Source organism: Fistularia commersonii, chromosome 11 (assembly GCF_037954325.1).
Source record: "Fistularia commersonii isolate RoL2024-O1a breed Wild chromosome 11, RoL_Fcom_v1.0, whole genome shotgun sequence".
Classification (NCBI taxonomy): domain Eukaryota; kingdom Metazoa; phylum Chordata; class Actinopteri; order Syngnathiformes; family Fistulariidae; genus Fistularia; species Fistularia commersonii.
Window position 1 is genome coordinate 19,729,515 of NC_141294.1, and position 258,823 is coordinate 19,988,337.

The 258,823-nt window shown below is 43.1% G+C and overlaps 11 protein-coding genes and 1 long non-coding RNA gene across 21 annotated transcripts; 9 read left to right on the forward strand and 3 right to left on the reverse strand.

Moving 5' to 3' along the window:
* The first annotated feature begins 9,268 nt into the window (after positions 1 to 9,268).
* On the forward strand, positions 9,269 to 54,767 carry efna4 (ephrin A4). Of its 2 annotated transcripts, none has more exons than XM_086155756.1 (5): positions 9,269 to 9,784; positions 33,767 to 34,059; positions 42,191 to 42,259; positions 51,825 to 51,848; positions 53,198 to 54,767. In XM_086155756.1, the coding sequence occupies exons 1-5, from the start codon at positions 9,660 to 9,662 to the stop codon at positions 53,287 to 53,289; spliced, it is 603 nt and encodes a 200-aa protein (XP_086011882.1). In that variant the 5' UTR covers positions 9,269 to 9,659; the 3' UTR covers positions 53,290 to 54,767. The 2 variants fall into 2 exon arrangements, with proteins under 2 accessions (XP_086011882.1, XP_086011883.1); XM_086155757.1 differs by lacking the exon at positions 9,269 to 9,784 and adding an exon at positions 31,258 to 31,329.
* A 19,735-nt stretch (positions 54,768 to 74,502) lies between these two features.
* flad1 (flavin adenine dinucleotide synthetase 1) lies at positions 74,503 to 87,960 on the reverse strand. 4 transcript variants are annotated; one of them, XM_086155759.1, is made up of 11 exons: positions 87,723 to 87,958; positions 85,575 to 85,637; positions 84,974 to 85,130; positions 83,764 to 84,141; positions 79,077 to 79,190; positions 78,730 to 78,997; positions 78,051 to 78,198; positions 77,469 to 77,567; positions 76,522 to 76,711; positions 75,509 to 75,582; positions 74,503 to 75,430 (listed from the first exon to the last, which is right to left on the reverse strand). In XM_086155759.1, exons 2-11 carry the CDS (start codon positions 85,580 to 85,582, stop codon positions 75,295 to 75,297), a joined length of 1,572 nt encoding a protein of 523 aa, XP_086011885.1. In that variant the 5' UTR covers positions 85,583 to 85,637; positions 87,723 to 87,958; the 3' UTR covers positions 74,503 to 75,294. The 4 variants fall into 4 exon arrangements, with proteins under 4 accessions (XP_086011885.1, XP_086011884.1, XP_086011886.1 ...); XM_086155758.1 differs by having other exon boundaries at positions 87,676 to 87,958; XM_086155761.1 differs by having other exon boundaries at positions 75,286 to 75,430; positions 75,509 to 75,614; positions 87,676 to 87,960.
* A 14,513-nt stretch (positions 87,961 to 102,473) lies between these two features.
* Positions 102,474 to 125,882, forward strand: shc1 (SHC (Src homology 2 domain containing) transforming protein 1). Of its 2 annotated transcripts, XM_086155765.1 has the most exons (12): positions 102,474 to 107,229; positions 107,851 to 107,921; positions 108,111 to 108,174; positions 110,325 to 110,444; positions 115,564 to 115,617; positions 116,018 to 116,069; positions 118,873 to 118,999; positions 119,095 to 119,242; positions 119,593 to 119,650; positions 119,996 to 120,112; positions 121,526 to 121,782; positions 123,111 to 125,882. In XM_086155765.1, exons 1-12 carry the CDS (start codon positions 106,621 to 106,623, stop codon positions 123,237 to 123,239), a joined length of 1,806 nt encoding a protein of 601 aa, XP_086011891.1. In that variant the 5' UTR covers positions 102,474 to 106,620; the 3' UTR covers positions 123,240 to 125,882. The 2 variants fall into 2 exon arrangements, with proteins under 2 accessions (XP_086011891.1, XP_086011892.1); XM_086155766.1 differs by lacking the exon at positions 115,564 to 115,617.
* Positions 125,883 to 126,573: 691 nt separating this feature from the next.
* On the forward strand, positions 126,574 to 127,166 carry LOC147230024 (uncharacterized). The gene is made up of 2 exons (XR_015106838.1): positions 126,574 to 126,732; positions 126,917 to 127,166. It is a non-coding gene; the product is annotated as an uncharacterized LOC147230024 (long non-coding RNA).
* Positions 127,167 to 131,584: 4,418 nt separating this feature from the next.
* On the forward strand, positions 131,585 to 142,673 carry pbxip1b (pre-B-cell leukemia homeobox interacting protein 1b). Of its 3 annotated transcripts, XM_086155763.1 has the most exons (13): positions 131,585 to 131,732; positions 133,613 to 133,731; positions 134,232 to 134,465; positions 135,353 to 135,417; positions 136,238 to 136,301; positions 136,943 to 137,016; positions 137,632 to 137,983; positions 138,954 to 139,214; positions 139,366 to 139,389; positions 140,026 to 140,078; positions 140,183 to 140,296; positions 140,383 to 140,608; positions 140,782 to 142,673. In XM_086155763.1, the coding sequence occupies exons 4-13, from the start codon at positions 135,388 to 135,390 to the stop codon at positions 142,038 to 142,040; spliced, it is 2,457 nt and encodes an 818-aa protein (XP_086011889.1). In that variant the 5' UTR covers positions 131,585 to 131,732; positions 133,613 to 133,731; positions 134,232 to 134,465; positions 135,353 to 135,387; the 3' UTR covers positions 142,041 to 142,673. The 3 variants fall into 3 exon arrangements, with proteins under 3 accessions (XP_086011889.1, XP_086011888.1, XP_086011890.1); XM_086155762.1 differs by lacking the exon at positions 134,232 to 134,465; XM_086155764.1 differs by lacking the exons at positions 134,232 to 134,465; positions 139,366 to 139,389.
* A 1,712-nt stretch (positions 142,674 to 144,385) lies between these two features.
* Positions 144,386 to 149,785, forward strand: LOC147230026 (uncharacterized). The gene is made up of 3 exons (XM_086155813.1): positions 144,386 to 144,837; positions 147,828 to 148,128; positions 149,768 to 149,785. Exons 1-3 carry the CDS (start codon positions 144,386 to 144,388, stop codon positions 149,783 to 149,785), a joined length of 771 nt encoding a protein of 256 aa, XP_086011939.1.
* A 391-nt stretch (positions 149,786 to 150,176) lies between these two features.
* LOC147230027 (protein S100-A11-like) lies at positions 150,177 to 152,517 on the forward strand. The gene is made up of 2 exons (XM_086155814.1): positions 150,177 to 150,308; positions 152,254 to 152,517. The coding sequence occupies exons 1-2, from the start codon at positions 150,177 to 150,179 to the stop codon at positions 152,386 to 152,388; spliced, it is 267 nt and encodes an 88-aa protein (XP_086011940.1). The 3' UTR covers positions 152,389 to 152,517.
* A 444-nt stretch (positions 152,518 to 152,961) lies between these two features.
* Positions 152,962 to 158,225, forward strand: LOC147230028 (protein S100-A13). Its single transcript, XM_086155767.1, has 3 exons — positions 152,962 to 153,107; positions 156,626 to 156,747; positions 157,537 to 158,225. Exons 2-3 carry the CDS (start codon positions 156,628 to 156,630, stop codon positions 157,696 to 157,698), a joined length of 282 nt encoding a protein of 93 aa, XP_086011893.1. The 5' UTR covers positions 152,962 to 153,107; positions 156,626 to 156,627; the 3' UTR covers positions 157,699 to 158,225.
* Positions 158,226 to 160,161: 1,936 nt separating this feature from the next.
* LOC147230029 (protein S100-A1-like) lies at positions 160,162 to 162,397 on the forward strand. Its single transcript, XM_086155771.1, has 3 exons — positions 160,162 to 160,285; positions 161,091 to 161,247; positions 161,796 to 162,397. The coding sequence occupies exons 2-3, from the start codon at positions 161,092 to 161,094 to the stop codon at positions 161,958 to 161,960; spliced, it is 321 nt and encodes a 106-aa protein (XP_086011897.1). The 5' UTR covers positions 160,162 to 160,285; position 161,091; the 3' UTR covers positions 161,961 to 162,397.
* A 10,071-nt stretch (positions 162,398 to 172,468) lies between these two features.
* Positions 172,469 to 208,224, reverse strand: chrnb2 (cholinergic receptor, nicotinic, beta 2). Its single transcript, XM_086155772.1, has 6 exons — positions 207,772 to 208,224; positions 186,908 to 187,053; positions 186,248 to 186,292; positions 182,106 to 182,215; positions 177,228 to 178,353; positions 172,469 to 175,150 (listed from the first exon to the last, which is right to left on the reverse strand). Exons 1-6 carry the CDS (start codon positions 207,878 to 207,880, stop codon positions 175,001 to 175,003), a joined length of 1,686 nt encoding a protein of 561 aa, XP_086011898.1. The 5' UTR covers positions 207,881 to 208,224; the 3' UTR covers positions 172,469 to 175,000.
* Positions 208,225 to 213,386: 5,162 nt separating this feature from the next.
* Positions 213,387 to 222,488, reverse strand: she (Src homology 2 domain containing E). Its single transcript, XM_086155773.1, has 6 exons — positions 221,910 to 222,488; positions 221,125 to 221,251; positions 219,009 to 219,263; positions 218,488 to 218,872; positions 216,360 to 216,479; positions 213,387 to 215,132 (listed from the first exon to the last, which is right to left on the reverse strand). Exons 1-6 carry the CDS (start codon positions 222,336 to 222,338, stop codon positions 214,940 to 214,942), a joined length of 1,509 nt encoding a protein of 502 aa, XP_086011899.1. The 5' UTR covers positions 222,339 to 222,488; the 3' UTR covers positions 213,387 to 214,939.
* Positions 222,489 to 229,464: 6,976 nt separating this feature from the next.
* On the forward strand, positions 229,465 to 249,356 carry cgna (cingulin a). 3 transcript variants are annotated; one of them, XM_086155768.1, is made up of 20 exons: positions 229,465 to 229,619; positions 236,211 to 237,039; positions 237,181 to 237,278; positions 237,361 to 237,430; positions 237,546 to 237,638; positions 238,590 to 238,711; positions 239,514 to 239,625; positions 239,763 to 239,975; positions 241,285 to 241,433; positions 242,979 to 243,099; positions 243,201 to 243,413; positions 243,587 to 243,808; positions 244,263 to 244,511; positions 244,603 to 244,773; positions 244,914 to 245,075; positions 245,592 to 245,765; positions 246,167 to 246,285; positions 246,546 to 246,654; positions 247,180 to 247,343; positions 247,864 to 249,356. In XM_086155768.1, exons 2-20 carry the CDS (start codon positions 236,212 to 236,214, stop codon positions 248,003 to 248,005), a joined length of 3,531 nt encoding a protein of 1,176 aa, XP_086011894.1. In that variant the 5' UTR covers positions 229,465 to 229,619; position 236,211; the 3' UTR covers positions 248,006 to 249,356. The 3 variants fall into 3 exon arrangements, with proteins under 3 accessions (XP_086011894.1, XP_086011895.1, XP_086011896.1); XM_086155769.1 differs by having other exon boundaries at positions 246,546 to 246,630; XM_086155770.1 differs by having other exon boundaries at positions 237,208 to 237,278.
* Positions 249,357 to 258,823: the final 9,467 nt, after the last annotated feature.

The following is a 258,823-nucleotide window of genomic DNA, read 5'->3' on the forward strand; positions in this document are numbered from 1 at the left end:
AAGACGCCAGTGATTTGCTTTGTTTATACGCAAGTATTTATACGCAAAGTTTTAGGTCAGGGGCCAGTGATTTGTTTTCTTTATGTGTAAGTATTTATACACAAAGCTTTAGGTCAGGTGCCTTGGAAGGAATTTAAGAGTGTGTGTGTGTGTGTGTGTGTGTGTGTGTGTGTGTGTGTGTGTGTGTGTGTGTGTGTGTGTGTGTGTGTGCGTGTGTGTGTGTGTGTGTGTGTGTGTGTGTGTGTTTTTGTGTGTCCCCTTCAGAATGTCTGGTGTCACAGCCTGTATTTGGACTGATAAACGGATCAAGGGAAGAAAACTGACAAAGAGAATTCTGATATTTTAAAGTGTTTCTTTTCCTTTTCCCCTGAAAATGGACTTCACTGTTTAAAAAAACAAACAAATACGAAATAAAAATAAAACGAAATGTCCCACCTACATCTTGAACTCCTCTGTGACACCAACACCACAACCCACAAATGCCTTATGTCGCATACATGTCCTGTACCGATGGCATACTTCTCTGCCACTCCACACCCTTAAACAGTACCACAGTTCCTCTCTCCACAACTCTTCAGACCCTTCATTGACCCACTTCTTTGTTAATTTCTTTCTCTGTATATACCTGATACACAATCCTACACCAGTACATAGGTAAATCTGTACAGAAGGCAGGCATCTCAAGCTTCACTGGATGCCTGGAACACTCTAGCATGGTCTGGTACCAGATTCAAATGGCAAAAGCAAAGATAGAAGGTCTCCATGTGGTCTTTCTAGACCTGGCAAATGCATTTGGATCCATGCCCCATGAGCTCCTTTGGGCTACCTTCAAATTCTTCGGTATCCCTGACAACATTACAGCACAAGTCAACTCCTATTTCCAAGACCTGCAGTTTTGCTTCATCACCACAGAGTTTAACCCTGACTTTCACAATGGCTATGGAGGTCATAATCCGAGCCTCTAAATGGGTAGTTGGCGGACAGAGACTCAGCCCTGACGCCCGTCTCCTTATCCTCAGAGCGTACATGGATTATATCACTATCCTAACAGCTACTGTTGTGGTTGTTAGAACATCGGTTGGGTCCGTATGAAGATAAAACCATCTAAGTCGCACAGCATTTCCATTGACAAGGGAGTGTTGTGTGATCTCAAATTCTTCATCAGGTATGAGCCAATCCCTTCAATATCTGAGCAGCCAGTCAAGAGCCTTGGCAGATGGTTTGATACAAGCCAATCCCTTCAATATTTGATACAAGCCTTAGAGACAAGGACCAGGTAGCACAACTGCAGAGGGAGATCAGCAGTCCAGGCCATTGAAAACACTGAGCTACCTGGGAAGCTTGAGATCTAGTGCTTGCACATTGGCCTCTTGCCCCGGGTACTGTGGCCCCTAACACTCTAAGAGGTGGCATTCTCAACAGTGGAGAGAATGGAGACGGCAATTACAAACCACATAAAGAGGTGGCTGGGAGTCCCATGCTGCCTTACACCCACAGCCATATATGGAGATTGCCTCTTTTGGTTGCCATTCACCAATCTTAGGCAGGAGTTCAAGTGTGCCAAGACAAGACTCCAGGTGACACTGATGGAATCCAAAGATACCGTGGTGAGCAGGAATGTTGTGTGTAATGTAATGTTATGTGACCAGCTGTTGCAGCAGGCTGCAAATGGAGACCAGCACAAGCAGTTGAAGAGGCAGTGACAGCACTCAAGCATGCAGACGTCGTGGGACATGTTTAGCATGGAAGACGAGGCCTGGGACTAAATGCTCGCTGCCAAGCCTGGAGCAAAGCCTCAGCTGCTGTAAGAAGGAGGATGATAGTGGAGGTGAAACACCAGGAGGAAAACGCAAGGTGGGCCAAGGTGGTGTCACTTGGGAAGCAGGGACAGTGGACCAGGTGGGACAGCATGGAGAAGAGGAAGTTGAGCTGGAAAGACCTGTGGAGCATGGAATCCAAGCAGCTCACTTTCATTATCAGGGCAACGTATGATGGTCTTCTGTCACCTCTGATCTTCAGGAGTGGCGAGGGCAGGATCCTGGCTGTGCACTCGGCTCCAAGCCAGCGTTTCTCAGGCACATTCTCACTGGGTGTGGGGTGAGTCTTTCCCAGGGACGTTATATCTGGCAGTATTACCAGGTTTTAAAGAGTCCTTCCTGGAGCACAGCGGAACCATAGCTAACACTAAGATACCCTCAGGATCCAGTCCCCTGCCAGTAGTCCCATTTGTGCGGGAGGGAGCAAAGAGAAAAAAGAGCTTATCCACAATAACAGAACATAGCCAACTTCACATAGCTGTGTCACATAGCAATGCTGGCAGATGTTGGTCAACGCCTCACATTTCCTCCAGAGGTTGATACTGCCACCGTAAGACCTGACCTGGTACTCTGGTCCCCATCTGCCAAGAAGATCTTCATAATCGATCTTGCTATTCCCTGTGAAGATTCTGTGGAGGAGGCATATGAAAGGAAGCACCTAAGATATGCCAACCTTGCTGTGGAAGCACAACAACGTGGCCGGAAGGCTGAAGTCCAACCTGTGGAAATAGGGTGTAGAGCAGGGGTCCCCAAATTTTTCCCTGCGAATGCCAAATAACCTATCCCTTCCCTGACGGGGGCCGGGCCAGTCTGTAACAAAAAGTGTGACGATCGCAGAGGTGTCTTAGCATAAATATTTATTGTTTTCCAGAAAGCCACACATAACCAAATATTAACCCTTTCTGGGATCTTGACAGGAAAAAAAAAAATCAGAAAATAAATAATAACATTATTAATGAAATAAATAATAACCAAATAACCCTTTTCAAGTTTTTCACAGAAAAAAGAACCAAGAACATTAACTTTCTTGAAGACACAACTGTTTGCAGGTCTCATATCAAATTCACTGTGAAAACCAGAAAGCAAGTAGGCTATGAAACCAAAGTGATACCAACACCTACCAACACAACACATTTCACTACCAGTATGGTTGTAGAATGGATTTTATCCCAGTAGATTTCATTATGATTATATTTGTTTGTACTCAGAATGGCTTGTTCAAGTCAGAAAAGTAAGCTCACCAATATATGTTCATCAGACCCCGTTCTGCCATCTCCCGGTTCATGAGCCCGATCAGACCGGGAGACGCGCCCACCATACTAGGAGCTCCGTCAGTTGTGATGCTAACAAGCTTTGACCAGTCCAGGTTCAACTCTTCCATGGTTTGGCATACTTTGCCAAAAATATTCTCCCCAGTCGTAGTCCCTTTGAGACTTTGGAGGGCTGCCAGATCCTCGCACATTTCAAAGTTTGCGCTAACTCCACAAATAAAATATTAGCAGCTACACTGTGTCCTGCACATCCGTGCTCTCATCCAGTGCTTATGAATAAAAGTCCAAGTCTTTTGTCTTCTGCAGCAGCTGGGCATATACATTACCCCCAATTTCTTCAATGCGTCCTGTGATTGCAGTCGCCGACAGACTCACGATAAAGACATCTTTCTTCTTGGGACACACCTCCTCCGTGACAGCATTCAAACATTTCTTGACAAATTCTCCATCAGTGAAAGGTTTACCACTGTTCGCTATCAGTTGAGCAACCCAAAAGCTCACTCAAACAGGGGACTGGTTCAGCTGCGCTTGGTGTACAAATGTACTCTGCTGAGCTAACAATCCACTTTTTAGCTTTGAGAGTTTGTCTGCTCGCATTTGGCCTTTCAAGCTATCATACTTGTCTTTGTGACGCGATTCATAGTGTTGGCACGGATTGTATTCTTTGAATACAGCAACAGTCACTTGACAGATGAGACAAACAGCCTTTTCTTTGAATTGAACAAAAAATAATCATTAGTCCACAGCAGGTTAAATACCCTGCATTCTGAATCTATTTTTCTCTTACCTAATCTTTTCGCCATCATTCTGTGTTATTTGACAGGGGATTTTTCTTTTGAGGGAGGGGTTTCAGATAAGGCAAAGACTGCAGAAGGGTGGACTCGAATGTTACACTCTATGCATGTACAAGTCACGATTACATGGCCAGAATGAGAAAAAAAATCATAATGCATCTCTGGTATTGTTCAGGGGCCTGGCAAAATGTGGAGGTGGGCCGTATCCGGCCCCCGGACCGTAGTTTGGGGACCACTGGTGTAGAGGATTCATAGCGTCATCTACCGCCAAACTGCTCAGGGACGTAGGAGTTAGACGCCAAAGCCTGCGCTGTGCCATCAAAGCTTTGTCAGAGATAGCGGAGCAGTCAATGGCTTTGGCTGAAGCGGAAGGACACCTGCTGGGCTGCAAGTAGTAGATAGGGTTGACACGGGGGGGAGGGGGGAGGTGTTTCAGGGACACCTGAGGTCACCGTTGAGCCCTATAAAAGGCATCATGGGCTTAAATCGACGAAACGCTGATGAAGGGGGATGCAATTAAAAACTCCTTTGTATCACCCCCATAGTAATTTCTCAGTATGCGTTGGTACATAAAGGATTAATCCATCTTTTCCTGTGTTTCTCAGAACTAACCAACTCCTCTTTCAAGGTAACTCCTAGTGTATTTCTCTTTACCATGACCAAATCAATACCATGACCAAACAACTTAAACCTACCCCTAAGCTTCTAGCCTTACCACCTTTCCCACTTTCTCCTGGACAAGCAAAATATCTACATTCCTTCTCTGCATTATTCCAACCAACTCTCTAGCTTCTCCTGGCATCATCCCAACTTTCAAAGTCCCTACAGTCCTAGCCTCTTTCTTTTCCACTCTCTGCTCACGAACACGCCTTCCAAGCATTCAAATGGTTCGGTTGAGCTCAGTGGTGGATGTCTGTACCTTGGCAGTCTAATCCTCAGCTGCAGAAGCTGGCTCCAGGAACGGGAATGATGGGGTGTTCCAGGATTCCATCATATGGGCCTTTGGTTACTGTACGACAGAGCTCGGCTCACATCGCTGGTCAGATTAGTCAGTGAAGTTTGTGATGAGGGTTGGGCTCTGCCAGGCCTGCCCTTTGCCACAGAGTCTGTTCATAACCTTTATGGACAGCGACGGTTTTGTGTGCATCTGGTTTGGTGAGCTCCAGATTGAGCCTCTGCTTTTTGCAGATTTTGTGGTCCTGTTTGGCTTCATCTGACCATAATGCTCAGCTCTCTCTGAAAATTAGCATCTTCAAATCTGAGGTGGGAAACAGTGGTTCGGGGATGAGAGCCTATCCCAAATTCAGCATGTCCCTTAGAGATAGATTGAGGAAGTCGGTCTTACGGGAGGGACTCAGAGAAGTGCCGCTGCTCCTTGGCATCGAGAGGAGCCAGATGAGGTGGCTCAAACATCTGATCAGCCTCCCGGGCACATTCCATTGGAAGAAGGCCCTGGGATGGCCTAAGACTCCCTGGAGGGCATTTCCCAGAAGAAATTGACCAAGTGACCTCAGAGAGGGGTGTCTGGGGCACCCTGCCTGCCTCCGAATCCCACCCTTACGTAAATTAGCAAACAGGTTAATCCAGTCATGTTCCAGAGAATAAATGACTGGAAACAAAATGGCAATTTGTTCATTATTAAAGGGGGGAGGAATCGGCACCAAGCCCCCCTATGGAGGATTCAACTCCTCCGCGGTCGCCATGTTTGCTGAGGGAGCGTTCCATCACCAGCAGGGGGGAATTAGCCACACAGGAGCAGCGAGGCATCATGGGAAATTAATGATCTTAAGGAAGTGAGATAATGAATCCTGGGTACGGGGCACATATGCACTCACACACCCGCACACACACACGCACAAAACATTTCACCCGTAGGCCGCCAGTGTTGTTCACGTCGCTACACCAGCTGGGTAGTAAAGCCAGGAGGTTAACCCTTGGCTCAATCCTGCTCATTTTACCGTATGATGCAAAAACATTTAATCCATGCAACCTTCCCCATTTGAACCTGAGGGAGAGGTGAGCGAGAGGGACGACACTGAAGATAGAAGTTCAAATGAGCCTCAAAATAAAGACAAACAAAGACTAGTAGAGACAAGGGTCAGCAAAAGTCACTCATGTGAGTGTGGCAACTGCGTTGCTATGCCAACAGAGTGTCCGTTGTAAGTAGCTCCACTTTTTGTCATCGGCTGCTCAGTGTAGACTCACGTGTTGACTGAACGGGTGACTCATCATCAGCTTCCTCTGTGATCATGCCGGTGTCTGGTCTTTCATCCTCAGTTGCTACTTCTACAGGAACAGGTTGTTGACATCTTCACAGGAGAACATCCAGCGTTTCCCGCCTGTGGTGTTTCTTCAAATGGGCTTCAGTTGTTTCCAGTTGTTTCAGGAACTTCTGAAAGAAAACAGTTTGCACGGCGTTAGCCTTAAGTGTCCGTTTAAATCTAGCATTATCTATGGGCTCTTTAAGCAGCTTAACTTTGCTAAATGCATAAAATGCATCCGAAGAAAAACAGAGAAAGCACAGCCATGAAAAGTTGTGTGCATCCACAAACGATTCCCGACTCCTTTCTTCTCTTCTTGTCCCTTGGAAAACTTTGCAGACTAGCACCAGTCTCTTTGTTTCCCCCTTGGACTGGAAATTTGGTGGCATTAATACCGTATCTACTGCACCGTACCAAGTGAACATTAACACTAGCATAAGGCAAAAGTTACCACGAGCAACCTGTATACGCCATCAACCTAGCATGTATTACGCTAGTAAAACAGCAGTTAGGCTAAAATATGTGTTATAAATTGCGATTTTTAATAAAAAAAATTCTTTGTGCCACTTTTAACCATTACATTCTCGTACGAGAGTAAAGCATATTTAAGCCTCTTCTTCCTCACAGTCGGGGTTCCCTTCAAGGCTTGAACATCCTCTTCGAGCGCAGAACTCCTGCAAAGTCTGCACAGGCTCTGCCCACTGCAGCGCTAGGTATCACGGGAACCCTGGCGAAGTATGAGAAGTTTCTGGGATTATCTCACAGGAGAACAGCGTGCATGCGACTGCAGCTGCTGATTAGAGAGGATAACATGGTTACACACACACACAGATATAGGGGATTATTTGAATGGGGGGGTCTCCAGATAACACAGATGTATCTTTGTCTGAAAGACCAATGGTGGTGGATGCACATGTGTGCGTACACACACACATGCAGAGAATTTGATAATTAGAGGGGACCACCGGTGGCTTCCACCCCATGGAGACGTGGTGATTACTGTCATGACACCCTCCCCCGGGGCAGCTGACAACAGCCAAAGAATTAATACTTATCACACACACACACACACACACACACACACACACACACACACACACACACACACACACACTGCACGTAACAAGGAGGCGGGCACCCATGCTGGGCGGTGGCCCTGTGTGGTCGTCAGGCACCCGGAACGCAGCATTATTCATCTGGTTTTAATGTCCAATCTGGGTTTGTAGGCCAGACGGGGGGCTAAATTTAAAGGAGCGGAGAAGTCGGGGATAGGATCCAAGGCGTCGGCTCGCCCCGGAGGAGAAGGAGGAAGAGGAAGAGGAAGTGGACGATGAAGAAGCCCTCCTTGAGATTTCTGACCTTTTCCCAACCTCCTTCACTGTTTTCACCTCCTTTGGCCTCCTATCCTCAATGAAAAAAAAACTGACAGTCCTGCCATCACCAGTCACCTTCACCTCCTCTCTTCTCCTCTCCTTTCCTCCTCCTTTCCTCTCCTCATTAAAAACATGAACTGTGACAGTCGGCCATCACGGTCCCCTCACCTCCTCTTCTCCTCCTTCTCTCCTCTCCCTTTGCGTCCACTCCTCCTCCTCCTCCTCTTCCTCACCTCAGTAAAAAACATGAACTGTGACAGACTGCCACCACAAGACACCCTCGCCTCCTCTCGTCTCCCTTCCTCTCCTCCCAATTGAAAAATTGTGACAGTCTACCGTCATCAGTCAGGAAATGTATCACCCACAATTTTCTTCTTTTTTTGCTATTGAATTTCTTTTCTTTTTCACTGATTTTCTTTTAATTCTTTTGTTTTGGGGGGGGGGGGGGGGATTTCCTCACTATTTTGTTTCTCAGTCTGCTGCTGCTCCAGACAATCTAAATTCACCTGCTAACAATTCAGTGATTAATTCATCAATGATTAATTATTTGTATGGTTCTCTTTTAATTTGCATTTCAGATCTTCTGGAAACTCTATCCAACCAGTTTTTTGGCAGCATTTTTGTTTATCGATCATTTTTTAACTGATTTCTGGAATCGGGACCTCTATTCAGTTTCACTTTACCTTTTTCCCCTGAATTTTGTTTGATTTAATTTATTTATTTCTCTTTATTATTCTTTCGTAAATCATTTTTAAGAAAAAGAAAGTCTGCCATCACCTGTCACCCTATCCTCTTTTTCTCTCCTCTTCATTTATAGGAAAGTCTGCTATCAGCGGTCACTCTCACCTCCTCCCTCCTATCCTCCTCTCTTCACCCTTCTTCTCTTCTCCCTTGTTCTCCTCCTCAATAAAGACAACTGTGACAGTCTACCATCACATGTCACCCTGCACCGCTTCACCTGCTCTTGTCTAACTTCTTCTCATCTTCTCTCCTTGCCCTTCGCCTCCTCACTTCCTCTTCTCACAATACCTGTCCTCAACTCCTCATCTCCTCGCATCCTCTCCTCTCCTCTCTTCCTCTCCTCATCGCCTGACTTAATCTCTTCAATCCCTTCATTTCTCTCTCCTCTTCTCCTCTCCTCACCCTTCCTCTTCTCAACTCCTCATCTCCTGCTTCCTCTCCTCTCCTAGTTTCCTCAACTCCTCTCACAACCTCCCTTCCTCTCCTCACTTCACTTCTTCTAACCTCCTCACTTCCTCTCTTCTCCTCCCTCACTCCCTTCCTTCATCTCCTCACCTCGCCCTTTTCTCTCCTCACTCCCTTCCTTCTTCTCCTCTCCTCTCTTCTCCTCGCTCCCTCCCTTCCTCTCCTCAGCCGTTTCCTTCTTCTTTCCTCACTGCTTCTCTTCCTCTCCTTACCTCCTCACCTCCCTCCTCCTCCCCTGACTCTTCATTCTCTCCCTTTCTCTCCTTTCCTCTCCTCACTTCCTCCTATCCTCTCCCTTCCTGTCCTCATCCCCTCACTTCCTCCTCTCTCCTCTCTTCCTCTCCTCTTCTCTCCTCTCCTCGCCAATTTCCCTCCTCTTCTTTCCTCTGCTCTCGTCTCTCATCATTAAAACCTGTGACAGTTCGCCATCACCAGTCGGCGCCGCTCGCAACGATTCCCGCACCACCACACCCTCGGGAGCTGATTGGCTGAAAGTTTTAAGGCCCCGCCCCCCATTGGCGGTCTCGGCGAACCGTCCCAGGCGGACTTCAGCAGATGACGACCTGTCGTCGCGGCTTGACTCCGCTCATCCTCTGACCTCCAAGCCCGAGCCTCAACCGCCACTGCGGATCCAGACCCCCCACTCCGTCCCGTGAACGCCTCACCATGAGCCCAGCAGACTTACTTTCGGGAACTCCTCGACGCAGAGGCTCACACCTTCCGCTCTCGCTTCACGAACGTGAGACGTGCCCGCAGGTGGCGTAGGAGTTTGTGCGAAGTAGGGGGAAATCTCTTTTTACACATTTTTTTTTTTTAAACGGACTCTCACCTGCCTCGACTTGATTGCCACTCCCAGACGGACGGACCTCCTCCTCCTCCGCTTCCTGTTGCTGCCCCCTCCCTCCTACCCCCCTCCATCCCACGCCTCAGGGCTCAGATGGGCCCCTCGGCGTGGACCCCGGGGCCTCTGCCCGCCTGGAAAGTCACCTTTTTCCTCATGAACGTCAACTTGGCCGCCGTGGCCAAAAGACACGCGGTGTACTGGAACTCCACGAACACCAGGTAAGCTAAGGGAAGAGGTCCCCATCGATTACATCAACTTCGCGTGAGCCAATTGGATATTTGCGCCGCCATCTTATTGCGCAATAGCAACTTCCGGGACACCTGATGCACGAGTGAGAATTTGCTGATTTCGGGTTGTTTAACGGTCACAGCGTTAAGTTTTATAGTTTATTCAGCCTAAACTCATTCCCAAGTTAAATATCAGGCCTTATTTGTCATCTCCGCAGATTATTTGCTCATTTCTGCCCAATAGTATTATTAGCTATTAGTCACTATCTTTTAGCCACTCAGACCTGAATTAGGACAAGATGAATTTGGAGGGAAGGGGTCAGGTGTGTGTGTGTGTGTGTGTGTGTGTGTGTGTATGTGTGTGTGTGTGTGTGTGTGTGTGTGTGTGTGTGTGTGTGTGTGTGTGTGTGAGAGAGAGATACCAGTGAGCCCCACCTGCCAGCCAGTCCAGGTGCTCTTGAGTTGCGCGAAGGTTATTTCCCAAAGGCCTTGGTGGTGTCTTTGCCATGTCTGCCATCTTGAAGTTCAGGTTAGAAGAAGCGCATCCTGTAATTTGGGAGGAGAGTGGGATCAAGGATCAAGAAGCACCTCCTCGCTGCAGGGAGCTCCAGGGATGAGAGAGTGGAGATGGGATGAGTGGAAGGAGAGATTGTGCACGCACACACACACTCACACAGAGCACGTCTCACCAGAGGTGGGTGGCCTCTGATGCTGGGACGCACTTAAAATTTCACCTCATCTCCTCTCCAATTTCACTGTTGTATCATCCCTACTCTCCACCCCTCTCACCTCCTCCTCCACAAAACCACTTGTTCCCTCTCCCCTCTGTCTCTATACCATCCCATCTCTCTTTCCTTCTCCTCCCCTCTCCAGTCACCTCCTCCTCGCTTTTACTTTCTTTACTGTTTGTCTCCTCCCATCCCCTCTTCTCCCGCTGCCCTTCATTATTACCTCTCCGCTTACTGTCAACTCATCCTCTCCAAAGTAAATACTTTTTTGACACCCCCCCACCATCAATATTTGTGGTGTGAGTTTGTGGGTTCCCCATCCTGGTTAGGCACATTCTCCTTCCTGTTTCCCCTGGCTGCAGGAAGCCTCAGCTGTGCTCTACCTTCTCCCTCTGCTGCTGGTCCCCCAAAACTGGAGCGTTGGCCTTTTTTCGTCTCTCAACGGGCGGCGGCAAGGGGGCTGATAGCAATCCTCGTCTACGAAACGCTCCTGACTGCCATGTTTGGCTCCGACTGCGTTCAGCAAAAGGGGTCTGGAACTGCAGGTGGTAACAATGCACTGCCATCTTTGTTTTCTCTTTCTCTCTGTTGTGATTTTATGCAGAGGGTCTTAATGATCATTTCCCATTATTTTCATTTGTTTTTCTTTTTAACAATTGGTGTTTCCTCTCGGAGCAAATACTTTGTCGTCAGGGTGTAAATTACCTTCTCTACACTTCCTGGGGCAGTAAACAGTGTGGTTCTAAAATATTACATCCGCCATGTTGAGCTACCTGAGAGCCTGTTCCAAGCTCCCCCCTAGTTTCAAACTCATATTGGCTCATTCAGCCACCCTCCTACCACCCCAAGTCCTTATCCGAGGATATTGCATTATGATTCTCAGCTTCGCCCGCCTCAAACTCAGACTTTTCTCCACGGCCCGTGTAGCGCCCCCTGGTGGTAGACGCTGCTACCACATGGTGTAAAAAACATCGTAATAATTTGAGTACAACAATGACCAACTTTCATGAACTTTTGAGGAGATTTATTTGAGTTATTTATATATGTATATATGAATTCAATTCCCACTGTTCAGGACTGAGTGGGTGGGGTGGGGGTTGGGGGGGGTAAAAGAAAAAAAATACCTCGTCCCTGTATGAGGACATTGTTTTTCAAAATTAGTTTGATGTTTTGAGACATACATTTGTTTTTATGCATATGTAGGACTTACTGTTCCAGAAAACAAATAAAACAATCTCCTAGTCCTCAGGAAAATTAAAGGGAACCTCCCAGAGAGCAACCAAGTTAACTACACCAGAGGTTTTAGCTCAAAACTTATCAGTAAGGCTCCCCTCTTTATTTGTATTGAGAATCTGATTAAAGTACACCTCAAACCAGTGACGTGCAGTGAGGTTCATGGCTTGTGAGGCACTGACGTCATCAGTCAGATTTACAAACATATGAACCCTATGGAGTAGCTTATTCACCATTTTATTGACAGCAGTTAACGTGTTTTGTTTAAAATATTATATCAGCATTCTTTACATATACAAACTGTAGCATAGAAAAAAGCACATAAAAAAACACGTTATTATCTTTTACCTTTACTTATAAATGAAGTCCATGCATCGCTGAGCGGTTTTCCTTTCCCTTAGCATTGTGGATGCTAATGTTGAGTCTTTGCTGTTCATTCAAAGCCAAATCTATCCTGGACATCCCAAATGTTTTTAGCGCGATTTGACTTTGCATATGAGTGGCCGACCGCTCATGTTTGATTGTCAGAAGTTGAGAAAAGAATGCTGGAAAAGCAGAAAAGGCGCTCTCTTACTGGATATCCACACAGCCAGCCTTCTCGTGTGTACCACTCCGTTTGAACAGACCGAGTCTTCTGTCTCCTAGTCTGAAGCAAATCCATTAGCATCGGCGTCGGTCTTTCCTTACTTATTATCTCCTGCTTCGACTGAAAGTCCAGTTTAGAAAATTCTTTCAGTTTAGCTATGTAATCCTCCATTTTAGAAATAAAGCCAAGCAGGAGGAAAAAAGTTACTGGATGGCTGCACTTGACTTGCTATTGCTATTGCTTTGCTATTGCAAATTCTGTTATTCTTCAGCGGAGTAGTAAAAAGGATCCCTGGGATCACCAGTGCCCCCTACCATGAGGCCCAGTCACTGCGTGCCTCACTTAGTGTGTCTTCGCTGCCGCTTTACGATCGCTCGGCACGAGAAACACGTTACAGTTGTTGACAAAAAAAATGATACACATCAGCTTAAGTATGGAAATTTAGTTCATATATTAGTGCTTGAAGTGTTTGAAAATTTTATTGCAGTTATTGCGCAATCCATAGTGGGCTCCGCTGGCTGCCGCGTCACCGCACGGCCCTTCTTCATATCTAAATGCTTAATGTGATTTTTTTTTTTTTCTCAGCGATTTTAGAAAAAAAAACACTAAAAATGGTGAAGTTAGGTGGAAAATACTTTATAGTACAAATCACTGAATAAATAGAACCGTTCAAATAATTTTTTCATTTTACTTTTTTTTTCTCTCCATGATGCCAGGTGAGGCCTGGCCTCACCTGCCTCCACTAACTGCACGTCACTGCCTCAAACAGCATTCATTCTGGGACAATCTGAACCTACCAAGGGGATTGGATGTAACAAAAATAATGATTTGCTTTTTTGTGACATTAATGGAAATCTAACCGTTCCCATATGAGGATGTCTGCCTTTTAAACTAAAATCACTCCGTATTCATCGACAATAATCAGTGTTTAAAATTATTTAGATCCTACTGATCCCAGGTGGCAAAGGTGAGCAATAGCTCCGACACTGCTAATGTGGAAGTCCTTGATTGAGGACACTGGGACTAAATTGCCCCCTCGACCCTCAGCAGACCCCAGGTGGCGTTAAGGTGGTTCTAATGACACATATATGCTCCTGGAAATTATCCGACATGCAAAAAGTGAAAGGACGTTCGCCTCTTCTCCTTTACTCTCCTCTGTGAGCCGCTCTCCAGATCAGTCACGGGGAGCAGGAAACCTGTTGAGACGCCTCCTCTGAATTCCACTCTCCTTTTTTTTTCTTTCTCTGTAGTTCCCCTTTGTCTATCTCTCCCTCTCTCTGGCTCCCTCCCTCTCAACCCTCCCATCACCTCCGCAGACGATTGAATCAGCGGGGCATTAATTGGACACAACAGCTATTTGCCATTTTCGCTAAGATATTCTGCTATGACCGAAAAACGAGAAACCACCATTTTTTTCTCACCTAAACATCCTCCCTGTGAATTTACTCAGCATGTCCGGGCATCTGAAATATTCCAAAAAAACCAAACCCGTCCAGACCCCTCTGCTTGCCCCCCCCCCCGGTTTTAGACATTTGAATAGGGAGGCTGTTTTATGTACTTTATTGAAAAAAACCCGTGGTGTGGCGGTCCAGTTTTGAGTAAGCACACAAAACACTTACCTGCACGTGTGAGGGACCAAACACACACACGGAAGCACAATTGTGCTGTTCATCAATGTTCTCTTGTGAATTTTTCACTGATTCAGGCAAATTAACAATGGCACCTTTTGTGACGCACAACACTTTCATGAATATGCATTTTCATATTTAAGAAGTCGGGCTTTGGCTTGGCGCACGTTTCGTTTTCACTTTTTGTTTCTTGCCACTTCTTCCACATGCATTCACATCACATGACTTTGCGGTGCCTTTGTTTGAATGGTGTGGTTTTTACGGTAAACACAGCACACAAATTCACACACACACACCCTGGTGGATTTAGAAAAGCGGGCGGCATACAATAAAGAGAAATCAGTGTTTGTGATTGTGACTTGTCAGAGATGATTGCACTTCAAAGCTGAGTTTTGCCTTCTTTTTTTTTCCAATTCATTCTTTCCTTACCCACCGGCTGGCCCGATCTGGCCCTCCCCTGTGTGTGTGAGTGTGTGCGTGTGCCCGCGTGTGTGCATGTGCATGTGAATGAATACCAGCTACGCACTGCCTGCTATCTCCTTTAGGTAGGACTGTCTCTGCTAATCTCTCACTTCCCCTGGTAAATGATAAACACGGAGAACCTGGATGAACCGTAATCAACAAACCCACAGTGAGGTAATTACCACTTTATTCCCTGTCCTGCTAACAAAGCAATCTCGTCCTCCCTCTCTCCCGCTCCCTTTCTCTCACTCTGCTCATCTGTCATCTAGCTGGGTATCATAGTGCCTCTCAGTTGCCCTTTCTTTGTGTGTGTTTGTGTGTGTGTGTGTGTGTGTGTGTGTGTATGTGTGTGTGTGTGTGTGTGTGCGCGCGCGCGCGCCCATACTCATACGCTCGTCAATGCCTTTGTTACCGCCACTGCGGAGATGTGCCGGCGATTGCGCACCTTGTCGGCTCCCCAAATGTGCTTTGTCTGCTCGTTCATGTTACTGAGTGCATCATCTGTCACTAGCACTTGCCAAAACTGGCGGACTCCTCTGGGTGTCTTCATCAGAAGCCGAGGAAGACCCTGCCCTAGGTGTGATTACAGTGACGCATGCGCTTCTATATTGACGGTTGATATTTTGAGCCATAAAGTTAATATCACTGGAGCAATAGTGCACTCAGTGCTGTGTATTTGCACGAGTATGTGCGCACGCACGTTTAGTGTGGCTGTGAGTTCTTGGACATGACCCATTGTTCTGCATGAAAGAGGAAGTCTTTCTTTCCTGGTGGAGAGGGAGGGAGAGGTGTTTGCAGGTCTGGAATCACAAAAGACAGAAATCCCTGGCCTTGTCAGAAGTCCACATTATATTATAGTTACTGTTTTAAAATATCTAAATTTTACTCAATAAACTCAGAGCGAACAGAAGAGAGGGTTTCAGTGTTCAAATTGTGCACAGTCATCTCGATGGGACAGGAACACAAGGATATCCAACATTTTTTTTAATCTTATCTGTCAACGCTCTATGGTATTATACATCATATCCATGTTATCAGGCAGATTATCATGTTATTTTGAAACATAGCCATGTTATCTGACAATATTTCTGTGGTATTTTGCAACATTTCCATGTCATCTGGCAACGTGTCCGTGGTATTTCGCAACGTTTCCATGTTATCATGAGAAATTACAATGGCACAGCAATCTCACACCATTTCACAACATTTTCATACGGTCATTCCTGTTTAGCAACCTTTTATGGTTTTGGTTAAATATAATTCAGCCAAGAATTACAGAACATAGACATGTTGGCCACATTTTTGCACGGTTTTGGGACATTTTCACTATACTTTGCAAGAGGTTGCATCATTTTCACATGATCTTGCAGTATTCTTTTATTTATTTGTTTTCAATCTGGGATGTTCAAATGCACCGTCAAAGTACCCCCTCTTGACATGGAACATTCTAACGCTTTTGTTGTGAATTTGTATGTTTTTTTTGTTGTTTTTTCCGGCATTCATAAGCCACATTTTGCAATGTTTCTGTGGCAGAACGTGCGGTTGTGCAAAGGAAACACACATGGATGATACAGGGATATGGGGGGGGGTCCACGTGTTCCTGCACCGCATTCGAGGATATGAGGTTCCACGGCTCTTTTTTTCCTTTGAACATACACGTGGACTATTCCTGCAGAACCCAACCTGCTGACAGGCCTCCCTGAATTTCTCCCCTCGTCAGTCCTCAATCGACCCTGCTCTCCACCCCCACCTGTCCCTAAATGACCTGGACCAGTCCAACTGATACAGCAGTGGAGGCACCCAAACAGAAAGGTGCAGTTGCTGCCTTCACAGACCGGGTGTTCATTGAGTAGGTGTGGTCTGTAGACATTCGCAGTGTGCCCCCATGTCTTTTTAGATTTTGCATGACCCTTTTTTTTTTTTAAATGTAGTTTTTTTTCCCCTACGCGCACCTGAGCGGATCCTCAGTTAATCAGCTCACCGAACGCAAAATCGCCACAACAGAAGTCTGCACCTCGACAGGCAGCGGAGCGGAGATAGTCACACCCGGAGGAGGAGTGGGCGCGTTTAAAGGAATACAGTCTGGGCACAAACCAGCGGTGAGGATGTCTGTGTTGAAACAGATCAGATAGTCACGGCCATGAGCATGAAAAGACCCCCCCTGGCTCTTTTTCTTGCTCCCCTCCACCCCGGGCAGGGTATTTGGTCAATCAATACCAATTTAGCACCCAGATATTATCACCCGCCTTCTCACATTATCACCATGCTGCATATGGATAATACTTCCCCCCCCCCACACCCCACACACACACACACACACACACACACACACACACACACACAGTTTTCCCTCCCAGGTTCCTTCCTCGCACCTGCGTCAGAGCGGTACTGATATAAAATAAGTACTGAACCGTCGAGTCTGAGGCCGTCAGTCGATGATCGGCCAGCTTGTGTGTTTCTCCGACTCACCAAACGAGGCGTGCAAAGATTCTTTAAAATAAGAAAAATTGTTCTGACATGCAGAGTGCTGTCAGCTCAGGGTGTCAGGTGTTTTTTGGGGGGTTTGTTTGATGGGGGGGTTGTCAAATCCGTTGAAGCCAATTTTGAGATATCTGAAGTATACACACACACACACACACACACACAGGCGTTCTCCTGCACTTGGCTCGGAAACCCTGGCAAATGGCAACCTGGGAATTCCCCGGGAAAGAAATTGAATTAGTATTGACCCGCGCCGAGCCAGGAGCCGAAGCCCTGGTTCTGGATTATTGTTCCGTGCAAGGTCTCCGTCACCTGGGGGAATGAGCCTGCCGTCATACCGCCACCCTAATTTTCTTTTCTATATTTTTTTTAAATGTCAGAAGTGATTATCGGGGGCCTGTAGTCGCTAAAGCTCTTCCTTTCTTTCTTTATTTTTTTTTTTATCCAACTTAAACAGTGGATGAATTCTACATATGTCTCTGGTGGTGTCCAGGTGGTTGTGGTCTGAACATTGTCATCAACTTTGCGGCGAACTTGTGCAGTTGATTGGTGTAGCAATAACTCGAGACACACTAATCAACCTTTTTTTTGGTTTCATGGCAGTAATAACCACAGCCAATCAGCCTTTGAAAAATATTAGACCCAACAAATATAGAATCAATTTGTTGGCAGATGCTAATGTTTGTATCGTCCACAAACACAAGTGACGGATTACCTGTTAGGAGCTCCATTAATGCCAATATATTTTCAGACGTTTTCTTACGAGGTTAACCACATAATTACATCTGGATCTACTTAGTGGCAACTAATCTTCAGTCAGGTCGCTCAAGTCCAGTCAGAATTCCCCTGCTGGACAAACCGCATGGTGCAATGATCTCTCTGTAACCCTGGATGTCGGCCATTCCACCTCCGGGGTGTCTGCAATTGGGTCAGAGACACCGTTCAGCATCCATTACATTAAGTTGAGGACTTGTCATCTCAAACATGTGTGATATGCCCTTGTTTGTCGAGTTCCGACGAGAGGCCTGGCTTGATCAGAGGAAATGAAACAGATCATGGGAAGCAGTGGGCAGCACTCTGTTGTATTTCACCCCGCGCTTCCGCGTGTCTCGGAGCAGCTCTCGTGGTGGTGACAGGGGAGACGTGGAGCGGCCATCTTTGAAGTTTCTAGAGGACCTCAACCTGCCGGAGAGCGCAGCGCCTCAGAACGGAAAAGAAACACTCAGATTAAAAGAAAATAGCTGACCAGGGCGTGAACTCGAGGGTGTCTAGCAGCTGTGGACTTTCCTTATCAGAAAGCGTAAGCTTACTTCCGTTTATCTCTATTCTCTTTTTATGATACTAAGAAAAAATTGTATTTCTTTTATAAATGTCCTCATATGGGGTTGATTTTGGTGTGTAATCACAAGACCAAACTACAAAAGCTGTATTTTTGGGGGGTTGTCCTCAAGGGACCACCGTAGCATCAAGTGCTTTAGTCCCACTGTCCTCAGATGGGTACGTACTCATCTGAGGACAGTGATCCATTTTGTCCAGTCCAGTCGAATTTGGTTCTAGGAACTCCTCTCCCCCGGGTGAATATTTTAAGCCTTGCATTTGCAGAGGCAGCAAGAGATGTATGGGTGTTGTCATAATACAATGAAAATACAGTGTACTTATTTTGCCCAAAATGTTGATGTTCCACTCTGAGCCGTGGAAACGTCTTTGTGGCGTAGCAGGCCAGAAGACATCAGACGTCTTTGTCGATCCGTTTCTCACCAATTGTGTCCGTCTTGTCACAAGAAAATAGCTGAGCAGTGACCATAGTAGTATCTGGCAAGGGTTTATGAGCTGTATCAAGCACCATGTCACATGAGTTCCTAAGGAACTGTAAAAAGAACCTGCCTCAGAGTCGGAGCTAGAATGGTTGTAGGATCTGAGGTCCTCGGTTCCACCAAGAATTGACTTGTCACCGTAAAAGGTTCTAAGAAACTCCATGGTTCTAAGTAACTCCATTGCTGTTGTTACATCTTCCATCCACTAGAGGGTGTGTACCTCGAGGGGAGCACAAGTTTGAGTCGAGCAGAACAAAGCTCTGTTTGTCAAGACCTCGCCCACGTGATGTCCTTGATCGAGGACAGAGCAATTGCTGGGGGCGAAGGGTCGACGGGGTATTCTCGTGTTCTACAAATGGTTAGAACAACGCATCGTCAATTTTAGATTCAATGACGGCATCAGCTTGGCGACCTTTTTTTTTTTTTTAAATTGTTCTGGCAGCCAGTCAGGAATTCGCAGGCGAGCTACAACGGGAAACCTGCGCCCTATGGCAGACGGCACTGCGTGATGAGGCGACGACACCCTGGCTGCTTCCACCTCAAATAGGTTCTTCTCAAACCAATTTCTTTGGGTTCCCCGCCCTTCATGATAAATTTTGGTTCAAGAAATGCCTTAAAAATGTCTCCAGGATGTTTCATGAACGGCAGCGGCCTATAAACAGTCCTAGCTTTTATCGGATTTATCGTGTATAGAGAGATGATAATGCCCCAGAAATAAAGAAGAGAGAGGAGCTTTTTTATCGTAGTTAAGTATTTCTTTTTTTTTTTTTTTCCTCAAAGAAAGCGGGTCACATGACTAATGTCGCACATGCTCAGAGCGTAAAGTCTCCACAGCATGTATTAAAAAAAACAACAAAAAACTAATATTTTGGAGATGCCTCCCTGAAGACTGGCAGCCTACTTTTCAGTTGATGCGTAACACAGACACACACACGCACACACACACACACACACACAGGCGCACACCCACACACACACACTCTTACACTACATACAAAGTGCACAGACATGAAACACACACACCCTGTTCCCCGAGAGACGGTAGAAAACATTAGACCTGCAGTGGTGAGGGGATGAAGAGCACTGTAAAGGATGGGATAGCAGGGGGTGGGATGGGGGGGTCAGGGGGAGTCAACAGATTTCAGCTCCCAAAACAGGCGCCGGACCCCCCGGGGATGGCAAAGGGGCGGAGGGGAGGGGGGGTGGGGGATGTCATATGGTATTACTATCACTGTCATGGGTTGGCGTGAGGAGCAGGGAGGAAAGATAAAAAAACAACTCCCATCTCTGAGACGTGCCCGCGCACACTCACCCTCATATACAGGTGTGACACACACGTGCGCACACACACACTTATGCGCACGTGTGTTCAGTCTTTAGGGAACTGGGTTAGGAATCACCCATCATTTCAAACCACTCTGCTGTGTGTGTGTGTGTGTGTGTGTGTGTGTGTGTGTGTGCGCGCGCACGCTTGCCAAACACACACGCACACAAACATGCGTGCACCCCTGAAACATGTCCTGCTGCTGAAGCATGTTAAATTTCAGGAAAAAAAAGTATTGAATTCTGATGAAATAACATCTGCGGCTTAATGAAACATTCCTGAACATTTTTTTCTTTGCCAGAGACAAGATATGATGATATAACATGCTTAGACATGTGCGCGCACACACACACAAAAATCATGCTTATGCATGTTGTAAAGTGAAAGTGACTAAATGTGGCTAATGTGGCTTGCTTGTATAAACTTGTTTCTCTTTTGTTTTTTCATTGAGTGTAAGAGGATTGCATGTAAGTTTGTTGCATATGTGTGTGTGTGTGTGTGTGTGTGTGTGTGTGTGTGTGAATGAGTGAGTGAGTGAGTGAGTGAGTGAGAGAGAGAGTGTTCGTGCGTGCGTGCGTGCGTGCGTGCATGCGTGTGTGCATGCATATTACACAAACACACAGACTTGTTCTGCCACTGCATATTGTAAAGAAGAAAAGTACATGACACAAACAGGAAGCGCAAGGCTCATTCCAACATTCCTGTTCGCACCGTCAGATGCTGAGACATCTGTGTATGTATGTGTTTTTAGTGAGTGGAAGTGTCCCGCCTGCTTAGGCAGGTTGTACTACTACTTGATTAGGAGCCATGCTGAGTACAAACTGATCGCTATTAGCCGCCTGTTTAAACTTTCCTGCACGCCGCTTTTGACGAGATACAAAATGTGCGTGCACGCGCGCGCTGGACGTACCCATTTCAACGACTAGACTTGTTCTCCTGGTTGTGCACGTTGTGGGAGAATGTCAGAAGAAAGCATGTGGTGATGAAAAGAGGGTGATATCAAAAAAACATTCCTGTGCTCTGATTCGAATGTGTTTTCTCTGAGATGAGGAGATGCGTGTGTGTGTGCACATTTGTGTGTGCGCTCGAGGCTTAAACCAGCAGCGCCACAATTTCTCGCTTTTCTCCACCTCCTTCCTCTTTCCTGCCTCAACCTTTTTGTTATTTTTCTGTTGAGGATTTTTTTCTTTATTTCTTCGGATTATTACACCATTTTATGGAAAATCAAAGTCTGGAGAGAAGTTTTTTTTAGAGTGGGGGGACCCGACATACACAGTCCACATATGACGCCATGTTGTTTTCATACACCTGTGCGTTAGACAGTATCTCCATTTTGTTTGTTGTTTGCTAAACTGTATTTTTTTGGGGATGCAGATTCTTTACGCTACTTTGCGGGGATGCGTTAAAAACCTCCCACCTCTGCTCACGGCCTGTCTGCCTTCTATCTCCACCGCCATTTCTCAACACTTCCAGCTCAACAACAGATTTGAGGGTGGCAATTCCACATCGGTCTGTTTTATTTTCTTTGGGAAATAAAAATTAAAACAAAAAACTACGGCAGACTTTCCCTTTACTCCAACTCGTTTCGTCAGTCCGACTATTCCCCACCACGCAGCGCCACATAAGCAGGTGTTTCCAAAACCAACACTGGTCAGAAAGAGAGACAGATTCGGGGGGGTAATTCGCAGTCGGCAAGCGTCCGTAGCGATGGGCGGCAGCGTGTTTTTGTGCTGAATAGGGGAGACAGGAAATAGCCTTGTGCCCCCCCCCCCCCCCTTGAATCTCCATAGCCGCTGCCTGCTAGCGGGGAGAACTCATGAATCTCATTGCTCCTCTATTCAGCTGGAAATGGAGTTCCTGAACACCTCCTGCTTTTCAAAACACCGAAGTGGACACTCCATGTTTACCATGGCAGAATTAATCTGTGTATTCTTCTCAAAAAAAAAAAACATACAACATAAAAATCCCCTGACTCAGATTTTATACATACTGTATGTACTATAATATATTTGGTTTCCTTTCAGAGGGAAACGATTGTTGCAGTCGCGTTGTTGAGGAAAATGTGCTTCTCCGCTTCGTAGTGTTTTGACAAACACACACACACACACACACACACACACACACACTCACTTGCACGCTCACACACCTCCCGTCTGTTAATCTTGTCATTTTAGGTCACTGGGGTTCATTAAAGAGGCGGCCAGTCATCTTTAATCCCAAATTAATCAGATAATCCAGGTCCAGCCACAGGCTGTTGTTCCCCTAGTGTCTGCACCTTTTCTTTTCTCTCCTTTCCTGACCCTCGACACTTCCTTCCTTCCTTCCCATTCTCAAGGCCCCCCCTCTTATCTCCCCCACCCGTATATTGTGTCGCAACCCTTCATCTGTGTCATGGCATTCGCCCGGCCCTCGAAAGACCCAGCAGTGTCCAGCCCCCAGGATTTTGCGAAGGGATGGAAAAACACTGGGACAGAAATAATGAAAATAAAATGATCACGCGGCATGAGGAGATTTCTAATTGTTTCAAATGGGAAAAATGTCACTTTCTGTTCATGTTATTAACAGTGTTATTACCCAGCTGATTAAGACTTTTTCCCTTTTGAGCTAGTTTCACGTAAACGCTGCGTTCGTCGTTGCAGCAGCAGTCTTGGTTCGCTTAATAATAGCAGCCTCAGTCGAAACCAAAACATTCTCTGTCGCCATGGCAGTGATGAGCTGTTGACCTCTTTGTCCGGCTAGTCACAAGTTAACCAGTATGGCATCGTCGTTGACTGTGCCAACAGTCGTGATCGAGTTTTCTCTGTGAGGACGTCGTTTTGTTCACCTAAACCCGGTGACAACCCTGATTGTCATGACAATGCAAACATTCTAGTTATGTTTTTTTATTTCCCCCACCATGACAGTGTTTGTTGGTTTAAGCTAACATTCTCATTGAAATAGATTTTTAGACACAACGAGGCCCCTGGCGTGCGCTGCAAGGAGGGGGCGGGGCCAGAGCGGGAGGGGGGTGGGGCCAGGCAAGCTGTGCGTGACTAGAACAGGACAGAGCCGTTTGCCCTGGGGGGGGGATCACGGGGGGTGGAGTGCCAGGGCGGTGGAGCCCGTTATACCCGGGACACGGACGCTGATATGAATGCTAACGGTTGTGACGGAGAAAGATGGAGGGGGCGGAGGGGATGCCTCGGACTCCCGGGATTCCAGAGCAGTGACCGTGAAAGTGCTTAGATAAACAGAGAGACGGCTAGGGGGGCGGGCGGGTGAAGCGGCAAGAAAAAGGGAGGGCGAGGAGGTGAAGAAGACGGGTGGAGGGGAAGCAGACGGGAGCAGAAAAAAATACCAGGTTCTTTCTTTCATTTTCTTTTTCTTTCTGTCTTTCCTATCTTTTCTGGAAACAAGGCGAGAGGGTCCGGGTCACCCTGCCTCACTTCTGCTCCTTCCATCTTCTCCTTTATTCCTCTCTCCTTCTAAATATTTCAGGCCTGTTGGCTCTAATAGGGCAGGTTTCCTTGACACACGCGCCTGTGTGTGTGTGTGTGTGTGTGTGTGTGTGTGTGTGTGTGTGTGTGTGTGTGTGTGTTTGTGTGTATGTGTGTGTTTATGTGTCCTGCTTTGACCGGCCAGCCGCAGCCCGTCACCTCACCCTTCTTTTGCCATAAAAAGGTTTTGCTAAAATAAATCAAAACACCTATGAACCCCCCCCCCCAAAAAAACAGTACTCCACAGTTTTCAGATAAATTCCTGAAAAAAAGTGGAGCCCCTGAAATTCAAGCCAAGGTTGTTGAGGTTTCAACACACACTTGTGTGTTTTATTCTCATTTGTTATCTATTTTGTTTTGTTTTTTTTCTGTGTGTGTGTGGGGGGGGGGGTGCGGTTGATTTTTCCGGTTTATAATGAATAACTCTTATATGAATCCCTCCATAATAATTAAAATTTCTTCATCTTACTGTAAATTAAAGCATCCTTGGTTGAAAATGTGTAATCACAACAGAACATGTCTCTTGTGCTGCACTTTGTCCTCAGCTCCTGAGATCAAAATGAAAAATTAAATTTCATACTTTCTGTTGCAAGGAAGAGACTAATACTTCAGGCTCACTTTTATGAAAAATTAAGTATAAATATATAAATATATAAATATTGTTATTAATTTTTCAATCAACCATCCCGATATCATCAGTACCTCTGCAAAGATTTGAGGTCCTGAAGAAAAAGAATCGATCACAATTAATTTTCAGACACTTAATAATTAAATCAAAAGAAAAGCCACACCACAAATGCCACATCACAAATGATACGTTTATTTGAAAGACATTTTTAACCACATTCCAATTTTTGGTGTACATATATGTACACCAAACATGTACACTGTACACCATATATGTACACTGGATTTTGAATTAATCTTAAATTCAACTTGTTGGATCTTACAGTGAGGCGAAGAAATACGGGGGGGGGGGGTAAATAAGGTCAGCCGTGCTGTTGCCAGGACAACAACCTATCCCGAGCCTGGATTGGTGCCAGGCCAGAGCCCCACCCATCCATCTTTTTTTTTTTTTTTTTCCCCCACCCCCTCCCTCCCTACTCCGGGCCAGACCTCGGACTAATGAGCGCCCTCCGCGGTTTCCTGCCTCCACCGTGTAAGTACAGGTCCGATCTGTAAATCTGTAAAGGTGACAGGTACGCAGGGACCCAACGCTAAATAAAGCCTTGGATCTTGCACGCGCACACACACACACACACACACACATGCACACACATAAAATGCTCTCAGTCCAGTACATACTGGAGCGCCAACTTCGCACCACTGTAGAGAGCGAATGGACAAATGGAAAGCTCCTACTAAACGGGGAAGAAATGTCCAAGTGACGAAATAATAAAAAACTAAATAAACTCAGAGGAGTTATAAGACTGTAATAACTGCCCTTTTTTTTTAACCACCAGGTATTTTTATGAAGTTCAAAAGGAAATTTCGGGGTGAATTTCTGTTTCTTTTTTTGTGTCTTTCGCTGTTTTCTGACAGAGGTTTCTTGTGGTTTCTCACGAACTGTATCCTTTGGTGACTAGCGTAGAATTTGTAATGTTTCTCAATAGGCATGTCAGCTAACTTAGGAACTTGTTGCATTAACAAAGAAAAACACTGATGCTCAGGAGGCCGCGGATCGGTGTGTGTGTGTGTGTGTGCGTGTCTAGCTTGTGCATGTAGACAGACAAGGATTATGTTACTTTGTGTCTACATTACGTGTGTGTGTGTGTGTGTGTGTGTGTGTTTGTGTGTGTGTGTGTGTGGATCATGTGTTTGGTTTAATCTCAATACCATGGTTGTGTGTGTGTGTAACTTGTGTACGTAGACAGACAAGGATTGTAGCACTGTGTGTCTGCAGTGTGTGTGTATGTGTGTGTGTGCATGATTTTGTCTAGGTTGTATATTTAGACAAATTAGGATTGTGTTAATATGTGTCTGCATTCTTTATGTGTCTCCATGTTGTGTGTGTGTGTCTAGCTTGTGCATGTAGACAGACAAGGATTATGTTACTTTGTGTCTGCACTGTCGGTGTGTGTGTCTGTGTGTGCGTGTGTGTGTGTTTGTGTCTGTGATTGTTTGTGTGTGTGTGAGAGAGAGACAGAGAGAGACCGCATGTGCATGCACGTGTGCTGGTATGGACCGGGTGTATGGTTAATTTACAAATATCAACAAAAGTGTTGTGTGTATGGGCATACGTGTGTGTGTGTGTGTGTGTGTGTGTGTGTGTGTGTCGAGGTTGTGTATGTAAACAGACAAGGATTGTGTTAGTGTATTTCTGCATTTTGTAGCTATGTGTCTGCAATGTGTTTGTGTGTGTTTGTGGACTGTGTGTTTGGATTATCCATACATGTCAATGGCAGAGTTGTGTATGTCTAGGTTGTGTATGGAGCTACTATGTGTCTGCATTCTTTATGTATCTACTGTGTGTGTGTGTGCACACGTGCATATGTGTGCATATGTGTGTGTGAACCATGTGTTTGGATTACCTATAAATATGAACAGGGTGTGTATGTGAGTGTGTGTGCGCGTGTTTGTGAGTGTCCTCTCCCTCCACTGTAAAAAGCTGTAAACAGATCTGACCCTCCCCCCTCCGTTGGTCCCAGATCACTGTCGGGTCAGTTATTATTTTTATTTTGTTATTTCTTCAATCATTAGTCAGTTTTTGAATTATTGACAAAGCACCCGTCCCGCCCCTCCTACAAAAAACTTTCAGAAAATCAGCTGGAGACTGTCAACAAAAAGTTCCCCAGAAATTACTTGCCCAAAACCTGATAAAAAATTGACGTGAACCTTTTTTTTAACCTGGAAACGCGGCGTCACGTTTTACAGCGGCTGGCTGATAGGTGTAAACAGCAGACTCACTCTGCTTTCTTAGCCAGCTACAGAATGAGGACACCCCCCCCCCCTCCCCCCCCGACACAAATGCCAGTGTTGTGTCTAACCTGCTGCTTATTTCCCGTCAACATGCACAAACAAGAAATCCCTCCCCCCTCTGCCTGCCTGCCCGCCCAGCCAGGGTACCCCCACTCCTACACACAAACACACACACACACACACACACACACACACACACACACACACACGCACACACACACACACTCAAGGCCTTCGGTTCCTCAGATCCTCACTGTAGTCAAACTGGGATGAGTAGAAGGGGCAGCAAGCCCTGCTCTTCCTGTTTGGTGTGTGTGTGTGTGTGTGTGCGTGTGCATACATGTATGCGGAAAGGGTGACAGGGCGTCATGCAAAATAAATGAAAAATAAAATGTCCACCCCTTCAAAAAACTGCAGTGACTTGCAGCAAGAAATATCATGAAATAGAAAAAAAAAAATTAATTAGGAAACGTATGCAAATTGTTCTGAGACCGTGGAAAGCGAGGGATTTGTAACGGCATTCATCTGATTCAGTTTTTCTTGCCTGCGGGGGAGCTGTTCAGCTGTGGCCACTGAAGCCGCGAATCAACACGTTGAGTTTGATTCTTTCATTTTATTCCCCCCTTTTTTTCTCCCTATCCCACGCTCCTGTCTAAAGTTCTCTGCGGCGGCAAGCTAAAGGTTAGTGATATGAGGAAACTCCCAAAAGGTTGCGCCGTCATATAAGGGAACCCCTCCTCCATCTCTCAGCTCTGACAGGCGTTGTGGGTTCGTCTTCAGTCTTTCATCTTCAGAAGGCAGCAATCCTGCGCACCACCTAGAGGTCGACAGAAACTTTCATTGGGTGAGTCAAGGGGAAGCGATGATCCCTTTCAAGAAACCCTTTAAGTCTCCCACACGCCTGGAAAGACCTGGAAGGACTTCCCGGGTCTGACCTTGGTCCCCCCACCCCAAGCCGCATCACTCAACTGTCTTGGCAGCCACTTTTTAATTTCCTCCCTCTACCCCTGGTGGTACAGCTATACTTACTTAAAATTACCTAACAATTCCTTCCACTAAAATTACGCTAAAAATATGTATATGTTGAAATTTTTCCCAAAATGTGCAAGGAAAGTCAAGGTAAACCCTTGTAGATTTGTGACTCGTTGTCCCATTTTCCCAGATTGTAGATAAGTTTAGCATCCTGGGTTCCGCATGATGCCAGAAAAGCGCAGGCGGGGAGAACTCGCGGCCAGCACAGGAAATCGCTGAAGCTAAAGAGCCCCATCACTCGCTGGTAAATTGCAGATCTGCTCACCCGCCGCAGCTCGGAGCTTCACCCAAGCTAACATGTCATTTGTGGCACGTTTTTCAAAAGAAGCGCAACGGAGTTGCAGCTGTAAACCTCTGGACACTGGAAAAAAAATGTAAAAGCCATGTGTGTGTGTTAGCATCTATTTCGGTTCCGCCAGCACTTCATTCTGCGTCCCCACCACGAAGGCGTTTCCCTCTCGGGTATGAGCTTCCCAATGCTCGCATGGCTTCATACGTCACAGGCAAGGCTGGTGCTCTTCTCTGTTGATGCCAGCATCTGTGTGGTTCAATGGTTAGCCGGCAGTTAGCACCGTAGCCTCAAGGCTGCAGGCTAGGGGTTCAAGGCCAGGCCAGACTGCTTCCTACCCCCTCACCCAAAGAAATTATTACATCCCTTCATTTTTTGCTGTCCATTTCAAATCCCAGCTAGCGTTGCAAGTGAATAGTGCCAGCTTCAGATGCCACCATGTCTCTTACAGGACAGGGAGTTAGTTTCAGTGGCGCCTGCCAAACCTCTGTGTGGGAAGCACCGCCTCAGATGCTAGCATGATGTTAGCATGTTCAGATCTTGAGGTTAGCATGGAGCCTCTATCCACCCCACTCAACGTACTTGGTGAGTGACAACTCAGAGTTATGATGGGCTTTGCGATAATAATAAAATACGTGCGGAATGCGCTGGCAGCTGAGTTGTGAGTGGTTATAATTGGCCTGTATTCATGCAAATATTAACATTAAAGGAAAAAAAGGTAAACTAGCACAGTACAAATGGCTAATATGTATGCAAATACTGTATGGTAGTACGATAGAAACGGTGTTTTGCTTAACGACGAACGTGCTTAATGACATAACCCTTGGAATGTAACCCCATTGTTAAGGGATGACCATTTGTGTATGTATGTATGTATGTTGAACCGTTGAAGATGCTCTATTGGATTGAGATCTGGTGACTGCGGAGGCCATTTGAGTACAGTGAACTCATTGTCATGTTCAAGAAACCAGTCTGAGATGATTCCAGCTTTATGACATGGCGCATTATCCTGCTGAAAGTAGCCATCAGAAGTTGGGTACATTGTGGTCATAAAGGGATGGACATGGTCAGCAACAATACTCAGGTAGGCTATGGCGTTGCAACAATGCTCAATTGGTACCAAGGGGCCCAAAGAGTGCCAAGAAAATATTCCCCACACCATTACACCACCACCACCACCAGCCTGAACCGTTGATACAAGGCAGGATGGATCCATGCTTTCATGTTGTTGACGCCAAATTCTGACCCTACCATCCGAATGTCGCAGCAGAAATCGAGACTCATCAGACCAGGCAACGTTTTTCCAAACCTCTATTGTCCAATTTCGATGAGCTTGTGCAAATTGTAGCCTCAGTTTCCTGTTCTTAGCTGAAAGGAGTGGCACCTGGCGTGGTCTTCTGCTGCTGTAGCCCATCTGCCTCAAAGTTTGACGTACTGTGCGTTCAGAGATGCTCTTCCGCCTACCTTGGTTGTAACGGGTGGTTATTTGAGTCACTGTTGCCTTTCTATCAGCTCGAACCAGTCTGGCCATTCTCCTCTGACCTCTGGCATCAACAAGGTATTTCCGCCCACAGAACTGCCGCTCACTGGATATTTTTTCTTTTTCGGACCGTTCTCTGTAAACCCTAGAGATGGTTGTGCGTGAAAATCCCAGTAGATCAGCAGTTTCTGAAATACTCAGACCAGCCCTTCTGGAACCAACAACCATGCCACGTTCAAAGTCACTCAAATCACCTTTCTTCCCCATACTGATGCTCGCTTTGAACTGCAGGAGATTGTCTTGACCATGTCTACATGCCTAAATGCACTGAGTTGCCGCCATTTGATTGGCTGATTAGAAATTAAGTGTTAACCAGCAGTTGGACAGGTGTACCTAATAAAATGGCCAGTGAGTGTATATGTGTGTGTATATATCCATTCATTGTCGGGGAATATTTTCACTCCCTCATGCAATGGCGTATTCACCATGCGTAGAACGCAGCGCGCCATGGTGGAACTCTGTATTCCGGAAGCCGTGTTGTGGGATTGTTGCCCCTTTAATTATTCTCTCATATTAAAGGATCAAAGGTCTCAGCCACAGCAAACCCCCGTGAATTTCATTACTCGAGGCACTCGAGTGCACATGTACGGTCGTCGCACTTGTGCGTGTGGAGAGCAACATAGAGCAACATGGGTTGTGCAGGATTTATTTTTTTTGATTAAATTTTTTTTTAACTCTCGCTTCCTGTGATAAATGGTCATGATTTTAGGAACGTCATTGATTTATGTGTGTGTGTGTGTGTGTGTGTGTGTGCGCGCGCGCACGCGTAGGTATATGTGTTTCTTTTTACATTTTTTTAATTTTTATTGTAGTTCTGATGAGTTTTCTTTATCAAGTTGAGAGGGTGTCACCGCTTGCGCCTTCTGGTACTAGAGATATAGCACATTTTATCCTCAAGTACTTTCATGTCTGTGTTTGCGTGCCTGTGTGTGTGCGTCTGTGTGTGTGTCAGCGTATGATCTCAGGAGAGTGCGCCGCAGCCACAAGGCTCTTCCTTTCCATTGGTGTTTTTTTTTTCTCTACCGACCATCCTGGTGATGCACCACCCCCCCACCCGTTCTCTGACACATCCTCTGCGCTCCTTGCACTGTCGCCCGTCAGGAGGGGTGGACGCCTGGTGTAATTAGGGCCTTACCTGAGCTTCCGGGGGAGCTTTGGGGTTCGAGGAAAGGGGGGGGGGGGGGGGGTGTAGATGGAGGGGGGGGGGGCAAAAGGGAAAGACGTCTGACAGTTTGACATCAGTGGAGCGCGCAGTCTCCATAATTGCTGGTGTGCATATGGCGCAGCCCAAAGTTAGAGGCTTGTGGGAGGAGGTTTGGGGGTTGTAATCCAGCCTAGAAATGGTGGGGGGGCGCTCTGAAGATGGGGTGTGCAAGGCAAAGCAAGGAACCATGAGGTGTAAAGGGGTGGTGGAGGAATAGGAGCTGTCGCTGGAAGTGAATGACATGAACAGCAGGGGGTACAAGATGTTGACATGACACACATCTGTTGTGACGCATGCAAAAAGACACACACACGCACAGGGTGTGCTGAAGGGTGGTCGGCAGGGTTCCTGGGTTCCTCCGTGAGTGGTGTCCATGTTCTCTTAGTTCCTGCCTGGGTTTTTCCCAGGTTATCTGTCTTCCTCCCAAAGTCCAAAGCGGTTGGTATTTGGACAGCTCCATACGCTGTCCTGTGATTGACAGGTGACCGGTCAGGGTTAATCCCCGCCTCTCACTCAATCTGAACGCAATCAGCTCCAGGGCTTTCCAAAACATGCGCAGAGAATTCAAAAGTTGAACACTAATGTCAACATAGTGGTTACTGTGAAGCTGCACAGATAGTTTTGCTACTGGAGATGTTTGCTCCACCATCACCACCATCTCATAGCAAGAAGGTCCCATGCTCAATTCCAAGGCCCAGTGTTTGTCTGTCTATTCTCCTGTCTCTCCAGCTTCTCCATCTTCCTCCCACAGTTCCAAAATACTCTGAAGATTCATGGAAGTCTCTCAAGCATACAGGATACATTGCTCTTTGATTGAAAGGTGACTGATCTGAATTAAGCTCCGCCTCTCACTAGGCCTTTAGCTTTGATTGTCTGTCTGTGCTGATTCCCTTCGTGTATTCTTTCATCTATTGTCTCCCTGACTTTTTCAACCAAAAACTGATTTTATTACACTTTTTTTTAAAAAAACAACTTGAATGTCACAATCTTCAATATAAATATTATATTGAAGTTACATTTTATGTATGTTGCACTTCAAGGAAATGTGTGTGTGTGTGTGTGTGTGTGTGTGTGTGTGGGCGCGCGCGCGTGTATTTTGCCTCCTCAAGCACTTTTGTTCGGCCATTATGAGCACATGCAGGTAATATAGCAATCGGATGTGACCTTCTGCACATGCACAAACCTAACACTCAGAGGGAGCAGGATATTGATCGGTGTGTGTTCAGAGTCTTATCGATAGCGTTCCGTCCCCGATAGATCACCAATTCCTGCTTGGAAGCTATCGAGTCCTGGGGATATGGTTGATACCTGCCTCAGGGGGATGGGTGTGTGTGCTCGTGTGTGTCAGCAGTAGAAGTGGGGGCAGGATATCACCTGCACTCCCACGACAGATATGCACAGTTCACACTCTGGTGGGCTCACACACAGGTTTTATATTTTATTTGTAGAGGTGGCATGGGGATTCACTCACCCTCCTCTGATTTCATGTTCTTTCCCGCCATGGTTGCCCCCCGCCCACCTCCGACCCCGTCCGCAGATTTACTGGACCGTTGGAGGGCCCTGTTCTCTGTCATGTCCGTCTGTTTCATCTCGGTTCTCATCGGTTCCCCCCTTTGGAGTCTCCTCTCCATACTTTGCTTGAGATTTCTCTGTTTGCCTCCTCCATCCTCTTCCTCCTCCTTTCCCTCCCACGTTCCCCCTCGCCAACCTCGGGCACCCCGGCTCTCCTCCGCTCTGTCACCCCTTTATAAAGACTCCCACTGACAAACCTCAACTTCACTTTGCCCAGACCACTTCCTACCCACCTCCTCCACCTCCTCCTCACCTTCTTCCTCCTGCACTCCATGCGAAGAGGAGACCAATTAAAGTCTGTCTCCTTCGTTTCTTCCACTCGGTTGTTCTTCTCCATGTGTCTGCTCTCAGACTCTCCGGGGTCACTAATTAAAACACTTAACTTTCTTTTCCCCTCTCAGACCCACTTTTTCCTCTTCTCCGCCACCTTCACCATGTTTTTTTTCCTCCCCGGTTCCCTCGCCCCCTCGTCTTTCTCCGTTCCGTCTGTCTGCGCCCGACGAAACCTTCTCCCCAGGCCTCGCCGTCTCATTCGTTGCCCCTTGACATCCCCTCATCCGTCTTTGTCTAAAAAGGTTCCCACGTCGCATCTCAAAGCGAATGCTAAAAGCCCCGCCCATCCGATAGGCCGTGATGCAACTGCCGTCCTATTGGTTCCTTTCCGTCACGTGCTGGGGATTTCATCATCGGCGGCGTTCCTTTTCATTCCACTCACGGCATGAATCTGGTGTAATGAGGCAGCAGATTGTGTGATGTACTGTAGTTACACCGCCCAGACACTAGTTGGCAACAAAGCGGGATTGTTCTTTCCTTCATCTGTTCAGATATGGCTAAGGACAGGTGAGGGGTGGAGCCAATCCAGGCTGATAGACGGCGTTAAATCTAGATCGGTCACCTGTCAATCAGCATGAGGGAAATTCGCCCAATCTGATCGTCAGAGCTAATCTACAACAGAGCGTTCCATTATACTGGAGGAGCCAAAATGGCAGCCCAGCATCAAGAATGTGGCTGAGGGGTGCACTGAATTTGCTACGTGACCTGTTCACGCAACGAACGACCTCTGCTTCCCAGGGGCCATTGCCTCCTGGCTAGTTCATATGAGGTTAAGTCTTCACCCTGTAACCGTTTGGACGCTGCCATCTGCCGCCGCTGAGCAACACAACATGTATTATGCAGCTCTTCCCTCCTAATGATGCTGTCTTGTCCGCTGCTGCCGTTGTTGTTGCTGTTGTTATTACGCCTTCAAGACGGGTTACGTAGACCAGCGACAGGCGTGTGTTCGGCTAGAAGGATGGGGGCAAGGCATCGGGCACAGAGGGGGGATGTCAAGTATATTTCACACTCGACTCCACTGCGGTCTTAATTAGCATCAGAGGAATTGTCTCGGCATGGCTGGTCTGATAACTCCCGCAGCGCCGGCCGTCTAATATTTTAAAACCCGAAACGTTCATTTAAAATAAATTGCACATCTCACTGTGTAATTGTTATGTGTAATATTGATGAACCATCCATCTGCACGTTCCTCCAGGTGCCAAAGGCATCATGGGATACCTGCTATCTATTGCCTCCTGCTCATCCCCTGTCTGTCAGCCTTTAATCAACGCCCGCCCCCCTCCAGTCTCGTATTACCCTCATAAACACAGGGTGAAATATTAATGCCGCTGTCCTTTTCCCCGCCATCCCAGGTTGACTTCAGGGGACCTGTCCCTTCAAGTCGATATGAACGACTACGTGGACATCTACTGCCCCCACTACCCCAGCAGGGGTGTCCCGGGGCAGCCCGAGACGCTGGCCCTCTACCTGATGTCAGAGGTGACGTTCCGTGGCTGCGTGGAGACCAAGGGCGCCATCAAACGCTGGGAGTGCAACGAACCATTTGCTCCGTTCGGGCCGGCCCGCTTCTCCGAGAAGATCCAGAGATTCACGCCCTTCTCTCTGGGGTTCGAGTTCCTCCCAGGGCACCATTACTATTACAGCTGTGAGTAGACGCATGTGTGTTATTTTATGAAGTAATAATTTTCCGATAATCTGTCCTCTTGCAATTAAATCAACCCCCAGCTCCCAAATCAGCTGGGACTTCCCTCTCTGGTTCACATTAGTAGCCTTAGCAACTTGACAGAACAGTCAGCCCTCATTTTTCAGGCGACGGTTTAAATGTTCGGCCCGCTCTGACTGTTTCGCCAATGAGGGTCGCTTGCTTCATCATTGGAAAACAGGAAGTCAGCATCGCTGGTCTCATCACTGTCTTGTACACCTTTCCTTTCATTCCGGCTGATAGTCTATCTAGATAGTTGTACCCATTCCAACCTGCTTGAACCCCCCTCATCACCTCTTTTTCAAACTCTCCATTGCCTCATTCCACCAAGTCTTCTTATCTACTTTCCTCCCAGAAGACACACCGAGTACTCCCTGTTGACACTAGCTATTGTTGTCTGATCATCTAGAAACTCTCCCTGACCCCCCCAGAGCATTTCTCAACTCCTCCCTGAAAACCATATAACACCTCTTAGTCTCCTTTGTCACCAGTCATCCTACAAATCACTATCCTATGCTGCCTGACTAGACTCTCACCCACAACTACTTTGCACTCACTGATCTTTTTCAGGTTACCTCATCTACACATGAAGTAGTCTACCTGTGTGCTCCTCCGCTCATATAAGTTACCCTGTGTTCCTGTCTCTTTTGGAAAAAGTGTTCACTACAGCCATTTCCATCCTTTTTGCTAAGTCTACCTCCATCTGTCCCACTGGGTTCCTATCCTGTATCCCAAATCTGCCATCACTTCTTCATCCCCTCGATTGTCTTCACCAACATGTCCATTGAAGTCTGCTCCAATTACAACTCTCATCTCTGGGGATATTCTGCATCACTTTGTCTAGCTCATCCCAGAACTTCTCCTTCTCCTCAAACTCGTATCCCACCTGCGGGAGGTAGCCACTAACAACAATGAGTATCACACCTTCAATTTTCCCAAGTACCTGAAATCCTCCAACTTCTTTATCTCCACTTTCTGTAGCCTCACCGTTCCAACCGGGGTTCCTCTTATTCACACACATATACTCTGTCTTGCTGCAACTAACCTTAATTCCTCTCCTTTCCACCGCATGCCTCCACCTCTCAACCTGTTCTCTGCTCTCACTATAGATCACAATGTCACTTGCAAACATTATGGTCCACGGAGATTCTTGTCTAACCTCATCTGTCAGCCTGTCCATCACCACTGTAAACAAGAAAGGGCTCAGAGCTGATTCTTGATTGAGTCCCACCTTCACCTTTAACTTCTCTGTTACCCCTACAGCACACCGCACCACTGTCTACACAAACCGTCCCAAATCTTTGTGAGGATTGTAGAAGAACAAGAACAACAATGTTTGCAAGAACAAGCGTTACTTAGAACGGAAGTGTGTGTGTGTGTGTGTGTGTGTGTGTGTGTGTGTGTGTGTGTGTGTGTGTGTGTGTGTGTGTGTGTGTGTGTGAGACAGTCAATCCCTAGTACTAAGATAGTAATTCCACCCGTAGAATATTCTGTTTGACCAGATTTTTCCAGATAACTCAGTCTCAGTCGTATTAATGAGTCTTAAATTGAAACAGGGTTGCAGGGTTAGTTTCCTGCAAATAGTCCCACAGATGGAGTAATTTCCCTAATTTAAGGAAAAAAAAAAAACATAAATGATGAAATTAAAAAAAGAAATAAGAAAATAAAAATAATTTATTTCTGTCTAAATATGACCCAATTTAAAAGGTAAAAAAATACCAAATACTTGTGACAAAAATATCATGAGTAAAATTAAAAGCTGGAAAAAAATAGCAAGTTATCACTGAATAATTAGCTCGTTTTTAATCGCTTGATAAAAAAAAATATATTGAAAAGGTTGATAAATTAGCAAGACGTGCAAAAATGACAGTTTCATGAATGTAGCCAAAAAATGATTTGTTAATTCATAGAAATTCTATACATTTCCAAAATTATTTTACTTCGAATTAAGCATGTGTAATAAATTATGCAATATTTGCCAGAAAATCCTTTTTTTTAAAATAAAAGTAATAACAAGATTTTATTTTGTATTTTTTGCTGACTTTTCAGGAAATTATTTTTTATTATTACAGGCGCTAAACACTTTGATTCTGCCTGAAAAAAAAAGAAAAAAAAGATGATTATGAATCTGGGCTAAGTTGCTGGAGTTTGATGTTTGTGGAAAACCTGCAGGCTGCCCATTTCCTCTTACACTCCTCTTACCTCACTCATTTAAGTCCAACCATTTGGGGTGGGGAAGGAGAGACAGAAAAGAAGAAAAAAAGACAGAAGAGGATTTAGAGTCTTTCTTTTTTTTAAATACATATATATTTATATGGCCGACTTCTGGTGTCAGCTGGAGCATGGAGGGGAGGACATGAAACTGGGGTGAAAGAAGAAAAGCCAGCATGGATAGCATGACGACAAAGAGACGGAGCGAGAAAGAGATGGAGAGAGGAAGGACTGGAGATCAATACAAAGGGACCACAGCCAGGGAGAAGAGGAGGAGGAGTGACGGAGCAAGTGAAAGAGTAAAAGATGGACACAGTCTGGCAGTAAAGGGAGGGTGGAATGGGCTGGGGGGGCGAGAGAGGGAAGAAAACGAGACAAGGGAACGAAGAAAAAGAGAGAGTGACAAAGCCGACAGACGAGTGGAAGAGAAAGGGAAAGAAAGACTCTTTACATAAATTACTATTGTGTTTGGCGGGGACAATGAAGCATTGTGTTTTGGGAGGGAGTGTCCATATACACACACATGTTACACATACAATGCACGCACATGTACACACACACAACCACACTGGGCCATTGTTGTGGTTCAGCCCAGTCCAGCGAGCTGCAACAATGCCCCCCAAAACCCCTCGGTCCAGCCACAATCGTGCTTGCGGTAATTGTGTTTTGTCCACATTAGAGGTAAGGCGTCAAGTTGGTCTAAATGTCTGGGCCTGTGGGGGAATTGGGTAAAAGGGGATGGGGTGGAATGGGCCTAGGACACAGGAGACAGTATAATGGCCGTTGGCTCGGAAGAGTTGTACAATGGCATTAGGGGGGCTAATGCTGTTAGCGTTTTTTTTTTTTTTAATTGCTACAAGCCTCGTCTCTGATGCTACTCCGGAGACGATGTTCGGAGGTATTAACTGGTCCGATATCGGCCTTAAAGGAACTCGGAATGAGCTTGGAAATTGGCCCCCGATGAGGCCTGGAAACAGCCTCGACACAGGCCTGAAGCTGGCGTAGAATCCGCTGGGATTGGGCCTGGAATTTGGTTTGGAAAGGGCCATAAATGAGCCTAGAATCACTCTGGAATCACATTGAAATTGTCCTGGAATGAACCAAAACTGTGGCTTGGAATCTGTTGATTGGTCCTGGAGGCGGTCTAACATGCGCTTGAAATCAGGCTGGAATCAGTCTGGTTTGGACGTGGACTCAGCCTTGAATTGACCTGGAATCAAACTGCCGTTAATCCCCTACATCAGGGATCCCCAAACTTTTTTCTGCGAGGGCCAAATGACTTTTTCCTTCCTTTACGAGGGGGCCGGGCCAGTCTGTAACAAAAAGTGTGACGATTGCAGAGGTGTCTTAGCATAAATATTTATTGTTTTCCAGAAAGCCACACATAACCAAATATTAACCCTTTCTGGGATCTTAACCAGACATAAAAACAGAAAATAATAACATGATAAAAATAACAATATTTATGAAATGATTAATAACCCTTTTCAAGTTTTTTACAGAAGAAAAGACAGAGGAACATTAACTTTCTTATAGACACAACTGTTTGCGGTTCTCTCATATCAAATTCACCGTGAAAACCAGAAACCAAGTAGGCTATGAAACCGAACTGATACCAACACCTACCAACACAACACATTTCACTACCTGTATGGTTGTAGAATGGATTTTATCCCAGTAGATTTCATTATGATAATATTTGTTTGTACTCAGAATGGCTCATTCAAGTCAGGAAAGTAAGCTCACCAATATATGTTCATCCAGATTAGGACAGCCCGATTCAGCCCAATTAGACCGGGAGATGCGCCCACCATACTAGGAGCTCCGGCAGTCGTGACCAGTCCAGGTTCAACTCTTCCATGGTTTGGCATACTTTGCCAAAAATATTCTCCCCAGTCGTAGTCCCTTTGAGACTTTGGAGGGCTGCCAGATCCTCGCACATTTCAAAGTTTGCGCTAACTCCAAAAAATAGAAAGTAGCAGCTGTGCTGTGTCCTGCACATCCGTGCTCTCATCCAGCGCTATTGAATAAAAGTCCAATGCTTTTGTGTTCCACTGCAGCTGGGAATGTACATTACCCCCAATTTCTACAATGCCTCTTGTGATTGTAGTCGCCAACAGACTCATGACATTAAAAGACATCGTTCTTCTCAGGACAAACCTCCTTAGCAACAGTTTCAAACTTTTCTTGACAAATTCTCCATCAGTGAAAGGTTTACCGCTGCTCGCTATCAGTTGAGCAACCCGAAAGCTCACTCGAACAGAGGACTAGTTCAACTGAGCTTGGCGTACAAATGTACTTTGCTGAGTTAACGGTCCCCATTTTAGCTTTGAGAGTTTATCTGCTCGCATTTGGCCTTGCAAGCTATCATACTTGTCTTTGTGACGCGATTCATAGTGTTGGCACAGATTGTATTCTTTGAATATAGCCACCGTCTCTTGACAGATGAGACAAACAGCCTTTTCTATGAATTGAACAAAAAAATAATAATTTGTCCTCTGCAGGTTAAATACTCTCCATTACAAATATATTTGTCTCTCACCTAATCTTTTTGCCATTATTCCGTGTTATTTGACCGGGGTGTGTCCAGGATTTTTTTTCTTTTGAGGGACGGGTTTCAGATAAGACACAGACTGCAGAAGGGTGGAATAGAATGTTACATTCTATGCATGTACAAGTCACGATTATGTGGCCAGAATGAAAAAAAAAAATTATAATGCATGTCTGGTATTGTTCAGGGGCTGGGCAAAATGTGGAGGCAGGCCCTATCCGGCCTCCGGGCCGTAGTTGGGGACCACTGCCTAATATCAATATCTAGAATTCCGGGACGTCCCTGAATGGAACACCAAATATTCAACAAAGAGGGATATTTCTTGCCGCCTCTGCTTTTTGTGAACATTGGCTCTATCACATGCTTTTGTCTCTAATTGGCTGTCATGTTTTGATTGACTGTCATTCGTGCCAATCATGTACATAAACCCTCCCCATGCCAATTCTGGAAAAGCGAGTTCCTTTTATAGAACCCTTTATCAGATCAAATGCCCTCGCTGCTCAAACCCTAGCGTCTACCCCCAGAAAATTTTAGATAGCCTTTTTTTTTCCTTTTTTCATGAACTGACATTTTTACAAATGAAGAAAAGGGCATTGTCGTGAAAGTTCATCCAGCAGGGGGTGCTATACGCCATCAGCTAAGAAAGCTGAATGCAGCATTGAAGAAGTCATTTATTTTGTTTTCCTTCTTTTTCATATGTTGAGATTTACCTGATAAACAGTAATACGAAATCATTGAATAGTATTGATATCTGTTTTAGCCTAAGGCAGCGTCATTCACTGCAGGAGTTTAAGGAAAGTTCGAGTTGTTTTTGTTTATTAAAGTCCATCATTTGTTTTTCAGAGAGCTGCTGAATCAGAGTCAGGAGTAACCAGTGACCAACTGAGTCATTTGTGTCTGGAGTCTCCAGGTTGTCCTACCTGGCTTCTCACCGTGTTCTTGTCTGGCTTCTCTCTGTCTTTCACCCACAGTCCAGAAACAGTCAGCAAGTACATTGAAGACTCTGAAGTGACTGAATGGTTGGATGTCTCTATCTGTTGCCATGTCATTGACAAATGACCCAACCGTGTTAAGCCCCACCCCCAGCTCAATGTCGACCGAGAGCAACCCCCCTTCCCCTTCCCCTCCCTCTCCATGAGCAGAATAATTCTGTCCAGATAAAGAATAGAACAGAATCCACCTGGAATCACGGCCGACATTTCCAGGTCAAACTCAAAACATCCAAACTGCAAAAAGTTATTTTTGGTTATAGAGTAAAACACCAGGAGCTGCTGTGTTTTTTTTTTTTGTTTTTGATATTTGTCTCACCCTCCAGGTATGAGACAGATTTAGGGATTTCCTGATTTCCACGCATCCTGCCCTGGATAATAAAGCCTGAAGTGGTTTGTTTTTGTTAATACGTGAAAAAAAACTAATTTCTTCTCATCTATATTTAATTTAAAATCTTAGCTGTTTTCTGATAAGTGAAGGTGGAACTCAGTAAACCTAAAATCTGATTAAATATCCGGTTCAAATATAGGGCTGGGACTTAAACACTTTAATGTAAATTTTTTAAATATATTTTTAACTATGGAAAGAATAATGCCTGAAGAAAATTTGATTCTTTATTTAGTTATTTATTTATTTATTTTTATACCAATTATTTGCACTGCGGAATATTTTTACTATGCAAGTTCAAGGGGATGGATTACGGTGATGCACAGTGTGATGGCACGATGAACGAATTTAGATAAAAGGAATTTCTTGATGGGAGTGTAAAAAACAGAAATGCTATTCTTTGGACTTTGAGCAGAGAGGAGTTTGCACCACCACCCTTTGTTAGCACCTCCATGCTTAACATGTTGTTAGCTTGTATGCAGGTCTGTAATATTAGCCATGTACAAGCATGCAGGTTGATTATATTAGCTTTGCTGCAGATGATAACAGCACAACTGATACAGACTTGCAGTGTCAACAAATCAACTAATCCACTGGCAAGGTGGATCCCTGTAGACTTGAGACCATTGTCCTCTCATTGGCAGACACAGCTCATGAGAATTTACGAATTGATAGACCATGTCAAAACAAAACAAGGAAGTAAACCTGTCAAATTGAAGAGACACACTCATCTATTGGCCTATGTCAGAGACTGATGGAAAATAAACAAGCGTTTAGCCTGCATATATTTATTCATTATAGTTATTTTTCCTCAGTTCAAACATCAATGTACGATTAATTTGATAAATTAATTCTGGCATTTATAATTGATTAATTTGGAATCAAGCCCCTACCCTAGGTTAAATGCTAGTTTAAACACAATGTTGGCCTTGAAAGTCACAGCCTGAATTTATTCAGAGGGACGGAAGTCAAGTTAATCAGCATTAATTTAAACACACAAGGCTGATTACATCCCTCAGCAGTAAGCCAGAAAGGGCTTTGGCCAATCGACATTATAAACACACATACACAGACAAGAAGCTCAAAACCTGCTATACTCCAAACTGGGTAAAGTTTGTTTTGTTTTTCTCACGGCGTGAGAATATTAAACACAGCCTTGTTAACAAAGTAAATGTCGGTTGAAAACAAACTGCTGTTAATATGCAGCACAATCAATCGTCACGCCGACACTCTTATTTTGCTAAATAGACAAATTGTCAGTTGCTCCTGCGCTACAACAGTCGGTCGTGTTCTATTTTTTTTTTTTTTTTATTGACGTTCACTCATTGTGTGAGGTTTGTTTAATTCACATTGGTCTAAATAAATAAGTGCTGTGCAGTTGGGAGTTTTCAGAACTAAGTACTAATGAGCAAGCACAGGGTGTAAATATGGACAGTTAATGAGATCCAGGGGAGAGAAAGCATCCAACTTTGTTTTTCTTTTTCCGCCTGATTGGGACTCTGATACACACTGGGGTCATGTGAACACCCGCGGCCACCGTAGTGTTCCTGGCTCCCCTACCAACTGTGTGCTTTTCCAGCGTTGTGTTTTAATCCTGGCGCTAATGCGACGGGACATGTATGACACTCAGTCACCCCTGTAGGATGTCAAAAAAAATTGAAAAAATGTGTGTATTTTTCCTGCAAGGAAATTGATTCATTTAGCCATCAAAAGGTTTAAATTCGCAAGAATTAAAGCAGATAGAAAGATTCGCTGTCAGAAAAACACATATAAAGATATTACAAATGGCAAGAAATTATACAAAATAAAAAAAAAAAAATAGCAGTCGGTGTGGACTTGCTCCTTCCTGTCAACAGATGATGGAGTGGTTCCTCAGGCTCTAAAGGGTTAAGAGATTGGGTTCTTTTTATTTTCTGATGGTGTCTCTCTTCTCAGCTCTGCCCACAGACGAAGGGCCACGGCTGCCGTGCATGAAGCTCCGCGTCACCGTCTGCTGCGAGACCAGTGAGTTTCACTCCTCTTTTCATCTCCTCCCCCCTTTCATGCCCCCACCCTCTCTCCACAGCCGCCTTTTTCTAACTGCGAGATGCTGAGCCTTTCGCTTTTCATATCTCTCCTGGCGTGATGTCGCGCCGCTCTGCATCCCTCCTATTACCACTCCCTCCTCCACCCTGCTCTCATTAACTACTTTTTTATCAATGAAAGTTGGTACACTCTGCCGTTTCACAACCTTCAAGGACCTTCAAGGTGCCCAAACCCTGGCACCGGAACACTTCGCAAAGAGGGAAAATAAACCCTAAATAAATAAACCAAAAATTTAAAAATCAATTACCATAATCAATTTCCTGAAAATTCAAAGAAATTCAAATGATCTGAGACAATTTCTGAGATGGTGAAAAAAATTCAACAAATTATTTGAAAATCCACATAAAAAGTCACAAAATATCAATTGTAATAAATTGTGAAAAAAAACATAAATACAACATCCAAAATTGGATGTTTTCAGAAAAAATACGCATGCCTAAATGGAAGTGACCCTAGTTGTCATGGGAACCACAGTACAGTTCACCCCCCCCCAAAAAAAGATTTTGTTTCAAAATTACCAACAAATAAGAGGCTCCCCCTCCCTGTTTTGTTCCCAGCGTTGTTTTCTCCCTTCAACCCCCGCATCCCAGTGCGAAATTCCCAGAGTTGATCTAATCCAGACTACCCCCCGCAGTGATGTTAGTCTTCCAGTCCGCTGAGCCGTCTCTTCAGGTCCACGGGGATGCTGCCCGCCCTCCTGCGATGGTGTGTCTGCGTTTCTGTGCCCACTTAGTGTGTGTGTCCACTTAGTGTGTGTGTGCATTCACACTGATGTCACTGGTTGCGTGTCTAGATTTGTGTGCCAGGCTCTGTGTGGCTGTACTGGTGTGTCTGCATTGATGCATAATTTTTTGTGTTTCTGCATAGGGTGTCAGCAATGATGCGTCACTATTGGTATGTCTGAATTGGTGTGTCTTGATTGGTGCGCCATTGTTGGTGTGTCTGCGTTTTTGTCAGCAATGGTGCATCATTGTTGATGTGTTGGCATTGGTGCATCATAGTATGTGTCTTCAATGATTCATCTTCATTAGTACGTCTGCGCTGTTGCATTTGGGTTGGTGTGTCGGAATTGGTGCATCATTGCTGCTGTGTCTGCATTAGTGTCTGTTTGTCTGTCAGCATTAGTGTGTCATGTAAGTACGTCTGCGTATGTGTCTGCAATGGTTTTTTTAGTGTGTCTGCATCTACATAGGTGTGTCTGATTTGCCATGCCTGCGGTGATGTGTTAGCAAGCATTGGAACGTTTGCAATGGTGTGTTAGCAAGCGTTGGTGTGTCTCTCTTGGTATACTTTAATTGGTTAGTCATCGTTGGTGTGTCTGCGTTTGTGCCTTTGGATTGGTGTCTCTTCACTGTTGGTGTCTATAATGGTGTGTCTTGATTGGTGTGGCATTGTTGTGTTTGCAATGGTGCATAATTTTTAGTGTTTCTGCATGGGATGTCTACAATAATGCATCATTGTTGCTGTGTCTGCATTAGTGTGTCTGCATTGGTGTTTAATTGTTAGTACATCTTAATTGGTCTGTCTGCAATGGTCCATCAATGTTGCTGTGTCTGTGTTGGTTCATCTACATTGGTGTGTCTGCATCAGTTTGTTAGGAAGTGTTGTTATGTCTGCATTGGTATGTTAGCAAGCTTTGGTATATCTGTGTTGATGCATTAGCATGCGTTGCTATGTCTGCCACAGTGGGTTCGCAAGTGTTGGTACATCTGCGTGGGTGTATTAACAACCATTTGTGAGTTAGTAAGTGTTGGTGCATCTAAGTTGGTTTGTTAGCAAACATTGGTACATCCACATTGGTATGTTAGCTACTGTTGGTTTGTCTGCTTTGGTGTATTGGCAAGTCTCGTCTCTGAATCCACTCCTACTGACTTGGTCATGTTTCTTCCCCAGTATCTCAGAGTCTGAACTTATAATCGAGGCTTGTCAAAACCACCTCAGGTTTATCCATATACATAATAGGTTCTGAATAACTGTGTGTATGTGTGTGCAGCCAGTCTGTGGATCCATTGCGTGATCTAAGTTGATTTTGTGACTGTGTGTTTGTTTGTGTGTGTGTGTGTGTGTCTGAGACGTCTGCCCCAGTTCCCATCCTGGTTCTGTCCGCAGGGGGGCCCGTTGTGCCCTCCCAAGCTTAAAAACTTTTTTCCTTTGTGTGCGCGTGTGTGTGTGCGTGTGTGTGTGCGTGTGCGTGCACACGTGTGCATGCATTTGCGTGCAGGCATCTGCCTTTGCATATTACAAGCCCATTCACTACATTCCTTTACACCATCGAGCATGCCCGCCCCGCTCCCCTCCACACTCCGATCTCAGTCTCAATTTTGTGTCAGTTTTGTTTGAGAAATGGAAGAAAAATTTATTTTTAAACAATAAATAAAAACAGAATAACAAGAGCCATCAGCCTAGAGCGTGTCTCTAAATCCCGCCAATGTCATCGGGGGCAGTATGGCGTCTGATCCGGGCCTCATTTCCAGACCAACCAGCATCATATGTTAATTATGCTGCTAACACTAATGAGAGGTACTACAGCTAGCCCCGCTCCTGTAGTATGTCAGTACAGCCCTGGCCTTCTGAGAGAGATCCAGGGGGGAGGAGGGTTAGCAGAGTGGACAAATAGCAGAGGAGCTAGTTTGACACCAATGTACATTTTCCCATTGGATTTTATGGAAAACGTCGAGTACCATTTGTCATTCAGACTAGAACGTACCCAGTTTCATCGCTAACACTCCAGTTGCTGCTACATTACTTTTTCTCAGTTTGCTTGTGGGTGGCTCAGAGGTTGGCTGTTAACTTCTCGGGCCATTGTGTCTGCATACTGAGACACTGAATTTAAATAAGTCATTTGGAGGAATGGTTTTCTTGGTGGAAATTTACAGTGCAGATTTGCAAAAGCATTAGCAGGAGCTATTTAATTTCTTGACCCTCACCGCCGCAGAAAGATAGCAGAGGTTTTAGAGAAGAAATAGATTTTATTTAGATTTTTAATGTATTGGATTCAATACTTTAAATTAGCCAGTAAACAAGTAGACCAGATGGTAGTGGCGGGCAGGGCATGCTTGCTCACTGGCTCCACCGCATAAACAGCACCACGTTTTTAGCAATTCGTAGCGCAATGACTGGAACTGATTTCCTGTATGAAATTGTCAAGAGCCAAATATTTAATTTCTCAACTTGAATAATCATCGGTTACTGTCAAATGAACCAAACAATTTTTACTGATTAGATAGCGTGCACCTGTTCTCGTTCTGAATGGACATTTTGAAGGCTATTTTTAGATTTGTTTTGAGTAAGCATCAAAAAGTTATCTCCCACCACGGCTAAACAAGATGTTAGCGGCGTAAGAATCCACAGCGAGAAAAAAGTTGTTGCAGTTGTATTCTGGTTAAGGCTCTTAAGAACATGGCAGTCACTGCTATCCAAGGATCGACCGAGTCCTGTGAAAACTGATAATGAAATATTATTTAAAGTATTTTTTCCATATTTGTACTGAGGAGTTGACTCACAGCAAGACCTGGTTCGATTCCGACAGGAAGCCTTTCTATGTGGAGTCTCCATCTTCTACCCCAGGTCTGTGTGGGTTTCCTCTTGGCTCAATGGTTTCCTTCCGAGCGTCTAAAACCATGCAGTATTTTCATCAAAGACCTCATATAGTCCAGACATGTAAATGAACATGTGAATGGTTGTATATCATATTATATTGTGCATATAATGAGAATGAGAGAGTGAATGGTTTTACAGCATGTCGATATTATGCGTTAATGAGAAAGCAAATGAATGTACAGTGCAACCTTGGCTTACGAATTTAATTTGTCTCTAAGCAAATCAAAATGTTCATGAACTGAATCCTTTCTTCCAATTGAAATCAACATCAATCCCATTGATTGGGTGTCCAGCCCCAAAGACATACTAATTTGGAAATTAATATGGGTTTACTTGTGGCAAAAACACAAAAGGAATTAAAGATGATCTAAATTACTGCTTTGTTTTTGGTGTTCTTTCTCTTCATGCTGGCTATGAACTTGGCGTTTCCTTCGCTAACTCAGCATAAGTAAAGCCTTCTCGCATATGAGACCCTTGCTAATGCTATCTCCAGCAAGCGGTCTTTCATTCATCCAAACTAACAACAACTTTGCTTTGCTAAAGCAATCACCCCTTTCACCACATCAGCAGTCTTTAGGGCATGTTTTTTCTTCAAGATTGTACATAGAGTTGACTTTGCCATGTCATAGTGCTTGCTGAGATTTGTAACATGAACACTGCTTTCGTATTTAGCTATTATTTCCCTCCTCAGATCAATAGTAATTCTTAACCTATTCTTAACACCACTATCACTAGCACTTTTAACCTTTTTGGGAACCACAGTGAAGGCTCACTTACTGAAAAAAATCTCTATTTATGAGATGATTTGTTTGGAATTAGGGCTGTTCGAAAGTCGAGGTTCTACTCTGTCGATATCTGTGGCTCTGTGATCGACTTGCAACGGTCCAGGTTGAAACCCGTTATATGTTATGAATGAACAGGGTTGAGTCGGCGGGGCTATAGGTTCAATTTGGAGCCGCCGGTCAATCACAGGGCCACATATAGAGACATCCAACCTTTCGCCAGCATTCACACCGAAGGACAATTTTGAGTCTTCAATAACCCTGCTGGCTGTTTAGTGTTTGAGGAAGATGGTGAACCTGTGGAGAACCCAGTTGAACCCAAAGGGCAACCAATGAGATTAGTCCAGGGCTGTGGCAAGTGGAACGTATTCCCTCACCATCCTAGGGTTCTGAAACCATCTGTGAAACAAAACGCAGTTCATTTCTTTCTTTTTTTTTTTTTTTTAACTTCAAATGTTGCCACGATCTTCTCCTTCTCTTCCTCCTCCACCCTGGATTCTTTCACACACACACGCAATCGTCGCTAATCAAAACATTTCCAAGTGACAGATCCACTGTGTGTTTCAGGGTTGTGGGGTTGCAATGAGACTTTCGCCGCTTTACATCAGAATGAAAAAAAAAAAAAAAAAAAGCCCAGAGATGATCCAGAGTCCATCCATTGCTGCCGCACACACACACACACACACACACACACACCATCTTGTCTTCTGACCAAAACTAATCCGGACTAAATTTGCGGATCTCCCTTTTCTCCCACTTGCATTTTTTTATTTAACCCCACCCTCTCCACCTCTTCTGGTCCTCTGTCCTTCCTGAAGTGGCACTAATCCTCCCCTTCTCTCTGTCTCCTCACTTCTCTCCTCCCTTGCTCATTTTTATGATCTTTCGCTACTGGAGCAAAACTAATCTAGGCTCCATCCAACGGCAGCCCTCTCACACTTCCTCCCTCCTTCCCTTCCCATCCCTCCTTCCTCCTGGCCCCTCTTTGACTCCGCCCTCCTCCCCCGCCACTTTTCTCTGTCTTCTTCTTCACCTCCGATCTCGTGTCACACCTCCGTATCTACGATTCACTGACCCCCTCCATTCCCCCTCCCCCCATCCATCTCCCTGTTTTCGCATGTGTGTTTGTTTCCGTTTTGTTTTAGTTTTTTCTTTTCCCCCGGCCGCCCTCTGTCTCTGTCATACCCGCCACTGCGTCCGGATGAGAAAACGCAAAGCTTGAGAGAGAAAGAGCGGGGCGAGATGGATGAGAGAGGAGATGAAGGAGAGTTGCCGCCGCCCCCCCCCCCCCCTTCCATTAGTGGCGGTTTACCACAGCTGTTGTTGTGTTTGCTCCCCACGGAAACACCTCACATTTCTTTCTCTTCTCTGGTTCTTTTCCCTGCTCAGGTTGCCTTTTTTCATCTGACAGGTAGCATGGTAGCATGTGTGTGTGTGTGTGTGTGTGTGTGTGTGTGTGTGTGTGTGTGTGTGTGTGTGTGGCCCCCCGTCCTTCACTTCCATCCCGTCTTTTATCTGAACTTCAATCCCCCCGTGCGTCTCCCACCACCTCCGACAAACTTTCTTTAACAGTGATTAAAAGGTGAGTTCCCGTGTGGGGATGCCCTGTTGTGGGCATCTGAATTAATTACCAACACACACACCTGCATCACACACACCACACAGTGTGAAGGACAGAGTAGTGACAGAGGGGGGGCGGGGGGTACGCAGGCTTTGCTCCAAGGTCACCCTCTGCCTGGCAGTCCCACGGCCTCCTCTCTGGTGTGTGAAAGTGTGTGTTTATCGCCTTAATTTAACTCAAGAACGCACACAGATGCAGGATGGATGCAGGACACTACTAATGATGTGTGTGTGTGTGTGTGTGTGTGTGTGTGTGTGTGTGTGTGTGTGTGTGTGTGTGTGTGTGTGTGTGTGTGTGTGTGTGTGTGTGTGTATGTGTGTGTGCGAAAAGCAGGAGCTTAAAGTTACAACAATGTTGGATCCTGCAGGCAGCACAAGCAGGGTAGCTTAAAGTTACAGCGACATTAATCCCGCCAGCACAAAGCAAAAACTTGGTTTTAAGGTTTGGGCAAGAGTTTGGTCACGGTATCTATATCTCTTGTGTGTGCGTATGTGCCCTCGCGTGCGTGCAAATTGGGATCCAGCAATACACTTGACTTTGTTAAGTATTTTTTTCTTGCATGTATGTGATGTGTTTGTGCATTTGTGTGTGTGTGTGTGTGTGTGTGTGTGTGTGTGTGTGTGTGCGTGCGTGTGTGTGCGTGTGCAAATGCAATTGTGCACACACAAATTGGGATCAAGTGAGTTTTCAGGTCGCCTGACTTTTTGGCGTTACATGTCTTGATTTTTTTTGTGTGTGTTTATGTGCACACCCGATCACACATTTGAGTGAGTGAGTGAGTGAGTGAGTGAGTGAGTGAGTGAGTGAGTGAGTGAGTGAGTGAGTGAGTGAGTGAGAGTAGCAGCTTAGAGTTACAGCAATGTTGGATCAAGTAAACTTGGTTATAAGGTCTTGGCAAGAATTTGGTCAGGTTATGTACGTCTTTTGTGTGTGAGTGTGTGCAAGCACAAATAGGGATACAGTAAGTTCTAAAGACACCTGACTTTGTTGTGTTAATTATCCTGAATTTTTTCTTGCGTGTGAACGTGTGTGCTGTTCGGGCTCTTGATGAGCAACATTTTGCATCAGAATAAAAATGTCTCTCTCCCTCCTGCTGTGAGAAGCCACCCCCCCATGACCTCCCTCCACTGTGATCATTTATTTGTTTGCTTCACCATTTTCTTTTCTTTCTTGAGATGTCCTACTCAGCTGCCCCCTTCTTGGCTTCGCCCACAAAACTAGCACTTTCACCCCAAATACCTTTGCACCCTCTGAACTCTGGACACTTACACACACACACACACAAACACACACACACACACCGCTTGTACCCCTCTGGACCCTGAATGCACCATTTAAAGTATTTTCCCCTAAACTGTAAACTGGTTTTTCTTATTATCGTCTTCTTTTTATTTGTCTTGCTTTTTCTTATGTTTTCTGGTCACAGTTAGCATTAGCTCCTTCGTCTGTGTAAAATGGCGGTGCAAGCGGAGAGGCGGAATGGTGGAAAAAGAGTCTTCGTCTGCAGCGAGGCGTTCTGTCTGTCGACACACACGGATTCCTGCGCGCGTGCGCACATGTGCACACGCAATAAGCACATACACACACACTAGTGCACTTATGTGACTGCATTGCAGACACAAAAAATTGCACACGCAAAACCACCAATGCCATTTTGTGTCAAATCAATGCGAAAAAGAACTCAAAATATATAGTGGCTAAGTTCTTATTTTGATTTTTCATATTTCATTTTTTTTCTGGATTTTTTTTTTTATGGCATGAAAAATTCCATCTAAATCAAAACACTTCAGTCACCAAAGCACATGTTTATAAACACTGGTTATTCTCCGCGGCACACAGACACACTTGTTTCAATGTCAGCAAAATGATTTTACATTTCTTTAAAAAAGGAACATATATATATATATATATATATATATATATATATTTTATTTTATTTTATTTATTTTTTTTTTTTTTCTTTGTTTACCCATCAGAAAAGCATTTTGAATGTCTTTGGTTCCAGGATTATCATGGCAAGAAAATGTGGATTAATAGCACACATTTTAAGAAATAATTATTTTAAATCATTTGCCCCCCAATTTATATGGTTTATTCACAAATGTGTATCAAATACAGGGGGGGGCAGTACCCTGTTCAGCCTCCACTTGTCGTCAATAATTCATCCGCTTTATTTCCCCTGCCCTTAAAGCTGCAGCTTCAGATAAATGTACTATTTTTTAACTCATTTTTAATCAGTGTGAAATAATAAGCTGCTTTTGCAAAAAGAAGTCAAAACCCATTTTCTTTGATATGTAACTGTTTCGCTTTTTACAGCGCGTGGCTACAGAGCACACTTTAAAAACTAGCAGTTGCACACCTCATTTTTTTTTTTTCCCACATCTGGTTGGAATACAAAAGCTGTTTTTTTTTTGTCGCATCCCGTTGTAACGAGGTTATTCAAAAGTGCAAAGTGTCGCTCTTTATTTGCCTTGATTGTTCCTACAAACACAAGCAGGGGAAGGTGGGGGGCAATACTGTTAAACGCTTCATTAACCTCCTTGGACCGATTGCGCTTGAATGCAACCTTGGAGTGATCCTGATGGGAGGACGTTACAATTACCTCTGTAAAAAAAAAAAGCAATCTGACCTTACACAGATTCCCATATAATCCCAGTCAGCTAGGGAGGAACTGGGTCCGCAAACGTGTGTGTGTGTGTGTGTGTGTGTGTGTGTGTGTGTGTGTGTGTGTGTTCACTGTCACATTCAGGTTCAAGGTTGAAGATGGATTTAACAAAAGCGCCAATTGTTGTGTGGCCTCATCCTCCCTTTCCCTCTGATGTTTCACCCGCTATTTCCTTCCTTTTTTTTAAACCCTTCCCAACCCTCCCTCATTTTTTCTTTTTCTACCATCCCTCCATCCTCTCCATTATTTCCTTTCTAGTCCGCCGACCCACCCCTGCCGAGAAAGTGAGTCCCCCCCGAAACACACTGTCTCTTTCCCTGTCTGACCAACTTTTTTTCCCGCCCTTTTTTCTGCTTTCATCTTCTGTTCACTTCTCAGTTTCGCTCTGTCATTTGGAATTTTCTCCCCCCCCCCCCACCCCCACTTCCTGCACCCCCCCTCCCAACCACCCCCTCCCCTCCACTCCCCACATAATCTCAATCATTCTAATCCCCCTCCCACCCTCCCGTGACCCACCTCCTCATCTACATCACACTATCTTCCTGTCGCCGCGCCGACCTTTACAAAAATTTTCAGGAAGGGGGGGTGTATTTAAGCGTTACACTGCCCGCCACTGGTCATATTTCACGGCCTTACAGTGAAATGCCTCCCTCTGCTCCCTCTTCTCTTTTTCTTTTTTTCCCTCCCTTTCCCACCTCACAGCAAATTTTATTGAGACAGTAAAACATGTGAAAATGACTTATCAGCAACTTGTTTCCCTGAAGCGACTTCATCTAAATCTCTCTCTCTCCCTGCCCCCCCCCCTTTCCTTTTTAGCCTCCCTGGGGTCCAAACGCCAAGGTGAGCTCTTCTCCCGACCTTTGCGCCTAGCCTCCACATGGGCAGAAACACTGCCAAAAGGGTTTGAATAAAAAAAAAAGGCAGATGAGTTTTGATGAAATAACAACCCATCAATTGGGGGAAGGCATTACTATCACCATGGTAACTGCACACCCTCTGACTGTCCCCGCCCCCACTCCAGCCTGCCTGCAGACAATAAGCCAATCAGAACAAGTTACGGGGTCAGATTTATTACCGACCAATCAGAGGCCAGCCTTGTTTACTGCAAACAAGGAATAGATGAAAAAAAATAATTGTACTTCCTGTTTGTGGTGTACTGACATCTCCCTGATCTCTGATTGGCTCTATAATTTTGTGTTATTTTTTCATCCTGGCTTTGGGGGTCATTTCTTGATCGTTCTGTCATTTCAGAACATTTGTCAGAAAATTCTATTTTAATCCTGATTTCTCTTTCTTTTTTTATCGTCATGGGAAACCACAATATCGAATTTCTGACAAAAACGTATTAAACAATTTCATGCTAGATTATATAAACATTATAAATTATGTTTTTTCTTGATATTATATATATCAGGGTTTCTGTGGATTATTAAAAAGCATTAAAGTCATTAAATAGATATAGCAAAAATGAGGGCCTTAAGTAGCATTAAATAGAGGCATTAGAAATTTAAATACACTTGATGGGGTGAAAACAATTTATTGTAATTAGGCTATATGAACATTTAATTATTTTGATTGGAATAGTGTGATGATTGGTAATGATTGAGAAGCAGAACCCTTTAATCACCTATTGCTTCTGACAGTGCACAAAGTCACAACGCCAGAGTTTGAGCAAAAAGGAAACAGAATTAATTTAAAAAAATTAAAAAAATGAAAAGAAACAAATTATGAAAAATATAAATCAATTATTAAAAATCTAAATAAATATGCACTGATTATCATACACCAATGTATAATTCATGTATCCAAATGCACATATCTGCTACTGTGCAAAATCTATTTCAGGTTTAAATGATTGATGATTTTATAAATAAACCTATTAGCAATTGGGCACGGGCATCAGATTTGTTTAAAGTGGCTTTAAAAAGTGACTGGCTATTACCTACAGAAACTCTGTACATATACATATTATATGTTTCTTCAGATCATGGTCCCTGATCAATAAAGTGATGTGTCTCTGAAATTGGCCTTACAATCAATCGGCATAATAACCATGGAAGCATCAATTTAGAAGTGCACCGAATGGATTGGACATGCGGCGCTACCGGCGCGATCAATATCGATTTCTGGCATCCTCTCTGTGGAGATGGTTGACTGACCGGTCCCTCTTTTGTTCTGTTGTCTCGCAGGGACCGAACCTCAGAGCGGCTCCTGCCCACCAGGGTCGCCTCCACTCATGCTCCCGTTCCTCCTCCTCCTCTACCCGCTCCTGATGGCTTGAACCCTAGCATCGCTGTCAAGACGCCTTGGGATTCTGCACTGGGATTTAATCTCCCCGTGAAACAAAAATCACCACGGGAAAAAAAATTGCCGCCTCTTGATTTATGGGGGGGGAGGTCTATTCTGTCTATTCTGAAAAACCAAGATCTTTGGGTGATCTTTCTTTTTTGGTTTCAAACAAGGCATTGGATTGTGGGAAATTAAAAGGGAATTTTCAGGTGACACACACACATTTAAAAAGGACGGTCTAAGTTTACAAAAGGTGCATTTTTTATTTGGCAGAAACCGAACAGGGCATTGGACGCACCCTTCATTTTCTCCTGCTTCCTCCTGCGAGACCCCTATTTTTTTCCTTTCAGCAAAATGAACTTTTTGACTCAGGTCATAGGTCAAACTTCTCTAAGGCAACTCCTGCCCTTCTCTTTCTCAAATTGTTGATGAGGAGTTGAGGAATGTTGTGGGGGGGAATTGAGGCATGACTGATGCGCCCCCTACTGGGGAGAGACCTACTGCACTGGAGCTTAACTGGTCTGGCAGGGGGGGCCAAAGCCTCATGATGATGAGGACTGGACCTCCAAGGATTTTTGCTCTTGCTGGACAGAAGCCCATCAGGAGCATACACTGAAAGGATTGCCGGGTGAATAGGAAAAGTACCATCCCGCCAAGAAGCTGGAAGTAAAAAAAAAAAAAATTACGCACAAATATATCTTTCTTTTTTGTACTTTTTTACGTGTCCCTTTTATATAAATCACTTTTTTTATTTCTGTATTTTAATTTTGATGTTTTCTTTGGGAGGCAGATTGAATTTCTACATTTCTTCATTTTTTTTCCGTATTATATTTTCCCACAGCATTTTTCAAAACTGTATTTCTGTTAGATAATATAGTTAATATATTCTTTTTCAAAAAAAGTTACAACTATGTTTAAATATTTTATTAGCTGTATGATTTTCCATTTTCAAGGTTTTTCTATTTTTGTCATGTTTCCTTTCCATTCATACATTCATATCTGTCTTGGCTGTTCTGTTCATAACTTGCTTCCCTCTGTAGTCTGCTGATACCAAGACTTTCCACATTTATTCCAAGGAGGGAATTCCACGATGGGTCAGAATTTCGGCCCATTTCTGTGAAACCTGAATTCCGTTTGATTTTTATTTTACAAATGAGCAATTTCTATTGAGATTTTGAGTTTATTTTTTTTTTGTAATAACACAGTTATTACCAGGCTCTCTCCCTATCGAGGCTCCCAGATGCAAATTGTTCCACAGTCAATTTTATCATTTTTTTGTATTTTTTTGTTTTTTTGTGTGTGTGTCCCAAACAGCCTCCCAGTTTCTGTTTCCTCTCCATGTCAACTCTTCTTTCACATTTTAGTGAAGAATGTAGCTTCTTCTGTGAAGAGCCGATCGACTGCAGTCTGAGCCTTTTTTCTTTTTTTCCCGATGTAACGCGGCGATGACAACAGTGACTAAAAAAACGAGAAAAATCAATAAATGCATTTTCTTTAAAGGGACTTGGGAGTTTTATATATCACACCGTGTGTGCCGTCACGGCTTTTGAGTAAACACATGTCTGGCCTGTGTGCACAGCATGGCAGTTATCACAACGAGCATGGAAGCATGGATCCTGGGAGCGTGGATAAGATATATATATATATATATGTATATATATATATATATATATACATATAATATTATATTATGAGGCACTGATACTGTCAGGGTTCACACCCGATCCCAATTGTAATCGGCGCCAGCTGCAGCAGATGCCGCTAATTGAGATCCCTATAAAGGGCAGCGGCACACTCTGCCTGGCGCCGGGGGATTGTGGCTCTCAGATCACTGCAGAGCCCTGCCACGACCGGACCCCATCGCTGCCACGACCGGACTCCAAGTGTAACCTCTGTCCCCTCCCTCGTTACGACCGGACCCAGTCGGCCGGTGTAACCTCTGTCCCCGTCTGCAACCCGTCCAGTCTGCCACCCTGCCTGGGGCCCGTCCTGGTGAGACCCGGCCAACATGGCCTCGGGGAACCACACCCACCCAGGCCGGCTCCGTGGGGCGCCAGGAGGCGCCCATTGAGGGGGGGGTACTGTCAGGGTTCACACCTGATCCCAGTTGTAATCGGCGCCGGCTGCAGCAGATGCCGCTAATCAAGATCCCTATAAAGGACAGCGGCACGCTCTGCCTGGCGCCGGGGGATTGTGGCTCTCAGATAACTGCAGAGCCCTGCCACGACCGGACCCCATCCCTGCCACGACCGGACCGGAGGTGTAACCTCTGTCCCCTCCCTCGTTACGACCGGACCCAGTCGGCCGGTGTAACCTCTGTCCCCTCTCTCGTTACGACTGGACCCAGTCGGCAGGTGTAACCTCTGACCCCGTCCAGTCTGCCACCCTGCCTGGGGCCCGTCCTGCCTGCAACCTGTCCAGCCTGCATCCCGTCCTGCCTGCAACCCGTCCTGGCGAGACCCAGCCTCCGCAGTCCCGTCTGCAACCCGTCCTGTCTGCAACCCGTCCTGGTGAAACCCAGCCTCTGCAGTTCTGCCTGCAACCCGTCCCGCCTGCAACTCGTCCCGCCTGCAACCCGTCCACAGTCCCGTCTGCAACCCGTCCTGCCATTTCAACGCAATGAAAGCGCTTTCAACCCATCCCTGCTCTGAAGTGTGGTTCCCTGCTCGTGTCCGCTCCTGCGCCCCGTGACAGATACGAAGGCATTGGCAAGATGTAAGAAAAGCACATGTAGATCCTTCTTCTCCTTTAAAGCTGTCTATACCTGGTGCCAGATAGTTGCATGTACCAGGGATCCAGAGAAACCACAGTGCCTTCTGCACTGAGCTGTTGATAAAGTTATTCTCCTGCAAGAATACTGAGAGCCTTTGGGCCACAACAAGAAGAATATGTTTTCTTCAAGGCTGATTAGGCAGAACTGGTAAATAGTCAAGGAATTCTTCTCCTTAGGAATCTGGATCCTGCATGCCTTCTTTATTAACACTTTCTGCCATGCCACTTTCATTATCTTCCAGTGGTACCTCAAGACACCGGGGCGTTCTTATAGAACCTATACGAAATGCCATTCAGGCCAGGGGCTGATGCTGTTCTTGCCCACTTAACTGTGCTCAAGATTTTATTCCATGTAGGGGGGCCTTGCTTCCAGGTGGTGCTTAGGTGGTTCGATTGGCTCCATGTCATCTGGAATGCTGGCTGTCACATGCCTCTGAGTGGGTATTCCTCAGGTGCTCCTTGTGTTCCATTGTGGGTACTTTGGTGGTCCCAAATTTCTCCGTGAAGAAGAGGTCTTTGAAAAACCTGTAGGGATCTCTGGAGAAATCCTCATTCACTTTTTCTTCTTATTTTTCTTCCCTCAAGCATTCTGTTCTTTGCAGCATTGCAAGACGCTGCTTGTTGCCCTCCTGTAGCGCCTCAAGTCCTTTCCTATTCCCATCTGAAGCCTTCTTCTATTCCTTTCTTAGGCACCCTCTTTCTATGACAAGTCTCTCAATTTCTTGTTGCCTCCTGTACTTAAGATGGACTGATGGTTCTCTCCATGTTCACAGGTTCGTTGTCTTCACCCCAAATCTCTCTGCTCCTTAGCTGTAAATTACCTGTCCAATCATATCCACTTTTCTTTCTGCACACCCTTTCAGACCTATGAGAACACAAACGCCAAAAATCCAAGAGGTTTCAAAGAAGTGGAGAAATGACATTGAATTAATTTTTTTTTAAATGATATAAAAAATGGGACAAAACCGTACTTTCAAGTCATCGGAGAGCTGTCTGAAAAAAAGAAAAACTTCTTTTATTAAATAAGCCGTAAATTATATGAATACGAGTGAAATGACATCTGGATCATCTTCAGATCAGTTCTATATCACAGATAATGGCTTTCGCAAGGGAGATGCAGCTGGCTGTAAATCTGGCCACTCTCACGCTTCAACACGGCATTAGGAGTTTTGTTTTGTTTTCATTTTTTTTCCGGAGGCGGTGGCAGCGTTTACTCCCAGTAAACACGCGATTGGATGCGAGGCGAGGAGCACTGTTGTTATTATTGGTGTAAATATCGAAATCTACACCCAAATAAGCTGTAAATGCATTTCCATTTATATAGCCTGTGATGTGTGAAGCCAGAAAGGCAATTTCCTGGATAATAGAGCTAATGCTGCTATTTCATGCTTTATGATGACATGTTTGTCGCCGCTCGGGCGCTTCGTCGCCGACCCGCTTTGATTCTGACCTTCATGTCCATATTTATTTATTATTTATCATTTATTTGTTTATTTTTTTTCTGAAAGTCAAAGTGAGTGGCTGACTAAGTCATATTGAAATTGGAGGGAACACAGGAAGTCACAGTTGGAAGTTGAAAAGGAAAGGCGTAAACCCAACGCGAGTCGATGCTTGAAAATCGACGCCTGATCTTTAAAGTTCCTCTTCTCTTTTTCCACTTTTAGAACTTATTATTTACGTTTTCGCCATCAGTCCCTGCACGAGGTAACCAAACGGCATATGGTACTTGCGGCCTTCGGTTATTGGGGTCGGCGTCAAAGCTTGGATTTTGAAAAGCCGCCTCGGAAACAGCTTTAACCCTTTCACGCTCCACCCGGGCAGTCATTTCAAGTGCATTTGCATTTTAAAAACGTTAACAACTCGAACAGCCTCAAGTGTTTTTACCACAAGAGCTGCTTTGTAGAAACTTTTTGGCGGTTCCTAGAACATTAGCAGGAACTCTGCATTTCCTGGAACGTAACCTCAGTTCCTAGAACCATTTTTATCTCCTCAGGTCTTTTTACAGTTCCATAGCAACTCATGAGATGTAGCTGCTGGGTGATTGGTGGAACTTTTAAGCCATGTGCATCACCAGATTCTTTTTACAGTGTGCATTTTTGCAGTTAGTTCAATCTAGCTTGAAATGGTTCCAGGGACTACCCTCCTCCAGAGGGGGACCTTTTCAGTTTTGCATTCCAACAGGAAGTAAGGGTCCGCAAGACCTATGTGGTGATGGATGTGGCTTATCAATCACCAAGCACCTACACCACATGAGTTCCAATGGAACTGTAAAAAAGGAACTGAGAAACTGAGGTCCGTGGTCCCATGCTGTCTGAATGCACCAAGAAATGGCTTAGTCCCCGAAAAAGTTCTCAAAAAAGTTCCTACATTGTGAAAGCAGCTAAGGTGGACAGAACTGGCAAGAAATGGGGTTAACGAAGAGGTCTTCTGGAATGCAAAACTTGAATGTTCCCCTGGAGCAGGGTAGTTCCTGTAACCAAATTCAAGCCTGAAAGTTCTTAGACCCTGACCACACGCCACCATATTTTTCCTCTATCTACCATGAAGATATATTTAAATAATTAGCCACCTAAAATCAAGCAAATGACTGGTTTTAAAAAATAAAATTGAAGTCAGATTCAAGTCAGATTTTATTTAGATAGTGACAAATCACAGCCCAGTGGTCTGATTACACTTCACTTCAATTGTCACAGCAGCATTACGAGGTAGAAAAGTGTGCAAATAGTAAAGAAGAATATGCAAGTAGAAATATAGATACAAATGAGCAAGACTATGCACATTATATACAATAGAAAAAAAAACTTAAAGTATGTGAAAGGAAACAAAAAAAAATGCATGGTGTGGAGAATGGTTGTTGTGTGGTGTTTCGATGATTAAATAAAGGCAGAGGCTTGGAGGAGTTTGACTCTTTAATTTTGAAACACCAACAAACAACTCAAACTTGAACATCCGGGATGGCTCATATATACCCAGCTTAACCATGCCCCCCCAACCCTTAGTCTCAAGGGGTGAGAGGCCACACCCTTTCATGTCCACCACAATAGAAATAACAGGTGTACAGGAGACTTGGCAGTAAAATGTGTCCATGAGAATGTATAAATATAATATAAATATAAAGATTGCACAGACAAGAGTCATAAGGAGAGACAGAGATAGTGCAAAATAGGGATGGAGGAAGTGGGGTAGTGGAAAAACATAAAATAGCATTTTGAGATTCTTGTGAGCAGCATGGGCGCTACATCCAGAAAAATTGTTTGCATGCTTGTTGTATTGAACAACCTGGCACCCGATAGGATGACGGACCTACAGGAGTGTTCCCTCTGCAGTGGCTGAAACAACTGCTTAAAGCACCCACAGTGTCGTTCAGAGGCTGAGCGTGGTCGTCCCTCACGGATAGCTGACATCCTCATCTCGCTCACCACCTCGATGGAGTCCAGAGGGGAGTCCAGGACTGAGCCAGCCTTCCTGACAAGCTTTATTCAGTTACATGGTAACAGTAATATTTATTAAACTAGACACAGTTGGTCAAGACAGGCAGCAATATTGTTAGCCTCAGTTCAGTGGCTCCCCTAAAGTCTGGGATTGAAAGCAGCTCAATGACATGTGTGAAACATCGCCCCCACCTGGCCAGTTGTCACCTTCACAATGCAACCAATAAAACTGTAAATGAGATCTGAGCTCCACCCCGATTGGCTACCAACTGTGTCAATCAATGTCGTTGTCAAGGGGCAATCCCCCAACACCACCAACATGGTGGCCATGCTAATTGCTTCATAGTTGTCATTCAGGAAGATTCTTCCGTGCTTGAGCCCATGTGACTTGTGTGCATATAGAAGGCTTAAGACAGGTGGCTTCTTCTTCTTCTTCTTCTTCTTCTTCTTCTTCTTCTTCTTCTTCTTCTTCTTTCAGCCTTTCCCTTCACAGTGAATCAACTTTCTCCATCTAAACCTATTCTATGTATCCTCCTCTCTCACACCAACTACATTCATATCCTCTCTCACTACGTCCATAAATCTTCTCTTTGGTCTTCCTCGAGACCTCCTGCCTGGCAGCTCCAATTCCAACATCCGTCTACCAATATATTCACTATCCCGCCTTTGAACATGACTGAACCATCTCAGTCTGGCTTCTCTGACCTTCTCTCCAAAACATCTAACATGCTGTTCCTCTGATAGACTCATTCCTGATCCTATCCATCTTGTTCACTCCCAAAGAGAATCTCACATGTTCATTTCTCCGACCTCTAGCTCTGCCTCCTGTCTTCTGGTCATGGTAACTGTTTCTAGTCCATACAGCATCGCTAGTCTCATCACTGTCTTGTACACTTTTCCTTTCATTCTGGCTGAAAGTCTTCTATCACATAGTACCCCTGACACTTTTCTCCACCCATTCAAACCTGCTTGAACCAGTTTTTCCACCTCTTTTCCACATTCACCATTGCTCTGGACTGTTGACCCCAAGTACCTGAAATCCTCCAATTTCTTGATCTCCACTCCCTGGAGACTCACCGTTCCACCCGAGTTCCTCTCATTTAAGGGGCTCAGAGCTGATCCCTGATGTAGTCCCACCTCCACCTTGAACTTCTCTGTTACCTCTACAGCCCACTGCACCACTGCCTCACACTAGCTTACATGTCCTGCACCAGTCTAACATACTTCTCTGCCACTTCAGATTTCCTCATACAATACCAGAGGTCCTCTCTTAGCACCCTGTCATGCTTTTTCTAGGTCTACAAAAACACAATGAAGCTCCCTCTGGCCTTCTCTGTACTTCTCTATTAGCATTCTCAAAGCAAATACTACATCTATGGTACTCTTTCTAGGCATTAAGCCATACTGCTGTTCACAAATGCTGACTTCTGCTCACCTGCTTCTGTCACCAGTGTCATCCTACAAACCACCATCCTATGCTGTCTGGCTGCACTCTCACTTACAACTTCTTTGCAGTCACTGATCTCTTTCAGGTTCCCTCGTCTGTACAGCATGTAGTCTACCTTCATGCTCCTGCCTCCGCTCTTATAAGTTACCCTATGTTCCTGTCTTTTCTGGAAAAAAGTGTTCACTATGGCCATTTCCATCCTTTTTTGCAAAATCTACCACCATCTGTCTGTCTGTGTTCCTATCCTGTATACCAAATCTGCCATCACTTCTTCATCCCCTCGATTGCTCTCACCAACATGTCGATTGAAGTCTGCACCAAATACTACTCTCTCATCTCTGGGGATATTCTGCATCACTTTATCTAACTCATTCCTGAACGTCTCCTTCTCCTCAAACTCATATCCCACCTGCGGGGCACACTAACAACATTGAGCAAAACACCTTCAATTTCCAGCTTCAGACTCATAAGTCTATCTGACATTCTTGTGACCTCCTGAATATTCATAACAATCTCCTTCAAGATAACTCCTACTCCATTTCTCTTCTTGTCAATACCATGATAGTAAAACTTAGAGCCTGCTCCTAAGCTTCTAGCCTTACTACCTTTCCACTTGGTCTCCTCGACACACAGTATATCCACTTTCCGTCTCTGCCACATGGCGACCAACTCTACCTTTTTCTGTCATAGTCCCAATATTCAAAGTCTCTCCTCTCAGTTTCAGACTCTAGCCTTTCCCCTTCTCTCTCTACTTCCAAACATGCCTTCCTCCCCTCCTTCTTTGACCTACAGTAGCCCATTTTCCATTGGTTCCCTGTAGGTCATGGATACCAATGGCAGTCGTTGCAAACCTTGGCCTCAACTGATCAGGTATGATCTGGTTATTATGGTTGAATCGCATGTTTGGGCAAAAGTTTTACGCCGGATGCCCTTCCTAACGCAACCCTTTGCATTTATCCGGGCTTGGGACCGGTTCAGGAAGACACTGCTCTGTGCCCCCCTGAGGCCTGCTCGGGGAGACACCGGCCAGTGCCACCCTGAGGCTGCATTTAAGATAGGCTAAACTAGTTTAACCAAGCTGGTGACCAATTTACTGTTAACTGTGTTTTGTTGACACTTTCTTATTGTCATAATTATAAAAATGGCAAATTGTACTAAGTAGTGCATAGGATGAAGGTAATTTTCTTGGTAATTTTTTTCCAGGAAAGTGTAGTAGTCCTCTGAGCTTTAGGTGCCATTTGCCGCATTGCAAGAAACCATGAGACACTTCTGGTCTAATATTTGTTGAACAATCCAGTGGACAGACACTTTCAATGGCCTACATATATATATATATTAATCTCCCACTGGGGATTTAGAACAGTAATACTACAGTTGTAAATGTGTATTAGTGGAGATTGAGGGGTACAGTCTGATAATCATCAATAATACTAAATACATTTTTGTAGAGGGGCGGCACAGTGTCAGAATTGAACCAGGGACCTTTCTGCTGTGAGGCAGAAGTGCTAACCACCTAGCCATAAACCACAAAAATGGAAAATAAATAAATATATAATGCAAGATCTACAGGTCCATTCTGCTCAAAAGTCAACCCCAAAAACAGTGATAGTTCACTGTTCACGGTAAATTGCTGAAATCATGAGGGTTTCGTTTTCGTATCATATAAAATCAGGCTAATCATAAAATAACAAATCATGAATTGCATTTTTTTAACATTGAGTCTGGAAAAGTTTGCTTTTGTCATGCGCCGGCATCATTATGTCGGATTGCCATTATGTAGGATTCCTGTTCGCGTTGATTTTTTTTACCTCACCCAATAACTAGTGTCACACAAGCAGAAGTGATTTGAGTCACATATACCAGGTATGTTGAAACTGTGGAGAGCAAATTAATGGCCAAAAATGGGTTCCATTAAGAAGATGGGCCACATTTTATTTAGGAGGCTAAAATAGGCTCTGTTTTAGCTTTGAGGGCTAAGATAAAATGCTGCCAGTCAAGGTTCCTTTTGGCTACATTACAGGTCAGGTTAATGCCAATCCTAATGCTAATGCTAACAATACTCAGATTGCACATATGAGTGACCAATCAAGAGGTAGTTTGGTTACAGCGTTGATCTGACAACTCCTGCTGACTTTATCATGTTCATCGTTACTATTATCCTTTTATTCTTATTTCTATTGATTTTATTGTATTTTCAATGCCCCATGGATGAATTCACCTGTTTAAAAAAAAAATCTGCAAGATCCACACAGCACAAATCAGGGCTAATAATTTCCAAGATCTTTTCCCTATCAACTTGAAAACGGATATGAAAACCTTAAAGACCTCAAAGTTCTAAATACCCCTGAATGTGGCAGGGCCATTTAAGGCAAAATTAAAACACTTCTGGCTTTCACCCCCCCCCCAAACATCTCAAACTGTCATTGATTTTCTTGACCTAAGAGGAGTTTATTAACATGATTATGTTTGAAGTACATAATTAATGATTTATTAGCCCCGAACAACAGCACTGGAATCATAAGAACATTAGTAACAGTATTAATGGATAGTAAAGCTGGAATAAATCTTTATAGTTCAAGGAATGGCGCCTTAAAGCCTTAATAACAATGTAATTAACAAGACAATAACAGTAGAGACCATGAGAAACTTAAAAGCTGTGTCAGCGAACACACTTATTACAATGATGATGAAATAATATAAAAGTGTCTTAGTACCTGTTGACTAACATTTAATAAAGTACTTTGAATGCAAATATTTGTGTATGTGTTTCTGCACTTTGAGAAATGACTGAGCCGTTTCAGTTCATATTCAGGTCTTTTATTTTTCTCTTCAATCAATAATGCAGCCTCAGGGCAGTGTGGGCCAGTGTCTCCCTGAGTCGGTCCCAAGCCTGGATAAATGCAGAGGGTTGCGTCAGGAAGAGCATCTGGCATAAAACTTTTTCCAAAAGCAAACATGCACATCTAACCTAAAAATCTTATACCGGATTGGTCAAGGCCCGGGATAACGGTGACTGCCATTGGTACCTATTACCTACAGTGTACCAGTGGCTATTGGGCTACTGTGGGTTGAAGAAGGAGAGGAGGAAGGCCTGTTTGGAAGCAGTGAGAGAGGAGGAAAGGAGAGAGTCTTAGACTGAGAGTAGGGTCTTTAAATATTGGGACTATGACAGGAAAAGGTAAAGAGTTGGTCGACATAATGCAGAGGAGACCAGGTGGAAAGGTAGTAAGGCTAGCAGTTTGGAGCAGGTTTGAAGTTGTATTATCAAGGTACTAACAGGAAGGAGGAGTTACCTTGAAGGAGGAGTTTGTTAGGAATGTTCTGGAGGTCACAAGATTGTCAGATAGACTTATGAGTCTGAAACTGGAAATTGAAGGTGTGATGCTCAATGTTGTAAGTGACTATGCCGCAGGTGGGATGTGAGTTAGAGGAGAAGAAGAAGTTCTGGAAAGAGTTGGATGATGTAATGCAGAATATACCCAGAGATGAGGGAGTAGTATTTCGTGCAGACTTCAATGGACATGTTGGTGAAGGCAATAGAGGGGATGAAGAAGTGATGGCAGATTTGGTATACAGGATTAGAACACAGAGGGATAGATGGTGGTAGATTTTGCAAAAAGGATGGAAATGGCTGTAGTGAACACTTTTTTCTAGGAAAGACAGGAATATAGGGTAACGTATAGGAGGGGAGGTAAGAGCACACAGGTAGACTACTTCTTGTATAGACGAGGGAACCTGAAAGAGATCAGTGACTGCAAAGAAGTTGCAGGTCAAAGTGTAGCCGGACAACATAGGATGGTGGTTTGTAGGATGACCCTGGTGACAAGGAAGATCAAGAGGACAAAGGCAGAGCAGAGGGCAAAGTGTTGGAAGCTGAAAAGAGAGGAGTTGAGAAAGGCTCCGGGTGGTCAGGAAGAGATTCCAGATGACTGGACAATTACAGCTAATGTGATCAAGGAGACAGGTATGAGAGTACTTGGTGTATCATCTGGAAGGAAAGTAGATAAGGAGACTTGGTGGTGGAATGTGGAAGTGCAGGAGTATATACAGAGAAAGCAGTTAGCAAAGAAGTGGGATACTGAGGAGACTAAAGAGAACAGACAGGAGTACAGGGAGATTCGGTGAAAGGTAAAGATAGAGGTAGCACAGGCTAAACAAATGCCATATGATGACAAAGCTGATATGTGCGCACCAGGGGAGACGGAGTGGCAAAAACACAAGAAGAGGGCTTGCCACCTATGTCAGCAGGAAATGGTGCAACCCTGGTCATATCACCATATCACCCCCAAATTGGAGCTCATGGAGGCGGGACATCGCACCTACTACCTGCCCGGGACTTTTCATCTGGGACTTTCCATCCTGGTGCTCATAAACGTTCCTCTGTCTCTCACCGCAGCGCCGGTGATGCCAATCGCGGACCTGCAGACATCCCCCTCACTCCTGTTCTCTCCACCTTCACCCAATACGTAAACTGTGCAACATGAGGGAATAAAACCCTAGACCTCCTGTATGCAAGTGTGAGAGATGCATACAACTCTTCCCCTCTTTCCCCTTTGGCCAACTTGGACCAAAACCTGGTACCTGGACACCACCTCCACACCGATGGTGAAGCAGCAGGTGCCCAGCACCAGGTCAGGGGAGATCTGGTCCAAAGCCTCAGAGGAGGCATTGCATGAGTGCTTTGATGTCACCAACTGGAGTCTTTTTGAAAAGGACTTCAGTGACGAGGGTCTATCCCGTTGCATAATAGACTGCATCAAATTCTGCAAGGACAACATAGTCCCATCCAGAAAGGTCTGTTGTTTCAATAACAACAAGCCATGGATCAACAAGGACATCAAAGGCCTTCTTAACAGGAAGAAGAGAGCCTTCATGGCATAGGACCACCAGAACCTCAGGGTTGTCCAGAAGGAGGAGGAAACTGAAGGAGGCATTACTCAACCATAAGTTAAAGGATGAGTCCAAGATGGGACATAGCAAACCAAAAGAGGTTTGGAGGGAGGTGAGGAAGCTGACAGGGTGTGGCAAAACACCTTGAATTTGTCTGCGGAGCTATACCTTTTCCTCAATATGTTTTTCACCCCAGGGAGCTCTGGGTCCCCATCCCCCACCTCCTCCCCCCCTCACACCTCCACTGGGCTCTGCTCCCCTCCCCATTAACACCCTGCCTCTCCCCCACCCCTCTTCTCCTGACCACCAGCTGTAGCTTCTAAGGACAGCCCCCGCTCACTCCGCCTCACCATCTCCTCAAACCCAGGTGTAAACCACAACCTGCCCCCCCTTCCCCCGCCCATCTGAAGCTGCCATTGACATCCTCCCTCCTCCACCACACCATCCCATCCCCCAAAGCACAGACATGGCCACTACCAGAACCACCTGCCCATGCCCACCAGGAACTTCCACGCACAGTGCCCCCCCCAGCCTCATCCTCCAGCCCACCAGCAGCAGCTCCTAAGGACACCCCCCCTCACCCCATCTCCTCATTCGCAGACAAAACTATTACCTGCCTCCCCTCCGCCCGCCCACCAGAAGCTTCCACAGACAGCCCCCCTCAGCCCCGACTATATTCATGAGAATCTAAAGAAACACACAACCACTACTCCCCCCTCCCCACCACCCACCAGCAGTTCCCTTGGTCAGTATTTCCACAAATCACCCCACATACCCCCGAATATTGACACAGACGCTTTTCCCCTCCACCCTCTCCTCCACCTCGATGAAGCCCTGGATCTCACCGAGACGACAAGGATGTACAGCAGATCCGGGTTATTAAGGTTAGAGAGAGAAATGTATTGGTAGATGCTAGATGAGTAATGGGTAGATGGAAAGAATACTTTAAGAGCCAATGAATAAGGAAAATGAAAAAGAGGCAAGGCTAAAGATGTGACTATTGTAGACCACAAAGTAGCAGAGATGAGTAAAAATGAAGTGAGGAAGGTATTGAAGAGTGGAAAGGCAGTTGGTCCTGATTATACACCTGTGGAGGTGCGGAAATGTCTAGGGGATGAAGTGAGAGAGTTTCTAGCAAGATTATTCAACAGGATCTGAGAGTGAAGGATGCCTGAGGAATGGTGTGATGGTGCCCATTTTGAGGAATAAGGGGGTGTGAAGAATTGCAGCAATTACAGAGGAATAAAGTTGATGTGCCATACAGTGAAGGTATGGGAAAGACTTGTGAAAACTAGATTGAGAGCAGAAGTCCGCATTTGTGAGCAGCAGTACGGCTTCATGCCTAGAAAGAGTACTTCAGATGTAGTATTTGTTTTCAGAATGCTAATAATAGTGAAGTACAGAAAAGGTCAGTGGGAGCTGCACTGCACTTTTGTGAGCGTAGAAAAAGCATATGACAGGGTGCCAAGAGAGGAGCTCTGGAATTGCATGAGGAAATCTGGAGTGACAGAGAAGTATGTTAGACTGGTGCAAGACATGTATGCTAGCTGTGGGACAGCGGTGCAGTGTGCTGTAGGGGCAACAGAGAAGGTCAAGGTGGAGGTGAGACTCCATAAGGGATCCACTATAAGCCCCTTCTTGTTTGCAGTGGTAATGGACTTGCTGACAGATGAGGTTAGACAGGCGACTCCATGGACCATGATGTTTCAGATGACATTGTTATCTGCAAGACGAAATAAAGTGTGAATGAGAGGAACCCAGGTTGAACTGTGAGGCTACAGGGAGTGGAGATCAAGAAATTGGAAGATTTCAAGTACTTGGGGTTAACAGTCCAGAGCAATAGAGAGTGTAGAAAAGAGGTGAAAAAATTGGTTCAAGCAGGTTGGAACAGGTGAAGAAATGTATCAGGGCTACTATGTGATTGAAGACTAGAAGACTGAAGACCAGAATGAAAGGAAAAGCGTACAAGATAGTGGTGAGACCAGCGAAGCTGTATGGCCTATAAACAGTTACAATGACGAAAAGACAGGAGGCCAAGCTAGAGGTCGCAGAGATGAAGATGCTGAGGTTCTCTTTGGTTGTGACAAGGATGGATAGGATCGGGAATGAGTGTATTAGAGAAACAGCACGTGTTAGGTGTTTTTGGAGAGAAGGTCAGAGAAGCCAGGCTGAGATGGTTGGGTCATGTACAGAGGAGGGATAGTGAATATATTAGTAGATGCTGGAATTGGAGCTGCCAGGCAGGAGGTCTTGAGGAAGACCAAAGAGAAGATTTATGGACATAGTGAGAGAGGATATGAAGGTAGTTGGTTTGAGAGAGGAGGACGCAGAGAATAGGGTTAGATGGAGAAAGTTGATTCGCTGTGGCGACCCCTGAAAGGAAAACCTAAAAGGAGAAGAAAAAGATTTTGCTCTTCAATCAATGTGACAGTTTGTTCAAAAGGGAAGGAAAAAAAAGTCCAGAGCTGGCAGATGTTCGCCATCCTATTTATGTATGTACTTATTTCTATTTATTTTTATTATTGATTGATCAATTTATTTTTACATATTTTATCATCCACTCACAAAGCGGGTCACACAAACAGTGATGAATGCCGATCTGGCACAAGTAAATTAAAGAGGGAAAAAACATACAGGCATACGCGTACACACACACACACACACACATACACACACACACACACGCTGGTTTGGTGTTTAGTCCTCTAACTATATTAGCATACATGATGTAAATTTATCTGATTGCTGTCTAATGTGAAAATCACTACAAAACTTCAAAATAAACATCTGTGCTTGTGTGTATGTATGTGTGTGAGCGTGCATGATTTGTGAGCAAACTTCCAAGCCGTGACAAACTCAGGATTATGAGACTCGCCTTTTGCTTTCTTATTTTTTAATTTTCAACGCACCCAAAGCAGACACAAACGAGTTGCAGCGTCAGTCGCATTTCACAAGCCTCCCCCCTCGCCATACACACACACACACACACACACACACACACATACACACACACACACACACACACACACACACACACGCACACACACACACACACACACACACACACAAACACTGCTACCTCAACCTCCACCCCATCCATCCCTCTTTTTTTATCCACTCTTTCATCCTCTTTTAATGTGCAAGACTTTGATACTGAACATCCCATTTCTCATGTTCCAGTCGCTCGCCTTTACATGCAGATGGTTTTTGTCATTTGCATAGGCTCAAATATAAAAAGAAGGAAGAAAAGAAAAGGAAAAAAGAAAGGGGCTCTCCTGATGTTTTCTGACAACGCAGCGTCTATTCATCCCTACGAGTCAAGCGCCCCTTCCACCCCCATCCTCCCCACTCCTCCCAGGACAACGCATGAATTGCTGTCTCATGCTACTTCAAGTCTCGTTTTACGCAGCGGGGGGGCTTGCAAGGATCAGATGGGGGGGGGTTACATCTCCTCATCTCTAAGATGGAGCTCAAGTATCAAAGCATTGCCGTGGAGTCTAGAAAGTAGCGAGCGCGTTAGCGCCAGTGTTAGCTCTGCGGATTCTGTCAAGACAGACTCTCCTTGCCCAGTTTTTCCCTTTTTTGAGGAGGATGGTGAGAACCAGGTTCCCAGGGATTTGTGGATTTGATAACCTCAACGCCCTACTGTAACCCTAAAATAAAAATAAAATAAAGGGAATAAAAAGGCCCGGCAGAATAAACAGCCCCCAGTGAGGCGGGGCCTCCAGTCTTCTTAAAAGACACTAAGTTGACGCATAATGCTAATAAGACCTCCATAATGACTGTCTGTGCAGCAAGAACGTAAAAGACTTCTGATAACTAAATAACTAACATCCAGTTTAGCTCTCCGGTCTTCTTTTTCACTTCCTTCTGAAATTCGCCACAACCAATCAAATTCCTCCATCTAACCCTACTTATTCTCTGTATCGTGTTCTCTCACACCAGCTATCTTCATGTCCTCTTTCTCTCCACCTGTCAACCTCCTGTTCGGTCTTCCTCCAGGCCTTTTGCCTGGCAGTTTCAACCTCAGCATCCCTGTTGCCAGATCTTCATATTCCTCTTGTCTGAACCGTCTTAGACATTATCTCCAGAACATCTAACATGCGTTGTCCCTTGACTCATTCCTGATCCTATACATCCTCACAAGGGTGCCTTTTTGATTCTGTCCAGTTGCAACTTGATCCTCTAGGCAGAGGTTGGCAACCCTTAGATTTTTGGTTCCCCCTAAAGCGGCGCCCTGTGGATTTTTAAAGTGATTAACGGGTATTTAATTGAAATGTATTTTTTTTAGTTTCTTTTAGAATTTAATTTTAAACTTGTAGGTTATCTAAATAAAATGTGTTAAAATATTTTTGTAGCTCTTTGTAGCAACTGCATGAGGCAGTAAAAGAATGATACGCAGAGAGAGGACATATTTGGTTTGCTGCCAGTGGATAATTTAAGTTCAGCTTTTTGGCTCAAATAGCCATTGAGTATTTTTCTTAAAGTTTATCTCTGCAGATGGTCATTGATTTAAAAAAATGCAACACATACTTTGTTTATACATAGCATAAAGGCAACAAAAATAACGTTATATACCACGTTAATAACATTAATTCATTTTATATTTCAAAATGGTTGTGTGGTTCCCGATGTTTTCTTTGCTGAGGGGAAAAGGGTCCAAAGGCTCCTTTGGTTGGAAAAGTTGCCAGCCTCTGCTCTAGGGTATAACGCCACCTCTCTAGATAAGATAATACTTAATGGATCCCCACAGGGGAAATTCTTCTTGATGATCCTCCTCCTGCCCCCGTCCTACCCACAGATCACAATGTCATCTGTAAACATTGTAGACATTGTAGATGTCCATGGACATGTAATGGACATGTCCATGGACATCCCCACTGCATGGACATGGATATCACCACCGCATACAAGAAGGGGCTCAGAGGGCATCCCTGCTGCACTCCCACCTCCACTTTGAACTCTTCTGTCACCCCTCACCACTGTCTCACAGCTGTCAGACATATCATGCCCCCACTCTAACACAGTTCTATGCAACTTCAGTGTCATGGACATTTTATAGGGTCATACAGGTCAGTTCAGGTGAGGTCAAATGGGCCGGTATGCTCCAAAGAAGAGTGGGGAAAAATCTGGTGCCAGAGGCGTAGTTTACGAGTTTGGCCATTAGTTATGCAAGTTTACAATTATATTTCATGATCACTTTCCACATAAAATAATCATTAAAGGATATTTTTTTCATGATTTTTTTTCTACTGTTTGGTTGATTTATTGCACATTATCTCATAAATTATGATTTTTTTTGACATCTTGCAAAATATTTACATGACTCATTCATTATTTTTAGGTTTTTAATTACTGTATTTATTTATTTTGTAATTTCTTGCTCATTCATACATCATTTTCCTTGAACCATCTTGCCATTTATGATTTGGGGATGAGAAAACTTTATGTCTGTCTACCCATGAAAGCCGTTTGTGGCCAAAGCGCGGTTATTTAAAAAAAATAAATAAATAAAATAAACAGATATACTGTTACTGAATGATGAATAAACAGAATTAATCCCAAAAATGTTTTAACAGCTTGATAACACTATAATGTTTTGCTATGACTGAAGGCAAAAACTGTTACTATTAGGTAACAACATAAATCTATAACTATTTAAACAAGGGGTGGGCAAACTACAGCCCGTGGGCCACATGCGGCCCGTCGGTCTTTTTAATCCGGCCTGCCAAAGATTGGTACAGAATTCAAGATGTGAATGATTGAATGATTGGATCAATGAATGCGGGAGCTCAAACAGGAGATTATTCCTTTTTTGGAGCTACTTGAGAACACTTGAGAATTTTTCTGAGCTGAATGACACAGATCGGCTATGTGATTCAGCCTTTACTGTGGACTACCTGGGTTCTCTCTAGAAACTCCTACCTGGATTCTCTCAATGTTCTCCTGCTTGGGTTCTCGTTACATTCATCTGCCTCGGTTCTCCATTTTCCCCTACCTAGGTTCTCTCCATGCTTTCTGACCTGGCTTCTCTCCATGTTCTACCTTGGTTCTCTCCAAGTTCTCCATCTTTCCACAGTCCAAACGCTGGCAGCAGGACTATCAAAGCCTCTTATCCATCAGTAGGCCTGAATGAGAGGGTGAATGGTCGGATGTGTCCAAGCGTCAACTTGTGATTGACAGGTGAGTTAAACCCACCTTTCACCCACAGCCAGCTGGTGATTGGCTCCAGATCTCTGCCACACACACTCACACACAAGCCCCTTTAAAGATAAAGAAAGTGAGCAGTCATTTTTCAGACATCCAGGTGAATTATTCATAAAAGGTAAAAGCTGCATTAAACCTTTAAGTCATGTTTTTCTTCCATCTCCACAGTGAAGTGTTGGATCGTGGAGGAGCCATCACTCACATGGAACAAGGTGGCATTTTCACCCTCTTTACATCCAGCATATAGTCCGAACATTTTTGCCCAGCGACACAGTGATAAGTTTTCACAGCCTGCTCCGAGTTTTTTTTTTGTTTGTTTTTTTTTTAAGACCTGGTTATGATGAACAGAGAGGAATTTTCTCGACCCGTAAAGAAACTTATCATCACGTTCAGAATCAATATTACACCGAGACGTGTGGGTTTGGCCGCACAGGAAGGGGGCTGGGGAATCGCCGTGCGTCGAATTAATGTGTTTGGATATGAGGGAAGATTTTTTTCCCCACAACCTCTTAGGAAGGAGTTTTGGGAACCAAAGATGCTTGGTGAGAAAGTAAAAGTTCCGTAGGAGAAGACATGACGACGAAGGAATTTCTTTCCAGGAACTATCGGACTACGAGGAAACTTTTTAGCATAGCATTCGCACAGGCAGAAAGGGACCACATTAGGCTAGCGTCAGCCCATTTCAGCTCTAGTTTTTAAAAAAATGCTGCTCTGAAGTCAAATGGGCAGACCTTATGAGTTTAACCAATCACCAATCACCAATCACCATTGCAGCCTGAGTTGCCTCTGCTTGTGTTGAAATTTTTATGTAAAAATATTTTATATTGCTGAAGCGTGTCATTTTATTTATCAATTTATTTATTATTATTCTAATTTTGAAATAATATATGAAAATAGAATTATTTTTTAATTATATTATTAATATAATTTTTGGAGATTATATTTTCAAAACTTAACCATGCAGACAGGATGTACCGGGAATAGAACTACCGACATTCCAATCGGTTAGATACCCACTCTACTAAGCCTCCCCAAATAAATAATAACATTTACTGGGTTTTTCAGTTGTCGCAAAACTTTGCTCGCCACTTTTTCCACAGCGCATTAGCTTTGTAGATTTCACAAAGGAAAACCTCATTACAACAATTGGCTCAAAAGCCAGGAAATCTTAGGAGGAGTAAATAAGAGTCCTCTCACTGTCAAATGGAAAAGAACAGGAGAATTTCATCTACATCACCCCGGAGTGCTTTTTGACGCTTTTTGTGCATGTCAAGAGCAGGTCAGCTTTCTTGGCAATTTCTCCACATGTAGTAGAGATACAGAGGAATCAAGATGTTTCTCATTAACAAAATAATAATAAATTGCAATTTCACAGTACAACATTAAACTATAAAGTTTAAAGTGCATGCAGATATAATCTACTGGAAGACACCACTGCCATGTGACAACAACCGTCTTGGGGGAAAAAAAAACAAACAAAAAACACACACAACCTGTGTTTAACGTCTAAAAAATAGAATTTAAACAAAATAATAAAAAAATAAATAAATAAATAAAAAATCAGCATTCCCTTCAAACAAAATCCAACTCTCAAGCGAGGGTCTGAGAGGGCCAGGGGAAAGCGGCAGCTTGACAAAATATTATGACACTAAAACAATTGGGTGTCAAGAAGATGCGCCCTAAATAATGAAGGATTTCATTCTTCTTTCTCATCATTCCAGTTGATGATGTACCACAGAGGCCAAAATATATAAATAAATTAAAAAATACACACCCTTCCCAGCAATTGTGACGCTTCAGCTCATTGTCTCTCTTATTACTGTTTTTATTAATAAATCAGGCGGGACAGACAGGGAAGGGAGGAGGAGGAGGCGGCGGTAATTGTCGGTCTAACAGTGTGCGTAGACCCGCAGTGGCCTCGTAAGCGACCCGCTTTATTAGATCGGCTGTTATCGATTGTCTGCGTGCCCAGCGTTGACTAATCTCCAGGCTTGGGGTGGGAGGAGGGGTTCAAGAGGAAGCGAGAGGAGAAGGGGAGGTGGGGTGGGGGGGATCGATCAGCCTGGGTTCAATCATGTCTGGAGAACGGAGAAGGTAATTTATAGTAAATCGCCAGCGCTAAATGGAAAACGTGAGGACAACGCGCCCGTGAGGAGCTCGGGGAGAACTGCAACGTTGAACGGAAAGAGGCCTCAGTGCTAATCTCAACCCCCCCTCTTGTAATTATGATTGGAAGAGAAGAGTTGGGGAGGGGGCGGGGATCAATGCCAGCTCCGGCTGTTTGACCTTCACTCATCTGTCCACCCTGCCGCAGAAACAACAAAAAAAAGTCTAAATTTGCTGACGTGATTTGAAACAGGACAGAGATTATTGGATTTAGAAAGAACAAAAAAAAGGACATACGGAAATAAGCACGATGAATCACCCTCGTGTGCACGTGGACAGAAAAAGTCACATAGAAGAAGACAGATGTGGTGGTTTATTTAAGGACCTTATTTACACAGATACATACGTAAACACACTAGCGATTTAAAAAATCCAATAAGCTGTCTTTTGGTGAGAAAAATCTAGACGTGACCTTGAAAAGATAATTAAAGATAAACATTAGCCTTAATGTTTGCCAGGATTGAATAGTTTTTCTCATTAAAAGAAAAATTGTGTGTTTTACTTCGAGAACGTGACCACCAAGATCATATTTTTCCTCTCTTTTCTTAGTGTTTTGGATGCTTTAACTGTTTTTTTTTTTTAATGACAGGAAAATGCCACACGTGAAATGGCAAATTCACCGTACATCATTCTTACCTAAAAAGCATGTTCATGTTTTACTCCCAATTTTCTCTGCACATCCTTTCATTAACCTCAAGTGAAAGGGTGAGTGCGTTATCCGAAGGTCTTCTCCAATACATAGGCAAAACATCAGGGGGAAAAAAAAAAAAAGTCAACCAAATGTAATGTTTATAAGAACAAACTCCCACTTGGCGTGCCGTACAGTTGGGGCAATTTGTCGGTGTTGCAATTTTCTGAGGACAGAGATATTCTCTACGCGTTTTCTTTTTCATGAAAAAAATCGGTTTGGTGTAGGACTAGCCTTTATTTATGTCATTCATTTAGAGGCTTTTTTTTTCGTTTGTCCCCCCCCCCAAAAAAATATAGTCAAATTAAAAAAAAACAAACGTTCATTTAACTGTAGCCAGAGGGGAGCTTCTTCCTCCTACTCTCGGGCTTCTTTACTGAGGCATGCGGAGGAATGTCAGGCTCGAGAGTTTCGCTCCTCTTCCTCGTTCTCCAGGAGGTAGGCTGGGCGGTACCGTGTCACCCCTCTGCGATCCGCCCACTGCAGGGCAGAATTGCGGCACGTGTTGTCCATGCTGCCCAGTGAGGTGTACCTGTGGTGCAGAGGGGGCAGCTTGCGTTAGCGGAACACACGGCGGGAAAAGGCCACATCGAAACGTAGGTGTCCTTACCCTTTGTCATACAGGATGCAGTAGGGGACGTAGAGGGTCCTCAAGAACGACCAGATGTCGTGATACGTCCAGTCCTGCGTTGAAGATGATGCCTGAGATCTGACTTCTGCTAGGAGATTTAAAGCTGGTACCGCTAACAAGTAAAATTTACCCACAGCTATCTCTTAAGTGTAATAGAAACATGATGCAATATTTTTAAAAAGCTATTTATACCTTTAAAAAACATTAGGGCAGGGAGAATACAGGCATTTTGTGCAATTCCTTTCCTGCTTACAGAATGAAGTGTGTCTATGGCAACATTTCTTTATGCTACTGTTTGCAATGGAGGTGTTCCATAAATCATAAAGCTACATTGGGATATTGAAAGGAGGCGGCGCAGGGACGTCAGTAAAGCATCATATTCACTGATTTTGATGAATGACAGAGAGTCTGACAGTGCGGTCTCACAATCTTGAGTCGCCTGGAAGACATCCAGACCCTCCCTTGAAAAATTTGGCGATTTACCTCCAGCCCTTGCGTTCACATTAGAAACTGACAATGCTAATTAGCAATTGCGAACTAGAGTTAACCTCAGTGAGGATTGGCCACAAAAAAACTATCATGGAGCACAATGAAAAATTCTCCTTGTGACTGATGGACTAAAATTAAAAACGCAACTAAATGCTCAAAAGAAAACCCTAAAAATCAACAGGATATATTAGTTAAAATATGTTTAGAAGTGAAATAAAAAAATGTCTATTTCAAAAAGCCTAAATACCAAAAATGATCCCAATGGAAACAAGATAACTGAGTATCTTTTGTAAAAATCAGTAGCAACACAAAGGGCATTTGTGATCTAAAAAGAACAAATCGAATCCCTATTACTGCTGGAAACAAGCATTGGTTCTGCAGTGGTCCTGATATAGAATTTTCCAAAACCTCAGACTCCAACGTCAACATTTCCTATTATCCTTCTCATGTCACCCCACTCCAAATTAAGAAAAGAGGAAAAGACAAATACGGGCAAGTCTCACCAGTAGAGGGTTGACCCTCATGTACTGGGGCCAGTCCGGGTCTGTAGGGCACATGGGGGTGAGGGTGCGGGAGTAGGGGTCGCTCCTGCGCGTCCCCATCAGGACGGCCTTTAGCTCCGGCTTCCTCTCCTGCACCTCGCTCAGCGCCTGCCGAATACTGCCCTCCACGGAGAACAGGTCCAGGTCGTACCTGCAGGACACCGTTGCCAGATAGTGAGATGGGTCCTCTGGTGCAAAGAGGGGGTTTTTGGCGGTTTGGAATCAGAAGACTCAAGTTGGGGAGGATTCATTCATGACCTCCTAATTACTGGAGGAAGAAGAAGACGACTTTGCAGGCAAGTCAAGCTCAAACATTAACAGTGCACATAAACAGTCTACTGTGGTAACTCAATGTGGTTTCTACCCCAATTGATTTCTTTGCGTTCTCTGTTTTATTTTTCATCACCATCAGGGTGAATTAAAACGTCATGGAAGGCGTTGAGAGCCAAAAACACATTGGTCCTCGTACGAAAACTAGGGCCCACCAGCCACGGGAGTTTTTGTTTGCATGTATTTCAGCTCTCTTGCGGGTGTGGGAACGTAAGCAGATATAAGGGCGAATTGTTGCTTTTGAAACATGCAAAAAAATTGTCCTCGTCCTCACGACAACGGGTTTTCTCAGATTTTATGAACCTTCATATTGAACTATTCAAGTACTGGCTGTTTCATGGGCGCATCGTGCTGAGGAGTGTGTCAAGAGCCCTCAAGTGTATCGTTGGGAGGACTACCGGGTTTTGACACGGTCGGTAATACACACCTCCATTTGCTAAGCGCCTTCTGAAACATTAAATGTGCTACGTACGCAGACACACTCATCGCTCACCTTCAGCTCAAGTGCTGCAAATTAGTTTCCCCAACCCCAAGACAACAAAACAATAATTAGCTTGGTGTTTGGAGGGGTGACTCACCTTTTTATAGTATCTTGAAGGAAGCGCTCCATTTCTGGAAACGGAGACACAATGCGGATATACAGAGCTTTAACCTTGTCTTTGCCGTCAGGATGTCGCCTGGAAAACACGGGACAGATTAAGAGGACAGATAACAATGGACATGTGAACAGAGATTGCAGGTTCTTTGTTTAGTTTACCTTGCGTCGCATCGAAAATGAAAAAATCTACCACTTTCACATCCAGGCCGCCTCTAATCGTCATATGATATCAATGATCCACAATTAATTATTTTTTTTCAGGTCGATTCAATTGTTCAAACATTTGATGCAGAGCCCTCAGAAAAATCTGATGCGAAAACTGACATTTTAGAAATAAATGATTTTACTTTTTGATCAGTGGAGGCTTTATTTCAGCCAGTAAAAAGTGAATTTTCTAAAACCCTATCTGTCTACATAGCTGGTGCCGCCACCGCTCCTTTGCTCCTTTCCTCACTGCTTGTTCTGACAGCTCACTCCGATCGCCGACCTCTCAGGGTCTTACGCTAACCAATGGACTTGTTTAGGTACCGTTCACCCTCTATGGCGGCGCCTCGGTTCCTACCGTTTCATGGCGGCGTAGTAGAGATGCAGTAGCGCCGTGCAGTCCTTGCCTCCGTTGAAGCCGATGCACACCTCCTCCGTTGGGTAACGATCCAGGGCAGCCTCGATTGTTTTCAGTGCTGACATGACTTTCTCACCGAGCGGTGTGCCTGCAGAAACGAAATCCACCTTCTGTCAGCTCTAACGCACGACCCCAGGAAATATTCCGTTTGCATAATTTTTTTATCTTATCTACGGCTTTCATCAGTCAGATATTATTAAAAAAATAACCATTTCATAGACTGGAGTTTCAGTTCTGTGCTTGATGTGTCGTTTTAAAGCACATAAAGGAAAACGCTGCCAAGGGCAAAGTGATGACACCTGATAAATACTCTCACTCAGTATATATATATATATATGTATATATATATATGTATATATATATATATATATATATATATATATATATATATATATATATATATATATATATATATATATATGGAGAGAGAGAGCGAGATTACATATATACATATCTATATATCTATATGACATATAGATATATAGATATAATTTTTTTTATTTTTAAGTGAAAACTATTTACTATTTTTAATGCTAGTTTTCAAATAAATTAGCTGCTTAAAAATCAAATAATTTCCTAAAAATCTGGGACTCCGTCGTCCCCTCTTTCATCCCCTCACCGCTGTTGGCCAGGGTGTAAACCTCAGCAGTGGCAATAGCCACCGGATCAGTGACTAACGGCACCACGCTGCCTTTGGGGAGCTCGCACACCAGCTGCGCCCGGGCCTTTTCCACGTCCTCCTGGCTGTCCGAGTCCAGGACCAGCCTGACTCGGTGGTAGTTGCTCAGCCAGTCGGGATAGGAGCCAAGCGCCACCTTCCGACCCCAGTCAACCTGGAGCCTGGTGAGGACTGGCGCGATCTCAGCCTCATCTGCGTCTACAAATACCTGACGGTGGGAAAAAAAAAACTGTCCCATGAATAGTTCGCGTAGCAACCCCGGGAACATTTACAAAAGAATTTCGAACCTCGCGAGTGTGAAAGGTTGTACCGGAACCGGCAAACAGATGTTCCAGCCCACTAAAGGCCCGCTCCATCAAAGATGGTATCCCAGGGAAGATGTAGACATTGTGGACGCTGACCTGCGGGATGAACACGTCCAGACTCGTGTTATACTTTAGTTTGAAGTTACAATGTAACTTGATTCAGTTAACACAGGACCAGATGCTGTGATCCTTGGTACCAGAACATACAAGAAAACTTAAAAAAAAAAAAAAAAAAAAAAAGAAAAAGCAAGCCTGAATTTGGGAGTGCAACTTCAGTAGTTTACCTAAGCTTTGACCCTCAAAGGTGAACCGGTGCATGTGTTCAGTCCTGAGCTTGCATTCCATGCCCAATTGGCCAGAGGTGTTTCCTTATAAGAAGTGTCAGGCTTCCCCCGGGACGATGCAAGGCAGGCTTGTCTTCCTCCCAGAGTCGAAGGTATACCCGTGGGCCCCTCACTTTATGACTGAGCAGGGATCTTTTCTCTTCAACCAGAGGCACTGGCTTCCCCTAACAGTTGCTTCAAACGGTTCTTTGATGGCTGCACACTGCTTTTGATCTCTGTCTCCAACATTTCTGAGCAGTCTGGTGGTAGAGGTTGCCCCAACACCTCTAAACCTCTCTTCCACAGGTCGGACTTTAGTGTCCCATTGTTGTGCTTCAGTCCTCAGCTCCATATTGCATAGAGATTTTCTTTCATAAGCCTCTTCAACTGAATCCTCCCAGGGTACTTTAAGCTTGATTATATATACTTTCTTCAGAGAGGGGGACCAGAGCTGGGTTGTGGTGGCAATTTCAGGAGGAAACACCAATTGGGGGACAAATGCAGCCACAGGGCGGGACTGGCCTATGTCTCTCCAAGCCTGCCTTGGGGGGGCATGGAGCAGTGTCTCCCTGTGCTGGTCCCAAGCCCGGATAAATGCAGAGGGTTGCATCAGGAAGGGTATCTGGCGTAAAACTTTTGCCAAAACCAAACATGCGAGTCAACCAAAACTATACCATACCGGATTGGTCGCAGACCTGGTTAACAACGACTGCCATTGGTACTGATGACCTACAGGGTACTAATGGAAATTGGGCTACTGTGGGTCGAAGAACAAGAACAAGAAGAAGAGGAGGAGTGCGTGTTTAGAAGCAGAGAGAGAGGAGGAAAGGAAAGAGTCCAGGACTGAGAGTAGGGACTTTGAATATTGGGACTATGACAGGAAAAGGTAGAGAGTTGGTCGACATGATGCAGAGAAGGAAGGTGGATATACTGTGTGTCCAGGAGACCAGGTGGAAAGGTAGTAAGGCTAGAAGCTTAGGAACAGGCTTTAAGTTGTACTATCATGGTACTGACAAGAAGAGAAATGGAGTAGGAGTTATCTTGAACGAGGAGTTTGTAAGGAACGTCCTAGAGGTGAAAAGAATGTCAGATAGACTTGAGTCTGAAATTGGAGATTGAAGGTGAGATGCTCAATGTTGTTAGTGGCTATGCCCCGCAGGTGGGATGTGAATCTGAAGAGAAGGAGAAGTTCTGGAATAAGTTAGATGAAGTGATGCAGAATATTCCCAGAAATGAGAGAGTGGTAATTGGTGCAGACTTCAATGGACATGTTGGTGAAGGCAATAGAGGGGATGAAGAAGTGATGGGCAGATTTGGTATCCAGGATAGGAATGCAGAGGGACAGATGGTGGTAGATTTTGCAAAAAGGATGGAAATGGCTGTAGTGAATACCTTTTTCCAGAAAAAAACAGGAACATAGGGTAACTTATAAGAGCGGAGGTAGGAGCACGCAGGTAGACTACATCTTGTATAGATGAGGTAACCTGAAAGAGATCAGTGACTGCAAAGTAGTTGTAGGTGAGAGTGTAGCCAGACAGCATAGGATGGTGGTTTGTAGGATGACTCTGGTGACAAGGAAGATGAAGAAGACAAAGGCAGAGCAGAGGACAAAGTGGTGGAAGCTGAAAAGGGAGGAGTGTTGCATGGTTTTCAGGGAGGAGTTAGGAAAGGGTCTGGGTGGTCAGGGTGAGCTTCCAGATGATTGGACAAAAACAGCTAGTGTTATCAGGGAGACAGGTAGAAGAGTACTTGGTTTGTCATCTGGAAGGAAAGTAGATAAGGAGACTTGGTGGTGGAATGAGGAAGTGCAGGAGTGTATACAGAGAAAGCGGTTAGTGAAGAAGAAGTGAGATACTGAGAGGACTGAAGAGAACAGACAGGAGTTCAGGGAGATGCGGCAAATAGTAAAGATAGAGGTAGCAAAGGCAAAACAAAGGGCGTATGATGACTTATATGCTCGGTTGGATAGTAAGGAGGATGAGAATGATCTATACAGGTTGGCGAAACAGAGAGATAAAGATGGAAAGGATGTACGACAGGTCCGGGTGATTAAGGACAGAGAGGGAAATGTACTGACTGATGCTAGAAGAGTGATGGGAAGATGGAAAGAGTACTTTGAAGAGCTGATGAATGTGGAAAATGAAAGAGGCACTTTTGTAGACCACAAAGTAGCACAAATTAGTAAAAGTGAAGTGAGGAAGGCATTGAAGAGGATGAAAAGGGGAAAAGCAGTTGGTCCTGATGATATACCTGTGGAGGTGTGGAAGTGTCTAGGAGAGGCAGCGGTAGATTTCCTGACTAGATTATTCAACAGGATCTTAGAGAGTGAGAAGATGCCTGAAGAATGGAGACAAAGTGTGTTGGTGCCTATTTTTAAGAATAAAGGGGATGTGCAGAATTGTGGCAACTATAGAGAGATAAAGTTGATGAGCCATACAATGAAGTTATGGGAAAGAGTAGTGGAAACTAGACTGAGAGCAGAAGTCAGCATTTGTGAACAGCAGTATGGCTTCATGCCTAGGAAGAGCACTACAGATGCAGTATTTGCGTTGACAATGCTAATAGAAAAGTAGAGAAGGTCAGAGGGAGTTGCATTGTGTTTTTGTAGACCTAGAAAAAGCATATGACAGGGTGCCAAGAGAGGAGCTCTGGTATTGTATGAGGAAGTCTGGAGTGGCAGAGAAGTATGTTAGACTGGTGCAGGACATGTATGCTAGCTGTGAGACACTGGTACGGTGTGCTGTAGGGGTAACAGAGAAGTTCAAGGTGGAGGTGGGACTCCATCAGGGATCAGCTCTGAGCCCCTTCTTGTTTGCAATGGTGATGGACAGGCTGACAGATGAGGTTAGACAGGAATCCCCGTGGACCATGATGTTTGCAGATGACATTGTGATCTGTAGTGAGAGCAGAAAACAGGTAGAGGAAAATCTAGAGAGGTGGAGGTGCTCTGGAAAGGAGAGGAATGAAAGTTAGTCGCACCAAGACAGAATATATGTGTGTGAATGAGAGGAACTCGGGTGGAACGGTGAGGCTACAGGGAGTGGAGATCAAGAAGCTGGAGGATTTCAGGTACTTAGGGTCAACAGTCCAGAGCAACGGAGAGTGTGGAAAACAGGTGAAGAGATGGGTCCAAGCAGGTTGGACTGGGTGGAGAAAAGTGTCAGGGGTACTATGTGAAAGAAGACTTTCAGCCAGAATAAAAGGAAAGGTGTACAAGACAGTGGTGAGACCAGCAATGATGTATGGACTAGAAACTGTTACAATGACCAAAAGACAGCAGGCAGAACCATATCTCCATAGAGGCCAAATCTTGTAATCTATACAGAACTAAAAATGGATGCCAAAGGCAGGACATTTTGGGTATTTGTTTTTTTTTAGTAAGCTAACAACACAGCCCGAGATTGTCAGGATCGCAATCAGGCAGTCGACATCGGACATCTTGGCATTAGGAGCCACAACCAACTTTCACCATCAAACCAATGTTAGCGCACAGCTGAGAGTAGGGCAAGAACAAACCGATAAGCTCTTTGACGGCAAAGTATTTACCTGGGAAGCTCTGTCATCTGACAGAGTATTTGGACTTGCGTGTCTGTTATCACAGTCCTGCAGCAACAATCACTGAACTATTTTTAACCCTTTAAAAGGATCACTGTCCCGATGACATGAGATGGGTGATGCGGTGCTTGTTTATCTCCCCGAACCTCCGATCCTTTGCTTTCCATCACTCTGGTGATGACCTTGAATGCAAAGTTTCATTTCTGCGTGCGGTGTTAGTGTAAAATCACATCAGTACCTCCGACTTGTTGAAATCATTGACATATAAGAGGAGCAAAGGTCCACCTGTGTGCGCTAAGTGTGTAAATAATCATCAGGTTCTGCACACAGTAACCAAGGGATCTGCTGCAGCCTGGCCCACTGATAGAAGCCAATTCTCCATTCAAATAAAGCGTAATAACTGCAGCTGTGAGCTGTTCCAAGAACCCCCCGGGTGAGACGTGCCACCATGACTTTGACGGAACATCAAACAGCAAAAAAACTTTTGCCAACTGCTGTCGATCACTTTTAATAAGTGGCATGCCAGAGACAGCCGCAGTGTCGGCTCGGCTGGTCTTTGATCCACCACCCTCCGCTGCGACGATGCACTTGACAAAAGCCCGAGAGACCATGAGGGGACAAAGCAGAACTTAAGTTGGATCTGGATCAATCGATGGATTATATACCTACCCTAATTAAAGCAAATGTGAAATGTAGATATGGAGTAAAACACGGCAGCGGAACATCAGGTACAGGACTATCGCCACGGCATGAAGATGATTATGGAAGTAGTGATTGGCACCTCATCTCACCAGCGGGTATCGGAGGGGCTGTCCAGTTTGCGGGTCGGTTCCATAGTTGAGTTTGGCCGAACGGGGCACCATGGCCAGCTTCATGGCGGCACTGCTGTTGTCCACCACCCCGAAGAACTCCTCCACCAGCCGTGTAAGCTCAGGGTGGGGGTACAGGTCCTCCTGGAATGCCATGGCAATACTCTCGAATGTCACATCGTCGTGGGTGGGGCCGATGCCCCCAGAGGTGATGAGGTGGGTGAACTGAGAGGAAAGGAGGGACACCTCTCTGGCAATGACATCTTGAATGTCCGGTACCACTGTGATCCTCTGCACTGCCACCCCCAGCTTCCTCAGAGCACGTGTCAAAAAGGCGCTGTTGGTGTCAACAGTGTGACCCTGAGAGAGCAGAGGGCGAGACAGCACAATGAGCAAGGACGCTGCCTTGTCTGCAAGGCCCCATCGCGACAGAAGGGAACAACTCAGAGAACACAGTTTAGGTGCGTGATGTGACATCGGCCAAAAATCAAAGGGCCCTCATGTTTTCATCACAGCGGTGTTGAGTCAAAGAATTAACGTCCAGCTCGTTGTCTGGACATGGAACACCGCAGCTCCCACATCTAATATACATCAAAAGACCCTCCTGGTGAATCAGAGTGTGATAACTAGTGAGGGTAATGGTCCACAGCAACAAGGTATCCGATTACTAGTATTATAAAATAATTCCATGGCTCAAAGTCCACTGGGTTATTGACAAATTTCTCTTGAATTCTAATTGTCAAGGGCAAATGAATATAGATGAGATGTGACCGTCCAATCTAATATACCAGATACTGCTATGCTCAATGGTTACAAGAAGAAAAAGGGGGGAAAAAAACTCCTTAGACTGGCTTTTTCCTTGCAGCCAATATTAACTTTACATTCCTTCCTTTGTTTCAAATTACTTTTTAAAACTGTTTAAGAAATTTACAATGGAATACAATCACTTAAAAAAGAACAAGAAATAACCCAAGAATAGTCAGAATTAACCCGAATGTCCTCAAATACGAGGAGCCCTTGTGATAAATAATCATCAATATATTTGCATCTTGCGGAGTCCTCAGACCAGGAGACGGGGTAGTAAATATACAATATGATATATTGGTGTGATGATAAATTCTGCGCAGTCTTACAATCCCAACTCGAGAGACGATCTCATAAAAGTGGTGGCAGCCATCGAGGCCCCACTCACCTTGAGAATCTCATCACCGATAATGAGGATGGCAGCGGTAGGCACGTCACCATTGGCGATGTGGGAGGTGCTGGAGGTCCCTGGGCTCGTGGACATGGCCACCGTGCTCAGTTGATTCACAACTCTCCTCACACTGCTCAGCTGCAGAAAGCTCCGTCTGCAAAACACAAGAAAACGGGGCTATCGACACTGGGTGGTGTGGAAAATACAAGAAGCACAAAAATCTGACCGAAATTGTGTTTGTGACCAGATTGGTGGTGGCTGACATTTGTGCCGATTCGGTCAAGAGGTTGATTCAGCTTCACACAGGGTGAATTTGTCGCAAACTCTGATACTATCGATTCTTCTATCATCCAATATCACAGTCTTATGTTATGATATTCAACATATTATGTAAATGGTTCCAGAGTTGCTTCATTATTCTGCAACAATAGTTCCGGTAGCAAGACGCACTGATGTCAAAATTAAGCATTCAAATAATTCCTTACCAATATTGCTAGATACAAAATAAATAAAAAAAATAGGATTCTATTTTTAGTAGATCTGCGATGCTTGTGTGTTGAATAATATTTCAATTTTTGATTTTTTTTTTTATTCTTACATCAACATGAAGGGTCCACACGGCGTCTCATAAGAGCTCAGACTATGTTGTCCGTCATGGAGACTTTTCAGGGAAAAACACAAAGGAAAGGGAGAAGATTAGTCCTGGCAAGTCCTGACAACACTGCAGCTGAATATTGAGAACCTTAAAAAAAAAAAATCTCTCTCTATCTATCTATCTATCTGCCACCGCAACATCTCATCTGGCAGAGGGTGTTGCAGAACATTAGTGACTGAAAGGCACCGTGAGCTTCCTGACATGAGATGACGGCTGCTTCCTTTTATTTCAATGTTCATATAAGATCAACCGGCTCATCAGTTATAAGTGACAGAGCTTCTCAGTGTCTTCCAGCCTTGTGCCTCATCAATTCGTGACACCCTCAGCTAACTCGCAGTCTAAAACTCATTTGTTAATTATTTGGCAATATCTGCTCTTTTTTTTATTTCCATTCCTTTTCTTCCAGGACAAATAATGACAAACAAAGCTCTCAGGAGACTCAAAATAGCATCAGTCTGCTCAAAATGCAAGATCATCTTGAAGTGACACTTTGATTCAAATAAATTACAAAAATTTGAATTCTCTTTTTGAACGTGTGTTTTCTCCACAGTTAACTGACACTTTCCCTGTCATTTTTAACATTTCTTAAATTATTTAATACATTAAGGGACGTTTCAAGCATAGTCTTCAACACTTGTCCTTTTTTTTATTTGGCTGTTGTGCATATCATATATTTTAGGCCGATTATTTTGCGGATTTTTTAATTCATATCCAATGTCTTGGCTTTTTGATGTGACAGTGTACTGATTTGTGAAACTGACAGACTGCTGACCCAATCACGTGAGTCCCCATAATCATAGAAACAGGAAAAAGAAATATGTAAATAATGTAAAATAATGCGTTTTCAAGATGAAAAAAAGATTAATTGTAATGATTTCTTCTCATTGTAAAACCCTGTATGTACAGAAGTTGGCAAGTTACTGTCGGTGCATGTTTATGTTAAAACTGGACCTAAATGGGTGAAGCCTACAAAAACTTTGGTACTTTTTGACTTTAGACTGTAAACAGTAGTAGTTTTCCTTAAAGGTTCCACCTGGAACTCTAGTGAAGTCTGCCTGCCCTGTGTTGCAATGTGAAAGGAAATGGGTGGGGGATCTCCTGGATTTCAGTGTAGCTCAGTATTGACACATGATTCACCCTCCAGTAATTTTCATGGATATTTTACAGATAATTCTTCCAGCCTCAGTAATATGGATGAAAAAACAGGCACAGGCCGATCAAACATAGTGGGCGGCGTGGCGCAGGAGGTGGAGCTTTGGAACCGAACATTCCAGGTTGGATTCCCGGCTCCTTCAAGTGTGTCCAAGTGTTGTTGAGCGTGACACTGAAACCCTGGCTGTTCCGCTGGCGGACGACAGCCTACTGCATCGTGGTTCGTCCATGATGGGTTAATTGCAGAGAAAGAATTTCCCCACGGAGATTAATAAAGGATAAATTACATATGTAAAAGAAACATGATCTCACTACAGGAGTACATGCACTGTATAAATTAATGAACATTCAACCCAGTATGTCACATAACTGCATCGACGCATGGGGGGGGGGGGGGGGGGGGTTATTTGAAAACGCTGAAACAGGATACTGACAGTGGTGCGGTAAGACTTTCCGACATACTTTAACTTGTCGTTTTAGATAAGATTTTTCCGTCGGGGGAAAACTTGCTACAAACATTAGCCGCGATATTGACACTCTCCATTAGCATCGCACTGCAGTGGCAGCGCAGCCGGTTTCGCACATCGTCGGTTTGCCCTTCAAATGAATACTTCGAGCTCCGAGTTATAATTATAATAAACAAAGATTCGCCATCACACCCAGAGAGACATGACATGTGCGTTCAATGACCTTATTCAAAAGTTAAGCGACAACTCTTAGGTAACAGTAGCGGGTCTTTGCTAGGTTACTTGTCGGCAAACACTCGCTTCCGGTCACTGTCTAGAAGTACTTCCGAGCATGTACTTCTCATAACTGTGACAAATATACAAAGTACAAGTGATTTTCGTTTAAGTCTGAGACCTCGGCACTTGCAGGAGTAGAATTAACTTACTGGCGTCTTGTCAACTCTCGTTACGTCGCCCTGTGTCGGCAACTCACCGAGGAGGTAACGCATTCGCCCAATCGCCTGGGAGAAGTCGACACCTCAGATGCGCGAAAGCCAATCGGATTTTACGAGGGCGGATCTTCCCAGGGGCGCCTTTTCATCAAGGAAGTTTAAACTAAGCCGCTTTTCCTAAATTATAACGTAAACAACTAAATAACGTTAATTAAGTGGCACATTTGCCACATCTACCACCGATTCAATTACACCTGTTAGCATGAAGCGAGCAAATGCTGAAGAGTAGCCGACACTTCTTCGCACACGGCATGGCGAACACAACTGAATGTCTGTCGCCCCTGCTGGCGGGAGGTGCTCATAACAACTTTAAAATCCGAGCCACCGTCTGCCGTTGTAATTTGCCTAGCCTGTGAGTGGCGCAATGTCTATTCTGCTGCTGAATTATAACTGAAGTTTTATTGTAATTTGTTTCTGTTCTACACCAAAAATATTGCGGCCTGCAATGAACTGATTTTCATTAAGATGATTTCAAGTGATACAACTTATTTTGCGAAGTTCTCATTGAATGAAAAATTATGAACTAGTATACCGGACCATATTTCCACTAATACTCCTTCATTTTATTGCACTGATCAACTATAAGGCAGTGAAACTACTTGTGATATTTGTGTACATATCATAATTGAAAGAAGACAAGCTGCAGTTTTCAGCTAAAATTGTGGAGGAGACAGCAATACAGTCATGATAAGTGATTAGACCATAAAACAACCTGTGCTGGGAAGAGGGCCTGGTACATTCTGATAATTTTGATGTATAAGGACAAAAAAAATGCTGAACTTTTTATTTGAAATTCTTTTTTATGGAATTAAAATCTTAAATATCCCATTAAAAATGCAACATTTGTCTCTCCAATTACAAAACAGCACAATTCATGAACTTGCTCATAGTTTTCCAGTTTAAGCTTTAAACTCCATACCAACCCTTAGGTTCAGGTTTTATTTAAAAGGCCAATGTCAGTGTTGTGTAATACAAGTATTTTGAGCATCAATGAGCATCACTGGTCATTAATGTCTCACTTATGGAAAGACTGAATCTGTTTTTATGTTAAGTCTTGCGACTTTGACACAGTATTCATACTCACAGATACTTCAGAAATACAGTGTTTGACTCATCAGAAGTGTGCTGCAGGCAGTTGGAGACATGAATCAATGTTAACGTCCTCAGCATGTTTACACTCGTTCTTGAAGAGGCGCCTGTGAGGTATTGTTAACGTATATTAACCATTACAAGAATACATAAACAATACATGCATATATACACACACACATACATACCTATTGATTATTTATTTTCTATCCATTTTATTTATTTTCTTAAAAATGAAATTTACATCAATGCTCCCCCCTATACAATATATGCATTTGTGTGGAGTCTGTATTTTCTCCTAATGTGTGGGTGGGTTTTCCTAAGGGTTCTCCCACAGTCCAAAAACATGCAGCAGGTTATACGTGAAAAATGCTCCGGGTGGTTGAATGGTTGTCCATCAGTTTATGTGGCCCGATAACAGCTCGGATAGGCTCCAGTGCAGGATAAGCGGCAGACGATAGTATAAAATAGTTATTTTGATTTTTGTTTATAATAATAGTGATGTTTGTATAACAATAACAATAATGATAATGATGATGATAACAATAATAATAATAATGATAATAATAACACTAATACTACAATTTATTATTATTATTATCATTGTTAATGGCACCGTTAAATAATAATAATAATAAAAATAATAAAAACAACAACCACAACTATTTAACCTGCACAAATATTCTAATAATTATTAATAATAACTATTGAATTTACTTCTACTACTATTTACAGTCTGGTATTTCTGCTTTTGTGCAACAGGCAGAAAATATACCATAAGAATACCAATAACAGTATTGGTATTATTACTCAGAAGATAATATAATTGTTGTTGTTGTTGATCTAAGTATTATTTATTATTAATTAATATGCGTACTACAAACAATAATGCTTATAACAACGATAATCTTATCATTATTATGATTATTATTATTAATATTTTGGGTTTTTTTTCGAATCAAGATACATCCAGTTATCTAGATTAGCATATGGAACTCTTCATGTGTACATAGAAATAGCACAGTATAAGTTAATATAAACAACTAAGACACTAATAGTGTCTAAAAGTTAAAAAAATATAAATACATATGTATATTTCAAGAATAGAACACAATCAAACTTCCATTGACAGTCGGTTATTTCTGCTTTTGTACAGCAGGCAGTGAATAGACCAGGTGCAGAGCGGACACACGCACGCACGCACGCGCGCATACAGGATCCGCGTCCAGATGACGTTGCCATTTGTTCGCGGAAGTGGCTTCTGTCGTGACCGTGGAGGGGGGGAGGGGGAAGGGAAGGAAGGGGAGAGGAGAAGAAGAAGGAGGGGGGAGAGGAAGAAGAAGAAGAAGAAGAAGAAGAAGAAGGAGAAGGAGGAGGAGGAGAAGGAAAAAGGGAAAGAAGTTCGTTTCATTCGTCTCGTATGAACTTTTGGACGAAAAGTCGTCGAGGCCGCGTCCGGTGTGGATGAGAGCGGGGTTTGGTTGAGTGGAGACGCGGCTCGACGGGAACCGGAGTACAGCGGGTGAGTCGCTCGGCCGAAAAGTTGACCACACTTTTTTATTTCTTTCTTTATTTCTTTATTTTGAGGAGGAGCCAGAAGAAAGGGGGGAGGGGTGAGCAGAGGGGAGTTTCTAGAGATCCTCCACTTTTGACTTTCGAACTTTTCTCAAACGTTTCCCTTGACGTCGTGGGCTGGTTAATTTTTTTTTCTTGCGGCGGGAACAGTTGTTCTTCGTCTGTGTCATACACTCGTGCATGCGTGTATTCGTGCTTGTGGAGTTTAGTGTTTTTTTTTTAAGAAGTGTGTCACGGTGTTGTTGTCAGACCAGTCGTTCTCGGATGAGTTAAATAGTTGACGGTCAGAAGACAGTTGATCGGATCCAAGCCAGGTTGGATATATTTAATTTTATCTATCTATCTATCTATCTAATCTGTCTGATCTATCTATCTATCTATCTATCTATCTATCTATCTATCTATCTATCTATCTATCTATCTATCTATCTATCACATTTGCCTTGCTTGACTGAAGGACACGTACAGCTATATAAATATATACAAAATAGAGATAAAAAACTATTAGTGGTAAAAAGACATCTATCTAAGATATTCATAATAATAATAATACATTTTATTTTAGCTGCCTTTATTGACACTCAATGACACCGTACAGACATAGACAAATGTGTATATTTAAAAGAAACAATAAAAATAAAACTATAGGTGAAAAAGTCAACAAGAAAAATCTATTCGATCTTTCCATCCATCCCTTCATTCTCCCAATCGTTTGAATGTAATCTGAACATCAACCTGTTGCCTGTCAATGGCCAAAAAAGTAAAAGGACTTCCTTGAAATGACAAGAATTAAAGACAAACTATTTAAAACAATCTTAATGTTTGCATTTTTAGTCTTCTTTTAAATGTAACAACACACAACAAAGTCTGAAACCCTCTTTTCTTGGATTATATCTAATAGTGAACATCATGATATAGAATTGGACTTATTCAGCCAAGACAAGATCATTGTCAAGTTATTATAATTGTCATTAATGCTAACATTATTATTATTTTTATTTTTTTACTATTATACATTTTGCACCCCCCACCAATTTCCTCATCACATTTCAATTATGTTAAACATTATAAATCAGCAGCATGTAGCTTGACCATCATCAATACATTGGCTTTGAATGTCCTAGATAGTAGAGAGGGAAGAAAAATCCCTATAAATGGCAAGAAATACAGACACAGGCATATATATATATATATATATATATATATATATATATATATATACATATATATGTATGTATGTGTGTGTGCGCGTGTGTGTGTGTGTGTGTGTTTGTGTGTATGTATTGACTGTTTTTTCTTGTCCAAAACATTTCATTGAATTGCATTGTTGAACTGGGTTAACATAAATTGAATATTATGATATAAAATTGTACCAATTCTGCTCAGCTGAAGACAATAGGCTTATCATCATCATCACTGTCATTATTATTATTGTTGTTGTTGTTATTATTATTTAGCATTTAATGCCCTCCTCCCCATTTTCTCAGTAAAGAAATATGTTGAACTTTTTTCTATAAAATTACCAGGATATAACCTCATGAACATATTGCCTCAAATATTCAGGAAAGTGCCGGATGAATAAAAGAAAAAATATCCCTAGAAAGGTGAAGAAATTTAATCAACAAAACATAAAAATAAAAACTAATAATGGAATTTAAAAAAATGGCTTTGAGGGAGCAATTAGTAGAAATCAGAATCTTCTCTAGATTGAAGGTAACGTGGATGCGTTCAATTCTGCAGCTTTTTATCATACAGACAAGCATTTTTTCACAAAAGGGTCCAAACCTGGATGTTGAGCTCAGATTATTTGATTTGGCAAAATAGAAAAAAAAATCAAAATCACGAGCTGCTATAACCGACTTTTTTTTTTTTAATGAAAGAAAAAATCTTGACCTTACAAGACCTTACAAGGCGGGGAGGGGGGTCAAATCAGTATTTGAACAGTATTTCAAGCGGTTGGCAGCGGAAGATCCTGGAGCTTGAAGAATCGGGTTTAATCTCAGCGAGTTACGAGCCAGATAAGCTTCATAGGCCACCGCTTCACGATCCATACATAATCCCACACCAAGATTGTGGTCCACCGCCCCACTATCCCCTCCATGCGCAGTCTCCATGGAGACGGATCATCGAAACAACGCTGTTTTCAGAAATCCTTTGCAGCAGCCGTGGGCGAATGGGTTGCGGGTGCGATGATTGAGGTGTGTGAAGGCAGCGGAAGGGGGTTGGCGTCTTATCAGCGTCAGCCACACTGCTCACGCCAACATGATATTATATGGTCAAGCTATCTCCGCTGATGAAATGGAAGAGGGAAAGTCCAATCATGGCCTGATGTGAGAAACATTAAGACTCCAGACAAATGTCAGGATGAGGACAAACATGACACGCACACACACGCCAGCATGTGCTCCCAGTAGTTTTTGGTCTGAGCTGAGAGTCTCGGCGACTCTATTGGGCCAAATTGACAGCATCCACTAAATCCACTTGATTGAAATTGGATCTGTCTAGTTCTGCAGGGAATGTATCAATCAACGGTCTGAAAAGTCCTGATTGACGCAACTGTGTGACAGGGGTGTTGGCCCATGCACGTGGACCCATGTGCACACATCCCTTGGATTGCGCCCTTGGTGTTGTTGGCATTGACCCCCCCACCCCCACCCCCCGATGGGCCCCACTGCGAGTCCCATCAGAGGGGTGACACCTTCTGGTCAACGACAAAAGGGGCCTTAAATCCCCCTTTTAGCTCTGTTAAAAAATACATAGGAATGTATTTTTTTAACAGAGCTAAAAGGGGGATTCAAGAGTTTTCATCATGATTTGGTATTGCCGAACAGCTAGCTGGTGGTTAGAGCTTCCCCCTCATTGCAGGAAAGCTCATGATTCGATTCCAGCATTTCTGTGGGTTTCCAGCAGGTTCTGAGGTTTTCTCCCACAATCCCATAACAGGCATTAGATTAATTGGTGACCCGAAATCACTCAGACATGTGAATGAGAAAGTTAAGATTTCACTTAAATGAGATAGTGAATGGTGGAATAAATACATGTGGCACTGTGATGGAGCGGCGACAGGTCCAGGGTGAACCCCACCTTTCCACCAATGACATCTGAGATATTCTCCAGCCTCCATGACTGCTGGATATATGGTATAGATACAAAATGAATGGCACTGACTATTTGAGGAGCAGAAGTTTTGAGCAATGCTAATGATGAGTTAGCATTTAGCACTACCGCTTTTATATTACCTTACAAGAATGGCTGATTTTTTTTTTTACTCGATAGAACCTGCTGAGGGGAGTGACAAAATTGCCCCCCAAAAATATTCCAAAATATGCAGAGAAGTTTAAAATTCATAAATGAAGGGAACTGGAAAAAGCCGGTGGTTTTCATTTGAACAGATTCACAGAAAGAACAGGTTCCAAGACATTTTTGGCTGAAAGTGAGAGAAAATGACAGCATAGTGAGATTCAGTTAAAATCGGAAAAAACACAACATAAACCAAATCGGATATGGGTATATAACATATATCAACTTAATTTTATTTATTTCAAAGTTAAACCGTTATCCCGGGCATCTCTGAACTTCTTTATAATTAAGAATACCAGACCAACTGTATCAAGAAATTGAATAACAGCAATCGCCATTGGTGACAAGAAGTTAAAAGACTTCCTCATTGTCTTTTTATCCTTTGTTTAAGAGAAACTGCAAATCTGTTTGAATTGCTTCATATTTATTACTGTGAATTCACTGTATTATCTGCTAAGCTTATCTGAAGAGCACGTATTTTTATTTTTTATATTTATTTTGCATATTAATTATATATTAAATATAATATATTGCTATATATTTATTTTATCCAAATATTGTGTTTACTGAGAAAAGTCAATTTTCCTTACTTTAGCTTTAAAAAAAACTAAAGTCAGTGAGAGACATTACAATGTCAGTGAGAGACAATGCAGTAATAAGGCAGGGCACAAATCAGTTGCGCAAATGATTATGAATAGCATTAAAATAAGAACAGGAGGATTTGTTTTTTATGTGTATACATACATAGACATACATATATATGTATACGTATGTATGTCTGTTTGTATGTATGTACGCATATAGATACACATACATACACACACACACACACATATATACATATATGTGTGTGTGTGTGTGTGTGTGTGTGTGTGTGTCAGGAAGTGTGAATGGAAACAAGTCAGCAGCTCTGTTGCTCCCACACAAACAGTTCCTGGCTCCTGGTAGAATCCCATTTCCAGCCTTTATTCGTCGGAAAATTACAAAACCTGCTTACTTTTAACACGTTATTGCGCATTATTTTGTTTTATTTTTCTCCCCTGCCTCATTGCTGCATTGTCTTAAGTCTCACCCCTCACCTGTCAATCACAGCATCACATATAGACATCCAACCTTCCATGCCTACAACAATTTTAGAATTGTCAGTGAACCAACTGGCAGTTTTTGGACCTGGAGGGAGATGGGGGAACCTAGATGGATGTGCGCTGGGGGTGTGTGTCAGGAGTAGAACTGCCAACCCTCTTGCTGTGAAGTCCACAGGATGAATGTCTACCATGGATTTAAACCGTAGTGCATCTGTTTGAATGCTCCCATCAACCCACCACTCGGATTATTTCCGAGTGGTGAAGGCAGTTATGAAAACTGACACCTAAGAGAGAGAGTGTGTGTGTGTGTGTGTGGGGGGGGGGGGGGGGGGGTTGTAGACGTCATCTTGACAGAAGAGCCGTTAGAAGCAGTGAGAGGAACTTGGTAGACAGACAGACAGAGAGAGAGACGGATGGACAGATACGTAGAGAGCGAGATACAGGAAGAGAATGATGGAAGGAGATGGAGATGTAGGAGTGTTCGGGGGGTAGGACTTGCCCAAAATAGCACCCTCACATGTTCACTGTGTGCACAGCGAGTAATGAAAGCTGCCTCCAGCTGAATGCCTTGCTAATCTAATGTTCACTCTGGGCATCCCCCCCTCCCAAACGCCCCCACTCCCTTTATTTGTCTTGAACTTGGTTGCCATCTACATAAATTTGTGGGTTTGCATTTTTTTTTCCTCTTCCTGTGTGTGTGTGTGTGTGTGTGTGTGTGTGTGTGTGTGTGTGTGTGTGTGTGTGTGACGCTCCCTGGTCATTGTCACCTTTGTCACCCGGTTGTGTAACATGAACTGATGAGTCGAGGGTGTTGCGACCTGATGGAGAGGAAGTCAGCCATTACACCTTTTTTCTGACCTCTACACCGTGTTGTTGTTGATGTTTTTTTTGGCACGTCAAATGAGACGACACAAGCACGTTAGCCCCGCCCACTCTTTCACATCTGAGCCCATCACTACCTCTCCATTCTCTGGCTGTTTTTACATCAGCAGCTACAAAATGTTGGTAAATTAATCCCTCTTTTTTCCCTCGTGCAGATTTTTTTTTTAAATTTCCTGTATATTGTCTAAGCAATTTATACAATCTATAGATAATCTATACCTATCTTGTGTGTCAAGATTAAAAACAAAAAAGAAAACCTGAGTTGTTTTTTTTTCCTGATTGACATGGCAATTTTTTCCTCTGCCTTCTCATGTATATGACAATAATAAGAATTTATTATGAGCAAGGGAGATCTTCCCACCAAATTATAATTTAATTATTAATGATTGCTTTTTTTCCTTTTTAAAAACCTACATATTTTTAAGCTGTTTTTCTGAATGCATTTTTTTCTCATATACATTTTTGATTAACTAAACACATAAGCATTATTAACAACGATAACAATAATAATAATAATAATAAAGAAGATTCCCCCCTCTTAACAATTACTGTCTTAATATAGTAAATTGTTTCAATTTGTTTTTTAATTTTTTTTTTCTTCTCTTTTTTCGTTTTATTTTCCATTTTTGCTGAGCATTGTCAGTTGTTTTGTTTCATAGACCACAAATGGTTGAATCTCGATTTTCCCCTGGTACTTCAGCTAATCTTCAGCCAGTTCCCCACTAAACTGGACGTTTTGGCTCCCAATCATCTCGATCATCCAATTTTTAAGCTTTATTTTCAGGGGAGGAGTGTAGATTTAAATATATTTTGTCGTTTCTCGAGCACCCAGCTTGATCTTTCAAATGCCTTGCAGTCAGAGTTCTTTCATTCTCGTGAGGACGCTGCTGCCACAGATGCAAGCCAAGACACAAACATTCTACACATGCGCCCGTTTCGCTTAATTCCTGTCATTCCAGAGCTTGTGTTCCAACATGCCGGCTGCTGTCTTCCTTGTCTTCTCTTTTCATCCCTCCCTCCTCATCTGATATCTAATGTTGTGTCGCTTCCCGTTGCTTTGCCAGCCGCGGCCTTTTTATATCAAGAGGTCCCATGACCCCCCCCCCCCCCCCCCCCATCCACAGCTGATCTGCAGAGTAATGCATGCTAGAAGTCATGAAGCTGCGAGGACATCGCCGGTGTGCACGCTCTGATTGATTGACTCTGTGTGTGTGTGTGTGTGTGTGTGTGTGTGTGTGTGTGTGTGTGTGTGTGTGTGTGTGTGTGTGTGTGTGTGTGTGTGTGTGTGTGTGTGTGTGTGTGTGTGTGTGTGTGTGTGTGTGTGTACACAATGTGCTGATATGCAATCTGGTGTTTTTAGGGTTGCAGGCTTGCAGGCTCGCCAACGGCCGATGGAATACGTGGTAAGACCGTCGAACGACAACGGGCGGTGAATCAAAAGCACATGGCGACACTGTGGCCAAAGGTTTCTGGCCTCCTGAGACCAGAACGATGATATAAAAAGAAAAAAAAATAACATTCAAAGATAGGTTAGAGTAAGCAGCCGAGTCCCGAACTTTATCATTTACTCCGCTCTGCATAAGAGGAGGATTACAAACTAGGCGTGAGTTTGATAGATGGTTTGTGAATACGAGGATCCAGTCATTATCTTATCACTTTCAGTCATCTTTCCCATTTTTCTATTTATTTCCTTTTTCCAGGAAAACAGTATTGCTGCTTTGTTCATAAACACCTGAAGTAAACTGTGACCCTTTGATAATATGTATGATTTTTTTTTTTTTTTTTTGCGTAATTCATACACATTCATTCATTAATTTCATACACCTTAAACAAGGGTGGTTTCTGGATGACATCTAGGAAACTTTTTCATGTGGAATTTTTGATCAATGTCATCATCATTTTCTCAGCTGTTTTTTTTTTTTTTTTTTTTTTTTTTTTTTTTTTTTTTTGGATTACCCTCGGCCTTTTCTTTCCCATTTCTTCCAGTTTTTCTATCCAATTTCTCAGCTAATGCATCCCTCGTTTTAGTAGCTTATTCTGACATGATGAGCAGATTGGCAAAATGCTTTCATTAAACGAATGAAGGACAAGAGAAATATACCTGTGGGAAAATTCTCAATACAGAATTGTAGTAGTAAAGCATTGGTTATATAGTAACCTGCAGCCCAGTCAGTGCTGCTCTTGAAATCGGCTTTGATTGGGCTTGCAAGTGGATTTTGACCCTGAGAAAGAAAGTCCAAATTTGAAATGTCCAGAGATAAGATGGGTGTAAAAATTACCAAAAAGGAAAAAAACAAAGAGCAAGTTGTAATGAAATGTCACGTCTTCAAACAATACTAAGCAATTGGGCTTTTCTTTTTTTTTACACAGACCTAATACACTTTTAGATTGACTTTTGAGCCTTGTGCAGAGGAATTTTTATTGTGTTTTTTTTTTGTTTTGTTTTTTCAATTGTTTTATTCGTTTGTATCTGGGTCACTGTTTACTTTAGCCGCAGGGAGGAAGCTGAAACCCTGTCTTCCTGTAAAAACTCCCCCGAGTGTTTTCATGAACTAAGTCACTCAACCCCAGCCCCCCACCCCAACCCTACCGATGTGTCCCTGCATGCAGGCGAGCACTTCAAAATGAAGAAATAATAATAAAATGAAGTTATTCAGTGTGACCCTGATTAAAAAAGGATGGTAGTTTTTTTTTTATTATTATTCTAGAAAAGTGACGTACTCTCAAAAGTACTACAATTAGATTTTGTACCGAAAATGCAATTTTAATGTAATTTTATTAGTCTGGGGGAAGAGAGGAGGGGAAAAAAGAAGAAAAAGCAGTGCTTCGTCCGATCCGCTGAGATTAATTTCTCGGAACAGCCAGCAGAAAACTGGAGCGTAATTTCAATATACCCTGAGTCTGAGAGCAACACTCGTCTTATACATCACCCTGATGTACCTTGTACTGGGATTTGGGAAAGAAAAAAAAACAAAGCAAAAAAAAAGCTTTGTTTACATATGTATGAAATATAGAAAGCAAGTAGGACAGAAAGTTTCCACCTAAAAACCCTATTTTTACCATATGTGCCTGACATCAATAAGTAAAGCTAAAGTTCTAAACTATCTCTAGGCTAAGTGGTGCTTATAAGATTAATGGCAGCTTGGGAACAACAAAAATACACGCAGAGCAACGTTTTGTGTCCAACCTGAGCCACAGTGTCCCCTGTGTCCTCCTGGGAACCGACATGGTGGGGGGTGTTTGTGTGGGCAAGGGGGGGGTGTCTTCCCCTGTCAATCATCCTGCCCATCGTCGCCGGACCGGAAGAGGTTTTGGTTTCCCCGCCCCCTCCTCGGGTTTGTGTCAGATGAAACATCCGAAAGAGCTCATGAAGAAACAAAGAGGAGGCAATTAAACTGCAAATTTGAGAGAAGGGAACTGGAGATGATTCGGCTAAACGATTCGGCTAATATATGGATTTTTTTGGGGGGGGGGGGGGTAACGGGCTTCACGTTGCTAAAACATTTATCCAGGTCACATCGGATCGATGAAATGACTGGGAAATTCTGAGTCTGTTCGACTTCGACACAGAATAAGACGATTGACGGTTTTAGTGCGCAGGAGGAAGCCCAAGATAGTGATTGGCTAGCCAGTGCGGCTTATGTTGAGGTGCGCTCAATAGTCAGGAAATAACAGTAATTTATATATTTTTATGAGTTTCTTTATGGCAAAAATACAGAAAGGAATTAAAGATAATCCCAATTATTTCTGTGTTTCTGGCATTCTTTCTCTTCTTCCCTGCGCTTCTACCTAACATGTCTTTCGCTAAATTAGCTAACTAAAGGCCTGCTCAGATGGGAGAAGGCCATTAACGCTAACGGTAATGCTATCTTCAGCAAGCTGTCTGTCATTAATCCAAAGTCACAATAACTCTGTTTTGTTAACGTAGTCACCCCCTTTAGCCACATCACCCTTCTTAAGAGCATCTTTGTTCTTCAGTGTTGTACAAATGGTTGACATAGCCGTGTCGTAATGCTTGCCGAAATCCGTTACACAAGCACTGTTCTTACGTTTAGCTGTTATTTCCTTCTTCAGGTCGATTTGTAATTCTTAACAACGCTAGCACTAGCTATTTTTCCTTTTTTGGGAGTCATAATGATGGCTAGCTTACTTAAAAAAAAACACAAAAACACGGTATAGCGTTCAAACACAATGATGAGCATTGTAAACAATGCAGAGGACCACGCAGGACTGCCACTACGCTACAATGCCACAACACAGAAAGCCCACAAGTTGTTTGTGTTTTTCAATTCAAAATTCAATCTAAAACTGTGTATAGGCTGATTTATTTGTGATTCCCAAGCCAAGGTTCTTATAGATATTGCAGTACATTTTATTTTCTTAACTTTATTTTAAATATTACATTCAATATTATACAAATACTGCAAGCAGCAATAAACTGCTTTTCTTCCCCTAAACAAAGGTGCTTCGGTCTACGAAGATTTGGGACAGAGTGCGATGTCTCACTCTGAGCTACTAAATTAGCTGGTAACTAATTTGTTGACTAGTCGTTGCGGCTACAGAAGGCTGTTGGGGGGGGGGCGTGGCGCAGGAGGTACAACTATCGTCTTTGGAAACAAACATTCCTGGTTCGATTTGCGGCTCCTCCAAGTGTGTTGAGGTGTTGATGAGCGAGATACTGAGTCCCTGATTGCTTTCCTGGCGCTGGATGCATAACAAAACTAGACTAGCCACTAACCCAGTGATTCTCAATTATTTTCTGTTACGCCGCACCTAGCAAGAAGAAAACAATTCGCGCCCCCCCCCCCCCACTCTCCGCTGCGACTATAAATAATATAATTTGTCAATAAAATTGTTATAAGTACAACTCTGCATAAAATTGTATCCTTATTAACATTAAAGAAAACAAAAAAGAAAGAAGTATAGTGCAACTTACAACAAAGAATAACTTTTCTAACATTGTTTTCAGTCTGTAACAGAAAAGATTTAAAGTGTTGCGTTTCCTCGTCTCCCACTATTGTCACAGTGAAGCCAAGCCAAGCGCTACGTACGCTTCGTCATATTTCCTCGTTTTAACTGTCAGGTGACTTTCTTTTGTCTCATTATTTTCGTCTCTCTCCGCCTTTCTTTTCATCCCTGTTAAAAAAAATTCATGTTGTCTCTTGAGGGTTTGTTTACTGCACTTCATATCGCCTGCTCGGTGCAAAAAACCCCAACACCATAGAGCTAATACTCCCTGCGTACACTCTGACAATCAGAGCGCCACTGCAAACTACTGTAGTGGATGTTCAATTACACTTCATTGTAGTACGGCAAAAAAAAAACATGTTCCGTAGGGTCACACGAACCCTCCCTGTCATCGCACCGGCGGGCCCCACTATTTGAGAAGGACTGCGCTAACCTCATAAAAACATACGATTCATACTTGTGTTTTATTTCTTCCTCTTTGTTGAATAACATCAGGTAGCCGCCATTTTTACAGATACACATCCTCGGTTGCCCTTCTCTGGAGCCATTTTGGTTCCTCTCAAACCATTGGCCTATCGTCACATTGAAAATGGTCACAATTGGCTCTGCAAGGGGAAACCACAGGATATCAGAGTGAGCGCTTGAGGGTGTCGAGACAGGCTTTCAGATTGAAATTATACCGGGGCGGTCAGTTATGGCTCAAGGCCGCTGATTTCCACCGATCATGTGACTGCTGGGAGGATCAGGGTAGGGTCATGTAGTTGGTCATAGATCTGATTTTGTAACGATGTGGTCTTACGTTGATTTTTAGTAAATTGGCTAATTTGTGATACAGTGCTACTTTTCCAATGACTCAGAATCAAATTCTCCTGTTTTTTCCATGATGACATCAGTGTTGAAAAACTTTACAAATGGCTGCAAAGAAGAGGTGTTCTTCTTTGGAACCAGCAGTTTCACACATGCTGTAATCCCCTTGCCTTTCAGACAACGGTTTGGGGAAACTAAACATTTCTGGCCCATTGAGGTGAAAAATAAGGGCAAGAAAATGGTAACATCATTGCGAGAAGTTTGTTGGTGGCCACAGCAACATGTCATCTGTTGGTGTTTGTTTTTCTGATCTTTCCATCTCCCAACATAAACACAAACACTCATCTGAATTCCCCTGCAGATACACAGAGTGCACTCTAGCTTGTACGCACGTTGATGCGCAATTGTAAGCTACTGTGTAAATGCAGCAAGTGGATCAGATCATCTGGGCTGCCACCTTTTTTCCTGAGGGTCTGCACTGCTGGACAGCCTGGTGGTGATATATGGTACCGCAGCACCGGTGTGTCCTCTGTGGACGGGTGTTATCTGAGGACTTGGCTTTCTAGCTCGGGCGATGTGTCGCTCTCCAAGAGCTTTCTGTAGCACATCCCTCTGGATAGAAGTACTCTGCTTTCTGTTTGCCTCATCTGAACCCTCCAGTCTCATAGTTTTTTTTTCAACTTCCATCCACTGGGTGACCTCGTGTCAAGAGAGAGGAGATCAGATTGTCATGTTACCAACCTATCCTCCTCCCCTCCCCACCCCTGCACGTTTCCTACCATATCATTTGCATTAATGTTCCGCCGCATGGCATCCTCACATGCCAAAGTGAAGGTAGCAGAGAGAGAGAGAAAAAGAGAGGGCTGGGGGTGGAGGGAAGAAACAGGAAGGGAGGCGGGGAAGGCAGGAGCTTCAGCCGTGAGAGAGACCGAGAGAGAGACAGAAAGAGAGAGAGAGAGAGAGAGAGGGCGATAGACGGTAAGAGAGAAAATGGGAGGCAGCATCACCCACCCAGACGGGGGAAAGGGGGAGGAGGCCGGGAGCGGGGGGATGGTGGTGGAGGACAGACGGCGCGCTCCTCTCCTTGAACAGAGGCAGTGGAAGCAAAGTGGGGATGAGAGGCAGACGAAAAGGGGAGAAGCGGAGCACGATGAAGTACTGCTGTTGTCTACCCTGGCAGCGCTGCCATTTCGACATCTGCTGAGAGAGGCAGAGAGCGAGAGAGAGCAAGAGGGCGGGAAGAGGGGAACAAAACGGTGGAACAAGAGGAGAGGATAGATGGAGTGGAGCAGCCGACAATGACTTTGTAAATTAATCGAGCGGAAGAAGAGCGGGGGATCGGTGGAGGAGAAGCACCACTTTTCCTTTTTTTTTTTCTCCCAGGGAGTGGACAAACAAAAGGACGAACGGAAAGCGGTGGGGTTGAAGAGAGGAAAGGAGGAGAAAAAAAAAGAGGAAGACGGACGGATGACCAAGAGAGACTGTGGCTGTTTAAACATTAATACGGTTCCCATGTGTGTTGAGAGCCCTGCTTTAGCTTAAAGAAAAGAAAAAAGAACAGGATTATCAACCGTAGGCCTTTTTTTTGTTTTTTGTTTTTTAATGCCAAATTTGACCCAGACTCACTTTATACATTTGGTTAAAAAAGAAAATCAGTGACTTTCGGTGTCCTCTCCTGCAAGAGGACCTTCTCTGCAGGATGTTATACAATCATTACCTTTGTTAGCTGCTGCACTATTCAGGTTGTTTTTATGCAAGTTTTTCTACACAGTTGTCGCCATTGCGTTACTTTCTTTCTTTCTTTTTTTTCTTTTGTATCGGAAAACAAGTGGACCGCATTGTTTTCTCTGAAACATTGTAGTTTGTTTTGTTTTGTTTTTTTGTTTTATTATTTTGATTTAGATTTTTTTGTCCCCCACCAACGTCAGTTGCCAACATGGGACGTCAACATTGATTGGGGTTTATAGATGGTGCGACACTGGGTCAAACTTTGATCATTTCCTGAAAGCTATTGATCTTTCTAGGAGTCTATAGTCCACCCCTCCGCCCGCCACCCCTTTCCTTTTGGATGAAAAAAAAGAAAAAAAACCCAGGCGCATACAAACGTGTAGCCTTCGACACACCGGTAGTCTCACCGTCATGTGATTTTCCTTTTCCTCTCTCTCTTCCGGAGAAGTCCGGAGTGCTCAGCTCACGTACTCTTTGGGCATCTCTCTTTATTGTCTGTTGCCATAGCAATCGGCGGCAGCCGCAGACTGAACAAGATGTAAAAGTTGGTGTTTTTTCGGGACTTGTTTTTTGAAACTGGTGCTGCTCCATTTAGCAAATAGGAACTGTTTATTTTTTTTGGTTGGTTGGTTGTTTTTTATTCACTTTTTTTTTTTTTTAATTATTCATTTTATTTGGGGGGGGGGGGTGTTGAGCTCCTTTGTCTCCGAAAATCAGGATTCTATCATGTCACCTGTCTGCTGTTGCTCGCCTTCCTGCTCAAACATCCTCCGATCAGGACGAAGGTCAACACTCCTCGCACAGAAAAGAATGTATCCGTTCTTTTAAAAAGTGCTAATTCTTTCTTCTGCTCTTCGGTCATCCAATCACCCTGTCTTATTTTCGCCATTCTTGCTCTGGCCTCTTCCAAAGATCCTCCCCAGCTGTCTCTGTGGCGTTTGAAACCAGATCCTCCTTGGTGCTTCTGGGCCTGGACCAGATGGAGGACCTGAGACACTAGACAATCCCATCTGCGGTGCTAGACTTGTCGTGGGCGACTGTTTTTGCTTCTTTTTTTTTCATTTTGCCAACGCCCACGCAGTCAGAAGTTTTTCTTTCTTCTTCGGGATTCCTGAAGCGTTAGTGCCAAATTTTTATGCGCAAATAGTCTAGACAAATCACGTGCATACTTATCCTTGAGTGAAAAGGGTCAGGAGATTGTAAACCTGACTAGTGCCTGAAACAAATCGAGATGTAGACAGGATCTTTTGTTTTGTTTTTTTTTTGTTTTTTTTTTATTATATCTTTTTTTTTATTGAATTATTTTTTTTCTGCAGGACTATTGGTGCAACCTGGCCTGCACCTGAGGTTAAAACTTAAAAAAATAATAATTTATTGTTTGTTTGTTTTTTTCTTCTTTTTTTCCTCTCTTGCTGTCTGCACAACGGACTGTTAATGCGATTGGACTGTTGCATTTGCCTCAGAGGCTGGTTTATGCAGAACCCAGGATGTGACAAGGCATCTGTGTCACAGTTTATCGCAGGGCGTGTGAACTGTCGTTTGGTCAGAGGGAAAGCTTTTCCCGAATTCAGAGTGGAGGTTCAATGTTGATGCTTTTCTCTCAGGTTACTGATGACTTTGTGTTTGAACTAGGCAGTGATAAAAGTAACAGGCGCGTACGGAATGGTCAGCCTGATCTTGCTGAGTAAAATTCCCGCTGGACTCTGAGAGCTCGCATGGATGGGCCTCCAGTGACATTCAGGGAAATCGGAGTCAGAAGTTGAAACCGTACCCAGGAAGTACTCAAACCAGACCAATCGGGTCTCATAACTGTCACTGTGAGCCCACCTGTAGTAGCCGCTATCGGCCAATGACCCACATTCTCCGGAGTTACATCACCGCCGTGCTGCTGCAGCGTGTCCGTGTCTGTTTATGTGTCTGTGTTTGTGTGTGTGCATGTGCGTTTATCTCAGTAGAACAGACCACGTCTGCAGATTCAACCTCCACACTTTCCAATGGTGCTCCAGTCAACATAACATCCAAGCTGAGGTGGCCAGACGCTCTTGAACTGAGGTGGCCTCACTTGTTTCAGCCATATCAGGAACTTCAGTCAGGAAACGGGTGCAGCTCTGCAGGCCCGACCTTAACTTTATCTTTTTTTCTTCTTCTTCGTACTGGTGTCTAAATAGGGGACCATGCCAAGCCTTTAGCCATCCCTCATCTCCAGGCACCTGGGCTCAACAGCAAGGCGCTCGTTCGCCTTTTAACGCAGAGGCGAGGGGGAGGGGCAGCAAAGCAGGACAGCCTGGAGAACGGGCAAGCGGACGAGGGAGGGGGCGCGGGGGAGCAAGAGATCGTCTGGAAGAGGCGAGAGGAAGTGGTGGCGCGGGAGAGGGCGGAGGCGCTGGAGAAGCAGAGGCTGGCAGAGTACATTGTGTGGCGGAAGAGAGAGGGCTTCCAGGAGAGGAGGGGGGACAGAGAGAGGAGAGAGGCGGGAGCCGGCAGAGGCAAGGAGGCCGTGCCGGAGGTCATCTGGAAGAAAAGGGCGGAAGAAGAGGCTGGGAGCCAGGGAGCCAGAGCAGTCCATGGTGGACATGAGACGGTGTGGAGGAGGAGGGAGAGGGAGTAGAGTTCAGGGCAGCGCCATCAGGAGTCGTGTGCAAGCTTTAGCGAGCCTCCCTCCTCTCATTTAGCCATTCTGAGGTTTTGGCTAGTGCATGCTGCCGCGTGATGTTGCCGTGGTCTGCCTTTCCATCGCCTTGTTGGCCTCTAATAGGGTTTTTGTCGGCGTGTGTCACCAAGGGGAGGTGCATGCACAGGAATACACTATCTCTGAAGCATTCCCTCAGAACATCAACACACACACACACACACACACACATATACATACCAGGGAGTGTTGAGAGACAATCGCTTGTGTCAATTCTCTATGGCGCTGGCAACAGTTGTTAGTGTCGGAGGCCGTGGAATCAGGGCGTAAATCCCCCCTCCTCTCCATGGATATTGTCTTACAAAAAAAAATTAGGAAAAAAATGCAGAGAGCTGACACCGTGTTGCTGCCGTCAGCTCCCAGGAAGGAAGCACCAAACTCCAGTGCAGGTTCAAAAAGCGAACTGACTACAACGTGATCTGCACTACAAAACAAAACAAAAAAAAAAAAAAACTGAAAACTTGCTTTTCTTCATCTGAGTGCTACCACCGACGGGACGGGAAACTCGGACATTTTTATTTTTTTTATTTTGTAACCTCGCTTCTGTCGTGGATGAAGCCATTTATTTCGGTTGGGTTTCGACTGTGCAGTGATGAGCAGAGAGCGGTCGGCCTCTCACACCCCAGTGGACAGACCGATGTCTGTGTGGCTTCTTTAGAAAGAAACTTTGAATACTGACACAAAGAGACTTTGATCAAATCACTGGAGTTTTTGTGGACTTGAGCAGACACATAAAAAAAACAAAAACTGATTGCCATGGAGCTCGTCCCAAAAACCAAGTACACCCATTTTCGGAGTGAGTCTCTGAGCTCCACTGACGACACAAACTCCAATCCGTCGTCCTTCCCTCCCTCCAGCCCCGCCACTCCTCTCACTCCCTCTCCCAGGTTACCGTCTTCCCTCTCCTCCTCGTCCCTTGCCCCCATCTTGCCCCCGGCCTCTCCTCACCCAGCTGAGAACAGCCCCACCACCCTCTGCTCCTTTTTCCCCAGGATGGGATCCCTCCGCCTGGGGGTTTCCGCCACCCTGCTGCCGGGGCTGAAGGCACCCCGCAGGCCGCAGCAGATCCACGTGCCCATGGAGTTGTCCGGGGATAACAGGAGCAGTGCCGGCTCCTGCCCTCGTCCTCCTCTTCCTCCTCATAACCCGGCGGCCCTGCCTCTAACTGCTCCCTCTCCCCCTTCCCGACCCCCAATGCAGGACATGAACCGGCTGGGAGGGGCGTCCAGGAGGGCACGGGTGGAAGGAGGGCAGCTTGGGGGAGATGAGTGGACGCGCCACGGCTCCTTCGTCAACAAGCCCACCCGTGGCTGGCTGCACTCCGACAATGTGGTCAGCACCACTGGGGTGTCTTACACCGTACGGGTGAGAGACCAGTTTTTCCATTTTTTTTTTTTGAATTTATAGCTGCATGGAAAAAAACTGATATATCATCTGTAGTTATGTACACCTCTAAAAATCTGCCAAAAATCAGTTTTAGTCTCAAGTTGCCATTGATTTGAAAAAAAAAAAAAAAAAACAGGAAGCTCATTTCTGGATGGGTTGCGGTGCAGTTCAGCACAGCTGCTTTGGGTCTTAAATGGAAGAAATGATACTTCTTTGGACACTAGAATGTCATGATTCATTTAAGTATGTAATGTCAAGTCACGCCTTTCTTATAGATTATTGTCATGAACTAGTGCTATGACAGGTAACCAAGGCTTCCATAGCAATGTGGTATGAGTAACTGCATTTCTATGACATCTAAGAGACCATTCGCACAATGGCAGTGCCCAAACGCCGGATCAACCGTCTGGTATCAGATGTCCGTCTCCAGTTTCTGTCTCTCTACCGTCAGTGTGTACTCCTCCTTTCCCCTTTGGTTGTCCTGCGCTTTTTACAGGGACTGAGACATTTGTCCTGAGGGAGTTTGACCATCATGAGAGGCTCACCTCACTTGGACACTTGTGTTGCTAATGTTGTGCTTTTCCCGTTTTTCATGCACAGTACATGGGTTGCGTGGAGGTGCTACAGTCCATGCGAGCGCTGGACTTCAATACCAGAACTCAGGTCACCAGGTGAGATCAACCATTATACTCCGGAGCAGGGGAGGGGGGTTTAAGTAACCAATTAGACACTTATCTACGTACATCGGCGGACTTGGTCCTCTCGGACTTGGTCCTCTCGGACTTGGTCTTGGGTGTTTGGGGCAAAGGGGGGAGGGCTTAAAACACCACTAAAACATTTGTGTGCTGTTAATGTTCCAGGGAGGCCATCTCAGTGGTGTGCGAGGCTGTGCCCGGAGCCAAGGGGGCCCAGCGACGGAGAAAGGTACACTCGCGCCGGCAGGCACCCATACAGGACATTATTTATTTACGTAGCCTAAGTGGGCGGCAGCAGTGAATGGGTTGTGGGGGTTCTGGATGAGAGCTGTATTTAGCTCGATTGTCCACTCTGTGGTCAGTCGGCCATTTAGTTTGCACTCAAACAGACGGATCTTGATTTAGGTTTATTGCATGCACGGTGGTTAGTGGGCTCCTCGCAGGTAATTACTATTCACTGTCACTGTTCGCTTTCCTTTTTTTCCCCCCTCAACGGAGACCGGATGGTTGAAATAGCAGGTTATACGCAGCCAGAGTTACAGCTTCCAGTCTGTTCTTGAAGACTGTGTGTAAAACTAAAAAAAGGGCCATCCATAAAACAGGTGGCTAAATCTGGACGCCATCTGTGGAGGTTGCCAAAGAATGTCTGGCGGCGAAGAAAACCCCAGACAAAGTGCATTTGCGGGATCTGAACCGTCCTGAGCTGCTTGGGAACATTGGATGCAGGTCAGGGTGTGGTCAAAAAAGGCCCTGTGGCATGAATCGGGACTGCCCTTTCTCACATGGAGCTCATAGGAGCTGTTGGGAGGAGGGGTGGCAGATCAAGTCCAGGATGTCACCTGCACAGCAAGCGACTGATATTATGTGTGATGTTATGTGTGATGCAAGTGTACCATTGATATATTAAAGAATCTATATACAGTATTGTTGGGGGGAGGGGAAGGGCCTCCATTCATTTTTGCTGAAAAGCTGCTCGATGGCACATAATGGGAGGTGTCAGTGGATGTCTCTGGTTAGTCTTCTTGATCCTGGTTCCACTACTGCAGGGGTGTGTAAACTACAGCTCGCGGGCCACATCCGGCCCATTGGTCTTTTTAATCCGGCCCGCCAAAGATTGATACAGAATTCATACTTGATGTGAATGATTATGATTGGATCAATGAATGTGGGAGCTCAAACAGGAGATTATTTCATCTTTGGAGCTACTGGAGATCACTTGATTTTTTTTTCTGAGCTGAATGATACTGACAGACTGGCTTTGTGATTCAGCCGTTACTGTGGGCATACTGACACACATGAATGAGCTGGACATGAAGCTACGATTGAAAAATACGGTTTGTGCATGAAATAATAGCCCTGTAGAGCCCTACAAAACCAAGCTGGTTTTATTTTCAAAGCAAATGTCAGACAATGTTCAGAGAAATGTCAGATGAGTCTGATACGTACTGTTAACAAATTCATTTTTTTTTGTATATGTATCGCATCTTGTTCAGATGCGGCCCTTCTGTCAAATTTTAAAAGTCAATGCGGCCCCTGAGCAAAAAAGTCTGAGCCACCCCTGCACTATAGCAAGAACTTCCCCTGCTGGTGATCGTCATATCTGGTGATGGAGTGACTATGTCTGAAATGCTCAATGGACAAACGGGCCATTTCTCCAAATACGTTCAAAAAATAGAGAATACAAACTGTTTTGTTGCCTTTGTCAAAGGGGGAAGTGTGTGTGTGTCACATGACTAGCGTTACACTTGAAATAGCAATAGGTCTGGCCATGATAGCATTTCCCATCAATGCCATCAACTCTTGTTAGATGTTTACAAGCTCCTCCTGCGTGATTTGTTCCAGCAACAGCACTGTGCCGAGTAAAACATTAGCGTTTGATCGGGCTCGGTCGGCGCGTTTGCCTTTGCTCCAACCATCCCTTGTAGGTGAATCTCTCAGGGGCATGACGCAGTTATCAAAACAGGCCTCAGATTCGGTCAACCCAAAGTCCACCATGGCATCCTGGCCCCCCTAGGCTTGCGCTTCCAGTACTCTGGAGCTGATATGGATGACTGCCATGGGAAAATGAGGGTTGATATAATTGCTGGCATGCTCTGCGCAACCCTGCTGGCCGCCAGCCGGTAATGAGAGAACAGAGAGGTCTACTTTACCATTGGTTAACCATTTGGGCCCCGCAAACGCTGGATTGCTTTTGCAATTGCAGCTGTTCTCCCGTTCCCAGTCACAGGCATTTCCACACATTCGCCCGCAGACGCACACACAGGAAGCCAATGCTCCGGCAGAGCAGAGAAGTTTAAAAAGACATTTGTTTTCAATTTCTGCAACTTTATTTATCTTTTTATATTTTGGTTTGTGGGTCATAACTCTCTCCTGTGGCAGCCGTCATCTCGCTGTCTGGCGTCCATTCTGGGGAAGAGCAACCTGCAGTTCGCCGGCATGACTATCAGCCTCACCATCTCGACCAGCAGCCTCAACCTCCTGGCCTCCGACTGCAAACAGGTGAGACCGTGACCATCATCACGGACCCCTCCAGAAACAGTAACTTAGTTATTAGACTGAACTCAAATATCAACTTTTGTCCTCTCGCAGTCTACTTTGCTATTTTTTTAAAATTGCCAATTTCGGAGGGATATCTATCTATTCTAAGCTTCTTGAGTTTGGTTCTAGTAACTACTAGCGGTGTAAAAAAAATCGATATATATCGATATATCAATCCGACAGCTGACGATCCGATGCATCGACACGTCCGCAAGAGTATCGATCCATGTATGCATTTTACCTGTCTATTTTTAGTCTGCTCTGAGGTGTAATTCTCACTCTGTGCTGCGGGTGGCGGTAACCTACTTTGTCTCCACCAACTTAGCTTCCCTTACCCTCTTTCAGCACAGTCTTTCAGCGGACACAGCCTCTTTGGCATAGCACTCGCATTTAAACATTCGAGAGGTGGACATTGATATGGCTGAGAAGGACGCAGACTTACACACTCCTGTAGGTTTAAAATCGTTCGTGTGGAAGTATTTCAGCTTCCGCAAAAACGGGAAAGAATTGGTAAAGGATGTGGTGATATGTAAAGAATGTCGAATTGAAGTTAATTGAATATATATGAAGTTATATGATATTACAGCTTCCGTTGATTTATTCAAAATTTGAAATAGTTAAAAAAAAATCGTATCGTAGTTAAAAAAAATCGTATCAAATCGAATTGTGGGGCATTTTTTAAGTATCGAAAAAAAAAATTGCTTTGATCGAATCGTTGCCTTGAGAAATCGAATCGGATGGAATCGTCATGATGGCTCTGATTTACACCCCTAGTAACTACCCACCTCTGGGGGAATCTTAGCTTTGCGTTCTTGCAAAGGCAAGCGACCATAGTAGGGACCACTGTGACATGTGCCTTAAGCACCATACCCAAAAACAAACAAGGGAGAGGATACAGGCTACTTGGAGAAGGAAGTTGTCATTGCATTCATGTTCTACATGGCGGGAAAAATAGCTATGGACTATCAAATGGGTTGGAGCGTTTTATTTTCTCCTGTGCTACCTCACTGTGGGAAATACCCTGCTGTTAGCCAACCAAGTACTTATTTTGGCTCAAATGTTTGATCCATTGCAAGCTCTGAACATCCCTCTGTGGTGGCCAGAATGGGCCAACCCCTTCGTCGCTCCATTTCTCGCAGGCTCTGTCCAAGTTTGCCAAATTTTCCCTGTCAGAACTTCTTTTTGGTTCCTGGAACCCTTTCAGTGAATTCAAATAGCATAGAAACCAGAACCTGAGTTCCTTAAAGCCATTTTTGCTCCTACTCTGAGGCATAGTCTACATTTCCAAAGTAACTCATAAGCCACACCATGACCAGATATTTCTTGCAGACCATGGAGAGCAACCTAACAAGTATTCGATTAGCTAGGGATTGGGTTCTTCAGAGAAAATGAAAACATTTGAAACCATTTCCTGCCATGCAGAACATGAATGCTGCGGGAGCTTTGCCCATCATATCGTTTGTGTCGTCTTCCTCTTCTTATTGGTGGTTTGTTTTGGTGCTTAAAGGTACATCTCGTAGATGCTTGTTCCACAACGGTCCCTACCATTGTTCATTAATGCCTGTGCCAATACAAAACTAACAGGTTCCACTGTAGTAGGGTAGTTCCTTGAACAATTCTCGGGCAGGACTGTTCTAAGGACTTTTCAGTCCAAAAGCAGCTATAGTGGCAAGAAAATAGCTGACGAGTGACCACAATTGTTTTTAAAAAAAAGTGGTCTGCATGAAGTACTTAGTAATGGGTTCCACCCATCCCGAAGCTCGAGTTCCTATGGAACTGTAAAAAGACTGAGTCTGAATTAAAGTGATTCTAGGAACTGTGTTTGGACTTCTCTGTCCGATTGCATGAAGAATCGGCCTAGTTTCCAAAAAGGTTCTCAGAACCACAAATGTTCCCACAAAATCGGCTTATGTGTGCCGTTTTTTGATATTGGTGGCCCACCCTGTCAATGCACGCTAATTGACTTTGGATGCAGCACCACAGGGCAGCACCCCTAATAAACTTTTAAAAGCTTTTTCTCTGTCACATGATTTAAAAAAAAAAAAAAATTGAAAACCCAGATTCGCCGGTGTGGACCATGGGTCTATAAAGATTCAACACTTGAGAATCCAGCCTCTAATATCCTCTTCTGCTCTTTTCTCCTTGATTGGCCACATAATAATAATCTCGAGGTGCTCTTACACTTTCAAAATTATTGTGTTTCAGAAGAGCCAGAGGACAGTAGTTTCACTGGAACAGGGTATGGTGTAGTGCAGTGATCGTTTTATGTCAACACCAGTCTGGCGGACTGAGCCAAGAAGCTCCTCTAATGGCAAATGATCTCCTGTGAGCAACCTTGTGACACATTGTTCACATTGTTTGCTAATGTTAGCATTTAGCTATCCCTTGGCCCCTATTCAGTTTATTGATAAGTTCTATCTGAACTTAACCTGCTATTTAATTTCAGACACTGAAACAGAAATTGCGGTTATCGTAGTAGTAGAAGTAATGCCTTCTCTTGATTTTTATTTATTTTTTATTTAACCTTTCATTTAACCAGGAAAATAAAGTCCCATTGAGATTAAAAACCTATTTTACATGGGAGTCCTGACCAAGTTATTTAATGTTATTCAATTTGTTATTTAATGGCATTTTGTACACAGATTTTCTGCTCATTGTTGCCACCCTGTGTCAGGAGTACAAGTTACTACACATGCTTCATGGTAGAACAGTCAAAATGTATTTTTATTAGACTTGTTAGATATCATTGGCTAATTGCATACTCAAAATCACGAACCTTGCCCAACGGAAAAATTGCAGTCAGCTTTGGAATATCACATTTTGTAATTAAGTCCTATGTTGCCAGGTAAGAGGCAGGGTTCAGTCTCGCCTCGTGACTACCATACCCTGGTCAGTATTGAACCAGAGACTTCCTTGCTGCTAGGCAAAGCGCTATCCACTGCAATTGATCACATCAATTGGCTAATGTTTTACGCTTCCCTTTTTAAAAACAACTCATCAGGCTGTAGTGAGGAAGGGCACCATTTTTTTGTCTGATCCTGGTATGAATTGCCGCCCTGCTGGAGGTGACCCATTTGGTTATGATCCACCATTCTTTGAAACCCTTTTGGAAATCAGATTGATTATTTGCATCTTCAAGAATGGATCATACGGAAACCGAAGGTACGTTAAAGCTGTCACAGAGGGTCAAACAAAAATAAACATTCGTATTACAAGGAGGTCGTCATACCGTATGTAGCTAGCATTTTGGAAAAACTCAGAAAGGTTTTCAGTAAACACAGAATGCAAGTACACTTCAAACCTCACAGTATGCTGAGGCAAAGGCTGATCCACCCAAAGAAAAAAACACCAAGGCACAAGATCAAAAATGCTGTGTATGCTGTCACCGGCACTGAGGATTGTGATGACGTCTACATTGGAGAGACAAAGCAGCCTCTGACCAAACAAATGGCCCAACACAGGAGAGCCACCTCTTCAGGACAGAACTCCTTCGTCCATCTACACCTGAAAGACATGGGCACTCCATTGAAAAACAGCAATGTCCGCAATCTGGACAGAAAGGACAGATGGTTCGAGGAAGTAGTCAATAAAGCCATCTTCGTCAAAACGGAAATATCATCTCTGAAAAACTGTCTCTGAACAGAGGAGGGGGCCTTAGGCCTTTCACCTACGTATAATGCTGGATTGAGATCCATTCAACAGATTAGCTTATACAGACGGTCCTATCGGCACCCTTCAAACCATCCGGTAAGATCCAACACCGGAACAAGACCCGGCAACTACTAACTTAATCCATGTGATCTGACTGGTTTATCTCCATTGAGAATTTTATCTACACCTTTTCAAATTTCAATCCCTAGAAGGTGTATCTTAGTACCCGCCTAACAACAAACCCATTAGCACAATAACCCCTTCGACATACAGGACTGTCTCAGAAAGTTAGAATATTGTGGTAAAGTTCTTTATCCTCTGTAATGCAATTAAAAAAACACAAAATACTTTTTCATGATATTCTAATATTTTGAGATAGGATTTTTGAGTTTTCTTAATATGTAAGCCATAATCAGCAATATTAAAATAATAAAAGGCTTGCAATATTTCAGTTGATTTGTAATTAATCCAGAATGGATGACATTTATGTTTTTGTAATTGCATTACAGAAGATATAGAACTTTATCACAATATTCTAATTTTCTGAGACAGTCCTGCAGTTTGTACTCAACAGCTCCACATTTGCATAACACGCCATGCTTACTTGTACTGGCCCCTTATCCCGGTTGTTATATTCAGAAACTCCCCATTAGAACTGAAGGAGCCTCTCATATGAGAGGTGAAAGGTCTTCAATGGAAGAAAATCCAGTCCAGTTGCCACGCTAAAAATTTTGACAAGAATTTACCACAACCTAGATGACTGAGAACCTTCTCAGACATTCAAATTCTGACTCAGCTGAAAGGATAATTGGAGTGTCCCACTTTCACTGTTTACTTTTTGAAGGTGCCCGCCTTGTTCAAAGTACTTACTGCAAGTGACGTGGGAATTAATCACGAGGACTTTTGCTTGGCGATCAGATCCAGACTTTTTGGGGACATGTCAAGAGAACCCTACTTCCTGGAAAGGCGAAGCCTAATCTACCTCAATCAGTAATGACCAATCCTCAGCTCTAATGAACTACATGCATTCGAATGACTGGTGCATATACAGGGGCAGTGCAGCACCTCCGCATTAACACATAGCACAAAAGAAACTGCACAAATAGAGACGTGCAGGATGTATATTTAGTTATTTGTTTTCTTTCTCTCCCTCTGCACACATCAATGCCCCTATTGATTGGATGTGCGCCACAGCTGCCGGCTGTTAAAAGGACAGGATTCCATCAACTGTCCACGGCCTTTTTGAAATTTTTTTTTTTACCAAATTTCATGCAGTCAGCAACCGAGGAACTCACCTTTGTCTCCATCCGCACTGCTCCATCTCACGTCCCACATGCCTCACATCACCCGTGTCTCTCTCTCTCTCTCTCGCTCTCTCTCTCTCTCTCTCTCCCCCCACCCCCCTTTCCCTCCATCTTTGTCTCCACAGATAATCGCCAATCATCACATGCAGTCCATCTCCTTTGCCTCTGGAGGAGACCCAGTGAGTCCCCCCCTTTCCCACCCTGCCAGCTCTAATTTCTATCTGGCCCTTTTCCATCTTTTCTTCAGTCTGCATATCCTTCCTTCCTGTCTTCATGTCATACTCGCGTTCCCGTGAATGCTGCGCCTCCACCCCCAGCCCACCCCCCATTGCTCCCTCAACCCGCCGGCAGTCTCTTTCCCCAAACCCGATGTTATTACTCCTCCTAGTCTCTCTTTCAGCTCTGTGTACGTCTCCTAGCTTCTACCATGACTCAAAGAGATGCAGCTTTTTTCCCCCTCTGAACCCCCCTTTAACCTAAACCTGCCCTTCCCTCCTTGCTCCCATCAATATATAATATTTTTTTCTCTTCTCTCCTCCCATCCCCCCTTCCCTAACTGTCTCACCCTCTCTCCCCCAGGATACGGCTGAGTATGTAGCATATGTGGCCAAGGACCCAGTGAACCAGAGAGGTGAGCAGAAACAGCAAAGTGACACTTCCTATCAGCCAGCGTCCGTCAAGTCAGTCGCACTTTGAGAAAAGTTGTGGGGAAAAGAATATCAAGACACATTTTTTTTCCTTCCCAAGCTGACTTCTCTTAGTAGAAGCTGTCTGTCGTTGCTGTCTAGATCGACGTTGGTATTGAATGCCTCCCCTCCAAAGAGCGGAGAGACTCTGGGATTATTCAGTGTCAATCGGCAACGAGTTGTGATACATATATACATACATACATATATACATAAATGGGGAGAGGGAATGAATAAGAGGAACCCGGGTGGAATGATGAGGCTACAGGGAGTGGAGATCAAGAAGTTGGATGATTTCAGATACTTCGGGTCAACAGTGCAGAGCAACGGAGAGTGTTGAAAAAGAGGTGAAGAGGCGGGTTCATGCTGGTTGGAATGGGTGGAGAAAAGTGTCAGGGGTACTATGCAATAGAAGACTGTCAGCCAGAATGAAAGGAAAGGTATACATGACAGTGGTGAGACTAGCGTTACTATATGGCCTAGAAATAGTTTAAATGATGAGAAGACAGGAGGCAGAGCTAGAGATTGCATAGATTAAGATGCCAAGGTTCTCTTTGGGAGTGACATGGATGGATAGAATCAGCAATGTATCTGCCAGAGGAACAACACTTGAGATGTTTTGGAGAGAAGGTCAGAGAAGCCAGACTGAGATATTGGGACATGGAGGAGGGATAGTGAATATATTGACAGACGGGTGCTGAAATTGGAGCTGCCAGGTAGAAGGTATCAAAGAAGACCAAAGAGAAGATTTATAGACGTAGTGAGAGAAGATACAGAGAATAGGATTAGATGGAGAAAGTTGATTTGTTGTGGCAACTCCTGAAGGGAAAAGCCCAAAGGAGAAGAAGAAGAGGAAGATATGCATGTATACACAGTCACTCGTTGTTTAACAATAATGATCTATGTTAACGACCACATCATTAAGCAAATTCAATGTTAAGCAAAGAATTCCCCTTATTTCAAATCAAATCATCACATATAAGAAGAATACTGTAAAGCATACCGTAGCCTATAAGTTAACCTACTGTCGGTGAAACTATACAAGGTAGCCTAGCCTAATGTTGACAATAGAGTTGGTGTCATTGCTATAGATCTTTCATTTTACCATTATCTTCCAATTCAACTGGTATACATTTCCTTTCCTGTACTGTACTCATGCTCCCTCAAGATTGTTAGCGACTGCTACCAACTTAAGGTACTCATTTATATTTGGATACACTTACACTCTCGACTGCACAGCCACTGTACTCGGAGCATACACATTGACTTCAAAACGCCCGATGTCACTCTTGTCCTTTACCGAGTACGTCATTAAGTGAGGAGTGACTGTATAGGTATTTTTATATGTGTATGTGTGTGTATATATATGTAATATGTAATATGTATATTTATATGTGTGTGTGTGTGTGTGTGTGTGTGTGTGTGTGTGTGTGTGTGTGTGTGTGTGTGTGTACACTTATTGGGCTGGACTTTGTGGAAATTAATGTGAGAAAAAACAACAACTTTTAGTAATTTTTTTTTTCAAGCCGAGATATTAAAATGCGCATGCGCATAATGTGCAGAACAATTTCCACTAATCAGGTACCAGGCAGTACTGATTTTTCCTTTTATTTTCTTTCTTTTTTTATTTCCACTCCAGTTATGTGTTAATTACTTGGAGTAGCTGGATTTTCCACACAACTACTATAGGAGATGGAGAAAAACTGTTTTGCAGTTCGCCATTCAGACCAGAGAAGAAGAATAGAAATGAAATTGAAAGTCTTAACACCCTGTACCTTAAGAATTAAGCAACATTAAAAGCCTGTTTTAAATTAAATAAATCATGTTCTTGATTGACAGTAACCTTTGCATGTATGATATGATGGACAGGAATCAGTGGACAATGAGATTTCAAAATAAAAGCACAGAGCAGCTTCGGAACTGTTACATGATACATATCTATTTAAACTTATTTAATGGTTTGGACTTAATTTCAATTAATTAATCTCAGAAAAAAATAACCCGTTAATTCACGCATTTCAATGCCACGCATCGTTTCTCAGGGCATGAGTTCCAGGAGAGTGAGAGTATACCAATGAGTACACAGCGGGATAGCATGATGAACAAGGCAGATGGACAAGGCTAGTTGAAGGGAAATAATAATACAATAAACTCACAGATATGCAGATTAAAAGAAATCCCTGTAGTGCTCTTTGAGCTTTCTGCAGAAGGATTTGGCGTATCACAAGGCGCTCGCCCACCTGCCGTAAGCACAACAACGCTAAACGTGTCGGGGCTAACGTATGTAACAGCATTGACATAAACTTTACTGAAGTTAAAGCTTATGTATAAACTTTTTTTTCTTGCGTAATGAAATGTGATTAATATCAATTAATTAATTACAGAGCCTCAAATTAATTAGGTTTTTTTTTAGTCGAGTCACACCCACTTATATTGTGTAAGTTTTTTTTATTAATTTCTTTTTGCTTAAGGAGTTCTGCTGTGTGTGTTGGCTGTTTTCATTTAGACACTGCTTTAGTTTCTCCAAAAGGGACAAATTGAAAACTTTTGTAGCTACTTAGAGGAAAATAGGAATTATGTAAACTTTTAAATAGGGGTGTGAGGTTAGGGGGGAGAAAAAATAAATCTGGGGATTTGACAGTTATTGTGCAGCTGTATCCTATGCTGAACATAATTTAGATTTTTCTTATTTTTTTTTATTATCATCCAGTTTTTTTTTGCACATGTTTGATGTCTTCTCCCTTGCAGCTTGTCACATTCTGGAGTGCTCAGAAGGTCTGGCCCAGGAAGTAATCAGCACCATTGGCCAGGCGTTCGAGCTGCGCTTCAAGCAGTACCTGAAGAATCCGCCGAAACTGGTCACGCCTCACGACAGGTGAGCCGGTCCGTTTGCAGGATCAAAAGGTTTTGTTCCCATCTCCCTCTTGAAACATCCATCATCACCCTGTCCTCTACTCCACTCCTCGACAGAATGGCTCCGTTCGATGGCTCTGCGTGGGAAGAGGAGGACGAAGAGGCCGCTTTACCTCTGGAAGTCCCGTATTATAATAATTTTCCAGGGAAGCAGCCCCCACCTGGTGGACTGGTTGACATGAGGACCCGGCCCGGAGCCACGCTGGTGAGATGCCGTGACGGCAACCGACGTCTGGGTCATTTAGGCTGCGGTGGGGTTGGGGGGGGTGGTAAAAGCCTTATTTTCAAAGCTGCAATCCAATCACTAATACAATAAAACCCCATGTGACGAGTGCATTTAACGCACTTCGTGACATGCAGCATACTTTCCCCTATAGACGTGTGTATTCTGATTTAATATTGTCCAATTCAACCCGTTCCTGCCTGCAGCCTCATATGAATAAACAGACTGACCTAACCGAAGAAACCTTTTTAGGGGCATTTAAATGAAGAACATAAACATTTGTTACTTGAGTAAACAACCGCGGCTGATCACTTGTGTTCTGTGTTTCTCAGCCATACGGACAGCCGGGCCAGAATGACATCCACAAGCAGCCGCTGCCTCCTCTGCCAGGTTAGCCTCCCAGCCATCCATCTTGTCGTTTCACGATTTTCCTTGGACACATTTGCCTCCATAAATGTCAATTTTGTGATAGCGACCCCCCGAAATCATAGCTGCTTTGTGTAACAAGGTGATAATAGACACCCTTTTTTAATGTGGGTAATGTTGCCTGGCCACAAACCCTGCCCCAATTTTTTTTTTCAGCTTAGTATATTAGTTTCTGCCCTATCACATCTTGACCTGCGGATTATCGTGTGTTCAGGGCATAACTCGTCCTTTTCCTCCACAGTCCTTATCTGTGTTTGTTATGGAAATGTGGCCGTCTGTCAAGGTTATCCTCTGTGTTTTTGCCTTCAGTGGGCGCCAAGGAGGGGGGACGGGAACTGTTCGACGACCCCTCGTACGTCAATGTGGACAAACCTCGGCCGCCAGCCACAGCCAATGGCAATGCCCACAGGGATGCTTTTGACATGAGTGAGTCAGCAATGCTAAATACTGTAATGTTCAGGCTATTGAGCACACCTAAATATAAGCCATACCCAATACATTTGAAATTTTGTAACATGACATATTTACACAGAGAGATGTCACACAGAAAAATTTTTTGAACTTTTAATTAAATACATACTTTTTACTGAACAGTTTCTGTAACAGGTCTGGTTAAAAAAAAATATAATTAAAAAAAAAAGAAAAATACATTACTCTAACAGGTAAAGTCATTGATCCCTATCTTCATTATCATTCTGCGTAGGAAAACCACTAATGTGTCAGAATTAAACAGCTTTGGAATTCCTCAATTACTCACTTCCAGATCGATCGCCTTTAATTTGAAAGCAGTATCATTTGCATTTCTTTGTGTGTTTTTTTCCATGATGGGTATGTGCTTCAAGCACAAAATGACTGATGAAAGGAATTTAGCCAAAGTGCATTGGATTAAAATCACATGGTTTCATTGGTCCACCTTGAACTTTACGGTAATCTCATTGGTCAGACATGTTAAAGCTTGTATCCCATAAAAATCTGCATCATTGTAGAGGCCGTGCTGTTCAATGCGTGTGGAAAAAAGTCGCGGCTAATAATCCGGAAATTACGGTACATAACAAAGATTAAATTGGACCCCTCCCCCTAAAATTATTAGTTCATTTTCTATTTTCTTTGGTTTTTTTTTTCCATGCATCTAGTAGCTCTTCATCATTTACATTAAGTTTTTTAAGGCACATATTCTTGAATTTGTGACATTCTCAGTTGGATTTACAGTATTGTCATCCAATATCATTTTCATGCAAGTTTATGTGAGTTTGGGCACTGTTGTTTTTGATTTGTTTTTTGGAGGTTGTCATGCAGACCAGAAACCATTTTTCACGTGAATTTTCCAACATTCACCAAGTGGTAATATGAGCACAGTATTTGTTTCTGACAACCGGTATGTTCAAGTCATAGTGGGTGAATGGGTTGCTGATGCGACATGGAGGAGGGCTGCCTGCCTGCACTCTGCAGCGAGGTGCAACCCCAAGGAAGGAAGCCTTCTTTTACGTTAAAGCAGCTGTGCACTGTCAGCACAGCATGCAGCAACAGGACGACCAAAGGCAGGGGAGACGTTTCCACAGTTACTACAGCATTTCCACAGTTAATACAACATCTCCACATGCACACCAACATTTTCACCTGGATTAGTATTGCCGGATTTAGAATATTCTTCCTGTCATTTCGTAGCTTTGAACGCTTTGGCTGATTGGATGTATATTCCTTTGAAAATACTTTGAAGAGTTTGTAATCGTTATTTTCTTTGGTAAAGGTAGTAAGTCATACCAATTGAAATGCAAATTATTCTTGTATGTAAACAGATGTTTAAGGGTGATGCTTTCATGTTTTTTTTTTTTTTCCTAGAGCCATTTGACGATGCCCTGGGAGTCTCCGTGCAGGGTGGCCCCAGCATGTCGACAACAGCACCCCCTCTGGTGGAGCAGCTGCAGTGTGAGGCCTGGTTCCATGGGAGTCTGAGTCGCAGGGAGGCCGAGAGGCTACTGACCCGTGACGGAGACTTCCTGGTGCGGGAGTCCGGCACTACACCGGGCCAGTACGTCTTGACGGGGCAGCAGGGGGGGCAGCCCAAACACCTGCTCCTGGTTGACCCCGAAGGAGTGGTGAGTCACCAATATCCCCAGTCCAAAAACACTCACATGAGTCCCTTGTGCGCTTGTGCTTGATTAAATGTGCAGGACTAAGGGGGTGATTCTGTTCCTGGATCTTCAGAGGACATAGGTTTGGTGTGTTGCAAATGTTTAATTACCCCTTCCAGTCAGCAGGTGGTAAATAAGTGTCAAATTATTCGAAAAAAAAAAGGATGTCCTCCTATTGGCACAATGGCCTTGTTTGATGATAAAAGTCAAACAGAAACCTCTTAAATAGCACCATTGTAAGTTTGCAATTTTTTTCTCCAAATTTCAGTTGATATTAAAATAGGATCGTTGATTAAGATGAAAAAAAAAATCTTTTCCACTGATTGACCGCCTTTGCATTCGCTGCCACAAGGGGGTGGAAATACCCAGTCAAAAGTGCATAGATGGGGATTATGGCAATAGAAAAAGAAATTGAAAACAAAATAGAAGAGCAAATACTTATGATTAAAAAGTCATAACTCCCTTTTGAGAAAGTTGTTTTTTTGGTTTTCTCCAGGCTTCTTTGACTTTTGAATCCAGACCAATAATGTATTGATCCCCATTCCCGTCTTGCACCTTCATATAATTCCAACTGCATTTAAATGATTTGTGAGCTGAATGATGAGCCGTACTTTTCCCTGTGAAAACTCGCCAGCTACTTTGGCTTCGTAACATGTTTTGCATGCTTTTACATGCTTTGTCTTCCGTTTGCACATTTTCTGACATGCTATTTTTTACATTGGCTTGGTGGGTGGATGTGCGACTGCCCATTTGTTTCGCCATAATGGTGAGCTAGCTAACCACGGCTCCGCCTTTTTTAGGGAGATACACCGCTGAGTGACGCTATCAATGACTAGCTGCATGAATACGTGTGAAAACCGCATCAGATTATCATCTGATCAGTCACAAGTCACTTCAAAATGGTATAGAATAGATTATAATGTGTTTATTTTATTTTCAGTTCAGGTTTGATTTCTATTATGTGCACAGCGCAGATTTTCTGTGCACTGAGACTGTTTTCGCAGTGCCCACTGTGCTTATTTTATTTTTGATTCAGGTTAGATTTTTATTTTGTGCACAGATTTTCAGCAAGCTGAGACCGTGTGCAATTGCACAAGTGTGCAGTTTAGAGTGATGACAATGACAGCTGGGATAGGCGTAACAGATAAGAAATGAATGAATGAGTGTATTTGCTAAGAACAGAACAGTAATCTGTAACTTTTCGGACGAATATAATTTGATTAGAAACTCTTTACTGTTTGAGAGACAAACAAAAGCAAAGTGACAAGGCTAATTTTTGTTTCTCCTCTCAGGTTCGTACCAAAGACCACCGGTTTGAGAGCGTGAGTCACCTGATCAGTTACCACATGGACAACAGACTGCCCATTGTATCGGCGGGGAGTGAAGTGTGTCTGCAGCAGCCCGTGGAACGCAGGGCCTGACGACAGACACACACACACACACACACACACACACACACACACACACACACACTCGCAGCCTGCCAAATATACACTTTGCTTTCCACAGACTTGCCACGAACACCCGCCCATCTACATGTGTGCACAAAGAAAAAAAGAAAAGAAAACCAAAACAAAACAATCATCAAAAAACAGATAGCATCACCGGTCTCTCAACACCGCCAGTTCACGCTGCTGTCAACCCCTTCAAAAAGCCAAAACTGTGAACGGTGCCGTGTCATTGGGGGCTTACTGTGAACCGGGGGAGGACGCCCCCCCCCAACCCCCACCCCTTTCGGTTAAAATCCTAGGAAACAAATGCAATTTTTTTTTCTAAGAAAACATTATTTTGGAATCATGTACAAAGGAGGCGGGGCACAATCAGATAGGATGTGAAGTGAGGTGCCCCTTTTAACTCTACTGTTGCACATGGAACATGGAACATGTTTAGGGAATTAAAGAAAATCTCCCATAGACTGTTAACAGATCCAGACCGGCCCAGTGAAGATGAAATCACTTTTCTTCTTTTCTTTTTTTCTGGGCAAATCAGGAAGACCCCCCCGCCACATCCCCAACAAATCCAACCTGAAGGCCTCTGAACTCCCAGAGCAGTGATGGGAAAAGTTTGTATGCAAAAAAAAAAAAAGAAAAAAACATGAACTGAAATGCCAACAATCATCATGTGGTTTGTTTTTTAGTTTAATGCAGATTTTTATCTTGGGATTCGTTGACCTTTTTCAGACTTGCATAGTACAGGAGGCAAAATGACTGTATCACCCTGAAACCCCCACCCTACCGGGACGCACACATACCTTCACGCCACACAGTCCGTACCACCAAAGAGCACAGGCGCGTGCACACACACACGTACACGGCTGCTGACCACAGAGGAAGATAGTTATTGGTCCTAATCTGCACTACGAGTACAATTAGAGTGAAGTGTATTTTATGATTCTGGATGTTATAGAGGGAAGTGGCTACAGTTTCATGTGCCTGAATTACATCATCAGAGGTGATTTATTTTTATTTTTTTTTTAGTTTCTATTTTTTTTTTATTTTCAAAAGAAAAGCGTGCAATGATGTCACCTAATATGAAGTGAACGTGTTTGCAACGACAATCTACGATATGTTTCGACTCTCACCCCGCCACATCCCAGAGTGGCACCCTTTAAACAGCCGTCGGTGTTGAAATAATGAACGGCCCTCTGCAAAAAAATAATGACTACAAAAAGAGTGCAAAATTAGTTTTTGTGAATCTTGATTTTTCTTTTAAATTTGATTTATTCACTGATCGATTTTTTTTCCCCATTACCTTGCATTAAATCACTTAAATTGAATTTTTAATTAAGAGAAACATTGCTCCTCTTCTGCTGTTCTTCCCAATATGTGCGATGGACAATGGAGGGCAATGGTCATGCTCTTGTTTATCTACACAAACACAAACACACACCTCCCTCCTCTTCATCTCGTTATATATATATATATATATATATATATATATATATATATATATATATATATATATATGTATATATATGTATGTGTGTGTGTATATATATGTATGTATGCATATGTATGTATGTGTGTATACTTGTGCCTTGTTTCTTGAAATGCAGTCACGTTCACTTCAGTGCAGTCACCTGGTGTGCTTAACTCAAATGTAGTCGACTACAGGAAAATCTCATTTCACACAGAAGAGGCTGCAAAAACAACAAGTAAATAACAACAACAACAACACACACACACAGATCCAGTGATGGCAGCCTCACTCAGGCAGCCTCAGTCATACTCACACACCTCCATTTATCTTTAAAAAAAAAGCCACAGATACTTGATGTCACCATTCAAGAGGGAGGAGGTGTATTTCCTGACCATCTGTAAATAACATTGACTGTCAGAGCTCAGCGTCTGAACTTGTACATTTTTAAAAAGCTTGTTGGAGATGTAGCTGGCTCCGCCCACTGCCACCTGCCAGCCTGACCCATCACCGCCAACCACCGGAGCCAGTGCTTATAAAGCCATTTGGTCCTGTCAGCGAATGAGAAGGAGGGAGGGAAACCCTTGACACACGAGAAGGGATCTTTTATTTTTCTGTGGATTAGCCGTCAGAGGCTGTGCATGTATTAAATATCTCATGCACAAGATAACAAAAAGAAAATACACAAGCCCAGAGAGGTAATGCACTGCTCGCAAATCCACAGTCTATGCGTCAGACATGGGAAACACCAGAGCTATTGCTTTGATCATTTCTGTGCGCGTCCCTTATTTTGCACGTTTGTGCGTGCCCCCCCCCCCAGCGTTGTCAGTGAAACTGTTCTTTGTCCATCACAGTTGCCTTTTGTTGCATGAAAACCGTATTACAAAAACAAATTTAAAAAAATGCTAGTGTTTTTTCCGGTGGTGGTGACATCGTGGATTTATGCTGTTGTGCTTTTTTCTAATTTGTGTTTTTGTTTTCTTTATTGAAATGCCAAAGGTTCATTTGAGATGATTGTCCAGAGATATTGATTTCCATCTTGTGTTTGAGTTTTAATGCTTTTGTTTTGTTTTTAGGGAAATGTGTTTACACATGTATCTGGAAAAAAAAGATTGCATATTGCATATATAAATACATTTATCATTCAACTCTCTGTGTTTTTTTTTTTTAAACTTAATATATTTTTTCCCCACAAATCAAAGCAATAATGATACCAGAAAGTGTGAGCATGGTCCCATGGTCCACAAAGAAGAGTTGAGAGTAGTGTGTGGGAGCTGCTGGAACTCTCCTGTTTGTGAATAACCATGGCCTTTTAACTGTCGGGGGCAGGGGGGGGCTGATTCAGGGAATTATTGGGGGCAAGCGTGGGAGTCACAGGATGCTGGGGGTGAACCTGCCGACGGCCCCATTAACCAATCAGTGGGTGTTGTGAAAGCAGGGAAAGGATGAGAAAGTGCCAGAGGCTGAGGGAGGCCTCGTGGCGCTGGACAGAAGGTAATAAGTAGAGGAGCAGGTTGTGAGAGGACTTCAGCTGTTGCGCAAGTCCAGTCCTATCGCGTTCGGCAGATTGAAGGCTGTTGTTCTACTACTCATCGGCTCACCTTGAACCCCCCGAATTCCCCTGCCCCTCCCCTTTTTGCCAGAGATATGCACCCTCAGCGTCCTCTCCCCCAGGCCATGCCTTCGTCCTCTCTCGGACAGCACCTGCGAGACTTTGCCATGGGTCTCGGGCGAGGCAAGAACTTCCTCGGGGGGAATTTTGCCTACGGCTTCATCCAGTCTGTGAAGGAGTGCCTGTACTTCCTCCTCTGCTGCTGGTGCATTAAAGAGATCCTGGACTGACTGATGAAGTGGATGAAGTGGTTAAACATTGATTTTTTTTTTTTTTTCGTTTTCTTCTTCCCATGTCTCTGTTGGCTCCCACGGTGTAATTTTAAGCAGCTTTTATTTTATCGGAGATGGAGTGTTTGATCAGCGGAGATGGCAAAGCGTTGGCAAGTAGTGGTTTGTTTGTCGTCCCCCCATCCCCACCCCCATGACAGCAAACCACCACTGGAGTTAAACAGGACAACACATTTACGGCCTGCTGCCAAGAGTTATGGTTCTTTTTTAAGATGGTGAACAACCGGGTTGTTTTGTAATGTTTTACATCATTTATTCTCATTTTCTTATCTATAGGAAGCTCATCCCAGGAAACACGTGCTACGATTGTTCACTTTGGGACTGGTTCAGGCCATCATTTTTTACAAATTCCTGGCTGATCTGAGATCTGGAGGGATGTAAAACGATCCTGGTTCTGTTCACAAAAAGTGCTGTGACAATAAAGCAGCAATAGCAGGAGGAAGAAGACACAGTGACTGATGATGTCTACACTTTTGTGCTAACTAATGCAGTATCACATGTTGGACAGAATAAACAGAAATATTTACTAAGTATGTTTTGTGATATTTTGTGTGATTAGACTTGATGTCATTACATATACATGTGATGCGTGTGTATGTGTGTGTGTATGTATATGTATATATATATATATATATATACATATATGTGTGTTTACCTGCGATTGTGTGGCCCTGCGATTGATTGGCGACCAGTCCAGGGTGCATATGGAAGAAGATGGATGGATGTATATATGTATATGTATACATACATATATATGTGTGTGTGTGTGTGTGTGTGTGTGTTCACAAATGTATTTTCATTCAAATTGAATAGACATTCCAAACCTCTTGCCCGATGACAACAGTGGATAGATAACTCGTGCAGTGTTGAAATTCGCTCGCAGGAACGCATCACGTGACGACAAAGGGATGCCCAACTCCGTACTCTACCACTGACACGCCCCGCGCGTGATCGGTCACGCACCCCGCGGCTTTTCCCGCGCGGCCCGGCATCCCAAGTGCCACAATTCCAAGAGTGTATAAAACAAGTCTTCATTAGGTATAAAATGGTACAAAATGACCGCGCCAGAACCGGGGCCAGAACCTCCTCACCTGCACATCCGCTGGACGCGTCTCGGCCGGTGTGCTGCAGAGAGGGTGAACGATCCTCTTAGGGTGACATTCATTCTAGCCCGGGATATCTCTGGCCCGGGATATCTCGTAAGTGTATTTCCTGACTTTGAGTAAACCATCCTGACCGTTGTGATGGTTTTCCCTGACTTAAATCTGAACACACCTGGACAACAAAGTCTGGTCCCGGAGCAGGAGCCACAAAAATGGACAGTAGCCACAGTAGATATCTTTATATGAAACAGCTGCGACACATAAAAACACCAATAATAACCTTATAAACTTAAGTATTATTTAGTAAACTAGCAGCATTTTACTCACAACTCACTTCAAGAGTTCAATTATTCTGTCGCACAGATTATCCGTGCGCTTCAGCTCCAAGCACTCCCAGCAAACCCTTTTCCTGGTTGTGACAGGTTCATCTAGAAACCCCATCTAAAAATGGCTTTAACAATATATTAGCAACTTACTCTGTTTCTTCTTCTTCTTCCTCTCCTCCTGCAGCCATTGTGGGTTGACAATACAGATATCAAACAAACACAACTATATTTCTGTTCGCAGCTGGCTATTACACTTCTCCTTGCCAATACACTGGTCCACTCTCTGACTATCCAACCAGAGGGTGTGAATACGCTGAAGTTGCTGTCGCCTGCTAGAAGGCTTCGATGTCGCCAACTCAAGCAACAGTGTCATCAACACTTATTTTTTTGCGTAAAGGGCTTGCAGAACCGATTGTGCAGCCCCATGAGGCAGATTTCTTTGACTTTGACCCTGCCTGGCAACAGATGATGGCTGAAATATTATATATTGTGGCAGACACAAAGGGGCGTGGTCTCTCACTCCACGGGACTAACAGTCAGCGCGTGTGGTTAAGCTGGGTATATTTAGTTGATCCCGGATGTTCAAGTTCCAGTTGTATATTGTTGGTGTTTCAAATTAATGAACAGAACTCCTCTATGCCTCCGCCATTATTTCATCATTGAAACACCACATTAGTGAACCCAAACTGAGCATGTCTGAATCAGGTGAAGTTTGCTATTCTACTTCATCTACGGTGCCCCATCCAGCTCAGCTGGACCCGAGTTTTGTCAGAGGATGCCAGGTATTTTTTGTTCGTCACGGCGCTGGACCAACAGACCACGAAACAGGCCATAGAGCTGTTACACGACCCTCCGCGGCGCGGCAGGTATGCCACGTTAAAGCAGTTCCTACTTCGGAGGTACAAGCTGTCCGCTACAGAGCGGGCGGACAGGCTACTGTCCATGTCCGGCTTGGGAGACAGGTCTGCTGTGGATCTGATGGAGGACATGTTGTCGCTGCTGGGATCCGACGATGGTGGGTTCCTTTATCTACATGTTTTTCTGCATCAACTGCCGGCCTCTGTGCGTGCGATCCTGGTGAACTCCCGATGTTTAGCCGCCGGCGACTACCGTGGCTTGGCGGAGAAGGCTGACCGCATCTTGCTAGCTTCCAGAACATTCGTTGTCCAGAGTGCAACTCCGGAGCCCTCGCAGATGGCGCGTGAAGACGAGGATGCACCCGTCATAGCTGAAGGATCCGCACAGAGGAGACGTAGGACGGGCTTGTTTTTTCCACCAGCGATTCGGCGGTTAGGCCGGCGCTTAGTAGTAGCTGTGAGCGCCGGCAATCACACACAGCTGCTGTTCGGGCTCAGGTTCCTGGTTAACTCTGGATCGCAGAAGAGCCTGATTCCACCGACAAGGGAGGACATGCGGGCCAGAGGCAGCGGACCGCTGTTAAGTGCTGCGAACAGGTCCGCCATAGACACCTTCAGTTTACAGTCGTTGTCAGTTTGCTTTGATGGCCCCCATTATCAGCACCGACTTTCTGTGTGCCAACGGCCTGTTAGTGGACCTCGCAAACCGCCGCCTTAATGACGCATTGTCTTTTGCCACCTATCCCTGTGAGACAGAGCAGTTTTGGCCACATGCACACACCAATTTTTTGGTTTCAGGGGATGTTTATCATCGGTTGTTGGCAGATTTTCCGTCGCTGACGACACCCACATTTTCCACCGGTTCATTGAGACACAAAGTGGAGCATTTTATCCCCACTGTGGGGCTGCCGGTTTTTGTGCGGGCTAGGCGCCTGGACGCTGCCGAACAAGCGACTGCTCGGGAGGAGTTCCCTACCATGGAACATTTGGGGACCGTGAGGCGGTCTAACAGTCCTTGGGCCTCCCCACTTCACATGGTGCCCAAGGCCTTAGCACCTGTTTGACGACTATCGCAGGTTGAACAACGTGACCATGGGCGACTGTTACCCTATTCCCCACATCCAGGTTTTCTCCGTGCGGTTGTCGGCCGCCACCATCATTTCCAAGGTCAACCTGGTGCGCATTTATCACCAGGTACCAGTACACGTGGAGGATGTGCCCAAGACCATGGTGATCACCCCGTTTGGTCTGTTCAAATTTCTTCGTGTGCCCTTTGGGTTGAAGGGGGCCGCCCAGACCTTTCAACGGCTCATGGACTTGGTGCTGTGTGATCTCCCCTTCGTTTTCGTTTACCTTGACAATATTCTGGTAGCCAGCCCGTCGGCTAATGTGCACCTGGAGCACCTAACTCAGGTTTTCCGCCGCCTAGCCAAGCATGGCCTAATTATCAACCCGGCTAAGTGTCAGTTTGGTCTTTCATCGATTGATTTCTTAGGGCAACGCTTTTCACCGCAGGGCGCACTTCTGTTGACATCGAAGGTGCAGGCGGTGACTGATTTCCCGCGTCCGGCATCAGTCAAAGCGCTGCAGGAGTTCTTAGGCATGGTCAATTTTTACAACCGTTTCCTCCCTTGTGCTGCTCACCTCCTTCGGCCACTGTATGAAGCTTTGTGTTCCCGATGTGCAAAAGACGAGGTTAACTGGACACTGGAACGGGTTCAGGCTTTTGACGGGGCTAAGCGCGCCCTGGGGAATGCGGCCCTCTTCGCCCATCCCGCGCCCATGGCGCCGATAGCATTGACAGCTGATGTGTCTGATGTGGCAGTAGGGGCTGTGGTCGAACAGTGGGTGTCAGATACCTGGCAGCCGCTTGCCTTCTTTAGCCGCAAACTGAGGGACAGCGAACGCAAATACAGTGTTTTCGACAGGGAGTTGTTGGCCCTGCATCTGGCTGCGCAGCACTTCCGTTTTCTTCTGGAGGGTTGCTCCTTCACAGCGTATGTGGATCACAAGCCGTTGCCACTCCTTGCAGCTATGTCCGAGTTCACTATGGACATTAGGCATGTGGCTGGGAAGTTCAACCCTGTAGCAGATTGCTTGTCGCGGGTTCTTGTCTGTCCTGTGGATGTCGGGATCGATTTTGGAGCTATGGCCCAGTGGTACGGATGTCCACGTCCTGCGGTCATTGAGTACGGGTCTCGTGCTGGATGATGTGGCTGTTCAGAAAGGTAGCCCTGCCCTTCTCTGTGATGTCTCGGTTTGGCGGCGTCGGGTTTTCGACTGTGCACTCGCTCTCACATCCGGAAGTTCGTGCATCAGTGAAACTTCTGTGAACCAAGTTTGCCTGGCCCTGCATTCGTAGGTATGTGTGGCGGACACAAAGGGGCGTGGTCTCTTAAGCTGGGTATATTTCGTATATTTCGATGTTCAAGTTCCAGTTGTATTTTGTTGGTGTTTCAAATAAAATAACAGAACTCCTCTACGCCTCCACCATTATTTAATCGTTGAAACACCACAATATATATATACATTCATAAATGTATTTGCATTCAAATTGAACAGATATTCTGGTCACCTGCGTATGTCAATCAGTCTTAAAGTTTTGCAAATGTCGCGTTGCTATTGGTCGAGCTGGCAGGAAGAAGGTGGGATCTGAGCATAGGCCTGTGCTGAGTGGGCGAGAGGGGACGCGGCTCGAGCACGTTCCAGACGAGGCTCGTCCCCGGAGTTCCCAAGTTGGATAGGAGATATTCGAGTTTTCAGCCGTCGGCGTGACACTCCGTGGGACCTGAAGTTGCGATCTGTGCAAGGTAGGAACGCCCACAAGTTTGATGTAGAGCTTTTAAAAAAGAATATTATCATATTTAGTTGGTAAAACATCACGTCGTTGCCGTTTCCTGTTTGTGCGTTTCACTGGATGAATCTTAAGATAGGTTTGATTTAAAAGTATTTTAAAGTTTCAGTCACTCATGCATTATTGAAGAAAAAAGTAACTCGTCTGTACTCACTTTCAACACGTTTTATAGTGGTTGTTTCTGATTTTATATTCACCACCCCCCTTGCCCCCTCCTCTGTAAACGCCATATGTCACCATATGTCACCATATTCTGCTCCTAGAAACATAACGTATATATGCGAGAAATTTGGTATCCAGATGCTACTGACGGAGGTTTAGCTAACTAAGCTAGCGTTTTGAGTAATGCGTCTCGTTACCGAAGTTGAGTCCTGGCCTTATTTGGTATTTTTTGTCTACTTCTCCAACGGCTTAGACCAAGACTGGTAGATAAAGTGGCCACACTCTTTAACCCCTTCGCCTGTCACGTCAAAGTCTTGTCAAGGACGAGCCTCCGAGACTCGATCCTCTCCGTGTGTGTGTGTGTGTGTGTGTGTGTGTGTGTGTGTGTGTGTGTGTGTGTGTGTGTGTGTGTGTGTGTGTTTTATTTACGATCAGTCGGGTTCATGCAGGGGGATTGTCATTAAAAAAAAACAAATCGGATTTGACAAATAGCCATTAAAGAGAAGGCTCAGCAGATCTAAGTTTAGGTTTATTAATTTTTTGCCCCCTTTTTTAATGAACCTGTCCTCAATGCTGTCTCTGTTCCCTGGTGGCTGCCATCCACACACACACACACACACACACGCACGCACGCACGCACGCACTCCTCCCATCTCTAGTCACTCTCCTGGCTGTTATATTTAGCAGATATCTATTTAAACCATTCTGTGAGCTCCTCGGACCCTGAGGCTGGATTCAGAAGACCCCCCTGTGGGACCTCCTCTATTAGGAGACCTAAATTGCAAAACGAGAGAATCCAATTTGGGGGCGAGGATGGTGGGTGAAGTGTGACAACGCTACAGTATTCAGATGAAGTAAAGCAAGGACAAACATAGTAAATACTTCATGTCATCCTGAAAGAGGGGAAGATAAACAACAAAAAAAAAACAACATATAGCTGCAGGTACGGAGTTTCCTGACATGGGAGCTTGGGTGAAATTAAAATGTTGCACTGTTTCTCCTCAAAAAATCCAATTATGAGAACTTTTCTTACTCTTTCCACGAAGGTAGAATGTGGCGAAAAACTTTACTAAGCATGTCTGTGAAATGTCCAACTCCTGTCATACAAGCAAAAGAACAGCTCTGGTAGGCATTCCATTGACAGCCCAGATGGTGGTGAGACGGCCAGCCCATTCTGCTTCCTGCACAGTGCTGGCCTTAGTTACCCGAGTCTCTGGCAAACCATTTCCGACTTGCCGATCAGAAGCCAGGGTGACCAAACGGCCTGCGATGCATGAGAATTACTAATGACGACCTGAATGCTCTCGAGGGTTTGGATGCCATGCGGAGAAAGAGAGAGGCAAACTGTTAACTGCAAATTACAGCTGGTCCTTTATTTGTTGAAAGGGTTGATGCTAGCAGGCTGAGGCCTGTATTCAAATCCTGTCCTCGTGTCAACAAAGGATGTAAATTTCTTTCAACCATGCACACTATCAATACAATCTTGACTAGAGGCAGGGCTCTGAACAATACAGCAAACTACTAACCTCTTCCCACTCTGAGCTACTCGCTGCTCTTCCAGGAAGTGAATTGTTTTGAGGCCGTTAATCTTTTTCGGAACATATCATTTGAAGTTCACAGAGAGACTGCATTCGCCATGGTTTTCCTGCTGGTGATGACTTTGCTTCTTCACAGCCCTAAGCCTCGCTTGCCACCGGATCCGTCGACAGCTTCAGCCACTCTAGTTCCCCGCCTGTGACTCCGCGGCATCCCTGGAGCATCCCAGGAGCAGGTGGCTCTGACCAAACTGCCTGGTGAGTCTGTTTTCGACTGGATCCACATCGTTTTGTGTGGACTACATTACTCTGGGTTAGAAGACAGCTGCAAAGAATTAGGTAGTTGTTTATAATAAGTCAGAAATCTAGCATCGGAGGATTTCACCCAATATGACACAGTCTTATCTGGGATTCTTTTAAAAAATATACAAAGGAAATAAAAGGAGTTTTATCTTGGACACGGCGCAGCGAAGCAGGATATAGCAAAAATAGCCCCCTGTCTCAGAGCAACCTCAACAGTGTGAACTGATCACTGGGGCTAAAGGATCCGACGGGTGGCTGTTCTACAAGGATCTATTGGTAGATACTGCCGCTGTGATCTGATGTGAAAACTATCAGCATGGTAGATTTGGTGTTCAGACTGTCATCTATCTGCATCACCCACACATTGCCAGACTGGTTCATTTCTTAGCTCTCTGGTCGCATTCAGTTCATTTAACTTAAGTCATTCAAATGCATACCTTCCCCTGTTACTACAGGTTTGGACCAGAGTTCTGTCCTGGGACCCCTCCTCTTCATCATCTACGTCCTTCCCCTCAGCAACATCTTTGACAAATCCAACGTTCATTTCCACTGCTATGCAAATGACACTCAGCTCTGCCCCACCACAAAATCCTTGTCAACTCTCCCGCCCACCTCGCTCTCTGATTGCATCTGAAATAAAAACCGAGTTCACCCTGAATTTCCTCAAATTAAGCAGCGACAAAACCAAGGTTTTCCTCATTGGCACTAAATCCACCTTATCCATTACCAACAGCTTCTCTCACCATCAATCACCTGAGTCTGGGTGTCATCCCTTTCTATCCCACAGCAGTTACCTTACCCGTTCTGCCTATTCCACCTGGCGCCAGCTGGTGTCATTTTTAGTTATTTAATGTTCGCGTGTGTGTTTATATTTTACGTGTGTATGTGCATGTGTACAGATGTGTGTACATGTTTCTTTATTTAAACAACATTTTTACTTTTCCTTAAACTGCTTTTTTGAATCCATATTTTGCCTGTCATTGATTTTTTTCAACAAGGCAACTCAAATATAATGTATTATTTATTTAGCCCTTTTTTCTTTTTGGGATGGCAAGAGAGCAGATTTTTAGAATCTTGATAATCTTTAGAAAATGTTATTTTGTCTTTCATTGGGAACTCTTGAGTAAAAGATTTGGTTGCAGATGTTTTAGTTTTGCTCCAATCTTGAGACAACGTGCCAGACAAGTTTCCTCAAGCTGACACAATGTGTCGGTTGCTGTTGTTCATCTCCTCTCTCGACAAATAACGCATTGCATATATCGTAAGAAATTCTTGTTTTTTTTGTTTTTTTTTTTTTCTTAAGAAGAAGCCAAACACAAAGGTATCACTGTGTTTCCCGGTTTTGCCTTGCCTCCTTTTTCATCAGGTGGCAGATTTACTCTCCTATCAGACTCCTCCCGATGTATCATTTTGAAATCCTGGATTCCTTCAAGTAGTTTGTGTCTTTTTTAAGACTATTCTGGTTAATCTGACTTGAGCGCTGTTTGATTGTGGGAGCAAACTGAAGAGAAAAGTCCATAGCGGCAGGAGTGGTGTGCATGTGTGTGTGAAATTCCCTCTGTTTGTGCGTCTGCAGTTGTCGGAGATCAGCAAAGCCTCTGGGCGGGCACCATGTCCAGCTGGACACTCCTCACTCCTGAGGTATATATTGCACTCTTTATCATGACAGCAGGTATATGAACAGTCACTGTGTGCATGACCTCAATGAAAATACAGTTGGAAAAAAAAATTCACGTCCCCATTGAATATTTTTTTGGGTCACCTGAATGAGAAGTAGGTTTGTCTTAAAAAACTCTTCTTTTTTTTTTTTTTATTTGTAACACGGAGGGAGCTGCCGTCGTGGTTCTTTGATAACCCTCCCCACCTCCCCAAAACTCCGGATCCAGTTTTCCTCTTGTTCGTCAGTCTATCGATTATTCACTTGTCCGGGAAAACCCCACATCTGATAGGACACCTGCAGAAGTGGCAAAAGACCGGCTCCAGAAGCGCTCTTAATGAGACAATTCACGTTGACACCAAAGGTTCTTCAAACCTGCTTGCACTTTTTAATGAAATAAACAACAGTTCAATAGGAATTTTGTTCTTGCAACACAAAATGACTTAATATGCTATATTTTTACGGCAATGGTGTTTGGGAAAGCATGCATATGGAGTTTGATGCAGCAGGTTTCTCATGAATTATCAGTGAGGCAGCGCACAGTCTTCATATTATCATTTTTAAGAAATCATGTTAAGTCTCAAATGACAGTGTTTGAGCCACTCAAATGCTGTGCACTGCATTTTATTTTATTTTTTTTTAAATCAAAAATGAATCTCTGCCGTTTTTTAAAGAATACAAATTAAAAAATGGCGAGTGCAGCGTTTCGACAAAGTTAGAAATTTTCAGCCAGTTATTTGACTTTCCAGGTGTTAGTGATGAAATGGTTATTAACCTGATCTGACTGTCTGTGTTTAATATCAGGAAGCTGAAGCTGAAACCCTCAGGCCTCTAGCAGAAGGAACAGATCATCCTCCACCTGCAGCAGGTGCTGTTTTTAAAGTTTATTGGATAAATATTACAGTCCTTATAACATTTTGCTTCTTTATGGTGCAGAAGATGATTTTACCAACCCATATTCAGTTTGATATCACAATTTTGGCTCCCTACTCAGCCCAGGCAACAAAACAACAGCAATCCATACTGAGCGTAGCACATATTATGGGATTAACGGTGTGTTAAACTCTTGATTGGGTTTGATTGATGTTACTATACATTGATAAATGGAATAAATGAAAATAAAAATCTTAACAGTTTTTGTGCTTTTTACTGTCGGGAAGCCATTTTTTTCTTATCTTTAGGTGGCTTCCCTCCTCTGGATGGGTGAAGCCGCCCTGGTCAGTCAAGCAGAGCTGACCAGGGAATCGATGCCTGTCCTTTTTGCTCTCAGGAGATATTCTGATCCTGCCTTTTTTCAGCTTCATGAGTCACGGTGACATATTGGAAGTGTGATATTACTGCGGTGACGCAGAGGTCCCCCCCCAACCCTGTGGCCATGATGAAACGGTTCCAGCAGCAGATCGATCTTTTGCTTCGAAACAAATTAGATGGGAATGTCTCTCGGCTCCAAGGTTTTCACTTGGTATCTTTTCTTGCTCTAACCAACTCTCCACCCCCTCTTTTGGGCAGGCGGTGAGGCAGAGAGCTGGCCTGCCAGCGGTGAGGTAGATGCCGAGGGGCTCCCCACGGAGGCGGCCCCTCTGGTGAGACCCATCGATATTTGTTAGACCCACTGAACTCAATATGTTTTTTTCGTATTCACCTCTCCCATTGCTGTCTAATGAAATAAAGAAAGGCTCTAAAATTCAGGAAGTTACTGACTTGGCTCAGTAACAGCCAATCGACTCACTAGCGCCATCACCTGGCTGAAGTGACACCCTAGTGAACGTTGCAGGTAAAATTAACCTAAAACGTATGAAACCCATTTTCATCAGGGTTCCTGACCTCTGGCACAACTGGGCCACAGAAGAGCACCACAACTGAAATGTTTTGCTTCTTTATAAGCAGTCGGTTTTGAAGAAAATGGTAAATACAAGTGGTTTTAAACCCCAACAGACTCATCAGAACTTGAGATGTTGATCAAAACCTCAGTAACCGTGAACTAGCACTGGTTTCACAGTTGCCGTGGTGTCATGCAGTTTTTATTTACTAACCTTGTCTCAGTGTGGATGGAATAAAAGATTCTAATGTCCCAAATTTCTATTTGAATAACACAAAGGTTCCACTCTCTGTGGTGATTCAAAAGAGTGACTGGTAGAAGTTGTGAAGTGAAGCTGTCTTTTCAGCAGGAGCTTTCGTGACCCATTTCTGACACGCAGGTATCAGAGGTGAAGACCAAGGAGCTAAATGAAGCCCCAGACGTCAACCCACAGAGTGACGTGCCCTTGTCTCACACGGATGCCCCGATTCTGTCCGACTCCGGCAGCACAGACCGTGACCAGCCCAACCAATTGGAGGGAGGGGCTGACAGGTTGTCGGAGCCCGGCCCTGACCTCGATTCATTCTCCAATGCCAGCACCCACCTAACCCCCTCCGGAGATGAGCCTCCGGCCCTGGAGCAAAGCGTGGAGACGCTACAAGGGGCTGAGTTCTCACAGCAGGAGGAACACCAGCAAGAAGGGGACAAGATAGAACTGACCCCAGGGGGCGCTGGATCACAGGAGCAGCCAGGTAAGAATGACTCGTCAGCTCAATCCTCCTTCACCCCTTTTTTCTGGAGACTTAAGTTGGACATATGGATGCGGTGGGCCAGCCAGTAAAGCTGTCTAATTTGGGAATCTGGGCCGGGAGGCAGCAATCGACATCCAGCAGGAACCACGAGCTGCGTGACACACTTGCAGAAGTAAATTGGCTTCAGAGGGGCCGAGACCTCTCAAAGTTTTTATTCTTTCGTTTTTTTGTAGCGTGGCAATTTTTTGGGGGGTTTGCAGCACTTTGTCTCAATCTGGCTTTAAAATATAAATGTGAAAAACACCAGCCTGTCCTTTTCATTCGGCTGTGCATTTGATGCAGTTTTATTTACTAACTAGGGTCAGTGAGGTTCTATTTGAGGCCCAATTATAAATGGGAAACAAACTGTTCAGAAACTTTAAAGAACTTTGCCGTCTGTTTTTGTAATTTATTTGGTGTGTCATTTAGCCAATAATTGGCTTTTGTCCCCACCCCAAATCCATCAACTGTCAGCATTACCCCTAGCTACGTATATGAGGAGAATGGCACTGCTCCGCTTCTCTTGAAATACACAGCGACCCCCATGTCTGATGGGTGCGCCACCAGTTAGCAAAGAACGGATCAGCCGGGGCAGAAGTTTAGACATGATAGCATTCAGGCACTTTTCAAAATAAAACTCAGGGTGCGGCATGACTTGGGACAGAGCGTTGTCAGGCTTGCGAGTGTCGTCAGGTGACGTTCATGTCAGAATTTGAATACAAATTCACTGATTGGGGATGCACGGCTTTGTCTGCTGACACAGCAGGAAGTAACAGGAACTAACTTGGTGCCTGACGATGGATGGGAACCTGTTGTTGCAGACTTGAGATTTCCCATTGGATTAGCTTAGCAGTTGCTAATCAAACGAATAATTGTCTGTTTTCCACATCGGACTGAATGCACTCTTCTCTTGTCCCATTGTATCCCTAAGCCCCTGTTGAGAGCAGTGAGATGGGGAAGGGGAGGGCCCAGAGCCCTGGAGCGGAGGAGGAGGAGGGTTCTGCGCTAAGGAAGAGGAGGTCGCTCCTGGCGTCTCTGGAGCGGATTGGACGGGCTGAGGAGGAGGAGGAGGAGGAGGAGGTGGTGGAAGAATTCAAGGTGCCGCAGCGGGAAGAGGACAGCGGCTTCACTGTGAACAAGTGCATCCTAGGCGCCATCATTCTGCTGGGCATCGGGACAGTATTCTTCTCAGGTGGGAAGTTTCAGTTTCAGTCAAACTTTGACACTCCCCACTGACACTCTTGTAGAAATTCCTGTGTCATTAGAAATGTAGAAACATTTGACACTTAACACATTAGAAGAGATTAAGGGGCACCTGAGACTAAGGTGTGTCATACCTGCAGGTGTCTTCATGGACCTGGATCAAGGTAAGTGTGTGTGTGTGTGTGTGTGTGTGTGTGTGTGTGTGTGTGTGTGTGTGTGTGTGTGTGTGTGTGTGTGTGTGTGTGTGTGTGTGTGTGTGTGTGTGTGTGTGTGTGTGTGTGTGTGTGTGTGTGTGTGTGTGTGTGTGTGTGTGTGTGTGTGTGTGTGTGTGTGTGTGTGTGTGTGTGTGTGTGTGTGTGTGTGTGTGAGTTGCATGCTACAATGTGCATGTTTAAAGCAGCAGTGCATGTTGGTTCCTTTTTTTTTAATAATCTTTTACTTCTCTTAATAAACATCTCCACTTAATGCTCTTAGTTTGCTGCTATTCTGGCCATTTTTTACCGTTTTTATTTTATATTTATGGCCTTCATATGCAGTTAATTTAAGGAAATTAATATAATCTTTTTATAATTCGTGATAGTGACAATCAGTCACTAAAACCATCAGTTTTGAAACATTTTTGGAAAATGCTAGACCAGTTCTAAAAGGACATTCAAAGATTAATCTTGTCTGAGATCATCTAACGCGTTGCCTCCTTGTATCTCAACCTGTATGTATTGCCGGCCGGGGATGCTTTTTCATTGTTGAGAACCACCGACCACATGCCAGGAATAAGTAAGCCCCTGCGTACTGCTTTGCAGAAAGCGGCTACGGCGGGATGGAGCCAGGAGACTCCAACACTGGCAAGAAACAGGTCAATACCATCCTTTGCTTTGGATATTCCACACCTCCTTTTTTGTTTCTTGTTTTATTTGGTCTTGGAAGAAATTGCAAATTGATGTGCATGTGTGTTAGCAGGAGTGGCCAAATCCCGCCGTTAATTCGCCCCAAATAGAAAATGGTGAGCCTGAGCATCTGGTTAAAATGGCTGAAGGAATGGAACAGATTTCAGTTCTTCAAGCCCAACTTCAGGTACGTGACTCCATTCTGTCTGTCCGCCTGTCTGCCTGTCTGTCTGTCTGTCTGTCTGTGTGATACGCTCTCTCTTTCTCATCCAGACACAGAGAGAGGAGCTAAGAGTGGCTGAGGGACACATGGCGGAGGGAGTAGCCGAGCGCCTGCGTTGGGAGGAGGAAAACAGTAGGTTGAGGGAAGAGACAGCTTCTCTCCCCATCCTTCAGAAAGAGAACGAGAGGATGAAGCAGGAGCTGGAGTCTGTGCCGGCCCTACAGAGAGAACTAGAAACACTGAGAGCTGCTGTGACTCAGTCAAAACGGCCATCAGGTACTTGGGTGGGGATTCATGGGAGGAGGTGCCACAGAGAAGAAATAGTTGTAGGATTTTTGCTAGGCTGATTCTTTTTTAACTCTCTTCTTCTTCTTCTTCTTCTCTCTCTCCATGTCCTTATGCTTCTCTCCCCCCCGTGTGTTATGACTCCTCTGTGTTTCCACCTGCAGCGGGTGAAGCAGGCAGTGCACCAGTGAGCCCCACTGTGCCTCCCCGTGGTGGTCAGCCAGAGAAGTGCGGACGTGGGCCCACAGACAGACTGCCCGATAAGGAGGAGATGAAGAAGTACGATGCAGGCAAGAGGAAGGAGCGGAGAGAGGGCAAGAAACATGAGTGGAGAGAGGGAGAGAAGAGGGAGCGTAAAGACGGGGGTAAAACAGAGTGGAAAGAGAAGACGCATGAGCAGGGGAGACCCGAGAAGGAGAGTGAGTGGAAGAAGGAAAAGGTGAGCCGTGGTGATGAAGGGAAGCCATGGAAGGAGATAGTGGGGAAAAAGGAACGCACCGAGAAAAGTGACAGGAAGGAGTGGAAAGAGAAAATGAAGCATGAGAAACTGAACGGCGGCGAGCACTGGAGGGGTGAGGAGAAGAAGAAGAAGAAGGAAGGGAAAGATCGCAGGGAGAAGGGATTTAAGGAAAGTGGCAAGGAGAAGTGGGAGAAAAAGTACTGGAAAGACAAAGGGGAGAAGAAGGAGCTGATGAAGGACGGTGACCTGAGGGGCAAAGATCAGGGCAGAGAAGAGAAAGAGTGGGGCCAGAGGAAGCAGTGGGAAGATGACAGGAAGCATAGCAAGGGGGCGGCGCGGGAGGAATGGAGGCAGCGGGCAAGAAAGGACGACCAGGAGCAGAAGGAGAAAAGCAGTGACTGGAAGAAAGACAGCTGGAGCTCCCGCAAACAGAGGGAGGAATCCAAGTCCCACGGGGAACACAAGGAGCACTTGTGGGGGGAGGCCAGGCCGGCTCACTCCTACCGGCCCGAGGAGAGGGTGCAGCAGAAGCTCCGCTTTCGGCGACGCTCAAAGTCCCCCCAGCACTGCTCTTCGGTGGAGAGCTGCGCCCTGGCCGAGGGGCTCCTCCCCGTCCGCCTCCCTGACTTCACCTCACTCCTCCAAACCTACCTGACCAAAGCGGAGGAGACCGGCGTTCAGGCCACTGGCACAGAGGAGCTGAGGAAGCTGACCGCGGAGTTCTTCGCTGATGGCGTCTTCCTCCACGACCAGAGGAGCTTCCGTGACTTTGCTGGTGACGTAGGTGATGCCCTGGAAGACCTAGTTGAAGGGGAAGAGAGCGACGGAGGGGAGGACAGCGCCATCGAGGATGAAATGGAGGGGTTCCAAAGAGAGGCCCTGAGGAAGTTTGCAGCACCAGAAGAGAGGAAGGACCGAGTCAAAGGGGAGACGAGGAAGGAGGGCGCCCGAGGAAAAGGCTGAAGAAGAGCTGACGCTCTGTCCTGGACTGCAGTGGTTCTTTTGCGGATTCAGTGTTTAAAGTAATTTCACCGTTTTTTTTTTTCATTTGCACTGTGTACACACAACCACACACACACGCATGCCTTGTGTGTCTGTGTCACAGTATCATCAGCCAATCCGAAGAGGCAATAAGATGTGTCGATGCACCTCTTTTAAATCTAACACCACTCCTTACATACGTATTTCACAATAATGATAATATAAGATAATTTTACTGGACACAGATCACGGTTTGACAACCACCTTGAGTTTTGTTTCTTTGTCTCTGTTCATTCTGCACTTTTCTCCTTTTTTTTTTTTTTTTAATTATGACGTTCAAATTTACTTTTTCTATTGGGAAATCAGTCCTGATTTCCATTGAATGTTTGTACATATTTCATTAAATTGTGATTTGTTTTGTTTTTTTGCTAAAATGCATAAATGTATGTTGAACTTGAATGATTAATATGCCCCTGTTGCCTGGCACTGTCTGTGGGGAAAGAAAGTCTTAGTTTGTACTATAGCGTTTGGGTGGGAGAATGGTCCTTTTTGTTGTTGTTATGACAGTTGAAATAAAGGAAGAAGGGCCCAACACCTCCACCAAATTGAGAAAAAGCTTAATTTTTTGCCTTTAATTTTTTTTTATTATTTTCCTTCTTGGCCTAGTTCTCACTTTCCTTGGTTTCAAGTCTACCCTCTGGAGAAACAAGGTTAGAAAGATGCTGTTTGCAAATTGCTCCAAGAATATTCTTCTCCTTTCGGCTTTTCGATTCAGGGGTTGCCACACTGAATCAATCTTCTCCATTTAACCCTATTGTCTGTATCCTCACAGCAACTACCTTCATATCCTCTCTCACTACTTCCATAAATCTTCTCTTTGGTCTTCCTCGAGACCTCCTGCCAGGCAGCTCCAATTCCAGCATCCATCTGTCAATATATTCACTATCCCTCCTCTGTACATGACCGAACCATCTCAGTCTGGCTTCTCTGACCTTCTCTCCAAAACATCTAACATGTGCTGTTCCCCTGATAGACTCATTCCTGATCTTATCCATCCTGGTCCCTCCCAAAGAGAACCTCAACATCTTTATCTCTGCAACCTCTAGTTCTGCCTGCTGTCTTTTGGTCATTGTAACAGTTTCTAGATGTAGTCTACCTGCGTGCTCCTACCTCCGCTCTTATAAGTTACTCTTTGTTCCTGTTTTTCCTTCAAATAGGTGTTCATTACAGCCATTTCCACCCTATTTGCAAAATCTACCACCATCTGTCCCTCTGCATTCCTATCCTGTATACCAAATCTGCCCATCACTTTTTCATCCCCTCTATTGCCTTCACCAACATGTCCATTGAAGTCTGCACCATTTACCACGCTCTCATTTCTGGGAATATTCTGCATCACGTCATCTAACTACACAGAACTTCTCCTTCTCTTCAGATTCACATCCCACCTGCGGGGCATAGCCACTAACAACATTGAGCATCACACCTTCAATTTCCAGTTTCGTGGACCAGGTTAACAACGACCGCCATTGGTACTGATGACCTACAGGGTACTAATGGAAATTGGGCTACTGTGGGTCGAAGAGCAGGAACAAGAAGAAGAGGAGTGCGTGTTCAGAAGCAGGGAGAGAGAGTAGGGACTTTGAATATCGGGACTATGACAGGAAAAGGTAGAGAGTTGGTCGACATGATGCAGAGGAGGACGGTGGATATACTGTGTGTCCAGGAGACAAGGTGGAAAGGTAGTAAGGCTAGAAGCTTAGGAGCAGGCTTTAACTTGTACTATTATGGTACTGACAAGAAGAGAAATGGAGTAGGAGTTATCTTGAAGGAGGAGTTTGTAAGGAACGTCCTAGAGGTGAAAAGAATGTCAGATAGACTTGAGTCTGAAATTGGAAATTGAAGGTGTGATGCTCAATGTTGTTAGTGGCTATGCCCTGCAGGTGGGATGCAAATCTGAAGAGAAGGAGAAGTTCTGGAATGAGTTAGATGAAGTGATGCAGAATATTCCCAGAAATGAAAGAGTGGCAATTGGTGCAGACTTTAATGGACATGTTGGTGAAGGCATTAGAGGGGATGAAGAAGTGATGGGCAGATTTGGTATCCAGGATAGGAACGCAGAGAGACAAATGATGATAGATTTTGCAAAAAGGATGGAAATGGCTGTAGTGAACACCTTTTTCCAGAAAAAATAGGAACATAGGGTAACTTATAAGAGCGGAGGTAGGAGCACACAGATAGACTACATCTTGTATAGACGAGGCAACCTGAAAGAGATCAGTGACTGCAAAGTAGTTGTAGGTGAGAGTGTGGCCAGACAGCATAGGATGGTGATTTGTAGGATGACTCTGGTGACAAGGAAGATCAAGAGGACAAGGACAGAGCAGAGGACAAAGTGGTGGAAGCTGAAAAGGGAGGAGTGTTGTATGGTTTTCAGGGAGGAGTTGAGAAAGGGTCTGGGTGGTCAGGGTGAGCTTCCAGATGATTTGACAACTACAGCTAGTGTTATCAGGGAGACAGGTAGAAGAGTACTTGGTGTGTCATCTGGAAGGAAAGTAGATAAGGAGACTTGGTGGTGGAATGAGGAAGTGCAGGAGTATATACAGAGAAAGCGGTTAGCAAAGAAGAAGTGGGATACTGAGAGGACTGAAGAGAACAGACAGGAGTTCAGGGAGATGCGGCAAATGGTAAAGATAGAGGTAGCAAAGGCAAAACAAAGGGCGTATGATGACTTATATGCTCGGTTGGATAGTAAGGAGGATGAGAATGATCTTTACAGGTTGGCGAAACAGAGATAAAGATGGAAAGGATGTACAACAGGTCCGGGTGATTAAGGACAGAGAGGGAAATGTATTGACAGATGCTAGAAGAGTGATGGGGAGATGGAAAGAGTACTTTGAAGAGCTGATGAATGTGGAAAATGAAAGAGAGGCAAGGGTAGAAGGGGGGATTATTGCAGACCACAAAGTAGCACAAATTAGTAAAAGTGAAGTGAGGTAGGCATTGAAGAGGATGAAGTGTAGAAAAGCGGTTGGTCCTGATGATATGCCTGTGGAGGTGTGGAAGTGTCTCAAGGAGAGGCAGCGGTAGATTGTCTGACTAGATTATTCAACAGGATCTTAGAGAGTGAGAAGATGCCTGAAGAATGGAGACAAAGTGTGATGGTGCCTATTTTTAAGAATAAAGGGGATGTGCAGAATTGTGGCAACTATAGAGGGATAAAGTTGATGAGCCATACAATCAAGTTATGGGAAAGAGTAGTGGAAACTAGACTGAGAGCAGAAGTCAGTATTTTTGAACAGCAGTATGGCTTCATGCCTCCGAAGAGTACTACAGATGCAGTATTCGCTTTGAGAATGGTAATAGAAAAGTACAGAGAGGGCCAGAGGGAGTTGCATTGCGTTTTTGTAGACCTAGAAAAAGCATATGACAGGGTGCCAAGTGAGGAGCTCTGGTATTGTATGAGGAAGTCAGGAGTGGCAGAGAAGTATGTTAAACTGGTGCAGGACATGTATACTAGCTGTGAGACACTGGTACGGTGTGCTGTAGGGGTAACAGAGAAGTTCAAGGTGGAGGTGGGACTCCATCAGGGATCAGCTCTGAGCCCCTTGTTTGCTGTGGTGATGGACAGGCTGACAGATGAGGTTAGACAAGAATCTCCATGGACCATAATGTTTGCAGATGACATTGTGATCTGTAGTGAGAGCAGACAGCAGGTGGAGGAAAATCTAGAGAGGTGGAGGTATGCTCTGGAAAGGAGAGGAATGAAAGTTAGTCACAGCAAGACAGAATATATGTGTGAATGAGAGGAACTCGGGTGGAACAGTGAGGCTACAGGGAGTGGAGATCAAGAAGCTGGAGGATTTCAGGTACTTGGGGTCAACAGTCCAGAGCAACGGAGAGTGTGGAAAACAGGTGAAGAGACGGGTCCAAGCAGGTTGGAATGGGTGGAGAAAAGTGTCAGGGGTACTATGTGGTAGAAGACAATCGGCCAGATTAAAAGGAAAGGTGTACAAGAGAATGGTGAGACCAGTGATGATGTATGGACTAGAAACTGTTACAATGACCAAAAGACAGCAGGCAGAAATAGAGGTTGCAGAGATTAAGATGTTGAGGTTCTCTTTGGGAGTGACCAGGATGGATAGGATCAGGAATGAGTCTATCAGAGGGACGGCACATGTTCGATGTTTTGGAGAGAAGGTCAGAGAAGCCAGACTGAGATGGTTCGGTCATGTACAGAGGAGGGATAGAGAATATATTGGTAGACGGATGCTGGAATTGGAGCTGCCAGGAAAAAGGTCTCGAGGAAGACCAAAGAGAAGATTTATGGACGTAGTGAGAGAGGATATGAAGGTAGTCAGTGTGAGAGAGGAGGATACGGAGACTATGGTTAGATGGAGAAAGTTGATTCGCTGTGGTGACCCCTGAAGGGAAAAGCCGAAAGAAGAAGAAGAAGAAGAAGAAGAAGAAGAAGAAGGAGAAGAAGAAGAAGAAGAAGCTATCTCTGCCCCTCTCTGTACTTTTCTATTGGCATTCTTAAAGCAAATACTGCATCTGCAGTACTCTTTCTAGGCATGAAGCCATACTGCTGTTCACAAGTGCTGACTTCTGCTCTCAGTCTAGTTTCCACTACTCTTTCCCATAACTTCAGTGTATGGCTCATCAATTTAATTCCTCTGTAGTTGCCGCAATTCTGCATTTGGAAGCAGAGAGAGACGAAGAAAGGCAAGAGTCTGGGACTGAGAGTAGGGACTTTGAATATTGGGACTATGACAGGAAAAGGTACAGAGTTGATCGACATGAAGCAGAGAAGAAAGGTGGAAAGGTAGTAGGCTAGAAGCTTCGGAGCAGGCTTCAACTTGTACTATCATGGTACTGACAAGATGAGAAATTCAGTAGGAGTTCTGCAGGTGTAAAAAATGTCAGATAGACTTGAGTCTGAAATTGGAAATTGAAAGTGCGATGCTCAGTGTTGTTAGTGGCTATGCCCTGCAGGTGGGATGCAAATCTGAAGAGAAGGAGAAGTTCTGGAATGAGTTAGATGAAGTGATGCAGAATATTCCCAGAAATGAAAGAGTGGCAATTGGTGCAGACTTTAATGGACATGTTGGTGAAGGCATTAGAGGGGATGAAGAAGTGATGGGCAGATTTGGTATCCAGGATAGGAACGCAGAGAGACAAATGATGATAGATTTTGCAAAAAGGATGGGAATGGCTGTAGTGAACACCTTTTTCCAGAAAAAATAGGAACATAGGGTAACTTATAAGAGCGGAGGTAGGAGCACACAGATAGACTTCATCTTGTATAGACGAGGTAACCTGAAAGAGATCAGTGACTGCAAAGTAGTTGTAGGTGAGAGTGAGGACAATGGCAGAGCAACGGACAAAGTGGTGGAAATTGAATAGGGAGGAGTGCTGTATGGTTTTCAGGGAGGAGTTGAGAAAGGGTCTGGGTGGTCAGGGTGAGCTCCCAGATGATTGGACAACTACAGCTAGTGTTATCAGGGAGACAGGTAGAAGAGTACTTGGTGTGTCATTTGGAAGGAAAGTAGATAAGGAGACTTGGTGGTGGAATGAGTAAGTGCAGGAGTGTATACAGAGGAAGCAGTTAGCAAAGAAGTGGGATACTGAGAGGACTGAAGAGAACAGACAGGAGTTCAGGGAGATGCGGCAAATGGTAAAGATAGAGGTAGCAAAGGCAAAACAAAGGGCGTATGATGACTTATATGCTCGGTTGGATAGTAAGGAGGATGCGAATGATCTTTACAGGTTGGCGAAACAGAGAGATAAAGATGGAAAGGATGTACAGCAGATCAAGGCGATTAAGGATAGAGACGGAAATGTATTGCCAGATGCTAGAACAGTGATGGGAAGATGGAAAGAGAACTTTGAAGAGCCAATGAATGTGGAAAATAAAAGAGAGGCAAGGGTAGAAGAGATGATTTTTGTAGACCACAGAGTAGAGGAGATTAATAAAAGTGAAGTGAGGAAGGCATTGAAGAGGATGAAGATTGGACAGGCAGTTGGTCCTTATGATATACCTGTGGAGGTGTGGAAGTGTCTCAAGGAGGTAGCAGTGGAGTTTCTGAGTAGATTATTCAGTAGGATCTTAGAGACTGAGAAGATCCCTGAAGAATGGAGAAGAAGTGTGCTGGTGCCCATTTTTAAGAATAAGGGGATGTGCAGAATTGCGCAACTGTTCTTTTTCCTCTCCTTTCGGCTTTCCCTTCAGGGTGAAGATGAAGCACTAACCACTTCACCACTATGATGCCCTATAGTTTGTTTACGTGCAGTCTGTTTATTTATACATTTTTTATTGTAGCAACATTATCATAGCCTGGGTTAGTTACTGAAGTAACCCCCCTCTCCCCCCATTGACACACACGCACTCACACACAAAACACCATGGGGCTAGGGTTAGTATCAAAATGTGAACCTTGACAGACAAAAAAAATATTTTGTGGAAAAAGTGTTTCACTATTTGGTTTCTGGTGGTCAATGAGTGATGAATCTGTTGTGTGAGGTGAGGTTTTTTTGTGGGAAGGCGGCGGCTGTGTTATCTTTGAATTTTGGTAGTGTGTGCCTGCAAAAATCCCAGAATAATGTTTGGACATGAAGAACAGTTGAAAATAACAACTCTGTTAAACGTTAATTAGAGTCCGATTGGAAACCAATTCTTTCATTCATATATATATATATATATATATATATATATATATATATACACACACACACATATATATATATATATACATACACACATTTATATATATACACACATTTATATATATATGAAGTGTATATTTTTTTATTGTATTCATTCATTAAATTGTTTTATTGTATTTAGTTCAATTCCATTTTATTCCCTCATTACTTTCTTGCATTTTGGTTGTTTTGTTAATTGATTATTTCAATTTTATTCATTCATGACTTCCTTTTATTGGATTTTGTTTGGTTTGATTTGTTCTTTTTTATTTAATTCATTCATTTATTACTGTCTTTTATCGTATTTTGTTTTGATCATTACTTTATTTTTCTTTTTTCATTATGCTATTAATTGTATTTCATTTTGTTTGGACTGTTTTTTTTTTTATTTAATCTTTAATTATATATACTTTTTTCATTTAATTAATTCATGACTTAATTTTATTGTGTTTTGTTTTATTTCACTCACATGAAAACTGTAGAAATTCCTCCTTATTGAACACTGAGGAGGCTGAAGGCTGCCAGAAGTGAATGGGACTGTGCTTTCCAGCTGTGTATGTGTGTGTGTGTGTGTGTGTCTGACTATTTGGATGGTTGTGTATCTACCCATGTGATTGTGTGTTCAACTGTGTGCATGTATCCGTGTCTATCTTTTGCACATGTGTGTGTGAGAGACCCCCCTTAACTTTTTACACATTGGCTTGTACAATTGTAACTGATTTATGAGCTTCTTTCTGCTTCATGCAACATTTTATTTTTCGTCCCAGCAGCATGAAACTCAGAGAAAAGATTAAGAAGAAAGAGGGCACTTTCCTCAAACTGACCAAAACGTCATTGTTGACCAGGGAGATGATTACCAGTTACATTTTTATTGGCTGGAGATGGAAAAATGATAAACTAAAAAAAGGAGCTGGAAGCTAATAATAAATACATAGAATCAAGCAAATGATTGATCTCACTGCTCAGAGAAAGAGATGCTGTAGAGTTGATTCTCTCCTTTGCAGGTGGAGGTCAGAGGGTGAAGGTGTGATTTGCGTCAATGGGTCGTATCTCAGATTTTTCATCCCGCCAAGGCTAGACATCGTAAATTCTAAAGAGGTGTTATGTGTGGTACGTGTTTCATTTTCATGATATACGGCTTTGCTTCATCTCTTCTATACCTGTTTCTGAATATTTCCCCCACTTCTCTGCTTTCTGGGGTAAAAAAAACACTGAACTAAACAGTAATAGATCTACATCCTAATAATTATTATAGTCTTACTACACTTTCCCGACAAATTTCATGTTGAACTGTATGTGATATCATATAGCTCATTGGATGATTTTTATTTTCAATTCCCTTCCTTCCTGGGTTGAGGTTGGTAGGCGTTCCTTGTTCGTAGTTGTTTCCTTGAAGTGTTTTCCTGCCCAGTGATGGAGTCGGCCATTGGCTCAATCGTGGCCCTGTTTCAGTCGTATGCCGCAAGCGATGGATTGTCCGACACCCTGAGCAGAGACGAGTTCCAGAACCTGGTCCAGTTAACGATCAAGGGAAGCGACAGACTTGTATGTTTAGTTTTGTGCTTTCTCCCGTCATATAGGTCAATCTTATTTCCTATTCATTTGATTTTTTTAATAGATTTTATCAGCAGATGCAAACTTTGAAGATGACAAACAACATCTTCAAAGTTTAATATCTTCCAAAAAGCTCCACAATGTGACATTGGCTTCTGATTTAATGCTAATTTCAAATTAAGGGCTGTATCTATTGTTTGAACAACTCTTTGATGTTAAATTGATGTCTGTTTATGTCAGATAGACATCTTTTGGAGCTGAAATTGACACTTGTTTGATGTTAACTTGACATCAGTTTGGTGTTAAATTCATCTCTGTTAATTGTACGTCTTTCCAGTGTTAAACTGACATCTTTTTGATATCAGATTGATGCGGAATTGATATCTTTCATGATTAAGCAATGTCCTCTGAATTTTGTTGACTTATCTTTAATGTTAATTTAATGTCTTTTTGATCCTGAATTGATTCCTCTGATGGTAAAGCAATATCTGCTGGTGTCAATCAATTTCTTTTTGATGTTAAATTGATACCTGTTTGATGCAAATTGTTGTTTGATTTTAAAGTGATGTTTTATGAGTCTAATCTACGCATTTGTAACATCAAATTGATGTCTTTTTGATGCTGAATTGATTAACTTGATGGTAAAGCAATGTCTTATGATGTCTGTTGAGGTTCTCAGTCATCCAGTTCATGGTAAATACCTGTCAAAATCTTCGTTATTTTTCACTTGAAGATGTTTCACCCCTCATCTGAGAGGCTTCTTCAGTTCTAATGACCTGGGGGGGGGAGTTTCTAAATATATTCAGAAACATCCCAAAGATCATTAGTTTCATTGTTACATTGATTCCTTTGACGTTAAAGTAATGTCTTTGAATGTTAATTGGCATCTTTTTAATGTTAAATTAACATCTTTTTGGGGCTGAATATCCTTGATGTCAGCTTGACAAGCTGCTCCAAATGAGCTTGGTGGCTCCCGGGGAAGTTTTGACCAGATGTCTTTGCCACCGCCGGGGAACCCCAGGCCTCTGGCTCACCTACTTACTCACCCTCCAATCTAACGAAAAAAGAACATCCTCCCAGGCCAATGGTGGGGGTCACGCTTGCCACTCATAACCAACTCCATGTCTGCAACTTATGATTAAAAGGGAAACAATTCTGTATCCTGACAGTTGCAGTGAACACCCTTATCTTTTTCGAAACTACAAAAATGAGAAATAATGACTTTCTGTCAGCCAGCTGGAGTACTGTTTCATTGTGTGTGTGTCTGTGGGGGGAGGGGCGTCTGCAAATTGTAGATTGGATAGAGGAGAGTGACCTTTGGCACGGCCAGGAAATGATCTGCAAAAGTACTTTAAATCTGATATTTGCCAGGCAAAGAATAAGAAAAAAACAGAATAACCCTCCAAAAAGGCAGCACTCTCCCGAAATGTTCATCTGGAGGCCACGTTGGTGCTTTTTCAGTGGCATAATTACCTATGACTCAGACTCCTTTCTACTTTTGTTCTTTTGTTCTAAACAATCAAAAAGAAACAACATTCATCCATGTAAATACATATAGAGAGAATATTAAACTCTGAAATTAGCTGATGAATAGGTAAGACATTTTTAAATTTTACTTTGCCCTCAGGTCTGGTTTGGAGGAGCATTTCAATGTAAAAAGTTTTTTTCTATTATAAATATTCAGAGTCTTTTCTCTCCAGTCATCCTCGCTCTTTTTTTTCTTTCTTTAAATATTTTTTTTTTCTTTTTGCAAAGACTATGGATCAAACCACCGGGGCAGGATGAGGTAACTCAGGGCGGCTCCCCCGAGGGTGGAAAATCAGGTTTTAGCATTGGTGTCGTACTCACATCAGCCACTACATGGCGACAAATACAGGCTCTGCGACAAAACCCGCTGTCTTCTGCAAAACCCACTGTCTTCCTGTTTTCCTATTAGAACTCAGCTGACCCCGCGGCCACGGACCGACTCATGAGTTCCTTGGACGAGGACCAGGACGGAGAGCTGAGCTTCCCCGAATTCTGGCAGCTGATTGGTCAGCTGGCGGGCGCGCGTGAAGGATTCCACAAATAGCGTGCGTTGTGCTTCTCGACAAACGTTGACTGATTGGTGGAGAAAACCGCGGACGTGAGCCTCAGCTTTTTTCAGTCTTCATAATTAAATGAATTTATTTTTATTTTTAATTAGGAAAAAAAAACACCAGATGCGTCTCTGATACCAAACCCTAACGGAATACCAGCCAACGCGTTCAGGAAGCAGCTCCGTTTGTTTCCCTGCAGCGCGCACGCACGCACGGGGGGATTGGATTTCCAAATACAATATTATATTAATAAAATGTTAAATTGATAAATAATAATTAAAAAAATAAAATAAAAAGGGTCCTTCAACGTTGGCAACGAAACTTTTCGGGGTGTGGCGCAGGCGCAACTATTGTTTTTGGATGAACCCCCTAAAAAATGAATAAATATATATACAAATAAGACACTAGTGACGAGTATTCACGTTTTGTTATTATGGCTTAAAATAACAATAGCAAAAATAAAATAAAAGCAGCTGTCGGACCCCCCCTCCCACACACATTCCTGCTCCCCAAAGCACACGCCCTGTTAAAGAGAGAGAGAGAGAGAGAGAGTTGGCAGTGTTGCGAAGTTAAATCACGGAAAAGATACGTGTCCCAGGCTGATCCGCGCACAGGCTGAGTTGAGGAAGAAGAGGGTCCCGCCGACGAGGAGGAGAAGAAAAAGACAAAGAAGTTCTGGGGAAAAGGAGTTATTACAAAAAAAACTAACAGGGTAGGTTTCTCCTCCTTTTACCTCCCACGCCATTCCTTTTTTAGGTTTGATTTCAATAACAGCATATAAAAAAAAATAAAAATAAATTTGACGCACTCTACAAATCGCGGGCGCGCGCCGGATCAGGTTTTACCCAGTAAACGGATACCTCCTTTCCTTAAATACGCCGGAAGGGAAACCGGAGTCCCGGCATTATTTATTCATCCGCTAGTGTGGTGTCTCCGACAAATTACCGGCGTTGTAGTAACAGCCCCCTCATCAACTCCATCCTCCTCCGCCACTGGAGCAACTGCGCACCACCTCTTCTTTTGCTGCCGTGACCACCGACGCGGATGGATACGTTTTTTTTATTATATTGGTTTTTTTTTTTTACTGTCCGCGGTACTGCGTTAAACTGCGGCCGGTGTTACGGTATTAATTGTTCATGTCATGACAGCCATGTTTAGTGACGTAATGGAGTCGGGGCGGTGGCGGCTGTCCGGAAGTGATCCGGTCAAGTGGACCTAGCCTGGATTACAACGTCCTTATCAATCATGCGTTTTACTAGATTAATTTTAGATTTTTTTTCTGATGTTTGCCATAATTTTATGATTACGTCGCTTACTAAGTCAAATTATATATTGTTTGAGCCTTATTTATTTGTTTATTCAACTTCTCAATTACTTTTTTTTTTTTTTAATTTTAAATTGAAGGTCATATATTGCTGCATTGAATCCAATTCCTTAATTCTTCTTTTGGGTTTTTCTTGTATGGTTGTTTTTCCATGATCTAGTAATTGGAATCTAGGTTGTATTCAATTTTCTTGTTTATATATTTTTTTCTATTTCCACCATCTTTCCGCTGAGTTGATGGTTTCAATGTTGGACTATAGTTGTTATTAAAAATAAGGCTTAGAAGCTTCCATCCATTTCCTGTGTGCTCATGCTGCAGCCCCCACCTGCGACTTCCTGGAACTGGTCTCTGCTGGTTTCTTGCAACAGTAACTGAAAAACGCCACAACGTTATAGAAAGTAATTCCCTCAAAAAAAGATCCAGTACAACGGGTTTGTGTTTGGAGGCAGGTCACGACCTGTTGAGCTGTGAACTTCATGACGTGACTTGAAACAAGCCTTAAGTGTCAGAAACACAAACAAAGACCACAGGAAAAAAATCTTATTCTGTTTAGTCAAATGTATACCAGGGTCCTGCAGCTCCCACAAAATTTGACACAAGATAATTTGCCTGAAAAATTATGTCAAAAACAAAACTTCCATTTTTGATTCAAATAAACATATCATTACAGTACAGCTCTTGCAATGAATTTTTGCAATATACACTTATATAAAACAATACAATGCAGATATATTTTCCAGCAGTGAATAAAATCCAGGACATTTTCGCAGAGGGTGAGTTTATCAAACATATGTTGTCCATGTCCTGTCCATGGAGGATTGTGTGTGTGTGTTTTTTGGCCATCAATGACAGGTCCCAATCTATTAATGATCCTAGACGGTGGGGTGAGATCAATATGAAACCTACTGTTAAAAGAAATTTTATTAACAGAGATGCAGATTGTTTTGCAGATTTTATTTTATTTTATTTCATTTACAAGGAAGAGTTAGGATTTAATTTGATGTTTATTATTAAGATAAATGAGTTTATCTTTTTTTGGGTCAAGACAGAATGTTAAGAAATAATTTAGATTTTAAATTTATTTTATTTGGGGAAAAGAATTAGGATTTTATTATGTTACATTATATTTCATGTAAAAGTATTTTCGAAGAAAGAATTAACATTTACATTTTTTTTTTTTACTGAAGGGGAAGAAGGATTTTATTTTTGTATTTTGGAAGGACATAGCTTTTATTTTACTCAATATTCAAGAAAAACTTGGGATTTTATTTTATTTTGTTGAGGTTTTGGATACATTTTTTATTTTGATTTATTTGTACTAATTTTCCTCATCAGATTCATTTGTTCATGTTGAATCAATTGGGGAAATAAAGGCCAAAGGTCAACTGAATCAAATCTAGAAATTGTTGATAATCAGAAAATAAAAAAAATTTCAACCCAAAAAATCAGCAAGAATATTTTGCAAGAAAGGGAAAAAAGGAATCCTCAAAAAAATGACTTAAACTTTGGTAGATTTCACATGATAAATATAGCAAAATCCGCAAGATTTTGCTGTAGTATTAGTGATAAATTATGCTTTGAATAAAATTGTATAAAAAACTGCAAATATTATATACATATATATATTATATAAATGGGAAAATAATACTAATAGATGGTCGTCAATTTAAACCCAATAAATAGAAAAATCTGTAAAAAATGAGACAAGCCTGAAACCCCTCACAGACAGGATGAGATGCACCCACTGGATTCAACAGTGTATTGTAATAAATTAATCAATGAACCGCATGATGGTGAAAGATGTTGGAGGAAAAAGGTTTGTGTACCACTGACCAAATGTCTGACACCGTGCGTGTGCATGGCAGCGTCCGTGCACGTGTGTGTTAACATGGACGGGACTCATGAAACTCAAGCCAGGGGTCTGTGCGTTCTGCTCTCACTGACACACTAATTAGGTTAATGCATCAGAGGTCCTAATTGCGGCTCCTTTGTTTTCTTTTGTGTGTGTGTGTATGTGCGTGTGTGTTTGTGTGAGGCCGCTGCAGGCAGGGGTGTTGCGCGACTACTGAGGTGTGACGTGTGTGTCAGATGGGAGGCTTAGCGGCTTCTAGTATTACTTAACAAAAGGCCTCGACATCAATGACATGTATATGATTACCATTTGATTCAATGTTTTATCTATCTATCTGTCTATCTGTCTATCTATCTATCTATCTATCTGTCTATCTGTCTATCTGTCTATCTGTCTATCTGTCTGTCTGTCTGTCTGTCTGTCTGTCTGTCTGTCTGTCTGTCTATCTATTCTTTCAAATCAACTGAGTATAAACATTTCCCAATCACTTAATTCCTTTTTTTTTATATATTTCCAATGTTTACAATGTCATTGACGTTTCCAAGGTTCTCAAAACTCATCCAACCATACTTTTCTATTTTACTCAACTTTCATGCTTTTCTCCTTGAGTGTGAAGTCTTGAGGTTGTTTCTGGAGGGGAAACACAGAATTAGCCTCTGGATCAAATTAGTTTGAATTAGTTACCCGTCTCTGACGTTTAATCGCAGGAATGTGGCGCAAAGAAGGAAGTGACTTTTCATTCGAACAGATGAGTGGAAGAGGAGCTTAACTTGACAAAATACACATTTCTGTCAGTCCGGAAAGACACCAATGAAGGTGCTCACTTATTGAACAGGGAGGTGTGTGTGTGTGTGTGTGTGTGTGTGTGTGTGTGTGTGTGTGTGTGTGTGTGTGTGTGTGTGTGTGTGTGTGTGTGTGTGTGTGTGTGTGTGTGTGTGTGTGTGTGTGTGTGTGTGTGTGTGTGTGTGTGTGGAGGTCTACGAGGGGGTTTGTAGGAGGAAGTGCATTGTAACATATTACATTTACCCTTTCCTTCTCCACATCCCCTCCCCAGACATGGAATCAGCCATTCAGACGGTGGTGACCTCCTTCTTGAGCGTCTCCAGGGGGAAGGAGAGCTTGGATGGGAAGGCCTTCCAAAAACTGGTGCAGAAGCAGCTGGGTGGTATCATGGCGGTAAGGAGCCGTGGTTGCGTGTATATCTATCTATCTATCTATCTGTCTATCTGTCTATCTGTCTATCTGTCTATCTGTCTATCTGTCTGTCTGTCTGTCTGTCTGTCTGTCTGTCTGTCTGTCTATCAGTATATAGATAGATAGATTATATAGATATATAGTCGAAGGTCAATAGCATGTATACATATTTAACTAAAATTGACAAATTCACTAAAAATTCTTTAAAAAAGCAAAAAGTGTGTGTGTCTGTGTGTATAAATAAAAAATTAAAACTTCTAATAAATTCTACAACATGCTATAAAATGACAATAATTAAAAAGGTACATATTTTTTCACATCGTGATTTAATCCACAAATTATGAAAACAATGAATTACAAAAAGGATATATTTAGGTTAACAAATTGCAATAAAATGCCAGAATAATCTGATTAAATCTGGTTAAAAACATTTATGAACTAAAAGTCACAATTAAATCCACAAAAAGCTGTAAAATGTCCGTAATTAAAAAAGTGCATTTTTTAAAATTGTAATTAAATCCACAAAACATCAAAACACACCGAATTACAAAAAGGATACATTTAAATCTAGACATTGGAATAAAATGCCAGAGCAACCTTACAACACAATAAATTGAAAAATACTGTACCCATATTTTGCAATAAATGTATTGCCAATTCACACTGAACATTAAAATTGTGCTCAAAAAGTTACCTAAAAAGATCCGTAACATCAGTAACATCAAAACAAAAACTAATTTTCTTTTGTTATTTCCCATGGTTTGGCTCCAGGACACCAACAGCTCCTCAGCCATCAAGGAGATGCAGCGCGGCCTGGATGAAAACAGCGATGGGAAAGTCAGCTTCCAGGAATACCTCACCCTGATTGGCTACTTGGCCAATTCCCTCAGTCAGAGCAAGACGGGTGGTGGCGCTGCTGCTGCCATGTCATAAATTCATCAGTCAATCAGATGCCTTGACACTGGCGGCTTCAGTAAAACGTTTAATTTCTAGCCTGCTTAGCTATGCTATATTCATAAACTCAGCCTTCTAATCTCTGTTATCCAGTCAATCCACTTGTTGTATTTTTAAAGTCCCAGTAGATTAGTCCTTAATTTCCTTTTTTTAATAACATCACTTACAGATTTTAATATTTCTTTTTGCTTGTCATCTGTTGTTTTTATATTGTTAAAGAGAAATGCCTTTTTTTCAGTTGATTTAAAATAAAAATCTTGAAGCCAATTTTTGGGAAAGTAAATAAATATTAAAAGAAAGGAAAAAAAAACAATCTGAATCCTGATAAATTATGATTTTTCTTTACCAAAAGAGTTTTCTTTTTCAAAAACATTAAAAAAAGATGAATTAAAAATCATTGTGGCCCTGCTGGTAGTGGTAGTGTGGCCTGTGTTGTACTGGGGGGAGCCAGAGAGCGATGGACACAAACTGAAATTTATTTTTCAAATAAATGAAATGCAAACCTGTCGAGCCTTTTATTATTTACTTTCTGACTTCTCTATGTATGACCCTGAACATCAGTAATATTTATATCAATGTATCTCTCTCTCTCTATATATATATATATATACTCACACAATCACAAAAGGCCCTGTCTTTGATATTGAAATGTAAACATTTTTTTATATATATTTAAATTTTACTTTATTTACATGTAAGAATGTTCTTATATATATACACAGATCTTAAACTAAGCAATTTAGAGATAGTTTTTTACTAATTCAACAAAACAAATGTATGGATACTTACACATTTATTGAAATAGCATAAAAATACAAAAATAAAATAGAATGAAATGTAATGCAATATAATGACAATATAAGCTGAATTAAAATAAAACACAAAAAATAGCAGCTTGAAATCTACATTTTGAGAAATCTTCACACATGTGCGCACCTACACGTGTGCATACATTATTTTTTCTTAATTTACAGTGTTTAATTTTTTACCTACATAGAGATTAACCTCCTGTCAGCTGATTGGCTGTCTCATCCACACCCTGTGGGGGCCAATTATAGCTGTGGCTCCCTCCAGGTGCAACAAGATCCCAATGCCCAATGAACGCATCCTATCGAGCACCGTAGCAACACAGTGCACAAGTACACACACTAACACACACAGACACACAAATTTACATATGATGCATAGACTTGCAGCATCAGGAGACACACAATATAATATAATATAATATAATATAATGTAATGCTATAAAACAAAAATAAAATCAATGAGCATAAAATAGTAGAAATGATACACATTTTTAATTATAATAATTGCATTCATTAGTGTATTCTAATCAGATTTATATTTCACTTCTGCATACGTAGAGAGAGACAGCAAGAGAGAAGGAATACACAAGTGATATGTACGAAAATGTACATATTAAGATTTTCAAATATATGTAGCTGTGTAAACATAACATATACATTCTTAAGCATATATAACAAATTCAACTTAGATAGATATGTATATATCCCACATTATGTAATGTATTTACACACACACACACACACACACACACACACACACACCCAAACCACCACTGGGTTTGGTCAGGAAAAGTAAATAGTGTCATTGTTTAGTGAAGGAGTAATTCAGAAAGATTAACACAGTAACAAAAAAGGCGTACATACAGTTACCATTTTTCTTTGTTTGTAAAAAACACATTTTGCATTCAAAAGCAATGATTATATAACTCTTCTAAAGCCAATCCTTTCACCCTTTCAATACCAGCCTGTTGCTACATGCCTGCCAAATTCTGCAAATACATAGACCTGATAGCAAAATACCAGATTAAACACCCAGTAGTAAAATGCGGTGTTAAAACAAGGAATACCAGCAAAGTCTATAAGTTCTGATTTCTGCTTTTTATTCAAACTATTGTAACATACAGTTTTAACCTTTTCCTTTTCTTTCCTTTTTTCTATCCTCCTTTATTCTACTTGCTATTTTTCTATTTCTTTTTTTTTGTTAACATTTGGTCAGCAACACAAACACACTGAAATAAAGTTTAGAAAAAAAAATCATATAATATCAGTTTGATTTGTGAGAAGTTTAATTTGTTTCTTCAGCTGTTGATCACAAGACACTTTCCCATAATGCTGTGAAAACAAGAGGCTGTTTCTGGTAATTGGTAAAGAAGGTATTGCATGATTTTGGCTATACCTGGCAATGTATTTCAGAATTTGACTGACTTCCTGTCAATTCACACCAGTGTGACATTGGACATACTGTTTACATGCATTTATCATACACAAATAATTATAAAAGAATTTGTACTCTGAAAAGAAGAATAACTTTACAATGGCACACTTGTTTTTGTGCCATCTGAGAGGAGGAGCGCTCAGGTGGGGCGTGGAAGTGGAAGGTGTTAGTTTCAGGAGATGGCAGGTGTTCGGTGTAAAAAGGAGGACAGATGGGTGGAGTGAGGGAGGACTTTAAAAGTTGGGATCGTCTCTGTGGTCCTGACCAGTTGCCCCCTCATTTCATTATCATCTCGCTCGCCAGCCGCCCAGCAGTCATTCAGGTAAATTTTGGAATTTGCCTATTTTTTCGATGCGGGCAAAAACTTTACTTACAAAGAACAGGTATATGTCAACTCGTACATTAGTTTCTTTCAGACACTGAGATATCCCTTCCACTACTACTGTATAGTTGTACTTTCAGTCCATAGTTTTCGGGCTGTAGTCTTGTACTATTAATTTCAGTTGTATTTCCATAAGCTTTCTGTAGATGCTGACTTTATTATCATTTAAATGTTTTCCATGTTATATTTTTTCCCATTAATTTTCTATCTATCTATCTATCTATCTATCTATCTATCTATCTATCTATCTATCTATCTATCTATCTGTCTATCTGTCTATCTGTCTATCTGTCTATCTGTCTGTCTGTCTATCTGTCTGTCTGTCTGTCTGTCTGTCTGTCTATCTATCTATCCAACTATCTATCTATCTATCTGTCTGTCTGTCTGTCTGTCTGTCTGTCTGTCTATCTATCTATCTATCTATCTATCTATCTATCTATCTATCTATCTATCTATCCATTTTTTTTTAAGAACATACTCATGAGAGTCACAGGCTTTGAGTTTCAAGCTTATCAGCCAGATCACATGACCGGGGCCACTGACCGCGCCCTCCTTCTTCACTGGGCCGCGGAGAGAGAGAGAAAGAGAGGGGAGAGGCGACAATGAGGGAGAGGTCAGGGTGAAGGAAGGAGGAGAGAGAGGAGGAGGGACATTATATAAACAGAGAGACGAGGCTGAGGTGAAGACCACCACAGGGTTTTTCCAGACACATTTCTCACATCGGCACTCTCTCGACTCTCTGCAGGATGTCTTTCGCTGACAACAGCTCCACCCTGGAGTCCTCAATGCAGCTGCTGATCCAGACCTTCCACAAGTATTCTGGCAAGGAAGGGAATAAATACACGCTGAGCAAGGGCGAACTCAAGGACATGCTGGTGTCAGAGCTGGGGAGCTACCTTGGGGTGAGCAGTGTGGGTGAGGGTTATGGCGAAATCGCTGTTAAAAACCATCATAAATACATAAAATCAACTACAATTAAACACAAGATGAGACCTTTTACAAGGCTTAATACTGTTCTGAAGACATTGTCCCATCTGATTATAAAATGAAAAAATTGTAAGTAAATAAAGATATGATTATAAAAATAATCAGGAAATGCCCTCAAAAAACATGCCCCAATATCTAATTCAGAATTTGTTTTCGTTTTAGCAACAAATCTGGTACAACTAATCAATTCAAAGAGCCAAAAAGATTCTCCAAAAAAGTAATAAAAAAGATAAAATGTTCAAAAATAATCAGTAAGTAAATGTCTCAAAAATAACCCCCATTTAGAAAGGCAAATGTAAAAAAAAATCCACCCCCAAAAAAACTCTGGGTCTGGGAAACATGGTTGCATTTTCCCCAAATAACTTTGTTAGATCCTCAGAAAAAGGCCCCAGTTTTTAACTGTATTGAAAATTATTGTGGTATCTATCCCGCAAGTTTATACATTTCCTGTCTCCGACCTCAGAATGCTCAGGACAAGGATGCAGTGGACAAAATCATGGGCGATCTGGACGCCAACAACGATGGGGAGGTGGATTTCACAGAGTTTGTCATCCTGGTCGGCGCCCTGACTGTGGCCTGCAACGACTTCTTCCTAGAGTTCAATGTGAAGCAGGAGAAGAAGAAGTGAGCACCACTCCCTTAACAGAAAAAACAAAATTGAAATAAATTAAAAAATAAATAAATAAATACATCACCACTGTCTGGAAAGAGAAAGCAGGTTGCAGAGCAGGTTCTGTTGCTCACTCACCTTGCATGCATGCACTGGTGTTTGATTTGTGCTTGTTTTCATATTCATTGTTGTGTGTTTTTGTGCAGAGGACCCAAGCCCGCTCCACGAGTACCCCCTTAACCCTACCTAAAGAAAAAATAAATAGATAAAAACACATCAAAGAGAATAAAAGTTAAGCCACGTGCATGTGGTGCACGTGCTGCAGGGGACATACATTGGGCACCAGGGGGGTGTAAAGGGCCCTGTAGGGAATCTGTCTGACTTGTACATCCCCAATTCCCCAAAAGTTTGAATGTGCGATGCAGTGGAAAAATTTCAATAAAAACAGAATACAATGATTTGCAAATCTCATATGCCCATATTTCATATTGTACCTATTTCCAATTGGTGAACCTCTGCCCATCTTTACATCTGAGAAACTCCTTGAAACACCCCTTTCAATAAGCAACATCAGCCAACTGTAGTCCAGTAGTTGCAGCTCTGGGTTTGGTGGTCTCGTTGGCTGCCCTTTGGCTGTAGCCAAACCCTAGGTGGACAGCCCCAGCAGTGGCATGAGATTGGCCTTGTTGAATACTGAGATGAAAGGGATGTGTTGCTGTTAGTGGGCTGACCATGATTCTGACACGTTAGCCATTGCGAATGTCAGTAACTTGGGATTGACGAAAACTGTAAATTGTGTGCCCTGCTGTTGTGAACAGAAGCTTAAGTGGAAGCGGCTCCTAGTGTTGCCAGTATTTATCACTTTGGCCAAAGTAGTCATAGCTGTGAGCCATTCCACCAAAACTTCAGCACGTTCCCCTTTAGGGCCTTGTACAGGGGATACATCAGTGGAGAAGTGTTGGGGGGGTTGAAGTTTACCTTTCCCAGGAAATCCTGCGGGGACGTCACCATGACCAGTTGTGGAAATTTTTGGACCATGCCTAACTTACATGGGAGTGGCACGGCCCCCTCTTTGGTGACTTCCAGAAAGTTAGTACTGGTCAACCCCAATGACCACTTGGCTGGGTTGATGATCAATCCATGCAGGCTGAGACGCTTGAAGAAAAACTGCAGGTGGGTGAGGTGCTTGGCCATGGCAGCACTGGCAACAAGGATGTTGTCCGGGTACATGTACAGGAAAGGCAGGACTTGTTCAGGAGAGTCCATGAGGTACTGGAATGATTTTGTACATTCTTACGGTTGAATGGCATTCTCAGGAGCTCAAAACATCTTAGAGGGGTGATTACTGCCATTTTGGGGACATCCAGCAGGCGGGCAGGCAGTCGGCGGTATCCCCGGGTGAGGTCTGCTTTTGAAAAAATAGCCTTGCCTGCCAAGTGCACAACGGATTGCGTTTTGGCAGTGGCGGGCTGTGCATTTTACACCCCGGCCTTCAGTAGCGCTCGGAATCAATCCACCCCCCAATAATTAGTTTATGGCCATAAAAAAACATCTTATTATGCAGAAATGCAGTATAAAGGGAGGTGCATTGCAGATAGATAACCCGTGTAGTCTTAAAATTCGCTCAGCGAAGCACATCACGTGATGGCAAAGGGATGCCCAACTGTGTACTCTTCCACTGACACCCGTGGCTTTGTCCAGGGTGCGGCCCAGCACCCCAAGTGCCACAATTTCAAGAGTGTTTAAAACAAGTCCTTACTAGGAAATAAACCTGACCGTTGAGGCGATGGTATAAAATGACCACACCTCCTCGACTCGGGGCCAGAACCTCCTCACCTGCACATCCGCTAGACGCGTCTCAGCAGGTGTCCAGAGGGAGAACGATCCTCTCAGAGTGGCATTCATTCTAACTCAGGATATTTCTGGCCCGGGATATCTCCTAAGTGTATTTCCTGACCTATAATAAACCATTCTTGCTTGATCGGTTCCTGAACACACCGAGACAACAAAAGTCCGGTCTTGTGGGCGGGAGCCACAAAAACGGACAGTAGCCACAGTAAATGCCTTTCTACCAACAGCTGTGACACATAAAAAACACCAATAATAACCTTATAAACTTGCTGTACTATTTAGGGAAATAGCAGCATTTTGTTCACAAAAATTTTGATCATTTGTAGACAAAATCCATCCTCCTTTCTTTCCTCAAATAGAGTTCAGTTATTCTGTCGTAGAGCTTATCCGTGTGCTTTGGCTCCAAGCACTCCCAGCAATACAATTTGGAGTGTACCTCGGAGCCTGTGAGCCACGGGTACTGGTCGTAGTTCGTGGCTTGAAAATGTGGGACAAATCCTTTTCCTGATTGTGACAGATTCGCGAGGTTAGGGGTTGCCCGACCTTTCTTTACTATGTCCAGCTTTTCTTCAAAAAGAAGATCGCTTTAACAATATATTAGTAACTAAATCCGTTTCTTCTCCTCCTGTAGCCAATGTGGGTTGAAAAAAACGATATTAAACAAACACAACTATTTTTCCGTTCACAGCTCACTAATATGCTTCTCCTTGCTAATACACTTGTCCACTCTGTGACTATGCAATCAGAGGGTGTGAATAGTTGACATTGCTGAAGCATGCTAGAAGGCTTTGATGTAGCACACTCAAAATCTGATTGGTTGAAGCAACAGCGCCATCGACACTTATTTTCATGCTTAAAGGGCTTGCAGAACCTATTTTGCAGCCCCCCTCCCACCCCCCACCCCCAGACAGACCCTGCCTGGCAACAGATTATGGCTGAAATGTGATTGGTTAAAAGCTTTAGTATGAAAATGCATGTCTGGAAGCGGCACAACCAGGAGAAAAGCTATGAAAGGAAGTGAACAGTATTCATGGACAAATTTTAATTTGATTCAGACATTTTTTTAGGCCAGCAGAGAAGGCCTTGCAGGCCCTGACGGCCCACCAGTGTGTTTTGGTATTGGCAAATTAAGCCTGTGGCCATCACAACTTGGCCGCCTGCTGCTGCCAGGATTTGGGGATACACATGAGGCCCAAGGGCTGCTCAAGTGGCGGCTAATGCCCAGATTATTTTCTTAATTTTGTCAAAGTTAGCCCTGGCAATAGTGAGCCTAGCCAGGTGTTGTTGCCTTGCTTTTGTATAGTTGGGGGGTGGGGGTGGGGGTGGGGGGGTCTGATTGTCTGATTGTAAGATTGTATAAGACTATACATGTAATTTCTGTCTTTATTTATCTTTATTTATTTCTTAAAATTATTACTTCATCCAGAGAAAATGTCATAGTTGTGCTAAAATTTCCTTTTATTAACCCTCCTGTTGTCCTCATTTTCTGTATACACCCTGTGTCCAACACCGTGGCAGGTCATTTTGACCCAAGGACAACAGGAGGGTTAATCAGGTTTCCCACTTGTTCACTTGTCCGCTACATCTCACCTTATTGTGGTATACTATTCAATTCCATTGCAGTGATTAAATTAAATGGCTAAATCAGTTATGGCTTCAGCAAAGCATTTGTTTGTGGCATGAGAATGTAAACAAGTAATTTTAAACAATCCTGGTCGTTGGTATTGCTAGTCCGCATAGGACTTTACATTTGTGCAACATTGTCTCATTTGTGCAATTGTCTCATTTCTTTGGCAATGTCATGTCTCATTTCTGTCTGATTTTCTGGCTTGGACATTTTCCAGCCCTACATTATTGTGGTATACAACGATGAGACAGAATTAAGGGCATAAGTGTGTAGCATTTCCATGGCGACATGTCAAAAAAATGACCAGAATGCTGTAAATCATTTTGAAAAGTGAGCAAATGCAAGAACTCCATCAACACATTGATCAACTGCCAACATCAAATATTGCAAGAAAACGTCACTAATTAGTTTATATCTATACTCCAGCCTAGACGCCAACATGGCTCAAATGTTGATATTTATTTAACCATTCAATTCAATCACTGTGAAGTAATTAAATAGTATTCCATCATAAAGTAAATGTGAAAAACTGATTCTCTTTATCAACTTGTCAGAAATCTGGAACTGTCTTTGTTTATATTAATGGGTTCTGTTGGGGGGGGGGGGTATAACATCTCAACGTTATGTGATTATGCTGATTACAAGTTACCATCCAAATTAAACAGTGTCCCAAGAGAGGTGTGTGTTCTGCAATTAACTACCATTAGGGTCGGCGTGGTGCAGGAGGTAGAGCAATTGTCTTTGGAACTGAACATGCCTGGTTGGATTCCCAGGTCCTCCTCATGTGTCGAAGTGTTATTGAGCAAGACACTGAACCCCTAACTGAACACAGAACATTGACACTGAACATTCCAAACAAATTCTCCCTTCAAGATAACTCCTACTCCATTTCTCTTCTTGTCAGTACCATGATAGTACAACAATGAAGAGTGGAAAAGCAGTTGATCCTGATGATATACCTGTGGAGATGTGGAGGTGTCTAGGAGAGGCAGCAGTAGAGTCTCTGGTTAGATTATTCAACAGGATCTTAGAGAGTGAGAAGATGCCTGATGAATGGAGACGATGTGTGATGGTGCCTATTTTTAAGAATAAGGGGGATATGCAGAATTGCGACAACTATAGATACAGTTGATGAGCCATACAATAAAGTTATGGGAAAGAGTAGTGGAAACTAGATTGAGAGCAGAAGTCAGCATTTGTGAGCAGCAGTATGGCTTCATGCCTGGCCCATGTCTCTCCAAGCCTGCCTTGGGGGGGCACGGAGCAGTGTCTCCCTGTGCTGGTCCCAAGCCTGGATAAATGCAGAGGGTTGCGTCAGGAAGGGCTTCGGGCGTAAAACTTTCACCAAAACCAAACATGTGAGTCAACCATAACTATGTCATACCGGATCGGTCGCGGACCGGGTTAACAACGATCGCCATTGGTACTGATGACCTACAGCGTACTAATGGAAATTGGGCTACTGTGGGTCGAAGAACAAGAACAAGAAGAGGAGGAGTGCGTGTTCGGAGGCGGAGAGAGGAGGAAAGGAAAGAGCCTGGGACTGAGAGTAGGGACTCTGAATATCGGGACTATGACAGGAAAAGGTAGAGAGTTGGTCGACATGATGCAGAAAAGGAAGGTGAATATACTGTGTGTCCAGGAGACAAGGTGGAAAGGTAGTAAGGCTAGAAGCTTAGGAGCAGGCTTTAAGTTGTACTATCATGGTACTGACAAGAAGAGAAATGGAGTAGGAGTTATCTTGAACGAGGAGTTTGTTAGGAAGGTCCTAGGGGGAAGAGAATGTCAGATAGACTTATAAGTCTGATACTGGAAATTGAAGGTGTGATGCTCAATGTTGTTAGTGGGTATGCCCCGCAGGTGGGATGCGAATCTGAAGATAAAGGAGAAGTTCTGGAATGAGTTAGATGAAGTGATGCAGAATATTCCCAGAAATGAAAGAGTGGTAATTGGTGCAGACTTCAATGGACATGTTGGTGAAGGTAATAGAAAGGATGAAGAAATGATGGGCAGATTTGGTATCCAGGTTAGGAACGCAGAGGGACAGATCATGGTAGATTTTGCAAAAAGGATGGAAATGGCTGTAGTGAACACCTTTTTCCAGAAAAGAAAGGAACATAGGGTAACTTATAAGAGCGGAGGTAGGAGCACGCAGGTAGACTACATCTTTAAAGACGAGGTAACCTGAAAGAGATCAGTGACTGCAAAGTAGTTGTAGGTGAGAGTGTAGCCAGACAGCATAGGATGGTGGTTTGTAGGATGACCCTGGTGACAAGGAAAATGAAGACGACAAAGGCAGAGCAGAGGACAAAGTGGTGGAAACTGAAAAGGGAGGAGTGTTGCATGGTTTTCAGGGAGGAGTTGAGAAAGGGTCTGGGTGGTCAGGGTGAGCTTCCAGATGATTGGACAACTACAGCTAGTGTTATCAGGGAGACAGGTAGAAGAGTACTTGGTGTGTCATCTGGATGGAAAGTAGATAAGGAGACTTGGTGGTGGAATGAGGAAGTGCAGGAGTATATACAGAGAAAGCAGTTAGCAAAGAAGAAGTGGGATACTGAGAGGACTGAAGAGAACAGACAGGAGTTCAGGGAGATGCGGCGAAAGGTAAAGATAGAGGTAGTAAAGGCAAAACAAAGGGTGTATGATGACTTGTATGCTCGGTTGGATAGTTAGGAGGGTGAGAATGATCTTACAGGTTGGTGAAACAGAGAGATAAAGATGGAAAGGATGTACAACAGGTCCGGGTGATTAAGGATAGAGAAGGAAATGTATTGACAGATGCGAGAACAGTGATGGAAAGATGGAAAGAGTACTTTGAAGAGCTGATGAATGTGGAAAATGAAAGAGAGGCAAGGGTAGAAGAGGGGACTATTGTATACCACAAAGTAGCACAAATTAGTAAGAGTGAAGTGAGGAAGGCATTGAAGAGGATGAAGAGTGGAAAAGCAGTTGGTCCTGATGATACACCTGTGGAGGTGTGGATGTGTCTAAGAGAGGCAGCGGTAGATATTTTGACTAGATTATTCAACAGAAAGAGTGAGAAGATGCCTGAAGAATGGAGACAAAGTGTGACGGTGCCTATTTTTCAGAATAAAGGGGATGTGCAGAATTGTGGCAACTATAGAGGGATTGAGTTGATGAGCCATACAATGAAGTTATGGGAAAGAGTAGTGGAAACTAAACTGAGAGCAGAAGTCAGCATTTGTGAACAGCAGTATGGCTTCATGCCTAGGAAGAGAACTACAGGCGAAGTATTTGCGTTGAGAATCCTCCATAGAAAAGTACAGAGAAGGCCAGAGGGAGCTGCATTGTGTTTTTGTAGACCTAGAAAAAGCATATAAGAGGATGCCAGGAGAGGAGGTCTGGTACTGTATGAGGAAGTCTGGAGTGGCAGAGAAGTATGTTAGTCTGGTGCAGGACATGTATGCTGGCTGGATGTTACAATGACCAAAAGACAGCAGGTAGAAGTAGAGGTTGCAGAGATGAAGATGTTGAGGGTTCTCTTTGGTTGTGACAAGGATGGATAGGATCAGGAATGAGTCTATCAAAGGAACAGCACATGTTAGATGTTTTGGAGAGAAGGTCAGAGAAGCCAGACTGAGATGGTTCGGTCATGTACAGAGGAGGGATAGAGAATATATTGGTAGACGGATGCTGGAATTGGAGCTTTGCAGTAAGACAGAATATATGTGTGTGAATGAGAGGCTACAGGGAGGAACAGTGAGGCTACAGGGAGTGGAGATCACGTGGGCCCAAAGGAAGCTTTCTCCTTCTGGGGTATCGACAATGCAAGGAAATAATATAATCAGCCCATAACTACATGGGAGGAGCTGGGCAATGACCTGAAGACAGCCAGGACCACCGTTCCAAGGCTACTATCAGTAATACACTGAGACGTGATAACTTGAAATCATGCATCGCACGGAAGGTTCCCCTGTTTAAGTAAGCCCATGTCAAGGCCTATCTGACGTTTGCCAGGGACCATCTGGGTTATCCTGATGAGTCATGGGAGAAAGTTTTGTGGTCAGATAAGACCACAATAGGACTTTTTGGTCTTAACTCCATTCACTGTGTTTGGAAAAAGAAGAAGGATGAATATCACCCCAATGATACCATACCTACAGTGAAGCATGGGGGTGAAAGCATCATGCTCTCGGGTGTTTTCCAGTGCAGGGGCCAGGACAACTGTGCTGTATCAAGGAGAGGATAAGTGGGGCCATGTATCATGAGACAATGGGCAAAAACTTTCTTCCCTCAATCAGAGCATTGAAGATGGGTCGTGGCTGGGTCTTCCAACATGACAATGACCCGAAGCAAACCACCAGTAAAACCAAGTGCTACTAGCTTCGTAAGATTATGTCAAGGTTCTAGAGTGGCCTAGCCTGTCTCCAGACCTAAATCCAATGGTAAATCTTTGGAGGGAACTGAAACTCTGTGTTGCTCAGCAACAGCCCCAAAACCTGGGAGATCTAGAGAAGATCTGTATGGAGGGGTGGCCAAAATGTGCTGTAGTGTATGCAAACCTGGTGAAGACCTACAGGAACCATTTGACCTCTGTAATTGTTAACAAAGGCTTCTGTACCAAATATTAAAATTGTTTGACTCAAGGGATCAAATACTTATTTGACACTGTAATTTACAAATAAATTGTTAAAAAAAATCATACAATGTGATTCCCGATTTTTTTAAAATTCTGTCTCTAACAGTGGTAATGCACCAATGATGAACATTTTAGACCCCTCCATGATTTCTAAGTGGGAGGACTTGCAACTTACAGAGGGAGACCTGACTATATCAACTGCATACCTACTAGAGGAAGACCAAAGAGAGGATTTATGGATGTAGTGAAAGAGAGGATTCAGAAAAATAGGGTTAGAATGAGGAGGTGATTTGCTGTGGCCAGCAGCCGAAAGGAAATATGTATGTATATACATGTCTGTGTGTCTGTGTGTATGTATATACATGTAGGGTGGGGTTAAGGGGTTCTCGTGGAGGGGGCTGGGGTCCTCCGCACAAAAACACAACCATGAAAATGAAAACAAGTAGAACAGCTTCAATATGGAGCTTAAAGAGGTTCAACCACCAGAGGTCGCTACAGACCAAGGTGTATTTTTTTTCCAGCGTTTTGGCAAACATTTTTTTATTATTATGTTGTTATCTATTCAGTCTGCTTATCCTCCAATCGAGGTTGCATGGATGCTGAAGGGTATCCCAGCTGTCATTGGATGAGAGGCAGGTTTCATTCTGGGCAATTTTCCACTTTTTCCAATTAATATTTGCATGGTTTTTTTGACTGTGTGAGGATACCAGAGGCAGGAGGAAAGCAAGAAAACTCCACAGAGAAATACTTGTGTCCTTCTTGCTGTGAGGTTCGAGTGCTAAACACTGCGCCACCGTGCTGCCCTTATGTTTTATAATGTTACTTTAACCCTGGTTCACAAACTATTTGAATTTCAGTGCTTTAATTTCTCTTTTTTTGCCCCTCAAAATGGGAGCATGGTATGTTTTGAATGAGGTGAACGAAGGTTGTGCAGGGACTCCAAGAGGTCAGAGGTTTACCTAGCATCCAGTGAGACTCACTATTTGGTCTATTATGGGGAAATTAAATCACCAGGGGCTCAGGAATCTGCTGATTGTGAAGAAACCGCTGTCTTAATAGGGAGACTGGCGGTATTTATAGTGAACTAACAACAAAGGTAAAATAAATAAATAAAAAATATAAACTGAAAATATAACAGAAGATATAGGTCAATGGAAAAAATAAAGAAATAAGTCACAGATTTATAATAAAAGTAACAAACAAATAAATAAATAAATACACATATGTTAAAAAGATATTTAACAAAGCCAGAGTTTTGCAAAAATAACAAAAAAAGAAAATAATCGGTGAGCAATCTGGCCTTAAATGTTTCCTTTCTCTGACATCTGAAGGCTTAGAACAAGAAGGTATTGAAAACAACATTGTGGATGGCAGACGCAGGCAAAATCCAAAAGTTAGACCTCACACAATACCTTTCGAAAATAACAATAATATAATAATAAATAATAATAATAATTAATAATAAAATCAAAATGTTATACATATCATATTCCACATATTATTTATCATTGTTTTATTCTCTCTATCGTTTACCCTTAATCCCAAATATATTGTCCTCATATATATCATCTAGCGGCCACTAGTGGCAGCAAAAGGCAATGACATCCGTCAATGAGAAAAGATCACTGAATGAGTATTTCCTCATGTGGGTAGTGTGGACTAATTTAACTGTATAAGTACATTTTCTCGAAAAAAAAAATGTGGTGGGGGTATAACACCTTTGATAGTAACATAAATCTATGATTCATGAAAATGAACCCATCGTCTCCGTAAGTGGTGGTGGGCGTCTATGCAAAAATGTTTGCAAAGACGCCAAAAATGTTTTATCACAGATTTTAACCTCTAAAATACCGTAGTGTTTAGACGTTGTCACTTTTACAAATTCAATAAAAATGATATATTGGGCGTCAGGGTTTTCTTTCTCTTTTTGTCCGGTGAGATAAATTGCGATTGCAATCAGGTGGCGCATAATACCTAAATTCCTTGTTTCACTGCAGAATAAACCGTGTGATGTGACCTTGGGGCGCTTTACACCCACGATTGTTTCAGAGCACCGTTTCCTTGAGCAAGACAGTGTGTGTATGTATGTGTTCGTGCCCATTTTTGTGAACATTTATGAAAAGGGAAGCCAAGCAGCCTCAATATTAAAAAGACAGGAAATGTTTCATTCTTTCATCCCATCCTGTAGTGGGGGATTAATGGGAAGTTTGGGAAATACCCATTTTGTGACGAATGTGTGTGGACTGGATAAGGTGTGCAGATCTGGTGGTCAGCAAAGGAGAGGTGAAAGGATGGGGGGGCTTACTGAGAAAGGGAGTGTGGAGAAAGAAACTAGGGGAGAAGAGGAGAGGATAGGAGAGGATAATGGGGTGACTAGAGGTGGTTATAGCAGACATTATTTTGTCCATCGAAACAAGTGTGCGAGACGAAGAGTAAAAACCCAGAGACTTGTCTGAATCTGAACCTACAGCCTTTATTGGACTGGTTAAGGTATGCAGATCTGATAAAAGGAGGTGTGAGAGGAGGAGCATCATGGGAAGATCAAGTGAGGGGAGGGGGAGGAATGTGCAGAGGTCAGACAGACAGAGGGAAGCCCCTGGTGTGTGAAATGAGCTGCGCTTTCCTCTGGCAGACTGACGAGTAACAGTGACCGATGACTCTATCTTCTTTTGTGTTTTTCCTGTCGAAAATCCCTTATTATTGCCGTCAGAGACATTGTGGCCACACAGTCTGAGGTACACACGCGTGTGCGTGCATCGGTGTATAGATCTGACATGAAAAGAAAAAAAGTTAAACCAACCAGATGGTCCAAAGCAATGTTTGCATCCAGGTCCAAAATGTGCAATACAAATATCTGCTAAAGTTAAAAAAAGGCTAAAGGTCGGAAATACAATTAAACAAGAGGAACTTTTTTTCCCCATTATTCCTCGGTGATATTTACCTGTTGTTATGATAGCCAGTTTTTAAGTTTTCAAGGCAATTAATTAATATTTCAACCCAATTAATTTCGTAATTTTGCTATCCTTCAAGTTTGCAATGTTTGAGCTAGAGATTTATAACTCAGTCTTGTCAACAATTTGAATATAATTTAATCGAATATGGTTTTGTTTTGGTCTTAAAAAACCTGGGATCAACCCCCTGGTTCTGTTACAGGAGACACTTGTTTATTTGTGTTGTGTTTCTATTATATGAATTTCTGAACATATAATGAAAACAAAAACAGGAGTAAAAATGAAAATCATGACCAAGTATACAAAACAAATCTGGTGAATGACCTCGGATATCAGACGGGAATAATCTACTTAATCTGCAAGCGTTTACAGGTCATCCTTCTTCGTGTCCGACATATTTTCTTTTAAAAACATGAACAAATATTCAAAATCCAATTTTCCTTTTTTCCACGCAGACACAAACTCTTCTTTACTACACGGATGCCATGTTTGCCGTCCTTTTTTAAAATTCGGAGATCTTTGCGAGCGTAATCGTCTCGTCAAGTCCGACGGCGAGGCGTCGCCTCCGCTGTCAATCACCCTGAATCTTTAACAGCTTCCTCTTGTTTGTTGAATTTTTAATCCGTCGGGCTAAAAAAGCCTCCTAAGCGTTGTCACGGAGTAGCGGGAGTGACGCATCATACCAAAAGATAGGAGAGTTCCTTCTCATAAATGTGTGTGCGCGCGTTTTTTGCATGAAAATCAGAGAGAGGTGGATGAGAAGGAGGAGGATTGGAGGGAGCTTGCCGGTAGACTGGTAGAAGGAAGGAAGGGAATGAGCGAGAAAGGGAGACATATGCCCCTTTCATTGACATGGTACTGTCAACACACACACACACACACACACACACACACACACACACACACACACACACACACACACACACACACTAGCACGAACAGAAAGCAGAGGAGAGGAAAGGGAGGAGAGAAGAGATGAGATGAGATGAGAAGAGAGGATAATAAAGTCGGAGAACAGAGCACATGGCAATGAGGCGGACAGCGATGCAGGAGACTGGAGGGAAAAAAAGAGTATAGTCGATAAAGAGAGGAGAATTACAGAGGAGATGCAGGAGGAGTAGAGGGGACACCAGCTCCCTCTGACCTGAATATCTCAGCAATGACAGAAAAAAGTAAAATCGCAAATCAATTATTAATTCATCGCATCAAACATTAATTTCCTGGAAGAATGCTTCGTCCTTCTGAGATTTTATTTACACGTTACGTCTTCCCTCCAAACGCCGATCATGGCCTCTTCCACGACGCCACCCCAACATCGACAACTTCCCTACGAAAATCCATACGCCTCCTCATCGTCCGCGACTCCTTCAGTGTGACGTCAGTGTGCTCTACCCTCTTTGTCACATTCTCCATGGATCCGTACAATCATACAACAGTGGGCGACGGCATCGCAACCTCAGGGCCACCCCCACCCCTTTATTGTTTTTTTCTCCGCACAAATGACGACACAAGAAAGAAATTGCGGGTAATACAGAGACCGATAATATCATTTTCTGGAAAATAAGGTCGTCCCCTCTCCTCCGACCAAAACCCAGCAGTGGTGCCGGCAAGGCGTTGCAATGTCCGCCATTGACAAGCGGTCCGGAGGAAAGGGGCGGATGAAAGGGAGGTAAGGGACCCATCCCCGTCCTCTGGAAGAAATAGATGAGGATGAAAGGTCCACTGGATATCTGGACAAAAAAACTGCAGATGTGGCAAAGAGGAAGATGCTTTTCCTTCGTCCATACAAGAATTTGTTGCAAAAAACGTTCCTATAAACCGTCAGTTTGTTTCCTAGTTCTGGTGCCGGTTTCGCACTGACACGAAAAAATCCGAACACCGAACGCGCCACAAATCACCGGACCCCAAACACACACACACACACACACACACACACACACACACACACACACACACACACTCTCCCCGCCCCCAGCCTGGGCCGGGGGAGGGTTGTCCATCAGTGGTTTTTTCCGAGGGCTCCGATTGGTCAGCCAGGCATGTTGATCGTCTTGGCTGTGTAGTTTTGGAAGAGCGGCTGCAGGAACATGCCCATCGTGCCGAACACGCAGACGAACACGAAGATCCACAGGAAGAGCCTGTCGATCACCATGGCAACGTACTTCCAGTCCTCACTCACCTGTTAAGGAGGAGAGAGAGAGAGGGTGAGAAACTGGAGTGAGGGGAGTCACGTTTTTTTGTTTTTTTAGTCTCCATGCTGGACGGCTAGGGGGTTAATGGAGGTGAAGGGGTAAATTTGATTCGAGGCTATGGCTGCCACACAGCTCTCATGAGGTCTGGATGCGAGAAAGGGAGGAGGAGGAGGTGGGAGATGATGGGTGACAAGAAGAGGGGAGTCAAGACAATTTTATATGTTATGGAATAGGAGAGGAGAGGAGAGGAGAGGAGAGGAGAGGAGAGGAGAGGAGAGGAGAGGAGAGGAGAGGAGAAAGTGACAAGAGGAGAGTGGAGGAAAGAAGGAAGTGACGAGGCAAAAGGAGAGAAGAGGAAGTGAGGAAAGGATGTAAAGGAGAAGACAATTTTATGTTATGGAATGGAAGAGGAGAGGAGAGAGGAGAGGAGATGAGAGGAGAGGAGAGTTGCATAGATGGAAGAGGAGGGGAGATGATGGATGAGAAGATGGAGGGAGATAAGACAAGATGATTGGATTTGAAAAGAGGGAGGAGGGAAGAGGAAAGAAGGAAATGGGGAGAGAAGAGGAGAGGAGAGGAGAGGAGAGGAGAAAGTGACAAGAGGAGAGGAGAGGAAAGAAGGAAGTGATGAGAGGAAAGGAGAGAGGAGGAAGTGAGGAAAGGAAAGGAAGACGTGAGGAAAGGATGAAAATGAGAAGACAGGAGAGAAAAAAGGGAAGAGGAGAGGAAAGGACAAAAGTCAGAAAGGAGGAGAGAGGAGAGTATGAAGGGAGGAGAGGAGAAGAAGAGAGGAGCGGAAAGAAGGAAGTGAGAAGAGATGAGAGGAGAGTTATGTCGGAGACAACACGATGAAGGAGGGCCGAGACATTTTAACCTGCATGATAATGAGAGGGTGGGGGAGAGTTGGGAAGGATGAGCCGGGAGAGGGGAAAGGAGGTTGTCATGGCAACGTCAGCCATGACGGACAGAATAACAGCCCTCTGTTAATTCCAGTGTCAGTTGCTTTCACTCAGGTCGGTGAGCCTCGTCTCCCTGGACGCCTGGAGGAGGGGCACTGAAACATGCCACCGTACTACCTCCTCCTCTGTTTTAATCACACTCCACTCTGCTGTCACGTGGCTCCCAGAATTACACGTTGCATCACTGTAACTCATCTTGTGCTCATGAGACCACCGTTCCAACTACGAATGTCTGATTGGCACTGCCATGTGCCTCCATCCAACCTGATACAGATCTGCACCGCATGGTGACATGCTACTATTAGATAGGTGATTTATCATTGTAAGCGGGATCAACGATGATTTATTCGGGGAACAGCGCAGTTAGATTGGCTGGCTGTATGTAATGGTGCGTTGTTCTGATAAAACGTCTTACTGCTACATTTTCTGATAGTGTGAAACTATCCAGGGGGTAAATGTAATTTGGGAAATTCTATATTATCTCTTTATTGTCATTTAATATTTGGTTTCTTGGGGAGAAAAATAAGCATTTTAAAAATTGTTCAAATAAAATATTGCTCTTGCTTTTTGTTTGAATGAGACCTATTCTATAGGTTTCACTGACTAACATTTAGGAAAAAGACATCTAGAAGTATGACTAGTTGATTTTTTTTTTGTCCAGCACAAGTGAATCTTTAAAATGCCCCAGTTAATAAGTGAGTTAAAAGAAGGCCTATCATCTTAACTATGGATGGAACCCAGTGAAGTCAAGCTGTGGGGAACTTTAAATTGCTGGTACGACTTTTTGGCTTCAATTGTCTCTTTTCTCTGCTGGTAACTAGTACAGCGTGACATGCCACTAGTTATACCAGACCTGGCTTTACTTTTAAACTAATAATGTTTAAGAGAAGGCCTCTGGTTAACACAACAAATGGACAACATATCAACTAGTATACCCGTGAAGGTCTGTTTGACCTTACTAGATGGCTACATTGATCTTTCTTCACTAGCAAGGGTAAAACAGTCGTAAGTTAAACAAAGTTTTGTAATGACAAAAAAGATGTAACATTAACAACAACTATTTGCAATTAAATACATATTTAAAAGGCCTTCGCATGATACTTACACTCTGATCATCATCCTCGCTCTTCATATGGTTGGCGATGAAACGCACTCCTTCAACAGCCTCCTCAAAGCCTGGGCAAGCCTGAGCTAGCAGGGCCTGGGTCAGAGCGGGACCACCTGAACCTTGCTTTGCCCGCGACAGGTTCCCTGAGCCCCCCTCTCGGCCCTCCCTCGTTCTGTTCAGGCCATCCGTGGAGCCCCCTCCCGCACCTGCCAGGTCTCCGAACTGTTTCACAGACGCCCGGTTGACATAGCAGGTACAGGGCTCGCTGTCCTCCTTGCCAAACACCCCCGTGGAGCTTGCTCCTCCATTCCCGCCAGTGCTGGCCAGCCCCAGCCCCACCATCAGAGCCCCTGCTTCACCGCCACGCCCACCATCCTTCTGCTCCTGGGCTCTCCGCCTCTGGCGCAGACGCTGTCGCTCGCAGCTGTTCCTGGGCTGCCGCATGAAGAGCAAGGCGGGGAGCTTATTGAGAAAGACAAGCTTGACCCAGGGGGGCATGGTGTGCGTGGTAGGTGAGCGGTGGTGCACGTTGAGCACGCACACACTGGTGACGATAGAGAAGGTGACCAAGACCATGGTGAACATTAGGTACTTCCCCACAAGAGGGACATCCAAGGAAGTGGGTGGGACAATTTTGGAGATCAGCAGCAAGAAGACAGTTAAGGCGAGGAGCACGGAAATACAGAGCGTCATCTTCTCGCCGCAGTCAGACGGGAGGTAGAAAACTAAGATGGCCAGCGAGGTGATAAGAACGCACGGGATGATGAGGTTGATGGTGTAGAAAAGAGGCTTCCTGCGAATGATGAAATCATACGTGATGTCAACGTAGGTGGGGTCAGCTGGGTTCTCGTTCCGTCGACCTGGGAGCGCGATGATGTCCCACTCGCCACTGGGTGTGAAGTCGTCCATGCTGGCCACGTCGGCGCGGAGCACCAGGTCGATCTCGGTCCGGTCGTAGGTCCAGGAGCGGAAACGCAAGGTGCAATTCTGCTGGTCAAAGGGGAAGTGCTTCACCTCGATCTTGCAGGCAGATTTGTAGATGGCCGGGGGCAGCCAGAAGATGCTGCCGTCATAGGAGACCACAGCATTGGAGTAGAACGATACTTCGTAGACACCATCAGCACTTGGAGGAAGAAATGCAAAAGGGAGTGGGGATTATTGATAATCCTTTAAAAGATGAAATCCTAATGAAACACTCACTTGTTATACATTTAGAAGAGTGTTGTTAAGATGCTGGCAATAAAGAATGTATTTTTGACATTTAGATTATCTTAAATTGACCACCCCTGTGATTTGACACCTGTTTGATGTTTCAATGATGTATCTTTGTTGAAAATGGCCATGCCTTTGACGTCAGATAGACGCCGCTTTGATGTTAAATTGACATTCCTTGCATGCTAAATTGCAATCTCTGTGATAATTCTTAAATTGTCATTTGTATGGCTGGTTTCAGAGCAGAATCATGGAGTTTATGTGACCCTTAAAACACATGATTGTAAACATACGGTAATTTAATTTACATTTCTTTAACTAGTGTTCATAAAAAGTAAAATAATAACTACAAAACAAGATAAAAACACCAGTTTAATATTGTGTATAGCAGCTATCTTGTTAGCCATTAGCTTCTTCCTCATCTGGCAAATCATTCTAAACCCTACAAGGGTTTAAACAAATACACAAGACTACCTCCTTTTAAACATCTGTTTTCTTTCCTGTTACCTCTGAGAGGGAGTGAACATTTTCCAAGATCAGAGGAGCAAATAGAAGCGTAAGAACCAAACACTATCAAAAGGAATGAGGAGCAGAACTTGCAGAAATGTTGTCACCCTGAAGGGACAAGAAGTTTGTGCTTATGTATCCCAATTACATCAAACGACCAGGAGTGTTGCCCTTGTGCACACACACACACACACATAAACACACACACACACACACACACACACACACACACACACACGAACTGTTCTTACACTTATGGAACATGTTAACATGAATATGCCAGACTTTCACATATGTTGAGAACCTTTTCATCTAAGGGTTTCCCTTTTTTGCTGTTTTTTTTTTTGCCTGGAATCACGGGATCTTCATTTGATCAATGACATTTTGATGTGAAAGCCGCAAAATCTTATTGTGATCCATTTCATTTTCGGACCAATATCTTTTTGTTGGAATATATGATCCCGTATGTCTATGAAGCATTTGGAAAAATGGTGGTAAATCTATGTTTCCTTGTTTTGTTTCCTTGTTTTTAAGTGTTGCAGAAGTCATTGAGTGTTTATATTTTCTACCTGCACTGAAATAAACCCAGTTGTTAGCTAACTTATTTTGGCCAAAATTTTATTCTAGTGCCCCGAACCCTGACAATCCCTGTAATTTCTTGCTGGTTTATTTTATCTTTTCGCAAGTGGCAAGAAAACAGCTGACCAGTGACTTTTTTTCAAAATGGCCTGGCACTTTGCTGCCTGCAAGAAGTATCAACTCATCCTTGCACCTGCACTTTGTGAGTTGCACACCAAGCTGCACTCAAACGTCTTATTGCACTGTAGTCACTGTTCTATTGCAATGTTCACATTCATATCTATAATCATATCTATAACAATGTTTACACTCTTCTACCAGCACATATTCCAATGCACTGCGGACAGCAAAGTAGGAATTTCACTGTACAGGGAAACTCGTTTCTACACTGCACATGTGACAATAAATGCTTTGAATCTTGAATCTTGAATCTAATGGGCGTGGCACATGAGTTCCACCAATTGCCAAACACCTACATCACATAGTTCCTACAGAGTAGGTGCTAAAATGGTTCTAGGAATTGGGGTCCCTGTTCCTATGCTTTGAGAATGCCAACCCCAAAAAATGTCCAGTTCCTGAAAAAGTTCTAAAACTGCAAAAGGTTCCAACACTGCAAAAGCAGCTTACATGGATTTCCAGTAGAACCATAGGCTTACGTTGCCCCTAATCAAGACCAAATCGACCTTCAAACAGTTTGCAATCAAATTTTGCACCGAGCTGGGAACAAGTCTCAGTGTACAAACACACAATCACAAAAACCTCACAGGCTTTCCATGCTGTGGTGTTATTGCATACCGGCAGTGTTATTGCATACCGGCACAAGTACCGCGCAGTTTGCGCGGTACTTGTGGATCACTGTTTCGTTCTCTTGTCATACTGCTTTTTTGTGCTTTTTTGAAGTAAGCTATCCCTCATTATGGCTCCCAAAAAAGTTAAAAGTACTAGTGCCAGTGGTGTTAGAAGAATTACAGTTAAACTGAAGAAGGAAATAGTAGCTGAATGTGAGAATGGTGTTCGTGTTACAGATTTCACCAAGCAATATGACATGACTGAGTCAACCTTCTGTACAAACCAGAAGAACAAAGATGTGCTAAGGACAGGCAATGTGATTAAACGGGTGACTATGATATTGTTAGTTTGGATTAGTAACAGTTTGCTGGAGATAGAGTTAGCATTATCAAGGGTCTCATACATGAGAATGCTTTACTTTTGCTGACTGAGTGATGAAAATGCCAAGTAAAAGTGCTGGCAAGAGGAAAAAGAACACCAGACACTAGGTAATAATCAAGGTTTTCTCTTCTGCCACAAATCAACCCATTAAAAACGTTTCAAACACTGCAGAATGTTATTTGGGGGTGGAGAACAGATCAATGGTATTTACATTGACTGCAATGGAAAAAAATTGATTTGGGATGCAAAACATTTTGGTTCATGAAGGGTGTCAAAGAATGAATTAAATTTGCAACCTGATGCTCCACTGTATTTGTTTTATTACATTGATCATTGTCATTTGATTTTGTGGCCTTTAGACACTGCTAGTAGCCTCTACATAAGGCAATATAGAAAAAGTAATGAGAATGAGATGAAGCCGAAAGTGTGTTGTGTGCGTATGGGCATTGTGGTTCATCTAGGGTTCAGTGTGTGTGTGAGGAGATGTGTGAGCATCACTGCACAGAAACTGAAAAAAAATCATGATTCAGAGAATCAGACCAGAGAGGCAATTTTTTTTCCTTTTTTTTGCAAGTGCGTTGTTGTGTGCTCACTGTACCAACATAGTGAGCTTGCGCCTAACTGTACATGTGCACGCGGTCGCACGACGGCAGTGCAGGCGACTCCATCTTCGAAGTGGGCCCCTCTGAGATGCGAACCTATGGCATTGCAGAATTAATTGATTCATGTTGATGCATCCGATCATGTGTGGCAGTGCTGCCCCTGTTATACAGGTAACATCCACAGCTTACTGGACAAACGGCGACGCCAGTTGCAAATGCAGATGACACCATTCAGATGCAGGATCACTGCGGCATATCCTGGCGTCAAAGGGGAAAAGATTCAAGGAGGGTACTAATTCCTGGTCCATTTTCATAAAATTAAAATGTTTTTGTTGGAGCTGTGACAAACTATGATTCTGCGAATCAGGAAGCAAACATTTGGGGATGCAGGGCCACATAGGGCCAAGGTTGGGTCAGTGCTAACCCAGGCACGGCAGCTGACCTGTGAATTGGAACTACTGTTCGCATATGGACAGTATATTTTTCTTCCATTTTTAAATATTTATTTATATTTAATATTTTATTTTTTTATATGTATATTTATTACACAAATGAGTTTTAAAGATAAACCTTCAAGGGCTATGATGCTATAAAACAGAAAAAAATATTTTAAGAAAACTGGTCATTATCCCCATACAGCTGTTTTCATTTATCTCTTATATTATCGAAAAAGCCATTAGCCCTATACAAGAACAAGTTCTCTGAAACATCATTTCTAAAAATTTTATGTCAGGCAGAAAACTGAAAAATCTTCTGTGTGTGTGTTCGTGCGTGCAAGTGTGCACCCGCACTTTGACTGACTCACTTGTTGTAAAGGACTACGTCAGGCAGCCAGATGTGTTTTGAGGGCAGCCTGACCTTCATCATTCCGTCAAATTCCTCAGGGGCCCAAGTCAGACGGTAGTCCTGCCACTCCTGGGGGCCCACAGACACACAAACACGCTGTCAGGTCACACAAAGTCAGAGGGACGAGGACGCGCCCCCGTCTGTTGGCCGCCGGCCCATGTGACACATCACATGATGTGCGGGGAACATCCTGTGCCGCCTAAGACAATGACATCACAGTGTTCGAACCCGAGGTGCGGAGGTACAATGAGCAAATATTGATTATTTTCACAGCATTTTCTGGTGCTTTTTTTGTGAAAGGTAATCTATTGCTCCTTTTAAGTCTTTTTAATTGGCATTTTTCATGATAAATATTTTTCTTCACTTTGACTCCGCTATCACTCTTTTGTTGTATTGACTCTGTATTTGTACATTTCTTAGTCATTTCAACTTTATTCCCTTGTGTTTCATGTTTATTGAGGAATAATTAGATCATTTCCATTTTTCTTTCTCTTTTCCCTTAAATTCAGGGTATTTATTGCTCATTTCTAGGAAGTGTCATGTGTTCTGGGGAAGATCCTGTGCCTCCTCAGATGATGACAAACCATAGTTTTCACCAGTAAGCAGAGAATCAGAACACATTACACTTCATGATTATGTTCATGGATTCTTTTTTCAAAAGGTAAACATTACTAATTTCTTATGCTTCTGAGGTGATTCTGTGGCATTTGAAAAGGAAAAATATTTTCAGATCATTGACCCCATTTGGATGCGGTGATTATATTGGTATAAATTCATGATATCTTTTTCATTTAACTTTTTAACCAGGTTTAATTTGTTTCTGGCTAATTTTCCTTTTTCTATTCATATATTTTTTTACCTAAAGTAATTGCTCGCAGGGTTAATTTGGATCATTTCTGTTTATTTATAATAATCTTATTTGACCTACTAATTAATTTTAGAACTAATTTCAAGTTAAATTTGCACATTTTCCTGTAACTTACAGGAGGTTACATGCTGGTTTCAAGACAAATGTCTTAATTTCTATGTCATTGGTTACTTTACGCCTGATTTTCCATGTACTATGGCCGCCATCCGATGTTCCCTCTAATTTTTCATATGACTGGGCATACAGGCAACCTCCCTGAGCACACTAAGGACCACTGTGAGCATTAGATGTGCATGCTGTGGCCACACACAAGTATCACACCTGGGATCATAGCAAGTTTCATGGCTTATTAACAGAACCAAATTACAACAGCAATTTCCATTAGTTTACTTTTAATGTAACTCTTTGGGCCAACTGACAACATGGATGCATTCATTTTGATGGCAAGTAGAATATTGGCAATGAGAACTTTAACTTGCTCAGGGTCAGATTTTTTTTTTGTGTGACAGCTCGTTCTTTTTCTCTCAAGTCGTTGTGCTCTCCCGCAATAATGTACCAATCTCTTTTCCCATCTTGAGTCTTCGTATAATTCCAACAGTATTCATATGACTTTTCTGCTGAATGGACGCTTGAGTCCATATTTTTCCATCAGAAGACCAGCTTACTACTTAAACTTTGCTGCATGTTTTGCAGAGCAAACCTTTCTCACACCAAAAAGAAAAAAATCTCAACCAGTGCACATTCTCCGACAGCCATTCCAACTTAAAAGAACTGCATTTCTTTTTTGCTTTGGTTTAATGAGTGGACGTAGTGTGGGAGTGGGACTGCCCACTCGTTGATAAGGGGTTAGCATGTCACTTAACTCTGCCACAGTTATTATTGTTAAATAGCATGTATGGGCAGAGCACGTGCGCAAGTACTGACAATGACGTGATTGGCTGCATAGCGTAATTGCTTCATATCGTATGATTGGCTGGACACCTGTCACTCACTGAGTTACACAGCAAAATTTCACAGACAAAAATGTTATATATCGAATTCATTTGTAGTGTGCTCACTGCGCTGAATAGGTTTTCTTGTGTGCTGAGAGTATGCGAGCAGTGCACAACTGCGTTTAGAGCAGGGGTGTCAAACATACAGCCCATAGGCTGGAACTGGCCCACAAGAAGATTTGATCAGGCCCTCAGGATAATTTGAATAATAATTTGAAAAAAATGCATAAAAGACAAGGATTTAATTTTTTTAATGAAATGCAATTCAAGAATATTCCGCTAGGGGGTGCACTATTTTAATCAGAGTAGAAGACAATCCACATCACTGAGACAGACCAATCAGCAGATGTTGTCAATGCGGCATCTGCTGCTTGTTATGGCGTTGTTTCTACCCTGTTCTCTACCTCCTCGTTACTCCCTCATTAGCCAATACGTCGTTATCAAAACAGAGAAAAGTAGATAAAGGGTGCAGAATTTTCAAAGGAAAATGGACTACGTCCTATTTATTTACGGAGACGCACGGGAGACCTTTCTCTGCTTGGTGTGTTTGCAACAAGTTTCGGTATTTAAGGAATATAATATTCGGCGCCACTACGAGACTCATCACAACGAAAAATATGACAGCTTGCAAAGACAACTGAGAAGAGATAAGCTCAACAAATTGCTGGCGGGTCTGAGGAAACAGCAGTCCACTTTCACCGATAGCCAAGAAATCAGTGAAGCCAGCTTCCTAATTGCTAGCGAAAATATGCAATTTAGTGTTAGTCACCAGCTTCACTACAAAAGAGTATAGTGGAATTCTACTGTTCATGCAACTCTGTACATTTTCAGTATGTATTGTATGTGTATGCATGTTTCATGTATGAAGTTTACACATTTACAGGACAGGTGAATACCTTCTTCCTTACACATTTAATAGCACTCTCTTTAGTTTGTAAGGTGTAGACAGGGATTTAATTTAGATTTTATATGCCCATGTGTAAATTGTTTAAAAATCCCTTTCTTTATAAGTCTCATTTAATCTTAAAGTGCATTACTATATTTTTCAATACCAACTACTTGTTAAAGTTTTGGGCCTTTGTACGATCAGTGGGATGAGTAGAAATGCATACATGTGAATGATAAAAGTAAATTACACGTTTGTTTACGGAAATATGAGGTGTTTCATTAAATGTTTTGTAAAAGGATTTTTCGTTAAATTCCAAAATTTTCCTAATGTCCTTGTACTTCTTTACACCGAAACAGAGGAAAGACATTATATTTTGGTTATTTATTGCTGAGTATGCTATCATTTTAATGGTCCGGCCCACCTGACATCTACCTAGCCTGTATGTGGCCCAAGATGAGAAATGAGTTTGACATCCCTGGCTTAGAGGAAATATTGCCACCATGTCATGAAAGTCACAACTCATTTCAGGAAGGAGGGGCAAGTCCACATAATCTTACAGGTGCAATAAAACTGCCATTTTCCTGTGTGAGAACATTAGCACACTATCCTCAGTGTCTCCTTGAGTTTAAAAAACAAATCGATCACCATGATCTTGTCCTCCATGCCGCTGCCTGTCAATCACCCAAATGGCTGCACCAGAAGCCCAGGGACCCACGCGGGACTCGTCTATGCTTAGAGGCCACTTTTAGGTCCACATTTCCCACCCTCAGACAAAAAACAAAAACTCTCTGGCCACGCCTCGGCTGACCAACATGTGATTACATGTCTAAATCTTCAGGGGTGAAAGCATTTAGATGTGAACAGGATGTGCAAGAATGCAGTAAAGTATAAACATTCTGATAAAACAAAAAAGCAAATGATAAAACAGAACCATCCAGTTTCATCTATAGAACGGTATTTATGTCAATTTATGTTTCAACGAGCTACCTCACCTGCATCAGGTTCCTCGTGTACGTGGTTGTGTGTGTTGGCTTTATTTTTAACCTTCTTATGTAAACATGAACACGTACATGTTCAACCATGGTGCGGGACCCATCCGTAACCCAGTATTTAGACAGGGTCACAATATCCACGTCTTTTTAGAGACGATCGCAGATATTTTCTTTTACATTTCTCACCAATTTGGTAATTTCCTTCCAGATCATTTCATCACGGTAATTAGATCTGTTTTTCTTGCTTATCGAGCTAATTTCCTGATAAATTCTTTATATTCTTTATTATTCAGGTAATGCCTCCTGCAATTCAATGGTGAATTTCAGCTCTAGGTCAGGTTGAAGAGTGAGAAGTCTAACCTGCGTCAGCCAGACGTTGGTTGTCATTACTTGCTCTCTCTCGTGCTGCAGAAGTAGAACAACAGCAGGGTTAGCGCACCATTTCCGACGAGATGCAGAAATGATAATTTTTACCAACAGAAACAACAAGAAATCAGTAAAGTACATTAAATTTACTATTAAATACATATTTTTAAAGCAGTAAGTCAAATGAAAACTGGCAGGAAACAATGAATTACTTAAAAATAAAAAAAAGATAATATAAAATAACAGGAAGAAAAACTAATTTCTGTTTCAGACAGAGCAACTGCCAACTTAACAATCGAGCAGGGGAGCAGAACTCCATGGAAACCACAGATTATCTGAAGTTATGGAATCTCATTCAGAACACCTGGCAAATCATTAAAATAAATAGTAATATAAAGAAAATGCTCAGTGAAAGAATAATTACTAGATAACCTGTTGGTGAAATCTGCAAGAATTTGGCAGGAAATGAAAAATAAATAAACTAAAATTACTCAGAAGAAACTGTCTGAGTTTATCCATAAACAATAAAATCCAAAACAAACAATACATTAATTAACTAATCAAAACTAATTAAAGGCAGGCGTCTGTTAATTTTGTTCCAGAGTCATAACATGCAACTCCAGTCTGCGTCATTTTGGATTTATTCCCACTCACCACACTGATGAGCTGTGCCAGCGACACCATCAGCTGCACCGTCACCAGCTCCGAGCCATTGGTGGCTGGGCGGATCAGTTTGTTGTAGTGCGCCGGGTTGAGAAGGTGCTCCACCAGCCGCTCCTCTGTGTCCGCGCCCAGACTCCCTACCGACACAGATTACCGGGAATCTCACTCAAATCAAAAGTTGAATATATTCTGGATATTTTAGGTTCAGATCTTCAGTTGTGCTTTTCAAATAGCTTATGGCCATTCTGGAAAATTCTCACTCAGTTTGAGGTCATTTCCTTATTATTTACACTGAACCTGCTACTCCCACTGAGAGTCTCCATTCACTGCATGTGTGTGTGTGTGTGTGTGTGTGCATGCGCCTGTGTGTGCTTGTTGACTCATCTCTGCAACATGTCAGCACAATCGAGACACACTTTCTTACACAATCTAGCATCATGGGAGTGAGTCAACTCATCTGAATGTTTCCAGCCATCTCTCTCCGTGCTGCCGTCATCCCTCCCTCCTCTGCCTCTATATCTCTGTTCGTTCTGCTTCCCCTCTCCCTTTTCTTCCTCTCCACATCTCCCTGTTCTGTTCCAACCTCCCTTCCTCTCTCTCTCCATCCTTTCTACCTCCATTCCTCCTTCCTCCTCCTCTCTCTCTCTGACAGTACCTTTGGGTTATTTTCACTCCATCCCTCCATCTCTAATGGTTTCTGTCCGTGCGGTGGAGCTCAGGTCAAGCTGTCACAACAACAGACATATGCACAGACTCACACACCAACACAAGCTCGGGCCACTCAATTGCCTTGTACCTTTTGCCTGTCTGACATTTGATCTCTCCATCGCCTCAGACCAACGCAATCTTTGTCCTCCGTTTTTTTTTCTCTCATTGTATTTGACCAACGCTAATGCAAAGTCTCTCTCCTTTTTGCTCCATATTTTTAATAACATCTTGATATTTATTCTTTTTTATTTCATTGCAACCTAAGTAGCCAGTTACTACTATATTGTCACCTTCTTAAAACAATTGCCTCAGTCATTTTGGACGCTGTGTGTGTGAGCATGTTTGACTGAAGAAAATTCGGGAATAAATTTGCTTTTCCACCACATCATTGCGTGCATCCTTGCCCCCCCCCCAACTAACTCCTCAATCTCCTTGTTGCCTGCCGATGCTGTGTTCACTGAACCAGTGTGATGGCCTCTGTCTCCAGATCAATGAGGTCTCTATTTGGCCCATAAACCTGACGGCTCTCTCTCCTCTTCTCCTCAGTCTTACGCTCTCTCACTCCTCCCCCATCTCATCCCACTGTCATGGGCTGCTGGGGCAGACTCAAGCAGGGAACCACACTTCAGAGCAGGGATGGGTTGAAAGCGCTTTATTGCATTGAAATGGCAGGACGGGTTGCGGATGGGATGGGACGGCAGAGGCTGGGTCTCACCAGGACGGGAAGCAGGCAGGACAGGCCCCAGGGAGAGTGGCAGACAGGACGGGTTGCAGGCAGGACGGGGTCAGAGGTCACACCGCCCGACTGGGTCCGGTTGTAACGGGGTAGGGGACCGAGGTTACACCGACCGACTGGGTCCGGTCGTAACGAGGTAGGGGACAGAGGCTACACCTGGGGGCCGGTCGTGGCAGGGATGGGGTCCGGTCGTGGCAGGGCTCCACAGTGGTATGAGAGCCACAATGGCAGGGCTCCACAGTGGTATGAGCGCCACAATCCCTCAACGCCAGGCAGAGCATGCCGCTGCCCTTTATAGGGATCTTGATTAGCGGCATCTGCTGTAGCTTGCGCCGATTACGATTGGGATCAGGTGTGAAACCCTGACACCCACCCCCTTCCTTCCTGTTATCTCCATCCCCTCCATTGCTGACAGACTCTGCCTGTTTATTGCTCCTTCGCCGACACCACGCATCCTGTCAGCGCGTGCGCTTGAGTGTGTGTGTGTGTGTGTGTGTGTGTGTGTGTGTGTGTGTGTGTGTGTGTGTGTGTGTGTGCGTGTGTGTGTGTGTGCTTATGCAATTGTATTCATGAGGGAAATAAGCATTACTGCCTGAGTCGGAACAATATGATTGATATATATTATTCCCAGAAGCACCAGGCAATAACGAAGTCGGGCAGCAGACAGTGATGAGGCAGAAAAAAGATGCCTCTCTGCTGTTTCTCCACGTGGACGACACCTGACTTAAATAAATGGCAAACGAAGCTGCAGTGAGGTTCCCAACAACAATAACACCCTTTTGGAAGTCATCACCCCGAAATAGTGCTACTTGAGATTATTTTTGTGCTCCAGGAAATGTGTTTATTTATCATTTAGCTGCGCCATGATTTTCAAAAATCTTTTGTGTTTTTACCATTTGGGGCCTGTTCTTAAGAGGAAGAAAGAAAATTAAGAAACATATGTCTTCGGATGTATTATGTTATTGCAACATTTTTGTTTCACCCAAATTGCTGCTTTTCAGATGATGTATTTACATAATTTGCAAAATATAAAGCAACACAAATCTTGAATCCAAAATCTGAAATATGCGAAACTAACCCAATAATCATAATCATAATATAACCATCCATGCAAGGTATTTTTTCAGGTTTTATACATATATATATATATATATATATATTTTTTTTTTTCTTTTTTCCTCTTAGTTTTTGCTTTTTGCTTTTTTGGTCTTTCTTTACGATTTTTAATATTTGGTTTTGTTTTCATTTTGTTTCATTTCATGCACCAGAATTCTGTCCAGAAATGATTTCAGCCCAGCTAATGCAGATTTATCATGGCCAGCGGTCACTGCAGATTCAGACATAATTATCTCTGTCAGGCTCTTCCGGCTTCTTTCTCTGACACTGCAAGATTTAAACTTGGAAAAACACGATGAAGGATTTTGTGCATTTCTGTGGGTTTGTGTGTGTGTCTGTCCACAGAGAAATGCCAGACAAAAGCAAATGGAAAAAAAACAAATATAAGAATAAAAGAGCTGGCAGCAAACAGGCCTATGAAGTAAACCTGACAGGATATGAATGCTCCTCCGTCCCATGTTTACATGATGTTAGGGTTACTTCGGACTGCTGGGAGAAAAACACACAAACAATCAAACAAAAATGTCAGTGACTGAGTGCGTGAGTTAGAAGGTGAGTGAATTATTTGGTTGCTAAGTAGATGATGAGTTAGCTAATTATTGTGTGAGAGAGTGGACAGTGGCTGTCAGAGGTTAATCAGAGAATTCTTCCCTCAGTAAATATGGGTGATTTGTTGATCAAGTATCTGACTTTGTTAAATGGTTATAAACTGAATGAGTGAGAGAATTCAATGTGTAGTGTTCAAGTGTGTAACTACCTTATATTACGAGTGAGTGGCTGATCACAAGTAGAACTAGGAAGAGACAGTGCGTTCCTCATCAACAGCAAGTCTTATTTGCCAAGTCATGTTGATTTAAAGGACTTACTTACTCTAAGACTTATCCCTGCCCACTCCAGCAACCAATCAGAACCGACAACATGCATCAACCTGCGTTGGAGCAACGATGAAGATTGGTAACAGATATAAGATTGGTAACCGTTGGTCACCATAACATTTAAGAGACTCCAATGTTGAATTTATGTTTTTGACTTGAAATTTTCCGAGATCCGAATTGTTGCTCAGTTGATTTTTTTACTTTGTGATACAAGCCAAGATCTGAGCTACGAGAAAGCGGAGTTAGCTTTCGACTGCCGCCGCAAGTCCTTGAAGTGGTGTTTAAAAACAGTCAGATACGTTGGCCGCCACTAGGTAACTTCGCAAAAATATGAATGAGAGTGAGCATGTTGTCGATTTGCCCATGAGGAGATGGAATATTTGTTGTTGAGATACAATAACCAAAAGCATCATCTGTGAGATAGCACAAGACATTTAGGGGGTTTTGTGCAGCAGTCTGCCAAGGTTTTATGGTTTAAAAACGGGACGGTATTCAGTCTGCCGCTAAAATAACTTTAGCAATGAAGTGTTGTATAGTGTGCACGTAAAATTAAGCAGTGCTTAATAGTGCTTTGTAGTAGGTATGGAGCGAAACACTAATGTCAGCCTCCTCTGCTGCTGCTGACTTCTTCATCCAATCTTCAAGGTAAATACACTTAATAAAACCGGTTTATTTCATTACATTCTCTTTCATTTTGCATCATTGTTTTTTTCCACATTTTTTCTTATTTGACAACCCCTAACTACAGGGGTCTTACATTCATTTTAATGGGGAAATCTGATTAGATATACGGCATACTTGGGTTACAAGCTCGGTCACAGAACGAATTAAACCTGCGAGTCAAGGTATGTAACACAGTTTCAGTTGCAGATCTGCCAGCTCCTTTGCACTTGCTTCAAAGAAAACATATAAAATAAAAAACAAAAAAAAAGCGTGCCCCCGTTTTTACATTGTCATGGAAATCTAGAACAGGAGACCAATTTAGAAAACCCTCCCTGTTATTGAAAAAGTACAATAAAAATCAAATTTGCGCCATTGTGCAGCTTTAGCTTAAAGGTCTGCTTTCCGAGTCCTTTCATCTCCAAAATATTTTTAGTTCAGCTAATGTAATTGCTGGAGATGATAATATTTCACGGCACTGAGAGAAATTAGTGACCCGTACAGAATTTCTTATCTGAGAATGAGGCTGCTAGAAAAAGAAAAAAAGGAAATAATGGAAGAAATTGCTAATAAAAGAAGAGGAAGAGTCTGTCATTTTTGCTGCTGCTCGTCAGACATCCCCGCTGATCTGCCGTGGAATAAAAACCTGGTTTACAGCCAAGTCCTCTCAGCTGATCAGAGTGAGTGAGTGAGTGAGTGAATGAATGTGTGTGTCATGTATTAGTGACTGAATATGTGAATTAGTGAGTATAAATATAGTGAGCGAGTATATTAATAAAATTCTGTGTGTGTGTGTGTGTGTGTTATAGTGAGCCGGTAAATGGCTGATTGAGAAAAATGAGAGGGTGAGTGACTATGTGAAAAAGTATAAGTGAGTCTACATGTAAGTGGGTGATCAGGTCAATATGTGGCTAAGTTAGTTTGTTTGTGAGTGAGTGAGTCAGTCAGTCATTCAGTTGAATGATTGAGTCAGCCAGTGAGCAACTGAGTGTTTGAATAGATGAGAGAAAATAAGTCAGGAAGTGAGCAATTGAGAAAGTGAGTGAGTGAAAATGTGAAACATAGGGGAACTTATTAACGGAGGTAGGATCAGTGGGTAGACTACATCCTGTACGTACGATGTAATATGAAGGAAATCAGTGACTGCAAGGTAGCCAGGCAGCATGGGATGGTGATTTGCTGGATGAATCTGGTGACAATGAACATCAAGAGGACAAAGGCAGAGCAGAGGACAAAGTGGTGGAAGCTGAAAAGGGAAGAGTGTATGGTTTTCAAGGAGGAGTTAAGAAAGGCTCTGGGTGGTCAAGGGAGAGCATCCAGGTGATTGGACAACTACAGCTAGTGCTATTAGGGAGACAGGTAGGAGAGTACTTGGTGTGTCATCTGGAAGGAAAGTAGATAAGGAGACTTGGTGCTGGAATGAGGAAGTGCAGGAGTATATACTGAGAAAGCGGTTAGCAAAGACAAAGTGGGATACTGAGAGGACTGAAGAGAACAGACAGGAGTACGGGTAGATACGTGAGGTAAAGATAGAGATAGCAAAGGCAAAACAAAGGGCATACAATGACTTGTATGCTCGGTTGGACAGGAAGGAGGGAGAGAATAATCTATACAGGTTGGTGAAACAGACATAGAGATGGAAATGATGTACAGCAGGTTAGGGGGACTAAGGATAAAGAGGGAAATGTACTGACAGATGCTAGAAGGATAAGATGAAGAAAATAGTCCTTTGAAGAGCTGATAAGTGAGGAAAATGAAAGAGAAGGTGAAGTGAGGAGGGCATTGAAGAGGATGAAGAGTGGAAAGGCAATTGGTCCTGATGATATGCCTGTGTAGGTATCGAGGTGTCTGGGAAAGACAGTGGTAGAGTTTCTGGTTAGATTATACAACAGGATCTCAGAGAGTGAGAAGATACCTGAGAAATGGAGAAGTGTGATGGTGTCCATTTTAAAGGGAGATGTGCAAATTTGCGGTAACTCTAGAGATGATGAACCATGCAATGAAGTTATGGGAAAGAGTAGTGTAAACTAGACTAAGAGCAGAAGTCAGTTTTTGTGAGCAGCAGTATGGCTTCATGCCCAGAAAGAGTACTACAAATGCCACATTTGCTTTAAGAATGTTGGCGTGGTAGAGAAGTAGTAGTGAGGGGTGCTGTAGATGGACAAAATTGTAGTGGTAATTGACAGGCTGACAGATGATATTAGACAGGAAATCACCATGGACCATGATGTCTGCAGATGACATTGTCATCTGTAGTGAGAGCAGAGGTGGATTATGCTCTAGATAGGAGAGGAGTGAAGGTTACTCACGGCAAGACAGAATTTATGTATGTGAATGAGAGGTACCAAAGTGGAACGGTTAGGTTACAGCAGTAGTGGGCTGTCAGGGCCTGCAAGGCCTTCTATGCTGGCCTAAAAAAACATCTGAATCACAAACGTTAATTATATTTTGTCCATAAATACTTATTAAATAATTCCAAGTGGTCTGTTCATTTCCTTTCATAGCTTTTCTCCTGGTTGTGCCGCTTCCAGACATGCATCTTCATATTAACCAATCACATTTGAGCCATAATCTGTTGCCAGGCAGGGTCAAAGTCAAAGGAATCTGCCTGTGTGTGTGTGTGGGGTGGCGCTGCACAATCAGTTCTGCAAGCCCTTATAATGAGTGTTGATGACACTGTTGAGTTGGAAACATCGAAGCCTTCTAGCAGGCTACAGTCACGCCAGCGTATTCACACCCTCTGATTGCATAGTCAGAGAGTGGACAAGTGTACTGTATTAGCGAGGAGAAGCGTACTAGCAAGCTGTGAACAGAAATGTAGTTGTGTTTGTTTAATATCGGTATTTTCAACCCACAGTGGCTGCAGGAGAAGAAGAAGAAGAAGAAGAAACAGAGTTCGTTGCTAATATATTGTTAAAGCCATTTTCTAGATGGAGTTTTGAAGAAAAGCTGGACATAGTAAAGAAAGGTCAGGTAACTCCAAAGCTAGCAAACCTGTCACAACCAGGAAAAGGATTTGTCCGACATTTTCAAGCCACGAACTATGTCCAGTATCCCTGGCTCACAGGCTCCGAGGTACACTGCATATTGTATTACTAGGAGTGCTTGGAGACAAAGCGCACAGATGATCTGCATGACAGAATAGTAGAACTCTATTTGAGGAAAGGGAGGAGGATGGATCTTGTCTACAAATTATCAGAATTTTGGTCAGTAAAATGCTGCTATCTTCCTTAATAATGCTGAAATTTTATAAGGTTATTATTGGTGTTTTTTATGTGTTGCATGTTTGCTATGAAGGTATTTATTGTGGCTACTGTCCGTTTTTGTGGCTCCCGCCATGGGACCAGGCTTTGTCTCGGTGTGTTCAGATTTCATTCAGAGAAAAAATGTCATAATGGTCAGGAACTGATCAAGCAAGAATGGTTTATTCTAATTATTGGTGGGTGGATTGATTCGGAGCACCACTGAAGGCCTAGATGTAAAATGCACGGCCCGCCACTGGGTTACAGGGCGTAGAAATAAAGAATGTTGAGGATTTCAAGTACTCAGGTCAATAGTTCAGAGCAATAGAGAGTGCAGGTTGGAACAGGTGGAGAAAAGTGTCAAGGGTACTATGTGGTAGAAGAATATCAGCCAGAATCAATGGAAAGGTGGAGAACAAAGTGTTGAGGCCAGTGATGCTGTATGGTCTAGAAACAATGACAATGACAATTGCCTGTGACAATGATGAAAAGACAGGAGGCACAGCTGGAGGTCGCAGAGATGAAGATGTTGAGGTTCCCTTTGGGAGTGACCAGGATCAGTTCATCAGAGTCCATCAGAGGGACAGCACATGTTAGATGTTTTGGAGAAGAAGCCAGACTGAGATGGTACTGTCAAATACAGAGGAGAAAGTGAATATATTGGTTGGATGCTGAGGTTGGAGCTACCGGGCAGGAGGTCTATAGGAAGACTAAATAGAAGATTTATGAACATAGTGAAAGAGGACATGAAGTTAGTTGGTGTGAGAGAAAAGGATACAGAGAATAGGGTGAGATGAATAGGGCGGCTGATTTGCTCTGGCGACCCCTGAAGGGAAAAGCCGAAAGGAACAGGAGTGTACAAATGTGATCTTGCAAGTTACTGCAGGGGTGAATTAGATTGTGTGTAAATGAGTGTGGAGGTCATTGTATAAGTGACTGAATGAGTGACGAGGCAACTAAGGAAGTGAGAATTGGAATGGATGGACGCACAGGTGAGAGAGAAAGTGACAGTGTGAATGAATGACGGAGCCTGTGAATGCCAAAATGATTAAAACCTTCCAAAGCCTAAACACTGCTGTTCTTTTCTCTCTCTCTCTCCTTCTCTCTCTCTCTCTCTCTCTCTCTCTCTCTTTCTCTCTCTGTGTCCCTCTCATTCTTTCCTTTCCCCCTCTCACCCGTGTTGTAGTAACATAATACACATGTGACATTATGTCATGATAAAGGCTGATCTGAATGCTGGTAATGTTGCCGGTAGTTCAGGTTGTATTTTGGTTGTTTTCCAGTGCAAATATCGCAAACCTAATGTGACACAATGAATATTTCAGCAGGGCTCCCCATTAGACCCCAGAGCAACGGATATAACACACCGACATGCATGCACGCCCACACCCACAAACACGCACACACATTCGTGACACGTACAGGAACAGACTTAATGGTGGCTTGTGCGTTCAATGACTTCTATCTGTTTTTCTTTCCCTTTTTTATACAGCAATTCATATTGCTCTACGGATCGCATGTGTGCGTTTTTCTAAATTCATTCAGCTCAAAACTGTTTTTTTCACCCATAGACATGACATTAAACTGTGTTCGGAACAGCTTGGTTCTGTTTTTGTCATGACAATTTCTACTTTATGGGTTTTATACAGCTAAAATTAACCATTTCTGAAGTTTGGAAATTCTGTCCCTTGGAACGATGAGGAACCCCTAGAGCTTTTACATTTGTCTGTTAAAAAGATAAAAATAAACATTTTTTCAATCGGGTTAATTAGGGATTATCTCTAAATCATGAACTCTTCATCTTTAAATAATGGGAAATATCTCGTAAACCTTAACTATTGAACTTGATGGAATAGCCTCAAACTAAGATTGAAATTATCTCACCACCCTAGATCCACTGTCAGGCCACAAAATGCCAGAACACTAAGTTTATCCGCTGAAAGTGGGGAACTTACAGCAACTGGCGATGGTTTAAATGGACACAGGTTAAGTAGCAAGTCGAAAAGGCCAACTAGGGTAAAAACGCCTCATGAAACACAGCAATCAGAATATACAGAACACAATTTTCTTCTTTCTTCTTGTCCTTTTGGCTATTCCCCTCAGGGGTCGCCACAGCGAATCAACTTTCTCCATCTAGCCCTATTCTCTGTATCCTCCTGTCAGTCCGACTAACTTCATATCTTTTCTCACTACATCCATACATCTTCTCTTTGGTCTTCCTTGAGACCTCCTGCCTGGCAGCACCAATTCCAGCATCTGTGTGCCGATATATTCACTATCCCTCCTCTGTACACGACCAAACAATCTCGGTCTAGCTTCTCTGACTCTCTCTCCAAAACATCTAACATGTGCTGTTCCACTGATAGACTCATTCCTGATCCTATCCATCAAGGTCACTCTCAAAGAGAACCTCAATATCTTCATCTCTGTGACCTCTAGCTCTGTCTCCTGTCTTTTGGTCATTGTAACTGTTTCTAGTCCATACAGCATCGCTGGTCTCACTATTGTCTTGTACTCCTTTCCTTTCTTTCTGAACGATAGTCTTCTATCACATAGTACCCCTGACACTTTTCACCAGCCATCCCAATCTGCTTGAACCCGTCTCTTCACCTCTTTTCCACAGTCTCCATTGCTCTGGACTGTTGACCCCAAGTACCTGAAATCCTCCAACTTCCTGATCTCCACTCCCTGGAGCCTCACTGCGCCACCTGAGTTCCTCTGATTCGCACACATATAGCCTGTCTTGCTGCGACTAACTTTCATTCCTCTCCTTTCCAGCGCATATCTCCACCTCTCTAGATTTTCTTCAACCTGTTTTCTGCTCTCACTACGGATCAAAATGTCATCTGCAAACATCATAGTCCATGGAGATTCCTGTCTAACCTCATCTGTCAGCCTGTCCATTACCACTGCAAACAAGAAGGGATTCAGAGCTGATCCCTGATGGAGTCCCACCCTCACCTTGAACTTCTTGAATATACAGAACACAATACATGTCAACTTCCAAAAGACAATAGTAAAAAAGTCAAAAAGGTCAGAGGAGAAATTTGAATTGATGCTACACAGCTAGAGGGCAGAAATAGTGTTTGTTTACATTGCAATTCATTTTTTCATTCTTTCATTCATTCTTAGAGAGTGAGAAGATACCTGAAGAATGGAGACGAATAATAAGGATAAGCAGGATGTGCAGAATTGCGGTAACTATAGAGGGATAAAGTTGATAAGCCATACAATGAAGTTATGGGAAAGAGTAGTGGAAACTAAACTGAGAGCAGAAGTCAGCATTTGTGAACAGCAGTATGGCTTCATGCCTTGAAAGAGTACTACAGATGCAGTGTTTGCTTTGAGAATGCTAACAGAGAAGTATGGAGAAGGTCAGAGGGAGCTACATTGCACTCTTGTAGACCTAGAAAAAAAACATGCAACTGGGTGCTGAGAGAGGAACTCTGGTATTGTATGAGGAAGTCTGGAGTGGCAGAGAAGTATGTTAGACTGGTGCAGGGCATGTATGCTAGCTGTGAGACAGTGGTGCGGTGTGCTGTAGGGGTAGCAGAGAGATTCAAGGTGGAGGTGGGACTCCATCAGGGATCAGCTCTGAGCCCTTTCCTGTTAGCAGTGGTGTTGCACAGGCTGACAGATGAGGATAGAAAGGAATCTCCATCGATCATGATGTTTACAGATGACATTCTGATCTGTAGTGAGAGCAGAGAACAGGTTGAGGAAAGTCTTGAGAGGTGGAGGTATGCTCTGTAAAGGAGACGAATGAAAGTTATTCGCAGCAAGACAGATTATATGTGTATGAATGAGAGGAACCTGGGTAGAATGGTGAGGCTGCAGGGAGGGGAGATCAAGAAGTTGGAAGATTTCAAGTACTTAGGGTCAACAGTCTAGAGCGTAAGATAGAGTGGAAAAGAGGTGAAGAGACGGGTCCAAGCAGGTTGGAATGGGTGTAAAAAAGTGTCAGGGATACTATGTGATGGAAGACTATTGTCCAGAAAGAAAGGAAAGGTGTCCAAGACAGTGGTGAGACCAGCCATGCTTTATGGTTTGGAGAAAGCACCATTGAAGAAAAGACAGGAGGCAGAGCTGGAGGTCACTGAGATGAAGATGTTGAGGTTCTCTTTGGGAATGACGAGGATGGATAGGATCAAGAATGAGTCCATCAGAGGGACAGCGTATGTTAGATGTTTTGGAGAGAAGGTCAGAGAGGGCCAGGCTGAGATGGTTGGGTCATGTAGCGAGGAGGGATAGTGAATATATTGGCAGACAGATGCTGGAGGAGCTGCCAGGCAGGAGGTCTTGAGGAAGACCAAAGAGAAGATTCATGGACGTAGTGAGAGAGGATATGAAGGTAGTTGGTGTGAGAAAGGAGGATACAGAGAATGGGGTTAGATGGTGAAGGTTGATTCGCTGTGGTGACCCCTGAAGGGAAAAGCCGAAAGGAGAAATGAAGACAGTAGAACTTCAGCTTATGAACGCCCTAGTCATGAACAAATCAGCCAAAAACAGTTTTCGATCAAATTTGAACAAACCTCTTCTGGACCACAGCGGTCAGCTCTCAGATCTGACGGCCCTTCTCTTCCAGCAAACAAGCCTCAGTGCACGAACATGCAAGATGTAGAAAAGTGATTATCAGTTTGGATAAATGAAAGCTTTAATTTTGCTGATTTAGTGAAAGAAACACAGAGTACAAATGCTGGCAAGAGGAGAGAGAATACCCGAAGCACAGTAATAATTAAGGTTATCTCTCATTCCTTCCTGTATTTTTTCCACAAATAAAAACAGAAAAGTTTCAAAAGAGTGCAGTACATTTTGGGGGCTGGATTGATGGATCAATGGGATTCACATTGATTTCAATGGGAAAAATCGTGTCGGGTTGGGCTCATGGTAGGCTTGATGGCATCTGCTGCGGATTGCCATGCATTGGTAGCGTAATCAGTGAGGGCTTAAAACCCAGAGCTTTGAGCCTAACTGGTTGCTGGGTCATTCGCTAAGTTAATTCTAAGTTGTCTAAATTGTTCTAGGTTGTCATTCTACGCGTGCATTGCGTCAGGCCACCTCTTCCCTGCCGGTGTAAACCCATGCCCCTCAGCGGACCGCCATTTTCCTAAGACAGCGGAAACCCTTGCATCCTGCTGGGCCAGCACCTCACTCGTCTGTGTATACTAGTGCCTTCTGCCTATCCGCCCGCCCTCAACTGGGCTTACTGTTCCTGATCACAATGCTCTGCCTGTTCCTGCCCAGTATTCCTCCCTCTGGTCCTGACCAGGTTTATTCCCTTGTTGGTGTATGCAAGCACAATCTTGCCTAGCTGCCCACAACCCGACCATGCTTCCCTTGTCGGTGTATGCCAGCGCCTTCCGTTTAGCCACCCATCCTCAACCGAGCCTCTCTCCAGTCAGTGTATGCTAGCACCTTCCGCCTGGCTGCCCGTACCCAACCAGATGTGTCCCTCATTGACATATGCTCGCGCCTTCCTCCTAGCTGCTTGTTCTTGCCTTGCATTCCTCCTTCCCAGTCTACCTGTACCTGCCCTGCTCCCCCCTTACCTGGTGTTCACCTGGTAAAAGTAAACTTGCTGGTTCAAACCCCAAACTGATTCGGTTTGCGAATATTTCAGTTAGCTAACAGTCAAAGAACTAATTAAATTTGGAAGCAGAGGCTTGACTGTACATCTATTAAGCCCCGTTTGTTCAGAACAGTGGTGGCCTGTCAAACAAGGGCACGAGTTAAGGAATCACTCAAAAATGTTAAATAACATGGACATTTAGATAAATAAGCTATATGTTATGTCCATGAGCACCATCTATAATCTGCATCTAAAACATGTGGAAAATTTTCTCCAACATCTTTATCATTAACTCCCGTTCTAAATTGAGCATGCTCAGTAGGCTACTCAGTAGGCTACCCTTCAATTTAGAATACAGCAGCAACCTGGAGGATGTGACAAGGAACCCGCCAATGGATTCTGTTTACAAGGAGCTGTGGAAATAATACAGGAGCTCTGAGGCTGTGCTGAATTTTTATTTTAATTTAATCAAATATTTTTTAAATACGATGCAGTGGAGCAGTGCTTTGACATCCTAGTGGTGATATGCGCTTCTGAAAACTGATGCATACTGCACACACTTAAATAGATTTTACATCATCTATTTATTCTTTAATTTATTGACATAATTAATTTCATATGATATATTCATCTAATAACAGCTATGTGTTGGACTTGTTTTACTGTTTAAAGACAAATATGGAGGATATGGAGCAATTTTTGACTGTGATCAGGCCTCACTTTAGAGCAATAACAAATAATACAAGGGGGTACAACTTCACTCCTGAAAAAACACAAATCACTCCACTGGACATAATGTCAGTGATTATTTTCTATTAATTTCTGCATCAGTCATGCAAACGGCCTGGCAGGCCTTGATACATGAACAGATCCGGTCGACTTGGGTGTTTGCGGCGTTGGGAGCAGTAACTCTGCAGATGCTCTTATACCAGCCACGACGTGCTGAATGTTATTTACAGCCCAAGAGCTCAGCTGCTGGACGAAAAACAATATGGTTTTTATAGTTGTGTATATTTCAGGGGCCGCAATGGTATACATAATGCCTCTCATAATGCTGATTCTCCCCAAGATGATTTGGCTCCTCCGCATTAATCCCCAAGCCTCATAGTCACCAGGAAATGCATCACATGTCGGGTGATATGAAGGAAATGTTGGACAAAAAAAAAAAACAGTGATGGATTACCAATGAGACACAGAGTCTCGCTTCAAAATCTATTTGGATCTGAAATAAGTATCCGTGATTCCCACTTTGCACCAGCTTCAGGGAAATCACGAGCTTAAGCAATAGGCGCAGCAGATTTTGCTGCCTGTCCAGACCCCGAGGTCAATGGTCGCCTTCCGCTGCTTCATTAACTCTCTTTATTTCATCCATCCATATATTACTTCTCATCCTACATTTAGGGTTGCTGGAGCAGGGCCACATCTAGTGACAAAAAAACAATCCCTAAAAACTCCAAACTCCAATTTGACCTTCTGCATCTTTTTGGATTGTGGAATGCATGCAAACATGCATGTTTCAGGGAACACGCAAACTCCACACAGAAAGGCCCCTTTGAGAGCCGAACCAGGGTCTTTGTTGCTGGTAGGCAGGAGCACTAGTCACTGCACCACCGTATCATCCAACTCGTTTTTTTTCACACTAGTAAAACCTATTCACAGGTCAGTTCCCTAGACCCTTGGATGGACAGGGGAAGCAGTGGCGCAGGTCTTGTTGCCACGGCAGCATAACAGCGCTTTAGGCAGGAGGAAGTGAGGATCATTTCCTACTAGCCAATCATCTGGATTTGTTGGCAGAGTATCATTCACCACATTTAGACAGTAAAAATATCAAATGAACCAGCCAGGCTGGAAAAATAATGACAACAATTACACACACACACACACACACACACACACACACACACACATACACACACACACACACACACACACACACACACACACACACAAACACACCCCTGTGTTAACATGGATATCTCATTGAATTAGCTAATTTTACCTTTGAAGCTCAGACTGAATGTTAATCACATGCCAACGGAAAACACTGACAGCAACAGCGAAGAGCTTTGCCTCCAAGTGTAGTAATCACTTCTGATCACATGATCAGAAGTGATCAACTGTATCCAGAGCCTCTGATTACACTCCAAGATTTTTATTGATTATTGGTTTAATATTCCCTGATGGCTTTGTACAGATTCTCATATCGATTCAGGCGAAATGAAAAGGAATACTGGACAAACTGGACAAAGTCAAACAGACAGTGTATGTGTAAGTGTGTTTGTGTCTGCACGCGTGTGCCTTATCAGAAATGTCAGCGGATTGATCTAAATTAGCCTTTATGAGATAGATGTACCTTGTTCTGAGACCAACATATCCAACAGCCACAAGGGAGCGCTGTCTCCAAACCAATTTAGAAACAACAATCACTGAAGGTTCAAACCATGGGACATTTGTTGGTAAGGGCAATCTGGGCAACGCACCAAAGTGCAGAAAAGGAGGGATTTTTTTTAATAAAACCCTAACGCTGCTATATCAGTTCTAACCATTGTAGCTGCCTCTGAGTGTAATGTCCAATCTGAGTACAGTGTCGCTCGTTGGGGAACCGTGCCTTTCTGAGGCAATTTCAACTTGACTGAAATCCCCTAAATTTGTCTCATAGACCTTCATGTGAATTTTTTTTCTTGTCAAAAAACACCCATTTCAATGCATCCCCTATGGGTTCCAGGAAGGTTTGCATGTACGTGATTTCAACATTCGTCATTTTATCATCACTTCAATCAACAGTGCTACCTCATGCAGTTCAGCTTTCATGTTGATTTTATCCGGTATATATCAAATACCGGATAATACTGTAAAAAAAAGTATTATATGCTCATAAAGGTATATTTATTATTTTGATTACCAACCAACCGGAGAATGGTGTTCTGGATCCTGGGCTCTGATTGGCTCAGCAATGGTAGCATCATCGTCTGCATCTCCTGCACGTAACATCTATTCAGCATCTTTGCCTTGTTCATTTTGCATCGACGTACGATGACTGCTCCTACTGTGACTCTGCAGTATTGGGTTTGTATGAATTATATAGGAAGTGTTTATAAGAGTATGGGAAAGGTTAATAAGAATGTGGAGAGGGTAACAAAGCTTTAAAATATGTGTAAAGAATAAAATGAAAATATGGTAGCTTCTTTGTGGATTTTTGTTTATCATGGCTGGTTCTGGAACGTAACCCCACCATAAATGAGGGACTATTGGTGATATATCCAGATGTAATTTCTCTTGTAGCTTATGTGGCGGTCAAGGTGGCCCAGTCAGAACTGGAAGAACTGTTTTTTCTGGTATAATAGTTTTATAATGTCACCATTATTTTAACCAATAAAGAAGAAATTATTCATTTGTATTGATTACGTTTTTAAGTTGAATATATGTCTACATTTAAACTCTTACCTGGCCCCCTTTTTTTGTTATTGTGTTCATACCGGTTGTATGGCGGTTTTGTAAGGTTGTTGTCATGGCAATGGACGTTACTGCATTGTCAGGTTCTTTTTTACGTAGTGTGTAACGTGAGCATTATCTTAAATTGTCACAATGGTGTTTGTTGTGTTTCTGTTACCAATGTTACCACGATCTTTTTTTATATTTTTGTTACCTTGATGTTCATTTTTGCAAAAACGGGGACCTATACTGTAGACCCGTAAGTATATTTAACATTCCTTGATTTTTTTTTTGTAACATTGACATCCTTGTGGCTGATGATGCATTCACATTTTGGTCATGTTGAAAAAAGATTTTTTTTTTTTCAGTTTATCCCTTATAAGAAAAATTGGACACACCAGAAGCTGCAGATGCAACTTTTGTCTCTCTGCAGTCATTTTAACTTTTTTTTTTGTTTAGTTGCTGTTTTGTTGTTATTAAGTTGTTCTAAAGCTCATATGTAAGACCCTTAACTTCGTTAAGTTGTTAAGCTCTATGTGTGAAGCATGCATGTGTCCTCCTCAGACAGAAATGAGATGACGGTGTCAAAGCAACTTCAAGTGCAGACAAAAAAAATTTTAGTCTTTCTGAATTTCTCTTATCTCTGGCCTCAACGCCACTACTTAAGTTTCTATTAAACCTCTGCTCTCGCTCGGCTTCACTCTACTCCCAGGAGCCATAACACTGCAGTGCTGCACGCTCTCACACACACAGGCAGGCACAGTTGCACGCTGACACACATACATACACTCAACCGATCACACACACAGCAGCACAACACAAAAGCTTTTGCTAAGCAAACACACAGGCACACATAAACGCGCAAGCTTTTACAAATCATGCACATTGCTTACAAGCACATACAGATACAGACACAGACACAAAAATGGACACACACATTTGATAACAATCACGCACACAACGTTGGCACGTGCACACGTATGTATGTGTGTGTGTATCTCTCAATTCTGCTGATCTGATTCTGTTGCTGACGTGCAATCAAATGAAGTCCAAAGAGATGGAGACAAGAGATGGAGGTGTTGTTGTAAGAGTAGGGCGAAGGGAGGAAATGGAATGTAACAAAAACCGGAGGAGGTTGCTGTTGAGATGCTGCAGGGACAGCCAACAACATGCTAACATGCATGGCAAAAGTAATAAATCTTCTTCTCTTCTATTCATTCCAGTTTTTCCCCACTGCTGAGATGAAAACCAAGAGAACTCTTCCTTCTCTTGGAGCTCACCAGAACCCTTAGCTGTTTCCATTCATCCCTCGGTCCAGCTCATCGTTGTGATTGGTCATTCACACCTTTTTTCTGACTTATTACATCATCATAGCTTATTTCTTTTCATTTATTTTTCAGACTTTCTGAGCCATTTCTCATAAAGTTCAGGTGATTTCTTGCACATTCGGTCTCACATATTATACCCACTGCTGATTTCCTTGATAATTTCATCCTGTCCTACCCCCTCCGATTACTTCACGTTTCAAAAGCACAATGAACGCATCTGCTTTCAGAAATCATGCGATTAAAAAGAAAAAAGAAAAAAAATGCTCCAGGGCCACTTTTCATCAGTGGCGCAAAACTGCAGCTTCGTATCCGGTAACCTTGTGTCAGGTCAGCTCGGCACCACAGAGTGTTTATTATGCATGGCCTGCTGCAGAGGGCGGGGGTGGGGGACGTTTGAGGGAGACATACCGCCCAGCCATGACACAGTCTAAAGACAGGTGCTGGAGTTTCGTTGAGAGTCCTTGCCCCATTCTATATCTATACATTGAAAATACATTCGTACCAAATGTTTGTGTGATGTTTACTTCATGCACTAGGTAATTAAAGTGCTGCTATGAGGCGAAAGATGTGAAATGATGACATGGCCCTACAAATCGTCTTAACGGGACCAAAAACGTAACAGAGAAGAAGTATTTGCCTAAAAATGATAGTAAAAAACTGTTAGGGAGCAATTTGCTGAAAAATTAGCAACCGGGTGTACAAATTCATAGGGAAATTGTCTTTTACCAATTCAAATATCTGCTCAGGTGAATGAACCGCTTCCCAGATTAGTGTCCTGCTTGAATTCCACTGCAGGTAATTTTTTAAGTGGTAAATGTCTAGATTTTTTTTTCTTCATATATGTCTTCAACTATTGTTTATACAAATTTTTGACATTTATATCTATATTTTTACAAATATTTACACATAAGATAAGATAAGATAAGATAAGATAAGATAAGATAAGATAAGATAAGATAAGATAAGATAACTTAAGATAAGATAAGATAAGATAAGATAAGAGAAGATAAGATAACTTAAGATAAGATAAGATAAGATAAGATAAGATAAGATAAGATAAGATAAGATAAGATAAGATAAGATAAACTTTATTGATTCCCATAGGGGAAATACCTTTGTCACAGCAGCCTAACAGTTATAATGTCAAAAATAAATATGAATCTAAATATAAATCGAGGGAGGGGAGAACAACATCAGCAAAATCATCAGGGATAAGAATGGACAACATAGTGAAACACTAAGGGTGAAAAATAGATAACCAGAACTACAATATAAAAAGATTGACAATAGCAATGACAAGAATTAAATAAATAAACAAAAATAGGCAGGATATTTTTGGGCTGGGACCAACAAGGATAAGACAGACAGCAGAGTTAGGGCATGATGTGAATGGGTAGTTAATGGGGTGAGGTTCAGAGTTGTGTGCCGTCCAGACTGCTGTTAGGCTGATCAACAGATCTGCACCGGGCTGGGATGAACCGTTGGCTGAAGGAGCTGCCCATCAGCCACAGCTCAATGTGGAGGGGGTGGGAAGAATTGTCCAGGATAGCTCCCAGTTTATCCTTCACTCTCACCACTTCCACCGATCGAAGATGGTCCAGGCTCAGTCCCACCATCAGTGGGCTGTCCTCACTATCTTGTTGAGCCATATTCATGTATTTGTGGATTTGCATATTTATGTGTTTGTTAATTGCTATTTATTGAGGTAAAGATACAGCATGTAGTAAGGAATCATTTGTCCTGTATTTGCACATGAGTGTCTGTTTTTATGCGTTTTTATACAGCAGCACTTTTGTCGCCATGGGTGATGAAGAACAGTAAGTCAGGGTGAAGCAGATGGTCAGGTATCTGTGTGTGTCGAGGTGCTTTTTGTGTGATAGCAGCTCTTAATTGCCAGGAGACCCATAGCTGACCCTTGACCTCTAGATATGGCCGGAAATATCAAATCAAATGATGCAGAAAAAAATTGACCCTCCAACACATTCCTGGAAAATCTGCAAAAAAATGATTCCAAAGTTACAAAAATGTTTTAATTAATTAATAAGAAATATCTAAATAATCTGCGAATTGAATTTAATTTTCTGGACATTTTCGATTTGTTCTTGAAAATTTTTTCAAAAAAAAAAAACTGAGGACTTTCTACATGGCCGATCACTCATTCAATGGAAATCAATGAGAAATGAGCTGCGGAGGCGGGATCTCTCCAGAAGTTCCTGAGATGCAACCACGATGTACATACAACACCAGAAAGGGGCCATTAATCTGGCTGAGCTTGTCCGATTTCCTATCACTCATGCTGTTTTGTCCTTGATGACAGGATGTACATGCTGTTTTAGCTCATCCTGTCTCTCATTAACCTGCCCACTCCATCCAGGGGCGCATGGGTAATGAAGGGGATAGGAAGGTTAGGAGGTGAAGAGAAAGGGGGGGGGGCAGATGAATGGGCAAAGAGTGAACGAGGGCGAGACAGAGAGAGAAGGATGGAGAGAGAGGAAGGGGTAGCAGAGAGACAGATGAATACATGGAAAAAGGAGAGGTTTGAGTTTGCATGTTCCTGAGTACTTTGGTATCAGGAGGGTGAGTTACCAAAACACCAGTGAGAATTACAAAACATAAATAAAAAAGCTGGAGAATAGGTGTTCGGATGGGGGGCTGAGGGGGGGTATAACATTAGAAAACAAATAAAGAACATGTTTAAAAAAAGACCCAAATTGAAATGAATTAAAAAAAAACTCAAAGAAGTGGATCGAATTGTTCCGAAAAACAAGACGGGCAAACAAGACGACAAAATCTTGGTTTATGGGGAAAATTGCTCTGGCTTGACTTCGATCTGATTTTTTCTCACAACTATTTCAATCTATCGGATGAATGAAAATGAAGAAATGACGAGGAACATTGGCCGAACATATAGATTCTATATATTCTCTCCCTTTATATTATCTAAAAGCATCGGATGATTGAGTGAACAGCCGCTGTTCCAGCGAGCCCACTGTCTATCGGACCTGGAAATGACGGATTATAGCGCAGATTATGACGCAGATTAAATTTTTAATTCCATCCTTTTTTGTGGGGGACGTGGACGCGCGGGAAGAACCGTGACAGAGCAGCGACCCCCCTCCTCAGTCTCCTCTCTCGTTACCGGCGATTCACACTGGAGGCAACGCAGACGCGGACGTCGAAGTTACTCACCTCCCGCAATGGCGAGGAGAGCCAGTAGCAGCAGCGGCAGCGGAAGGAGAGGTGGCGCAGGCGGCGGCGTCCAGCAGCAGGAGCAGCAGGCACAGCAGCCTTCCATCATCCGTTTGTGCTTGTTCTTGTGTGTGTTTAAAAAAAATCGCCGTGCGTCCCGTGCTCGCCTGCCGAAAATAGGTGTTATCACCGGGATGGTGCTCTGCGCACGCCCGCAGAGCACGCCTCCTCCTCCTCCTTTCTCTTCCTCCTTTATCGACCCCAAAGCTCGTTTCGCTCGCCACCTGGCTTGATGACGTCACGGGCCAAGTGCGGGGTGAGAGGAGGATGGAGGATGGAGGAGGAGGGGAATGTATGAAAAAAATAATAATTGTAAAATACTCCAGGTACGCCAGATGTGTGCCCGCTCGGCCGTGCGCGTGGGATGTGGCATATCTGTGAAGCTCCGAGGCTACCAACAAATCCCCTCCTCTTCCTCCTCCCCTCTTCCCTTCCTCCGTCACACATCTAATATTGAGAGCTCCTCAGTAGTGACTTTATAACGACCTTGTCGTTAGTGACGTTTTTTCATCCATCTTCTGTTGCTTATTCTGCACTTAGTGTCACGGGGGATGCTGGAGCCTATCCCAACTGTCATCTGGCGAGAGGCGGGATACACCCTGGACTGGTCACAAGGCCACATATATAGACAAAAAACAATTAACTCACTCATTCATTCGGGACAATTTTCCCATTTTTCCCCCAATTAACCTGCATGTTTTTGGACTGTGGGAGAACCTGGAGGAAACCTACGCAGTCAATGGGAGACCATACAAACTCCATAAGGAAAGATGCCCTTGTCAGAAGCCAACCAGGCTCCTTGTGATGTGAGGCCGAAGCATTAATCACTGCGCCGCCACATTTTTTCATTTTCTTCCGTTTTTATTTTTAACACTAACAGATACTAAAATAGCTTTGGCAGCAGCAGAATTCTTCATTTCTTTATCTTTTTTTAATTATTGTTTTTTGTTTCTTCTTTGACTCTAATCCAAGCATGGGCAAACCATGGCCCGTGGGTCACATACAGCTTGTTGGGTGTTATAGCCTGAAATTAAATGATAATTAAATCTCATTTATTTTAACTTTTCCCTAAAATTCTTGCGGTTCATCCCCAGCCCGGTGAAGAACCGAACGCTGCAGATGTTCCTTTGTGCCCAGGGCCATCAGACTGTATAACAGCAGCCTGGATAGCACACTACTCTGACTGGCCTGAGGTGCACCTGTGCTGCTTCCACAACCTCACTACCTCACCTCCTTCACTACCTCACCCATTTACATGTCATGCGCTAACTATACTGTCTTTCTTATCCTTGTCGGTCCCAGCCCGCATGCATCCTGCCTATTATTGTTTATTTATTTGATTCTTGTCATTGCTATTGGCACTCTATTAATATTTTAATTTAGTTCTGGTTGTCTATTTTTCACCCTTACTGTTCCATTATGTTATCCATTCTTATCCCTGATGTTGCTGTTGTTGTTCTCCCTACTGTCTATTTACTCATGGCTGTCTAGCTATCTTATTTCGTCTATCTGTCTCTCTATTAAATTTATATGCATATTTATTTATTTATTTATTTATTTTTGACATTATAACTGATAGGCTGCTGTGACAAAGGAATTTCCCTTATGGGGATCAATAAAGTTTATCTTATCTTATCTTTTCAAAGTATGCAATACCAGCTGTAATTTTGCCACGAAGCATGATAACTATGCTTGTCAGCAGTCAACTCAATAAGGTTGACGGCTAATTTACAGACTCTCCGGGGCTCCTGCGGCCATAACAAAGCTGACTGCAGACTTTGATACACTGGCAAAAAAGGGAGATCAACAACACTGTTCCCACTGAAACTGAATGTGAGTTTCTCTACTTTTTTATGAAATCAATGCATCTGTTCCTGGCCCAGCCCCTTTATCAAATCTTAGAACCCATCATTGCCCACCTGTCAAAAAGATTGCCCAGTTCATCTAATTCTATGCAAAAAAAAAAAAAAGAAATCGTTTGCATCTTATTTTGTTACCAAGGCAATAATTTATAACATTTTATAATGTGGCAAAGGCTGATAAGGGACAATATTTGAAATATGTTTATTAATTGAATACATAGATCAAAAATCCAAAATGTGAGAAATGTAAAGAAACTCTAAGCATCCATCCCTTCACATGTTATTTTTCCTGTTTTCTTGAGATAACATATTGATTTTCCCATGATCTTGAGAAAAGAACAGTCAGTTTCTCAAGCTCACAATACTTTAAGGTTAGATTAATTTACACAGAGGCAATTTCAGGGGCACTTGGGGCTTCCTTCACCAAGTCTACAAAAGCTTAATTAAATGATATATACAGCACAAAATATATTGTAATCAGAAGAGATTGAGTATTGTCTCAAGATGATGAGAAGAAAAAATTATCACGAGAAGATGTAAAAGAAGATGTAAAGGAATGGCCACTTAAGGCTTCTCTCGAAGCCCCCACTGAATTGTTAAAAGCCAAAAAAAAAGCAAAATAACAACTGACAAAGAACATTTAACAAACTTTAAACAAAAAAATACAAATTGTCTCTAAGTTTAATAGGCCTTTATGAATTTATAAAGTGGAGTGAAATAACTTCATAAGTTTACAGCTAATTTAAATTATGTATTATGAGAGAGAATTTCGCAGGAAGTTACCAAAAAACTAGCCAAGACAAATCAGGAAAAAAGAGAGATTAGGATACAAAATTATGAGAAAAATTAGCTTGCATATATTTGTAGTTTTGGGGGGAAAACTCAAGGAATTATTGAAAACTTGTCTAAAAAATTACAAGAATGTTAATGATTTGTTTTAAACATTTAAGATTTGTTTGTCATATATGATACGCTGTGATCCACTTTTGATGTTGTGGCTCCAGGAAACCACATAAACAGGATTGCAGGGGCGTGGAGGCGGTTGCCGTGGCAACTAAAAGAAAGCACCTCCAGGAGGAGGTGACCTGTTTCTCCTTGATTTTTGTCTATTTTCATCCTGGACACATGAACCCCCCCCACCCCCCCACCCAAACACAAATGCATGCACACATAGTATAAGGTAAGACTCTCTCACTCACGCACACACACACACACACACACACACACACACACACACACACACACACACACACACACACACACACACACACACACACAGTGGTTAAGTGCACACAATGCAAACTCCTTCCTCTGTTGTGCTATCTTTGCATGCACCTCCTCCTCCCTCTCCTTGGTGAATGAGCTGACCTGACAGTGCTCCTCCTCTGCACTGAGTGCTGCGAGTCTCTCCCTAAATTATTTAAAAGCTGGGACCCCCACAAGTGCTCATCCTCCTCCTCCCACCCCCAACCCTCAATCCCTTCCCCAACAACTCTCTGTTTCTCTCCTCTGTCCCTCTGTCACTCTGTTTGCTGGCAGGATGAACGAACTTCAGGTCAAACCCCTGTGAGATATTCGATCAAACCAGATACGAGTGAGATGGCAATCACTGAACGTGAAACGCATCCCACCCCTCAGCCCCTCCACCCCAACACCCCCCACCCATTACCAAGCCTTGGCCAATGCAAGCATTTATTTTTTTAGGAGTCAAGAAAGACAGCTTCTTATTTTCTGCAGATCCTAGGGTGTTTTTAAAGTTATATCTGATTTTCTCCAATTGTTTCAAGAAATCAGGGAAATTTATTCTGCTTTTTTTTTTTTATCATTGTTGGTTGTACTATTGAGATCATTAAGCTTGATGACCTCGCAGACACAATTTTTTTCCAAAAACTTAAAATCAGTTGACTTGAACCATACTTTACTTGGCTTTACTGGGTTTTGCTATAAGAACCAACAAATCTCAAAAAAGAAAATAAAATCGTTGTGGTTCTGGTTTATTTCGAACACCTTTTAAAATTGGATAGATGATTTAAAAGAAGAAAAGGAATATTCAGCTATGACAGATCACACAGATGGAGGCAGCCGCCCCTTCTGTTGTTGCATAACATTTCGTGACCGCCGGGTGCAAGGAGACCCAGGAGGAGAGCTTGCCCAAAACCATAACCCTACCACCCCCCACCCCCCACACCGCCTGGTCAAAGCATCACAGAGCAAACAAACAGGGTATTGCGTCCAGTGTGCACTTAATGGGCGTAATCGTTAATGGGAGTGGGGAGGGGTGGCTAATCAGAACCCAGGAAGAACTGCTCTTCAACTTGATAATTTGAATTTCTTCATGATTTTTTAGGTGGAGGGGGGATCTTATCAATGTTTGGGTCGTGTAATCCTGATATTTTTGAAAGTTGTATCAAGATGGATGATTGCACACACACACACGCACGCACGCACGCACGCACGCACACAAACACACACACACACACACATATGTTACGTGACAAATAGTTGTAATCACTTTTCCCATTTGATAGGTTCACCAGACATATTAAAATGTAGAACATAATTATGCAGTGTTTATACACAAAACAGATTTTACAATATTTAACCTGGTCTTCTTGATTTTTAAGTTTTCTTTTGAGGTAAACTCTACAGTTAGTCAAATGAGAGTTATTTGCCTCATCATGCTACTTTTAGAAGATAAGACGGTTTGACTGGAAATGTTGCTGGACCTGAGAGTTGAACTGAAAATGAAAGGATTAAAAAAGTCTTGTTCTAATTCCTGCTGTTGCTGTTGTTGATGATGTGGTAATTTAAAAAAAAACAAAAAACAACCCAGTCAAAATCTGGTGGGGGAATGCTACTACGGCCGCTATTACTCACAGCTCCTTTTTGCAGTCTCTCTCCCCTCCTGCTCCCCATAGAAATGGCCCTACCTCGATCCAACTAATCACCATGGCAACCTGGTAATCCCTGAACAGAGAAGTACTGACTCCCTCTCCCTTGGTATCTCAATCTCTCTCTCTCTCTCTCTCTCTCTCTCTCTTTCACACACACACACACACACACACACACACACACACACACACACTACACTAATACACACATTCATAACAGGACTGCATGCACACATGGGTGCACAAATGTCATAAAGGTGCATACGCAAACACTTGCACACACCTGCAAGTGCGCACACACACATTTGCACCTGTGTGTATTGGTTAGGACGTACCTTACCGTGAACATGTGCTTTCACGCACCACTGTGAGACTAAACCTGTTTTGTGAAATGTGTGTATTGAGGTTCAAAATACACAGCCGTGTGCATGAGTTTGTACATGCTTGCATGTGTGCATGCAACTGTGTGTTTGTGTGTTTGTGTGTGTGTGTGTGTGTGTGTGTGTGTGTGTGTGTGTGTGCCTAACATCTATTTGGGAATATGCTATTTATGTTTGCATCTGTGCTTACGTGTGCATGTCTGACTGTTGATCACTAATGTGTAATGTGTGTTCTTGTGTGTGTCTGAATACGTGTGTGCGGTAATTGATTTCACACTCAGGTCAACGGTTTTACAGCTACAACAGAAATGCACACAGATTCAGTCTGATTAGCTTCTCATTCCTACTTCACTGCTTTCTTCTACAAACCCTTTTTTTTTAATGTTGCTTGGATTTGAATATTAATAACAGTTTTGACTCAGTTAAAAATTGATTTCCTTTATTAATCAAATAGATGTCTTACAATATGTAACGTATATATTTTAGGGTACAGCAGGCTCAAAAGTGGTAAGATAGATTTTTTAATTAATAAACGCTATAATTGGATTAAAGCTAGAGTACTTTCCACTCACTTGTACACGGGAACAATTCTGTTGACCGAGTTAAACCGCTCCAAAGAGTCTTCACTGCCAGCACTTCCTGTCAACAGACAGGTGGGGAGGCTGCGATCAATACACTGATTGACATGCCAGATAGATGAGTGAATATGCTCCAACCAGTTGTATCGATCTTACAATACACCTAAATGCTCTGGGGAAGTGCTCAAACATGCCAGTGGCTGTCCGTCAGGGTGTCTCCCCAGGAGTTAATGGAACCTCTGCACTTCACTGCAACTTACCAGACTGAACCAGAGTGAGTGGTGTGTCATTTTATTTTAAAATATTGATCTGGTTGCCAAGATGTCTGCGTCGTTTGAAGAGGAAATGGATGAATATCAACAAAACACCAGATTTCTCCATATCTTTCAAATCAGATGTGTTTATCCTTACTGGTAAACTAGTGGATGCCAAAATACATTCAACCTTATTGTTTAACTAATCTGACACTACACTAGTCAGTAGTTAACTAGATCAAAATATCCTCTTATCAGAAAAAAAGGCTCAAAGGGAGCCACTTAACCGGTAACTTCAGCTAGTAAATGCCTAAATACTGTGGAATTTTTGATGTCATTTGTGAACCAGTGAAGCTACCACTGTCTAAAATGTCCACACTTAGCCAAATAGCTATTTTCACCAGTTAAATGGTAGTTAAAAAGTAGTAAAATATTTTGTTGCCAAAGTAGTAATAAGTCTGTAGCCTTTCTAGTTGTCCAGTAAAGTTACTATGAAAAGCCCAAGCAGACTAGACAATATGCAAGCCACAACATGCAGTGACCCGTATCAGTGCTTAGGGCCAACATGTTACTAATGAATCACAAGCAAAAAATCTGATTGTTTGGGGTTTTCTATATTGAAATGAATGGCCAATAGGAAGCCTTCTCCCTTCATCCTCATTAGCATCTAGAGAAAAAAATATTTTAATTATGAGCATGTTGACCAGTTCAGCTAGCTGTAGTCCGACTTAACAAGTAAGGTCAAAAGAGTTTCTCAGTTAACCAATGACTATTTTGGCTTTGACTAGTTTAACAGTGAAGGAAACTGATATGAAGGATGAAGAGTGAAGAATGTATAGACTTTGACACAGGCTGGCTTCTGATGTCTGCTGCCTCTAAGAAAGTAAAAGACTAGTAAGTATGGTATTGGGGAATCAGAATCCGGAGGAAATTAAGTTTGATCCCAGAGGAAATTAAGTTGATTTTGGAGTTGACCAGTAGTCAGTGCTAGGATACAATCATTCCCCAACGTAACTCTCGTATTTTTAAAATTCCTTAGAAAAGCCTAAATCAGACATGTTCACGTGAATGTTTACATATTTCTCTCCATAAACTTGTCCAATGTGGCTGTGCCTGCGGCTGTAAGTGTGTGTCTATGTGCACTTAGTGTGACTTGTGCACGGCGTGCTCCAAGGTCATGTGCTCCACCCCCGTGAAGGGCAGCCTGTGGTTGCAGTAATGGTGGACCAGCTCAGGGATGCTGGAGAAGACGCAACTGCTTTGATCCAGTGTGTAGCCAAGGCCTTTGTTGCTCTTAGTCTGGGCCACGATGATGTGCACACAACTCTGACTGGTCCTAAAATTAACACACACACACACACACACACACACACACACACACACACACACACACAAATAATATGTGAGAGCTATGATAACCAAGGACCTCAAAGTTCCCATAGAAGTTCTGAATGTCACTGTCTATTTGATGTAGATAACAGCTTCTCTCAGACATGTGGGTTTGATCCATTTTAAATTCAGTTTCACAGGATTTGAAGTACTGTGTTTATTGCCATGGTTACCCCAATTCTCACTCCGACCCATACTTAAGCCTGTGGATAGGGTTGAAAAAATTGTCTGAAATTGTGAGTCCATTCATCTGGATGTAATTTTTTTGTATGTCTTTATAATTGCCATGGTTACCCGAATCACAATCAAAGGTCATCCGAAGGTTATTAACCTGTGGTTTCTCACAAAATCGACAGGAGGAGCAGCAACCACAGCTGGAAGGAACTGGAAGTTTTTTCTTTTTGCCTCCCACAAATGAGGGCGTGAGTTATCCGCATTCACTGAATGTGTAAATGAGGTTAATGATGTGGACTCTCAAATGCGTGAGCTGTGAACAAGGACACGTGCTCATTCAGGCGTGTGCACACATGTACGCATGCATCGCGGCACAGTGCTGGAGAGGGCTCATGTCCTTGGCATGCTTATAGGTGGCGTTGACTCCACAGATGACACATAAACACATGCGTTCGCACACACACACACACACACGCGTGTGTATCCTCCTGAGAATCATCTTTAAAGCAGTTGAGTGGTGCATCAACTGCTGTCAGTGACAGGAGGAACCTTCTCGGTTAGTGTACAAATGAATAGAAACAGCAGGTATTCCAAGTCAACAGAAATGGAATTTAATATTAATACAACAAAAATTAATATTCATTATAATTTATCCTTTATTAATCCCTGTGAGGAAATTTGTTCTCTGCAATCAACCCATCATGGATGAACCATGAGCAATAGGCTGGCATTCAGCAGGCCAGGGGAGCAGTTAGGGGCTCAGTGTCTTGCTCAATAACTCGTCAACACACTAGCAACATATTCTGTTTAATATCATGGTTATATGTAGCCAGGTTAACATAATTTTCATATATTTGCTAAGGATTTCCTAGCTAATTTTACCGTCATAAGTATTGCAAGTTTTCAGATAAGGCCTGCAAATGTATCTAAATATTTCTGCATCCCTTCAATCAGGGTTATATACACACACACACACACATACAAGTACACGCACACTCACTTCAGTGCGATGGAGTACTTGCTGGTTCCTGATTCGCTGTCTCTCACCAAGAAGCTGGCTTCCCTGCAGCGCTGCAGCTGAGCCTCAGCCTGCTGCCGACTCACACTGCCATGGTACCAGCTTGGAGAGGTGGGAGAGGAGGGAGGTGGAAGAAGAGAGGAGAGGGGCATGAGTAAGAAGGGCCAAGATCACTGACATATAGAACGATGACATATGGTGATAAGTCAGATGTCAAGTTAATGGTAGGCCATGATGACGAGGGAGGGGGAGGAGGGAGAGATAATGTGAGGAAGAAAGATGAAAAAAATGTATGGGTTACAGACGCTGAAAATCAGACCGGCAGATCAATGTGGTGGACTGGATGGGTTCACCATGTCAAAGGTGAGCCTGAGATGGGTAAATAAGTGTGCAAACAAAACAGGGGGAGGACAGGCATTGGTGACAGCATTTACTGGCCAGAGCCATATATAAATGGGCCGTGTGCAGCCATGGTGCTATGAGGCAAGACACACTGACATTCAGCGGTGGCACACGGGAACGGGTGGAGGAGGATGGGAGGTGCAGGAGGATGGGGTGGAGGCGGGGGCAGACAAATGCTAGGACGCTCTGAGCGCCTTCCGCCTGAGCAGAAAGGCCACCATTCCAAAGGTGTTTCAATGAAACAAGTCGACTCTCCGTCGTTACAGACATTTCTGGCCCTGATGGCATGATGTCTGAACATTTGACTGCCTTTCAGACAGATAGACTTTCAGACTTCATAAATATGTATAATAAAACATTTAGGAAAAACTTGTGTGTTAATATGTATGTGTATTTGCAACAAACTTGCAAAGCAGTCAATGTGTAAAATAACTGTCAACTGCGTATGACCATAAAAATTAAATTTAATTTAAAAATCTTTGAGAAGGTGTATCTTTTTATTATTTGCAGAACTATTATCAAGAAAAAAATCCTGAAATTAAGTACATTATAGAAAAAACAGTTGAGGGAAAAGAAACTCAGCGATGATACAGTGTGAGTCAATCATAATATGAGGAAATATACATGTTGGGTATTATAGGTTTATCGGACTTTTGAAGTGAATCGTGACGAGTTTGTCAAACCATCATTTTGCCAACATTAAATTAATGTTTTCACAGATGCAGATCATTACATGGGAGTGTATGTATCTGCTATTACTACCATTCCATGGGGCTCATGCATCAGCCGATTTATCGGTGAGGGTAGGTGACCTAGACGTTTGATCGATGTGGATTGGGGCTCCAAGCAACTCCAACTTGGACAGCAGAGTTCAGAGCAAACAAAGCAGTTACATAAGATTACATGTTTAAGATTGACAAATGAAACCAGAAACAGATTTGATCGGAAACTGGGGTCTTTAACGCAGCACAAACTGGTCAATAATTCAACGTCCAGTTGAGGTATTTCCACCTTTTATAATTGTTTTCTGCTCAGTGGCTTGATCAATCTTATTATTACAGGCTTTGCAGCTATTTTCAGTTTGTTTATATGTGTTTTTTTTTCTTCATCTGTTCAGCTTGACATCAGCGTTATATAAACAGTCCTACTCATAAATTACTTTTTTGATGGTGGCCATCTGACCTTTCAGGGGGGCCTGAGAAAGTCGAATTCCCAAATCCAAGACACTGTTCGCAGTCATTTGTGAAACAACTTTACGGTCGTTAAGCCAGACTTCGAAATTTAACCTTGGGATTATTAACGTGACAAGAACTACAAGATGGTCAATTGAATGAAACTATGGTAAAAACATTAACTTTGGAGAGGTTGATAAAAACGGCAAGAGATTATCAAGCTTGTTCGCCAAAAATCAAGCGAACAGGCAGTCATGTAACTGTTCACAACAAAAAGACTGTCAGCTTCACAAAGATTAAAATTTATCACCTGAAATAGAACGATAGGTAGAGACTAACAGTTTAACCACTTGGTATTTTTCCTGATAAAAACACTGAAACAGACTGTTTGTCACAAAGTAACTACTGGCAAACAAAAATTAAACTCTTACGCTGGACAAACCCACTGCTTGAGTTTTAGCCAAAGAGATGAATTGGAAATAGTGTTAACTAAACACAAAAAAAAAACCCCTCAAATGGCAGTTCTTCTTCCTCACCTCTGCTTCTCCAGCAGCAGGCCGGGGTCCACCTTGACGGCCTCCCCTTCCAGAGGGGCAATGGGGGAAACAGGAGACGAGGATGAGAGTCTGCCAGGGCTGGAAGACGTGGAGACTTTGAGAGTGGGGAAGGCTGAAGGTGACGGGGGAGTGATGGGGGAGAGCTTGAGGATAGGAGACGAAGGAAAGGAAGGAGAGGAGGAGGAGGTTGAAGAGGAGGAGACAATGGATTTGTGGTTCCAGTTTTTCTGTCTCAGGGTGAGTGGCTGCTGTCCCTGCTGCGCCTGCTGACCCTGCTGCCACTGCTGTCCTGGCTGGCCCTGCTGGCGAGCGGAGTTGGAGGCATTTTCTTTACCGAGGGAACAATTTACTGCCTCAAACTGAGCTGAAGAAGAGCAGAGAGACAAAGGCAAGATGTACACAGGTCTCTGGAAACTGATTCAACCCAACCTGTTCTGTTCCCCCTTTAAAACAAACACAAAATTACTGTGGCAAAAAAATCCCACCACGCCTCTTTTTACCTGACAGCGCTCTGACAATATCCTCCTTCCTCCACTCCCACGGCAGCTCATACTCCCCGGCAGGCCGGACGTCAGACTCTGGACGGGTCACGGGGATCCACACACCCTCGTTGTCGCCCTCCAGTCCACCTTCGTATGGCGTGTCGTAAATGTTGGGTGGAGGGGGGGCGCCCTCCTCCTGCTTCCTCTCTGCTTGGCCTCGGTCCAGCAGGACGCATACTTTGAGGAGGTCCTTGGAACCTCGTCTGCGGACCTCTGGAGGAGGAAAGCCATGTGGTTACTTTGACAAATCCGAAGCTCGATTGCGCATATGCAAGTATTTGCAGCATCCGCCATCACTGATGGCCACGTTGAGCAAGGCACCAAACCCAAGCTGCCCTACTGACACCATTAAGGTTAACTTTTGAAAAAACAGATTAGATCGTCTGAAAAATTTTTGTACCCATGATGCAGATGAGGGGCTCAGTTCCCCTAAGGCTCTCCCTGCGGCTCCCACTATTTTCTTTACCCTGCCAAAGTTTTCAATGATGGTTTTCAATAATTGATTAGAGGGTCAAACAGTAAATATTGCCATGAAAATTAACAGGCAGTTTGAGTCTGAATCCCCTGATTTTACATTTCTGCTACAAAATTGATGAACCTATCAAAATAAAACAATACTAGTTCTTTGGGGACTAATTTTGACATATAACTAGTATTCGCTTCAACATGAAAATTGATTGTATTATCAGTATCTAATATAATGAATATCTCTATTATCTCAAGCTTATTATCAGAGTTGTATAATTAAATATTTGTCTTAATGTGCTACTTTAAAATATTTTTTTTTCTATTTGTCTTTACTGTCAGTCCAATTAGTTTTCCTTGTTTAGTGTCTGTGCTGACATCATTAATTATAGACAATTGATTTTTATTAAATGACAAGTAATTTTATTGCAGATATAATCACAACAGAGTGTCTGTCTGCATAATATCTGAAGGTAGCCTATGGGCAATGAGTACAATCTGACTTTTGTTTCTTTGCCGTGCGACAGGTAGCCTGAATGTCTGTGCTATTGTGTGGCGAAACAATGGAGTTACAGGAAGAAAAGGTCAACACGGCCGCTGATTGGCTGGCTGGACAGCCCACTTCCTGACTGCTGGGAAGTGATTGGGCGAGACATCTCGTGTTTCTGGACGAGGTTTTCAGTTTTGTTCACACGTAAGGGAGTACAGTGTGTTAGTGTGTGTGTGTGTGTGTGTGTGTGTGTGTGTGTATGTGTGTGTGTGTGTGTGTGTGTGTGTTAGGAGGGGGCAATGGGGCCAACTTCCTATCAAGAGAATGGGGCAAAGGAAGCAGAGGCAGGAGACAGGAAGTTGGAAGAGGAAACTGCACCCATTGTCCCTGCACAACACTATTACCATAGCAACCGCCAGCGGGAGGGAAGTCACCATGCAGACATGAGGCTTAATTTGGTACTTTAAAAATGACCCCTAGGAAGAATGTGCAATAGACTTGGTGCAAACAAAATGTATGAAAAGAAACTCCTTGACTTTGTCTGCTTGCAGATGCTGAGAAGAAAAAAGATTTATGAGAAAAATGAAATTTTCTTTGAAAACGATAAGAGCTTACATCAAAAACAGAATACAAATTTGAGATAGAGTATGCTGTTTCCTGCAATAGGAAAGTTGTTTGTTTTACATACATCTCATACAGCTTTTTCCTATCAAAGTGGAGCACTTTGCAAGAAATTTATCAAAAAAGTCTGGAGAGCATTGAAAAAATTAACAGGATATTTAGTATTAAAAAAAGAACTACACCAGTTAAAAAACTACCAATAAATGACAGGAAACTAAAACAATATGCATTTTTTCCACGTGAAGGAAGAGAATGTGTCTACACATGAAAATGTGTGTCCTAAAATTAAAAAAAAATCTAAAAATGATTCTTTTGAATCAAAAATGTACATTTCTATTTCTTACGTGTATTATGATCTTTCCTTATGTGGTAGATGTATGAGTACTTCTATTTCAACATTTATCATGGAGGTTGTATACCAGTAATGCACAATGAGGGTCAGGCTTAAGCATTAATGCCATGGCTGTCAGACCATGACCTTTGCCCTCTCAATCTCACCTGTGATGATTACTTGGGCATCATAGGGCTCCATGTAGCCATCGTTCATCCCCGCCCTCTCGGCCTGCCTCTGCTCCCTGGTTTTCTCAGCATCGAAAGGGTCTGCGTAGTCTTCCAGGATGATCAGCTGGGACCGGAAGCAACATTAGACACAAAGGGCAATCAGATGCTACTGATACCAGCGCACAATGCGTGTGAGGACCTGAGTGACAAGCGATGAGACGAGGGGGTGGGGGGTATTTTGACAAAGAGGTCATCACATTGTGTTTTTGCCGTTTGATGTGACACAGTGCCGTGACACTTTCATTGTGTTCTCTGTGGAGCGCAGGAAACTAAATACAGGGCTGACAGTACGGGGTGGGGGGGCACCACAAAAGACAGAAAGCTCACGGTGTATTTGCTTTCTACATGGTGGGATCTTTTGGTCACATACAAATAACTTCATCATCAGGTGAAATCTGAGGAGTACACCTGATCCCAGGTTACTCTTAAAACTTAAAAATAGGGTCAAATGTGGCATTTGCCTGATAAGCATGATAAATTCCGTGAAAGTCATAAAAAAAGGAAATAAATCCGAAAAACCACACTGAGTGAACATAAGTAAGCTGTAAATTGGGTCATTTCACAATATAAAAGCATCAGTTTTAATGTCATATATTTTTTTATATTGATCCGAGATTCACTTCCTTCATTGGAATTGTCTAACAGGAACCACAGTTTTACACTTAAAAAGTGTTTGGGTGTAAAACCTCTAAATAAAGCATCTTTTAGATGGTGGTACTCACCGTGGTGTTAATCCCAGATTTTGCATTCTCGCTCTCCGGCACCTTTTGCTCACTGATCCCGTTCAGTTTGTGACTTTTGTCCTGTTTGTCCACCTTGATCATCCTGCTGATGTACGCCTGCGCCAGGCTTGACGTCCGGACCTGACGGTTCTCGTCTGAGGCTTCGACTTTAGTGCACTTGCGCCCCTTTCCAGGCGCCAGGGTCTCCCAGACTGTCCCACCGTTTCGGCCAAGCTCTGTGGCCGAATTTTTCCTGTTCCTCCCTGCTAGCAAGCCCCCGACCCCGCCGTCTTTGCGTTGGTTTACCTTCAGACTTTCGCGGGAAAGGGACGGCTTGGGACGCGTCTGCGGGCCGGATTCGGAGGCCGATCGGACGCGCTCACTGCCGTTTTTTAGGTTGATGGGGAAATCCCTGAACCATTTTGCCATGACTGCACGGCTTCTTTAACAATTTTCTTTTTCCAAAAAATCGATATGTTACGATCAAACCGTTTTATCCAAACCTCATCAATATTTACGCACACGTATTTTACGCACACCTCAGAGGAAGATCCCGTGGCTTGGAAAAATACACTGTCTGGGCCGTCCAACGGTAAGGTTTCCACTTTGTTGCAGAGGGAAGGGGGTTAGTTGAAACCAATTCCTGGTGAAGTCGGCCCCGACTACTGGGACCGTTACCGGTGCGTTTCTGAGCGCATTGGCCAGTGGACGCTCGCCGCGCACCTGCACCCGCCACTATCCCCGCAGCTTGAAGAGGAGCTTTTGCAGAGCGAAAACCCGAAAAAAGCGAAAGTTTTTCTTGGAGCTCAGTGAAGATCCCATTCCCAGTGCCGTGAGACGATGTGTCCAGCTTGTGGTGCCAAGTGGTGAGACGTGAGGGGAGGTGGAGGTGGAAGTCGTCCTCGGTGACTCTGGGACGTGGACGTTTTTTTTTTTTTTTTGTTTTTTTTGTTTTGGGCGGGGGGGGGGGGGGGGGGGGATTCTGGGCGGGACAAGAAGTTTTCACTGTAAAAGGTCCAAAGTGAAAACTGAACTTTGTGGGTGGCACAGTTTTGTCATTCTGAGCTCCATCCGGGTATTTGTGGTATAACACCAATTACCTGCCGTTCTTGCACAGTGCCCATTTGTGGATGTTCTGTGACAAAGTGTGTCTGGTTAATAATGATCGCATTTCATATCAGATCAGATTACATCACATACACATTTTTTTATTGGTCCATGAGGGGAATTCTTCCTGGGACATTAATACAGTGCAGCTACATTTTACGTACACCATATAATAAATAAAATGAATATATATATATGTGTGTGTATGTATGTATAATTAATATAATGAATAATAATAATAATAATAAAAAAAAGGTCAAATAGATTTTAAAAAACACAGCGGTACTAAAAGTGTGGTACAGAAATGAATAAATTACAGTTCATCATATAGCAAGTCAAACTCCATACATCTATAGTGACATGGGTTTTGTTTCAAGTCTCAAAAAAGCTCTTCCCATAGTTTTTAAACCAAGGACATTAAAGAGTCGATTTTTACAACTTTTTTAACAAAGGGCTTTTTCAAAATGCTTAATATAGAGTGAAAACACTGGATCAGTCACAACTGGCCCGGTCTTGATATGGAGAACAAGATAAACTATCAAAAGAAAAGTAGGTGAAGAGTGAAAAAAGAAAAGTAGGTGAAGAGTGAATAACTTGAAATATCTGTCTGTCTCAGTAGGTCTATCTGTTCATCCAAGATAGAGGATAAAACGCCAGATGAACTTTCTTATTGTGACTAGCTGGGGTTGAGCAAAGTAGCAATCTGAGTCATGGATAAAATGGTCTTTAGAAGATGGCTTTAATTTAAAAGACAACGAACAGTAGAAACCCAGGGGGTGTCTCTCTCAGCGCTAACAGTTAGCCAGAGGTTACTAACGGCGCAGGTTAGTGTCATACATTGAACACAACATTTTACAATCATTCAACCACGGACTTCTTTAACATAGAACCAAGAGAAGTTCCAACAGTCATCAGCATCATTCGCAAAAGAATTCTGGGGTTTCACTGGTCAGTCCCCGCCCCACGCTACAATTTGCAAAAAACGATTTCTACTTGATGGCTGAAACCATTACTTAATTCCTCTTCTGTCTTCCTCTTCTTTCGGCTTTTCGCTCCAGAGGTCGCCATAGCAAATCAACTTTCTCCATGTAACCCAACAACCTTCCTATCCTCTCTCACTACGTCCATAAATCATCTCTTTGGTCCTCAAGACCTCCTGCCTGGCAGCTCCAATTCAGCATCCGTCTACAAATATATTCACTATCCCTTTTTTGTACATGACAGAACCATCTCAGTCTGGCTTCTCTGATGTTCTCTCCAAAACAGTTAACATGCGCTGTTCCTCCGATAGACTCATTGCTGATCCTATCCATCCTGGTCACTCCCAAAGAGAACCTCAACATCTTCATCTCTGCGACCTCCAGCTCTGCCTCCTGTCTTTTGGTCATTGTGGCTGTTTCTAGTCAACACAGCATCGCTGGTCTCACCACTTTCTTGTACACCTTTCCTTTAATTCTGGACGATCTTCTATCACATAGTACCCCTGACACTTTTCTCCACCCATTCCAGCCTGCTTGAACCTGTCTCCTCACATCTTTTCCACACTCTCTGTTGCTCTGGACTGTTGACCCCAAGTACCTGAAATCCTCCAACTTCATGATCTCCACTCCCTGTCATCTCACCATTTCTCTCATTCACATACATAAATTCTGTCTTGTTGCGACTAACTTTCATTCCTCCCCTCCGTTTTTGTGGCTCCCGCCACGGGACCGGACTTTGTTGTCCTGGTGTGTTCAGATTCTCCTTCAGGGCAAGACGTCACAACAGTCAGGAACTAATCAAGCAAGAATGAATTATTCAAAGACAGGAAATACACTTACGAGATATCCCAGGCCAGTGATGTCCCCCGCCAGAATGAATGTCACCCCGAGAGGATCGTTCACCCTCTCTAGACACCCGCTGAGACGCGTCCAATTGAATGTGTAGATGATGATGTTCTGGCCCAGAGCCAAGGGGGCAAGCTCATTTTATACCTCTGACTAAAAGGTCGGGTTTACTACCCAATAAGATCTTGTTTTACACTCTCTTGGAATGTGGGCACTTGGGGTGCGGGGCCGCGCTCCAGACAAAGCCGCAGGATGCGTGATCAATTACGCGCGGGGGGTGTCAGTGGACATGTACAGTTGTGCATTCTTTTGTCGTCACGTGATGCGCTCCCACGGATAAATTTTAACATCCTTTCCAGCGCATACCTCCACTTCTCAAGATTTTCCCCTACCTTCCTCATTCCACCACCCACTCTCCTTATCTATGTTCCTTCCAGATGACACACCAAGTACTCTCCTACCTGTCCCCCTGAGAGTACTAGCTGCATTTGTCCAATCATGTGGAAGTGCTCCCTGACCAATGCAGAACTTTTCTAGACTCCTCCCTGAAAACCATACAACACTCCTCCCTTTTCAGCTTCCACCACTTTGTCCTCTGCCCTGTCTTTGTCCTCTGGATCTTCCTTGTCACCAGAGTCATCCTACAAACCACCATCCTATGGTGTCTAGCTACAATCTCACCTACCACTACTTTGCAGTCACCGATCTCTTTCAGGTTACCTCGTCTATACAAGATGTAGTCTACCTGTGTGCTCCCATCTCCACTCTTATAAGTTACCCTATGTTCCCGTCTTTTCTAGAAAAAGTGTTCACTACAGCCATTTCCATCCTTTTTGCCAAAATTAACAACCATCTGGCCCTCTGCGTTCCTATCCTGTGTCCCAAATCTGCCCATTATTCATCCCCTCTACTGCCTTCACCAACATGCCCATTTAAGTCTGCACCAATTACCACTCTCTCATCTCTGGGGATAATCTGCATCACTTCATCCGGCTCATTCCAGAACTACTCCTTCTCCTCAAACTCACATCTCGCCTGCATAGCCACTAACAACACTGAGCATCACACCTTCAATTTCCAGTTTCAGACTCATGAATCTATCTGACATTCTTTCCACCTCCAGAACATTCCTAACAAACTCCTCCTTCAAGATAACTTCTATTCCATTTATCGTTTTATCAGTACAATGATAGAACAAATCAATTACTATTATTATTTTTTCTTTTATAATTTTTTTCTCACACTTTCTTACACATGGTGATGGTGATGGAGATACAGAATTTTTCAGTAATTCATTCATTGTCTATGTCACAGAGGTGTCGGAAGAAATCCCAGCTGACAAGAGACGAGGGGTGGAGTTTACCTTAGTCAGGTCATTTGTCTGTCACAGGTCCAATTATATTTGAAACTATTCGCTTTTTCATTGTAGTGATTGGAATGATAATGATTATGATGTTGCCTCAGTTCTGTGGTTCCTTTGCAGCACTGAAAAACAAATGCCCGATCGGCCACCTCCGTATAAAAGAGAAGAAGGAAAACAGATATGAATCAACCCAGACCAGGGGTGTCAAATGTGCGCCAGGACCAACTTGTCAGGGAGTCCAATCCAACCTGTGGAATAAAAGTACAATAAGAGAAATTAAATTAAAATCATGAACTGCTCTTTTAAATAAAAATGCAGTTCCCATATTGTCTGCTAGGGGCGTACTGTTTCGGTCAGTCGAAGTAATATGGCACAACACTATGTAAATCAGAATTTACAGCTGATGGCGGGAATGTGGCCTCTGGGTCGGTAAAATAGCATTTTGTCCTATCGTTATCGATGTTGTTGTCAAAAAATGGAGAAAAGTGGACATTAAGTGTAGGGTTTTCCAATACAAATGGACCACTTCTTATTTGTAAATAAGAAACTTGTACGCTTGGTATGCATGCAGCAAGTTTCGGTGCTCTAATCTTCGGCACTTCTATGAGACTTGCCATGGTGAAAAATACAACAAATTACATGGAGAGCTAAGAAGACAGAAGTTAAATTAACTGTGTTTGAGGAAACAGCAATCAATTTTCACCAGGAGCCAACAGGTCAGGGATGCTGCCGTGAAAGCCAGTTACCTAATTGCTAGCAAAATAGCATTAGCATCTGAGCCCTACTCTGACAGGGAGCTTGTAAAAAGTTGTACGCTAAAAGCTGCAGAGGTCATGTGTCCTGTAAAACTACAAGCTTTTGCCAACATTAGCTTAAAGAATACCGTGACAGACGGACTTTCAGAACAATCAACAGATTTGGACACCTAACTGAAATGCAAAGGGCAATAATTTGTAGCATTTTCTGTTGCAATTGATGAAAGCACTGATATTATGGATGTCGCTCCACTGTCCATATTCATTTTTGTTGTTGATGGGACTGTCAATGAGGAGTTTCTTGAGTTAGCATCTATGTTAGACACCACAACAGCTGAGGACATTTGCTGCGCTGTCATTGGTGTGCTGGACAGGATTGGAGTGGACTGGTCCCATGCTGTCAGCCTGGCTACAGATGGTGTGCCTTCAATCATCAGGAAGACGGCAAGTGTGGCAAAATTCAAAGAGAAAGTACAAGCTCCAAATGGAGGTAATTAGTTTTTGGACATTTCATTGTAGTTTGTATCAGGAGAAATTGTATAGTCTTCTTCTTCTCCTTTCAGCTTTTCCCTTCAGGAGTCGCCACAGCGAATCAACCTTTTCCGTCTAACCCTATTCTCTGCATCCTCCTCTCTCACACCAACTAACATCATATCCTCTCTCACTACATCCATAAATCTTCTCTTTGGTCTTCCTCTAGACCTCCTGCAAGGCAGTTCCAATTCCAGCATCCGCCTACCAATATATTCACTATGCCTCCTTTGTACATGATCGAACCATCTCAGTCTGGCTTCTCTGATGTTCTCTCCAAAACATCTAACCTGTGCTGTTCCTCTGATAGACTCATTCCTGATCCTATCCATCCTGGTCACTCCCAAAGAGAACCTCAACATCTTCATCTTTGTGACCTCCAGCTCTGCCTCCTGCCATTTCGTCATTGTCACTGTTTCTAGGCCAAATAAGACATTGTCCAGTAAGTCGTTAAAAATGGATCAAACCATGGAGGTGGTTGTCCGAACTGTTAATTTCACCCGAGCCAGAGGTCTGAATCATCATCAGTGTCACTGTCTTCATAGTGACAGGTAAAACTGGTATGGAATTACAATGCACACAATTGCTGTGGGACCTCGCATCTACGGTTGATATTGCAGAGCATTTGAATAATAGGTCTAAGTGTCTAAAAACAAATAGGTCAAACGCTTGTCTTGACCAAAAACTGCATTTCCCACAATGACTGTCGACTATGATGCTCATGAAGTGACGGCTCACTGCCACTACACGGCAGAGTTTCCACATCAATACCAGCAATAAGAATTGAGAAATATATAATGATGCCAAAATGTCCAGAAAAAGAAAAGGTGATATGGGTGCAGACTGTTTCAAGAAAGATGGGAAGGCGAATACTAGTTTGTGGTTGAAGGAGAAAGACAGGTATGTCTTTTGTGTTACGAGGCGATGTCGGTTGTGAAAGAGTATAATCTGCGGCGGCATTTTGACACCAAACACCAAGCTAAGTAAGCCAAAACTAGCCTTCAAGAAAAGCAACAAATTACCAAAGAAATAAAGGCAAACTTTCGGGTGCAGCAGAGTGTGTTCTCAAAATCCACAGCCAAAAACAATGCGGCAGTGAAAGCTAGCTTTATTGTGGCTGAAGAAATCACCCATGCTTCCAACAAAGTTAATGCCATAATTTGTGTTTTATGTTATATTTCTTTATTCACTTGGACAGTTTGATCCTCGTTTGATGGAGTTATGTGGGTTTTTATAAGCTGACAAATCAAAAAGGATTTATGTTATAACAGAGCAACAAGCAAACATATATTTTTCTATGCAAATGTGATTTTTGTCACTTGAATAAGTAGTAAATTCAGAGTTATTTGACATGAAGTGGTAATTACGTTTATTTTACATTAAATTCGATTTCATTTAATAACATTTATAAGTTACGTAGTGAGAGAGGATATGAAGGTAGTTGGTGTGAGAGAGGAGGGTACAGAGAATAGGGTTAGAAGGAGACAGTTGACTCGCTGTGGCGACCCCTGACGGGAAAAGCCGAAAGAAGGAGAAGAAGAAGAAGATCTGACCCTTAGAGGCGAACTATTATGCTGATGCCCTCGGTGAAAATTAGTTTGACACCCCTTGGCTAGTTGATACTTGCACCATCTGCTGGTAAATATTAGGAATAGTATAAACATTGAGTAATTGAGTAAGCCCCACTGAGCCAAACAAGACGCTTTAATTTGTATTCTTATGTTAATGCCAGCTGACGTTCAATGAACGAACGAACAAACAAACAAACTTTTTTCCAACGCATATCCTGTAAATGGCTCGCTAAAAACAAATGATTGGCATAAACAAATGGCCAATAATAAACACAGACGGAGAGCTGACTCAGACTACATCATGACATTTGGTCCAATGATAGTGTTTTATCTGGTGGCGTTGGGCGGGGCCAACATAACTCTAACAAAAGGTAACAGGTTGCAATCCCCGCATCACCAACTTCTTGCCGTTGAGTCGATCCACCCCGGAGAGCTCGACTTTCTTCGCACTGTTGGTCGGTCGTTTGGATTAATGTGCATGGAAATACGTCATATATCAGCCATTACACGGAACGAAAGTGAAAAAGAGAAGGGAAGAAGCTTCCCAAGGGAAACAGGTAACTTTTTAAGATGAGGTGTTGTTTGTCTATCTTTTACAAGATAGACAGTTCCTTACACGAACTGTCAGTCCTCCACGGCTCTTTTTGGGACAATTTCAGATATATTTGCTCTGGTTTTTTATTTTTAATAATGTAAAATGCAATTAGACACATTTATTCTGTGTCTTTGTGAAGTTGTGCATAGCTCCCCCCTCCGCTCACTATTAGCATCATGGCTAACGTGATTTAGGACTGCGGAGGAAAACTAGCGAACGTTTATGTCAAAAGAAGGAATATACAGTACTTAAGTCTGAGTGGCGTCTTGATGTGCGTTGGAGTTTTGGAAAAAGAAAAGAAACAATCGAATATTTCTATGAAAGTTACTAGAGTTGACCGCGATAATATTTACATATCTGACAGTAATGTCAAAATGTTTTTAGAATAATGGGAACCAAGTTTAGTTACTTGCGGAATATACTTAACTTGGAAATGAAGAGGAATTACGACGTTTAACTGAGATTTAAACGACCCAAATCCCTTAAAATCCACAGGGAAGTCAGGGGAAAATCCAGATAATTGGATTAGAGAGGGCATTGATTATGCCCAAATTTTATTTACTTATAACATGTATTAGGGATTTTCTGCCATTCCTTTCCATTGTGATTGGTACATTTGTGAAAATAATGTGAATAAAAGATGAAAATAAACTAATTATTTATTAGATTAGAGACGTTTTAAATCCAACTAATGAAATACATCCTAATTATAATGTGTAATTATACCTCTGAATGTGACATATTTTTATTTTTCTATAGATGTCTGATTGTCAGGTAATTACTATAATTTCATCTAACTTTTCTTCCTATTCGTTCATGGTGATGTCTTGAATATTTGCATTCTAACAAACTTTCAGGTAAACAAGTGCCTATTACAGGTGTGAAGCCAGAAATGTCTCACTAAATCAGTGCTTATACCACTTACTGAGCTACTGACACATTTTTCTTTTTTTCTGTAACTAATTTTCAAAATAAGGACATATTTGTCCTGGATCATCTCTCTGTTCTAGACCTTGTGTTCAAGTCCAATGGGCCAAGTTAGAGACATTAATGTCCAGATAACGTCCCATAAATCACCTTCTGTCATTTTCTTCCCACTCTTAACTCACACACACTCACATACACCTGAAGTGTCTGGAATTTGCATGGAGAGAGAGGGATGTGTGTGTTGACTTGCTCCTAATACGATGTCATTTGTGTTTTATTTGGTGTGGTCACATGATTATTTCAGGCTCAGTAAGTTGGCCAGGGGTCTTTTATGACTCTGCACAATCCCCGTTTCACTTCTCTCCATGCTCCTAATCTCCTAATTATATTTTACATTGCATCTCAGTTCTTAACAGGGATGCAGCTCCAATTCAATTTACTGTGTCAGAATTCAATTTGAGCCCAGAGGCGGAGGCTTGTCAGCAGAACGGCAGCACTATGATGGGCAGCAGAGTACAAAAAAAACAGCTCCACTTTTGCCCAGTCAGTAAAGCTGCAGAGTGGGCTGGAACCCAACAGTGACAGAGTACCGAGGTTACAATTGCCAAGTTTTTGGTAACAGTGTGTTCGTGTATGTGCTATTTTTTTATGTATTTTTTTCCCATTTGTCGGTATCTGAGTGAGTGTTGAGAAATGATTGGTCTTTTGTTCTCCTTCACCAGGATTGTTTTAGTCACCAGTCTTTCAATATTTTGGTTAAATTCACAGTGAGGAGCAGGATTTCCACACACCTGAGACCACTGTTTAATGTGTAGTGTGATTGTTGTGTTTTGGTTCATCACAGGAAAAAGTTTTATTTCACAATCTCTTCTTCAGGCTTTTTAATTCTATCACAGTGGCATATGGCAATCAAATATTTTTACCTTTCCTCCTTTTAAATGTAGACCGGCGAACTTGTTGGTCAACAGAAGGTCGGGGGCGGGCAAAATGGAGAAGCCCAAGACCTCTCTTGATAAGACCATAGTGTTTCCATCACAGAGCTGCATTCAGGTCTCTCTCAATAGTTGTAATTGTGTCTGCATTCTTGCGTTGTCATGTAAATGTGGCTTGAGCCGGCACTTGGCTAAGATAAACACAAAGAAGAGTGAAGTGAAAGTTGCGTAGGAAGAAATGGTCTATTTATAGATTTAGCTTTGTTTTGTATGGAGGGTCCACATTTCTGGATCGAGTAAATTTGACATTACTCTGATGCTGGCATCTCCACTGGTTCCCTGCTAGGCGAGCAGACTTCAAGATACTGCTTCTCACCTATAAAGTAATCAGTGGCATTGCACTTCATATGGTGAAGCAATATGCGTCTGGATGTACACTGTGCTCCCAAGGTGCAGAAAGAGACTGGTGGCTGCAGAGCCTTTTCTTTTTGTGTACCATCAATGTTGAACAGTCAACATGTTGATGTTTTAAACCAGTGCTGAAGAACACCTTGTTTGCCGCTGTATTAGTCTTTAGTGGTGTTAGTGTGAGTGATTTATTTATTTAATGAATTAATACATTCCTTGGCGGCACTGTTGCATAGTGGTTAGCGCTTGTGCCTCAAAGCAAGATGGTTCCAGGTTTCAGAAGGTAGCCTATCTATGTGGAGTTTGCTTCTTATTCTCTTGTCCCTGTGGGTTTATTATTATTATTACATGGCAAGAACCATCAGAGGCACTGAAAAGCTTGATTTTGGAAACCTTTAACTAAATGATATACTTGCTAACTGATGTCATTAGATAAGCTGACAGTTTCTTCTGATCCAGTTGGCTTATATTTTTAATTAAATAAACCATCCAAGTTGTTCCAATAACAACAGTGGCCAATTTTTATTTACAGGCGCTCCGATAATGCCAGTCCATTGGGAGCTGTTTGGGAGGGATGGGCTCAAATTAAACCTGACACGTCTGAGATAACAAATAAAGATTGGCTCATATTTTGCAGTAAATCCTAAAGCGTGAAATTATACATCTTGTTGCCGGGGGAAACTTGAAAAAAAGGATGATTATTTTACCGAGGTACTGTCTGAGATTCAGGGACAGAAATGTTGGTCACTCTATAGCTGGTTATCCTCAGATAGTCCATGCTAAGAAGAGGATGAAAGAAAGGGGTCAGGGATGGGGGTCGGTGCTGGCATTCTCAAAATTGCCGCCCACATTTTCTGCTCCACATCAGCCGGACAATAGGATGAGGTCTCTGTCACCCAGGTTCCTCATGGGGCTGCAATAAATCAAGACACGCTTATGAACAAATATTTTAGTCACTAATTCTTTTCAAATATAATAACTGTTTTGTAAATCATTTTGACCCCCATTTGTTGAGACAGATCATCATGGCTCCGATCTGTGTTTGTGATCAAATCATTGGGTGCTATCCTCTGCACTCACATAGCCTCATGTGTTGCTCAGTGCGCTGCGTGTTTGTTTGACATTGATGTGAAGACAGGGGGATGCTGACTTCATGCTCAGTAGCTCAGGTGCGTTGTGACTCTTTGCCTCCACTGTTCTCTCCAAAGGGTGGGGAATAATGGACCAATACATTAGATATCCTCAAAGCTTTCGATGTTCGGTGTCATCATCTCCACTGTGCCAGGCGGCGACGTTCATCTGGTCTTGGACCTAAAGTTGGGTTGTGTATTTGATTTTAATTTTCACAGGAGGTGTTACGCCCTTCATCTACTTCTATACAGTATGAATTGGTCAAATAACATTGCAGCGTTGCATGATTGAAGCAGTGACAGGTTTCAACTTTTGGGGAGGTGCTATCCTGTTCCTGCAGGACAGAGCCTTCCTGCACAAAGCACGGCCCGTTCAGACATAACAGGGCTTTTACTGGCTCGCTCAGAGATCCAACCCCTAACTCGAGACTCATCTGACACCTCTGAGATGAGCCAGAATACAGATTAGGAGATGGGCCTTCTCGCCGTACATCAATGCATGACCTCACAAATGCTCTTCTGGGTGAACAGGCAGATATTCCCACAGGCACACTCCGAAATGTTTCGAAAAGCCTTCCCACAAGTGCAGGAGCTGTTAAAGCTACAGTGGGGGCACATATTTTGAGTGGGATTTTAGAAAAGCCCCTGTTGCTGTTACAGCCAGGCGTCCCATTATGTTTGTCCAAGAAGAGTCCGTTTTGTTGGGCTGAAGTCGTTCAGCCAGACAGAGTTCTTTTGGAAAGAAAGCGGCAATAGAATGGTTGGCATCTCCATTTCTGTTATTCCAACTTGGTTCCACTGTTTAAATTATTTTTACCCCACAGCTTGTTTCCCATATTTACAAGCTGCTGTAAACTTATGTTAAGAGCCAGTCATGTGAAAGAAAAAAAGGATTAAAATACACACACACACACACACAGATATAGCATCTTAAGTAATTTGGTATGATTATTTTTTTTGTCACCCTCCCGAGCTCCAGTATGTGAACAATGAATTTCTTCATCCACTATTGTGCGTGTGTGTGTCAACCCATCACACCAGGGGCTGATAAGAGGAAAAAAGCTGGGTGCCCCCCACTCCCTCTAGTGTCTTCCACCTTGAAAAGCTGTGGAGAGGAAAACTCTATGAGGCAGCATAGAGTTCAGCTTCTGCTAACAGTGTAACAGATCACTATTCTGTTGTAAATTCATAGAAGCGACATGACTAGATGCAGTGCATGAAGGAGTGGTCTTCCAAGGCCAAGTGGTCCTGAATAAGGGAGTGAAACCTTAAAATGTCACTAAGACAGTGGTTTCTGTTTGATGATTTGATGATCTAGTTGAGCTGACAAATAATGATTTATTTTGTTCCAATTATCCGACTTGTAAGTTATATCTACCAACGGTTTTACTTAGGCCCACTAATTTTTGACCAGGTAGACATAAAGCCCATTGACCTTTGCTTTTCAATGTAGTTTTCCAGAGAGACAAATCTTTTGATTGTCAATTACTCAGTTAAGGCTTATCAGATAGAATTCATTGCTTAATTTGTTTATTATTTATTCAGTGTAAGAAAAGAAAAGAATTGTACAGGTAAGTGCTTTATCCATGTACAGCAACTCTCAGTTTGGTTTAAAGGAAGTATCATAGCATTGTGGTAGGGAAAGTTCCAAAGGTTAGTAAAAGAATTGATAGGCCCTCACAAGGTGAAAGTGGTATATGGGCGTGTTTTCGGGTTAATGACTAATAGAGCCAATGGGGACAAAGTCCATGCAGGCACATGAAGGCCTTAAAAGGTGTTTCCTTGAGTAAACCTCTGTTTTTCTGTATTTGCTCTAGTTCTGACATCTCCAGGTTGCTTAATGAACATGAGATGAGATGAGATAAGAACAACTTATTTATCCCGAAGGAAATTGTTGTGCCAGAGTTTCAAGCAAAAACATAACAATAATAGATAATAGTAGGAAGGAGGGAGAATAAGAAATACAATTAAAATATAAATTGTCAAGGTTAAGGCTATCAGTGTTTTAAGGTCTTAAGTACAAAGGTTTGAAGATTCCCTGTGGCTGAGGGAAGAGGAATTAAAAAGTCTGATAGCCTCAGGTAGGAAAGACCTCCTGTGGTCCAGGTGTTTAATTTTTAGAGGTGAAAGCAAAGTACTGATACACTATTTTCTGTGCCCAGTTTTTGGTTTATGAAGTAACTATTACCCAAACGTAAGGATGAATTAATGAATATGACCCAAACAATAGCTTATTAATTGCTTTATTATTATTCTTTGAATTTGTTAGCTATTAAGATAAATAAAAATGCAAGTATAAGATACACCAAACCTTTGTCTATTTTGTAATTGTTCGAGCAAGAATAAACCCTTGATCAAATGTTTTATGATTTTAGCAATGGATATTAGTTGCCTTGGTTGAGTTTAAGAAAATTAGGCAGGCGAGCTACACCAGTCTGAACCATCTGTCTCATCAGAATTCGATCGATACTCCAACTATGTCGTAATTGGTCAAAATGGATAGGAATATTTCCATGGAAATAGGTGTCACTTAGGTTGTCCAAAAGAGGGCACCCTCGATGGCTAATGCTCAGTCCTGTTTATGTTCTGCATCAGTAGATACTTGTCACCAGCCTAGCTTGTGACAGGGTGGCATGGCGTTGACCTTTGAGTGGTTCCACCTGGTAAGGCAGTTGACGAAATGCAAGGCTAGAAAACTGTCTTGTCATTTATTCTTGTCTCATTTCAATATCTTCAATAAAGCTCACTTAGTTAAATAAGCTTTCTCATCATGTGGCTCCTCACATACCTGGTCCCGGGAATTTCATCATTGACAGTCTTCCACCATTTTCAGGAAAAAGCATATCAGACATTTTGACTTAAGCTTAAAAATGTGTATATCATGCATAGCGTTTATATTTATTCCCACAGCACTGTATATATCACAATGTGCATCTTTGGAACTACAGTTGTGAATGTTTGTCATGCTCAAGTAACTTTAGAGACAAAAATCTCCAATTGGAAAAAAATCATTGGGAACCGAATCAGACATGAACAAATAAGTTCTGTGTGTGTTCATGATGAAAGAGGCTCTGTTTTCTAAAGATAGCAGGAACAATGAGAGTTTCGTGAAATCTTTGGTTAATTGTACTGACCTGTTCTCTCCTGTCTTGGCAGCATGACCGCACAGGCATTGGGTCGCAAGACCCCGAAGGACCATGGCGTCCAGATCCGCTTCATCAACGATCTCTGTGACAGTGGTGGGGGGCAGCCTGGGCCCCAGCACAAGCCCAAATCTCAGACCAGTTCCAAGTACGGTGTGGCAGTTAGGGTGCAGGGGATCGACGGCCAGCCATATGTGGTCTTGAAAGATGGACAGAAGGGGGACCAGTACGGGGTTCAGCTCAAAACCCAGTACAACGCTGGTCACAGCAGCCTCCCACGGAGGAGAGATAAGGCTCAGCCCGGAGGACTGGGGATAGATACAGCAGGATTGGTGTCCAGTGGAGCACTACGCCGGGCTCAGTCCCATGGGTCACTGCTGAACAGGGATGGAGAGGGAGTGGCAGTGGATGATGACTGTCAGCTGTCTAGGCCACCAGGGGATGGGAAGTCTGGTAGCTATGGGAATTTGTATGGCGGTATTGGCGTTAGAGGAGAGAGAGAGCAGGTTCATCATGTTGGTATCAGACACCAGAACCCCGAGAGGAGGATATGGGAGGGTTCGTATGAGGCAGGGCTCAACGGGTCACCAGGGTCTCTGAGGGACAATGAGTCATACCCCAACCTCCCCCAGAAAGCAAGTGAGCTCCATTCCACTTACAGACAGACATCTGTCAACAGAATGGTAAACCGGTTTGATGCCGACCAGCAGCAGCGAGGTGCTTCACCCCACATCAGCCCCAATGCCTACACCTCGCCTTCATCCTCCACCCACAGCAGCCTGGGGTGCAACCAGAACATCATACCCAAGGATTCAGGACATCCCGTCAATCAGGAGGCTCATGTAAGTAAGAATGTCTATTTTTTCTTAATCTTAAATCACAATCAGTTTTTTGTGAGCCATAGAATACTACAGAACAGGCAACTTTGGAAGAGTCGTCTTTTTTTGTTTCCTTTTTTTTTTTTTTTTGATCTGTGTTTGAAGGTGACCCCTGACCTTTTACTGGATCAGGGTCAGACCACAGAGATGGGCAGTGAGGAGGAACACATCATGCAAACAATTTATCACGTGCTGAGAGAAGGGTACGAACACAAGGTTAACAGAAATAAATATAATAACTATTTAACTTCTTGTTAATCCGTTTGGCTGCTTTCACTCCTTCAGGAGCAAAGAGAGTGATGTCATCATCTGGCACAAAGTGAAGGTCATCTTTCAGAGGATTCATAACCGAAGGGTATGTGCCTTTTTTTTAAAAAGAAAAAAAAAAATATCCAAGGCCTTATTGTCCTTATTCACTTGCCAGGTAAAGGCATGATTAAGGCATCCATTACTTTTACACCCTTTTACAGCTGAAAGAAGAGCCTGGGGACTGGACCAGAGAGAAACGGGAACTTGAGAGAAAGGTGTCCGAACTGCAGAATACCTTACAAGAGGAGAGGAGGGTAAGTCCCAGGGGCCCCCTGACCAGAGTACTGGAGACCTGTCGGGTTTCATCATCACACTTGATAACATCTATCATCATCAAGTTTGCCTCAGATCTGGTGTTTCTTACCACAGCCCCGGAACAGTTTCGCTAGATCGTGTGCGTGCGTGCGTGCGTGCGTGCGTGCGTGCGTGCGTGCGTGCGTGCGTGCGTGCGTGCGTGCGTGCGTGCGTGCGTTCGTGTAATGGCTACCAACAGATCAGTTAAACCAAAACATTGTCTTGATCACTTACAGTCATCAATTGTGAAGATGGCCCTGATTGTACCACTCCTGACCGGGTTCGAATCCATCGGGTAACTGATTAGCGGGGTTTTGGTTTGAAATCTTTGGCCCTGTGGCCCAGAGCTTTAAAAAGCCTGGTGATGGACACTCTGATCCCAGTTTCAGTAGCAAAACCCATGCCAATGTAAGCTGAAAGGAATGTGGTAGAAGAGTCTTCTACCAAGGACACTGGCATGCAGAAAGAAACTGCCACTTGATTCTAATTACATGGAACTCAGCCAGCATCACAGAAACTGAAAGCTCCAGCGAATACGGAGGGGCTCTCAAGTTGTAAGCGTTATACTGCGCCAAGTGTTTTTAATGTCTGTTAACTAATCAAGCCTGAAGTGGAGTGTGCTTCAGATTGAATCCTGAGATTAATCCTTAACCACCCCCCTGGTCAGAGGTGACACACACACACACACACACAAACACCAATCCAAACTTCAAAGACTCATTATATATTGTCTTAAGGAAGTTGGGGAGGTCTTAATCTCTAATAGCCTTTAAGAACCTAATCCTTAATGTGTATTGATCAGCAGGCAAATGGACAAACACTTTAACCTCTGCTTGAGACTATTTGTTTATGCTAGCCAGTCTATTTCATGTTTCAACACTCATTTATTCATCATGTCGGCTACTCCTCAGGCTTCCTTCAACAATTCGGATCCTGCCCTGAAAGCCGAGCTGGAGTCCTGTTTGGATGAAAATCTGCAACTCCAGGAGATGCTGGAACAAAAGAAGAAAGATTTAAATGAAAGGCAGTCTGAGTGAGCAGTGCACACGCACGCACGCACGCATGCACACATGAATGCAGACACACACACACGCACACAAATACACACACACACACACACACACAGGTGTGCACACTATTCACTTATCTCATGCTCTTTAACAGAGCTCAGCAGTGACACCTTACTCTGGCTCTTGAAACACAAACCCTCTCTTACTCTTCTCCTCGGAAGACACTAACATGAACTGTCCATGAGCTGCCCAGTTGTGTTTCTGAAGCAACCAGAGAGAACTTTGTATGATATCAGACAGTTTTTACACACAAATATTTGATATGCGTTGTCTGGGAGAAGTAAAACACAACCACAGTTCTGCAGACAGGCTGCAGGCTGCTTGGTTAAGTTTCCTGCCATCTTTTAGTGTAATGTTTACTTTGTCAGAGGAAGAACTATATATCTCACGGACCAGATGAGTTTGTTTTTGAGACAAAGGTACCCTTTGCAATGGATTCTGGAAGTGTCTCCATGACATGCTGTTTGATTATGGGATTGTAGTCGCTTCAAAATTTTTTTTTTCACCTTTTACATGACTTCTGTTCACATAGACAATGGAATTAATTATCATGACAGATTTCTTCTGTTTTTTGATTTCATTATAATCTCACTTTTCTCCTGACCTTTCTTAGAATCCTTTGTTAAGAAAAAAAAAATTAAAATATTTGATAAAGCAGCAAAAAAATTTTCTAACCAAGCAGCAACTGCCGCTTATCCAAATACAGAATCCACATTGTTTTGAATGTGAAGGAACCGTTATTAGAGCTTGTTTGCTTCCTAACAGGCTGACCCAGCTGCGTATGGATCGGGAGAGTGCAGAGACCCGGGTCAGAGATATAGAGGACCAGCTGGCTGAGCTCCAGGAAGAACTCCGGAGAGACTCCAGGGACAAGATGGTAAAAATCACACAGATAAATCAAACTGTTAGCATGTTCCTCCAAAGTCAAAGTGTCAGCTGACATATCGTACTAATCACAGGTTTCTTTGTAGAATGAAAAAATGTGTTAATGCTGTTTCCTCCTATTGCATTCAGGATCTGATGTCCCTTCAGGCACAGCTTGCTGATGTCTGCCAGCTGAAACAAAAATTAGAAGAGACCCTAAGACAAAGAGAGAGGGAGCTCACAGCTCTGAAAGGAGCCTTGAAGGAGGAAGTAGCTACGCATGACAAAGAGATTGAGGGGCTCAGAGAGCAGTACAGCGCAGACATGGAGAGGCTCCGCGGCACCATGGAGCAGGTGTCTCAGGTACGGACACACACACACATACAACACCCTCTGTCTCTACATGACCTTTTACAAAGCTGCACTCTGGAAGGCCAAGTATCTAACTCCTGGAAACAAATAACAGGTCACACTTTGAGCACTGGTCTTCCCTTCAGGCTCTCAGAAACCCATCAGAATATGTGTAAGAATCTTTCCTGACCACATTGAGGTATTGAAAAAAAACAACCATTAAAGTGTATGTGGGACTGATCATTTGCCATTTGGCTCAAGCCTTGTAATGATTATATAATTTATTTGCTACATCCTGCCCTCTCCGATCAATGCACTTTAATAGCGCTGTCCACCACACAGTTCAAGCCTGACTTGTATTGGTTCTTTTTACATTTATTTTTGGAAGGTAAATCATACCAGTACCTCTTTTATACCTGCTCTGGTGAGGTTCCAAGTGGGCTAATCTGATGAAAAAATTACAGCAGAAGACATCCCGTCACTAAGCAATCAATTAGAATCAATACTTTAAAAAAACAAACAAACCTAGTAGTGCTATAAATTAATTTTGCCTCTTGCTGGATCTTACTGCTTGCTGCCTTGTCTGGTCCTACTCTTTTACTTTATGTGTGACATGTGCTATAATGACCCTACCTCCATTGAGGAGGATTTATTTTATTCCTTAGGATTATTAGGTCCCCAACAGTTTCTAACCCTGGGTATCTTTCTGGCAATACTTGAAAATAATCAACTTGATTCAGTGACCCTTGTGCCAGAACACATCACTGCAACACAGATACCTTATACAGTTATGGTATTGTGCAGATTTGATGGTATGGTTTTTACTCTAATATTAAATGCATTTGTTATATACCGTCGGCTCAAAAATAGAAAATTGATACATTCCGGATGCTGCTAGTGTGTGACTCAGTGTGATGAAAGCCCAAGGACAAAAGCAGTCTGTCAATAGGGGACAGAGCCACAACTTGAGAGGTGCCACTACTGTACTAACAATTAGGATTTAGGATTCTTTACCACTTAGCTCATTATTTATTCTTGTATATTGGTAAATATGGAGAACCTTCTTTTTTAGATTATACTTTTACACTTCAGAGGTTATGTATTTTATTTATTTTTTTACATGTTTTTTAGCTTGTCCTTGTCCCCTGCTGCTGCAAAACAAGTTCTTAAGGATGAGATTATTAAAGTGCATCTCATCTCATTTATATATTTTTTTTCACAGCTCCTACTGTGCTGATGATGCTGTAGGGTTCTGACATTATTTGAGTCTATTATAAATCAGATGTTGATGTTAGACATAAGCTCCTGTCATCTGTTTCAGTCTCATGCAGGGATCGAGGCCGAGCGATTGCGCGTGAACGCGTCAGTCCGTTCCCTCCAGCAGCAGCTGGAAGATTGCAGGGATGAGAGCAGCCACTGGATGGAGCAGTTTCATGCAACCAGAGAGGAACTAAGAACCATCAAGCAGGAGTGAGTCTGCAGTTTGGGCTTTTCAGACCCTTCCCAAGTGCTCTTATCATGAAGGTGTTACCCTGAAATAGGCTTTCCCCTTTTTCCCTTGTCCTCTTCACATCAACTGAACTAATAGAGTCCATCTCTTCTTTTTTTCCCACCTTGTCATTCTTCTACCCTATCTGTCAGAGACACATCAAGCAAACCCGAAACACAGTGAGAGTCCCAAGCTGGATGGCATTTTTGTATTTAGATGTGCAGGCGTGTACTCCCTGTAGTTTCAAGGGCCTCCACGTTTTGCTCTTGGTTGCTAAGCTCTAATTCTCCCCCAAGATGGGCGAGTCAATGGGGTCAGATATTCTACTCATTCAGGCCTGTTTAGAAGTGGCATTAAAATGTTTCTTCACATGGGATTTCTATACAATCAATACTCACATTCTGCACTCTGTCCAAAAAACAACAACCCACCAAGCAATGTCTGTTTACAAAGGCAGAGTATGTTGTTTTTAACAGTAGTTAATTGACCACATGTATTTAGTAGAATAGGGTAGGTTTGACCAAGCAAAATTCAGTGAAAGAAGTATGTCAATTTTGTTGACTGTCATAGACTACGTTGACCAGCATCTGCATACTTGTTTTCAATTATCGAAATACTATGTTGTGATGAAAGAGATTAGAGGGGTAGTTGGATAAGTGAGATTGGCTGCAGGTCAAACAAGAAACAATTTTATTCGAGTGAAAGAGAGAGAGAGCAGAAAATGTTTTTGATTCATAAATTAAGACAGTTATTGGCAAATCCGTCCCTTCTCCATAAATTTGAAGTAGATTTAGAATTAATTCAGTCCAGCTCTGGTTCAGTTTTCAAATGTGTATCTACAGGCATATTTCCTCTGTTCTGTAAATAAAATGCCCTCTTTGCCATACGATTCAGGACATATAGCCTGTTAGACAGATGAAATCCGGCTGTAAGGTGAACTGGGACTCACTGGGTTTAAACCCAGGCTTTTGTAATATGACCATGTTGGGACTTTGATATGAATGATGCCATCTCATACAAATACATTTGTCCATCAATCAGCCAGCTTGTCATGTAAGGGAAACATTTTTATAAAGCCTGATTGCAAAAGAAACCTTTGGTCTATGAGAAGTGCTGACTGATGACACATTTTAATCCAATTTGATTAGGCTTTGCTCCACAGACTTACTGGTGTTTTCCAATAAAAGTCTGACCTTCATCCATTTTTCAATAACCAAATCAGCATCACTATTTGCATCATAACCTGAAAACATATAATTTGGTTTTATGTTATAATCATCATTCTGAGAATAACAATTAATCCTATATCTGTACATTAAATACATTATACATGGATCTTACCACATTTCCGATGTTTTTCCCATGTTTTTTTTTATGTGTCATCTATTCTGCAGGGTTCTGCAAATGTTTAGCTCTTAGCGATCACTACAGAAAAATCACAAAGAGGAAAGTAGAAATGTATGGGCAGTCTTAAATCCTGTGTGTTGAGTGCAAGGATATTATTTACCCTGCATTCTATTTTGAAGACTCCTGCAAACCCGTTTGGAAAAAGAAGAGTTTGAGGAGGAAGTGAATGAGCTCAAGGAGAAAATGAAGACAATGAAACAGTCGAAGGTGGAGATGAGCGAGACAGAGGCTCTCATTCAGGTGCAGTGTTCGGACCCTCCCAATACGTGATCGCTGACTAAACCCATGGACATCAGAGAAGATGTGTGAGAACAATTATGTGTGATTGCATTAATGCTCAGGAGCTCCAGCATTGCAGTGCTGAACTGCAGAAGGCCAAGTCTGGTGTGGAGAAGCAGAGAACAGAGTTCGACAAGAAGGTCATGGAGGTCATCTCTTTAAAGAAATCCCACCAGGAGCAGGAGGCGGAGCTGAATTATGAGGTCAACAGGCTAAAGAACCAGTTGCAAAGAAGTAAAGATGACTTTGCAAAGGCTCAGGAGAAAAACAAACAGGTTTGCTTAAGCCCAGTGTCACGGAATGGAGGATGTTGCTTGCCAGTTTATTTTTCTTTCCATGACCAGTTTAGATGTTTTAATTTTCAATTAGTTTTCCTGGATTAGTTTTTCTCCACTGTGTTTTATTTCATTATTCAATCTGTGCAACTTCCTTGTTTCCTGGCCTTTAGCTCCCAGACCCAGCTGTTGTCTTAGCACTGGAACAGAAGCTAGGTGAGGCCTGCGATGAAGTCAGCCAGTTCAAAAAGAAGCTTCTGTCAGCAAAGGAGGAGCAGGATGCGGTTAACGCGCGTCTAAGCAGAGCTCAGGCGGAACTTAAGATGCTAGAAGACTCTCAGCATGAGCAGGAGGAGTCCAACAAACGTCTGAAAGATAAACTCTCACGGTTACAGGTTTGTCACCCTAGTTACATCAGTCTTTTTGAGGATGTAGCCTGCTGAAAAAGGCTTCAAAGGTTACAGTCACTGATATGATATCTCACCTCATTTCCCTTTTTCAATTCATCTCATCCTCCTTCTGCAGTTGAATTTAGTCTGTGATGTCAGGAAAGCAGGCTAATGCTACGTCATCATAGCGTAGCCTGAGTCTGTTTACAGTTGGTTTCATTTTATTAGCTATCAAAACATTTTTGGTATCCTATAGTGGTTCAAAAGGTGCTCAATCTAACAGTAGATCAGAGAGCAAATGGTTCCCAGTTTGCATAGAAAGGGTCTCCTATTAGTGCTGACCATCAGTGTTCTCCTCTGTAAGATCAGTTTCAGCATTTCTTGGAAATCTCCTGTCAATCAGGGCGTTCAGCTCTGAGAAGCAGACAATTTTAGGAGTGAAATAGTGTGTTTCAATCAGGCTCAGCTGCAGGCCAATGCCACGGAGAGCTCAGAGGCTGAGCTCGCCCTCCATGCTGAGGTGACGGGACTGAGGTCTGAATTGGATGATGCCAAGAGAAAAGCCTCCAGGCTGAGTGAGGAGCACCAACAGCTCTGCTTGCGTGCAGAGGACGGGGAGAAAGAAAAGGAGACACTCAAACAGGCTGTCGCCCAAATGGAGGAGCTCAAGCATCAGCAGGAAAAAGCTCTAGAGAAACTCCTCAGAGAGGTAAGGTGAGCAAAGTGGTCATGTGCAAACTGGAACACCTCCACTCCTCATTGAGACCTCCCCCTCCCCCCACCCTCTGTCTCCTTGTCAGCATGAGTCTCTGACATTGTCCACAAGAGACGAGGTGCAGACTCTCAGAGTTCAGCTGGAAGAGCAAAGGGAGAGAGCACGCAAGGAAATGCAGGAGGTCCAACGCCATGGAAGCAACACTCAAACTGAGCTGGACAGAAGCCATAATAATCTGAGGAGACTGGAGGAAGAAGTGTGTGTTTGCATTTGTGTCAATTTGTCTGTAATGCCCCCCCCACACACACACACTCGCACTCTTTATTCATACTCAACTTGTGTGATGCAGCTCTGTCCTCCATATGACTTTCTAACATTCTGATGACTCTTCGCCAGCTGTCACGTCAGAAGAAAGAGCTCCTGCTTGCCTGCGAAGAGAGGGACAACCACCAGCTTGATAAAGAGCTCATCGCCAACAGACTGCGCCACATAGAAGGGGAGATGGAGAGCAGCAAGAACAGCCTGAGTGAAAAAAACAGGGAGATTCGCATCTTGGAGGTTCAATATTAGCACCCCCTAGTTCTTTAATCAGCTGTGTTTGTTCTGATCTGAACATGGTTTTTAGTGAAACAGTTTTTTTGTCCTGACAATTCTGGACAAATTTCCCTCATTTGTCGCTATAGTTATCAGATACATTATTATTTTTAAGGGGAAATCAACCCTACTTTTAGGATTTCATTGTCATTTTTTATCCATCTCTTAAATATGTTTATTACATTCCTGGTCATAATGTCTCCTGATACTGCTGTCAACCCTGTGCAGTTTTGACTGTTGACTATTCTGCTTTTGCCATGGTTCACAGATGGCCTTTTAAATCTTCTCATGTAAACACTATCCTTTCCTGGCCAGTTTGGTGGCAAACCTGGTTATGAGTTGGGGTTTTGTGTTTTCCCCCCTTCACCTCTTTCATACTTGTTTTCTCCTAACACATGTTGCAGGAAATCCAGAATTAAGTAAACACATCCACTCAGTTTGTCACTGGAGTTGACTCTTGCACTCCTGCCTCTGTTTCAGGAGAAGCTGAAGCGCTTGGAGTTGGAGTTGGAGGAGGAGCGGGGCAGCACAGATATGATGTCAGAGCGACTTGACAGGAACCGCGACCAGATTGACCAGCTCCGCTCTGAGCTCATGCAGGAGAGATCGTCGAAGCAAGACTTGGAGCTGGACAAGAATGCCATGGAGAGACATGTATATGTGCAACCACACACACACACACACACACACACACACTCTCATCTTTCCATCACTAAAACTTCAAATTAAGGTACAGTTGTCTCATGGAGGACATTAATGAAGCAAATCTCTTGCTTATTATAGGTATGCTAATTTAAGAACCCTATACATGCCATGTAAATTATCTAAATCACGATCTTGATGCCCTTTTAAAATATCACATAAGTTGTCCCCAAGTTACCAAATACCTCATATAAAGTAAGAAATTAATTTAGTCAGCTGTAACTTGACCTAAAGGTCAATTAAGATTGCGCTAAAATTCAAAATTATTTCCTTTAAAATAAATGAATTGCCTAAAAATTTTGGTTTCTTGGTCCAGCTAGTCTTAATACTGACCCAATGACCTCCACCTGCAGCTAAAGGAGCTAAGGAGCCGTGTGGGTGATATGGAGGGCCAGAGTCGCTCTTTTGCTGGAGTCTCCCAGATGGAAAGCAAGATCCAGGAGCTGGAGGAGAGCCTTCGCAGTGAGGAAAGGTGCAGCATGGAAGACATGCTTTCAGAATGATATAAACATCAGTGTAATATCTGTGATTAATATTTGAATCCCCCCCCCCCCCCCCATAATTACAACCCTCAAGAATTATGTTGTGAGTCCCATTACTGAGAGCAAATGTGGTTGTTTATTTAGCAGCCCCTGAGCCACAGCATGCAGAGCACTAATTTCCAATAGGATGATTATTCTCCCCATATCTCAACTTATCTATTTACTGAGCAATAATCTGTCCCTCCTGAAGGGAGAAAAACTCTGTCCTGGCATCACAGCGCCGCCTGGAGAGGAAACTCAAAGAGCTGAATATGATGCTGGATGAGGAGCGACAGGCGCACACTGAGCAGAGGGACCAGGTTCAAACCTATTGCTCACCTTCTACTCAAAGACACACACACACACACACACACACACTCACCAAGACCCTACAGGCAAAAAACTAGATGGGTTTCTGGAAAAGAACTGCAGTAAAAACTGAAAAAAGGATAAAAGAAAATATGATTTTTAGTACTTGTATAGAATCACATCATCCTTTCCTGTTGGGGAAAAAATACTTTCATTTGAATTGTGTTTTTGAGCGTTTTATAGTTTAAGTACTAATATTACTATTTGAAATTGAAATTGTGGGACCTTGGGGGAAAAATCTTGGTTTAATTCATGAAAAAAATGTATTCAAAAAAACTAGATGGATAAAATGCTGTTGCACTTATCTCAAATGTAACATACAGACAAACAAGGTTTTGGGGGAAGATTATTCCAGCAATTGTCAGAAACCTTGAGCAGGAACGAATCTCCAATAACACCTGCCAAGCATATAAGTGAAATACAACCACTGGAAAAGAGAGGAGCGTGATTGATGGACATCTGTTTGTGTCTTTCAGCTCTCGCTTAGAGTAAAGGCTCTGAAGAGGCAGGTGGACGAAGGAGAGACGGAGCTGGAGCGGATAGACGCACTGCGGAGGAAGGCCCATAGAGACATGGAGGAGCAGATGGAGATAAAGGAGGCACTGCAGTCTAGAGTGACGGCCCTGGAGACTGAACTCAAGTCAGTCGTAGTGGTGGAGAGAGATTATTCTTAGTGTTGCTGTTGAGCTGCTTTTCTCCAATCACACTTTTAGATGTTCCATGGTGAACTCATTAAAAAACATGAACACACACAGGTAAAACAGGAGATTAAAGTTTGTTTTTTTTAAGTTTTTACAATGTACTTCATAATGAATATGTCAGTAAACAGATTCCGCTGCTGTTGGACACCTTTTGGATCATTGATGAGAGATGTTATAGGTTGGAAGTGCTGGAACCTCTAAGTCTCACAAGTTGAACGTAATCACGTCAGGGATAAGACTCGGCAGTAAACCCAGGTGGCACATTTCTCACCTCCCAGAGTACATTGGTGAAGTCCTTTCTTGTGTCCAGCAGAGGGAGTGCTGTGGCCAATTACATGTAAAACTAAGATTGAAAAGTTCCACAGCTCTCAGCTAACTCTGATAATATGAAAACACAGAAAAAATTACAATATCAGTAATTGAAGTATCCTGCAGCTGATGGCAGTGTTTATTCTGCAGGAGGAAAACTCAAGCTGCAATGCGCCCGGTGCTGGATTCCTCCGCCCTCAGCTCAGACGACGATGACGACGACAGCATCTATGATTCTACCAGGATTGCCTCTATACTCACAGAGGGAAACCTGCAGGCCAGCTCCTGTTAGATAACTGAAGGAGAAGGGAGTGGTGCGAGTCAGGGGAAGAGGGGTCAGACTCAAGGCCACAGCATGAAGGTTCGAGGGGGAATCAGCTCTGCTTTGAGAACGAAGTGAAGGAAACTACTACCCTGTGACTGAAACTGAAGAAAACTGTCTTCAGTGAGAATTCATTCACTCATTCTGTACTCCACTGCTTTGTGATGAAGTTAAAATGTTGATGGTGATTAGAATTAGAGCAGCATAATTTGGTGGGGAATTTTTTAAAAGTTATTTTTAATGGCTATTTAGGGGGTCAAAAAATGTATCTTATCAGAGGGAACGATGACCATCCTCATCATTTTATTTAAAAAGACAAACATGTTTTCGTATCAGACAATGGGCCTCGGCCATGCCACCTTCAGATTTTTATTGTGAAATATATCCAAGCCTTATTGTTCAGTTTAGATTTATTTTCAGTTTCTTCTCCCAGCCCACTGTTGAGAAGTAAAATTTAAAATGTATTTTTCTAAAAGGAAACCATCCACTTTTAATATGTGTTGAAATAGCCTTTTGGACTTTGAAATTTAAATCCTTACTAAGTCATGTTTATCATGAAATCATTAGAAAGGAATCAATTACAAAAGTCTTGATAACTCAGGCTATAAACAATGAAAACAATGACATCAGCACTTTGACAGAGCAGATGACATTTGTGTTTGAGTTTGGCTCTGGACAGAAAGCGTCCTGGAAAACGAAAAGCTGGAAAACGTGTATGGAATATGTTGTCAATCCTGAAAGCTGTCCTTCCTTTTTTGATGAAACACTTGAGGGCTATTGAATTTTTGTGAAGTTGAGGCTGATATTTGAATAACTGTATTCCCAATCATGATGATTATGATAATTAGTAGTACACATTGATTGTTGTATTGCAATATAATATAATTAAGTTAATAACAAAGCTATCCAAATCATAATGTGTATTTGTAGAAGCAGCACAATTTGTATGCACTTCTTTCAAATATGAAGTTCTATATGTTAAGAACTTCATACTATATGTTAACACTATATGTTTTATGTTATTTTATCATATTGCCTTAAAGTAAGTTTAAAAAAGTATATGTAAATGAGTTTAAAGCCAGATTTCTTTTCCAATCTTTTGTATTTTTGATTTTGTTGTTAAGTTTAAACAATCACTCCTGATTGACATTTTGCTGCAAACTTTATCACTTATGCCCCATCGGTCATTGAAACTGGTGCTTTCTGTGATTTTAGGCTCTGAATTTTAGGGTACTGTTAAAAAAAATAAAACATAAATACATATATATTTTTTGGATCACTTAATTTTGAAGCAATAAAATGAATAAAGACTGTGACCTCATCTGACTGTTTTCTTTGTTAAATGTGAAATACAATTCTTTCAGTGTCACTTCCATTTAGGACATAACTTATGTTTAAGAATTTTAAAGGCATCTCCTCAAGTCTTTTAAACACACGTACACACATACACTGTAGGCTTTCATTCTGAACTACTGTTCAGAAATTAAATCATTAATTTGATAATCATGGATAATAGTAAATTATTTATACAATTTCTTGCTGTTTTTAATGAGACTGAACTATTTTTCAGTTAAAGAAACTTTGACCCCCTGTGATGCCTCTACTTGATCTCTCCAGCTGATTTTTCAATTTCATTTATAATATATTATTTTCATAGTTTTTTTTATTTTTTTAACTTAACCTTTACAGAAGATATGTTTATTAAGTTTTTTCTTTTGCACAAAGATCAGGCCCCAGTAATAGCTAGGTTATAAAGTAGCTCTTTGGGTTAATTCGACCAACGTCACCCCCCCAAGGCCACCAAAAAAGGAGAAAAATCAACTGCATAATATTTTTTTGAGATTTTTGATCAAAAGTGCAATTCCCACAGCTCCTTGAATGAAACATTTTCACTTACGGACAAGGGGCCAGTTGATTTATTTCCTTGTCAAAGCCAAAAGGTCAAGGAAAGGATATTTTGCTGTCACTCATAATACTGTATTTTTCCAATATGATATATCTTTATTTCATTTGAATAGAAAATGCTTCGTGGTTGCTTTATTTTTTATGTGTTTGTTCCTAACATTTTTTTTTTATTTGGCTCGTTTTTATCTGTTATATTTCTCAAAGGCATAATTTTATTATTTTTTTTAATATATTAATCGCTAAATGGAGTCACTAAGCTGTAGCTCTGCCTGCGCAAGTATCCACTTATGAGCTCCTCTGCTGCAGAAAGTTATATCAGGATTGTTTCTGGGAAAGCTTAATTGGAGGTGATTACTGAGGAAAGTTCAGCAGTCATTGACCCAGATAAGACTTGAGAGGCCATAACACTTGTTCCCTGTCACTCAAAACACAACAGACATTGCTTCTAGCAGACATTACTAGCGGACATAACAGCATGCTTATGATGCAGCAGTTCTCTCTTCTTTCCCGAATGGAGCTTAATCCTGGTTCCTGAACAAGACCCCATCTTAGGGAATCGACAAGTTCAACAGCAGGGCTCTCAGGACCATCAAGAACAACAGTTTGCCCCCCCACATCACCAAGGCTGATTTACAAGAGCACATGTTTGCCACCCAGCATTGCATTCGGGGGCAAGACACGATCCAAGGGGACATGCAGGATTTAAGGGTCAACTTGCAACATACAAAAGACCTGGCCCAAGACTGCCACCACCTCTGGACTCTGGAGAAGCTGACTTACAATATGCACAGTGATGACCCTTGCTCGAGCACCAGTAGCATTATATGTATTGACAAGTAACACTTTGTTCAGTTTAATGGTGGATTTCTCTGCAAACAAACTAGATTCAACAATAAACAGAAAAACTTTCTAATTTCATCCTGTAAAATCCCTGTAAAGACTGAAGCTTAACCCGTTTTTATTGGGCTTAAAAAAACAAAACAAATAAAGACAGGACAGCTGAGCAGCTGCGGATTTTGTCTTGGGTGATGGATTCAGATGATTGTTATCTGCCTTGGTTTGTTTTGCTGAATGAGTCATCCATTCAGGAGCCAGTAAGTGCGTAATAGATGTTGCTGCAGCGTCAAAATAAAAGACTAGACCTGATTGCACGTCCACATGGCCTCTGGCCTTGCCACCCATCCCGCCCACAATCTGGTGGGCACGATGACATCTGATGAGGACGGGCTCAAACCAGGGGCCCAAAAGTTGATTAACAGAATAATCCAGAGGAGTGGAAATCCCACACCAGAATTATTTAGCCCTTAAGTGCTTTAATGAAGACAAATATAACCATCCAAAAATAGCTTTACATTTTTAACTTTTACAACTAGTTAAACATCAACACTGCATTGTCATAACCTTAGACTTTTACATTGACATTTTACAAAATATACATATTTTCACATTGGTAATGTTATATAATGGTAGGTGACAATATGGCTAAAACTTTTTTATCCATGGATTTCTTTCATTTTCCAAGGACTTTTCTAATAATTTAAAAAGCCTTGCTATTTCACTTGATTTTTTTTTTTTTTTTGAGATAATCTCCAGATCATTTTAAAGATATTATTACATTTTTGACAGAGCAGATGATTATTATTATTATTACAGATTTGTGAGGGATTCATACAGATGTTAACATCATTTCTCAGATTTTATTTGAAAGTAATAGTTTTCCACCAGAATGTCTGTCTAATATGATATTATTTAAAACAAGCTCAAAATCTGCTTGACTAATCCTGCAGGAGCTTTTTCTCTAGAGCTCAAAGTGGATGAACACATTGCTCTGTGGAGATTCTACTTAGTTTAATCAGCCAACTGACCATATCTGCCCCATCCCTTCCATATCCTGTGTTTAATAATTGTTTTGATAGACATTGTCTGCAAATCATCTTCTCCTTTCGGCTTTTCCCTTCTGGGGTCGTGCCACAGTGAACCAACCTTCTCCATCTAATCTCATTCTCTGTATCATCCTCTCTCACACCAACTAACTTCATATCCTCTCTCACTAAGTCTCTTTACCTCTTTTCCATACTCTACGTTTCTCTGGACTGTTGACACCAAGTACCTGAAATACTCCCAGCTACTTAATCTCCACTCCCTGTAGCCTCTCCTTTCCAGCACATACCTCCACCTCTCTAGATTTTCCTCAACCTCGTCTTTGCTCTCACTACAGAGCACAATGTCATCTGCAAACATCATGGTCTCTTGAGATTCCTGTCTAACCTCATCTGTCAGCCTGTCCATCACCACTGCAAACAACAAGGGGCTCAGAGCTGATCCCTGGTGGAGTCCCACCTCCACCTTGAACTTCTCTGTAACCCAGTGAGCACACCGCACCACTGTCTCACAGCTAGCATACATGTCCTGCACCAGTCTAACATACTTCTCTGCCACTCCAGATTTCCTCCTACAATACCAGAGCTCCTCTCTTGTCATCCTGTCATATGCTTTTTCTAGGTTTGCAAAAACACAATGCAGCTCCCTCTGGCCTTCTCTGTACTTCTATATTTGCAATCTCAAAGCAAATGCTACATCTGTAGTACTCTTTCTAAGCATGAAGCCATACTGCTGTTCACAAATGGTGACTTCATAACTTCATTGTATGGCTCATCAACTTTATCCCTCTATAGGGAGGGATAAAGTACAGGTTTGTACATTTTCCTCTATGTACAGAGGAGAGATAGTGAATATATTGGTAGACGGATGCTAAAATTGGAGCTGCTACGCTGGAGGTCTCAAGGAAGAACCAAGAGAAGATTTATGGATGTGGTTAGAGAAGATGAAGGTAGTTGGTGTGAGAGAGGAGCATTCAGTAAGTAGGGTTCGGAGAAGGTTGATTCGCTGTGGCGACCCTTGAAGGAAAAAGCCCAAAGGGGAAGAGGAAGAATATAATTCAATATATATAGCATTCATTCATACCCAGGACAAGATGTCACTGTCCTTTGCGCCAAAATCCTAGCCAAAATACATCTAGAAGCCCAACTCAGATTGTAAAGAAGCTATCAAACCATACAACAAACAAGATGCCAGCAAGCTAACAAGTTAACACACTACACAGATCACCAGTTGCCTATCCTAGTCAACAGCTGTCTTCAGCATGCCATTTGAGTTTTCAAGTGGGCACCTTCCCTTACCCATGTTTCATTAAGTGCTCATTCTGTTGCCAGGCTCTAATCACAAATGCTCAACTCAGTTGGTAGGGTAATGATAGACGTTGCCACAAAACCAAGACAGCCCACCACTAGCCAGGAATTCCAGCCTTTTGCACTGATGTATTAATCAATTTATTCTTTCCTAGGTAACTTGACAGCCTCTTGCCCTGCGATTGGCGACCAGTCCAGGGTGTACCCTGCCTCTCGCCCAATGACAGCTGGGATAGGCTGCAATATCCCCCGCGACCCTGTCGGCTGGATAAGCGGCGGAAGATGGATGGATGGATGGATGGATGGATGGATGGATGGATGGATGGATGGATGGATGGATACACAGCTTATGTGCCACCACACTAAGGAAAACCTTCCCTTTAACTTTCCTTAGGAAAGATTGCCCCCGATCTCTGCCATGCCTTGAGAATAAGCTGCTTCTTCCAAACTATCATCATCAACTTCCAAAGAAACCTCAATATATCCTTCACACTTTTATAGAACCGGTAGGATAGTCCATTAGGTCTAGGGGCCGATGAGGACATGGTAACTTCACTATTTCTTGAATCTCTCTCCACCTTGGTGGGCTATCATTCACTATTTCTTGAATCTCTCTCCACCTTGGTGGGCTATCATCATACTGACTATCTATTTGACCAATACGTAAATATCAAACAGGAGTGCCATCTCTCTAACCCTTTCCTCATCTTTGTGCAACTCCTCTAAATAATTCTCAAGCTTCAGCTTCTGCACCACCATTCTTCTCCTTAGTCAACAACAACTTCACAAACCTAAATGAATCCTTAACATTTGCCTGCAAGCAAGTAGTCCCATACTTCTCACCATTTGTAGCTTTCCTTCACTGTCTCTTAAGCTGTCTTCTTTCCAGGGTAAGTCTATCTTTTGTTGACGCCAAGATCTACCTTGCCCTGTGGTTTCTTCCTTTTCTCAACAACACCAAACATTCCCTTATCATAGTCATAAATAAGATGTACCATCTTACCCAACTTACTTCCAGCAGTTCCCTTAACCTTGCCTAACATCCTAGCCCAATACATATTAAAAGCTTCCCACTTTCTACTTTCTGCTGCACCTGACCACTTAACTCCAGGTGTCTGAGCACTGTCCTTCCTCCTCTTTGGATGGCTGGCCTCTCTGTTTGCCTAAGGGCTTGGACCTGCCTCAACATCAGCGGTGCTGATGTGCTGGGAGCTGTGGGTTACTTTCTGTCGCTGGATGTCACTCAGCTGGCTTGATATACTTCTCAAGAAAATTGATCAATGCCAGGCCTCTGTGCCCCACCAAGCACCTCTTCCTTCCTTGATGGATTCCAAGGCCCTTTAAGGATATTACTTTTTGCCGGCCACACAAACACGCCTGGTGCTTCTTCCCATCTACGCCTGGAATAGTGGCTTCCACTGAAATGTTTTCCTTGCTCATGGTCAAGTCCATCCGGGGGTCAATGGCTGTGTCAAATATATGTGAGTCATCATCAACCCCCTGCTCTTGCAGACTCTTGGGGTGCTTTTCATTATTAGACTTTGTAGCTCAGTAGGGTGTAACGAACAGCCAATTGCTCTGGCTACTGCCACAGTGAGCTGCTGACCCCTTGTAGCCTCAGTGAGGTCTATTCCCTCTTGTTAGCTGTCTTTCCATGCTGTTGCTAGGTCTTTCCCAACTACACTATACACAATGGTCAATTGCCAAGGTAGCTATAGTATTCATTAATATACAGAACAAGATGCTACTGTCCTTTGTGCCAAAATCAGAGGCAAAACACATCTAGAAGCCGAACTTAGATTGTAAAGAAGCTAAAAAGGAATACAACTATTAACAGGCAAGATACATATATCTTGCCTGTTACAAGCTGTATGACACACTCCCCCCAGGAGTCACCACAGTAAATATATATGTGCTGTGGTGACTCCATCCTCTCTCTCTCCAGATTGGGGAAGAGGTTGTTCCTCTAGTGGAGGAATTCAAGTATTTTGGGGTCTTGTTCACGAGTGAGGGAGGGATGGAGCAGGAGATCAATAGTCAGATCAGTGAGGCATCAGCAGTGATGCAGAAATCTAAATCAGTCTGTCTTGGTGAAGAAGGAGCTGAGCCAAAAGACTACGCTCTCAAATTACCAGTCGATCTACATTCCTACCCTACCTGTGGCTGGGTTGTGACCAATAGAATAATGTCCTGGATTCAAAAGATCAAAATGAATTTTTTCTGCAGGTTGTCCAGTCTCTCCCTTGGAGGCAGGGTGAGGAGTTCGGGCATCTGGTAAAGGTTCAGAGTGGAGTCGCTGCTCCGCCATGTGAAAAGGAGCCAGATATGGTGGCCTAGGCATCTGGTCAGGATGCCTCCTGGACACCTCCCTGGTGAGTTGTTCTGGGCAAATCCAACCTGGAGGAGGCCCCAAGGAAGACCCAGGAGATGCTGGATGAATTATGTCTCTAGGCTGGGCTAGGAACAACTCTGGGTGCCCCCGGAAGAATGGACCAAGTGACCGGGGAAAGGGAAGTCTGGGCCTCTCTGGTTCAAATGCTGGATGGACAGATGGATGGATGTATGGATATAGGCAAAAATTCAGCAAATCCAGAGATTGGTTTTATATCAACATATATTTCAAGACAATGTGGCAGTAAAAATTACCTCACGGGGCCATTGTGCATCTGAGCTATAAAAAGACCCACAGCAGGACCTTGTTCGGTCCTGGTTGGTTTGAGGTCAACTTATACGACATTTGTTCCCAGTCTTTTTTTAGCAGCCAGTCACACCTTTAATGTTTGTGGTAGAGTAAGATGCTCATCCCTGAAATGAAACTCCTTGTATGACAAACCTGTTTATGTTGGTCTTTTGAGGGAACATTTTTTCTCTGGCTGGGATTAAGTTTCCATATTATTATTCCGCCGACCATTCACAATAGACGCACACTTATTTTCCAAACATTAGGGTGTGTTTTGTTTGTGTACAGCTTACATGAGATTGACAACAGTTTGCTGTTTGGATAGACTGCTGTGCCTACTTGGGCGAAAAGTCATCATTCCATTTGCCTGCAGGTATGGGAACCATGTGGAAAAATACATTCATTCTTTTTTATTTGTCTTCAACATAAGAACAGGGGTAATCACTGCATTACACAAATAATGTTACTCAACTTTTAAATATTAAAATATCAGTTTCACTTGAAACTCTGGAAACCTTCATTCCTCAAATGAGGACAATTCATTTTGAGTAACAGCAGATGAAACAGTTGGTGTAGCAATGATGAGTTGATTAAAAAAAGCAAACATGTAATTGTATTGTTATAGCTAATTTCTTCAAAGTTTATCCATGTCTGACCCCCAACCACCATGCATACAGGCATACACACACATCTCAGCTGGTTGCTCAGTACTGTGATGGAACATGAGTAACTACAGATGCATGTAAATGCAAACACTCTCGGTTAGTGCTTCTGAACACAGTCTATATAATTATGGTAGGATTCTGACCTCTGGCAACGTGTGGACAGTTTGGCTGTGGTGTTGGGAAAACTTCGGCCAATGGCACTGAGTGGTGGTATTGGCGTCAGGGGGATCCTGACCTCCATTGGGGTTCTGGGAATGGGCAAACGACTGGGCCGTGGATGTCTGGAGAACTTGGTCGGCAGGTGAACTGCTGGTGCTTGATGGTGGTGTCGTCGGAACTGCGAAATTCAAAGCTCATCTGAGAGAGGGGACGGGTGAGCAAGAAGGAAACCAGGGGACAGGCAGGGTGCCCTGTTTTATACTGCCAAGGGAGAAGGTGGTTGGGATGGTGCGGCATACAACTTTTGACAAAACCAAACATGCGAGTCAACCATAACCATATCATATCGGATCGGTCGAGGACCGGGTTAACAACGACTGCCATTGGTACTGATGATCTAAAGGGTACCAGTGGAAATTGGGCTACTGTGGGTCGAAGAACAAGAACAAGAACAAGAACAAGAACAAGAACAAGAACAAGAACAAGAACAAGAACAAGAGGAGGAGTGCGTGTTCGGAAGCAGAGAGAGAGGAGGAAAGGAAAGAGCCTGGGACTGAGAGTAGCGACTTTGAATATCGGGACTATGACAGGAAAAGGTAGAGAGTTGGTCAACATGATGCAGAGAAGGGGGGTGGATATACTGTGTGTCCAGGAGACCAGGTGGAAAGGTAGTAAGGCTAGAAGCTCAGGAGCAGGCTTTAAATTGTACAATTATGGTACTGACAGGAAGAGAAATGGAGTAGGAGTTATCTTGAAGGAGGAATTTGTTAGGAACGTTCTAGAGGGGAAAAGAATGTCAGATAGACTTATGAGTCTGAAACTGGAAATTGAAGGTGTGATGCTCAATGTTGTTAGTGGCTATGCCCCGCAGGTGGGATGTGAATTTGAAGAGTAGGAGAAGTTCTGGAATGAGTTAGATGACGTGATGCAGAATATTCCCAGAAATGAGAGAGTGGTAATTGGTACAGACTTCAATGGACATATTGGTGAAGGCAATAGAGGGGATGAAGAAGTGATGGGCAGATTTGGTATATAGGATAGGAATGCCTAGGGACCGATGGTGGTAGATTTTGCAAAAAGGATGGAATAGATGGAGCACTTTTTTCCAGAAAAAACAGGAACATAGGGTAACTTTTAAAAGTGGAGGTAGGAGCAAGCAGGTAGACTACATCTTATCGCGATAAGATAACCTGAAAGAGATCAGTGACTGCAAAGTAGTGGTAGGTGAGATTGTAGCTAGACACCATAGGATGGTGATTTGTAGGATGACTCTGGTGACAAGGAAGATCAAGAGGACAAGGACAGAGCAGAGGACAAAGTGGTGGAAGCTGAAAAGGGAGGAGTGTTGTATGGTTTTCAGGGAGGAGTTGAGAAAGGGTCTGGGTGGTCAGGGTGAGCTTCCAGATGATTGGACAACTACAGCTAGTGTTATCAGGGAGATAGGTAGAAGAGTACTTGGTGTGTCATCTGGAAGGAAAGTAGATAAGGAGGCTTGGTGGTGGAATGAGGAAGTGCAGGAGTATTTACAGAGAAAAGGGTTAGCGAAGAAGTGGGATACTGAGAGGACTGAAGAGAACAGACAGGAATACAGGGAGATACAAGCTAAGGTTAAGATAGAGGTAGCAAAGGCAAAACAAAGGGCGCACAATGACTTGTATGCTTGGTTTTATAGTAAGGAGGGTGAGGATGATCTATACAGGTTGGCGAAACAGAGATAATGATGGAAAGGATGTACAACAGGTCCGGGTGATTAAGGATCGAGAGGGAAATGTATTGACAGATGCTAGAAGAATGATGGGAAGATGGAAAGAGTACTTTGAAGAACTGATGAATGGGGAAAATGAAAGAGGCAAGGGTAGAAGAGCTGACTATTGTAGACCACAAAGTAGCAGAGATTAGTAAAAGTGAAGTGAGGAAGGCATTGAAGAGGATGAAAAATGGAAAGGTAGTGGGTCCTAATGATATACCTGGGAGATGTGGAAGTTTCAAGGAGAGGCAGCGGTATAATTTCTGACTAGATTATTCAACAGGATCTTAGAGAGTGAGGAGATACCTGAAGAATGGAGACAAAGTTTGATGTTGTCCATTTTTAAGAATAAGGGGGATGTGCAGAATTGCGGCAACTGTAGAGGGATAAAGTTGATGAGCCATACAATGGTGTTATAGGAAGGAGTAGTGGAAACCGACTGAG

Excerpts from the sequence above, each read along its gene's own strand:
- efna4 (XM_086155756.1), top strand. The coding sequence starts at position 9,660 with ATGGGCCCCTCGGCGTGGACCCCGGGGCCTCTGCCCGCCTGGAAAGTC. Across the intron at positions 9,785-33,766 it reads TGGAACTCCACGAACACCAG|GTTGACTTCAGGGGACCTGT; the intron begins GTAAGCTAAGGG and ends CCGCCATCCCAG. Across the intron at positions 42,260-51,824 it reads CACCGTCTGCTGCGAGACCA|CCTCCCTGGGGTCCAAACGC; the intron begins GTGAGTTTCACT and ends TTTCCTTTTTAG.
- flad1 (XM_086155759.1), bottom strand. Across the intron at positions 78,199-78,729 it reads TTACACCCTGGCCAACAGCG|GCACACCGCTCGGTGAGAAA; the intron begins GTGAGGGGATGA and ends TCGTTTCTGCAG. Across the intron at positions 76,712-77,468 it reads CTTCAAGATACTATAAAAAG|GTACGACCTGGACCTGTTCT; the intron begins GTGAGTCACCCC and ends GGTGTCCTGCAG.
- shc1 (XM_086155765.1), top strand. The coding sequence starts at position 106,621 with ATGGAGCTCGTCCCAAAAACCAAGTACACCCATTTTCGGAGTGAGTCT. Across the intron at positions 108,175-110,324 it reads GGGCCCAGCGACGGAGAAAG|CCGTCATCTCGCTGTCTGGC; the intron begins GTACACTCGCGC and ends CTCCTGTGGCAG. Across the intron at positions 119,000-119,094 it reads CTGGTCACGCCTCACGACAG|AATGGCTCCGTTCGATGGCT; the intron begins GTGAGCCGGTCC and ends ACTCCTCGACAG.
- pbxip1b (XM_086155763.1), top strand. The coding sequence starts at position 135,388 with ATGTCCAGCTGGACACTCCTCACTCCTGAG. Across the intron at positions 136,302-136,942 it reads TCATCCTCCACCTGCAGCAG|GCGGTGAGGCAGAGAGCTGG; the intron begins GTGCTGTTTTTA and ends TCTTTTGGGCAG. Across the intron at positions 140,297-140,382 it reads TTCTTCAAGCCCAACTTCAG|ACACAGAGAGAGGAGCTAAG; the intron begins GTACGTGACTCC and ends TTTCTCATCCAG.
- LOC147230026 (XM_086155813.1), top strand. The coding sequence starts at position 144,386 with ATGGTGATTTGTAGGATGACTCTGGTGACAAGGAAGATCAAGAGGACA. Across the intron at positions 144,838-147,827 it reads GATGAGAATGATCTTTACAG|GTTGGCGAAACAGAGAGATA; the intron begins GTTGGCGAAACA and ends TGATCTTTACAG.
- LOC147230027 (XM_086155814.1), top strand. The coding sequence starts at position 150,177 with ATGGAGTCGGCCATTGGCTCAATCGTGGCCCTGTTTCAGTCGTATGCC. Across the intron at positions 150,309-152,253 it reads TCAAGGGAAGCGACAGACTT|AACTCAGCTGACCCCGCGGC; the intron begins GTATGTTTAGTT and ends TTTTCCTATTAG.
- LOC147230028 (XM_086155767.1), top strand. The coding sequence starts at position 156,628 with ATGGAATCAGCCATTCAGACGGTGGTGACCTCCTTCTTGAGCGTCTCC. Across the intron at positions 156,748-157,536 it reads AGCTGGGTGGTATCATGGCG|GACACCAACAGCTCCTCAGC; the intron begins GTAAGGAGCCGT and ends GTTTGGCTCCAG.
- LOC147230029 (XM_086155771.1), top strand. The coding sequence starts at position 161,092 with ATGTCTTTCGCTGACAACAGCTCCACCCTGGAGTCCTCAATGCAGCTG. Across the intron at positions 161,248-161,795 it reads AGCTGGGGAGCTACCTTGGG|AATGCTCAGGACAAGGATGC; the intron begins GTGAGCAGTGTG and ends CTCCGACCTCAG.
- chrnb2 (XM_086155772.1), bottom strand. The coding sequence starts at position 207,880 with ATGATGGAAGGCTGCTGTGCCTGCTGCTCCTGCTGCTGGACGCCGCCG. Across the intron at positions 186,293-186,907 it reads TGGCACAGCTCATCAGTGTG|CACGAGAGAGAGCAAGTAAT; the intron begins GTGAGTGGGAAT and ends CTACTTCTGCAG. Across the intron at positions 175,151-177,227 it reads GCGAGGATGATGATCAGAGT|GTGAGTGAGGACTGGAAGTA; the intron begins GTAAGTATCATG and ends CCTCCTTAACAG.
- she (XM_086155773.1), bottom strand. The coding sequence starts at position 222,338 with ATGGCAAAATGGTTCAGGGATTTCCCCATCAACCTAAAAAACGGCAGT. Across the intron at positions 218,873-219,008 it reads TATTGTCAGAGCGCTGTCAG|CTCAGTTTGAGGCAGTAAAT; the intron begins GTAAAAAGAGGC and ends GCTCTTCTTCAG. Across the intron at positions 216,480-218,487 it reads CTGCTGCTGGAGAAGCAGAG|CTGGTACCATGGCAGTGTGA; the intron begins GTGAGGAAGAAG and ends CACCTCTCCAAG.
- cgna (XM_086155768.1), top strand. The coding sequence starts at position 236,212 with ATGACCGCACAGGCATTGGGTCGCAAGACCCCGAAGGACCATGGCGTC. Across the intron at positions 237,040-237,180 it reads CCGTCAATCAGGAGGCTCAT|GTGACCCCTGACCTTTTACT; the intron begins GTAAGTAAGAAT and ends CTGTGTTTGAAG. Across the intron at positions 246,655-247,179 it reads ACACTGAGCAGAGGGACCAG|CTCTCGCTTAGAGTAAAGGC; the intron begins GTTCAAACCTAT and ends TGTGTCTTTCAG.